General features: G+C 41.0%; 23 protein-coding genes and 2 long non-coding RNA genes across 45 annotated transcripts; 11 read left to right on the forward strand and 14 right to left on the reverse strand.

The window, feature by feature from the left end:
• Positions 1 to 241: 241 nt before the first annotated feature.
• LOC118236721 (zinc finger protein 467) lies at positions 242 to 4,615 on the reverse strand. Of its 4 annotated transcripts, none has more exons than XM_035435306.1 (2): positions 4,526 to 4,615; positions 242 to 2,491 (listed from the first exon to the last, which is right to left on the reverse strand). In XM_035435306.1, the coding sequence occupies exon 2, from the start codon at positions 2,427 to 2,429 to the stop codon at positions 1,770 to 1,772; it is 660 nt and encodes a 219-aa protein (XP_035291197.1). In that variant the 5' UTR covers positions 2,430 to 2,491; positions 4,526 to 4,615; the 3' UTR covers positions 242 to 1,769. The 4 variants fall into 4 exon arrangements, with proteins under 4 accessions (XP_035291197.1, XP_035291195.1, XP_035291194.1 ...); XM_035435304.1 differs by having other exon boundaries at positions 3,634 to 4,615; XM_035435303.1 differs by having other exon boundaries at positions 3,619 to 4,615.
• A 2,869-nt stretch (positions 4,616 to 7,484) lies between these two features.
• LOC118235980 lies at positions 7,485 to 12,043 on the reverse strand. The gene is made up of 3 exons (XR_004766957.1): positions 11,846 to 12,043; positions 8,470 to 8,542; positions 7,485 to 7,619 (listed from the first exon to the last, which is right to left on the reverse strand). It is a non-coding gene; the product is annotated as an uncharacterized LOC118235980 (long non-coding RNA).
• Positions 9,534 to 24,823, forward strand: gnb2 (guanine nucleotide binding protein (G protein), beta polypeptide 2). The gene is made up of 10 exons (XM_035433912.1): positions 9,534 to 10,378; positions 17,001 to 17,110; positions 17,352 to 17,390; positions 18,167 to 18,273; positions 18,570 to 18,633; positions 19,205 to 19,367; positions 21,234 to 21,300; positions 21,645 to 21,846; positions 22,032 to 22,248; positions 23,401 to 24,823. Exons 2-10 carry the CDS (start codon positions 17,054 to 17,056, stop codon positions 23,505 to 23,507), a joined length of 1,023 nt encoding a protein of 340 aa, XP_035289803.1. The 5' UTR covers positions 9,534 to 10,378; positions 17,001 to 17,053; the 3' UTR covers positions 23,508 to 24,823.
• A 1,330-nt stretch (positions 24,824 to 26,153) lies between these two features.
• On the reverse strand, positions 26,154 to 75,347 carry mink1 (misshapen-like kinase 1). 5 transcript variants are annotated; one of them, XM_035433909.1, is made up of 32 exons: positions 73,345 to 75,347; positions 61,222 to 61,287; positions 60,506 to 60,688; positions 57,574 to 57,684; positions 57,211 to 57,301; positions 56,698 to 56,828; positions 56,361 to 56,415; positions 55,632 to 55,710; positions 55,017 to 55,192; positions 54,530 to 54,599; positions 53,969 to 54,179; positions 52,288 to 52,395; positions 51,450 to 51,536; positions 50,667 to 50,867; positions 48,554 to 48,724; positions 47,348 to 47,608; positions 46,936 to 47,015; positions 45,020 to 45,123; positions 44,248 to 44,342; positions 43,462 to 43,485; positions 42,983 to 43,134; positions 42,283 to 42,400; positions 41,323 to 41,439; positions 39,856 to 39,967; positions 39,273 to 39,428; positions 38,686 to 38,829; positions 38,062 to 38,196; positions 36,828 to 36,928; positions 36,469 to 36,618; positions 35,508 to 35,667; positions 35,204 to 35,343; positions 26,154 to 34,549 (listed from the first exon to the last, which is right to left on the reverse strand). In XM_035433909.1, the coding sequence occupies exons 1-32, from the start codon at positions 73,399 to 73,401 to the stop codon at positions 34,466 to 34,468; spliced, it is 3,930 nt and encodes a 1,309-aa protein (XP_035289800.1). In that variant the 5' UTR covers positions 73,402 to 75,347; the 3' UTR covers positions 26,154 to 34,465. The 5 variants fall into 5 exon arrangements, with proteins under 5 accessions (XP_035289800.1, XP_035289801.1, XP_035289798.1 ...); XM_035433910.1 differs by having other exon boundaries at positions 47,348 to 47,500; positions 50,667 to 50,915; XM_035433907.1 differs by having other exon boundaries at positions 50,667 to 50,915.
• A 604-nt stretch (positions 75,348 to 75,951) lies between these two features.
• On the reverse strand, positions 75,952 to 99,050 carry pld2 (phospholipase D2). 4 transcript variants are annotated; one of them, XM_035433913.1, is made up of 24 exons: positions 98,713 to 99,050; positions 95,438 to 95,565; positions 94,641 to 94,768; positions 94,090 to 94,232; positions 93,585 to 93,672; positions 93,169 to 93,234; positions 89,231 to 89,289; positions 88,881 to 89,126; positions 87,543 to 87,686; positions 87,055 to 87,138; positions 86,775 to 86,853; positions 86,434 to 86,544; positions 85,704 to 85,880; positions 85,402 to 85,573; positions 84,978 to 85,096; positions 84,783 to 84,896; positions 84,426 to 84,530; positions 83,231 to 83,319; positions 82,661 to 82,774; positions 82,175 to 82,224; positions 80,785 to 80,919; positions 79,139 to 79,292; positions 78,140 to 78,257; positions 75,952 to 77,898 (listed from the first exon to the last, which is right to left on the reverse strand). In XM_035433913.1, the coding sequence occupies exons 1-24, from the start codon at positions 98,736 to 98,738 to the stop codon at positions 77,674 to 77,676; spliced, it is 2,874 nt and encodes a 957-aa protein (XP_035289804.1). In that variant the 5' UTR covers positions 98,739 to 99,050; the 3' UTR covers positions 75,952 to 77,673. The 4 variants fall into 4 exon arrangements, with proteins under 4 accessions (XP_035289804.1, XP_035289807.1, XP_035289805.1 ...); XM_035433916.1 differs by lacking the exon at positions 98,713 to 99,050 and adding an exon at positions 98,232 to 98,406; XM_035433914.1 differs by lacking the exon at positions 98,713 to 99,050 and adding an exon at positions 98,029 to 98,199.
• Positions 99,051 to 103,279: 4,229 nt separating this feature from the next.
• LOC118235199 (TSC22 domain family protein 2-like) lies at positions 103,280 to 110,865 on the reverse strand. 2 transcript variants are annotated; one of them, XM_035432335.1, is made up of 4 exons: positions 108,293 to 110,862; positions 107,947 to 108,083; positions 104,866 to 104,917; positions 103,280 to 104,198 (listed from the first exon to the last, which is right to left on the reverse strand). In XM_035432335.1, the coding sequence occupies exons 1-4, from the start codon at positions 109,343 to 109,345 to the stop codon at positions 104,058 to 104,060; spliced, it is 1,383 nt and encodes a 460-aa protein (XP_035288226.1). In that variant the 5' UTR covers positions 109,346 to 110,862; the 3' UTR covers positions 103,280 to 104,057. The 2 variants fall into 2 exon arrangements, with proteins under 2 accessions (XP_035288226.1, XP_035288227.1); XM_035432336.1 differs by lacking the exon at positions 104,866 to 104,917 and having other exon boundaries at positions 104,057 to 104,198; positions 108,293 to 110,865.
• A 5,263-nt stretch (positions 110,866 to 116,128) lies between these two features.
• Positions 116,129 to 126,560, reverse strand: chrne (cholinergic receptor, nicotinic, epsilon). 2 transcript variants are annotated; one of them, XM_035434061.1, is made up of 14 exons: positions 126,494 to 126,560; positions 126,216 to 126,252; positions 125,331 to 125,443; positions 124,810 to 124,943; positions 123,678 to 123,722; positions 123,328 to 123,437; positions 122,873 to 123,028; positions 121,953 to 122,050; positions 120,586 to 120,786; positions 119,943 to 120,057; positions 119,618 to 119,732; positions 119,122 to 119,329; positions 117,160 to 117,293; positions 116,129 to 116,985 (listed from the first exon to the last, which is right to left on the reverse strand). In XM_035434061.1, the coding sequence occupies exons 3-14, from the start codon at positions 125,416 to 125,418 to the stop codon at positions 116,770 to 116,772; spliced, it is 1,620 nt and encodes a 539-aa protein (XP_035289952.1). In that variant the 5' UTR covers positions 125,419 to 125,443; positions 126,216 to 126,252; positions 126,494 to 126,560; the 3' UTR covers positions 116,129 to 116,769. The 2 variants fall into 2 exon arrangements, with proteins under 2 accessions (XP_035289952.1, XP_035289953.1); XM_035434062.1 differs by lacking the exons at positions 122,873 to 123,028; positions 126,216 to 126,252; positions 126,494 to 126,560 and having other exon boundaries at positions 125,331 to 125,757.
• gltpd2 (glycolipid transfer protein domain containing 2) lies at positions 124,858 to 134,296 on the forward strand. Of its 3 annotated transcripts, none has more exons than XM_035434063.1 (7): positions 124,858 to 124,984; positions 128,170 to 128,325; positions 128,729 to 128,763; positions 129,464 to 130,170; positions 131,187 to 131,245; positions 131,445 to 131,635; positions 132,057 to 134,296. In XM_035434063.1, the coding sequence occupies exons 4-7, from the start codon at positions 130,092 to 130,094 to the stop codon at positions 132,760 to 132,762; spliced, it is 1,035 nt and encodes a 344-aa protein (XP_035289954.1). In that variant the 5' UTR covers positions 124,858 to 124,984; positions 128,170 to 128,325; positions 128,729 to 128,763; positions 129,464 to 130,091; the 3' UTR covers positions 132,763 to 134,296. The 3 variants fall into 3 exon arrangements, with proteins under 3 accessions (XP_035289954.1, XP_035289956.1, XP_035289955.1); XM_035434064.1 differs by lacking the exon at positions 124,858 to 124,984 and adding an exon at positions 127,733 to 127,878; XM_035434065.1 differs by lacking the exon at positions 128,170 to 128,325 and having other exon boundaries at positions 124,873 to 124,984.
• A 1,080-nt stretch (positions 134,297 to 135,376) lies between these two features.
• On the reverse strand, positions 135,377 to 138,541 carry chchd2 (coiled-coil-helix-coiled-coil-helix domain containing 2). Its single transcript, XM_035434066.1, has 4 exons — positions 138,335 to 138,541; positions 137,282 to 137,564; positions 136,826 to 137,039; positions 135,377 to 135,434 (listed from the first exon to the last, which is right to left on the reverse strand). Exons 1-4 carry the CDS (start codon positions 138,382 to 138,384, stop codon positions 135,427 to 135,429), a joined length of 555 nt encoding a protein of 184 aa, XP_035289957.1. The 5' UTR covers positions 138,385 to 138,541; the 3' UTR covers positions 135,377 to 135,426.
• Positions 138,542 to 140,666: 2,125 nt separating this feature from the next.
• si:ch211-235m3.5 (BICD family-like cargo adapter 1) lies at positions 140,667 to 158,885 on the forward strand. 2 transcript variants are annotated; one of them, XM_035434017.1, is made up of 10 exons: positions 140,667 to 141,129; positions 144,408 to 144,623; positions 150,741 to 150,857; positions 151,186 to 151,332; positions 151,890 to 152,069; positions 153,244 to 153,399; positions 154,220 to 154,288; positions 156,183 to 156,292; positions 156,423 to 156,543; positions 156,906 to 158,885. In XM_035434017.1, exons 1-10 carry the CDS (start codon positions 140,884 to 140,886, stop codon positions 157,137 to 157,139), a joined length of 1,596 nt encoding a protein of 531 aa, XP_035289908.1. In that variant the 5' UTR covers positions 140,667 to 140,883; the 3' UTR covers positions 157,140 to 158,885. The 2 variants fall into 2 exon arrangements, with proteins under 2 accessions (XP_035289908.1, XP_035289909.1); XM_035434018.1 differs by lacking the exons at positions 140,667 to 141,129; positions 144,408 to 144,623 and adding an exon at positions 146,883 to 147,239.
• Positions 158,732 to 163,182, reverse strand: abhd11 (abhydrolase domain containing 11). Of its 2 annotated transcripts, none has more exons than XM_035434019.1 (6): positions 162,911 to 163,182; positions 162,165 to 162,300; positions 161,567 to 161,740; positions 161,233 to 161,403; positions 160,599 to 160,780; positions 158,732 to 160,434 (listed from the first exon to the last, which is right to left on the reverse strand). In XM_035434019.1, the coding sequence occupies exons 1-6, from the start codon at positions 163,048 to 163,050 to the stop codon at positions 160,299 to 160,301; spliced, it is 939 nt and encodes a 312-aa protein (XP_035289910.1). In that variant the 5' UTR covers positions 163,051 to 163,182; the 3' UTR covers positions 158,732 to 160,298. The 2 variants fall into 2 exon arrangements, with proteins under 2 accessions (XP_035289910.1, XP_035289911.1); XM_035434020.1 differs by lacking the exon at positions 162,911 to 163,182 and adding an exon at positions 162,526 to 162,828.
• A 15,928-nt stretch (positions 163,183 to 179,110) lies between these two features.
• Positions 179,111 to 181,087, reverse strand: LOC118236501 (claudin-3-like). The gene has a single exon (XM_035434941.1). It carries the CDS (start codon positions 180,944 to 180,946, stop codon positions 180,296 to 180,298), a length of 651 nt encoding a protein of 216 aa, XP_035290832.1. The 5' UTR covers positions 180,947 to 181,087; the 3' UTR covers positions 179,111 to 180,295.
• Positions 181,088 to 185,456: 4,369 nt separating this feature from the next.
• On the reverse strand, positions 185,457 to 186,815 carry cldnc (claudin c). The gene has a single exon (XM_035434940.1). It carries the CDS (start codon positions 186,693 to 186,695, stop codon positions 186,039 to 186,041), a length of 657 nt encoding a protein of 218 aa, XP_035290831.1. The 5' UTR covers positions 186,696 to 186,815; the 3' UTR covers positions 185,457 to 186,038.
• A 3,638-nt stretch (positions 186,816 to 190,453) lies between these two features.
• LOC118236206 (claudin-4) lies at positions 190,454 to 191,104 on the reverse strand. The gene has a single exon (XM_035434365.1). The coding sequence runs from the start codon at positions 191,102 to 191,104 to the stop codon at positions 190,454 to 190,456; it is 651 nt and encodes a 216-aa protein (XP_035290256.1).
• Positions 191,105 to 207,170: 16,066 nt separating this feature from the next.
• Positions 207,171 to 226,054, forward strand: LOC118235036. The gene is made up of 4 exons (XR_004766780.1): positions 207,171 to 207,256; positions 210,476 to 210,539; positions 210,845 to 210,939; positions 224,381 to 226,054. It is a non-coding gene; the product is annotated as an uncharacterized LOC118235036 (long non-coding RNA).
• LOC118235035 (claudin-4-like) lies at positions 213,756 to 214,974 on the forward strand. Its single transcript, XM_035431988.1, has one exon. It carries the CDS (start codon positions 213,881 to 213,883, stop codon positions 214,508 to 214,510), a length of 630 nt encoding a protein of 209 aa, XP_035287879.1. The 5' UTR covers positions 213,756 to 213,880; the 3' UTR covers positions 214,511 to 214,974.
• Positions 226,055 to 227,234: 1,180 nt separating the features above from the next.
• On the forward strand, positions 227,235 to 228,378 carry LOC118235276 (claudin-4-like). The gene has a single exon (XM_035432453.1). The coding sequence runs from the start codon at positions 227,390 to 227,392 to the stop codon at positions 228,023 to 228,025; it is 636 nt and encodes a 211-aa protein (XP_035288344.1). The 5' UTR covers positions 227,235 to 227,389; the 3' UTR covers positions 228,026 to 228,378.
• An 844-nt stretch (positions 228,379 to 229,222) lies between these two features.
• LOC118235193 (claudin-like protein ZF-A89) lies at positions 229,223 to 230,408 on the reverse strand. The gene has a single exon (XM_035432332.1). It carries the CDS (start codon positions 230,340 to 230,342, stop codon positions 229,710 to 229,712), a length of 633 nt encoding a protein of 210 aa, XP_035288223.1. The 5' UTR covers positions 230,343 to 230,408; the 3' UTR covers positions 229,223 to 229,709.
• Positions 230,409 to 232,531: 2,123 nt separating this feature from the next.
• LOC118234813 (claudin-like protein ZF-A89) lies at positions 232,532 to 233,438 on the forward strand. Its single transcript, XM_035431597.1, has one exon. The coding sequence runs from the start codon at positions 232,675 to 232,677 to the stop codon at positions 233,305 to 233,307; it is 633 nt and encodes a 210-aa protein (XP_035287488.1). The 5' UTR covers positions 232,532 to 232,674; the 3' UTR covers positions 233,308 to 233,438.
• Positions 233,439 to 235,445: 2,007 nt separating this feature from the next.
• On the forward strand, positions 235,446 to 237,055 carry LOC118234814 (claudin-4-like). Its single transcript, XM_035431598.1, has one exon. The coding sequence runs from the start codon at positions 235,626 to 235,628 to the stop codon at positions 236,256 to 236,258; it is 633 nt and encodes a 210-aa protein (XP_035287489.1). The 5' UTR covers positions 235,446 to 235,625; the 3' UTR covers positions 236,259 to 237,055.
• A 1,058-nt stretch (positions 237,056 to 238,113) lies between these two features.
• Positions 238,114 to 239,371, forward strand: LOC118235146 (claudin-4-like). The gene has a single exon (XM_035432202.1). The coding sequence runs from the start codon at positions 238,225 to 238,227 to the stop codon at positions 238,912 to 238,914; it is 690 nt and encodes a 229-aa protein (XP_035288093.1). The 5' UTR covers positions 238,114 to 238,224; the 3' UTR covers positions 238,915 to 239,371.
• Positions 239,372 to 241,558: 2,187 nt separating this feature from the next.
• LOC118235147 (claudin-3-like) lies at positions 241,559 to 242,480 on the forward strand. Its single transcript, XM_035432203.1, has one exon. The coding sequence runs from the start codon at positions 241,640 to 241,642 to the stop codon at positions 242,273 to 242,275; it is 636 nt and encodes a 211-aa protein (XP_035288094.1). The 5' UTR covers positions 241,559 to 241,639; the 3' UTR covers positions 242,276 to 242,480.
• A 1,004-nt stretch (positions 242,481 to 243,484) lies between these two features.
• On the reverse strand, positions 243,485 to 252,136 carry mettl27 (methyltransferase like 27). 4 transcript variants are annotated; one of them, XM_035431998.1, is made up of 7 exons: positions 251,837 to 252,136; positions 247,573 to 247,667; positions 246,952 to 247,082; positions 246,263 to 246,391; positions 245,482 to 245,617; positions 244,799 to 244,891; positions 243,485 to 244,712 (listed from the first exon to the last, which is right to left on the reverse strand). In XM_035431998.1, the coding sequence occupies exons 2-7, from the start codon at positions 247,583 to 247,585 to the stop codon at positions 244,504 to 244,506; spliced, it is 711 nt and encodes a 236-aa protein (XP_035287889.1). In that variant the 5' UTR covers positions 247,586 to 247,667; positions 251,837 to 252,136; the 3' UTR covers positions 243,485 to 244,503. The 4 variants fall into 4 exon arrangements, with proteins under 4 accessions (XP_035287889.1, XP_035287892.1, XP_035287891.1 ...); XM_035432001.1 differs by having other exon boundaries at positions 247,533 to 247,667; positions 251,837 to 252,134; XM_035432000.1 differs by having other exon boundaries at positions 247,490 to 247,667; positions 251,837 to 252,133.
• Positions 252,137 to 252,936: 800 nt separating this feature from the next.
• On the forward strand, positions 252,937 to 262,934 carry nf2b (neurofibromin 2b (merlin)). 2 transcript variants are annotated; one of them, XM_035433864.1, is made up of 17 exons: positions 252,937 to 252,956; positions 254,506 to 254,620; positions 254,880 to 255,005; positions 255,250 to 255,372; positions 255,549 to 255,632; positions 255,862 to 255,930; positions 256,085 to 256,167; positions 256,564 to 256,639; positions 257,031 to 257,168; positions 257,275 to 257,349; positions 257,485 to 257,598; positions 258,061 to 258,183; positions 258,263 to 258,480; positions 258,681 to 258,783; positions 259,129 to 259,244; positions 259,479 to 259,641; positions 261,019 to 261,066. In XM_035433864.1, exons 2-17 carry the CDS (start codon positions 254,531 to 254,533, stop codon positions 261,064 to 261,066), a joined length of 1,749 nt encoding a protein of 582 aa, XP_035289755.1. In that variant the 5' UTR covers positions 252,937 to 252,956; positions 254,506 to 254,530. The 2 variants fall into 2 exon arrangements, with proteins under 2 accessions (XP_035289755.1, XP_035289754.1); XM_035433863.1 differs by lacking the exon at positions 252,937 to 252,956 and adding an exon at positions 253,439 to 253,846 and having other exon boundaries at positions 261,019 to 262,934.
• A 93-nt stretch (positions 262,935 to 263,027) lies between these two features.
• On the reverse strand, positions 263,028 to 266,078 carry sbds (SBDS ribosome maturation factor). The gene is made up of 5 exons (XM_035433865.1): positions 265,781 to 266,078; positions 265,166 to 265,295; positions 264,588 to 264,788; positions 263,951 to 264,115; positions 263,028 to 263,868 (listed from the first exon to the last, which is right to left on the reverse strand). The coding sequence occupies exons 1-5, from the start codon at positions 265,906 to 265,908 to the stop codon at positions 263,740 to 263,742; spliced, it is 753 nt and encodes a 250-aa protein (XP_035289756.1). The 5' UTR covers positions 265,909 to 266,078; the 3' UTR covers positions 263,028 to 263,739.
• Positions 266,079 to 285,136: the final 19,058 nt, after the last annotated feature.

The raw sequence follows: 285,136 nt of genomic DNA on the forward strand, positions 1-285,136 counted from the left end.
AATGCACTAAAATACTTGATGGTGCAGGAAGATAGACTGCAGTTATGGAAATGTTTAATTAGAATCACTATTACCATTCCAGTGCCTGCAATGACACCAAATGGTGTGAGAGCTCTTGGCACTATAACATCTCTTGCCCTTCAATTTAAGACTTGAGTTCACCCAAAGGACTATGCACTAAGCATAATCTCTCTAAAAATAAGAATAATAATAAAAAATAAAATAAAAAACACAAACCAGCTGAAATAACCTAGTTTTAATTTGCACAGTGAAATAACAAGATTTTTTCATGTAATAATAACACACAAGAAATAGTATAATAATTTTGCCTCCTTCAGCTTCCATGTATCTGCAGTTTTCAGTCCATATTTCACATATTAAAAAAATCACTGATGCTGCTGGAAGGATATAGGGACAGGTCTACCCGGAGAAACTGAAAATGTCAACAACCCCATTAAAAAGTTGATATAATAGCAGCCAAGCAGATCTAAAAGTGGCTAGTAAGAACAGGCAGTTAGATAATTATAGTAGCACATTTTCAACAATGAGTAAATGAATTCACCGGTATCCTTGCACAGAGAAATATATAATTTAGAATCTTAGACAGGGCAAACACCATATTGTTTCAACATGGTTAACAATTTAGCACAACATACAAATTAGTAGACCCTGGTAAATAAAGACACAAAATCTGACCTCATGATCCAAAGACCATGGTGGGAGCAGAGTGTAAACAGGTTTATAACACACTGGGATGTGTAGTAACACACGGAGATGTTATGCTAAGACACTGAAACTGCTACAGTAAATACCAAAACCATGGAGATAACTTGGTCAAACATAAACTGAGGTTGAAAGAAAAACAGCTGGCCCCACGCTTTCATCCCCATTTATCACACCAAACAAACATCAGCTCTGCTGTATTATTGATATATGCAAAAAGAAAACCATGATTGGTGGGTGCCAGATTCCGAAGTTATTTCCCACAGAAACCTAGGCTATCCACACAAGTCCTCTGGAAAATGTCCTCTGGAAAATGCATCAAAACAGTCTTGTACAAAATGACTAATTCTAATTTTTTTTCTCTATTTGCTATTTTCTTCCCAATTTAGTCGTTACACTAATTCCCCGTGTGTATCACAGTTCTGGTCGTTGCGCTATCCTCTGTTGGTCTGGGGAGGGTGTAGACTACAACATGCCTCCTCCGATACATGGAGAGTCGCCAGCCGCTTCTTTTCACCCGACAGCGTGGAGTTTCACTGGGAGAGCGTAAGGTTCACGCTATCTCCCCCAGATCCCCTCCCTGAACAGGTGCCCCGACTAACCAGTCGCTAATGCAACGATCAGGACTCATACCCTCCCCGGCTTCCCACCCACGAACACTGCCAATTGTGTAGGAACGTCTGACCAAGCCGGAAGTACCGCTGCTGGGGATTGCTCTGGATAAGAGCGTCTGCCAAATGCCTGTAATGGATTGAACCCGCTTCTCTGCGGTGGTAGGAGAGTGCTTATACCTCTACACAACCCAGACAGCCCTAATTCTAATTATTTCTATTCTATGTACCTAACACATATACACAATTATCACCACTGCCATTGCACTGCAGCAAAATTTAAAAATACAACTGTAACCTTAAACCTTACGGGAACATTATTTCTTTGCTGCGATTGCTGGCCATTCATGTCTGGACATCTGTCCCGTGCTTCAATTAGAGCTGTGTGTGCAAATAAAATAAGTCAGATATCATCCCCCGATCGCACCACTGCTCTTAAGTGGAATCCAGGGACTGCGAAGTGAGATGAGACCAGGAGAAGGAGTGTGTTGCCGGGGCGAGAGAAAGCGTGGGGTGGGGAGTGAGAGGGACGGGCGAGTGGGTCAGTCGGTGCTTCTTGAGCTGACCCAGTTCGCGGAAGCAGCAGCTGCACTGGGTGCAGCGGTATGGCCTCTCCCCGGTGTGGATGCGCTGGTGCTTGTGCAGGCTGTCAAGGTGGCGGAAGCGCTTCTCACAGTACCTGCAGGGGTACGGCCTTTCGCCCGTGTGGATCCGCTGGTGGGTCTTGAGGCAGTAGAATCGGCGGAACCCGCGGCCGCACACATTGCAGCGGTGGACCTTGTCCGGGCTCTCCCTCTGCATCTGCATGGCGGCCATGTCGGCAGATTCCATGGAAGCCGCTGTGAAGCTCACACCGCCGCCTCCGCTTTCCCCGGACGGGGGTGACAACTGCTGGGCTGGGACGGACAGATGGGAGACGAGGGGCTCCAGGGCAGGATCCTCGGTGTCGTCCTCAATCTTGACTGCCCCATCTTTGACTTCGTCCCCATCCTCCATAACCCGGATCAGACCCAGCTCGTTCACGTCCCCCGCAGGGGCTCCCATCTCAAACTCAAACTTGCCGATTTCAGGCTGCTCCTTGGGCTGCCCCACCATGCTGTCCTGCTCCTGCAGAACTCTTCCGTCATTCTCATCTGACCCCACAGTGCCCGTATATTCTGAGAACGAATGACAGTTACCAAGAAATGATCAGAATAAAGTGCATAACAATATCCTTTTATTTCTGATGGAAGAGTGAAACCAAACAAATGGGTGGAACTGTCATGTGTTACAAAAGCTACTGAATTTAACCAGTCACTATGGGCTGCTGTGGAGACAAAAAGTACTTTTACTTGTCTTTTTCCCTCGTAGGGAATCCCAACCCTTGTATGCTTCTCCTAGGCTGCATTCGGTTACACTTTAACACATTCCCTTCCCTTGCTCTCTTTCCTCAACTGAGCCATTTTGAGATTAAATTTGTGACGCGCAAAACAAGCAGAAAATACACACAGAAAACATAAAAGTAATAAAAATAAAAAAGAATAAAAACAGAACCCGTATAGAAATAATGAAACAAGTTGATATTTACCACCCACGGCTGAGAAGGTGAAAAGTTACAAGTCACTTTATAACTCCTAATCTTGGATAGTCCTGAAAATTGACCCACCCCTAGATTCCTATCTGGAGTTGCAACTTGGAGGGTTGTTAAAGTGTTTAATTCCAAGTTGGAAAATGGTATTTAACACAATCCAACACGTCTTGGAATGCACCACATAAACAATCGATTTGTCAAAAATGTATACAAAACCAGAAGGGCAGAGCACAGACTTTTTGAAGGGGCATTTGCTCAAAATCAGGGGGAAGAGAGTAGCCAAAAGGGCACCTTTGCTGTCTCAATGCAGGGGGCATACGTTGGCGTCTGTCTATGCATATGCTAGATAACCAGAAATGGTTCAGATAGAAACTGATCATTTGCTCATTGAGATGGCAGTGCTAAATATTATTTTTATAATAAAATTGCATTTACCACAATCCAGCATGACTTGAACACACCATGTAACACAACGCAGTGCCAAAAAGTGCATATTTACGGAATACCAGAAGTGGTTGAGTGAGTGATTGTTTGCTTACTCTGATGGTCCTGCTAAATATAATTTTTTATTCTATAACAAAGTGTCAAGTAGCTGGTTTCATGGAAGCCTATATAGTAGTTCCCAATCTTCCCTTATTACATTTAAAAATATATAATTGGAATTTGTATACAGCAAGAGTATGGTCAAAAACTTGTATAGCGGAAAACTCATACCTAGAAAATGCATACCTTTATCTGCGACGCCTTCGTCGGTAATATAAAATTGATTCTCCGGATCCTCCGCAGTTTCGAGCAATACGTGTTCCGTTTGCAAATCGTTGTGTGTGGTTCGGCTATGGTTTGTCACATATAGATTTCCTGAAGGGGAGGAACGCATTCTCCTGCGGTTCGTAGCGGTTCTACCCCACTCTGGCTGCACAGTCGGTAAGCAGAGACCTACACTAGGAAATGACTTGGAAAATTGAGACCGTCCAGGTAAGTTGCGAAGCGATTTCACCGACCTGCGTGTAGCACCGATGCCATGAGGACTAAGTGTCGGGTCGGATATAGAGGGTAGGGAAAACAGGGTATCTCCGCTGTTTGAAGGTTCAGAGCTTATGGTGTGTGAGCGTGGTTGACTCTGATTGAGAAGCAAACACTGTTTGATATTCTTCTCTGCAGCCGTCATATAGTAACGCACCGCCTTCAGTTCGCTCTCTGAAATGTCCAACCTTTCTCTCAAACTTTGATTCTCTCGATGAGACTCTGCGGCAGCAGTATGAGCCGCGGATAGCTTGCTTCCTACTAGCCTCGCCGTTTCCCTCAATACGGTCTCTACGGCGTTTCTTACCGCCTGCTCGATGGTGGAGGCCAATTCGTATTTTAAAAAAGAAACGTTGGCATCCATATTTCCCTACGGTAAAATATACCAATGTCTTGCTTGTTCGAATAGGCTATAGTGTAGCTGTCTAGATGTTATAGTAAAGAAAGCCGTCGTATAGCGGTCTGTACGGTGTCCGCGTTTCAAAGCAACAAACGATAGTTACACAAAGCAGGGAAATAAGTTAAGTCTGAAGTGATAAAACGTCTCTGATGCAACCAAGCAATATGCAGCAAATTATTGTTTGAATCCAGTTTTTACCATGTATGGCGCCTGATGATCGTTAAAAGCAACCAAAACACCCACTGTTTATCAAGACTTCCACAAACCCCAGCCACCTGACTTGCCTTGTCGCTGTATTATGACGTAAAGCCTATCTTACGCAATAGGCTCCGTGTAATGTGATCTGAAGGGGTGGGCACACTGAACTGTATCATTGGGTGGGCATCACGTTTTTTTTATTTTACAGAATTTTATCGCCCAGTATTGGTACGGCATACTTTGCTTTCACGGCCCAAGCTGGCTGTGGAAAGGATCCCACAAAACCTGCAGACGCTGTAGCCCCCAAGCCTGGAGTTTGAAATCCCTGATCTGATTCTGAAAGTGCAACTGAAAGTTAAATGCTCAACAGATACATTACATTACCGGCATTTGGCAGACGCTCTTATCCAGAGCGACGTACAACAAAGTGTATAACCATAACCAGGAACAAGTATGTTGAAAACCCTAGAGAGAAGTACCGTGCAGGGAACAACTGCATAGTTCAACTTGGACCCTGAAGGTTAAACTGATTAACACTAACACAAACGAGAACAGTAACAGCGCAGTCTATGCAAAAAAACAAGCAGTAGTTAAGACAAGTGCGTTAACTAAGTCACCTACGAAACAGCTACCTAGTTACAACCCTAAGCTTACAGTCAATTAAGAGATTATAGGGAGGTAGGGAGGGATGGGGAGAGGTGCAGCCTGAAGAGGTGAGTCTTCAGTCGTCACTTGAAGTGGGTCAGTGTCTCAGCTGTTCTGACCTCCACGGAGGTCATTCCACCATCGTGGGGCCAGAACAGACAGGAGACGTGTTCGGGAAGCGCAGGTGCGAAGAGGGGGAGGTGCCAGGCATCCTGAGGTAGCAGAACGGAGGGGTCTGGCTGGCATGTAGGGTTTGAAGATCTTGTGGAGGTATGCTGGGGCTGATCCCTTGACTGCCTGGTATGCTAGGACCAAGGTTTTAAATTTGATGCGAGCTATAACAGGCAGCCAGTGAAGGGTAGTGAGCAGGGGAGTGACGTGGGAGTGTCTGGGGAGGTTGAAGACCAGATCATTTGGGGAAGACACCACATTTCTGGTGGCACAAATTAACATATTTGCCTGACTTGTTGGGGAAAGAACGTGAACAGGAATGATGTTTGGTCAATCCATTGAGATGAAAATGCAACTATACAAAGAATATATCTGTATTGTGCTGGTTCCCCTTTCTCACTGATGTAAAGCTAGAACATAGCAATAAATGAACAGTGGACTTTTCCCACAGAACATGAGGATCTTTATTTATTTATTTATTTTTATTTTTTGCAATTGGCCATCTTTACAATCTCTTTATCTATATTGTAAATATTAGTGTTATAGTTTGGCCAGATTTGTCTTATTCATAGTAAAACTGCATCAATCACCTGTTGACAAATCATTTTGAATAATGGCTAATAAAACTGGTTAAACAGCCATGAACACTGTAAGGTGAATCAACGTGTATTTGTATGCAGTTATAAATAAATGGCTCATTGAAATATGAACTTGATACAAAAATGAAATTATGATCAAGAGGGGGTGATACAGGAGGCCATATCAGCATTAGTGCTTGAAGGATGAATTACTTTAGTACTATGCTTTAAAACCAAGCTGCTTAGAAGGCAGTACCACAGTTTTCACTGGAAGAGTGGAAACTAAAAAAAAAAACAGTAACGAGGAAAGATGGTTGTTCTTATGAAAACAAAGTTATTTGAAATTTCAATTTCAGTATTGAAGTTCAAACACATTGCAGCAGCACCTGCTAAACAAGTTCACGCTTTCCTTGCCGATTTGTTCTCAGCCTTAGCCCTCTAGTGGTGGGATGAGTCACCTATACCAGGGGGTGGCCAGCCTGGTTCCTGGGGAGCCATAGGGTCTGCTGATTTTTGTTTTCACCTTAAATACAATAACCACTTAGGCCAAAGAAACCAGGTGAGGTGAGTTAACTGTGGGTAACAGGTAGGGGGAAAGCAAGCTAATTTCAACACAAGGGCGGAGTGTAGCACAGTGGGTAAGGAACTGGACTTGTAACCGAAAGGTCGCAGGTTCGATTCCCGGGTAGGACACTGCCGTTGTAAGCAAGGTACTTAACCGAAATTGCTTCAGTATATATCCAGCTGTATAAATGGATACAATGTAAAATGCTACGTAAAAAAGTTGTGTAAGTCGCTCTGGATAAGAGCGTCTGCTAAATGCCTGTAATGTAATGTAATAACAAGTCTGTCATTACCATGTAGTAGCGTTTGGTCACGAAGTGTCCTTTTTGATTACCTAAATGGCCCTTTTGGAAACCCATCTAGACATAGCTTAGAAAAAACCATGCCAAATGTTTGGTGGGATTGTCATCAAATTTGAGAACCAGAATATTGTCCAGTGTGTCATGCTTGGGGGGTATAGTCGCAGATGAAACAGCAGGGAAGGGCTGCTTGTTAAATGGGCGACCTATGCAACAATGGTGGAACTTAAAAACTCTGAATTTGGCATAGTTGCTGTGTACTGCCTTCTAATAAAGCTAGAACACAGAGTTTGTTGTTTCCACTCATAGTTTGGTTGCAGGAGCACTGAATGTTTGAGTTCAGAAATCTGAGGACACCGGCATCCTGGCCACTAGGGGGCTTGTGTGAAGGGGTTAACTGGATACCTGATGCTTACTGATAATTGAACAACCTAAGTATATTCAGTAAAAAGTAATTAGTATAGCAAACAATACATGGATACAGGTGTCCTTTGACCAAATATAATGATCCAATTATGAGATTCATATGCTATTCTAATGCCAATAGCGAGGCAAATAATTTCAGTAATCACAGCATTTATATTAGTCATTGATTTTGGACTGAAATAATTTAGTTATGATTATGACATAAGATCAGGAAAGGTTTCATTAGTTTATTAAGAAAACTTTATTTTATATTTAACAAGCATATTTATCTTTTAATTGTAATTATTACAAATGCAGATGTTTCAGGAATTCAAAAATTAGCCCATGTCAAATATTAAAACTTCTCCATTATTGGCTTTCCTAGTGCCTACATATTCAGTCTCTGAAGTCCACTCACAAGCATGTGCACAACTGCGGGAAAAAGAAACACTGAACTTCAGGATTAGCAGAAGACCTTCTGGTGAACAGCTTATACAGAACTCCAGTTGCATGCTGTAATCAAGACCTTCCTAAACTTAAAATGCAGCTAATGCTGCATTTGGAAACCTGTGTTCATAAGCAGCTGCGTAGTAAAAACTGAAGACGTGCTGTAATTGACCTATACAGTCCTCCTTGCCCACCTCTGCTATACTTCATAATCTTGCGTCTTTGATTCAGTAACAGGTTACTGCTTCTCAGTGCCTCGTGAATACCCAATGAACCCTATTGGCAGATACATTTTCTAAGGGTATGTTTCATAGCAATGGCACAGTTGCTTGCTTTTTTATATTGTATCCTCCCTTCACAAAATCATGAATGTGTTTAGTATTTTGGGTGTTAGACTGTGTAAGTGTTCAGTTTTCTTTTCATTAGAATGTACACGTGTTTCACAATATTTGTGTGCATGCAACTTTATATCAGTTTGTATCCAATGAGCTCTTGCTGACCTATGGTGGGTCCAACTCTGCTCATACAGGCTAAAACCATTGCAAAGGCTGTTGCCAGGCAACACAACCTCAGTCCCTACACTCCCTAATGAAGTCTGGTGAATAACCGTTCAGGTGGGATGTACCATTACCAGGCTTTTGGTAGGGGACAAGAGTGTCAGTGAACAACATCTTATTGATTAATCCTTGAAACTGAGCATATTCCTTACCATGAAACTCATAACAGCAGAGACTTGCCTCTGAGTCTTTCCAATAAGGAAATATTTATGGTACAATAAGCACAGTACCATCCTTGTTTCATGGTAAATGATGTTTGTCTGTGTACATGCACCTACCTAGTTGTTGTAAATCCTTTTCTACATACACATAGTGGCAGAGGCCCTTGTGAATCTGACTGCTTTTGTATACCTAAAAAACATAGAGGATATAGTGTAAATTGGTTATATAAGCACACAATTAGAGACTGAGGAGAACAGCACAATCTATGTGTAGCATCTATGACACACCAGGAAGAAATTACAAGGTTCAAGACCACACAACTCATTAAAATACAACTCTTTCTGTTGTATTTTAAATTACACAAAACTATCATATTTAAATTGAGACATGCCTGATTTTATACTGATCTTAATTTATATTCAGAGAAACTTAGGAGAAAGCAACACTCATTACTACCACCAATCCTTTCCCTTTTCTAGACCTTTGACATGAGAAATGCGTTTCCCCAGTGATAACAAGATTGATCATTCAGGTGTATAGTTTAGAGCTCGAGATAGAACCTATATATTATTTATTATTTGTGGATATAACAAAATAAAAATGTATTTTGGAAGTTGCAATTTGTTGTAAACGCTATTATTGGCTGTACACTAAAGCAGTCTTTGATAAACAATTGTAGCTGTTCATGCCGGACCGCATTTAACACCTGCAACTACTAAAATAGGAAAGGCTGAGGGGAACCTAAAGTAGACCAGTTAGTAACTTTGAAATCATAAATTGCAAGACGCCTACTCAAAGGCTTTGAACCGAGAAAAGTGATCTGTTACTTAAAGTATGCCCCGGGTTGCCAGTCCGCAGTTACACCCACGTGATACTCTGCGCTTAGGACAAACCTGGCACATTCGCCCATCTTCTTGCGAAAAAGGCAGGCGAGTGGCGTTTTAGAGCGCAAATGTTTTTTCTCAGCAAATGCATAGCCTAGGTTGAAATTGCCATTGTTTAACATCTCAGAGGTTTAAAGGATTACTCTTTTACGATCAGGGATACTTTTTATTTTTCTGGTTGAGTATCCTACTACAAGCCGACGTATATTGAGTGACTTATCGACTTCCCTAATAACCCCTCCTCTAAAGTCTTATTGACTCTGGAGGGGTGTTGAGTAATGGTACAGTCTCTTTGTAAATGGGTGTGGTTGAATCGTGCTTATGGGAGTCATCGGTAACGTTGAACGAATGGTTACATATTAAACCTGACCTGTATGTGTGTATATTTATAAGTGCTGTACAATAGTGTGTGCATGCACAATTATTAATACCTTATTTATTGTGCAAATGGGTGCGTTTTCGGTTCCCCCCAAGATAAGTCACTTTTGATTATAAGTTATTTTTTTTATTTGTATTATTCACGATCCAGTGTCAGAACCATTTCTGTTTGGCGATTTATTCTAGAATTTTGAGCGACAACGGCGACGAACGTAACGGAGCGGGAGAGCAAGCAAGGGAGGAAGGAAGCGAAGGATCACGAAACTCAAACGAAAAGAAAACGAAGGCATAGATAGCATTTAACCACAGAAGAACTTGAGAACTCTCATTGGTGCTTCGACCGATTTTTGGAATATACTGACGTTTCTTACGAGGACTACACGAAAAACAGTTTTCTACACTCAGATAGCCATCGGGAGTTTAAAACCATATTTTCGAAGAGGAAGGGGGATCACAACAGTAGGCTATAGGCTAGATCTCATGTTCTGAAGAGGCCCAATCAAAAATAGATGATCTCGCAGCATTTATATTTGTAAACCTAGATTAATATGCATTTTTCGCTTGTTGAAAAAAGCCAAGACGCACGGAGGGGAATACAGAAACTGAAAGCAGCGAGCAACTAGGAGACTTCAACATTTTGCCTGTTTTATATTTTGAAGAGGACCAAGGAACAAGGACCAATTATATGATTTAAATATTTAGAACATCATTTGTAAACCAAGAGATCAACCACCTCTCCCGGAAAGATTCAACTAATTAACAGGTAGCTATCTCTTAAACATTTTTGTGCTTAAATGATCTATCTTGTCATAATTGGCTGGATCATCGGCTAATACGGTTAAACCCTGCGAATATACAATATATCGGTACTGTTTGAAATGAAGGCAACGCCATAATGAGTCGTTCTTTAATAATACAAGCTGTGATGTTTTATTTGTTGACTGTGATCAAAATAAAGTCCACATTAAATCATTTTCATCTGACAGTTTAAACACTGAAGTGGCTGCAGCAGCATACAGTGGAGGTTGCCATTTCTATTCTGATTATCAGCAGTATTACTGTTAGCTATATTAGCCTATAACATACCACCAATTCACCAATTTTTGTAACTACACCTGATCTAAACATGAATGTTTACGTGTATGGAATTTAATGTAATTTCGGTGCGGTTCGTGTCCATTTTGCAAAGATTTGGGAACGGCCACAGAAAAAACCACATATGTACAGCCTATGTTTAGAATGGTTCTTGCCATTTGTACAGAGATGTTTCTCTGAAGAAGTCTGTAGCGTACTTATTAGTGAGCTTCTCGGATATCATTTTATAGTTCCACAGTTCCTTTAATTAGGGAATAGCACAGAACCGTTGCAAGGCCATTGACCGTGCATGGCCGTTATAGGCGGCTGATGGCACAGCCTATGGCTATGGCTTTCACCGTAGCCTACAGTTTACCATCCAGGAGTCCTTGTATTTTTAAAGCCACGCGCCTTTAAATGGATGTTTGGAATTTGAATTTGCATAGATTAGTGTACGATTACTGCGGCGCAAAAATGCATAGCTCAGCCTACATATTATGTAGAGGGCAAAATACAAAGGTTTGCTATAGCCTAGGTGCAGAAGCAAGAGTATTAAATGTATTGCTGAAGGGCTACATTAATATTATTTGATTTAAATGTATTAAATGTAGCGATTGATCATGTTTTAATTTTTTTTAAAGAATTGTATTATTTGACAATATTCAGGTTAGTTAATATGATGCGGTTAATCAATTTAGAATTGCGTCTTTGCTTACGAGCGAACCAGCAATGATAAATACAACCTAACGTTAATTATATAGCCGAATACATTCAAGAGTAACCTATATTTGAGGTTTCCAGATATCGCATCGGAAAAGAACATATTCATGGCGCGTAGAGCAGGCTACATCCTGTTTACAAAACAGCGTGTTGTAGCCAGCGATATCGCCACACATAAGCAGAAGAGAATAAGAATAATAATGACAACAACTACTAGTCTTTATAGGCGATGTTTAGCCTACTAGCACGAAACGCTAGCTACCTTTCTTTTTCCACGTAGTTATTTGCTTTTGATACATGCTATTTGAGCGATAGCCTTAGAGAAGTGTAGCTATTATAAAACTGAAATGTATCATTGGGCCTAGTTTTTACCCGTTCGCATTTTTGCTGCCACCACTCCTCCTCGTTACAGTGACAGACAACGCCAGTAACTCACGCGTTATCGATAGTATCCGATAGGCCTACTTGCGTGACGTTCAAACCAAACGACCAAACAGTGCGCATCCCATACATTCGCCTCAATGCTTTACACCCCTTCAGTACCATTTCGCGAGAGAATGCCCACTGTCTGCCACCTGCTATACACCGCCGAACCAAAAAAGCTTATTTCCTTGGTAGCGAAACCAGTGAGGCCTTGACGAAATGTTGGAGCAGCAGGATGTGGCATATCTAATCAGGATATATATTTTAACCGAGAAGTCGTCGTGCAGATTATTCCTAGGAATACAAAGCGAGAAAATAGAGCGCATATAGCAGTTTGATACACTTATTAGCTGTACAAATACTTCAGTAGTCGGCCATGTTCTCCTTATATCATGCAACTCTATTTAATAAGTGACACAGGATCAACCTTTTCCTTATCTCGAGCCATGAATAGCTAAATCAAGGTAATTAATGTGACTGGAGCTGATATTCACCTGGTTTTCCAGGTTTAAATCAATAGCAACATTTAGCAACCTGAAACTGCACAGGGTAGCCATTGTAGGCTACTTGAGTTTCCTATTCCTTGCTGTGTGCTGCTTAAGTGTCCTGGCAGGGTTGCAGTCGAGATGACGGAATATAATCCGCACCACATTTTGTTTTTCAGCTCATGTGTGAATATAGGTGCACATGGTATCCTTAGTTCTGCCTCTGTGCTCTTGTCCACGTCCACAAATCGCTAAATGTACTCAGGGATGTTGGAGACAAACAATGTGTACTAAAATAAACAGACAGAGAAATCACTTAAATATACCAGTGGGAAACAACCTCCTGTGCCCACATCCACCTCTCTCTCTGCTTTATTGCCTAATTGAGCAAGGGTGCATTGAGACCAGGATCCACTCATTTCCCCCTGTCGCCTTCCATTAGTGGTGCATGATCCATGTGCTCGGAGGTTCCCCTGGGGAATGGGATCCAGGTAATTGCTTCCTGCAGTAGGTGGTTGTGTGTGGTAACGTGTGTGTGTGTGCATGTGTGTTCATAGAGAGAGCTCCATAATGTTTGGGACAAAGCCTTTTTTTCTTCTTGAGTTGGCTCTGTACTCCACAATTTTAAGATTTGTAATAAAACAGTTCACTCATGGTTAAAGTGCAGATTCTCAGCTTCTATTAAAGGGTATTTTTTAAATGCATTTTGGCTTCAACATGTAGAAATGACAGAAGTCTTTATACATAGTCCCCCTATTTGGGACAAATGGCTTCAATTGCTTTGCAGGTATAAGATTCAGTATCTAGGCTTTTGATTTCCTTTGCAGCCTGTTATTGGCATAAAGTTGTGCCAATGAATGTCAAGGTGGCCATAATGAGGAGTAAGGAAAAAAAAAAAAAAAACAGCCGGAGATATAGGCTTTCCTATATAAACAATGAAACATCAAGAAGAAAGAGCACTGTTGAGCTCAGTAATCACACAGGGCCTGGTAGGCCAGAGGCCTGCTGTTGATGTTCGATTGTTGAAAATGTGTTTTTCTTCACAATTATTCAGTCATATACATCAGTGGTGTTCTGTGGTCTGTCTGTGATCAATTTATTCAGATTTTTCAGCCGTACGATGGCCTGTTACTGGCATGACACTTATTTGGTTTTCATGTTGAGAGACGACAGCAACAGACTCCAAATGCTCCCCAGATTCCAGATTCCCCATCTGTTTGTTAGGCTACGAAAATACACAAATGATGTACACAATGGGTTCCAAACTCGATCCTGGGCCCTCCCGTGTATGCTGGTTTTCGTTCCAACCAGTCGCAATTCCAGAATTTTAACGAGCTGTTATTTTTTCTGAAACAGATGTTTTATTTTTACGTTTTGAGGGATTATTTACCCTCTTAAGCCGCATGATGTTGAAAATGGCTTTGCATGCCATAATGAATAAAATTCCCATGTTAATATTGTAGTAATTGTGTTATATTGTGGACAATTGCATAAAAAGAGGTACAATTTCAAATTAAAGACTGAGGTGAATCAGCAGGCTCCTAACTGGTGAAATTGTGGACACCTGGCCACTAAAACTAACCATCTGGAAGATAATGAAGAATTCAAACACAAAGCAAATGATAATGAGACAAACCTACATTGTGTTAATAAGATTAAGGAAAAAATAATGAAAGAAATTAAAGACATGATCAACAGCCTAATTGGCAGCCTATTTATTTACCTTTGTCTTTCATTTGATCAAAAAAAGTTACCTCTTTTTATATCATTGTTTGAAATGTAGCACAATATCAACATTGGAATTATTTGTGACATGCAAAGTTATTTCTGACATGGCTTAAGAGGTTAAATAATCCCTCTAAACATGAAATTAAAATTATGTGGTTGGAATGAAAACCAGCATACACAGGGGGGCCCCAGGACCAAGTTTGGGAACCACAGGTATACACTTTTAGTGGACAGCCCACTAAACAGGTTTAAGATAGCGATTAGTTAGCTAGCTAACAGAATTGGGAGAACTACATGGAAAATGACAGCGACTCTGAAATTGGTGGCAACAAAACAAAGCAAATCAGCAGTAGGATTGTCATGATTCAGCTGTAAGCCTTCATGTAGTGCTACTAGCAGAGTGGGATCTGAACTGCAGTCAGGATTGTGATTAATATGCATTGTCTCAGTAGCTGGCTATCTAGGTTAACTATTGATATTTGGCAACTCATGTTTTTCATCAACCCTACCAAATTTCAAATGCTATATACCCAGTTAGATACAGTAACTTACTAGCTATAACAAAGTCATACCATATCATCTTTTTGAAATTTGGTGACATTGTTTTTGCTGCTCACTCTGTGTTGACTGTTGACACAGTGTAGCATTAGCCAGCTAACTTAGCCAATTATACCATCTGACCAACAGTGTGATTACTCCTTGCACAGCTATATTTATTTTAAAATTACAATTACATTTTGACATGCCTATACAGCTGTTTTTACAACAAGGGATGCCCACACAGGTATGGTATGTCAGTACTGTAAAGTGACAAGCAGGGACAGTAACATATTTTTGTAATGAGTTTGTTTATGCCCTAGAGCTGGCACAAAGTGCTTTGTTAATGATGTCAGAAACAGAAACAAGGATTGGACCAATACCAAATTTTCCAGCAGTGGGCAGTCTAAAAACAGATTTGCTTTCAGAATAATTGAGAGTCTCAACAGAATACCAATGTCTTAACACCAGTTTTTTTTGGTTACTTGTATAACTATTAGAAAATGAAGATTTTGATTGCTTGGAGTCTTTAAACTTGCTGTCTTCACAATTACAGTGTTTTATAATAACATGCGTACACGCTCACGCACAAACACACACACATGCAGACACACACATTCCTTACAATCCTATCTAAAATAATCCTAATCTTGTTTGTATTCATTAAGAGGTTTATGATTTAAATGCTTGGGAGTGATGCGCTTACCCAGATTACTACAGATTAGAGATTACGGGAAAAATGGTCAATGCCTGTTTATTGTACATTACTGTATAGAATACGTAAATATAGCGACTACCATCATGGGCCAAATTTAGGACTGGTTTGGATTAATTTCCCTAATTTTTTGTCCTTTAGAACAGTTGAAGTTTTGTATACATAAACTGGTAAAATGATCAGAATAATTGATGAACTCAAATGATCAGATTAATTGATCAATAATCAACTGAATCATGTCCATAACATTATGGAAAAGCATCATGTAAGGATACCTGTTTAATATAACAAGCACGAAACCGTCCAGACCCACTGTGCAACTTAGCGAACTATATTTTTTGGTTGATTTTACGCGCTCATATATGGCAGTTGGTTGAAAATAGACACTTCATGCTACAATCATGATAACAGCAATCACTGTACTGTGAAGTTAAGTAGCAAACAACAAGGCTGAATCATTTTGACGTAATTTACATAGAAAGTATACGCTTAGATCGCCTAGTTTCACTCACTGTGGCCAAGCGGAATCGATAACGTTTCAGAAAATATATAACGTTAAAAGATTAAATTAAATCTTCTACTGGGAGTTTGCCGTTTATTGAGGGTGTGACAGAAAATTTTGCCGCTGACTGTAATCGAATGTTTTTCACATTTACCGTTCGATTGAGCAAGTACCATTCACAGTACACTTTTATGGGTTAGTGCTGTCAGATTATGCTAGCTGCTTTACATGAACCTTGTACGGCGACCAATAAAGGCTAACAGCACAGTAGCAGTTACCGCTTGTCACTTGTACCACCACTGTAATGAACTAAATAAAGGCTACAAACTACCTTTTCTATGAGGAATGTGTTGTTGAGCTCACACGCATACACTGCTGGCGACATTCTAAAGCTCCGTTTTGCCCTCTGTACTACATAGGTAGCTAGCTATGGCACGTCCTCACCTCTGTATCGGTGGTTGTAGCTGTGTGTCCTTAGCTCCTACTCATGCATGCAGGACAGCATCCATATGCGCTAACTAGGTTAACTAAAGTAGGCGATCCATATGCGCTAACTAGGTTAGCTAAATTAGGCGAAACGCGAACATGTTAGGGTTAGCTAAAGTAACGTTAGGCAATAAAGCTGTGCTTAAAAATGATGTGCCGTACCACCTGCGCATGCATCCCACCAAACCTCCCTCAAAAGTTGTCCGTGAGTGAGTGAGTGAGTGAGTGAGTGAGTGACCACAATTTGCCACGCATAGCCCACGGCTCCAGTTCCTGCGCACCGTGGGGAAAACAGAGTCTTGATATCTATTTTGGTCCATGTGTTTCAGTTTGACTAGGTTTGCTAATGTGACTAATTTAGCAACCAAAAAGCTAGGACTGTATGTTCCAGGTCTCTCATGTAGGGATGTTATTTTTATTTATTAATTAATTTATACCACAAACACTCAATATATTCAGCTGTAACTGACCCCATGTAGGTGTGATGCTTTTGAGCCAATCAGTGCTGTAAAAGTAATGTATTTGTTGTAATAGAAAAATTAACATTTTCAGGAGGTCCCTGAATTATAAATATTTTGACCGAAAGGAACAAGGAACAATCATGTATTATTGTGCATCAATTTTAAAGTCCTTATCGTCTTGAAAGCGATTTAGCTGTGCATAGTCGCAGTTCTTGATTTTGTTATAGCTGCTTGTCCAATACATATTCCCTTAGATTGCAGATTGGCTGAGCTACAGTGGGAGTGACAGACGACCAACCAATCAACGATGAGTGAACTGGAGCAGCTGCGCCAGGAGGCGGAGCAACTGAGGAACCAGATAAGAGTGAGAAGTTAATGAAATTGTATCAACAACAAATTCAGAAAAATCATCTTCATGATGGGGACAAAAAGCATGGCAGAGTGGGTTGGGTTGGAGGGAGAGAGAGTTTTTGGTGCTGGTAGTACTTGGGACGAGGAGATCTATGGAGCACAAAGATATATGGAAGGATATCACAGAAGGGAGAATGATCTGGAAATGTTGTACCCAGCCATGTCGTCTATTATATACCTGCTCTCTGTTTTAGGATGCAAGGAAAGCATGTGGGGACTCCACACTAACACAGGTAAAGCATTGTTGTCCTGTGAAATTCAGTCATAAATCTGCTTCATTGATACAGAACAGGCTATGGCTGTCAGCTTATAACTGCGTAAATAAATACAAGTTGTATGATTATTGGCAAGATTAGCCAATTTTTGACAATATTGTTGTCATATGTAGTCTACTTAAACTGACGTCTGTCTGACCAGAAGTGGATTGCCCTCCAAAATGCAGAATTATTTCTTGTGAGCAATATATTATGTAACATAAAAAGTAAGTATTGTAGTACCCAGTTGTCTGATTGAATCACTGTCATGGATGCTATGAATGTATATATTAACCTAGCTGGTGCTGTTCAAATATGCATTTTCAGACTACCTATTTTTTTTTACTTTTTATGTGGCACATTAGCCATACAAATTTTATAGTTTGCTTTATTTTGACACTGAATTGTATTGTCTTTCTTTGTGTCTGTTGCTGTGTGTTTGTGTGTGTTCGTGTGCATGTGCATGTGTGCGTGTGTGTGTGTGTGTGCATGTGTGTGTGTGTGTACATGTGTGTGTGTGTGTGCGTGTGTTTGTGTGTGTGTACGTGTGTGTGTGTGTTTTTGCATGTGTGTGTGTTTATGTGCATGTGTGCATGTGTGTTTGCATGCATGGTCGTGGGTGCGTGTTTGTGCGTGTGTACGTGTGTGTGTGTGTGTGTGTGCATGTGTGTGTGTTTGCGTGTGTGTACGTGTGTGTGTATGTGTGTGTATGTGTGTATGTGTGGTTGTGCGTGTGGATTGATGTGAGGGGTTAGATTACGGCAGGCCTGGACCCAGTGGGTCGGATACAAATGCGTACGCGGCGCACCCTTCGCGGACACCTTGCCAAAATCTACGCTATGCACTGGGGCACGGACTCCAGGTGCGTACACTCCGCTCCCTGAATTCTACCTAGTGATTGCACTGGCCTTTTACTGTGTGTCTGATTGTCAGCTTTGACAGTGGAAACCTAAAGGCTTTGACCTCAGCTAAGAAAAAAAGCCTTTCTTTTGCCTGGATCAGAGCTTTAGAGGCATTATTTGGGGCATTGTCCTTACAGTCACTGTGGGCCTGTACTTGAAAGCCATGTTGCTCTATACCACGGAGCACCAATGGGTCATCGCCCCCAGACCTCCACCCTAAACTCATAGCTGAGTGTCTCTGTCCTTGTTTCTGCAGGCTGCTTGTCAGTGCTTCCCAGGATGGCAAACTGATCATCTGGGACAGTTACACCACTAACAAGGTAACACTCCATCTGCACCGCAGGACACCCTCTACTCCACTGAGCGCGCTCCACTGCGAGTCACTTTTTGGGCTCGAATGGTTGTTGGAAAAGTCAGTGTGCTCATGCACCAAAAGTAATCATGTAAACTAAGACAGTTACAAACTACACATTAAATATATCCATGGACTGTTTGTAGCATGGTCAGTCATGTAAGAATCAGCCTTTTGTAAGGTCACCAAAGTTGCCACTGGAATGCTTTTGCTCATCCGCCACCACCAGGTGTCAGCTTTTCGTCTTTCATGAAATAAATTGCATTTGGTTTAGCACTACATTCTCAGTCTGTCTCTTGTCCCTCTTCTGGAATTACACTTTATTTTGCTGGTTTATGCATTTACTGCTATGAGTTGTGACACTGACATGGCATCAGTGCTGCTTGTGCCTAAACTTTTATGTTTGCTCTTTTCTAAGTTGCTCGGTGTAAAATCTGTTAAATGCCTAGTTGTAATATAATCGTGGATATGAAATACAGTCAAGATTATTAGAATATTACCAACACTGGTGTGCATTCCTCTGTCTGTCTGTCTGTCAGGTGCATGCAATCCCGCTGCGCTCCTCTTGGGTGATGACGTGTGCGTACGCCCCCTCTGGTAACTATGTAGCCTGTGGGGGCCTGGACAATATCTGCTCTATCTACAGCCTGAAGACTCGAGAAGGCAACGTGAGGGTCAGCAGAGAACTCCCCGGACATACAGGTACCAGAAAATTCATTTGCAGCTCATGTGACGCGTGCACGTAAGCATGGCGCCGGGGCTCCCCTTTTGGCACCACCTAGTGGTGAAATAAAGATAGTGTCTGTTATTACCGTGAGAGTGTGTGTGTGTGTGTGAGAGAGACAATGCTATTTCTAGGGCTGCTTTGTTATAGCTTCATGATTCCAAGGTCATCGCAGAGTTGCATCAAAGTTACATTCCAGAGTCTAATGTTGAAGAGCTCTATGCAAAGTCATGATTGGAGTAGCTAGATTACACAAAGCTTATAGCTTATAGTATAGTAAGGAACAAAATCCTTCTCCATTAAATGAGCAGTTTGGGGTATTTATATTGTCATGTACACTCTTTCAGTTTAATTGGATAACGTCCTTTTGTTATGAATGAGTAAAATAATATTTTGTCAGAGTATATTTCCTGTGCATTTGCTGCAGCCAGCTTACTGGAAACTGAAGAGAAGTCCTAGACAAGAGCAACCCTGTCAAGTGAAAGTGGCCAAATTATGCACTGCCTTGTAGAGTTGCTGGCCAGAAATGGCACTGGCCTGGTTAGGGTACCATACCAGAGCACAAGGGCATGCGTATGCCCTCACATGGTTCAGTAAGAATAGGTGCTGTCTCAGGCTCTGACACTCCAGAAGGATGCTCCTCAGAGACCAAGTCCCATAGCACTAGACCAGGAAAGCTTCTAATTAAAAGGGCTAATTAATTACTTTAAATATAATAATTAAAATCCATCACTGAAGCCCTTCCCTGTGCATGTGCATTTGTATTCAAAGCAGGATACGTTCTGAAAATTCTCTTAACGAAGTACCCATCTTTAATCACTCTATTAATATACAGCATCTCTGCTGTTTTAATCGTGAGCAGCGCAATGAGTATGACCCTCCTGAACCTCTTTAGTCCAACAGCCATACTCTTACAGGCAAACTGAGTGTGCTGTTAGCGTACTGTTGGCCTTCACAGTGCTTTTGTTCCAGCCACCCCTTGCCTGAAACGTTAATACAGGCCGGGCATTTACGCCCATGTGAGTGATTGAGTGACTTTGGGGGATGAGAGAAACTGGATGAGAAATCCATGCAGCGCATCTTATACTACTTCCTCCTGGGGGCCAGGTTCATTTAACTGTAATTGCAATTTTAAAATGCTGCACACTGGTCAGACATACTGTTATTCTGTGTTCCGAAATAATCTAGGTGTCCTGGTACTGCAGATGCATACCTGGTCAGAACGTTTGATGTATCTGAATGATACTTTTCATTCTTAATGATCAAAAGGCCAAGTATATGTTTATGGCAGGCCACACACGAATGCTAACATGCTACACTTGGTGCATGCTTTATATACTGCCAGGGCTGACTTGCTGTCAGTCGCTTTGTGATGTGATCACAAAGCAGTCGATACTCAACACTTTGTAATCACATCCTCAGCCTCTGGACGACTACATTCACAATAGATCTGCACTCAACTTTTTAGCTCTGATGAGGCTAAAGATTTAAATGTTTCGGAATGTTGCTGAAATCGCATTCCCTCAGCATCTGGATGAAGTGTAGGTGGCACCCTCTGGGTGGCAGTGTAGTATCATGGCTAAGGAATGGGTAACTTAAAGGTTTCAGGTTCACTTCCCTGGTAGCATGCTGCCAATGTAGCCTTGAGCAACTACCTGCATTGCTTCAGTGAATATCCAGCTGTATAAATGGATGCAATGTAAATGCTGTGTAAAACGTTGTGTTAGTCGCTCTGGGTAAGAGCGTCCGCTAAATGCCTGTAATGTAATGTACTGTAATGTAATGCAATAACTGGTGCTGCAGGGAGACTCAATGTTTTATGTGTCCGCTTTTCTGTCCGCCAGGTTACTTGTCCTGCTGTCGCTTCATTGATGACAATCAAATCATCACCAGTTCAGGAGATACAACGTGGTAAGTTTGTGTGCACATCATTTTCTTTATCACTTAAATAATGATGTTTTGCTGTGATTAACTTCTTCTTTGCCATTGTAGAAATACCCTATTATTTGAGTTTAAGTTAGTATTATACTAACAAAGGTGAAACTAGACAATAATCAAAATCAACATGCAGTGTTGTTCTAGTCAATACAAAAGCTATGAGATTTTGTTGTTGCCCTCACTCAGCTTTCTTGCGCCTTTGTTTTATAATATCTGGAAAATGTGTATCACTTGTAATTTAGAGTTAACACTGAATGCCATTGTTAATGTTCACTGTCCAATTGCTGCATTTGTGTGTTCCTTAATGTCTCCCCCAGTGCATTGTGGGATATTGAAACAGGCCAGCAGACCACAGTGTTCTCAGGTCACAGTGGTGATGTCATGAGCCTGTCTCTGTCCCCTGACTTCCGTACTTTTGTGTCGGGGGCGTGCGATGCCTCCATAAAGCTCTGGGACATCCGGGACAGCATGTGCCGACAGACATTCACTGGCCACGAGTCGGACATCAATGCTGTCTGTGTAAGTGTGTGTGTGTACATACGTACACACCATAAATTGTCACTGTCCAAATACTGCACTGTATGTTTCACTCTTTCATATCCCAGGTTTTTTGGACCGGTCATAGTCTAATCAATCTCCCCACCTTTCTCTTACCTTTTCCATAATTCATGCTCCCTTTCCCTGTCCTCCCCCTCTGCTTCCAGTTCTTTCCCAACGGCAGTGCATTTGCCACGGGCTCAGACGACGCCACCTGCAGGCTGTTTGACCTCCGCGCAGACCAGGAGCTAAGCCTCTACTCACACGACAACATCATCTGCGGCATCACATCTGTGGCCTTCTCCCGCTCCGGGCGGCTGCTGCTGGCCGGGTACGATGACTTCAACTGCAACATCTGGGACGCCATGAAGGGAGACCGTGCAGGTGAGGCCTCAAGGGAGTGGAGTCACAAAATGGAGGCAGGCATGCGAGTGAATGAGCAGAAAAAAGGGATTCACTGGAAAATGATCAGTGGTGGTTTAACTCCATATGAGGGGTCGAATAGAGAGTAAGAGAGTAAGAGTTAATCCGACAGAGAGTAAGAGTAAACCTTACTCTCTATCGGAGTAAGGTTTACTATATCAGAGGTGATTTAACGCTGAATATTTAACGGATGTGGATGGCGGGGTGAGAGGAGAGATGGGTTACTTCAGGTCCTCCAGCACATATATATTTACACTTATGTGAAAAATAAAATTCTGAATAATCAATACTGTCCCTGCTAAATGCTTCTTAAATTATTTAAATGATTAAATACATGTAAATTAACTCATTAACTAAAATTAACTAAACCATGGATTCATTTTTAGCATATTAATTTACTTTGTCATCTCGGCAAGCAAAAATATGTTACAGTATATAAAGTAATATAAACAGCGACTGTGATACTGATCTCTCTAATACAGTGATTTTAATTATTTTTAGTTACTACTCGGCACTTAGCCAGTGAATTAAAATATTTCACGTCATTGTTTTCTGGTGACACCTGCTGGTCGATCGGGCACCTAATACATTACATTACATTACATTTATTTAGGAGACGTTTTTATCCAAAGTGACATACAAAAGTGCATATCATGGTCATTGGACAACTACAAACACAGGTTCAATAAGGTACAATACTAAATTCGTAGAGCTATTTATAGCCAAGTACACAGTTCAGACCTAACTTATGCCAAGCCAAACTAGGGCACCCATGGTCTGCATGCCTAAGCCAGTTATAAAATGTCTTTCTCTGACTCAGCCCTATGTGGTCTTTGGCTGTGGGCTGTGGTCTGTGGTCTGAAAAGAAGCAGGCTGGTGAGACAAGATGTTTTGAAGGAGAACCGCGGATGTCTTTACTCTTCCAAATCGGCAGTAGAGAGCGTGTATGAACGACACTGCAAACAGTTAGATTTTATGTTAGTTTATGCAAATTAGGGTGGGAATTAGACATGATTGACATTGAGTGCCAAATTTAAGAGATAAGAAAAACAAAAATGTCAGATGAAGTCAGATGTCTTGTTTTCGGTTTCTCTCGACCCCTGCCGCATGTAGGAGTACTGGCGGGCCATGACAATCGCGTGAGCTGTCTTGGAGTGACAGACGACGGCATGGCAGTGTCCACCGGGTCCTGGGACAGTTTCCTCAAGATCTGGAACTGAAGAGTCACACCCCAAATGCCACACAAATACACACACACACACACACACACACGCACACATACACACTCATAGGGTGCATTGTGTTGTCCACAGCTCAAACTCACATTCCGGTACATGTGTTATGTACATAAGAACTACATAAGAAATCCAGAAAAATACATACATGGTGAACCTCATTGTACATAATATGTACGATGTGTGACAAGCATATAGAAGTTCACACAGACACAAGTGTACATACAGTATTGCCACACACAATGTATATGCTGCAGATTAAACTCTATGCTGTTCATGGACAGTGTTCAATTTCACTCACAAATACACAGTACACGATTGCACTTGGGCAAACCTGCTAAGTTTTCCTATTTCTCATAGGAAATCACACACTGTAAGGTCACCACAATTTCTTTGAAATGTACACATCACGTGATTGTCACGTATATGTGCACATATATCCAACCAGATAATTTGGACTTTCACACATGTAAACACACAAGACACACACACAGGTGCGCACTCTTTTTCTAAAAACAGAAAAAAAAATGGACACTGTGGAATGACTCCTCTGGAACCCAAAAAGAGGAAAGAAAGAGATGCTGGGACTTTACATTCTTATTTTAAATTTTAAAATGTTTTTAATTTCATGTCTCCTTCAAACAGGCCTCTTCAATCCCTCTCTCCAGGTAAATACTTTTCTTAAACAGGGTAATTAAGGGGGGGGGGGGGGTTGAGGGGTTATACAAGTGTGACTGATGCCAACGTGGATAAGAGACTGAGAGAGGGGTGGAGGAGAATGTAGTTTTAAAACAACAAAATGGAGTACGATTCTAAATAGTCAGTGAAACGGGTGGTCACTACTGACTGAATGAATTGCTATTTTCTGTTATTGCGTTTTTCTCAATATATACATGTATGTGTATATATGTAAATGTGTGTGTGTATGTATATATATACATATACAGTACATTTGATTGTGTGTATATTTACATGCATATACACACAATTATAAAAATGTTAGGTTTTTGTTTATTTTTTGGACAATTTTTATGATGTTTTATTCTGTTTTCCCTGTGTGCCTCAGATACTTTTAAATGATAATTAATGAATAATAATGTTGAACACATTGCATATAGTATTACAAAATGATTCTCAAGGTAAAACAAGAATGTAAATGTGAGTTAATCTTTAAAAATTTTTTTTTTTTTTTGAAAAATTATCCAGAAGGGTGTTGATGCTGTTTGACTTTGTCAGTGTGTTATGTCTGCATTATAATGGTATACATTGTACATAACAATAAACACCGGTAGCCTTTCTTGCCAGTGTGGGCTGAGTGTGTGAGCTCATTATGACCAACATCCCATCATTATTGTACAATGCGCACGGGGTCAGAACAGAGGAAGACATGCCATGAAATGGCCACCCAGTGTGTAGTGTGTGATCGCCTCAGCTCTTATACACTTCAGTATAAGAGCTAGATGAAAGAATATCCATTACTGCGTCAGAGCTGGGCTTGACAGCCCTGTTTTAGCAGGGACATCCCGTATTCCGGCTCAGGATTGCTTGTCCTGTACCAGTCCCAGACTTTGTTCTGCATTTGCGCTCTGGTGATAACCTATCGAATGCAGACTGTTGTAAGGTTATACAGCCTTGCAAGTGCAATTCATTTGAGAAATAAGCAGCATTATTAAATACCATTCTGTGATCCCAGAGGCTCCCGATTTGCATTGCTCCTGATTTATAAGCAATTATATTTCCCCTGCTATTATGTAAGTCCCTGAAAAGAGGCATGCAGGGTTAGAAACGCGCTCAAGCCGGAGCTGCAGGATTTTTGTTGTCATTCGGCACTTGTTTGATAAAAGCAGTTGGTTACACATGTAAACCACCTTACCTGGTTTTTTAGGTCTGAATTTCAGATGTTGAGGTGAAAGATTATGAATTGGGTGCTCAACCTGTATATGATAACACCAATGTCAAAGATTTGGAGGGCATGGGAATCGTTGTTCCTGTTCTGAATACATTTTTATGGTGCAACAGCATCTTGGACATCTCATGGCCATCTCAGCCACATGAGACTCATCTAAGCAATCCTGTGGCCTGTTCAAAAACAGCCGTAGTCAGAGTTACAATTTCATCAGTCCGGTCAATCCTCAAAAGCAGCTACATTCAGGGAGCACTTGGTTTTCCCCGAGAGCTAAACGAGCTCACTGTCACCACCTAGGGTATAAATCTACTTTAGTGCTGCACAAAGGAAGTAACCATGCTAATTTTAAAGATCAAATAGGTTATTTCTTCATTTAGAATACAAACATGATTGGCTGTCAGAACATATGGACAAAGCAGATCAAATAAGACTACTTTTCAAGGTGTAGGAAAACATAGCAAGGGGTCCCAGGGGCTAGTAGATCTCTCCAACTATCTTTTGAGGTGACATTTTCATATTACCTGGATGTAATTCTCAACAGAAGCTAAGCAGGTATGAAAATGCACTGAATGAATTAATGCATTGTAGATTTAATGCATTTAAGGGTTGACCCTTAAAACTGACAATGACAAAGGAATAATCATTTTACATGTTTCTCAGTCAGTGATACTGTACACAATTAAAAGCATCTGAAGACTGATAGTAACCAAATAAATCACTCACAGTTTAAACAGAGATCGAAGTATTTATTTATTTTTTAAGGACTTTACAGACTCATGAGTTCATTCAGCACAATCTTGTAAGACTTGAAAATTCATTAGTCTACTCTATTAAATACAATCAATCATGAAAGGGTTTTCCCCCTCATAAAAAGGAACGAAACACACATTAAAAAGACATCTTGTTTTTTTTTTTCCAAAAGGACTTTACAAAAGAAAAAATAGAATAATCAACCCATCAAAGAGGATACAAACTCCGCTTTTAAAATGTCAATGTTAACCTCTTCCGGCTCACTACAGTACAGCAAAATGAGGAAAATCATAATTCCATTCACATATTGATTGTAAATTTTTACAAAAAGGTAGAGCTTAATTTTGTATGAATATATATCTATACATAGTCTATCAGTTTCTGGCATTTACTACAGCAGATTTTTTGAACCAAACTTCACAGCAGCCATCAGCAGCCCATTGGTTGTGCTCAGATAAAAAAATCTCAGTGGGACGCGCAGCACTAAAGTGGCCAAATTCCATTTATGTGAAAAAGAGGAAAGAAAACCATCCCTTAAATCTAAGAATTTATTATAAAACAATTATTAGTGTTTTAGATTTTTAAATCACTCAAAGGACTCCTAGGACCTGACAGTAAGTTCAGAGAGCTTTATGTGTTAACAGAGTGACTGCTGGGGGTTATGGACAGCTGATATTTTCATCATATTTTTATCCAAGATGGAACACGTACAGTGACTGAATGAGTAAGAATACACTTATCTGACTGAGCAGCGTATTAATAAAAAAAATTAAAAAAAGAGTAGCTGACAAGGAAACGGCACCACTTCCAAATTAGAGGTGTTAAAGCCAAATCACTTCTAAACTTGGCAGATCTGTAGCTACCCTAATGTAGGTTCACTTAGTATCTTATGCATATACATTTTGTTTTAGGCCAAATATCCATTTTTGAAAGATTGCACATTTTATGTCAGAGTCTATTTTCCAAATGTCCTACAATATCTGTCTACTGATATTCTAAATATGTTATTCCTCAAACCTGATTGGGCCCAACTTCACAGTAAGACACATATCCACATATGGAATGCTATGGTAATATGGCACGTTCACGGCCACCGGGTGGCGTAAGGTGACGTAAGGCACACTTTGTTCATTATCGGTTTGTCTTAATTCCTTGTTGCGACTTCCTCATGGAGTCCGTTTGGAAACATTCTTAGGTACAAATTTTAGCTGAGAATTAAATTTCCAAGCTTGCGGCCAATTCTCATTTGCGCCACTGAGATTATTTTGTGAACACAACCTCAGATCCTAACAACCCCAAAGTCATTTTATTTGAAGAAAGAAAATTGGGAGGCAAAGACTCAAACACTATATTGAAATATAACTCTAGCTGTAGGGGCACACTGATTTAGCAAAATTAATCCGCAAATGCAACAGATATGGATTTGGGGAAAAAAAAAGCATGCACTCTTTTTCAGATTGCTATGTTGGGGGAAAGTTAATGTGTAAACATGAGTTTGATTAGAGGAACATTAAGTGGTCTTTTTCATAGACTAGAGGGACCAGTGCCCCCTGATGTTTTGTGAATAAGCAGCAGAATAAGAGTTCATAAATTTTCTGAATATAAGTTCAGGACTACGGGATATGGGGCTGGGGACAGACACTGATTTACATTCATATCAGCAAGGCCGCTGTTCAAATGCACAACTGCCATTCACGGTGACGTACAGTATGCACAAATTCTTAGCCCAAGAATATATTCATGCAAATATTTTGAAAATTTAGAGTGAGATTGCTTTCAACTCTCTGAAGAGTACTTGAAATGAGAAATAAGTGTTTAAGCATCATATGACAGTCATATTGCTGTTAGGGAACTATAAACTACACCTTACTATTTATGTTTGCAGTGTACGACCTGCTGGCATTGTCAGAGTGTGCTTGCATTTAAAAATCTAAACAGCCGGGGATTCACCTGTGTGCAGCAATCCTGGTTGACTACTTAACAGTTTTGATTCTCCCAATGCTGTGTGTGAGAGTACAATTCACACAAAATCAGGCAGCTTGTTATGGTTACATTACTGTACATTACATTCAGTGCAATACAAGTGTACATATGCTTTCTGTAACAATTTGAAACTACAGAACGGAGATCTGGGAACCACAGAGTGAATTTACCTCTTAATGGGAGATTAAGCGAAGATTAAAGGAGCTATCGAATCTTAGGATCAGCTAACCTGTGACAACAGTAACACACTTAGTTCCCTAAATCTATGCGAGTTTTAAAACACACATGTATACACTTGAATGAAAGTTGTTCCCGGGGAAGTCCCAGTTGAACATATTGTAAACTGCCCCTCGTGTCTCCCAACCCAGTCACCCTTTAAAATATTGTACAACAAACCATTCATAATTAGCAGACCTGACATATTTTTTTAGATCTGAACACATAAGGGGAAAGTTATCGGTTTTAGTCAAGCATCTGCTTACTCCAAGACCAATCTGCACTAAAATCTGAAGCACAGGATATGTGAACACACATACATGCACGTAAACACACACACACACCATCATGTAGACCTAAATCTACACAATAAAACTGCCTCAAATAAATTGCCTATCCCATATTTACTGTAATGCACCAATGGTAATAAAAAAGAACTTTAAAATTCTTTATAAACTTACGAAAAAACTGGCCTCATTTAGAAATCTGTTGAGTTCAAATCACAAGCAATCAGCCACCAATAATGAACAAATTTAAAACCGAAAATATTGGTCACATCACCTCTAAGAATGCATCTCAAATTTAAATCCTTGCACACTTTTCTTCCTTTGTAATTTATTTATTTTCTTTAAATATCCACTCTATTTCAACCATGCCTGTTAGATCTGATAAATACTCAAAATCAAACAATAAGACCCTGTGTCAAACCTCCCCTGGTTTTCACCCAAACACAAATGCAAATCACATTATGGCTTACGTTGACTGGTTATGGTTTGCACTACCATTGCTAGGCAGTGTTAGTGCAACATTGCTTTCTTCCACAAAATAGACCGCATCCACCGTCCCTGCATGTTTGTTGCCCTCTGCTGGCATCTTAGGGAAATTACACTTAACATGACGCCACAACAGCAGAGTTCAAGGCTGCTCTAAGCAAAAAACATATATCAGTACATTTTCAGCAGGAACCAGCCCCTTTCTACAGCAGAGCATCCCACCATAACTGGCTGTTGCAGGTTGCCCTGCACACAAATACACACGTATACTCCCAGAACGTGGACTAAAAACATCTATGATTTATAGTTGAAACAACAATGAATTTTGACAAATTGATATTGCCTGAATCAATCCCCGCACAATCCTCTATACCTCTTCCATTTCTGATGTTACAAAACTCCCATAAACCAAGATGTGTTGTGTGATAAATGTGAACTTCATCTGAGGAAAGCCTCATAGCTCAGGAGTGTTAATATGTGCTAATTATTGATCTCTGAATTTATGCTGAGCATTATAAACACAGGTTTGTGCCTGCCAGTTTTTTTATCAGATAAAGTGCACTTTATGATACTCCCATTCCAAGGCACTGCATTAACTATAAACCTGGCAGTCTGGACAAACTCATAAACACAAATCACTATGGCTAACTGAGATTAGGGTGGAGTTTAAGGTAAACTGAAATATGGATACAGTTGCACGTTATCTGTGCAACTTACTGGCAAAGATCAGCATCAAACAGGTGTATATGACCATTTCTTAATAAATTTACTACTGCACATTATGTCCAATGCAATACATTCAGGATAATAACTGCAAATAAGATCTGATTGAGTGTGGAATACTACTTCATTACAGAATTTAAAACAAGAATACATTCAGACATATGCACCCACATGTAAATAAACATGTACTGGATAAAAAACAAAACTAGAAGCAGATTTTTTTTGTTATTTTTAAAATACTGTTATTACATCCTATGAAATGTAACTAACAATTCCAGTTTTCAGTCTTCTGATGTTTAGTCACAGAAACAGAACCATTTGGTGATTGCTAGATTATCTACTATAATGTTGTAATAGTGTCACTAAAAGAACATTTGTGCCAAGGCCTCCAGGGCAAGTAGATTATCCCATTACACCATGGTCACTTGCAAAAACTTTAAATGAACATTCACTTTATCTTGTTGAATGTTTTGTATTCAAAAAAATGTTAAGCAAAACAGATACACATAGATATGACCTAGCAACCACAAGCTCATGTTACTCCTGCTCATTCTGGTCAGGTAGCAAGGAACCATGCTAGGTTCGCTGTCACTTGCGTAACTTTAAATTATATTTGATCTTGGGTCAAAACGGTCTCAGTATGTTTTCCATCATGGATAGTTAGCTAGCCATATACTCAATTTGCTTCAAAACTGCAGGCATACTTTTGTAGCAGAATTGTAGGGAAGCTGTCTTCATTCGATGTGATGAGACGGGAGCCAACATACACTACATGGCCAAAAGTATGTGGACACCTGGCATCCAACATCTCATACAAAATTATGGGCATTAATATAGAGTTGGTCCACCCTTTGCTGCTATAACAACCTCCACGCTTCTGGGAAGGCTTTAGCCTAAGGCTTTATACAGGGATATACTAGATGTTGGAGCATTGCTGCAGGGATTTACTTCCATTCGGCCAGAAGCGCATTAGTGGGGTCAGGCACTGATTGGGCGATTAGGCCTGGCTCACAGTTGGCTTTCAAACGGATCCCAAACGTGTTGGATGGCGTTGAGGTCAGGGCTCTGCGCAGGCCAGTCAAGTTCTTCCACACCGTTCTCAACAAAACAATTTCTAAATGGACCTCACTGTGTGCTAGGGGGCATTGTCATGCTGAAACAGGAAAAGGGCCTTCCCCAAACTGCTGGGGAAGAACAGAATTGTCTAGAATATAATTGTATGCTGTCGCTTTAAGATATGCCTTCACTGGAACTAAGGGGCCTAGCCCAAACCAAAAAAAACAGCCAAGGGGAGTCCACATACATTCGGTCATATAGTGTACCTTAACATATCATACTTTGTGGACACTCACCAAACTGAATAAATATGGCACTTATACACACCAAGCTGCTTAGCTAGTTTAAGTGTGGATGTAATTAGTGTAAAATAAGTGTTCTTTATCATACATTTCAGCTTCTGCAATCACAAGTTGACCTTGTATCAACGGTAGCCGGCGTATGAATTTAGAACGGTGATCAGACCGTTTGACTGGACCTACTTGCCACAGTTGTGCAGTTATCAGTTTTTAACTTGCATCTTCCAGCCAATCAGAACCACATATTCACCTAGACCATGGTATAACTGGGGATAAGATGCTGCTGTTGTCACATTTGAGATGGAAATTAGATGGTATCCAACAGATAAAGTAAAATGTACATTTTTTTTTCATCAATATATTCCATATTTTCCAGAGCACCTCAGATTAAAATATGAAATGTGAAGACACCTATGTCCCATCCCAATTTTATCAACCCTGAAGACCACTCTCCTCCTTTGCTTCCTGTGATGATCCCATTTTATAAGAACACATCTGATAGAGAAGATCCGGATGATACTTTAAGCATAATATTGCTTCGGTGCCACAGAATATTTGTGCTCAACAAGATAAGCGCAAATTAAATACTAATGGAAAAAAGTGCTAAATATGTAATTTTACAATCCATTCTGTGCTGTTTATTCACGTTAGGCACGGGTATGATTCAAGTGCTTCTAGTTAAGACATAAATATTCTATAAAAAGACACAATGTCATATTTAAAAAGTCCCCCAAGCAAAAAAAAAGAAAAACTTAAATAAAATGAAATGAAAGTATATATGATATTTTCAACTTTGGTTTGGAAAACAATACATATAGTTAATAAGAATGCAGACATATGCTTGTCAGTATATATCACACACACTCACTCACACACACACTTTGACCATATATATTTTTGCCATATATCCTAATAAATATTCTGAAATAAAAGTGTTTGAAGTGTAAACCCCACTAAAAGCCCACTAAGCTGTCCTCTCATAGCAAGCAAACTGCAGAGCGGTCACAGCCAGCGCAGTGTCACCACAGGGTGAGACACTGCATGGCCACTAGGGTTGGGCCGATGTAAAAAATTTCAAACCGGTTTGATATTAAGCCAAATACCGGACCGAACCGGACCGGTAATTTTACCAGTAGGTGTCGCACGTGACTCAGCCGCTCCTGAGTGGAACTGTAACGCCAATTTTGATCCCAGCTGCAAAAATGACCCGGGTGAGGCAATGACATTCTAAAACGGCTGTTATGTGATGTAGTTAACGTTTCATAACAGCCTCCGTTGCTATGCGGACTCTGCCAGCCATGATACATCCTGTTGCGATAAAGATTCTAAGACAACTCAGCAATTTCTCTGGTTTAAAGGTTTATTTTCCAGCCTGAAATGCGATGGTATTAGTAAATGGCTAAACATGTCATCTAACTTGCTAGTTGACTATCTCCCTGGATATAAATTAAATGTTTTTAACATAAAATAATAATAATAAATGCGATTTTATCCACGGAAATGGCTATACAAAAAGGCAAAATAAATGTCGTGGTCTACTGAAATTTGATCTCCTTGTTGCTGGCCACTAAATTGCGCACGGCCTGTCAATCTCAGACACTAGTGGCTCCGTTTATAAACAAACATAATATTATGTTAATCACGTTGTCATATTGCTTATTACTAATGCAATACAAATTGGCTTTAGCGCCGTTGGCACAGGTTGCTGATGTAGGCTACTTTTTAATTTGCCAGAACCTCCCATAATGACAAATGTCGGTTCAGTCGGTTCCCATAAAATCAAACCGGTTTAAGCTCGTACACCGGACCGGACCGGCAAAACCGGAAACCGACCCAACCCTAATGGCCACAGCCTCGTTACTCCACAACAAACCCCACTGAGCCCCCAGAACTCCAGCTCTCACCCAGGCACAGTCAGTAAACACTGCACTGTGAATGCATTTTCAAAAGGGTTATGCTTTTCCCTACAGCTACACGCTGTGCAGAGGGCAGGGCTGAGCAATTAAGTTTAATTCTGATTTAGCGTGAATTCCCTCCGAAGCGCATTTCGTTTCTAAAAATCCCATGATTCCCACCTTACTGCCAGGCCTCCTGTGTCACTCTTCACGTCAGTCTCAAACTTCACCCTGAAGCCAACAATAAAATAGCTGAACATAAACGCCCTCTTCAAACTACATAAACTCACAATGGATAATAACAAATACAGCTATAGTGTAATAGGTAATCTCAAGATATTTACAGATAAAATTAACTAGAAAAAGTCTCAATGAATAAACTATTTATTACTGATATTCCTCTGACCTCTTATTCTCACAGAAACAAACAATGCAATAAAATAACCCAGCTGGTCCATCTGACACGCAAGGCTCCATGCAGTGCACGGACGATCTGCACTTATTGCAGTAGAGAGCTCCCTTTGCAATTTCCCCATCTGTGAGCACAAATTGGTTTCATAGGGAAATTTCTTCCATTTACCCAACAGATCATAATACTGAACATTCAGTACAAACAAAATATATATGAAAAAAACACTCAACCGTGAAGCACATGCCCTTCTGCAGTTTCAGCTATTACCAAAGATGCTGAAGAACGTTAGCCGCTTTGCTATGATACTCCACATCAGTAGGGGGACCCACTGCCAGACACTTCAAGGCCATTTCCTCTATGCTAGGGCAACCTCATGACAGGCTTGCCTTTTCTGAAAATGTTTGTAACATTGTGCCTCTAAGCATGTCTCCATATCTCTGTTTCGCTAACCAAAAACAATCGCTCTGAAAGATGCTGTGGGTCTCGGACCAAATGAAGAACAGGAATATTATAAACATTTAAGTAACCAGGTGCCCAACCGTGGAAGTAACACATCAGAGGTACAACATGACAGAAATATGTACAACTGTATTTGTGCTTTGTGTAATATTTTGGCTTTCCATCGATCAAGGTGGTGGACAATATGAACAGAGAATGCGAATTGTTCAGTGGCGAGGTGCCTCGGTCGGACAGAGAGCCTGAGTTGGCCATTGGGGTACGGAGACAGCACGCTGAAATCGGATGAGAGAGGCGAGGAGCTCAGGAGACAATGGGTGTAAGACGGGGGTGATTCTCTCTGTGTGCACCTCGGCCCCCCCGCCCCCCCACCTCGCTCTCCTACGCAGGGAGGAGGGAGCCCGTTCTCTCAGCCAGGCAGACAGACACACGGACGATCGCACAGACAGACAGGGGGACGCGGCCGCCTCCGCTTCACCAGTTCATGATGCAGTTCCTGTTCAAAGTCATGAAGTAGACCTGGCTGCTGCCCCCAGAACGCACAGAGGCAAAGAACACCTGGGAGGGGGAGAATGTCATGAAATAACAACACCTGCAGGCAATAAAAACATGGCCTCCACATTAGTGCTTGTGAGCGGAGCCTCTTCAGAGCCCCTGCTTAAACGTAAGCTGGGAAGAACACGTATATCAGAACAGATATCAGAAACAATATTCTGTGAGTTCAGACTCTACTGCCAGTGCACAAGTATCTACTTCCTGTGTGTGTGTGTGTGAGTATGTGTGTGAGTGTGAGTGTGTGTGCGTGTGTGTGCGTGAGTGTGAGAGCATGTCCCAAGTGCAATCGTGTACTGTGTATTTGTGAGTGAAATTGAACACTGTCCATGAACAGCATAGAGTTTAATCTGCAGCATATACATTGTGTGTGGCAATACTGTATGTACACTTGTGTCTGTGTGAACTTCTATATGCTTGTCACTCATCGTACATATTATGTACAATGAGGTTCACCATGTATGTATTTTTCTGGTTTTCTTATGTAGTTCTTATGTACATAATACATGTACCAGAATGTGAGTTTGAGCTGTGGACAACACAATGCACCCTAATAGTGTGTATGTGAGTGTGTGTGTGTGTGTGTGTGTGTGAGTGTGAGAGCGTGTCTCTGCATGTGTGTATGTGTGCATGCGTGTGCGTATGTGAATTGTGTCTGACCTTGTCATTTCTCTCACACAGGAACTTGAGTCTCTGGGCTCTCTTGTGCATGAAGACTCCATCCAGGTGGCCGGTCTCCACAGAGCGGATCTCTATGGCTTTCTCCCCCCAGCCCATGATCTGATTGGAGCAGATATGAGCTGCAGGAGAGAGAAAGAGAGAGAAAGACAGAGACAGGAGAAAAGAAAAAACAGAGAGGGATTCTACAACACACTGAGTTTCAACAAACATGAGAAACGTACGCACACACACAGCAGGGGCCCACGCAAGCATGCTGGTCTGCGGGCCTCTCCGGGGGTCTCACCGACAGAGGTGGGCATCTCGCCCCACTGCAGCACCACGTCCTTGATGATGCGCCCGTAGGTGTTGACGTAGACGCCCTCGTCCTCGTAGCAGAGCAGCATCTCCATGCCGTCCGAGCTGGGCAGGAACACGATGGCGTGGGGCATCACCTGGCTCTGGATCTGCGGGCGAGGGAGGAGGAACCGGAACGTTCTCTCAGCTGTTCCTCTGGAAACACTTACTCAACAGCTACCGTTTCATGACGCCCTTTTTGCAGAAGTCATTACAAGAAGCTTGATAAGACGCAACTTAATTTGCTACTTCCTGTTTTGTAACCCATGTGGCTATTTTTTTTTTGGGACATGATAAAGTAAAGCAATTCAAGTTAACTTTGTTGCCTTTTCAGAACAGAAAATGCTGCCAGCAGCTTTAACTCCTCAGCTTCAACTTAGGCAGTTGATTTTGGATGCATTTCTACGTAGCCAATTAATTTTATTTTTGTGCATTCTATTTTTACATATTTTTCCATCTGACGTTCTTGGCACAGAGTCCACTCCAGAGAAAAACGGGAGACATACAAATTAGGAGTCAAGCAGCCAAAAACAGCTGTCATGTGCTCTTTGCTGTCTGCAGCAGAGGGAGAGGGGTGGAGCTGGAGCTGCATTCTGTCACATATACTGGATGAATGAATCACATGTATTGAGACAGATGTCCCTGGCATAGATTCATACTGCTTGAATGACTTGTGTTCTTGGGCGTCATGGTCAGTGTGCTATTTGAACAACACACAAACACTCAGAAGCCATGACTGTATGCACTGTTTGAATGTTTTCATGACTCACATACAGGGATGTAGATGTCATAGTTGAATGTACTGTTGTACTTGTGACTTGCATGTCCCAGTTGCACGTGCCTGTATGCCATGAATGCATTACACAGACACATACGGACTGTGGGCTGCATGGACAGTTTGGAAGACTCACGTGTACAGGGATGTAGATATCATAGTTGTTTCCTGAGTCCACGTCAATGGCGTGGAACCCTGCGCTGGACCCATAAATGACCTTTAACCTCTGACCCTCCTCTACTGTCAGGTCAACCAGCTGAGGCCTGTGTGGCAGGTCACCAAAGGACTGGGAGAGACAGAAAAGGCAAGACCGAGAGGGAGGGAAAAGGGGTGGGAGAGACACAGTTACTGTGCACCGTTTTAATGGTCTAGAAATACAACTGCACTGTGTTAGTCATGCCCGTTATAATTAAATCAAGACAGAAAGGAACAGAGAGACAATGCAAAGGGACAGGCTAACAGAGTCAGTCAGAATCTGCCAATCGGAATCCGTACCTTGAAAGCCATGAACTTATGATAAGGCTTAGGAGCCCAGGCATACACCTCCACTGCATTCTTCAGAGCGATCACCAGGAACTTGATTCTCTCGTATTTCACTACAGAGATGGAGAGAGAAGTGAGCGCGACAAGAACAGAAACATAATAGCCTTTCACATCTTTTATAAACACTCGCACCACGCATCACGACCAGCTCAGCATTACTGTTCACAACTATCCCACAACTATCTATGCAGAAGGGGGTAAATGCTCTATTCTGACAATAAGATCACATTTCATTTGCAGATCACTTTTCAGGCCTCAGGTTCAAAGTATAATAAGAATATTCAAAAACTTGTGCAAAATTAGAAAAAAAAACAGAAAATGACAAAACTAGGTCAATAAAAATGAATGAAAGAAAATGAAATACTAAAATACTGTTCTAAAAATATATTTTAAAGTGACATGGATCTGGAGACAGTACTACTCTAGGGATTGTCAATGAATGCATTGCATTTTCCAACTTCTGAGAGCCTTGCACACAGAAATTTGTACGATGTAACTCACGCTGCAGTATGTTAGAATGGATCTTTTCTATCCCTCCTTCACTCGTCCACTTTTTAGCGCACTCTCCCCTCCCTCACTCACCCACTTTGTACTGCACACACCCCTCCCTCACTCACCCACTTTGTAGTGCGCACACCCCTCCCTCACTCACCCACTTTGTAGTGCGCACACTCCTCCCTCACTCACCCACTTTGTAGTGCACACACCCCTCCCTCACTCCCCTCCCACTTAGTAGTGCACACACCCCTCCCTCACTCACCCACTGTGTAGTGCGCACACCCCTCCCTCACTCACCCACTTTGTAGTGCGCACACCCCTCCCTCACTCACCCACTTAGTACTGCACACACCCCTCCCTCACTCACCCACTGTGTAGTGCGCACACCCCTCCCTCACTCACCCACTTTGTAGAGCACACACCCCTCCCTCACTCACCCACTTTGTAGTGCACACACCCCTCCCTCACTCCCCTCCCACTTAGTAGTGCACACACCCCTCCCTCACTCACCCACTGTGTAGTGCGCACACCCCTCCCTCACTCACCCACTTTGTAGAGCACACACCCCTCCCTCACTCACCCACTTTGTAGTGCACACACCCCTCCCTCACTCCCCTCCCACTTTGTAGTGCACACACCCCTCCCTCACTCACCCACTTAGTAGTGCACACACCCCTCCCTCACTTACCCACTTTGTAGTGCACACACCCCTCCATCTCCCCCACGGTGGTCCAGCCTTGCTTCTTCTCCACCTCAGGGTCATTGTGCAGGATCTTGTTGCGTAGCCAGGCCAGGTAGTACACGCGCACCTTGTTCTTCTTACCTGAGTGGGCAAGAATGCAGGCATCTGTCACATGCACTGTACACCACGGTTGTGAAGGCTTAGGCCTGCCATCTCTGTGAGAAGATGCTTGCCAATATATCTTGAATCCAAAAATAGTTGAAGAGATAAAAAGGGCATAGGCTTAGTGCTAGCCGGTATTTAGGTCATTCAAGATAAAAAAGGTTCTCTTGCTACTGGGGTCTCCGTATGAGGTTGTGTATGGATGATACCATGTATGCTCAGTATTTTTTTAAGGTTACAGACCATTACTGCCGTTTTGGAACGCCCAATATGGTATTTGGTATTCGCTAGCTGCACTCATTGCTCTGACAATAAGAGTGAATGGGCATACATGAAACATCCTTTAACTGCAAGAGTTGCCAGTTATAGGAGGCATTAATGGGAGGGTGAGGAGGGTCCAATGGGCCCTTAGCCTCCCCTTTCCAGCATCTCTGCCAGCAGCCCTATTAAGGAGGCAGTGCTAATGACCTGATATGGTGATGAGCAGGTTGAGCCCCTCCAGGACGTCCATCTGCTGGAACCGGCGGGAGTTGATGAGGGGGTACACCTTCCCCTGTCCACTGCGGTCCAGCAGCTTTAGCCCGTTTTCAGTACCCACCAGTAGATTCACCCCTAGAGAACCCCCCCACACACACACAGGCACACACAAACACACACAAAATCACATTAATATCCACCATTCATTTTATAGTACATCAGTACATAGTATTACAGTACATCACTCTCTGTCCAAGCCTATTACCACACAACCTGTTTTCTACACTCCCTAACCCAACATCTGTCTGCTACACTACTAACCTCACTCCTCCTATCTCCTATGCTCCCTGACCACACTCCTTCTGTCGGCTACACTCCTAACCTCACTCCTCCTGTCTCCTATGCTCCCTGACCACACTCCTTCTGTCGGCTACACTCCTAACCTCACTCCTCCTGTCTCCTACGCTCCCTAACCTCACTCCTCCTGTCAGCTACACTCTTAACCTCACTCGTCTTGCCTGCTGCACTCCCTAACGTCACCCATCCCTACACCTCTTTGGCCCTCCATCCCCGCTCACCCCACAGAGCAGCGCACAGGATCTCGGAGTTGAACCTCTTCTTGTACTTGCGGATCTCGGGGGTGTCGCTGTGGGGGCGGGTGTTGGTCGGGTTCACGTTCACCATCGAGCCTTTCCTCACCTCCAGCTTCAGCTGCTCGAACCTGGAGCCCAAGCCTGTGGAGAGCAGGCAGGGGACAGGGAAAGAGAGCTGTAGATTGAGATGCACAACTGCTGTCCGTAGACATTCATTGGGCTATCCTGCAACATACAGACAGACAGCTAGCACATCTTGTGAAGAGTCAAAATCTTATCATCTATCAATCTAATCTTGGGCCTTATCAAAGACACAAACAGGTGACATTACATAAGAGGGTTTCTCAATGGTGAACACTGCACATTACTAGTTACAGTATGTGTGTGTTTGTGTGTGTATGTGTGTGCAAAAAATTCTGGGCATATCGCACACCCTTTGTGTCTGCGTGTGTGTCTGTGTGTGCATATGCTTGACATACAGACATGTTCTTTGAATATATACAATGTATACAATATATATATATATACAAAAAGCAGACAAAAATTATGCGCATCAGTGTTCACCCACCTGCTGCACTGATGGGCTCTCCCGCCCCTCCTGGTGTTTGGTACATCCCAAGATCAACAAAGGTAGTGAAGGAAGATTTACCGGATGCTTTGACCAATCCCCTAGACTGATACTGAAAGAGAGTGTGTGAGGTCAGCACTGCTCATCTGGGGGCGAACAGAACTTTTACCAGTTGGTTCATAGAAATAAAGCACAACAACTAAACAAATGTAACTAAACACCACTGGCATGCATGCACTGCTTCGATATCCAAGCAAAAATGCAGGTGGTTCACAAAACACGTTTATTCAGGGCTGGAATTGGAGAGGGGCTAAGAAATGTGTGGCAGAAACAGCAGACAGACAGACGGACAAACAGACGCAGAGATGGACAGACGGACAGAAGGACGGAGAGACAGTCAGATGGACAGAAGGACGGACAGACAGTCAGACGGACAGAAGGACGGACAGACAGTCAAACGGACAGAAGGACGGACAGACAGTCAGACGGACAGAAGGACGGACAGACAGTCAAACGGACAGAAGGACGGACAGACAGTCAGACGGACAGAAGGACGGACAGACAGTCAGACGGACAGAAGGACGGACAGACAGTCAGACGGACAGAAGGACGGACAGACAGTCAGACGGACAGAAGGACGGACAGACAGTCAGACGGACAGACAGTCAGATGGACAGAAGGACGGACAGACAGTCAGACGGACAGAAGGACGGACAGACAGTCAAACGGACAGAAGGACGGACAGACAGTCAGACGGACAGAAGGACGGACAGACAGTCAGACGGACAGAAGGACGGACAGACAGTCAAACGGACAGAAGGACGGACAGACAGTCAGACGGACAGAAGGACGGACAGACAGTCAGACGGACAGAAGGACGGACAGACAGTCAGAAGGACGGACAGACAGTCAGACGGACAGAAGGACGGACAGACAGTCAGACGGACAGAAGGACGGACAGACAGTCAAACGGACAGAAGGACGGACAGACAGTCAGACGGACAGAAGGACGGACAGACAGTCAGACGGACAGAAGGACGGACAGACAGTCAGAAGGACGGACAGACAGTCAGACGGACAGAAGGACGGACAGACAGTCAGACGGACAGAAGGACGGACAGACAGTAAGACGGACAGAAGGACGGACAGAAGGACGGACAGACAGTCAGACGGACAGAAGGACGGACAGACAGTCAGACGGACAGAAGGACGGACAGACAGTCAGACGGACAGAAGGACGGACAGACAGTCAAACGGACAGAAGGACGGACAGACAGTCAGAAGGACGGACAGACAGTCAGACGGACAGAAGGACGGACAGACAGTCAGACGGACAGAAGGACGGACAGACAGTAAGACGGACAGAAGGACGGACAGAAGGACGGACAGACAGTCAGACGGACAGAAGGACGGACAGACAGTCAGACGGACAGAAGGACGGACAGACAGTCAGACGGACAGACTCACATCGCAGGCCCCATCCTTCCCGGGGGAGGAGTGAGAGCTGGTCTCGGTTGGAGAGTGGGATGGCTGCACCACGTCCGGCAGGTTTGTGTAACTGTTGTGGTTGCGCTTCTCCGGGGTCTATTAAAAAAATAAGTCACAACCACATACGCACAACTGCACACTGGAGCAGTGGCACTCCACATAATACCCAGGGCTACTCTGTACTGGGCTCTACACGAAAACACAATTAATCATTCAATCACTCACACTCCCAGGATCAATGGCTGCTCTCCACATTATGTCCTCAGATATATTATATTCTCCCCTTTACCCTCCTCCACAGACTCTTGGCACTCAATCAGGCTAGTGAATCCCTACAGGGTCAGTATTGGAGCCCAGAGCACTACTCTATTAATCCACTCAATAATAGAGTAATAGATGCAGAATCAGATGCAGAAAGTCTCCCCAAGGGGTAACCTGTGGCCTCTGTCTACATTCCTCTCAACCGTCAACAGCCTCGATGTATTACTGCATGATCACTGTATATTTCTAGCCCAAGGCTCTGCAACCCTGGTCCTGCAGAGGCACAGGCTTGGCTGGTTTTAGTTTACCAACATGTTTAGTTCAGCAGCCTTCATAAGGCCGTTCAGTAACACTAAACATGCCAGCACTAAAATCACAGAAAACAGGCTATATCTACATGTTTACCATTTATTTCCTACAATTCTACCTCTGTGGTAATTATTGGCCTAATGCACCACTTAAACCAATGTGTCAAATAGCATTATTATAAACTAACTATGAAGAAATCTCTGTACACCCTCCATATTCATTCTTATATCAACCCACCTGTTAGAACAGCATCTGACTGACAGGACAGTTTTGCCCCCACTTATCATTTATGGTTGTGATTTAGTAGGCGTTGGTAACTAAATGTTCCGCTCCCCCTCCTCCCATGCAGTGGTACAGTCAATAACTCACCCTCTGCACCAGCATGGTTTGGTCCCCATAGCCCCCAGCCTGCTGCTCCTCTCCTCCCTCTCCCTCCTCCTCATGAACCACCATGGTGTTTACAGAGTCTGTGTCTGCTTCCCGAGGGCTGGGAGGGAGGGGGAGAAAGAGCGTGGTAAATGTAACAAAGGAGAGTGTGTGGAAAACAGGGAAATTAGAAGGGGGCCAGTGAGTAGAGGAATGAATGAATGGAGAAAAGTAGAAAAATAGGAAAGACAAGAGGAGGAGGAGAGTCAGGTGGTGAAAAGGATAAGAAATGTTTTAATGAGAAGACAACCGCTGTACCATTATGTAACATAAAGTAACAAAATGGCGCAGAACAGGCATCTTGTACAATAACCCAAATCTCACATTTCTCCACTATTCACATTCCTTCCCTCCTCCAACTCTTTCATACGTCTGTTACTCATGCTCTACTCCTCTCCTTTTGCCAAAGTGCTTTTGTTTGGCACAATTTTCAGTGGGGCTGTTACCCCTGACCCTCTCTCGCACCGCTCTGAGGGGCTCTGTTACCCCTGACCCCCTCTCTCACCCCCTCTCTGTTACCCCTGACCCCCTCTCTCACCCCCTCTCTCTGTTACCCCTGACCCCCTCTCTCACCCCCTCTCTCTGTTACCCCTGACCCCCTCTCTCACCCTCTCTCTCTGTTACCCCCGACTCCCTCTCTCACCGGTCAGAGGGGCTCTGGTCCTCCTCTGCTCCCTCTCCACTCTCGCTCTCCTCACTGCTCTCGCTGCTGTCGGAGGAGGAGGAGTAGTCATTGGCCTTGGCCGGGGGTCTTGGGGGCTCCTCCGGACGCTCCTTAGCGTAAAGACCATGATCCTACAGAGAGAGAGAGACAGGCAGGGGAGAGAGAGAGAGAGAGAGAGAGAGAGAGAGAGAGATTAGACAAAACAAAGCCTTACACAGTGAGACAAAGAGAGAAGCATGCAGCTTTACAGCCTAAGATGAGGAACCAAAAAACAAATGAGCACAACCCTTCAGAGAAGCATAAATGTTCATGTTAATTTCATGGCCAACATAAAGACAAAGATGGACCTGTGTTTGCGACACGGTTTCAGACTCGCATATGCGCACACTCACACACAAGCAGACATTCATGCATGCACACACAAACACGCACACACAAACACAGACAATAATACTAACCTCTCCTATAGCTCTCTTATAACTCTGCACCAGTGATGAAAGAGGAGCAGGAGAGCGGGCATACACAGGGTATGATGGAGGGATAAAAGAGGAGTAGGAGAGAGGGCATACGAGGGCAGCAAAGGAAATATTGGGGAAAAAGAGGGAGGTAGTGAGAGAGTAAAGGGGGAACGGATGATGAAAAGAGGCATTAAAGACAGGAAGAAAGGAGAGAAGAAAGATTAAGTCAAGACGCATGTCTTTCAATAAAGACGGGAGTTTAAAGGGTGAACAGTGAATAGAGGTACTGAAAGAACTATATAAATAAAATGACTGTTTTTCATATCACAAAAAGTACCCTGAACTTCTAGAAGTGTTCTATTTAGCAAAAGCCTTGTGAGTGAAAGAAGAGTAGCACAAAAAACACAGTCAGAGAGAGGCAGACTGGCCCCATTAATACCAATCAGAAGAGTAGAGTTGTGGGTTGCTTTAGAAAGAGGCACAAAGGTATAGGCCATATAATAAGAGGCTTGTGACTGGTGTATTAAGGTGAGTCTCCTGTTTAATGTGATTGGCTGAAACGCACTTCCACAAATTGGATGAAAGTAGTAACGTGCAATGCTGTTGGTTCTCTGCTGTGCAGCTGTGTGGAGCAGTTATTAGGCAGTACTGTTACACAAAGGGTAAACAGACGGCATATTTGTTTCCCCTCACACGGGTTGCCCGCCTCTTTTAATGCTTGATCTGTTTTATGGCTGGGGGGGGGGGGCATATGGGTGCGGCGTTAAAAAATGAGGCGATGATCACCGCGGGGCGGCTGGGCCGGCTGGAGGTGCGCGAGTCCCCTGGTTTGTGCCGTCCTTCCTGGTGCAGGATGGGAGGGGAGTCCATTTTCGAGGAGCCTGCGACACACACATTACTGTTATTTTTATGTTATACACACAAATGCAAACACACGCTTACCAAACACTCAATACGTTATACAGTCAGTATCATTTAAAAATCAGAACTGATTTTTATGCTCATTTTATCAATTCAGACAAGCTCTATTAGACTACAAATGGATAGCATCACCAAAGCAATTATTTGCATAAAATAATAAGTAAATCAACAAAGACAACTATCTCACCCCCACTAGAGGTACTCATAGGAACCTTTAAGTAATATATATATATATATATATATATATATATATATATATATATATATATATATATAATTAAAATAAAAACCACTTCAATTTGAATAGTCTGAAAATGACTGTTCCTCAGGCTATGGCATGCCATCAGCTGCAAGCTCTCTGTTTCCCTACCATCATGTATAGCCATCAGAAATTTCTACAACTTCACACAGCAAATGCAACCCATGGAGACACTCAAATCTGAGACAAACACAGAAAGACAGAGACAGACAGACAGACAGACAGACCAACAGAAAGACAGACCGGAAAGCCCTCACTCCTCCAGGACACACACAAGAGCGAGAGAGGAGGGATGGGCGGACAGGAAAGCCCTCACTCCACAAGGGTGCACACAGGAGGGGGACAGACAGACAGACGGACAGACAGACAGACACTCACTGAGTATCCGGTGCCTCTCCAGGGAGCCGGTCTGAGGCAGGTTGGCCACCACGCTCAGACTGTCCCCTCTCTCCCAGCGATCATTGCGGCTCAGGTCAGGGTTACTGACACAGAAAAAGACAATTACCAGTTCACCTAAAAGACACCCAACGCAATTCCGATTTTCATTTGGAACAGAAACACCCAACTGCAGCCCAGCTTTGACCTCACAATCATTCAGTGCTCTAAACACACCCAAAACAGGTAAAATTACATTCAGCAGAAAGATATAGCTACAATATTTTGCATACAATGCATTTATACACGTGGACATCTACTGAAGCAATTTGGGTTAAGCACCCTGCTCAAGGGCATAACGACAATGCCTCATTTGGGAACTGAACCTGCAACCTTTGTATTACAAGTCTGTTACGCCGGGTACCCACCGCACGCGAAGCGTAAGTGGCGCGTAAGCAGCACGGCGAAGCAGCACGGCGCGGCGCGTAGCATGTCTACACAGGTTCCGTTTGTGTCGCGCAAAGGCTTGCTTAAAGCTCTATATTCCTAGTAGCTCTCGCAGTCTGCAGTGGGATTACATCGTGTATTTCACGTTTGTTCACGACTGTTGAGTATGGGTTAAGTGAATACTTGGTGAGAGACCTTTTTCAGTTTGTTAATTTGGTAATATTTCGTTAACTCATGTAAATACGTGAGAAAGTAAACGCTTTAAAGAATTACCATAAGCTTAAAATGCAACGTAGCCTGCATAATAATCAATATCAAACTGTATTAATTTATTTGCTTGGTTAAAACGCGTGCCAGTTTTATGAAGAATATGTAATGATCATAATAATAATAAATAATCCGTAATCAACCATTGGGAATTCCCGTGTCGTCTTCTCATTCACGTCAAAACATTTATAGGATCAGATTTAGTAAAATCAGCTAATCATCAAAAAGATGATTAGCTGATTTTAATCTTGAAGGGATATGAACACCACAATGCCATGAACACCGGAAGCTTTGAAGTACAAGTGCAATAAAGGCTTGCTTCATTTTTATAAACTTCATTTATAAAATAGGTGCATTTTCATCGGCAAGACCACTAAATAATCAGATTTTTTAAAGCCCTTTTTGAAAGCACGGCAAACGAAGACATTGGAGAAGTCAAATAGGCTGAGCAATGGTTGGCTAAAAACTACCTTCCAACACTCGAGCTAACAAACCGCTGTTCAGTGCATTCACTTCTACATCATTCAATAGGCTACGTCTTTCTGTGGTGTATTTTCAAACTTACCCCACCCCCTCCGCAAAATAAGATAGCGAAACTAAGTTTGCCTTTTCCCCAGGTTCCAGTTTTTTTTGTTGTTGTTTTTTTTTTCTGCAAGGACAATACAAAACCGAAAAGGCTTGTATTTTTTTAGCTGCTTATAAAATGTCTGGGAGGAAACTAGGGACACACCCCCAGTAGCCTAATATAAGGATGAAATATAAATCAGAGCATGTATACCTAGCATTTTAGAGCATATTTCTGTGTATAAACAGGTCATCATGACGCGTGACAAGCAGAAAAATAGAACAGAAGCGGAAAACTACGCTTCAGTTCGCTTGTGTCGCACAAGCTTCGCAGCCGGTTTGCAACGCTTTCGCATCTGGTGTAGAGGATGTCGCCCGCTGCCGTTGTAATAACAGTACTTCAACTACGCTTCAGTTACGCGTGTAGTGCGCTCGCGGTCGCTACGCGTGCGGTGGGTGTCCGGCTTTACTCCTAACCACGACATCCTTATTACTGGTCATATTTAGCACTTGTGTCGGATCTGAAATGACAGCAAAACAGCTTAAGAGAGAAGTTTCCTGACTCAAGAAAAGGCCGCACTGTCTTCACCCACAACCACACCCACTCCCCCTCCCCCTCAGGGCTCCCCCTGCACACCCACCTGGCTCTCACTGGGTGCCTGATGCCAGATGACAGGTTGGTGTTCAGCGCTGTTGCAATGGAGGTCGTCCTCTGCGGCACCTGAGCTCAACAAAGAGGACAGTGCTTCACTAGCACACGGCAGATACCTTCGAGCTCCCACATATTTAATACTGCAACGTTTTGATCTACAGGGTCTTCATTGGTTTTGCCTGACCAAGACCGTTTTTCTTCTATCCTCATTGCAAGTTGCTTATTTCATCATGCACCAGTACCCAGCTAGGGGTTGGATATAGACACAAACTCGCTCTTCTACGCACTTGAGTAATACCAGTCTAACACAAAAGGAAATGGTGCTGTTGCTGAGCATTAACACAAAACCAAACAAACATCATGTAGGAGGGGGGCTGAGAGTAATGAACACAGTATCTCACCTTGGGTGGCTGCTCCAGCTCCTGCAGGCGGATCCAAGGCCCACGGTCATCCTTGATTGGCCAGGCCTGGGGGGCGGGGCTCTCGGAGGTGGGGTCAGAGTTCTGGCGGACGAGTTCCCTAGAGGGGATGGAGCGGGGGGTGGGGGTGGGGTCCTGGGTGGGGAACGCAGACATGTTCTTAGTGGGCTGGTCGCACAGGGATTGGGAGCGTGGGACGGGGGCGGCGTAGGGCTTTAGGGGGACCAGGTGGGCCATCTGGAACTGCAGGGGTTGACGGGGAGGGTGCAGGGGGGCAGCCAGGTGCAGGCGTAAGCAAAGACATCGGGGGGAGTGGGGAAGCGGGAGTGGAGGAGAGCGCATAGATCGCCGGGAAGGATTTGCGGGTTGTTTTTGTGGAAAGGTACAGCAAAATAAAGGTCCAATCAGTTGAGACACAAGGTGAGGACAGGGATATCGTCCGTGTTAAAGGGGGAGTTTCCCGTGCAGAGATCAGGAGGAAAGTTATTAATATTAGGATGAAGGGAGGATGAAAGGAGAAAAAAAGGGAAAAGGAAGTAAATAAAGGTGCAGGTAGCCAGGAAGTGCTTTCTTCTGGGTGGCAGGAGGACCTCAAAGCAGGGGGAACATGGGACAGGTGCAACACGCAGGGATACACACTGTCCCACTAATAACAAAGCAGAGGGCAAGCACACACATTCGCAGACAGGCACGGATACATACGGGCAAACACACACGCGAACGCATCATTGCCTAAGTCTGACCTTAAGTTTAAAGCAACCCTAAAAACATATACGCACAGGCTGGAACATGTAGCATACAGTGTTGATATAACACATTTGAATACTGTAGGTCTGTTAAACACAACTGCAGCATATCTTTTGAGCTCAATGTCACTTTCCCCAGATGAATATCCTAAATCCTACTCTAGTTCAACATGAAAATTGTTAAAAATATGTCTATTTTTATTTCATTATCACACCGTCAGGATACGGTGTAGATTACTGAATCACAGAAGAGAAATACTGTGCTCTCTTACAAAAGATTAGGTAAAACGCATGTCTAGACAAACTAATAAATAACTTTTTTAAACTGACGACAAATCCTTTAATAATTGTATTCCAGTTTTAGGTAGTTATTCTGACAGCACTTGAGAGTATTGATTTATTGACATATTTCACTCATTCACTCTTCCTAAGCCACACCCACCTTGCCCTGCCCACCCTGTGGTTCGACAGGCCTCTGCATGGGTGGGGTTTGGGCGGCTTGCCCGATGCCTGATTGGCAGATAGAATCAGATCGTGATTGGATGGCAGTGTCTGAAACGGTGGAGCAAATCTTGGGGGAACCCTGTCTGTTGAGCTTAGTACGTTCCTCCACCTGGCAGAGACGGAGAAAGAGAGAGGAAAAGGGGTGTCATCTGTCCCAAAGTTTCAGATTTTTTTCTCGTTTTTTTAGGAATAGGTTAATCTATTATAAAGGACAACATAGTACATTTGCTAAGGGCGTGCAGCGATGTCTATCTGTATCTGTTCAACCAACAAATTCATCAGTAGCTGTATTTGCATATGAAAGTATAAGTGGGCGTGGCTTAAACCAGAAGTTGTATGAGAGAAAATGCCAGTTTGTTAGCCTAATGCACATTGGCATTGCAACCGCTGTGCTTCCAGAGCATCAAATATTTTTTATTTAATATCGACATACAGTTAATCAGTTTAAGCTGTACTTTACGAATATTAACCAAGTGTTCTAAATTACTGTTCATTATTATCTAGGTAACAACTGCATTTTATAGCCTTTTTCAAATGAACATTAAAAAATTACAACGTTTCAATTGACAGAAGGAAAGCTGGCTATATAAACTGTATACCAATACCAATAGGAGATGCCAATATCTTTTATTCAAGAATTCATATTAAGATTCATATTGAATCTCCCCATTCCTACTCCTCAGCACTCATTTTAATGTAACATTTAATATTTCAGGAATGAACATACTTCATGGTTTTAGCTAACGATTTGGATGCTAGCTATAGGATACCCTGATTTGTTTTATGTATTGTGTTATAATACATAAAACTAATTATTTGCATTACATTTAGTATTACTTGGATTGGTGTTATGCCTCCAGGTAGGCATAAGTTATGTAACATCTAGTACTTTGATGGTGTTGGCCATATATTGGCACATCTGCTCAATGTTGCATGCTCAATTTATGTTAATAAATAAAAAATAAATGATGTTGCATTATTAATTTATGTTGCATGCTACCATTTAGCCAGTGAAATTATGTTTCGGTATACAGGATGTTAGACTTGCATAAAAGGCCATGCATCAAGAAACCAAAATTTTTCCAGTATGCACGCTGAGAACGTTACACACCAGCCAAAAAATGAGACTTTATACCTAATAAGGTTGTTGTTTTACTACAAAAAATCCAGAAGACTCCGCATTTCATTGTCTTGGAAGAAATCACTCGTCTGAGCGATTACTTCTGAGGAGGACAGTGAACATAGCTTTCATTCCACAGCAGAGAGCATGTTTAGTGAAGGACTTGACCCCATTTCATATCAGTGAACATCTACATATATTCTCAAAATATTGTTTTATTATTATTCAGTAGACTCATAAATTAGGAGTAGGCCTGATTTTGAATAATCAATGCAGTGCGTGAAATTGTGGGAAGTGTTTGACATGTTGATGTGGGTGGGGTATTTGACTAATACTTCAATCAATGGACCTCAGTCAATGGATTAGTAAACCAGATATCTAATGTAGTTATTTTCCACAATCTTCCAGACCTGCTGCTGCCAGAGGAGTGGGAGGAGGAGAGGGAGAGGGTGACAGGCAGGTGGAAAAGAGAACTAATTTCAGTGCTCTTCTTCCACGAGCATATAGTATACAATATACAGCGTTTACACCTCTAAAGACCTATAATATTATTTGATTGCCAAGTTTCCTTTTGGAGTCTCCAAATGGCCTTTCTGGAAACTCGCCTAGGCATACTGCAGAAAAAAGAATGCAGAATACTCATTTCTGGAGGGATAGTCATCAAATTTGAACCAGGATTTGTCCATGTTGTGGCTGTGGCTCCATTGTGTTTCTAAGCCACAGTCACCAGCATCTGTATCCACTCAAATAAATAATAATCTTTTCGGTGAGAAAAAACTTCCACTTCCATTGTGCTTGAGCTTCAGTTACTTTATTAGCTTTATTACTTTATTACTTTATTTAGCTAGCCATCTAGATCATCCAGGTCAATGTTGGGAAGAAGAAACACTAGCACAGTTTTCCCGGTTCACGCGTGCGGTGCTCTCCGTACCTCTCGGGCCCAGGCGGGCTTGTTGTTGGGCTCCAGGTTCTTGCCATAGTGGTAGAGCTGCGGCTTCTTGTCCTGCTGCTGCTGTTGCTGTTGCTGCTGCTGCTGCTGCTGCAGTGAGACCAGGTACGCATGCTCCTGCTGCAGCTGCCTCTGCAGCCGCTCCGACTGCCGCTGCTCCTCCAGCTGCTTGCGCTTGTACTCCTGAGAGCGACGCGAGGATAGGACGTGCTCAGCGCTGTTCACCTCATCCTCTCGTTTGAAAGTAAGAGAATGGCAATGTGCACACATGCAAAACCATTTCACTGGTGCCAGGAATATAAAGAACAGCATACTGAAACTGAAATGCTCCAAAAAGTAGAGATAGCTATATCTGACATAGATCTTCACAGGTGGAAATGTTTGAACCACTAAACATTTAAATGTAGTGGGTGGGCTTCTCCATTTCCACATATCCCCAAATTTACAATGTGAGAACTAAGCATGCGTCCCCCACTGACAATACTCAAATACACTGAAGCACTGGCTGAAAACTCCAGCCAATGTCCAGGATGCATGATAAACGACTGCAGACATGTCACCTAAAGGAGGCGGAGCCTGTCCATTGTGGGCAAGAGTGAAGGGAGAAGGCACGCCAGAACAAGATCATTTTTCCCCTTTTAAAATAAGCTATCTGGACACAACTGTTCCTGCTGGGGGCCAGTTCCTCACACTGGACACTTATTTGGGAATGGGGCACGGGGCACTATGGACAGGTTATGGGGCATACTGCATATCATGCGTTACCATGAGCAGGGCCTGTTCCTGAAGCAGCTGCTGCTGCAGAATTTCTAACTGCCGCTGCTCTTCTTCCAATTTATGTCTTATGAACTCCTACACAGAGAGAGAGTGAGAGAGAGAGCGAGAGAGAGGCGGCAAGGAGAGAAAAAATAGGTCAATTCAGGACTGGGTACAGGAGATCCATCACCATGAAATATCATGTCAGAATTTCAGTGGTAGACAACAGCGTCGTTTCACAATCTACATGTGTAAAGTATAAATGTGGTCATTTACAAATAGCTTAAACAGCTTAAATTACAGGCTTCCAAAAAATATTTATTATTTGTATTTATATTAGGCACTATTTAACTGACATTTAATACATCAATACTGTACTCATGGCATAGCTCACATACATGGTGGATGCACAAGTTCTCTTTACAAGCCACTCTGGATAAGAGTGTGTGCTAAATGACTGTAAATGTGTCACACAAATTGCCACAGTAAAATTAATAATACGGTTTATCTGCTCTTTTTGGACCACATGGAATAGTAGCAACTGTAAAATGCAGGCAAAATGTTCTGCACATTTTCACACCGTCCTTGTGGTACGCTTGACACCACGGTGAAAAAAGAGAAAAAGGGTAAAAGAAACCAATAGATGCAAAAAATAGAATCTCCACAAACCACAGCCATGCTGCCATTCTGCTGCTATGGCAACAACTCCAAAGGAAAATTCCTGTATTCCAGACTGGTGCTGCGATTACTTTAGTGACAGCGCAGAATCTCCAATCAGCTCACAGAGCAAACCACACCTCCCCTCTATTTGGCTGGCTGTGACCTGAAGCTGTTTGTGATTGGCTACCTGCTCCCTCTCAGCCATCCTCCGATCCTCCTCCCTCCTGAGATCATCCATTCGGCGGTGGGGGCCTTTCTCCTGCTGTCTCACCATCTCGCGCTCCTTCCTCTGTTGCTGAGAGAGTGAATGAGTGTGCGGACAGGGGGAAATGAGAGGAAGAGAGAAAAAGAAATGCATGTGTCACGAGGCTGCTACAGATCCAACCTCATTCCTGACCCCACCATCTTGCATACTCTCTGATACTGAATGTCTGAGAGGGTAGATGAACCGAGAGTTGCTATGCTACAATCTGTAATATGTACAATTCTGGTTGGATGATGGTGCTAACAATTCAATGTACCGCAGTCAGACATAATGCACAGAAAATGAACATGCCCTTACAGAAAAAAATAGTTTCCTTTAAGAAAAACAGGGGGAAAATGTTTTGTTTGAGTCACACAGAAAAACTCTAGCCACAACAAGCAGCAATTTCATCATTCTCTAGAGATTTTGCTATGTGGGGACATTTCTTTGCATGAAATGCAGAAGTCACGGCTGCAGTCAGTTATGACAGCATCCACTGGTTTTGATTGCGGTACGACTAAAAAAGGCACTTTCATCAACGTGCTCATTAGTCGCTGAAGGCTTGCTATTTTCATGCACCTTCTTCTTGTGAATTGTTCAAAGAAAGATCATGTACATCGACGCTCAAAGGTTTGCTTTTCAGTAATAGCAGGAAGAACTAAATTTAGCGTTTAGCTGAAAAGGACACAAGAAATCTGTGTGTGCTACTGCAGAGCTTTCCACTGAAAAAGACTGCACAACTGAGGAGACCTGCAGCGTCCGCGGTGTGAACTGAGGACAGGCTATGTTTTTATGGTCGCCGTCATCCACAAATTTAATACAAACGCTGAATTAAATATTTAGATTGTTATCAGGGGCACAGTAGCCCCCAAACAACAAAGGAAGTATCTAAGAAATAATAAAAACCATTATACAGTAGCAGGGACTGCTCTTTTCTTTCCTTTATTAACTGTTGTTCTGTCTGATTATAAATCCCCAACTGTGCCTCTTGGCTCATACACCCAGCGGAAGTGTCTGCACTCCTCCGATATGCTCACACAGAAACCAGGCACTACGGTATTTACCACTCTGCAGGCCATACAGTGCTACAGGAGAGCTAACCCAGATCCGACCGCTCGCTGGCTGCAGCTGGTAGCTCGCGGGCACTTGGCACACTGCTACTGGGAGCGAATGCAACGGTAACCCAAGCAACGCTGGTTGACTTAAACCCGCCCGACCCCTGTCGCAAACAAAAGCATGAGTCCCAGTCATAGTTGGCTAACGGCACAGCACAGGCTTTAACCTGCAGGCCAGTCTCTCTTGCTGTGGGTCAGTGTGACAGTACTGCACAGCATACCATAAGAAAGTGCAGTAAACGGCGGTGGGTAAAAGAACAGTATTGTTTCAGCAGGGCCTCCTCAGTATCTCAGCGACAGCACCGCACAGTGCTCCATGGTAAAGCGTGGTAAAGCGCAGTAAAGCATGGTAAAGCGTGGTAAAGTGCAGTAAAGCATGGTAAAGCGTGGTAAAGCGCGATAAAGCGTGATAAAGCGCTAAAGCGTGGTAAAGCGCAGGAAAGCGCAGTAAAGTGTGGTAAAGTGCAGCACACCGCGCTGGGCGCAGCAGCGGGCCCGTGCAGCGCTACCTCCTCCAGGCGGCGCCGCTGCTCCTTCTGCTCCTCGATGCGCTTCTGCCGGTCGTGCAGCAGCTGCCTCTTGTGCTCCTCGGGGTCGCGGCGCTGAGCCGCCAGCTGGGCCTGCTGCCTCCGCAGGGCCTCCGACCGCTCCTTGTTCTCCTGCTGCAGGCGCAGGAAGTCCCGCCTCAGAGTCGACTCGCCCGGCACGTTCAGGATGGAGCTGTGCACGGGAGGAGGGGAGGGAGGGAGGGAGAGAGAGAGAGAGAGAGTGATAAAGAAAGGGAGGGAGATCATTTGTAAACTAAAAACCAGAGTCACGTCATGTGACAGCAAAACATGAACAATTGCGGTTAATGGAAATTAGCCATTGCCTTTTATTATTCATTGGTTTGTTTAGTTATTTATTTATACAAATATTCATTATACACTATATTGGTTTGGCAACAACGGTTCATTTCCATTCATGCCAAAAAAGCCATTTGAACTTGATAGAGGGAGAGGAGCCAGTGTCAGAATGTGTCATCTTCTCTCTTTGCTTACAGGTATAAAGTAAGACTAAAGCGCTGTTACCTTGACTCTCTCTCATCCCCTCTGTTCTCATCCTCCTCTTCACTGCCACTGTATTCATACTCAGTTTCCTCTGGAGAGAGTGACAGAGTGAAAGAGAAAGACAGAAAGAGTGAGAGAGTGTTACTATGAACAGGGTACTTTTTTAGGTACACTAAAATATACACATAGGCCAAAACATGTATGACTATGAACATGCAAAGCACATATGCAATACACACAGTACTTCACCTCCTTTTGTAGCCTTGGAGATGATGTCTCTCACGCACGCACCCACACACGCACAATAATACACGCTTATAAGCAGTCAAATTAACACTTACAAACCCATATATAAACAGACACTAGAAGGCTAATGGCAGTGCATGGATACAAACATGCATGCTCACTCACACACACACACACACACGTGCACACACACATGTGGCCAGACACACGCACACACACATGCGCACACACACGCGCGCACACACACTGCGCCGGGCCTCACCTTTCTCTCCCCTCTTCTTGCGGGTGCGGTCGATGTGGTCCTTGAGCTGGATGCGGACCTGCCTCTCGGTGGGCTGGTCCCGGATGAAGGAGTGCTTCAGCAGCTGCTCGGTGGAGGGTCGGCTGGGGTACGTCTTCACCAGGCACCCCTCTATGAAGTCTATGAACTTCTTAGACCTGGAGGAGGGACGTCGGGCAGCAAAAAATTAACATTTCCAAGGCAGAACAAAGGGAGAGTGGCATGCAGGAAAAGAGGAGGAACAAATAATAAATAAAAGCATACAGAGGAAAGGAAGAGAGGAACAGAGAACATATGGTTCAGTGAGAAGGTGAAGGGGGGCACAGTACACAAAAAAGGGGACCACAGGGGAGACAGGCTGGAAGAGACAGGGATGAGGCTATTAGGATGGTTGAGGAACAGACACAGAGAGGGATTTGGGAATTCTGAAAAGCAGAGCAGCTGCTTGGCTATGGGAGAACGACAGGAAGGAAGCAGAGGAGAAGAAAAACAAATACTGGACAGAGAAGCATATGGAAAGAAAATAAAAGCTCAAGTCACAGAACAAAAGACACCCGGGAACAGAAAAAATAAAGAAAAAAATAATCATCTGAATACCATTTCTTGGATTTGAGTTTAGGAGGCGGGTTCCGTGGGATGAGGAAGAGAGCTCTCATTGGGTGCATGTCGCACAGCGCTGAGACAGACAGAGAGTACACGCAATCAGAGGTGTACACTCATTCACATTATTCATTCATTAACACACGGCTCCAGTTCCTCCTGGCTGTTTTGTCTTTTATAGTGCATGGGAATAGGTTAGGTTAGATCCACCAAACAGCAAGCACACATGACCTGTGTGTATTTGTGTGTGTCTATCAACAAATACAATAATTTCACCTAACAAATGTGGCACTGAAATGAATACTTTGTTTAATCAATAAGCAAATTAAACGAATACACTAGAGAAAACTCTCCTGTGGTTTAACAAATTATTACAATTACAGAACTTGAAGTATTTCCTTTGAAAGTCGAATTGTAATAACAAACCAACAGTAATCAAAAAAATTCCACAGTTCTTGAAAATTTCATTCCTTCTTCAAGTGCTGTGTCTTTACTGGGTTTGTGTTCAATCAAAGTTTCATGATTTCATGTTTCAATCTGGTGTTTTTTTGTAAAAAATTTTTTTACATTAAATGTACAATAAAAAGACAAACAGATTACCTTAATAAGATAAAAACCCCACACAGCAGGTGTGTGTGCGTGTGTGTATGTGTGTGTGTGTGTGTGTGGTGCGCAGGTGCGTATGTATATATATGTGTGCATGTACATGTGTGTGCCTGAACTCACGTGGAGCTCCCTCAGCCATCTCTATTGCTGTGATCCCCAGAGACCAGATATCACTCTACAGGGAGACAGAAACAGGAGGTTCTTCAGTCTGACAACTCTATCACTCCCACGGTCATGCACATGCACACATACTCATGCACACTCGCACTCACATGCACACACTCGCCCTCATGTGCACACACAAGCATGCACATGCGCACACACTTGCACACTTAAATGCTCTTTCGCGTGTAAACCGTGCTATCTATAACATACAGTGCCCTCCAAAAGTATGTTAAAAGCAGGGTGAAATTTCGTATTTTTGCTATATACTTTAGGCAAGAGCATGACGCATTACCCTGAAGTCGTAGGTGGAGTCGGGGTTCTCGTCGCAGGCTATGACCTCCGGAGCCATCCAGTAGGGCGTGCCGATGAAGGTGTTCCTGCGCCCCACGGTCCTGTCCAGCTGTGCGCTCACCCCAAAATCCACTAAGGAAGAGGAGGAGGAAGAAAACACACTGACAACACTGTCACAGTACTCCGGGACTGCCCTTGACCAAGCAAAACTGGAGCATCATTCTGTATTCATTTAATATACTTTCTGTCATTATATTGCTTGCTTGTGGTTAGTGATCGTGTTTTGGCCAGTATGGTTTTAAGAGATTAATACAGTATACATCTCCTAAAATTGAAACTTTTATATAGTACAATCACCTTAATGTCCATTGAGGAGGGGGTGGGTTGTAGTAGAATAACCAGATACACTGTTGTACAGATCTAAATCTGCAGGCCTACACACACACTCAGGCAATTAAAGCTGGGTTTATAAATTGGGAATGGCCAAAGCTGACACGCAAGCAGACATACTCACCCAGTTTGACCTCTGCATTTTCAGTAAGCAGCACATTCTGACCCTTAATGTCCCGGTGAATGACCTTGTGGGCGTGGAGGTGAGAGAGGCCCTGTACAGAGAGAGAGGAAAAGAGGGTGAGGGAGAAAGTGAGACAGAAGGGGAGAGAGAGAGGAGGGAGAGGGAGGGAGACAAGGGGGGGGGCGAGAGACAGAGAAAAGGTGTGGGAGTGAGGGTGGAGCACAAGGAGATTTGCTTTATTGTAATTATAATTAAAAGAGAGACACAGTCTCCCATTTGCATTTCCGTTAATTCCATATATGGAGTTAACGCAGTGAAGTGACAGCCACCGCAGAAGGGCATGGTTTGTGCGAGCCCGCTCACCCTCAGGATCTCTCTGCAGATGTAGGCGATCCAGTCCTCCTTCAGGGAGTTCCCCTTGGTGTTCTTCACCAGGTCTGTGACGGAGCCAGCCCCACAGAACTCCATCACCAGCTAGGAGGGAAAGAGCAGAGCTATAAACACCAGTGACTCACACGTACACCCCCACACCCTCAAGCACCGTTAGAGAAACAGGGTTACGAGAAGCACATTAAAGAAGATACCACCCCACTCCGAAAAGAGACGGTGTCTTTGCATCATCAGTATACGCACAAGAAAGCTAACAGAAGGTCTAGAGTTGATTCTAGGTGTGGAATTTGAATTTGGAGTCTGTTGCTGTTGTCTCTCAACATGAGGACCAAATAAGTGTCAATGCCAGTAAAGCAGGCCATTATGAGGCTGAAAAATGAAAATAAATCAATCTATGCTTAGCAAAAACATTGTGTGCGTTGAAGTCACCTGTTTGACAGATGATCAGGAAGCAAGAATGAGCTGGTGAGCTCAGCAATAGCAAACGACCTGGTAGACCACAGAAGACCACTGTAGTGGATGACCAAATAATTATTTTCAATTGTGAAGACAAATCTTTGTTAACTGCTGAACAGCCCAAGAACACTACAGGATGTAGGCATAGATGTGGGGCGACATAGCTCAGGAGGTAAGACCGATTGTCTGGCAGTCGATGGGTTGCCGGTTCAAACCCCGCCCTGGGTGTGTCGAAGTGTCCTTGAGCAAGACACCTAACCCCTAACTGCTCTGGCGAATGAGAGGCATCAATTGCAAAGCGCTTTGGATGAAAGCGCTATATAAATGCAGTCCATTTAGATGTGCCAAAGACTACCATAAAGAGAAGACGACACCAGAAAAAACTGTCGAGTTCTGAAAAAAAGCCCTATGGACAGATGAGACGAGTATTAACCTGCACCAAAGTGATGGAAAGAGGAAAGTGTGTAGAAAGAAAGGAACTGCTCACGATCCAAAGAACCCCCTCTCACCTGTGAAACATGGTGGAGGTAGGTAGTGCTATGGCTTGGCCATGTATGGCGGTCACAGGTAATGGCTCTCTTCTCTTCATTGATGATATGACTGCTGATGGCAGCAGAAGGATAAATTCTGAAGTGTACAGAAACATCTCATGTGCTCAGATCTAACCAAATGCCTTAAAACTCACAGGACAGTGCTTCACCTTGCAGCAAGACCATGACCCCAAACACACTGCTAAAACAACCAAGGTGTTTTTCAGGGCCAAAAAGTGGAATGATCTTGACTGTTGACTGAATCCAACTGAAAATATGTTTCACATGACAAGACTGATGGCAAATATCCCGAAACACAAATTGAAGATGGCTGCAGTACAGGCCTGGCAGAGCATCACCAGGGAAGATACCCAGCGTCTGGTGATGTCTATGGTTCACAGACTACAGGCAGTCCTTGAATGCAAATGATCTGCAACAAAGTACTAAATATGTCAATTTTACTTCACTTTATATTAATATGTCCAATTCTTTTTAAGGATTCTCGTTTCATTGCTCTCGTCTCAAACAACCTGCACTGGCCAAAATGTTCTTGTAAGACTTCATACAAAGCGGCGTATGAAAGGTCTTTCTTCGACACTGCTATGTACAAGCTTAGCTGAGGTCTGCAGTGTGTAAAGAAACAGCTGGCAGAACCACGTGTTACAGAGGAGAACTTTGGATGTCTCGGGCGCTCCCGAACTGGCTGGATGGTTTGCGTATGGAAAGCAGCTGTGTTGGCAGACAGTTGGACATTCCAGATTGGAGTGGGAATTTGATATATACAGCCCTGGGCTGGGTGACAAAATCGATTAAATGACCACATTTAAAAGGAACAGTTATTAAATCAATACATAAATAATCATTCAAAAATATGCATAAAAATGAAAAACGCTGTACTTCTTACAGGGTTCGCCCAATATGGTTGTAAATAAATACACTCAAATTAAAGCCGTCAGTCAGCAGTGTAACCTCATATTCAGTGTTTCATTTCATATCCAGTGTGCTGGAGCACAGAGACAAAACAACTAAAATTGTCACTGCCCTGCTACTTTTGCATGTAACTGCATGTATACATATTAAAATGTATACATACTGTATATCTGTGCGCGTGCGAGGTGAGTGTGAGTGTGTGTATAAGTAACAAGGGCAATTCTTAATTCACTGTCACCTGCTCAGCTATCCTGAGGCTGGAGGTGGAGATAATTACCACCCAAAAAAATAAAAATAAAAAATCAAGGTGACAAGGTGCCATCGCTGTTCTGGTCAGACCTTATTTGGGCAATTGGAGGCTTGGCAGGTTTGCTCAGGATGGCATTTAAAAGAAGCCCAAAGACACATTTGGGGCAAGTTGCTTGACAACCTCCTGGCAGCCATAGTCTATCCATATGGAATCACCCAGGTATGTTTTTCAGTCCCCACCCAACTTTTTTTTTTAAATAAAGGAAAGCACACAGATCACCATCTTTTTTTAACTTCCTTCAGAGAGAGGGAAAAGCAGAGGGAGTACGGAGAGTTAATTCAAAGCAAGGACTTCTGTTCGCTTCATGTTGTATTATGCAATAGATTCATTTTTCTTATACAGTACTTCAGTTATGGTCATAATATTATATCAGTGTAAACTGCTGGGGTCAACTTGACCCCAAACATAAAAGGAGTAATAAAATAACAGGAGGGATAACAAATGAGCGGAAAACATTAAGTCTTTTTTCCGACACCTTTCTCACCCTAATGATTTCTCCCTTACACTCCCATTCACTATGACTTACTGTCACACACTCACATTCACTCCCACTCACTCACTGAGGCTCTCATTCACTCACACATTCGCACACTCGCTCATACAAAGCACGGCCCCTGCCTGATGGAGTAAACTCGGTACAGACAGGCAGACAGACTGACAGACGAACGTGCCCACACACCCAGAGCTGGTCATCGTGCCCGGGTGGGCTCTTCTTGACGAAGGCCCCGTAGTAGGTGGCGATGTTGCGGTGGTGGCTGTACTTCTTCAGCATGTTGATCTCCGCTTTGATCTCCTCCTCCTCCTCCTCCGTCACATCCATCACCTTGATGGCAGCGAGCTGGCCGGTCTTAACATGACGACCCTGGGAGGAAGGGAAGAAGAGGGGGGGTGATAAGGATGGCGCGAGAGGAAGAGTGGGAGGGGAAGGGATGATGAAATCAAGCACATGAAGATTCACAGATCTGCTTTTCGTAAAAAAAAAAGGCCATTGCTAACAATTCCCTTCTCTGAACAATTAACCTTGCTGATGAAAATATAAACTTTTTCTTACCTGGTGAAAGAACAAATAAGACCACCATTTCAAAAACAGAGTATTTTGGTGGCGAATGTGATTCAAACCAGGTAAAAGTCTGCACTAGTTCATCTCCCTTCGGCTCAGCACCCATCTCCAGTTCCTCATTGCAATGCTTTGTGCTATACTGCCCCCACTGATCTAATCACCTGTCAATTAAGCCTTCATTCACCCATACAATCTGCCTCCCTGAGCCCTAACAAGTGGGGAGAACATTTAAGCTGAACTAAGCAGACAATATTAGTGAAAATCAGACACAGTAATTATAGACTGATTTCAAAGAGGACATGTAGATTATTAGAATCTGTTTGATTGTCTCTCACCTTGTACACCTGTCCATAAGTTCCATTGCCCACAACCTCAACCAGCTCGAAGATCCCAGCTGGGTCCTGTCAGAAAGACAGAGACTGGTTATCAGAGAACAGACAGCTCAATCACAGCACAAGCAAATGGAACAGGAAAGGAAGCTGAAACAATCAAAAACTGAAAATAGCTACACAATAGGGCACCTTTCATTCTTCAAAGCTTTGAGAATATTACCCAGAACACAACCAATTACCAGGATTGTGAAAGACACAAATAAATCTTGTTTCCACTTCATGAAATAAGTTCATGTTCTTATTTTTAGAACAAAATTTCACTGAAATTGAAACTGACACACCAGGCGCCATTTGGAAGGTTTTGAAAATACAAGAACAATAGCAATCTTTGCTTATGGACAAACTCAAGGTTACAGTATTACACTTTGAAATAAACAAGTCACATTTCCCTTACCAGCCATAGAGAGGTTGAAGGTTCGCATTTTTGTCTAACTGCCAATAACCACACACACTCACACACAGAGGCCATTCCCAATGGCTGAATTTAATTATGAGTTTTGCTGGGTGCATTTACATGTACACTAGGGCTATCATCAGGGAGGGGACAACCAGGGCCTTGGGCTGCAAAACCCAATTAGCACACCAGGATTTTTGCCCAATCTTTAGATTTTTTGGTTCATGTAGATGTTTTATTCCAATTTCTTTTGCCTTTTTGAAACTGCGCATATCAGGCAGAAATCAACAATCCTGGATGAAAACAAGCTTGGCTGCCGTGTACACATTTTCCATCGAGCATACGCAGATTATGGAAACAATTGTGTAAATGCAGCTATTGGAGCAATTGTATTACTTACATCCATGCGTACGCAATAATCTATATACTAGCATAAACTGATTGTTCCCAATAATTGGGATACTGGTGTGCATGTAAACATAGCTTGTGTCAAACTGACAAAGCCCCAGCTCAGAGCAACATGTCCTCCTACCACATTTCAAACAAGCAGTAGGCCTACAAGTTTCAACGTTGATTTCTCCATATTCATTCTGAAAGCTACTGGGTTACTTTTTGAGTGTACATAAATCAGTGTTACAAGGATGAACATAATCTACAATGGGTGTAAAACAATCCTCATCAACTTTACCTCAAAGGGGTAAAGTTCAGCATCACCAAAATTAAGTTATAAATTATGTTCCATTTGGTTTTTGTATGGGGGGGGGCAAGGCCCACTAAGACTAAACCCAAACCACAGAGGGTACTACAGTTTCACGGTTTTACTACTCTGTCCTTAACGACTATAAAATAAAATGCAATTCCACTCTTCTTTCCAGCAGGCATAGCAACAAACTGAAAAGCTCTGGCTTGAAATGAAGAAAAAAAAATAATGCAATGAATTCAGATGATGAATATTTATGTAAAACATGAGTTCTTAAAAGATAGCACACACGGGCAGCAACAACCTGATGTTCTCGAATAAAAGAAATTTGTCACATAGATAAAACTAGGCCTATGTCAATTACATATTTTATTATGGAGATGGAGGTAGACTCCCTGCCTTGAAAGACTGTTGACTATTATGAGGTTTCCCCTAACCCACTTTCTCAAATTCTATACTCAAAAATGAGTAATACCTCTCTCTTTCTAACAAAATGTAAAACAGACTTAAGTTAAGTACAAGGAGCTAGCTACTTCATTAAAACACTTATATAGCTCCAGCTGAATTTTATTTTTAACTACACTGTAGATGTAGATCACTTATGTTGTTCCTTTTCTACAGTAATTATCTATGTTGTACAGCTCTTCATTGCATAACTAAAAAAACAAACAAATATGAAATCCTTTCATGTTTCTAACATCAGGCTGATCTAATCCTCATTAAAATCTAAATAAACATAGCCACAGCTCTCCTGTGGATTTAAGGAAATTCCATTGTGAATCTGCATGTGCCATATATATGGTTTGTACATACCAGAGTGTACTAAATATGTTAACAACCAGAAATGAAGCAACCAGCCTCATAATGCACTCTGGGGAATGGAGACGGACAAAACATTAGGTGGCACACAACTGGATTCAGCAAATACCAAACTTCCACTCAAGAAATGGTTTAGATCACAGCCAACTATACTAGCTTTAAAAAACTGACAGCAGTCCATTTCCTAGGTTTTCCATAATGGCATTCCTGCAGCAATTGAATAACATATTAAATTACAAATCAAGGTAATATTGGGATGGCAGGTATGCCAGGTAGGCATACCCCCATACCTATACAGCGCCAAGAGTTTGGCACTTCAGGGTTCCCTATAGAAATAACCACAATGACCACAGACTCTCAGCCCTTAAAAACATTAATTTCTGTACCTTCTGACCCCATTTCAACAAAAAGAATTCACAACTTCTCACGTCCATACAATAAAGCTCCATTTTGATTTTTTTCCTTTCTTCTTCTTCTGTTTCCTGCCTGATTACATCATCATAAATGCTCCAGGCCCACAAAGAATATAGTCATACACTTGGCCTGTCTCATTAGCAAGGTACCTAACATTAAACTCAGCAAAAGCAGAATTGTCTAAAGAGTAGTTGTATTTTATTTGGATTTCAGGAACATAAATGAGTTTAGCCAGCAATCTAGTGTTCGTGAGAGAGGGGGCATTCGAACCCGGATCAGTCATCCAAAAAGTTCCTTAGGCAAACACGCTACCCAGTGAGCTATTGTGTGCAAACATAAATTCTGTGTGTAGCAGACCAGATCAATTTTTAAAGGTTTGGTAATGATATGTGTAATGACCAGCCAAGCTGATCATCCAGGAAGTCAGAGAAAATATTCCTAAATGCATTCCGACAATGTATTCTGCCTCCAACTCAATCTCAAATGACCATGATAATTGAGTAGCAGCAGGATATAATGGACGGACTTGTTGATTCCCAGGTAGGGCACTGAAGTCATACTCTTGAGCGAGGTACTTGACCAGAATGGCTTCAGTAAATGTCCACCTGCATAAATGGACTGCATGTAAAGACTGTAAGCTGTTCTAGACAATAGCATCTCCTGAATGGGTAAAATGTAATATAAAATGGAACTGAATTTCATGAGCCCAAAATGTCTGTCGAGGGAGCAGGCTCAGCATCATTACAAGAGGCTCAGCTGCAACTAATCGTAAGAGGTTCCTTCAAATTAAATGACAACAAACTGAATTATGAATGGATAACAAAATAATAATAAATGTATCAAAAAGTAAAAACAAAAAGACTAAAATCAATAGGCTGTTTGAAATAGATTTTTTTATTTTTGAAGGTCTGCAGTAGCTCACAGTAACATTTCTTGGTTCCTTCAGATGAGCTCCAGATGAGTTCATAGAGCTAAGAAGGGACAATAACCAGCTTGTCTTGTTCCCTGCTCTAACGAAGAATATTTTGTTAGTACTACACAAACTAGTTGCACATCTTTGGATATTATGTAGACATTTCAACATTATTTACAGTATTAGATTGCATTCCCACTGAAAAATGCATCATATTTATTTTCTTAAGACATAGCCATGTAGAGGTACAGGTAGGGTATGTGTGTGTGTGTGTTTCTGTGTGGCAGGGAGTGGGTGTTAGATGGGACAGCTATCAAACAATGAGCTGAAATGAATCATCACTCAAACCTTTCTCCCTCCCTCCCTCCCGCTCCTTCTTTTCCTTCCTCTCACCGAGCAATGAATAGGCCTAACAGTGCTGCCTGGAGAGGTCTGGGCAAACTCACTGTGCCAAATCAGAGGGAAAGAGAGAGCGGGAGAGAACTAATATCTCACATTCTCACATCTAGTACACTGGTTACATCATTATTACCATCTTCCTGCCTGACAGCACACACGCATACACGGACAGCTTGTCCTTTTCGTCATCGCAGCTGGTTTACCAGAGGCTGTCGCCTCGTTTCTTAGTTAATGGCACATAACTTATATACATCAATTGGTAACATTGATTACAAGGTGAATTCTCCATCTAAAATAATACACAATACCGAAAGGAACACCATCAGTATCATTTGTTTGCATGGACATCAATCTAGCCATCCAGCTTATATAATGCATTTGCATGTTACCATACCCAAACTGAAATATAGCAGAATTGCTAATGACATATTTTTCACATAAATTCTCAGAAAGCATAAAAAAGCAGTTCAAACCGCAGGTTTCCAAACCCCTCAAACTCCACAAACAATTGCGTCCTGACCAACAGCAAGAAAGACCTCTACAGTTGATGACAGAAGAATTCTCACCATAATGAAGAAAAAAAAAACCCAAACACCTGTCCGACAAATCAGAAGCACTCTTCAGGAGGCAGGCATGGATGTGTCAGTGAGTACTGTCCTCAGAAGACTTCACTAACAGAACTACAGATGCTACACTGCAAGATGCATACCACTTTAGCTGCAAAAACAGGATGGCCAGGTTACTGTTAGCTAAGAAGTAGCCTATGTAAAAGTCCCTGCAGACTGGAAAAGGTCTTGTGGACAGATGAGACCATAATTCACCTATATCACAGCGATGGAAAGCGCAGAGTGTGGAGGCCAAGTTTAATCATATTCCTTCAAACTCATTGGACAGCACTGCATCTTACAGCTGGGCAACGATCCCAAACATATTAATAAAGCAACAACGGAGATTTTCAAAGCCAAAAACTGGAAACTTCTTGACCGACCAAGTCAATCACCCTCTACCTAAATCTAAATCCAAATGAACATTCATTTCAAATGCTGAAGAGAAACCTTCAGCAAACTAGCCACCTGAAACAAGCAGGATCTAAAGATGGTTGCAGTAAAGGCCTGGCAGAGTATCACCAGAGAAACTACTCATCACCTGGCGATGTCTGTGGGTCATAGACGTCAATCAGTCATTGCATGCAAAGGACCTGCAATAAGGTAGTAAACAGGACTATTTTCATTTACATAACACTAATATGTCCCAAACATTTCTACCTGGTGAAACAAAAGAGTTTAAAATTACCTTTAAATAAAAGTTGAGAATGAGCACTTAAACCATATGTGAATTGTATAATTGTGGAGTACAGAGCTAAATCTAGAAAACATACATATTTGTCCCAGACATTAAGGAGCTCATTGTACCCATGTAGACCTATATGCTTTTGGAAACATGATTTGAGCCACTGTAATGACATGAATAGTTAAATATTACAATTAAACAAATGCCAGTATCTAGGGAATCTGACAGAGCAGTAGCAGTGAAATAATAAAAAGCAAATAGCAAACACAATGCAAACAGGGGAATATAATCAACTAGAAGAAAAATGGAGCTCTCTTATGCAAGTAAACACAAGTCTGTACATTTAACCCAACACGGAATTAGTAAACGTTGACCAAGATGACTTGAAGTAATACCAGACAACAGCATGATTGGTCTTGAAGAAGCGAACTCCCACAAATCTTACCTGCACCACTCCCCTATGCTCTCCCTAATATCTGCCCATTAAAATTAAATTAAAATATAAAATAATTAAAATTATAAACAGCAATAATACCTGACATTCATCCTTTGATTATTCCTATACCACCTTTTATATTTTTTGTCATAAAAAATCAATTTAAAACTCAGATCTTATTTAGATGCAACACTGCGGCATGCTTTCAGGGTCATCCAGAAGCATCTGTGCATTAGCAATACAGTCTCACAGGTTCCCAGGGTTCTGCTCATTTACCTTGGTCGCACTTTGGTTCCAAGGGACCAAAGGTTCCTGACTGAACCTAAAATGCAAATTCCACTGCAAAACAACATTAACATCATTTAACAGATCAAGGGGCAACTGATTATGTCTCTCTAAGTGGCTGGCCAAAGTAACCTCAGCACAGAAATAGCAGCACTGGAAGGAGCAAATTTGGCCTATACGTCATAATGACGTACACCTCTTCCCTTGCTTGTATTTGAAGAACTACAAAGGGCAGGTAATTTGATTTTGGAGATACCTCCTCCCGGCCTCCCATACTAGGTGAAAGAGGCTCTGACCGAGCAAACAGACGGTCGCACAGTATGTTCAGTAGTCTCACCCAAATTTCCTCCTCAAAACCCTCCAGGTGAAAGTGCCAGCCACACACTCACATAGGAGGATAGCATTCTCAATTACAGTCAGCCATTGTTTTCTCTCACTCTCATCTTGCAGTAACTGATAAAAATGAATTAATTCTTTTGCCAATGTTAAGCCCTTCAATTTGCAGCACTACACGAAACTGAAATTTTATTTTCGGTAGAACTCAAACACAAAATTAAACTGAACTGTACACCATAAACCTAGATTTTCTTTCTTCAGTGGCTAGCTTTCTTGCCCTCTCGAAGAATGGCTTCCAGGCCAGGTAGCAACACCCAGACCCTCCATTTGCATTCAGTAGGAGTGGCAACCTATGACTGGAGTTGTCTAATGCCTGCCCATAGACTGTAAGCGCGCCAGCCCAGTTGTCGTCCACAGTAAAGCAAGAAGCAGGAGCATGCGCAGTAGTTTGGGGCTACATCTCGGCACTCACAACATGAAGGAGTTGTCCGAGAGATCATTTTAATCAGGAGGGCAGCTACTCTTCTATAAATATAAGAAAACCCCAGGGTGGCATTTCCCTTTAAGTCAAGTGTGTCATGGACAACCCATAGCTGAAATTTTCTCCTCTTCAAATCACGCCTTCTCACTGCCAGCACAGTGACAAGTGGCGTTATCGTGCTATCCTACGCCTACAAAACTGTCTGCCCACTCTAATCTCAGCAAAGGCTCCCAATCAATTGAGTAGCTCAATGAGATAAAAAAAGAATAATTTCAGCACAGGTATGCATTTCTGCATGCAATGGGCAAGCCTTTCTTTTTGGCTGCCAGTTCAACAGCCTAAATAATATGTAAGGAGGATTGGCAAAATGGAGTTGTTTGGTTATTATCTCCAGGTTGACACACATTCAGTGATGGTGGTTGTTGATTCATTTATTATTATTATTTAAATAAAGTAATTCAATTCAACTAAATTCTAGTCAGCTAGAAGGGGTTTTTATAAAATGGTTCCAAGCATTAATTTACAAAGAGAAATCCAGTAAATTCTTCCTGAATTCACTACTGAAAATCTGCATCATGTTCAGGTGTCCATAATACAGAGAAAAAAAGTACTATTCAAACTTTAAACTACTTCATGAACCAATTTGTATACCAGCCAATATTCAGAAATTTCCAAAACTGTCATTTTTATTGGTTTACATAGGTCCTGTTTTTTATTTTATTTATTTATTTATTTTTTAAAGGTTGGGTTCCATGTCAATAAATCTTTACAACACATAAATAGCATCCTTACAATCATTCTGTTAAATAAATATACCAGAAAATTTAAGATAAACAAAAACATTAATGCATACAGTTTAGAAAAAGATTCAAAACAAAATTGCTGCTTACCTAATATATAACTTAGTACCACAGGTACACAAGTACCACAAATTCATGCAAAAAGATGGAAAAGTACAGCGGTTGGATGGTTTACCCTACACGACAGATGGGAAATGGGCACCGAGTAAATTAGCCGGTCATGGACTTGAATAGCAAGATGTCTCACAACAAATGTTCATTTTCCTCTGGTGCCTTTGAATGGCAGAGCCGACCTGAAGGGGATTGCTTGATTAATTAATAATTGATCTAATCTCACACAGCATGTTTTATTACACAGGAATATTAAACCCCAGACTGTTCACCTGCTATCTTTAAAGGATAAGGATGGATATTGACAATTTTCTTGAGCTCACATTTATGGTTGACATTCAAGTGGTGATGATGTAAGGCAATGTTAAAAAGGATTACATGAACAGGATAAAATAAATGTTTGCCAATATGACAGTAGCCTACTTCCACATGGTCCTCCTATTAAAATAACCATTGTTGCACCCCTGTGCGTGTTATATAACCTTTAACAGTAAAAGCATTTACCAACTCTCTAACTCTTTGATAATTAAGAGTCTAAAAAGGGGGTTCTTTTCCCTTCTTATCAGCATACCTTGATAGACGATCATCCACTATTGGACCGTATTCCTTATTATGAAGCAGGCTATCTGTAACATCAGTCAAGAAAATGTGCTATTTTTATCACCACAGACACTTCAGCAATCATCAGTGTACAAAATGCACGCCTTGTCACAAATGATGTTGAATCATCAATCATGGTTCATGTGGATGGAACACGATGATCTAACACGTTTAACAATTAGCATTGTTGTTTGCCATTTCACAGTTAAAGGATCAAAATGTGTCCAAAAATTACAGACAATTTTGCCACTACGTGCCAATTTATTAAATCTTATCTAGCATAAGCATTGTTCAGGAGAATAAAAGATACCAGGACACCAAAATAATAATAATTAAAAAAAAATAATAATAATACATTCAATTGTTGTACAATTTATCACAGACAAGTTAAGCACAGTTACATTTACTTATTTATCAAAATTAGAACAGCGATTGTGATGGGTTGGTGCTGTTGGAAGACACTTGCCCACCAAAAAAACCACCAGTGACATTCTTTTCCAAACATGGAAACTATTTAAAGGAAAACAACCAGTTAATAACTAGGCCCAAGCATATATTGCAAGCACTCAACTCCCAAGGCCCTGCATGGGTTTACCCATGAGAGCCATCGCTGCACCCATCAAAAAAAACACTGTTGAGTTATCAATCTCCAAAAATAATAACAGGAAACAGGATCAGTGATCCGTCTGCTTCATCAAGACCAAGCACCATGTCTGTGTAAGAGTAATTAACTGAAAAGTGACATATGTTCTAATGAATAATTAATCGAGTCAGCAGTTTCATTAGTTTACATGTTAATAGAATGCCAACTACAGTTATTCATCCGGATCTCTTTAGCAATTTTCTACTCAACCATAAAGGCAACTTGTCATAGCTTCAGATTTGAAGTTAGCCATATCACAGACATGCTAAGTCATTAGACTACATCCAGGCATATGATTTTTAATACTATTTTACATGGTTTAAAAAATTCTAAGTTATGTGAGAATTATGTTAAATCAGTGGACTGATTACAACCAGGTAACACTGAAATACAATTAAGACGTGGGCCGACATTTGAATCTATTTAAGCCAATAGCAAAATATAGCAGCAATTATCATTCAATAATGAATATGTATGAGAATATAAACGCATCTCAGGGGATTATACATTAAGCTAAATATAGCTAAATCTTTATGTTGTAGCAAAGGCAAAGAATACTTGAACGTATACTGTAATGTTCCTATTTGCAATAGTTAACATTTTGGAACTAGAATCTAACATATCAACATATAAAACCTTTGGTAATAAAATTACTGGAGTCATTTTGATCCTAATTTAAGTTTGGAAAAATACATGAGGAAAAAACCATCAGCTAAATCTTGGACACAGGATCAGATATTCTCCATTCTTCAGTCATCCATGACTATTTCTCATCCAGGTTGGAATACGGCAAAGCTATTTTATAGGCTGTATCATAAGGGCAGTGAAATATCTTGCCTTCAGACTAATACAAAATATAAGTACAAATGAAAGAAACATACTAAGCCTTGTCTGGCTTTCGGTGACATTTAGGGTTAACACGTAAAGGTTTTTCATTACCAGGGTTTAGATCACATTAAAGACAAAAAAAGACTCATTCTGTTAAGTTTCCGTAAAGGCCCCAAGCTCAAGGAGCATTATTGTGAAACACTTTATAGGCTTTTTTTAAGCAACCATTTAAAAAACAGCTGCTTTTAATATCTTGCAATTATCCTTCAGCTTTTTTCAATGCAACAGCATGACGGTACATTATAACAGAAAAACACTTGCAACACAAACTAACAATAACAACAAGTAATGAATGCAAAAACATTTACTGTAGGCTATGACACTGGAAGAGTGCAAGATATTTTAAATGCAATACGCCAATTTCTTTATAACCACTATAACTGGTGGCTTGTTCAAAAAATGGTGAGATAAAATAGTGTATTTTAATGCAGTTATATACCTGGATCACAAGACAGTACATAATATTAACTGGGCGTAGCCTATATACAGAATGTAAACAAAATGCACAAAATATGAAATGAGGGCTGAGATATGTTGATGGCAGTGATTCTAAACCCACAGCAGATCTATTTTTCTACAGTTTATGCAGCAGATGCACCAAGTGTCATTAGTTAATGAGTTAATGAGACTGATGCTCATTGGTGTGCTAGGTTTTTGTGGGAGTCTGGACTGTACCACAAACACAGCTGATTCAGACTGACTGAGATTGGCCGACTGAGTCACTCGGGAGATAGGGTAAATGACCACAGAGTTGCTGCATGAAACTCCCGTTCACAATCGGTGCTGGGAAGGACATTACTATATTATGGACAGTGATTGGTGTTTAAGCTAGACTGCCACTCGTTTTTATTTAGAAACTTTTTTTTTTTTCTATGCACTTTCCTTTGAAGGAAAGTTTGCCATTTAGAAAGCAGCCACAGATCCAAACAAGTAACCCCCATAGTGAAACAGTGACTGATGCTTTTTGAGATACTTGGGTTTTAGGTTTGGCGTGAGAAAACAAAATGTACTGGTGACTGTTAAGCAGAAATATGCTTGGATATGTTACAACATATTCTGTCTACCAAATAGCCGAATACCAGGAAACAGACCCCAGTTAACACCAAAATGCTACATGGCTAATTCTTGTTTTCAGTCTCAGCATGTCTGACAAAATTACAGAGCTCACGGAATCGTCAACATGCTTAACATACACCTGTAAAATGCAAGCCCATATAAATCACACTGTAATAATTTAGATAATGCTCAATAGTGGCTTTGTAATTTTATATGGCTACTTAACATAAAAGGTAACAGCCAACAGGCCAGATTTTCCCCCGCGGGCTATGCATGGCAAATTGTGGTCGGTCGGTCACTCACTCACTCACGGACGACCTTTGAGGGACGTTTTGTGGGACGCATGCGCAGGTGATGCCAGCTAAAATGTGTCTGCGGAAGTGAGTTGCGCCGTGGGTCTGGACGGTTCCGTGCTTGTTATATCAATCAATATCATCAAATGTATCATCATACAACGTCAACCAGTTATGATGAACACACATTAGGCTAATCTTTGTAGGAGGCAATGCCAGACAGAGTCTGATCTAAAGCAATTCACCTTTTTGCGCAAGATAAGTCTGAGTAAACACCTGTCTTTCAAAATGGAGAATATCATAATTTGATGACTTAACGTTACACTACACCAGCTTCCCTTCTTGAAAACACCTCTAAGCATGAAAACCGCTGATCTTTCAGTTTTATACACAGTTAAGTAATATACTGTGCATTATGGTAAACAAAACAAAAAATAACAGCAGCTAAATCGGACATTCAATACAGGCCAAACATTTTGCTCCCGCGCATCTAGCTAGCTTGCACGTTACTTGTTAAAAGGGAAATAATCCAAAATTGGTTGTACGTTAACGTACATCAAAAACTTGGTCAAAGCGCTACCAGCTAGGTGACCAACTGTTACACATTGGTACCCACCCAGCACGCAACCCCCAATTTAGTAGTTAATCGAGAACACAAAAATACTTAAATGAGATTAGCTATACAGCCTCCAGCAGTTAACCCCCAACTGGCTTGCCAACATTTGTCCTGTTAAAATGGGTAGCAACCTCGTTCACGGTATGATTACCTTGCTAGCTATGTAAGCTTTGCAAGTAACGTTAACCATTATTTACAACCATCTATCAAAAGCTAATAATACATAACGATTGACCAGCTCTGCTACGCAGTATACTAACGTCGTTTGCAAGCAAAATGGCAGGTGTAGCTCGCCAACTGGCAGGTTACCTACCTAGACAGTTTGAATTGGCTTCAGTTATATAGCCCAACTGCTACCAAGCTTCTTTGGAGTTAGTTAGTGAATGAGTCTTAAGCATACACAAACCACATTTACAGTTTCATTTAAATTCTGGCGCAGTGGAATAATTCATCTCACATTCGCTGTCTTACATTGTTTACGTTGGTCTACGTGTGTTGTTAGCAAGGGAGCACATGGATACGCATAAATTGCATTGGAATGTTTCTATTTTGTTAATATTTCAGCTAAACAAACGTTAGCTGGTCTACTTACCCGCAAAGCTGCGAGGTCTATGTCATCCAAGCTTCGCGTAGGGGCGTTTTCAGACATTTTCGACCAAACTTCAACAGCTAAAGGTGGTTAGTAAGCGCTAGCTAAACAAAATGAATTTTCGGAGGTATTATCTATTTTATTTGAAAACAGTGGCTAATACTAAAACAGCTTGATGCGTTTTAAACATACAACCGATAAGTTAGTGCTAGCAGGCTTGGTATTTGGCCAACAAGCAACTAACTGCGAAAATGAACAGGCTAAGATTGATTCAAAACAGACCGAAAGAAAATTATTTTCATAATGCTAACTTGTATATTAATTTAGCTAGCCATCTATTTAGATTTCCTTTGCATCTGTCCCCACTTTCAGTGCGTAACGGTGAGCAAGGGAGATTACGTGCGTTGGCTCCCTAACTGGCTAAATTAGTCAGGGAGAAATACACAATTGGCTAACGTTACCTGTTCTACAACCAATTTCTAAACAGCATTACTATATTGGTTATAACAAAACTACTCTAGTAGCAGCAGAAAATCAACGGAAATCAAATATTGTTCTGAATGCTGCATTCCCATCTCTCCTTCATTTCGGCAACACTGTGCGTTTTCCCAGCGGTACACTATACGCCTGTTTAGCATAGCTAAAAAGACAAGTAAATAACGAAAAATGTACAGCTTCTGTAATTTTTAAAAAAAAAATGAGCTAAAAACATGAAAACAAGAAGCCTGCCTAGCAAGGACGCAAGCAAGCTATCGCCTATGTCCGCGTCTAATGTGACTAGCTAGTCTACCCACGCACGCCTCGAAACTGCAGCCATACCTTGCTAACGTCAGCTAGTAACGTTATTAAATTAAATTTCTCGTGAGCCAGCCTTAAAAATTTTCCTAAGCCTTACTCCTAAAATCGTTATCTGACCGGCTATGGCCCGAATTCAGCATCACGGTGCAGGAATGTTTACATTGAATTCTCACTCTCCTTTCAAGCTAAAACTTTCATTCCCTGCGCACAGAACGCATCGATGGTCTGAAGCTATGTACCGCCTCCACTTCTTGTCTGTCCTGGAAAATCAAAACAGTGATCCCCGACGCTGGAATTTAGATTTTTCTTGCTGGCTGACTGAACGCATTCACGCTGCTAATATTACTGAGAAACTATTCTTGCTGCGGGGTAAATATCACTACTCCAGTGTTGCCAATGTACGTTTTGCTGGTTTGGTAGTTTTTTTTAAATATATTTTTTAATGATGTCAATCAAGATCGACCAATGCAGTTTCCCCTGTATAGGTCATTTGTTTTGTTCAATATTCTCTTTGGGGCAGTGTCATGACGTTCTTCACCCGCGAGCACACATGAAAGGACTCTTGTTATTCTTTTCCTTTGGCGTTTTCCTGACAAGAAAATGGCTACGGTACTACACCAGGGACAAACTACATAACTTTGGTACTTAGCTAGCAATTTTATCTTATGTAAGCACTTAATGATTAATAGGTATATTAATTTATGCACCGATTAATAAAGTAGCGAGCTATATAAATCACTGTACAGTTTAAATGAGATATCAGTACCTTAGCAGCGTAAAATTCCTGCATCACAATGGCAAAAGGAAGCCTACACAATTTTAACCAAATGTTTTATTGTGTTCCAAAAATAAAGGAATTTTATATTGGGGCAAGGCCAAACGTATTACTGTGCGTTTCGTATTCTAATATTATGTGGAAAGAAGGATGTTAACTTTACATGCCACAACACAGTGCTATATAATGATTCCCCACTGAAGACCTCGAAACTTCTGAAACTGAGGGGTTTTACTATTAAACATAACGTTCTGAATGTACAACATGCCGCATCGAACTTGTGAAAATATGTATTCACACACAACGTGCAAAATTCATTAGGTGCACCACTTATTTGATTGATAAGCACATATCAGAGGGCCAGCGCACAAGGCCAATGCAAATGTTACAGTACTGTACAATATGGTATTATCCAGCAAACTAAAAATGAATCCACCTACATCTGTGCTGACATCTACTGCACACAATCTACACCGTATGCCTACACAACAAATGTAGGATTATTTCTTATCTATTTCATATACCATGTAACTTATGACAAAATGTACAAATATAAGTGGTATAGTTATCTTTTATGATAGTTTATTGATCTCCTTAATTATATATATATATATTTTTTTTTTGTTGTTGTTGTTTTGGTTGTATATGGTATATATTTAAACTTATATTGGAGGTTCTGGTGTGAGGTTTTGATTTTTATTTCTTTCCTTACTCAAAACTCTTGCTTACTCTTATAGGTAGTTGGAAAAATGAAAACACAACAGTGTTCCCACAGTGAATAGTTCTAGTCAGTCTGTAATGGTGTGCAGTACATTTTCCTGGCATGATTTGGGAGCTCTCATAACCTTTAGAAGGCAAGGTCAATATTAATTTTACTTAATTGTATTGAGTATTCATATTCACACCTTGTTAGCGCATTCTTTCCAGCACCCAAGGTGTCTTTATACATGACAAACCCCCATCCACAAATCTCAAGTTGTCGCCTAGTGGTTTGAGCAGCAACCCAAATTTAATCCATCTTGTGGTCTTCACAGTCACCCATTCAAGCATTTATTTCTGCAAGAAAGCCGAGACATTTTTTCACTTCCATCAACTAAGTGTCAGTTTATTGACTCCCTTGTTGAAGAGTGGGGTCATATTCCTCTGGCAGAATTCCTGACAGGGATAGACTCTCAATCCGTAATGCCCTAACACCCTATTAAGTGACTTTACATCCTGGTTTCTATTTTTTTTGTTCACTGCCCATCTATCAAACGTATGTATTAGTCACTTTCCTATGTCCCTGTTCTTGCTTATAATATGTCCCCAAACCTCTCCTTACACAAACTGGTTTACCACAACAATCTCTTTCCTTCCTTGAAAATAGATTTTCATTTACCCCTCTCCCACTCCCTGGCCTTATGAACACAGAATGGAAAGTTCTGGACCAGTGACAACAGTATTACATAATAATAATTCACTTGGTTGCTACAGTGATGGTACAAAAAGACGCACCGATCATTGCACAGCAACACCCCCTCATTCTCTCCCACCTTTTTTCACCCTCTTTTCCTCCTCCCAGCCCAGGATTTCCCTTCATTTCCCACCCTGCACCCTCTATATTTTTCCATCTTCTCCTTTCCTGTTTTCTCCCAGCCTCATCGTTCAATCCATCCTCCTTCACTCTTTCTTTGCCCATCTTTCTCGCTCACACTTTCTCCCTCTGTTCCACTCTCAGCAACAATCTAGTCAGCTCTTTATATCCGTCACCATAACAACCACAAATGTTCTGACAGTTTTGCTGGCATTGCATTGAGAGGGACTGAGAGGGAGAGGGAACGAGAGACAGAGAGAGAGAGAAAGCAAGAGGAGGCAAGCTAGCCACCCACATACTTGCAACTGTAATGGTACGTTATGTTCCTCTCTTTTCTGAAACACTTGACTTCTGATCCCTCCTTCCCTTCCACTCTCTCTCACAGTTCCCAGTTAAGTGTGTACTGTAATGGCTGGAAAAAAAGGGGTGTCAACTAGATACTGAATAAGACCACAGCATTAAGTATAATATATGGTAAATTAATCAGATGCAGTTAATGCTGTTATAAAAAATAATAAAATGATTGAAAATGTGCTAAACTGCACTCATATAATTTTTTCTACAGATGCTATTACAACATACTGTATAAGAAGTTCTAAGTTGCTAGAGAAATAAACTCTAAATAAGATTCACTGTATTGCTTAGTGACGTCTCAAGCTTTTCTGGTTCTGAACAGACAAGAGGATATATAAAATAAAAATGGTGGTCTGAGACTAGCTCAGTGTTGTGACCTCTCCATCTCAGAAAGACATCAGATTTTACATGTGTAATCAGCTGTCATAAGATCATCTCTTATGTCTGGTCAGGGGCACTCTAAATGATCATTAGGTGTATTGTATATATGTACTTCCTAAAATTAGTATATATGGTTACAAAAAAATATTATGTGTTAATAGTATGTTGCATTAAAAAATGTTATTCTTCAACTACAGAAATATTGCTAAATCTGTGGAAATATTTTCCAAGATTGTAAAACTTATTAGTGGTTTTACACCCTAGATACCCTCTTGATCTTAATGGCAGGTTAGCTGAATTGTAATCTCTTATTCTCAATGGTATGAGATGTGAGAAGCTAGTGTTAGAAGTCTTACGTATATTAAGACTTTGCCAAGGTTATTCCAAAAACGGTATCCATTTTAGCTCTTAACAAGCACCACCCTATACCAGCTTCACTTGCTGTTTCCACTTAGGTCCAGACTTCCATAGGAACCATTCTCTCTTTGCTGCTGATCGGGGGAAGGAGATACTCTTCGGACAGGAAGTCAAGGGGAAAGTACACCAGTAGCCCCTTGACAGCTTCCAGCTCCTTCCTGGCTTGCTCTGGGTCGGTCTCATATAGATACTTCACAGAGGAAAGCTCCCTCAAGGCACGCAGATTGCGGATGGAGTTGGAAGGCAGACAGCCAAAAACCTGAGGAATGGGTGGTCATGATGGGGTGGGGAGGGGTGGGTGAAGAAAGAGAGGTGTGAGGGAGACATGGAGGGGGAAGGAGAAGGCAAAGGACAATGGAGGAAGAAGTTGGAGAAAGATGGGAAAAGGGTAAGAGACAATTTGGAAGTAGGAGAGAGCAGACAAACAAGTGTCAGGTGTATAGTTCTAACCAGTGCGTTTTTACAAAAGGTCGTATTTTATTTTTCTCCACAGTTCTTACCATGTCATAAATGTTGCCATTTGATTGGGCAGTCTTATTCCACACTGTTCCAAAAAACTCATCACAGATGGGATCCTGAATGTCAATGCTGGAATCCGGTTCTACACCCAAGAGAACTCTGGGGGAAATATAATTCAGTGATTTGAATGTACAAGGGAAATAAGACTGTTTGCATTAAGACAGCTGATTCCAGCTCTATGTGTCCTCTGTTCTTTTTAGCGGGTCTCTGACAGATTAAGCAAAAATGGAGCAGGCTGTTTCAGTAACAATTACAGAAGTTTAAACCATTCAAACAATACTGTAGTTTTCACACAGAAGAAATGTGTTTTGTACAAATTAGCCTAAACACCATATCATTAAAATGTCCCAATTTAGTAAAAAATAAATAAATAAATAAATAAAAATCAGTAAAACGCTTAGCTTACGTATGAGCAGCACTGATATTGTGAGATGGTTCCCTTGGAAACAGACACATGTACTTGCACAGCTGCCAATACATACTCCAAAACCCTTATAATTTGCAATCACAAAAATAGGACCATATCAACAGTATGATAGTTGGATTGTGCGTACATTCTGATAAAGCACACATCTTCGAGGTTTGACTCCATTTACCCCCTTTGTCACAGACAGATTTAATGTCTGGAGAGCATTATGGTCCTACTTGTGGAAAAGAGGGAGGCATCTGTCAAGGCATCTCTCTTGTACTAGATGAATATTCTCAGTCAATCAGAACACTTGTCAAAATGTCCAATGTCCAAAACCCACAGGAAGAGTGTGGGTATAATTCCTTAGACTTAGTCACTTAACTGTATCAAGGATCATTTGCCCCTACAGTGATGTCACATAACATGGTAAATATGGGAGTTAATAAAAAGAGTGTGAGGGCAATCGGGGCTCCAAAATGGGTCACACGCATATATAGGTTTGTGTGTTTTGAGTGTTCATACATGCGTGCAAATGGCCTTTTTGGTTATGCGTCTGTGTGTGACCCCTGACCTGAAACACTCCATGCGCAGAGCCAGGGTCAGGGGCCCGGCCTGGTACTCCTCTCCGCCCATGCGGGACGGGACCCTTTCCTCGTCCTCCACGAACACCGCCAGCTCACTGTCCCGACTGCCTAGCATGCTACGATCATTGATATTGGCAGAACCTGTCACGGGGGGGGGGGGGGGGGGGGGGGGGGGGGGGGGGGGGTATACAGTGTAACAGGAAATGGAAAGAAGGGAGGGATTAATGAGAGAGATGCGTGGAATGCAGGATTGTAGTCAGAGCACAGGAGAGGACAAGGTGAAGATTGGGGCGACAATGGGTAGAAGATTAGGGTTGGGAACAATTTCATTTCAGTTTCAATCAACTCAAGAAATGAACTGCAATTCTATTAATACATTTAAAAAAATCCCACTGAATATTCGCTCTGGATAAGAGCGTCTGCCAAAATGCCTGTAATATTATTAGCATTTTTCAATTGATGTTTTCCATGCAAATTCTTGAACTCACTCAACTGAAACCGAATTGACCCGAGAATATAATATAATATAATATAATATAATATAATATAATATAATATAAAGTTTTTAAAATAATCTAAATGGAGTGGAGCTAAACTAGGTCAAATCTGAGATTAGTGGAAGTGATGAGCTGTTCACTGTTCTTTTTTTGTGCGTGGTACCACATTCTTACAGCAGAGACTCACCCTGTCGCCAGTTCTACCACACAGTGAAAAAACCTCCACTAATTACACAGACTTTAAATCACAGAATTCCAGAATCAAAGAAAGGGCCATAAATCCACAGAATTCAAGGTATGGGCGTGTTCACTGTTTGTATGGGAGATCTTCCGTGAAAACTAGGTTGCTGCTGGAAGTAATTCCTGTGAGCCAGTAGGTGGTGCTCTTCCCTCTGACCCAAACAAACCAGAATACCCAGTAGAGCAATGGGGCATTGTGCTTGGGTGAAGCAGTCTTTCTGAGGACACATTAACAACCAAGGTCCTAATTTACCGTGGGGATTTAAGATCCCATAGCACTTACCGTAAAAGATAGGGGGTTCCGCACTGTCCTAGAAATAATCCCGAAAACTGGCTATCAACCTGGCCAACTACTCCCCCCAGTTTAATTGGCTCAATAATTTCCTACTCCACCTAAGATAATGTATAGTGAGCATTTTGGCAAAAAATGGCTGCCGTGCACCAGCCAGGTAGATACTTCACATCGGTGGTAATGTGGTATTCACTGTAATCTTGAAAAAATGCTATATAAATGTAATACAGTATCATTCCATTACTTTACACCGCTAACAATGAAAAAATCAACAGAAAATTCAAGTATATTACATACATTAAAAATATTGCAATTATGGCACAGCTAATGGTTATGTAAAGAATTATGACTATGGTTGTTGCAGTAATGATACCAATAGTGAATGACAGTAATTGCGATTTACTTTGCATGGATGCCTGTAATTATAATTTATACACTACACACATCACATGACTGTAACCGACTGCTATGCAGCATGAAGGCCTATGGACTATATCTGTGATGGCTGACTACATGGATGGCTGTTACTGGGACTGCTGAGCTGTACTGATGACTGTGACCGATTGTCACGCTGCAAGGATGATGGATGATTCTGACACCTCACCTATGATGTAGCAGCGATCGTCGGCGATGAGCGCCTTGCTGTGAACGTAGATGAGCTCGGTGACAGGGGACCGGGAGAGCTCAGAGTGAGTGCGCAGCCCGCAAAATGAGATGTACCGGGTCCACTGGTCTTCCACTGGGATAGAGAGGGACACACTGTCACCGCCTATAGGACACCCACTGACCTACTAACCAAACAAGGAAAGAGTGACAACCTATGGGTGTCGGACACAGGACAATAGCTAGCACAAAAGAGCTGGACAGATCGACAGTAGGTTAGTTAAGACTGAAACATACACTGACAGGAAGTGGATAAACAGACAGACACACAGACAGACAGGCAGACAGAAAAGGGGAAGGTAAACCCAGAAAAATGGAATATACAGAAAACTGAAAAAAAAAATCATATTTAGTCCCTCCAGGAAATCGCGATCTTGCGATCGCAATAATTAATGCAAATTCAACCCAGCTCCGCAATATTGCGGGGGCTTGCAATTTTGCAAAATTCCCACGATTTCTCCGCATTAAATGTCGTATAAAGAGACGTATATATGCATTAACGCATATAAAAAAATACGTAGCAAAACACGTCTGTAGGGGCTGCGATCATAAAGTACTTATCTGTCACAGGAGTCTTCAATAACGTTGAATGGTGATCCATTTTGTGAATAAATTTGTTCTCTGATGAAACAATATCTTGCAGACGGCTCCTTCGGACAATCTCTGTAATCAACACTGCTATCTAGCATAATTAGCAAGCATAGCGTAGCTCAACCTGTGTAACGTTACTTGTTGTTCCACAGGGAAAGACCGTTTATCACTGCATACAACTTGGTTTACTCCAAAAGTCAGTTCGGAAACTTTGTATTAAAATAACTCCTCATTTATAGTTAGCAAGGCTCTTCACCCTCTCATCATCAAAACAAACAGCAAAACAGGAAGTGACAGGGTTTATGGGAAATGTGGTCTTATCATGAGAATTAGGCTAAAATATTTCCAGCTATTTCTGTGATGTGCAGTATGCTTATTATCATAGGAAATTATTACATATGACTCTTTCTTCATTAGGTAGTAGTTTTTTTTTTAAATCGCAGTTTTCCCCCTGGACTTGCAATTTTTGCCAATTCCTGCAAGTTTACCGCAAAAAATCACATAAAACATCGCAAATCGCAATTTTGAGAAAAGCCGCTGCAAAATCAAGCATTTTTGATTGCAACAATCACAAAAAAACTCCGCAAAATCCTGGAGGGACTAGATATTGCAATACATTGCTGTGAAATACATTAGTCATATTTTCCAAAAAAGTGCATGTTTATGATATACAGCAGTACAGCATGTTCAGTGGAGGATGGTCAGGAGGCCGGAAATGGAGCATAGCAGAGGAGACTCACTGTGTTCCTTTAGTCTTGCCAAGATGGAGAAATCCCCTCGACACATGGTCCTGAAACCCACACAGAGACAAACGCACAAGTTCTACTACTGACCCAGAAAAGCCACACTATAAGTCTGTGCATGTGTGTTTGTATTTTCTAGATGTATGCATGTGTGTGTGTGGGTGTGTGTGTGTGAGTTTGTGTGGTGTGTGTGTGTGTGCGTGTGTTTGTGTGCGTGTGTGCATGTGTACGTGTTCGGTCTTACTGTTGGTATGTGCATGCCTCTGTCTACCTATGTGTGCAGGCTTGTATATACGCATATGCCTATGCATTTTTTGTGTGCGTACACAAGCACACGCAGGTATGTGTGTGTGACCGTGTGCATGTGTATATGTGTCTTTGCATGTGTGTCTGTGCGTGTGTGTTTGTGAGTGCCTCTAAGTGTGTGTGTGTGCAGGTGCCTCTTTGTGCACGGGTGCTTCTGCGTGTGTGTAGCCCCCTGACCTGTAGGTGTAATGCAATATGGCCTGAATTGCATTTCCACCGCCTCTGGTGATGTCACCCTCAAACCCCGGCAGCAATGGCACGATCACATACACACGGTACGTCTGCTGCTCACTACGGAAGAGAGAGTACAGATGAAAGGAGAGAAGGGAGAGAGAGAAAACGAAAGAGAGAGAGGGGAGTTATTTGAGATAAGGAGGGAGAAAAAAGGCAGAGACATCACCGGCACAGTGGGGTACATATTAACCTTCGGTCCAACCTTCCACATATATTTCAGAATAGGTGACAGAATAATATGAGATTACCACACCTGGATATAAAGCAACTGGCAGCCACAGATAACACATGGCCTATAAAAGAGAATGAGTTTTTACTGTAGATTTCATCTCATTTTCACTCAGTTTCTATTATTACACTCTTATTTTATCTCATCGCATGTGTTAACCACTCTTCATCTTTCACTGCGTCGTACCTTCACTTGTTCCTCAAAATTGTTACTTTATTCTATATGAAGCACTCTGGGTAACAGTTACTTATATGAACTGTGGCACAACAGACAGACAGACAGACCTGTGTGCCCGTAGGATCCTTTTCACGATAGCGTCCCCGATTCCGTTGTGCACGCTCCTACCATCGGCACAGCTGATGAAGAACTGATTCTGCACAGACACAGAGACAGGGTTAATATCTGACTGGTGTCAAACAGCACAAAACGCACTGCACAGATTAATTGCTTTACCAGGTCTGGAATACCAGAGGAACTGTTGTGTATGGGACATGGGGAATAAGGCAGTTCTGTGGGTTCATAGCACACTACCCTGACCCACCCTGGAGTAATTCAGCACTTGACTGGAATAACAGAAGTGTAGAGTAGGCCTCCAGACCACAATTTCCTTATATAAAGTTTACTAGCTAGATCTAAATATGGTATATAACATCAGGAAAAATACACATTTGACCCAATTTTTCAGTGCAATAGTAAATGTTAGTACAGATTGTATTACATTTTATCAAAGACAAATAAGTAATCTTGGGTTGCTTCATTTGTCTTCTTTAGCGCAATTAGAGCCCATTGCATAAAGTCATCAATGAGTACGATTCGTACCAGTCAGAGTAAAATGTGGTGGGGTGATGGGTAAAACAGTTTTCGCTGTCTCTCAGTAATACAACAAAGTTTCAGCAATGTGAAATATGATATATTGTTCAACTGCAAGCGCAACAGGAGAAGTGGCTAATTCTTCAGGAAAGTGTGTCCGTTTCAGATTTTTTTCATGGACAACATATCCTGCTGTTGACAGACTGCTAAAAGGTCGCTCATAATCCTTTCCTTCTCTTTCATGATCTCTCTTGACCCTTTCAGAATCAGTGACTCCAAAGAGAATGGCCCTGATGGCCCTCTCTATTTTAGAACATGCCCACCAACTGTCTTCTACGTATTAGTCAGACCTCACTAGCCTTCTCTCATCAAATAACCTAGGGATTGATTCACGATGTATTTAGTGCAGCGTGCACACTTTTTGAGTTAGCTATGCACTGAGTAGTCTATTAATGATAGAATGTTCTATTCAAATCACCCACCTTAACTTGAACTGTAAAGAGATGTTTTTTTTCTGTGCTAGCGTTCATTTTCACCGAGGTTAAGGTACGTGAGCTCCTGTACTCAAACAGCCCACAGCGCCACGCTGTTACCAGGGTGAGGGTAACAGCTGGTCGGGTGGAGCTGAAGTAATGTTTCGGGTTCGGGACAGATGGTGTTCGCCCTCACCTCGATGTAGATGTAGTGCTGGCTGTTTTCAATGGTGTGGATGTAGGCATTAAGGATGGAGCTCTCACACGTCCCAGCTGACCAACGGTCCACAGAGCGGAGAATCTGAGAGAGACAGTCAGAGGGAGAGGGAGGAATAGAAGGAGAGAAAGAGAGGTCTCACAAAAGGAGGGGTGGGGGGTGAGCAAGAGAGAAGGGGTGTGTTAGTGTGTGTATACGTGTGTGTGTGTGCGTGCATGCAGGTGTGCATGCGTGTGGTTGCATGTGTACAAGCAGGTATGTGGTGTGTTTGAGCGCTGGTGCATGATTGCGTGTGTCTGTGCATGTGTGTGTATTACGTGTGTGTGTGCAGTATACCTGCACTGATGCCTTCCTGCTCCCTGGTACAGTGAAAGGCAGTGAGTCCGCAGTAGCATGCGATTTTGGCAGCAGGCAGGGGAAGAAGTTGTCCTTGTACTTGTTCTTGAAAACCTATAAAGAGACACAACACAGAATGTAATGCTGGCACCATTTACTCAAAGCCAGTCTCCAGAAACCTTTAAATCCTGTTACCTTGGTGAAGTTCCAGCGCTGTATGAAATGACGGGCCATGTCCCTCGCTGCTTTCCCATGAAGCACTGCGGCCAGGTCACGCCACGGCATGCGGGGCACCTGCGAGCGGTCAATGTTGTCTGAGAGCGAGAAAGAAAATGAAAACATGTACAACAAGTTTAGGGGCCAAAAATGTTTTGGGGCTGCTGATGTATTTTGTTACATCACATAAGTGTATTAAAACAACAATACTGCAATCTACTGTATATTGTTATCATAAAAAGGGCCATAAATATTGTCATATCAAATCCACCTATCCCCACATACTGTTCATATAATTTTACCAAAACTGGTAAATGCTGAAAAACACCTGGTTTCCAACGCTAAAGCCAACACGAGAACCTCAGAACAGCAGTTCATTAAGTACATCAATACAAACCCACACCTTCAAAGGGCTGATCCAGGTGGACCCAGTCCTTGTTGATGAAGTTGCTGTAGTCTTTCCCCAGCCACAACAGACAGTTGCCTGTCAAGTCATCTGCGTCCACGAGCTCTGGCTTTGCTGTCGGGGGCCGGCATGCTGACCCATTAGAGCCATCGTCAAGTTTGTCAATGGTCTGCAATGGACAGAGAGGTGGAGGACAAAATCAGAAGATTCATATGATCCAGTATCCACAACCCATCCATACACTAGGACACTGCGATGAGCAAGCATATGGGTGAGTGGCACAATTTAATGACCCACACCTCTGGCCCTGCCTCTGAGTCTTCCATATCAGTCAGCCTGTAGAGGCTGTCGTCCCACCTCCCAAAGGCCAGGTCAATCCCGCCTACAAATGCCACCGATTGGTCGATGGCCACCATCTTCTCGTGGTGTGCCCAGAGGAAGACAACGGAGGAGACGTGGTCAGGATGTCTCATCACCTGGGAGATGAACATCAAGGGAGGAGGAGGTGAAGAACAAAGGGACAGAAGGCACAAATGTGGCAGAGAGAGAGAGAGAGACATAGGGAGAGCACAAGAGAGACAGAGAGAGTGCGTGAGAGACAGAGAGAGCATGAGATACAGAGAAACAGAAGGAGACACCAAATGATCAACACACGGTTTAGCTTAAATAAATCTCCCCCATTTAAGTGACATTCAGCAATACATACATAACATTTAGGCATCAAGCACTTTTATCCAGAGTGATGTCACACCTGATAATAGTTCAGAGTATGCAAAACCTACCTTAACATTTGTTGCCACAGAAGGTATTTAGGACATCGTGATTTGGGCAATGAACTGACATTTTACATGTGCTTACTTTACCTACACCCCTGATCCAGGAAAGCAAACAATATATACAAATCTATAGTTAGGACTTTCTGGATGGCTACTGAATAAACTAAAATGGAAAAAAAAACATACACAGACCCTCGGGAGACAGTCCATTTGTAAATCCACTGCAAAAAGAAGTGCATTCTGGGACTCGTACCTTGATATTGGGGTGCATGTTCATCAGGGTCCTCTTGCTGTAGTCACTGTTGATGCCCAGCGCCATCTCCACTTCCTTGTACAGAAGAATGCACACTTTCACACCCTCCTCCTGTAGGGGGCGCCAGCAAGACGGGGGCAGGGAGTGGTGGCGGGGTGGGGGGAAAGGGAGGGAAGAGACGTCTTTAACACATCGAGAGGGAAAAGGAAGAGGGAGAAGCACGGGAGAGAGAGAGAAAGGAAGGAAAGGTGGAGAAATGATTTAAAAATCAAAGAGGAGGATGTGAAAAGTAAAAGACTGAAAAGCGAGAGAGATGAGAAAAGAAGGTAGGCAGGCCTAACTGCTTTGCGTTTCAGGATCTGGTCCAGGCGCCAGTACGTGCTCGTGGCCGGGCGTTTCAAGTGAACCTCAGGGCTGAGCCTGGATGAACACAGAGCAGATCATAATACACACACACAGCAGAAAAAAGCAACAGAAGGAAACAAAGAAAGAGATAGACAGACAGACAGACAGACATGGGGAGAAAAAGAGGGAGGAAGATATGTTATCTGGATCCCACTGTAGTCTGTGAATAGTATACACCCCTTCTAGACTGAAAAAAACACACTTGTTGCCACTCACCACCAGTCTGTGATGAGGATTTCCTCCTTTGCCTGATCCAGAGCCATAGCCAGGTCTTCAAAATAGCCGCTGCCATTCACGTACCTGTCCATCATTACACACGTACGCACAGCTGTCAGTCACAACACTCACACCTGGCGGTCACTGCACATGTACGTATACCTGCCAATTATAACACATTCAAATAACTGCCTGCTATTACACTTACACATGCCAATGAGTCATACATATGCGAATACCTGTCAATTATTACACATCAAAACACCCTTGATGATACAGCTGTCAATTAACACACACATCCATATAAATTTGTATTTTAAATCAACTCTTAGCAGTCCCAGACTAACACAGACTAACATGACAGTCAGTGAACACTCATTCTGGTGAAAGCACACCCATGCACATAAACACACATACGCACGCACACACAAGCATACGCACACTATTACAACCCTCATGGCCCCATGCTCATGTCCCCAACTCCTCACCACTTCGTGAGCGTGTCCTCACGGGGCGGGGCGAATCCTTGGAAACGGTGCGTCTGGAAAAAGTCACTCGGCTCAACCAGGCTGCGGATCTCATGACTCCACCACTGAGCCTGTTTGTAGCTGCTGCACTTAATGACCAGAGTCCTGACACACACATACACACACACAAGAATACACATGTATTCACAGGTCCATAAGCGTTCATATAGAAACACACAGGGAAGTGCATTACATCACTCATAAACTCACTATAATCTTATGTTATATGTCAGCCTGTCAGCATCATCAGCCAACAACTTTGACAGGTTCAGTGTATCAGTGTGACTGTGCATGTATATACTTATGTATGTCAACAGCTGTACATACAAGGTCGCACGCACAGCACCTCTAGGCATTTCAAGGAGCACCAGGGCTAGGGTCACTCACGTACCCCGAATGTGCACTTTGATTATATTTTGTTTCCTTATTTTGGCACGAGCTGCAGGACATAATGCAGCAGGGCGCTAACTCTTTCCTTGTAGTGCAGGACTAAAAGGGGCAGGCATTTGGGATTAGACGGGGAGAAGAAAGCAATATGGCAGCTGGTTTGAAAAAATGAGAGACAGAGTGGAGGAAGTAGGGTCTGGCATTTTCCAGGCAGTAGTGGGGAAAAAATGGCGCATGATGGAGGTTGCTCCACAGTGGTGCAGCTATTCAGAGAAGTGCACCTTGCCCTGTCTGGATTTCTTTCTTTAACTTGATAAAGTATTTTGTTTTAGTTGTCCCCTGTCACACGCGCCTTTGTGCTTTGCTCAAGCGCCTTGCCTTTTTTGTTTTTCTTTTTCTTATTTATTTCCCAGACAACAGGGCTCGCTCCTCCATGCAAATTGTGGTGATTGAGAAAGAAAGCCAGTAAGGGGGGAAGGATTTGCCCTATTTAAAACCATTTTCCTTCCTCTTTTAGTTTTTGCACCCTTTTCAGACAGTATGCAATACTGTTATTTTTAGGTAAGCTCTTAGTGGCTAGCCGTAGTTCCCAGTTTGCTAGGCTTGGAATAGCATTAGGGAGATAAGAAGACAGTGAGCCCGTAGAAGTGGCAACCATTGGGAAAGTGCTCATAACAGTATCCACATAAACACTAATCTACTTTATTTTTGCACATATATTTACCTGTAGCTATCAGTATATACTGTACCTTCACGTGTCAGTAGAGTATATATCCATTTAAGTAAGTACTGATATATATATATACTGTATGTGAGTACATGCAAGCTTCATAAGACACACAAATAGCATTTCTTCTGCACGTTTTGTTATATACCATGTATCAGAATGTGTTGATAAGTATCCACGCTCACCTCGCAAAGTTCTGGATGCAGACGCCGTGCTTGGTGTCAGTGTAGCATCGGCCCACCTGGACTTTGAGCTCGGGGTCAAAGAGGAGGACAAATGAAATGACTCCCGCGTCCCGGTTCATGTAGAGCAGGAAGGAGTCCTTGACCACCAGCCAGCGGCGCGACCAACGGAAGCAGAACTGGTGATGACCAAAGCAGTTGAGGCCCTGGACACGATGACCACCTGACCTCTTCAAGATGAAGCCCTCCCTGGTGCACACATGCACACACACACACACACACAATGATGTTACCAGTGGTACCACTGCAGAGGTGCACAGTTACTATGCACACAGGCAGTCTGGCTAACTTACAGGCCTTTGGGTCCAAGATCCCTTATGAAGGAGAGAGGACTAATATCCAGGAACTCCAGCTGAAATCAGAACAAAAGCAACAGATTGCTTATACAACATCCTTATGCAATATCGCAGAGATAAATCAAATCTTGATGCAACACCACACAGACCATTAATACCACATACCCCGATACTGTTCTATAACACGAGTGACAGACAGCATATACAGTACCACACCCTGGCACTGTTTATACCACATCCTGCTTCTGAATCACAGCTCATACCACATCCTGAAGCTGATCCACAACATGAGCAACAAGCATAACATTATTCTGCATAGAGTTGCTGAATCACAGACTATCAGTTCCATATCCTGCTTTCATCTATAGTGTTCGGACACTGCGTAGACATACAGTGCCCTCCAAAATAATACTAAAAAGAGAGTCAAACTTGTTATTTTTGTATATACTTAAAGGTGCAGTATGTAAATTGTTTAGATACATTTCCTTCACATTCAAACAGATATCAATAAATTAAAAGACAATCAGCTTTTAATTCATGGTATTTACACACATATACAGTATGTTTTACCATTTTACAGAAACAGGTGGTTTAGTATTGAGTCCCCCCATTTTCAGCAGCAAAAAATTAAGTTACCGGATGACTGACAGGCGTTGCTCTGGCCTTTCCTTTAGCATGGATTGCTCACACATAAAAGATCTGTGAATGAGCAGTCTTGGTTTTAGCCTTTGATTGTGGATTTTTGAGTCAAAGCCATACACCATAATGAAGACCAGACAACTACAGTATGTATGGCTGAAAAATAATTGGTCTATTCTATAAACTGAGAGAATAAAAGAAATCATTAAGAAGGCTAGCACTGAAACGGAGTATATCAAGTCCAACAGTTTGAAAGTCTTGAAAGAAGAAAGAAACCACATGTGGACTCTGAAATAAACCACATACAGGTCGGCCAAGGAAGACAACTGCAATTGATGAAAGACAAATCCATAGAACTGTGAAGAAAAACCCTAAAACAACGATCAGTGACACCAGCCATCCCCAGAGGGCACGTCAGAAAATATCACAAGCCACCGTATGCATACTTCGAGAGCAGAATTATAAATAATACGCTGCAAGCAAAGTTCTCAGCAGCAGCAAGAATCGAAAAGCTGGATTGGAGCCAGAGGAATTCTGGGACTAAGTTTTATGGACAGCTGAAACCAAAAAAACTTTACCAAAGTGATGTAAAGCCAAAGGTCTGCAGAAAGCAAGAAACAGCCCCTGATTCACAACCCCCCCCCCCCCCCTCATCTGTGAAACACAGAGGAGGTATTGTCATGTCCTGGGCATGTATGGCTGCTTCTGGAACAGGCTGACTTGTATTTACTGATGATATAACAAAGGATGGCAGCAGGATGAATTCAGAAGTGTACAGATGGATTTTATCTGACTGTGTACAAAGAAATTCTTCCAACCTCATCGGACGGCGCTTCATCCTGCAGTAAGACAATGACCCCAAACACACCGCCGACACAACCAAAGCATTCATCAATTGGAAAAAGCAGAAGGTTTTGGCCCGGCCAAGTCAGTCACCTGATTTAAATCAAACTGAGCATGCATTGCTGAAGAGGAGTCTGAAGACAGAAACCACCCAAAACAAAGATCAACAGAAAGCAGCTCCAGTGAAAGGCCTGGAAAGGCATTTCCAAAGAGGGCTGTACAACCAAATATTACACTTTATTGCTTTGATCTACTTTAAAGTGACAATCTCGAAGATTTCAGTTTCGTTCTCTATGGCGGTGCCAATGGCGAGAAGCGGTAATTGCAGGTGTGTTTTTGGACCTCACTTCCCATAGATCCAACCGGATCCAACCAGTGTCGCCTGTGTGACGTACATACCCCGGCTTTATTCCGAGCATTATAATGTATTACAACGTTAAGGCCAGTTCAGGTCAATGATTCGCAACGAGGCGAAACGGTTTTAGAATGTTGCAGAGAAAATTGCAGCGGTGTGAGCTGGCTAGAGCCGTTGCCTGCCCTGAGGTTTTAAAAGACCGTCCTTGTCAAATCGCCAAGTGCAGCTTTAGAACGTTTACAATAAGACGTCTTGGAATTATGCAAGTTGCACCCAGTCTCGTTGCAAATCATTGATCTGAACTGGCCTTTGGTTAGCTACACTGCAACGTTGCAACAAGGTAGCATTGCATTCGAGAGACGGTTTGCGAGTTCGCTACCGGTCGGTAGCGTTAGCTAGCGTTTTTTTCTAATTGTTAGCCGACATTAGATTGTGTTAATTACATTAGCTAGCTAGCTAACGTAACGTTACCTGATATGAGAGATGGATACTGTGCGCAACGTTGTCTAAACTAATGTTGTCTTTCTTGACATGGTCCGGTAGCTAGCGTTAGCTGTGCAAATAGCTATGTCATTTAGTAAAGTTACATTGTCATTAAATGTAATACGAAATCTACATCAACAAATAATATGATCTCTCATGTTACACAAAAACTTTTTAGGGTTCCATAACTCCCCCAACCCCCCCTTCCTGTGTTATTGTAACGCATGCAGACACCGGAAAAAACAGTACGCCGCTCACACACAAGTGAGTTGAAGAGCGAGCCTGTTGCGTTAGTTCCGCCTACCCTCTCTGGCAGACCAACCACTGATGGGTGATGAAAAACACGTCACTAACTGTGCGCCGCTTGTGATTTTTTCCCGGGAATGTCGCCACAGACACCAAGTTTTTTAATCATGAATTCTGATAATAATAATAGTATAAATTAATATAAAAATAGGCTCAATCACCATTGTGTTACCCAATGCAGCGATAGATAGTGACTTAAAAGACATTTATTTAAATGAAAATATTCGAGATTATTACTTTAAAGTCCATCGGTTAACTTAATTTTGCACAGCTGAAAATGGGGCAGTTTCAGTAAAATGGTAAATTATATGCATGTAATTGCCATGAAATAAAAGATGATTGTCTGAACTTTCATCTCGTATTCATGTTTTGATCTTAAATCTAAATGCATATAGAAAAAATAAGAAATTTCACTCTGATGTTAAAGTAACAATCTCGAAGATCTCCGTTTTGTTGTCATTGGCGGCATCTATGGCGATAAGCGGTAATTGCAGGTGTGTTTTTGGACCTCACTTCCAAGAGATCCAAACAGTGTCGCCTGTGTGACGTCAGTCAGTTGGCACCTGGGCCCCACCTCCATAACAATTCGAGGTCACCAGTACAAATGAAAGTGAAAAGGGAATGATGTCTTCTGAGACGGTAACTATAACGCACTTACTATTTACTGAATAAAAAATGGTTGTTATAAAAGTAGCGTTATGTACATACTCATTCATTGTCTAACATTAGGCTAACTTATTCCGATCATTATAATATATAATATATATAATATACCCTCTCTGGCGGACCAACCACTGATGGGTGATGGAAAACGCATCACTAACTGTGCGCTGCTTGAGATTTTTCCCGGGAATGTCGCCACAGACACCCAGTTCATAATACTTGGTAATACTGCAAATGCAAGGGCTTTCATCAGTGGGCCATAGGCTCAATCACCACTGTGTTACCTCATTCGGCGATAGATAGTGACTTAACAGACATTATTTAAATGAAAATCTTCGAGATTATTACTTTAACATACCTTTGGAGGGCACTGTATGCTACAGATAGCAGAGTTTATGTGTGAAACAGTGTTTAAGGGCATGGGTGTGTGTGTGTGTGTGTGTGTGTGTGGGAGCAAGCATGTATGTACACGTGTGTCTATGTGTGAGTGTGTGTATATGAATTTGTATGTGCGTGTGTGTCAGCATGTAATTCCACGTGCGTGATTGTGCGTGTGTGCGTGTGCGTGTTTGTATATATGTGTGTGTGTCAAAATAGAAAGTGAACACATGTAATGGAAGTGCACAGCGTGCATACTTTCCCTCACCATGCCATGGTAGTTTTTACAGAAAGTATTCTCCAGCAGACCATTCAGGTACTCCTCCAGGTATTTCTGCATGGGACCGGTAAGAAGAGCAGGTTTACCACAGTCAGCATCAATCATACAGATCAGGGCAGAGATGCATGGGGTCTGCTGGCACTTGTCTTTGCCTTAAAATCTGAAAATAAATCAGGCCCAAGAAACCATGTGAAGTGAGTTAACTGTGTAATCATCTGCTATAACTGATAAATTAAGTGATGACTAACAATGGAAACCAGCAGACCCTATGACTCTCTAGAGCTGACCAGGGCTGAAAATGACACAGGAACTGAAAATACTGCAGACAGACATAGATCAGGGTGTGAACAGTGTGAAAGTGCACTTGTGGTGCTACAGTCAGTGTCAATGTGAGTGCGTGATACCGGCTTGCTGGAAGTCCTCCTGACTCCACTGTGCAGAGAGGGCATCTCCTCCGTCATAGCGGCTAGCTGCTGTCTCTGTGCAGCAAACCTGAGAAAAAAGAGCCAGGACAGCAGGGAGATGACAAGAGGTGGAAGGATGATATGTAGAGTGTGAGAGGAAAAAGAGAGTGAGTGGAGGGGAAGAGCAGAGATGGAAGAGCAGGCAGGATAAAGTCAGAGTTCTTCAGCACATCAGCGACAGCAGCAATTATAACAACCTCATCAGAAGTATTAAGAGCTGATAGGCGTAACATGCTAGCACCAACAACACAAGAACTGGCCAATGCAAGCATTTTTACTAGACGATCAATGTAGGAATGCTTGCTCAAAAGCAGCAGAAAAAGCACTGATAGACTCAAAATAATGTTGGGCATACAGAAATTGAATTAGCACTTCGAACAGCATCACATGCTTCTTCAATGTAAAGTCTCTGCTTCTGCAGATGTAATCATTTTGTGCAGCTGACCTCCCCATGGGCAGGAAATGGAGCATTATCCTGTGCTTGTACAGGTCACGGTGCAGGTCCTGGAAGTGTTTGTATTTCCTCTTTACCGTCCAGGTGAACTGGCCGTGGGTGAGCCGGATTGTGTACAGAGTGCACGCCCGTACCTGAAAGGCACACAGAGGGAAAGGTAAACACACAGTCATGCAAGTGACAGCACAGGAGCAACAAACTTATTAATGTAATGTTTAACAGAAGGAATACCTGCCCTAAAGCAGGCTGGCTTGCCTGTCCTGATCATTATGAGCATTAAGATATAAATCAGCATCGGTACACTACAAAAACTAAAAGCCATTGTTGCCAATCATTGTTAAAAGCCGGCTGATGTTCATGGTTGGCTTAATTACTTCACCTATGGTGCTCTGTCAGGTTCTGTCAGGTTTTGGCTTCAAATCTGGTTAGAGCCTGTCAGGCTGGTTTGGGTTGGGTTGTAAAGACGTCGGGCATAGACGGCTCAAGAAATGAGTGATTTAACAGACAAGTGCACAAGCCCCCATCCTAGCCCCAGTACTGACCTTGGAGCGTGTGGTATATCGCTCAGTGCTCTCCACCCGACAGCTCACTACCGCCCCCTGCAGGAACAGTGGCATTCCCCACTCCTTCGCAGCATGTAAGCGGTGGACCAGCATGAAGGGTCGCTCCTCTGGGGAGGGGGATGGAAACCATAAAATCGGCTCTAAACTGTTCCACATGCTTCAAGATAGAGGCTTTTGCTCCAGATGTTTCCCTACATCCATTACATCACGTTACAGGCATTTAGCAGATGCATTTATTCAGAGAAACTTATACAACTTTTACATAGCATTTATATTGCATCCATTTATACAGCTGGATATATATTGAAGGTATATTTACAGGTCAAGTACCTTGCTCAAGAGTACAACGACAGACCTGGGAATTGAACCTGCAACCTTTAGGTTGTACTGCCAGCTCCTTACCCATTATACTACACTGTCATCCAGAAAGAGGCACGCCACAACTCCTAGTGCCACCAAAAAGCATAAGCATTCTAGTGAAACAACATCAATGCCAGCTGTGTGTTTTACATTTTAAGCCATTGATTATTAACATGTTCCAACGTGAAGCTAAATAAATATTAACCATAACTCACTTTCAGTACAATTTCTTCAGTACGTTCAGATAATTCCCTCTGCTTTATTGCCCCTTCCTATATATATATCATTCCTCTGTCAAAATGATATACGTTCAATGGATACTGTAAAACGCATCTGGCATTAAGAAAGCAGCTCAAGACTGTTAAAGTACTTCTACTGAAAAAAGGAAGCGTGAGAAAAAAGTGTCCAAAGCTCACCAGTGTTTTTCGTGAGGCCGTCCATCTCATCCTGTGACAAGAGGTAGGCGTCACGAGAAAAGCGGCGCCTCATCAACCCAGGATCGTGGGTTGCCTCCAAAATGTCTTCCTCTACATTCGCCATGGCACTGCGGGGAAAGACTGGACATTACCACGGTAATCCCACGAGTGTCGGCATGCAACTCATTCTTTCAATGTACATGTACTGAATATAACACCACAGACACTCCATGAGGGTCAAAGTGTGACTCATTATTTACTTCCTTCCAGATATGTACTGTATATAAATGCATGTTTAACAAGTGTATATTTGTCCATATTAGGTCTTATTGTGTGCATGCTTGTAATTGTGATATGATTGCATTTGAGAACACTGATGCTGAGTTTATAAAGGTCAGTACATATTAAAAAGTTCTGGGTTTAGTGCAGTTTCATTAAAATTTTTCCACTATGATGGTTTTTTATTGCTTCCTCTATGGTTATTACGCTAATGCGGATGTCAGGGGTAGAGTTATTGTTGCCCTGAAGGGAACCGTTATCATTAGAATGTTGAATGTGAAAGACACACTGTTTTTTCAAGGCTGCGGTTCAGGACCCTTGCCATTGTCGATGTGCATATTTCAGCACCAGATGCCCTGATAGTCCTGCACCCACTAATCACACGCAGAGACCCTCAAACAGGAACACACACACACAGACACTCAAACACACTATCGCACTGAAACAAACACACAAGAGTTGCAGTGACACCTCTTTGTACACCCAGACGGCAGTATGATACCCTCAAACGCGCAAATAACAGAACCTTCAAAGATGAAAGCTGAAACACAATCTTAAAAATATGATTTCAAAAAATATTTATCAAAACGATCATAACCAACTGTAAAACATGGAATCAGTGTTCTTGCGGCATTAAAAACTAAAAAATAAAATTATCTCACTACAAGAAATGCACTTGAAGTCAATTTGGCAAAAACATCTAAATTGCAAACTTATGTAACACTAAGAATTAAAATAAATTAAAATGACACAGAGGTAACTAAAAATATGAGAGATGAGGCGAAAACAGAAAACACAATTTACAGCACATAAAGGCTCTGAAGTCTAAATATAATTCTGGTTGCAGTGTTATTCTATCAAGAGCTGTGCACTGTGCACTGTGCAGTGCAATTAAGCATCAGCTCAACAGAACCGGAGACAATGGAGGCAGGAGGGGGGGCGGGGTGGGGCGGTTTAAAAACAGCACATGCCAGAGTCTGCAGGAGTCGATGGTGCTGGAAAACAAATGTACCAGCCTGTGTGCTACAGATGCAGGAATGTCTAAATAAAAACTAACTAAAAATAATCATGCAATCTAGCACCCCAGCAGCATAAACTGCAGCAAAATAAATAATTACAACCATAAAAACTGCGGTTCACCAGTTAAAAGACTCTGCTGTATGATGAACGCATGAATGAATACACCTTTGCTGTTGAGTAAAGGTGTGTAGGAAGCGCTTGGTTCACTGTTGTCCTGGTAACCAGGTTGCAGATGGAGTATTCTTTTGACTGCACGGATGGCTACGATCTGATCAACGCTAAAGTAACTGCTGCACTGAGAAGCATAATCTGGGGAGTCATAGTAGGCTATGGGAACAACACTGTTACATTTCCAAAAGTCACAACACTGTTTGGTAGTATGCTCGACATAATATGTTCAGTATGTATGTTTGTTTTCGACGTTTTAGGGTTTGTAAAGTTGCAGACACTAACGTCGTGTTCTCGTGTTTGTTTTGGCTTCAAAACCATGTTTCAACTGTAAAAACATGCTACATTGTACCAGTAAAGTTGTGGATTTGGGTGGTTAACAAAGAGACAAGCTGCGAAAACGCTATTCAACATAAACTTACAATACCGCCGTAAAAAGTAATGTTTTGTGCTAGCAAAGTCGCTCACAGTCAAACTAGACTTCAGTCTGCGGTTGACCACTTTGCTCAGGTCTTGAACATACGCAGTAGCCTACTTTCCTAAACTTAAGAAGTCAATAACTGACAGCGGGAAATCGGGAAAGATCATTTATATCACCGAATACTTCGTATGCCGTATGTATGCCTATAGTCTATGAGGACTTCCAAGCAACTATTGGCAATATGTAAAAAGTAATACGCAAAACGTAAAAGCTCATGTCCGCTGAGAGTTCAGACGGTCGATATTCGGCCTCGAAGAAAGAACGGCTTGTAACAAGTGTTTAACATTCTGATCTCTTCTCTCCATCTCTTATCACTCCACCCCTTTCAATACTCAGAGTAGGCTACAAACTTCCACAGGGACTAGGAGGAGCAGGGTGGTTTACCGAAATAAAGGACATGTTAAGATTATGTTGCCGAAAAAATATAGCCTAGAAATAACCTTAAATAAAAACTCAAGCTTAAGCTTCAATATAATCTAAAGAAATTGAACATTTGTGTTGCTACCTTAAACATTGGTTGCAATTCATTTGCTAAGTTACGTCGTTAGTTAACAGTCTACCCACTTGGAGAGGAAGGAATAAGGAACAAAATAAAAGTAAGAACAGAAAGAAACTATGGTAAATTTACAACGGATTTACTTACTTTGCTGAGTGCACACAGATACTTTACAGATGAAAACAACCAAGACAAAAGTCCTCTAAGAGAAACTCTAACAAGTTAATTCCATTACAGAGCTCTTTAATACTAGACTACAGCCGTCGTTTCTTTCCCGTTACCCATCCTCCATCCACTTATATTGCCAAAGAAAATCTCTAGCAACTCACATTGGGAATAGTCAGGCTTACCGTATATCTCCGAAAAAACACGCCACAAATCAAACTCACAATGCTGATTTCTATCCTTGATTTAGCTAAATCTTAATGGTATGCTTTAGACAAATTACATCACGTATAAATAATCCGTTGTTGCGCGCATTCAGCACATTCACTCTTGACATTTATCAGGAGGTCGTTTCCTACTTAAATGCAAACTACGCAGCCTTGGCGCCTTTTACACTTTTTCATTCGAAACACGGAGTAGTCATACATCCCGTGGCAACATAACCACTCATGGGTTAACGGTAGAAACACGGAGGAAGAGTGCTCGACGTTACGCATTTAACTAGCCAATCGTCCTTTCGCCCTTTCTTCACTTCTAAGTAGAAATCGAAACGGCCCTTTCAACATTACTATGTATAGCAAATATATTCTCCGTTTCAGTTTACACATCTGAATTTCGCTCTCTCGATTAAACCAGACCGCATGCTTTATTATAGCGTATGCTTACTGCCGCCAGATTCTCCCGGTCTTCATACTTTTGGCATGTGGCCTCTTCCCATAGGCCTTTTCTTCAAATTTGTAGACGCTTGTTCTTGGTTGTAGTTTGCACTGGAAACGGATAAATCGCGGGAGGCAATGGCAGAGGAAAGGAAGGGGGGGAGAATGATGTCACTTGATGTGTTGAAAGCAGTTATCATTAAGAGGATCAATACTCCAAGTGACAAGCATTGAATGCAGGATAAACCCTTCCGACAAGTTACAAGTTTCTCTAGCCATAATGACAAAAGAACCACATGCAACACCAAAAAAAGACAGTCAGCCTGTCACATTCACTGCAGCATTACGGTTACAATCGCGGAATTTTACACCAGCAGGTGGCAGCACTACCCCAAGACACCGGGTCCAAATCATGTGCTGAAAAAAGGAGAGAAATTAAGACCGCTGATTGATAGGCAACCTGATAGCCTCACTTGTAAATTGTAACTGTCACAATTCAAATTAAGAGGGGGCCAAAATGGAGGGATTCAAGCAAACTCGACCAATAATTTATAACTGGTTAAAACTTCGTAAAATCAAACTAGTCTCACTGTTAGAAAAAAACAAAATGAATGACAATTTATTTACAAAACTGAAGTACAGTTTTGTTTTTGAACTCTTTCTGAATGACAAAATAGTGAAAGCTGAAATATTCAACTTGATGCCTTACAATGACAATTGTTGTCTTATTATCACAACCAATCTAAGCTAGTCCTTTAGCACACTGAAGCTCTACAGCTATTAAGCTGAAGGACAACACCGCGAGTTTAGTTGTCTCTGAGATGTGGAATACCCTAAGGAGTGGAACCCTTTCCTCAACAACAATGCAAAGGGGGATGTTAGCCTTCAGACTTTCAGGCCACTGTCAACTCTGGCATGGGCAGAATGCATTGCAGGGCATCGGGCTCCATCTCTACACTTTTCAGTCCTTTAATTGGATACGCCACCTGAAAGCTCCCTGAGGTTTCAATTTTGCACAAAAAATCCTTTACTGCAGGGAAAAGTGCTGCATGTTACCCACTTCTCTCTCATTTACAGCTAGTCATGGTCCAGTAAAAACTTAATGATAAACATATTCTATGTCATGATGCAGGTCAGTCATTCATGGCTTCAGATTGCATGACCTCAATGCATACATTCCCTGGTGTTTCAGCACAGCTGTCATTAGACATATTGCCATACGTGTCACAAGTCTAGGAAATGGCTGCCAAGTGAGGCTAGCCCTCTAGAAGCCACCACAGTCTCATTAGCCTTCCAGTTGTGGAATACCAGGAGGTTAGAGCCCCCTGGTGGACACTTTCATATCATCCAAAAAGTTAATGAAGATAATGTAGCCAATTTATCACTACCAGTGTTTATCACTACCATCTCTGTGTGAGGTAAGCTTGCTGCCAAACTAAATACAGGTAATGTTGCTTCCTTCTTGGTCGCTCAATGTGAACAATAAACAAAATGGAGGAGAAATTTAACAACAAATTCCAACACACGAGGCACACACTAATTAAAATCAAGGAAGGACCTCAGTGATTTTAATAAAACCGTGAACTTTTATATAACATACTCCTGATACTGAATTTGTATTAATAATAAAGATTAATAAACATTTTTATAACTGATTGTATCATAGTTACGCAAACACATTCTCTCAAATAAAATTAAAAGCGGGATCAAGAAGTGGCACCCAACATGGAATAGGTGTAACTTTACTGTCCCCAAGTGTTTCTTGTCAGTATTACTGCTGCGTTCAAGACAACTCAGAACCTCCATGCTCAGAACTAGTATCTCAAATATTGAGTTGTGCATTTTGTCTTTTATGATTAATATTAAGGTCAAGCAGCTTGATTCTCATTCCTCAATGTCTAAAAGAAAGACTAGCCTCCCTTCACAGGACAGAATGACGACCCAAATGTAGTTACATAATGTGCGACAACAATGACTGCCGTGGCTCTGATTTATAACATTGCTATATATATATATATATATATATATATATATATATATATGATGTATGGTGTACTGCATGATGCAATAAAGCAAATAACTTCCTATCATGCTCTGTATCATGTATAAAAATGCTGAGCAAGCCCAGCTGACCTCGATTTTGGATCAAGATGGCAAGAGGAAAATATCTAAATGACTTTGAAAGAGGGTTCATTATAGCGACTAAAGCGACATCTGCATTTAGATCTATGGGAAAGACATCAGTAAATTGTAAATCAGTAAATTGTGGTCGAAAGCGCACATTCGATGACCGTGATGCTCCTGAATATGTAAGGATATGTAAGGAAAATAGAAGAGCAACTCTTCCTCAGGGGACTGAAAATGTCAATGCAACACATGATCAGCCTGTGTCAGCAAGTACAGACCGTCAACAGCTACATAGACAGGTATATTATAGTAGGACTGCAGTGCATAAATCCCTCATTACAAAGACAAGTCCACATTTGAGAGTTCAGTTTCTGCCTCTACTACGTGACCTGGCAGGTTATTCCATACAAAAAATTCTTCCTAATATCTGTATGGAATTTACCTTTCACTAATTTTAATTTATGTGCCCCCATTTATGGCATTTTACTAACAGAACTCAAATCTAATGTTTATTTACGGCACAAAAACAAAGAATTGTGCCACAGTCCGAAATCTTTTGCATTACATGTAAGTCAAGAGATGAAGGAGGGTCATTCTAGAGTTGGAGTCTACAACCCTGGTCCTGGAGAGCCACAGGCTCTCCTGGTTTCCTTTGTTACTCTGCACTAAATTAATCAGTTAGTGCAGTTGATTACACAGTTAACTTACTTCAGCTGCTCACTTGGGTCTGATCTGGGTGTTGGGTTTAATGGGAGAACAAAACCCAGCTGAGCCTGTGGCTCTCCAGGACCAGAGGTGCAGCACCCCAGCCGAGAGTCCAGACCAGACATGAGTGCTGTAGAGGTCTATCCCACTAGAGGGCACTGGTGTCTCACCCAGCAGTCTGGACCAAATGCAAAAAAAAAGAAAAAAAAAATGTACTGAATGTCTGATTTACAATTATGCAACCTACATATATTCTGGAAAGACTGGTAATGCACAGCTGCTGACAGTTAGCCCACAGGGTTGTTTCTCAGAAAATGTCCTAAAGAATGAAAATACAGGCTCCATAAAGCCAGTTATAGATGATTGCGTAATATTACCAATTCCTACATATAGCTTTACAGAGCCATTATTTACCTGTATTAGAAGTTTAACTTCTTTTATGTTCAATGAAGGGAAGGCAAGGGAATATAGAACTTTGTAAATTGAGGGGAAATAAATCAAATACGCAATAAAAGACACGATTCAAAACAAGCCTTTATATTATTAAAGCAGAAACAAAAAAAAATCAACAGAAAAGTACATCTGCACCAGCGTGCAGTTACATTTCAAACATGATATTGTAAACATCATCATAATAGTGACTAATATCAGTCTTCACAATAATATTATTATATATTGACATTTATATTGCACATATTAATAAACATGTATGAGGTTCACGTGAGTGAAGAAGGCACAGCAGGTGAATGGACAGAAGAATGACTGATGTCAAATAAACAGTGTCCCTTTATCTTTTTTCTTTCTCACTCAATCCCTCTATCCCTATTCATCCTGCCTTCACTTTTTACCTTTCACTTGCCTAAGTCATAAACAGTCAGCATCCTTGCCAAATGCTTTAAAAAGTCCAAGTCCCAACAGCCCTGTGAACAATTCTCACCCTTACAGCAATGGTGGGGAATAGGGGAGGAGCGGTATCTGCAACTGTTCCACTGTTCCATCTGTATCTTCATTCGGACAGAAACTGGAAGAGTGTGTAGAACACAATGCAAGTTGTGTAAACAACAGGAAAAGCCTGTTTACTTGAGAAATGCACATTTAATTCTGGGTTTCTGTCTGAATACAGATAGATGCAAATAGTTTTACTAGTTTGCACGCCTGGTGGGGAACTCCCAATAGCGGGAACTGGTGTGTACGCAGGAGTGTGTTTCCACCAATCACCCTGGCTCAATTAGCTAATTCACTGTACATAATGATGCTGACTCATTGATGCAAGCACAGTAAATTGTTTTGTATATAGATGCAAGAACAGTGTGATTCACATGCTTATCAAAAAATTCAGCTAGATCACGAGATTACATAAAAGGTTGGGTCATTATATAACTAGGCAGAAGTTGGCATGAAATCCAGAAACAGATACAGCCCTCCTTCCCCACCCCTGCTTCACAGCTACATAAAGATCTGCTATTGCAGTCCCCATTCCTTCTCATCGTATCCAGACTCCATAGCATAGCTCTATCTTTCTCAGTTCTCTGTCTGAGACTGCAAAACAGTGTTTCTCTTCCCTCCCTCCTCTCTTACGTTATGTCCACACTTTTGTTTTGTTTTTTAAGAAAGTTTTTTTTTTTTTTGCCATTTTCTCCCCAATTTAGTCGTTATACCAATTCCCCGTGTGTATCACGGTCCTGGTCGATGCGCTATCCTCTGTTGGTCTGGGGAGGGTGTAGACTACCACATGCCTCCTCCGATACATGTGGAGTCGCCAGCCGCTTCTTTTTACCTGACAGCGAGGAGTTTCACTGGGAGAGCGTAATGCGCGCGGAGGTTCATGCTATCTCCCCCAGATCCCCTCCCAGCTGAACAGGTGCCCCGAATGGCCACACTTTTGTGGAAAATCTGCTGTGTGTTACTAATGACAAACGACAGAAGAATCTGAAGGAAAGTAGATAACTGCCACAGTGCTCCACTTTTTACACGCTGGCATTAAAACGCAGGCTGGACGGCATTTAAATCCCATTCCGCAAATTTCTTGGAAGATTACATTTCTTGGAGACGGGAACATGAAAATTCATCTTGACAGACAGCCTGTGGACCCAATTGTGTATTTGGCTGAATTTCCACAAAAGTATGAATGGTAGGATTAGGGTCTATAGGATATATTTCTCCCAACTTCTTTCAATCCTTATTCCCTCCTGGTCTGTGTGATGTAGGTTTATCCCTGTGTCTTAGGGTCGTAAAATTTGTTATACCCATTCAATGGGATGGTAGGATGAAATTTCCCTTTCTGTTAGGATGTGTTTAATGTGTTTTCCTTCACTTTCAGTCCCTTCCTCACATGGCTGGTATAATGTAGTTATCCCTTTCTCTCGGGGTCTATAAAATGTTATACCTTTCTGTTCTCTCTCCATCTCTCATACACTGTAGTTCGCTCTATCTCTTTCTCCTCTCTTTCTCTCATGGTGGGCAGGATGCAGTTCTCCCTCTCAGTCTCTCTCTATCATGGTGCGTAGGATGTAGTTCTCCCACTCAGTCTCTCTCTCTCATGGTACGCAAGATGTAGTTCTCTCTCTCTAGTTGTGAGTTCCTCTCTGTAAGGTCAGCGATCTGCTCTCGTAGCAGATCCACTTCCTCTCTCACCGCAAGCATCAGATGGGTCTTCACCAAGTCCTGCAACGCAAATGCAACAGACCAGCATAATGTAGCAAGAAACAGCTACAATATAATAACCATTATCACAATGATCAAATGAACATGAAATTGGGCTACTTTCCCATGCAATTTGGATAATGTACTTGTTTTTCAAATTCAGAATTACCCATTACTTTTCAAGAACACCTTATTTCCAGGATAAAAATATTTTCAGAAAGGACACTTGGCACACATTCTGTTTAATAATGCCATTACAGTCTGTATGAAAGGATGGTAAATGGTAAATTGACTGCATTTATATAGCGCTTTTATCCAAAGCGCTTTACAATTGATGCCTCTCATTCGCCAGAGCAGTTAGGGGTTAGGTATCTTGCTCAAGGACACCGACACGCCCAGGGCGGGGTTTGAACCGGCAACCCTCCGACTGCCAGACAATCGGTCTTACCTCCTGAGCTATGTCGCCCCACAGACCTGAGCAAAACAGACCTGAGTGTGGCAGTGAACACACACACGCACGCACGCACGCACGCACGCACGCACGCACGCACACACGCACGCACACACACACACACACGCTCATGCACGAGAGCAATGGTTTAAGTCACAGGCAGACAGAGGACAGCAGTACATATAACATGGGAATGGGACAGACACAACGAATGAAAGAGGCATGGGACAATCTTACCATGGCCTGCTCGATTTTGTTGTCAATTGCCATCATGCTTTTACTAGAGCCACTGCAACAAACACAAAACACACAAGAAACCAGCATGGCTTAAACAGACAAGCCCATCACACACAGTGTTCATGTGCCTACTGTTAAATGTCAATGCCTCACCGACAAATGCTAAGCGGTTATTTTATTCCTTCAGCCAAAAAAAATAAAAATAAATAAATAATAGTTTTAGCCAAACGTGTAATTTCCGTACCAATATATTTTTAAAAATACTGAAATATCATCATATAATGAAATAAAAGCCAGTGGGATAGCTGGACTATTGGGGCACCTTTAGATCGAACCATGGGAAATATAAATACATCAGTCCTTTCCCACTAACAAAATGTACAGCTTGAAATTATTTTTCACCATCACTCCTTCATAAAAGCACCTTAGCATAAGTAAAACTCTGTATTTTGCTGTAGCATGGCCCTATGAAATGGGGCGCACTAAAAATGGTATGCTCATTGTCTCCCATTGCACAACCTCAAGGAAAGGGAAAACAAGACAGGTAATCAGTTACTCCTCCACCACTGACACCACCTATGCATGAATCCCTTGGCTTCAGTCAAAGGTCTACAGATAACTGCTCAACAGTTGTTAAAAGATGTACCCTTACAAGGATGAGGCAACTTTAAATTGCATTACACAGGTGTAGCCTGCCATTTACAGACAGTTCATTTACACAGGCTGTACAGGTTACACAACCAACCGTAGCTTCTCCCTCAAAACCTTTCCCTTGCAGATTCACTTTGCATATTATTATTTGCCTTCGATTCAGAGCTCTCTGCCCGGAGGATGAATAATCATCTGAAGCTTAACCTATTCAAGCCAGATCTAATGTTGTGGTTATGAACTGGATTGCATGACTTTGGCAAGCTATCAGTCCTTGCTAGCTAACGTTAGCTAGAAATTTTACCGAATGCAAGAGAACAGCATTAATCTCTTTGTTCATATTTATACAGATACTCACATTAGTAATATTTTGTAACAGTGTAAGATTGAACACTACGGTAGCGATATAGTGGCAGCTTATATTTCGGATAGTTAAACTGTAAGTTGGTTAGCTTGCTAATTATTATATGATGAGGTAATGAGGTAGCTGATTCTTGTACAGGTATTTCCAGCATCAGATCACAAAATCATTTATCCCTGGGGCTGACCAAATGTACAGCTTTAATCTGATTAAAGTGCTCCCTTTGTTTACATGCTCACAGACAAACCCAAAACACATGCAATTTGAAACAGGCTCGTCACTGCCAGTCATTGGCATTGTTGTAGGTGTCAAGATCTAGCAGAGCATATTTTGTGCCAGTTTAGTACTTAGAATAAGTTTTAATGCAAGCTATGTATTTCTTTCCCAGCTGATTGTGCACTCAGGAGGATATTACAGGTCTTAGCAGTTTTTGCTAATCAAAACAGATACAAATTGAATGTTATGATCGATATAACCGCATTTTCAGAATACAGAACACATTTTTTTTAAAACCTTGATTTCCTGTTTATCCCAGTATCAAGTTAGTTTACCCAAAAATCAATTTGAACATTAAAATAAATAAAATAATTCCTAGAAAAAAATAAGTATACTGAACATTACATTTTGATATTAGTGTAGTGGTTTCAATGGTAACCATGTACATCATGTGACCTGTGCTTCTGATAACCTAGGTAAATGTTGGTCTGGTTACAGTCCGGCTGAACAAGGGTTTCTTGACATTGTGTACTCAAATGTTGTCAATTAAATTAAAAACACAAGACCTTCACAAAAGGGGTAATAATCTTGCATACTGTTTCACTGTACTATTTGCACTTTAAACCATATCAGTGTAGCACTATAGACTACAGCTAAATTCTACCAATAATCTTGAGCAAAGCTCATGCTCCCATACTGCCACTAAATCAAGTGATTTTTTTATTATGTATTTAATATGTTTACTTTTGTATCAGCACTGTACGCACTATATTTATATGCTTTGTACTACACAATTAAATATGTGTAGGCCCGATTAGCTGTTTTGAAATTTTTCAGGATAATGTAAGGTATACAGAACATTTATTCTCCTGTTACACAATTATGGGTGAATCTCTGTTTATCATACATTGTCAGCAACACTCAATGTTTTCAGTAAAAGTACAAACATCTGTAGAACTGTATAGATAACTGCTCTGCAAGCAAACACTCCTGGAATCAAATGAAACGGTGAAATGGCCCCCTTGCTGTCTCTGAGTCATGAGTGTGTTTGTGCTCCACAGGGCGAACATTCCATTGTTGAGAAATTTGCTCCCTATCTGTGACTGTGCTCACTGATGTGAACTTCAGACATCTCACACCTCCAGGGGAGACAAAAATACAATCTAGCGGGGGGGGGGGGGGGGGGGGACACCGCCCACCACTATGGGGGTGGGGGGGTGTGCTGACCACACCATAGAAATGCGATACTGTTTTTTTTAACGGTGAATCTCTGCAATCAAAACATCTTTACAGAGGGTGTGCTAGGATGTTTCGGTTTGTATTATGTCTATCATCCCTTTTTGTTTATGTTAAAATAGTCTCTTACAGCATGCACGTTTTTACGAATTGAATGTCCTTTCCTGGAAGATCTTAACGTGGTGTTATGCACAACTACAGCCACTCTGGTAAAATAGAAGGGTGAGGATTTATCACTTTAATGTGAATCAAAATCCCACATTTCTTGCATTACTGTAAATGAATGTCAAAGCCACAGATGCTTCAATCACAAATTATATCCACACAAACCAGTGGTCTGAGAAATGTTTGCATTTAGAGCAGTTCAGTAATAAGCCTGAACCTGTTTGGTCTGGGTTAACTTCACACTGTCTTGTTTGCTAAGGGCCTAGTTTTGACACTCTGCCGTTAATGTAGCCAACACTTTGGGCAACACACAGGATGAGTTCCACACATGACATCTGGAATGCACAGATAAAAGGACTCATTGTGACCGCTGCAAATTGTTCCTGGAAGCCACCACAAACATATACATAAAACCTCTGAGTAATTAGCAGAAAAGCTTTAAATCCACCCCCTACCTTTCACTGCCCAGGTCAAAAGCCCCCCCAGCTCCAAACATGGACTGAGCCAGGCTGAAAGTAGACTGAGCATGATTGGGGCCAACATCATGGTAGAAGCCTCCATCTTGCTTCTGGGGGGTGGCCAAGGAGTCGGGCTGTGTATGAAGTACAGTGTGGTGATAAAATGTTGGAATTAATGTGGTAAATATTAGAATATTTTTGGGAGTGTACATGGTCTTCACACCGCGAATACAAGCAGAACAATAAGCAAATGAGCAGAACATTACAATGACTCAACAGTCATTGAAGAGACACAAATACATCCGGATGGCACAGACCTGAGATGGGACAGACGTGCACACACCTTGACTTTCTGGTCCAGTTGCAGCAAAGGCAGGTTTCGGCCAGCCCGTTGGGATAAGGGGAGGAGCCTAGAAGTTGACAGTAAAGAAAAGGGGTCCGGCTGGTGTTGGAGGGAAAACCCGGGGATGAGGGAGATGAAGGCCTTGGATGATGGATCCTCAGGTATAATTCTAAACTGATCCATGGGCAAGGGGGAGGGAGAGTCAATCACAGCAGGGTGTCCTGCTAGAGAATCGCCCGTCCCCTCCCCTTCAGGCATTACAGCACAGCCGGCACTGGATTTAACATCGGGTGCCAAAATTCCCACAGCTCCTGGCAAGCTGACCATGTGCCTTGTGTTGAGAGCGTTGACCTGTACCAGAGGCCTAAACACCGGTCCCTCGCCCCCAGGCATAGCAAACCCCTCCACCTCCAGGGAGTCCAGGGAGTGAGCGTGCCGCATGCTCTCCATCACCCTCTGCAGGCCCCCCCTGTCCAGCCCATCACGCTCCAGGAAGTCCGTGCAGGTCCAGCGGCCACGGCAGTACGGCTCGCCCAGACCCTGTCCCAGCCGGACCACTCTGAACCGTGATGGGGACTGAGGGGAAGACATGGGCAGCCAGCAGCTCGCCCCGCCCTGCTCCAGGTCCACCTGCTTCCTAACGGACAATGGGCTGCAGGGCTGGCTGAAGCTGAGGTGGTACAGGCCAGCCCTGGGCACATCCAAAAGAGCAGGCCCACCACAGCTCCCCTCGACTGCCCCCGCCAACCCGGCTGCTGTGTTTCCAGCACCAAAGGGAGGTGAAGATGGTGACGGAGCCAAAGAGCCCACAGACTCTTTAACATTCTTGCTGCCCACAGTCCCCAGACAAGCACTGGGCAGCTCAGGGTTGGGAGAAGTGGAGCGTGCACTACCCTGCCCCCCAGTGGTCAGTGAATTCCCTGCAGGCTGCTGGGGAGGCTCATTGGTGCAGTCAGAGAAGGCAGCCTTGTAGGAGGACTCCAGAGACGCCCGGTCAAAGTCCAAAGTCACGCTGGTTATCTGGAAACTACCTCTTTTTTTATCCGTGTTCATTTTATTCCACAAACGAAATCCCTTTGTTCTGTTTGCTTATGAGGGTTTATTTTCCTCCTGGATACAAGTTCATACTCACATCCTTCGTTAGAAGACTGCAACTGGTTGCTATGCAGAAACTACCCAACAGCAGCATATCTTTTTAACTAATTTAAAAAAAAGAGAAATCTGGCAAAAATCTGGTGAATACTTGCAGGACGGTGATGAGAACTGATATAAACCTGTTCTTTGTACTTAGTGTTATGGAGTAAAGAGAAGCAATCTAAAGATCCGCTCACAGAGACAACTTCCTTAAAAGGTAGCCTATCGCCATAGAGCTTAAACAGCTGTACTGACAACTAGTGGAAATAAAGGTCCACCAGCATGCTGTTATTGAAAATAAACACGCACTAGTATGCCTCTTCAATACTCTGCTTCAAATAATAGGGCTTTTGTTAACAGCTTTCAAAGTGAATATTCACAACAGTTCTGAACACAGAAGCTAGTCAACCTTCAATAGATAGTAATATAGACACCAATTTTGTCCACAGTCCCTTTTTAGTGTCATTCAGTGCAGTTTTAAAATAACTGGTAAAAGACGAAGAAGCTGTTGTGAAATGGTCTTTATGTGCTCATGTTATTTGGAAATCTCAGTTCAAATTATTTATGGATAGCTTATCTCAACAGACCGAACATGAGCCCACTTCTGTTTATTTTAGTTTTTTTTTAATGTACCTGCTATCTTGAAAGAGCTTTGTTTTTTATTTTTGTTTTGTTTTTTTAAACCCAGAAATGATTCAGTCGCATGCGTCAAAACCCTAATGGTATCTACATAATGTCATGCAACTCGTACTCGAATTGTAGAAGCTAACGAAACGGTTTTGGCTGCCTTCGCTCACATCCGAACCCTGGCCATATATTTTATTAAAATAATTGGAATTATATGCATAAACCGATCGAGCAAAAACACTGAAGCAGATTAAATAGTCATTGTCAGTTTCCTTAAATTCACTTAAAATCTTTTTATTTAAATTTCCGTAGACTTTCCTTTCGATTTTTTGGCGTATGATAGTTTTGTGGAAGATTGGGCGAATACTAAATTATCACAGCATGAAACCAAATATCAATAACTGGATAAAGCAACAACACAGCAACAAAACGTGACACATTCAATAGGCTGGATCAATGAGAAGTCTACACATTAATTTAAAAAATATTTTACCCAGCATAATTTTATAATGCATGGAGCTATACCTAAAGCAATAACTACAAAATTGTTGCTAGCGTATTGCCTCTTCCATATAATGTGCGTTTCTGAAGACACTGGCACTAGCGTCACACAGGATAGCTATTAAGATTAATAGTTTGCCAGGCAGCTACATATAAACTTAAAATTGATTTATTTAAACTGTACGTACCTCAACTCTCAACATTTTTCTAACTAGCACGCAAGGTGTCGTTTCATCGTCTCGTGCGTAGCTAAGTTGCTTGTCCATGTCTTACCCAGAGCGCTGTTAGAGGCAAGAATAATTTTTCTCCAGTAGGCTAGTTAGAGACAACTTTATTGAGCACGGAAGTTCCGCCCCTTCGTTTTATTGACTTGCTACCCTAGGAACACTTTTGAAATTATCGTTAATTTACTCAGCTGGTAAAAAAAAAAAGTTGCTAAAAAATTACTCACACGCAGAATATGTGTAGTTACTATAGGCCTAGATGAAATTATCTGATTTCTATAAACGGACGTGTCTTACATTATCTCAACAAACCCTATTGTCAAAAAAACTTGTGTCTCGTAATTCTTTTAACTGGGGCTCGGACTTATTAATTTTGTGTTGTTGCCATTGTCCTTATTATGATTATTATTACTTCTCAGTTAATTTCATTACATCCACAGTTGTCCACCGAATCGACAACAGTAATTACTACTACTACTACTATTATTATTATTATTATTATTTTTATTATTATTACTTCTCAGTTAATTTCATTACATCCTCAGTTGTTCCACCGAGTTGACAGCAGTAATTCCCTACGTGACTTCAGGCAGCCGAATGCAGTGTTGGTGGTCCATATCCATCTGGTGGTAAAAATGTACTATTACGTTGTATTCTCGAGCCAAGTTCAGCGCGCTCAAAACGCATCCGGTCGTTGGGAACGCGTTGGGAATGCCAGATCCAAAAACGCCAGCACATGAATGGAGGCAGAATGAGGCATTATCCTGCCAAAAGACTTGCATAACTAGAATGTTTTCTAAAATCTCAGCTGACAACAGTGGAAATATTGCACTTATTCCTGTAGTCAAGGGGGCATGCAGTACCACTCCCCAGAGATTGCATTGGTTTACATCATCAGTTTTTGTGTTGCAGCTGAATTCAGCCAGTGTGCAGTGTTAAATGAAAACATTTAAATGTGCAGGCAGCTGTACCGAGACAAGCCAGTGTGCTAACCCCACCCTACTGTCTGCGAGTAAAACAAAGAGTTTGTTCATATATATAGAAGCCTGTTGGCAGCTGTCCATGTACCTCAAATAAATGTTGTCACCATCTACTTGACTGTGTTATTGACACATACTACAGGGAGAAAGTGCTCTAAAAATCTAGTACAGGAAGAGCTATTTGTGTCATGTTATAGTAAACTACAAATGAGAGTACAATATTTTGAGAAAATGTATTGTGAGGAAGGAGTGGGGTTGGCCACTACCACATGGTGAATAGACAGAATCAACAAGAGGCGATTGGATTATAGCCTTTTATTAAGCCTAGAACCAAAATAACAGACGAACTCTTTAAAAAAGGAAAAGAAAAAAGAAATGAGGAGACAAAGAAATGCCACAGCCCAAGGTAGGGCAAAATGGGCAAAACTACCATCAAGAAGCAAGTCCCAGGTCCCCACCTTTACAGGTTTGGAGTAAGGCTTTTTTAAGGCCCAATGATTAGGTAATGAACAGGAGCCATGGTGCTTACGATTGGCCAAAGGTGCTGCTCTACCTGTGAGCAGGGAGTTTGACCCCCCTTTGCTGCTTTAACAGCCTCCACTGTTCTGGGAAGGCTTTCCAGTAGATTTTGGAACATGGTTGTGGGGATTCGCTTCCATTCAGTCACAAGTGCATTAGTGAGGCAGGGCACTGATGTTGGGTGTAAGACTTGGCTCGCAGTCAGCATTCCAAGCATCCAAAAGGTGTTTGATGGGGTAGAGGTCGGGGCTCTGTGCAGGCCAGTCAATTTCTTCCCCACCAACTCAGCAAATCATTACTTTATGGACCTTTCTTTCTGCATGGAGGCATTGTCATGCTGAAACAGGAAATGACATTCCCCAAACTGTTGCCACAAAGGTGGAAGTGCGCAATTCTCTAGAATGTCATTGTATGCTGTAACATTAAGATTTCCCTTCACTGGAACTAATGGGCATACCCCAAACCACGAAAAACAGCCCCAGACCATTATTTCTCCTCCACCAAGTTTTACAGTCAGCACTATTCAGGTCAGTACAGTCGGCACTATGCATTCTGCAAACCCATATTCGTCCATCAGACTGCCAGATATTGAAGCATGATTCATCACTCCTGAGAACGCATTTCCACTGCTCCAGATTCCAATGGCAGCATGCTTTACATCACTTCAGCTGATGCTTGGCATTGCACATGATAATCTAAGGCTTGTATACCGCTCCTTGGCCATGGAAACCCATTTCTTGAACTTCCTGACAAACAGTTATTGTGCTGACGTTGTTTCCAGAGGCAGTTTGGAACTCTGTGGTGAATGTTGCAACTGAGGACAGATTATTTTTATGCGCTACACGCTTCAGCACTTGGCGGTCTGAGTTCTTGTGTGGCCTGCTGCTTCGTGGCTGAGCTGTTTTTGCTCCTACCTGTTTCCACTTCACAATATCAGCACATTCAATTGACATGGGTAGCTCTAGCAGGGCAGAAATTTGACAAACTAACTTGTTGTTAAGGTGGCATCATATGACAGTGCCATGTTGAAAGTCACTGAGCTCTTCAGTGTGGCCCATTTTACTGCCAATGTTCGTCAAAGGATATTGCATGGCTGTATGCTTAATTTTATGCACCTGTTTGCAATAGGTGTGCAATAGCTGAACAGCCAAAACCACTAATTAGAATGGGTGTCCACATACTTTCGGAAATGTATTGTATGATTATAAACTCCAAGCCATTCTTTTTTAAAATGATTAATATCATTGTGCTTTTGTAAAGCACAATTGACACACTATTTCCACTATCTTCCTAAAGGCTGATATTTGTAAAACTCACCTGTCTGTAACACTGTAACCATTGTTGGACTTGTAATTGGGCATGGTATCACCTACTGAAAAGTGGTATGGCAGAAATTGGGTGACCAATTGTATTTGATGTTATGTGCAAGGCACATTCTTACTTACATATGCGTATGATTACTGAAAAAGCTGTGGGAAAATATAGGGTAAAATGGTGGAAGACACCCCCAGGGGGAAGATGTCCTCTCCTCCCTTAATTTTCTTCCTAACCAAATTCCATGTCTTTCAAATTTCATGCCACAGTAACCTTGTTGAAAATAGTACATCCATTAAAGAGATCCATGGGAAGCAGAGCAATTCATTTGTTTTGAGCGTGAAAGAGAGATGGGGGTGGGGGGGCTTCTTGCCCAGAAATAAATCTGTAAATGTTTAGTAGGATATCCGGGTGGGTATAGCCATAAATACACAGGTATATGTAAAAAAATGTTATAATTAAGCGAAAATATTTTTTCATTGCAGTGTCACTAACTAGCTAGCATTAGACAATCGTTATCTAGCTAGCATTAGCCAGCTACTAGGTTGCTTCCTTTAGACAGACATTCTGAGGTTAAAAATATTAAAATATTAAAGGACAGACCATAGAATACATGACTTGGCTCTTTTCTATAATCAGTCAATGGTCACACTGAGTGAAACTATTTTATACATATGGTACGTTTGTGTGCATACACATGGAATGTTTGTATTTCTGTCTCACCTGATTCCAGTTGATGTGCAGGACATCTTGGCAGTATACCCACTTGGGGGCAGCATTAGATAATCTATCTGGCCATTATTAGTCTGCAAAGCACAGGACACTTACTAGGACAGGATTATTTATGTTTAGGAAAAGAGTTATTGTTATTTCATGGGTGTTTCCCTCCCTAACAAACAGTTTCTCTTCCTTCAGCTTTGAAGGTGCATAATTCATACTCACAATAATATACACAGAGCATATTCAATTTCTTTAGGATGTATAACCTCTTTAAAATGCACTTTCGAAACAATGCTCATGCACGGTTAATTCTACAGCCAAATCACAGCAGAAATTTCACCCAATACAAGTAGTACTTTTAGAGTCCAGTGTTGTATCAATGATAAGGCACATGAAAGTGTTCCTTTACCCAACAGTGATTGTTACAGGGATTAAGGGAGTAGTATGGAATGGAACCTGGGGCATGTTTTTGCAGTGGTCACAACATGGGGTTAAGAGGACAATGGTGCAGGGATCCAATGAGAAGGATTGATGTATGATTTGATTTCAACCTCAGACAAACAAAAATGTAGTAAAAAAAACTTCCCTCAGCTACTTCCCTGACACATACATGCAATGTACTGTGGAACTGAAAAGGCTGGCTTCGGTAGCATTGCTTCTGGGTCTAGTAAAAACTTGTGTTGTGTTTAGACATTAGAGCCATAGTAAATCCAAATACAGGCATCCTGTAACTGCAACTGTACAAATGTATTATACAATTTAATGTAATATATAATCTGATTGATTCACCCTGTGCTGTGTTTGATAGTGAACTCATTGCAACTACCCATATACCTGCTGAAGAGGCCATGGTATAATGAAAGGCCATAAAGTAGTTCCAGCAAAAATGGTCTTATCTCTGTTTCTGTGTTCAACATTCTATTTCAACTGAACATTCAATTTGGAACAGTAAAACATGGCAAAAAAAACCAAGTCAACAACAAAAAAGGAATGCAACAAAAATTTTATTGAATTTGAGCATTGGAATAATTTCTGTTGCAGGTAGCCTCAGTGTATGTGGCTGTAACAAAACTTTCTGGGCTGTGCAGCTCCATGAGAATGAACCACTTCAGGGTGGTTAGCGAACCACTGGCTTCACATCAGCACCCCATCATAAAAAACATACAACTGCACAGCGCAGGCTGTTTAATTCCTTATGAATTATATTATTGTTAACTAGCTACCAACAGACCTATTTCTACAGAGAAATACATGGCGTCACCACGCATCTCACGTAAGACAGATTTGACTTCAACCTCATGCTCACACACTGTCATCCATAATATCACACTTTTACTTCAATATTATTGTGGCTCATTTGTTTTTATATGGCTCTAGACCTTGTGATGAAGCACTTTTCACAGAGACACATACCCAAGATGAAACAGTCCTTATGACAACGGCACACAGACAGGTACGAATAAAATGCATGAGGGGAGTAAAACCTCAGCACCTCAAATGGTGTGAAAGTGATTGAATTTTGGTTGTACCAGACAAATTTGAACTCAAGTGAAAAGACAAAAATGATGGGCTGTATTACCTTCTAAAATTACCTTCACACGATTGCAGATCAGTAAAAGCTCAGTAAAAGCAGTTCCATGGGAAAGTCCACCTGCAAACATATCTAGTGTAGCCCACAGCTAAATGAAGCATGATACGTTTCAATCACACATACTCAGTAAGTAATTTAAATATATATTTAAAAAAACTCTCAGAATGTAATTTCACTAGAGAAACACTTATGGTGGTACATAAACTTGTCTGTTTTTTGTGTAGGCTTGCTGTGCATAAGTGTGCTGTGTGTGTGTGTTTATGTGTATATGAACCCTAGGTATTACTCATAAGATTTAATACATCTTTTTCATTTTTTAATTTATAGTACATTTTTTGTCTTCATATTTGTTGTTTCATCTGATTTACAAGTGTTAAAATTCAATGTATCAGTAATACAACAGTAGTTCAATTCAGATTATCGAATATCCATTTTTCTATGTGTTTGTGCACACATGCCTGCTCATGCACAAGCTTGTTTGTGTGTGTGTGTGTGTGTGTGTATGCGTAAATACATATATAATAAAAATGAAATAATATGTAACCCAACTCTGTAATGGACCCAGAACATCCAAACAATACTTGAAATTCCTGAGCCCAAATAGCCCCAGGTAGCGTTGCCCTGAGATTTCCTTTTAATTACCCAATTTAACGCATGTATTATTAGGTAATACTAATCCCAAGGGAGCTGGGATTGAGTGGACCTGGTGAGGAGACAGGATGAGAGTGTTGGAATCATTATTAACCACATGATCAGGTGTTTTTTAAACTCATTATTGTGGTCTGATTGCCCAGAGTGTACTCCTCGCACATGTCTCTAAGTATAAGAAAAGTGAGTGATCAAAGAAGAATAAGGCAACACAAACTCTTACAACTGAGATGTTGCATCCCCCTGCCCTTCTGGGGAGGAGGTTGGCAAAATGGGGGCATAACGCTTGTCCTCTCCAGGGAAAGGGAACTCAGGAGCCTGGTTAAAATGTCCCGTGAGGAAGATCGCCACCGTCCCAAGGGAGAAGAGGAGTAACGCAACCCAGAAACACACCTTGTCAATCATTTTCCCGATCAACACCCAGTTCTCTATCTCCTGTGAGTGAGACAGATAGATGGATGGATAGATAGATAGAGAGAGAGAGAGAGAGAGAGAGAGAGAGAGACAAAAAGAAAAAGTGCACAGGGGAGAACAGATGTTGTGAGAGAGCCAACATACATCCAATATCCTATATGAGAGCACACACACACACACACAGGCAGCACTCACAGATCCAATATCGTTTTGCTGCTTGGTGCTCTCTGTGATGAAGTTGCAGGCGTCCACACAGTCCTTTATCTCTGGGGCAGCTTGAGCGAGGCTTTTATACAGGCTGGCTGTGGTACTGACATCAATGCCATCCACTGAGGGGTGATACAGACACAAAGTCACACAGCTGTAGATACTGTAAAAACACTGCCAAAAGAGGGCAGTAGTGAGCTGCTGTTGTATAACTGGCTACACATAAAGTATTTCCTGGATGGCAAACCACCTAAGAGCATTCCCAAAATAAATATTTACAATTGAATAAAAAAAGGAATTTGTGTTCACAAATTTTATTGCTACTTAAATTGCAATTAAAAAACCAGTAATGAAAACTATATGGGTTATCTAGTCTCCTGCCAAAATAATAGCGGAGCTATGCTTGTTTAAAATATACAATGCATCCCATAATAAGCATGAGGGAGTCACATAATATCCTTTATCAGGACTAGGTGTCAAGTAGGATGGAACATGTGTGAGTGTGATGTGACCTAATACATGGAACTGAAAGACAGAAAGTGCATTACAAGTCAAATGTGAAGAGACAACCACATATACGGGTTATTTTAAACAGAGATCTGGGCCGGGTTCAGGTCGTTTTTTTTATTTTTTATGAACAACTTCGGGCTTGGGCTGGATTCAGGTTTGTTTTCTAGTAAGTAAAAATGAATTATTATTTTATGCCTTAAATGTATTTCTATTTGAAGAAATAAACTTATTTGAACTCATTTTGCGCACGTGAAATCTCTTTTTCTAGTCCAGGTCAGTGCCCTAATTTTGCAGGGGATGAAATTAAACAGAAATTTGCAAACTTAAAATTCCAAATGAGTCAGGAACGGCTTTGTTGTGGAAATATCATGACCTCATTGTGACTGGACATTGTGACCAATGACAACAAGAAGACTGATCACACCAAACTTGGAGACACCATCCAAGAAATAGCAGAAACTTTGCAGTCAGCGAAGGCACTAGTGAGACATGTCAAGCAAACAGGTCTGGTAAACCAGCTGACAAAAACTGGACGTGTAGAGTACTAACCGGTAGGACAGTGTGATAGGTTTATTAGCATATCACACTGCTCTGCTGATGGGCCTTTGTAAGCTGTGTAGCTACTTTTTACAATGGCATTCGGAAATAAAATAGGAAACAGTTGCTATAAATGTACATCATAAATGTAACAAGGTCAATAAATTATGGGTACTGCTACAGTAGCCATTTCAGGATTGTATGCACGCAATTCAGTCCTCTACCAAGTGCTAAAATGGCGAGGTAAGTAATAATCTGTTCCCGAAGTAATTTTTGAATATAAGGCATTATTTTTCTTTACAACAAATCAAATCATATATTGTTTTAAGCAGTCACCTGTCCTTGAAAAGCTAGTATGTATTTCTAAGTCAAGTTTAGTGAGAATTGTTTTCTAGGTGACCAAAAAACATGATGTTACAATTATGCTGCCTCTAAGTTGCTACAACAAACAACATGCTTTTTTTTTGTTATGTGTTTGCAGAATGGAAATGGATTTGGGTTTGGAAATAGGGACACTAGATGCTGTTGAAATCCATCTACATGTAGTGTCTTTTTGGTGAGACCTATATGGTGTTTAATATTTGTCAAAGAAATGAACTGTACTCATCCATGTGTTCAACCTTTTAAGTTAGTTCAGAGTTTAATGTTAAATCTGTTCAGCTATTGCTTGCCGTGCTGACAAAGCACAATTTTCAGGATGCTCCAAGTGGTGAATGGAAAAGAAACAGCCATTTATAATAAGCAGACACCAGGTCGGTCTGTATCGTAGGCTATTTGCTTTGAAAAAGCTTACCTGGATGTTAAGAAACAAACAAAAGTAGCTTTCCTCATTGATTTGGACGTCTCCACAACTCAATAATTTCACATCAATAAGGCCCCAATGTTTGAGTGAGACTATCTTACCGAAAGTTTGACCGAGGCCGTGTCTCTCTTTCAGTCTGTCGAACATGATCTCGCTGCGAGGATGTTTCAGCATGTACTCCTCCGCTCTCTGCATCATATTGAATGTGCTCCCTCTGCGCTCTCTCACTGCATCCGACTGTGCGTTTTCGTCATCGCTGTTGCCCAAATACGACACCCCTAGGAAACGTGGAACAACCTCCAGGAAAACCTGGGAGAGGTTCACAGTGCCATACAACAAAGAGAAAATGGGAAAAGGGTTCCCTAAAATTCCTAATACATAAGCAGTTTGGACTGGACAGACTTGGCTCTGCCTTTCTTTATGCTCTTGGAAACAAAAGCCATAGGGACAAAGCTGGTATCCACAGACATGTTTGAATCTTTTAAGATGAACACAAAACCCATGTTCCGTGCTGAAGCCTACAGCGATGTAAGGGAGGAGTTTTACCATAATATTCCAGAAAAATGTACGTGTGAAAATGTGAGGTTTCTGACATACGTGCTTGATGGATCGGGACATGTTGTGGCTACTGGGACTCCGGAGGGAGTAGTTGAGGACGATGATACAGTTGGTGACGATGAGAGTGGTTACGGACATGACGAAGATCAGGTACCTGAGAGAGGAGAAGGGGATAAAAGAGGGAGAAGAAGCAAAAAGGCAAACGAGTCTATGGAGGATGTATCATATATAGCCTGCAAAATCTGAACCAAAAAACACAAGACTATGTTGTAATGAGGCATAGACTATGCGAGTCTGAAATTCAAATGTCATAAAAAAGAATGACCAGATGTGTTAACACACACATACTCAAACACAGACTCACTTGCCAATAAGAGGGACTGAGAGAGAAGTCTGTGGAATCTTTTGAGAAACAAGGATAAGAAAGACTGTCTGAGCCAGCAGAACAGAGATGGACACAGTCAACTTTTGACCACCAGCTGAGAGACAGAAAAAGAGAGAGAAAAGAGAGAGAAAGGAAGTCAGCAAAGGAGCACTCATCAGCACTGCTTCCAACCAACAAAACAGAACAAAATAAGTTATCAACCAGTCAAAGGAACTTTATCCGCAACATTGGAAAAATGGAACAAAACCCCAAATTAGATTGTTATTTGGCCCAGGACAGAAAATATGAAGTGGCTGAGTATCTCTACCTTGTCATAGAAAAGAAGCAGAGAAGAAGAACTGATCAAAGCATACAGTCATTGCCACACACACATACACACGCACACACCCAGAGAATGCAGACACATACATACATTTACACACATGCAGCCATAAGTTCGCACGTGAAAGATCACACAGACACTGTGAAACATCACACAGACACTGTAACACAAAGACCCAGTCACACAGAGAAGGTGTGGTCACACGTATAGACACAGGGCAACAGGACAATCACACAAACAAACAGCCCTCTCCCCCCACCACCACCCCCACCACCACCACCATAGCCTCAGTCCACTGACCCTGTGCAGGCAGGAAATAGGCCAGCACTACCAAGGAGGAAATGAGGGAGCAGGGCAGGATGATGTTGATGATGTAGAACAGAGGCTTCCTCTGAATGACCAGGCCAAAATGCACTTCCTGATACTCCAAGTCATCAGGGGAGTAGCGATGGTTGATTACCTTCCTGGCTGGGCGGTGCCTGATGGCCCACTCTCCATTCTCTACGTGGAGGGAGAAACACAACAATGAAATTGGGTAAACAATCCTATTTAGCAGCTATTCAGCCAATGAGGTGTTTCAGGCTATAAAAAGGCATCTCCTAGTATTCCGTATCAGCTATACAAGGCAGACATTTAGTTTACAGAACACTATTCATACTGCAAGAGTTGTTTATTTTATCAAAAACTATCAATGTTAACTTACATAGTAATTTATTGAAAAATTAGTTATACATATTGTATGACACCATTATGATCAATGACAGAGCAATGCTATATTTTAGGCACAAAACTTCAAAAACAAATTTTGTACTTCAAAATAAAAATTTGAATTTTTTAAGGCACTGTTCTAGTGTATGGATGAGCCCCATAGTTGTGTATCTTGGCCATGTCAGTGCAAATTTCTAACAAGTTTCATTACAAAAACAAGTTGTATTAAAACTACAACAAAGGTCACATTCTGCCAACCACCAAAGTTTCGTATCAGCCCACCTGCAGGCGACAACCATTGTAGTTTCAATATTGCAACTTGTTGTAAGCAACTTACCTTTTCAAAACACATAACAGCATCAAGATTCACATGTGAGATATTAACGCGTGTAATTTGTCACAGAACAAAACGTAAAACTCTCTTAAGCTCATGTTAAACACAGACTTTATTTTCTGCAGAATTCAAAATCCCTATTGGAAAAAAGTGTGGAAATCTGCCAAGTGAACCCATGTCTCAAAAATACTAACTCACTTCCGGATTTTAGGACTACAAACTGTAGCACTCTATTGCGAGGTGGCTAGCTTACTAGCAAATGTGACTAAATGCAACTAATTACTGTGATTACTGTGATCATAGCGAGTCATATGCTAGTTGTTCACTACTGCCCTCTTTTGAAATTTTTGAGAAATGTGACCAGTCTGTGGACTCCTGCAACCAAGCAGCAGAAGGACATTGGATCTGTGAGTGTTGTGCTCATGTGTGTGTGCGTGTGTGTGAGAGAGTGTTTGTGTACATGCTCACATGCCTGAGTTTTATATATACAGTATACGGTATCTGATATATTTTCCTCTCAAAGAACTGTCTGCTCCCCTATTCCCACATTCTGCACAACATGCTCTCCCTCTGCACATAGGTCTGATCTCTCTCTCTCTGTGTATAGGCACACGTGTTATGTTACCGGTAAAGGCCTCTGGGTCTATCGCCACCCACTCAATGGTCACACCCTCCTCCACAGCCAGTATCAAGTCCACCTCATTGGCACTGTATGTCTGAGACCTGAACCGGTTAAAGGAAAGAAAATTCATCACCTCACTCATAAATGAAATGCACTTATGAACACAGCCTTTTGTAGCACTAAAATTATGTTTTAGGAATGTATGTCAATTCTTGACTACTCTCGTTGGAATTTTTCTCCCCAAAATGTATGACAGACAATGTCAAACAAGCCTATGGCAGAAATGGCCATGGGACATGGCAAGGAGGGCTTACTTGGTGGGACACTTGGTCTCAAAACGAGGTTATGTCGCCCCATCCGAAAACCCACTGCCACCCCAACCCCATTCGCGAACACAACAGCCCTCTCAACCCATCCTGCCAAGGCCCTGTTCCTATATGCCACAAAAATGCAACATCAACAAAGGAGTGTGAGATACATAGTAACAACTGACTGGAGACTCGCAGTCCAAATATAGCACTGCCTTCCATTTATACATACAGGCATCGCATCACTTTTTACGGATTGGCAGAAAGTAATAAAGTGTGGTAAACTAGCATATAGCACAGCCTGCATTTATGCTTTATGTCCTTCTTATGAAAGTTAACATGTGTCACTGTAAGTAGCAGGCTAGTTGGTACATGGTAATGTTAGCAAGTTGTTACTCAACCTGATAGAAGAAGAAATAAAAATACAGCCTTCCTGGTAATTGTAGTTAAAGTATGGGTGAAACAAGGAACCATTCTGAGAATATTTGTATCTCCAGGGATGTGAGCACTTTTATGGCATATTCCATCTGCGCACCCTTCTACCTCCACACCTCCACCCCTCCATCAACCACCACACCCGACCCCACCACCCCGGGATCCCCCAACCCTGCCAACCTGAAGATCAGGGTACAGTTCTGCCAGTCAAAAGGAAAGTAGGTGATCTCTATAGAACAGGTGCTGCGGAAGATGGCAGGGGGGAGCCAGTACATGCCTCCATCACTGGAGATCAGCACGTTAGCGTAGTACGCCACGTCAAACTTGCCATCAATACTGAGGAGGGGACAGAGGAGAGGTGACAGAAGGAGAGACGGAAAGAAGTTGGAGAGAACACAAGATGAGTTTGAAGTATGGGAGAAAAAGAAGAATAAATTTGGCAAGGGGGAGGAGAAGACGGGATAAGGCCCAAGTGAATGAATGGAATATAGAGCAACATTGTGAAAGGAATACAACAGAAAAAGAGAACAAATCTGGTCAATCAAAGCAGGCAGTAGAGGGAATTTAATATAACTGCAGGTCCACATTTCTTTTCAGTCATCCCTCTTTCCCTCCCCTCCTCCCGATGGTCTCACTTGTTCTCTAGGACGATGTCTGGCAGCCACACTGTACTGTACGGGACACGAACCACACTAATGCCATAGTATAAAGTTTCGTTCCAGGCCAGACGGTAATCATGCCATTGCTGTGAGGTAAAGAGGGAGAGACAGGAAACATTGAATGACAAACCAAGAGGGAAAAAATAGAGAAATAACAAGTGATTAAAGGTAAAGAGGGTCAGTGTGAGGCGGAGCATGAGATGGATTCAAACAAAAGGAACAGATGATGATTAAAAATGGCAGTGTGGGAAACAAGAAGTTACCACTGAGACTATAAGAACTACAGGAGTATTACCGTCAAGAGGAGAGGAATGTAGGCTACTCACAATCTCAATCCACACATTGGTGGTGAGGGTTTCCTCTTTTTCATTCTAAAAGACAGTGAAAATTCATGTTGACACATGCACAGAAGCACTTAACTATTATTTCAACTCAACATACAGTACAGTGCAAAAGTATTTCCCTCTTCCTGATATCTTCTATTAATACATATTTGTCACACTGAATAGTTTCAGATCTTTAGACAAAATGTAATATTAGGCAACCTGACTAAACACAAAACACATTTTTAAATTATTTCCTTTGTTTAATGAAAAACTTTATCAATATCACCCATATCACCCATGTGAAAAAGTAATTGCCCCCTTAAACATAATAACTAGTTGCACCACCAACTACAATAACAAACAAACACTTCCTATAATTTGATGTCAGTCTTTCACATCGCTGTGGAGAAATTTTAGCCTAATCTTTGCAGAACTGCTTTAATTCAGACAAATTAGTAAGTTTTTTTAGCATGTTTCATGCTGTTGTTTCAGGTCCTGCCTCAGCATCTCTATTGGGTTCAGTTCAGGACTTTGACTAGGCCACTCCAAAACTGTAATTTTTTTTCTTTTCAGCCTTTCAGATGTGGGCTTGCTTTTGTGTTGTGGATCAATGTCTTGCTGCATAACCCAATTACGCTTCAGTTTCAGCTCACGGACAGATGACTGGACATTCTCCTTAAAAATGTTCTGGTACAGAGCAGAATTTATGGTTCCTTCAAAAATAGCAAGTTGTCCAGGACCCAAGGCAGCAAAGCATCCCCACAGCATCAAACTACTACTACTACACTTGGCACATTCAAAATGGATCCAGTGTAAATTTCAAAGCAGATACAACATTCCAAGTTGAGCAGCAAAGCAACGTGGCTGGATAACTGTGTGCGGATCTGTAATTTGGCAAAGCTCTGGCACAACTCTACTGCACATTCTGTACTTTGCCATGGCCGAGTCATGGGCAGGTATGGTAGTGCAGAAGAGTATCATAGATGCTGCATCAAAGGTGGAATAATAGGCTTTGGCTGATGCAGTGTTGTGCAGTGCACTGCAGGGTGTGTGCTACATTGATGTGGGACAGCAGTGTGGCAGTGTGACATGAGGCAGTGGTGAGAAAGGGGTGCAGGAGAAAGGGTCTCACCAGGGAAATGAGGTTTGTTAGGGTGAGCTTCAACTGCACTTGAACCTTGTCCCCCGGATGCTCAGCAGGACGGATATTCTTGTTGTAGCCTGTCATGATATCCTTAATGAGCTGGGACTCCTCATTGCCACTCACTGTGGGAAGTACAGAGAGATAAAGCACTTTCTCCGCACTGGTGAGTTACAGCATCAATATTATTGCTTTTTTAAAACGTTATTTCCATCAATGTGCCCATTACTAAGCAGACTAACACTAAAAAAAGTTGTAAACTTTCTCGTGATAACGAGGGAGAAGTAAACGAGCAAGGGAGGAGACCAGATTACTGACAATAAATAATTCTAATGTAGAGACAATAACAAAACTGTCGCATAAAGAAACATTGGCATGAATGAAGAGAGAGAGAGAGAGAAAGAGAGAGAGAGAGAGAGAGAGAGAGAGAGAGAGAGAGAGAGAGAGAGAGAGAGCTGTAAAACTATCGCCGACCACAAAAAGGCAAAGCACAAATGTAAACATAAAGTTACCTTGCATTATAAGTAGCAGAAGTGACACTGCAGCCAAACTTGACCAAAAGGTCCGGCCGGCCATTGCCGTGTTCGACGTGTTTACCATCCGTTCCTAAATGTCTGAGAAAGAGCTTGAGAGAAAGAGAAAGCGAGAAGTTATTTGCGAACCTGCTCCACTACCCTTCTCGCTATCCCTCGCCTAGTTCCTCCAGCTGTCGCTCGCTGCGGGTCGGGTTACACAACCGGCAGCTCTAAACTCGGTTTTAAAGTCACACTCGGGTCGCCAGTAATAATCATCATTATCATTGGACACTGATAGCGATGATAATGCCACAGATTAAGATGGCAATACTTCAATTTAATATGTCAACGAATTATACATTTTTAAATAGCCATACATATCACTGAATGTAGACTACATCACATGTGATGTTAGAAAAAATATTTTTGAGCAATAAAGCTTCACATAAGTGCCAGACACAAAGTGTAATCACGTGGTCTGTATACGTCACTGTGAAATTTCCAAAACGGAGTATAATTGCTTCGTAATACTGCAATTATCATTAATATTCCCTTTGGGAGTTGCCCAGCACGTCAGCCCGCACAGACAGTGAGCAAGGTGAACAGGTGGGCCAGGGGCCTAGTCGGGAAGCTGCTGCACTGCCTGCTCCCTTGGCCTTGAATATAAATAAATACAGCAGTGTCCAGTATAGTCGAGCGCCTTGCAAATCGTAACTCCGAGCAGCCTCTGAACAGCTCCCAGCTGCTCATTGTACTTTGTCATGGTTGGGATAGAGTCCAGAGAAGTACCTGGAGAACGGAAGCATTTTTGATTGGGTATGTGTGCGCACACGTGTGTGTGTGCATATGCATGCATGTATACGGAGCCAGAAATTTGAGTACCTGAAACTGGTGATGAATCCCCAAATAGCTGTAAAACCTAATTATGCAAAAAAAAAAGAAAAAAAAACATCACAAGCGTGTTACAACAGCCCTTCATGGTTTCAATTTGGCAATTAAAAATCATAGATGATAGCATTACTAATATTCCTGATGAAATGAACATGAATGCCCCTCTACAATTTGAATTCTCCCTCCCTTTAAATTTGAACAACAAATCAGAATAATTGTCTAAGGCCATTTTTGGAGTGTTATGTGTGACAAAGTTTACATTTACTTACCTCATGGAAAATGCTTGACTCTTCCGTGGAATTCTCTTGTGGTTGGCCGACTGGTGGCTGGACAATTACATTTCGGTCACTGTTAGACAGTTGCGTCAATGCCCCAAATGAGGAATTCAAGCTGTGTAATTACAATGACAAAATGTTGTGTTAAAAACAAGTTTAAAACGTTTGATGCAAAGCTCACATTGCATTTTATATTCAACAATTAGCTACAGTATAGGTCTTATGTTCTCTGTATATTCAGTTTCTCTCTCTCTCTCTCTCTCTCTCTCTCTCTCTCTCTCTTCCCTTCTCTCCCCATTTAAACACCCTAACATCCACTGCCATGGAAATGTAACCTTTTCCCAAGTGCACATCAAACCCACATCCTAAACAGGTGGACACTGAGCTCCATCACACCTGGTCCTATCTACTGCCTATCAGTGTGAGGTTGTGGCTGGGCAGTATATACAGATACAAACAGAGCAGATCATTTAGAAGGCTAAAATAGGTGTACATTAAAACATCTAAATACATAATCTATTACAGCAACAATCACAAGGACTACATTAGGGGCAAAAAAAGACAAATATCATCCACCAATCTCTTTTTATCACATCTACATTTTCTTTGGAAATTACACTTACTCAACTCCTTCCTCAGACAGATACTCTTATTTTGCAGTTCCTAATATAACCAGCTGCCAACGTTGCGTTGTCTGTGTGTCACTTGATTTCACAGCAAATGGGCCAAGCTTATGTGTGTGCCTTGTGAATTCCAGGGTCTTCAATGCTCTATTAATACTTAATGAAATTGAGATATGTTCCTTGGGGGTAATCGGAAACAGTATATCCTGGCTGTGCCCTATGGTGTATGGTGTACAGCGACCGGAGCCAGGCACAGGACATGTGATGCTACTCAAAAGAATCTTTGATCTCTCTCCAATGTCTAGAAAAAGAACTTAGAAATTCCGAAAGAACCTTGACATAAGTACATACAACTGTGGACAATGTTGACAGTACTTGAGTTTGAATGTGAACAAGATGCTCCAGTTATACCTCTACCCACCACCACCACCACCAGACATTTTTTTCAACCCACTAGCTTAGGCTAATCGTCAGTAAGCCTTTTGGCCACACTCTATCTCATTGTGTAACACAATGATATTGATCGTTAGGAAACAGTTAAGCTGTCACCACCTTTGTGATGTGGTAAGCTCTGATAGTATTACAGGAAAGAGTTAGCATTGCTCAGATGAGCACCACAGAAATAAAACTATGCTCCCTGTAATAGCAGGCTTGACATCCATGAAATCATCCCTGCAGGAGTGGGTGGAAGTATTGCTTTAAAATAACTTTTGACTATCCTATTTCCCTGATCATTTCAGTTTCGATGAATCGAAGGTGAGTTTGCACAGGGGCAGTTCTGTCACTTTTCATTCATAATGTGTAGTTTATCTGTATTTTGTCTTGTTTGTATTTCGTTGCTGGCTGCAAATTATGAAAAGACAGCAAATGCAACATTGCTCATAATAAAGTAGCCTCTTGCAGTGTCTGTAAGTCTATTTTTCTAATTTCCCTCACAGTTTCAGTTAGAGTATCAGTCAGCCAGCTAACAACCAAGGCAACCGGTAACATTCTACTGACATAACTGTGACACAATAGCAACATGATATCATTGTAACCACATTACAGAAATGTTGTCAAGGCACGAGGGGAAGCAGGCAAGGATGACAGTATGCAAGGCATAGTGACAGCAACAGGAGGCTGAATACTTCACTGCCACTCATTCTGTCATGGATTTGATGAAAGAAGACTTCGTCACTACTAGCTATTAGGTTTCAGCTCATTGTGAGTAATCAAGAAGTAAAGAAAATGAACCATGACATATTGTCTACTATACACTACTATAATCTCACACTGCTATCAGAAAACCTTATGGACTGTTACCATATGTTAAATATGTGAGTGATGAGATATGAGTGTGCTTGTGTGTGTCTGTATGTGTTTGATTGACTGTATCCCTTTGAAAATTGTATAGTCAGACTGTATCCCTGACTGTATCCTACTAGTCATGTTATTAGTTTTGCATGCGCTAAAAGGTTTTGTACATGCTAAAGGTCGTAGTAAAACAGGCCCATAGTGTAATTTATTAACCATTGATTTAACAGGCCTACAAGCCAAAAACTGACTTTCATGAACATGCCGCTTTTTTTCTTTTCTCCTCCTTCATTTGGTGCCCCTCCTGCCCCAGATGGTTGCCGCTGCTTCAGATGGAGGCCATCCTAGGTGACCACATGTGCTGCCTATGCCTAGAACCGGGCCTGCTCACAGATGTCTTTTATACACTCATTGCAGCTGCATCTCATTTTCCAGAGATTATTTCAAAAAGTTACTTACTACTACTACTGTGGTCAGATAATGGAGGCAACTCAGACTCAGAGAGATAAGATCTGTGTAAATTCTGTTTGGGAATGGGCAGGAGGGAGATGTGAATCTATTTACTTTCTTGTGGCTCTCTGACCTGCCCTCAGCGAATCAGAGTGTAACAAACTACAGAGACACGGTGACTTTTATACCACAGGCTTCAAACAACATTGATTTAGATCAGTAAGCCAAGGAAATGGATCAATGATGATGGTCAAAGTATGTGAGATGTGGCACACTGCCAGAGTTACTGCTGACCATGGTTGCAAATCTGTTGGATGGAATGGAATTCAAATTAAAATGGGCTTTGCTGACATCATAACACTTGGCCACAACAGTTTCAGGAGTGCTTTTCGCATGAAAAATTATCACACAAAGTGTGATTCAAGCACTGTATAAATTTGTGATATATTGGGAAAACTTAAAAAATAGCAGCACCCAAAATGCACTTTCCCCCCCTCAGTGTTTATTTAGATAGTGTCAAGTCACAGTGTCCCTCTAAAATGGCTATAGTTGAAGTCTGAATTACTGCCAGAATAACAGAATCCTTCTCCTCTCCTAGGATAAACATTGTTTTCAATGTCAGGCAGGGCTGAGGATTGAAGACTGAGCCATCATATTTTGGGAAATACAGTATCCTTTAGGTGTTAGTTGTTTATGTGGTGCAAAGATAAACACAATGATGAATTTAAACTGGGGGTTACTACAGGGCAGGTTGTTCTAGCGTTATCAGAAATACAATGACTGACCTCAGCTAATCTCTGGACTCTTCAGTTGAGCAAGAAAGACAGAAACTAGCGACAGGTGAGCAAAAGAAGAGTGGTAGAAGCCACAGTGGTGAAGGAAAGAGTGAGCAGGGAGAGAAGGGAAGAGAAACAAAGAAGGGGCAAGGGGACTCAAGGAGAGAGGGAACTTTCAGAGGAACAGTTAGGATGATGTGTTGCTGCACTTGCAGTGTGAACAGGAAATAAAGGAGAAAAGAGCACAGTTTGCCTTCAGCGCGCTCTATAGGGCAGAAGCAATATGGTACAGAAGGAGAAAGAAAGATATAAGTAGAGGAACAGAACAAGAGACAGACAGAGTGAAAGTAAGGAGAGAGCAAGAAAGAGTAGCAGAATGAATAGATAGAGGGAACAAAAGAAAACATCAAGAGGAAGAGAAGGGAGTGGACACAGTGGACTTAGACAATAATGGTCACCATGGGAATCAAAACCAAGGCAGCTGTGGCCATCGTGATTCTACTGGTGTTCCTTGGCTCAATGTGGCTCCGTGAGTACTCTCTTTTATAGTAAACACGTTCTTTGTTACTGTCCAGTAACAAAGACAGAAACACATTCTCTATTACTGTCCAGTAACAAAGGCAGAAACACATTCTCTATTACTGTCCAGTAACAAAGACAGACTCATGAAATATATACTGTATACAGAGAAGTAAATAAATAAATGTAAAAAATGAAGGAAAAAAACAAGATAGAAATTTGTGTGTAACTCTGTATGAGCACTGGTCCGCATTTGCTAACAGGTGTGCCACTATGCCAATGTTCATGTGTGTGACTGTCTCTGCCTCTGAGTGCATACGTATTTGCCTGAGATTCATCTGCGGCAAAAAGGGTTTGATCATTCGAGTCACCAGCGGTCTCAAGTTTCCTCACTCCTGTCATTATTTCAGTGGGATTGTCAGAAAGCCTATAGTCACTATATTACTCATAGCTGTATCACCTGTAGTAAAATCATGCCTACATAAGCCTTTAGTTTCCTGTGTCTGTCAATGAGTAGTCGATATGCTGTATGGTGGCCTATGCACTGTGTGGAGCAGTAAAGTGCTTGTTTTTAAAGAATACTAGCTTGCCATTCCAAAGCAGGCAAGGAAATAGACGTGGACATATATACTTGCAGTAATGTTCCTCTTAGAGTAGGCAAGTGGGCTACAACAGCAATAAACCATAAGCAACTTTATTGGTCTTTTATTGCCATAGAAAGTGATGACATGGCAGGTCCAGTCACATACTCTGAGGATATATACAGGCATTTAGCAGACGCTCTTATCCAGAGCGACTTACACAACTTTTACATAGCATTTTTACATTATATCCATTTATACAGCTGGATGCATACTGAAGCAACGCAGGTTAAGCACCTTGCTCAAGGGTACAACGGCAGTGTCCTACCCGGGAATCGAACCTATGACCTTTCGGTTACAAGCCCAGTTCCTTACCCACTGTGCCACACTGCCACCCTATGCATGCACACAGCAACAGCAATAGTCAGATTTTCTCTTCCCACAGAGGGAGGCTTGGAGAATCAGTGGCGTTCCTGCATGAAAGGCTTTCCTCAAGATCAAGAGGTAAGAAACAACAGAAACATCCAATAAGACAGCCTAATTTATTGTGCGATTACACAAAATTTACAGGACTTAAAATTGCCCGAAGGGTATATAGGCTGTTGCTCACAAACTCATACATGTTGTAAGGTGCTCTGGAGATAAAGTTGTAAATTGAGTGAGTCATATTTACAGTCTACCTCTCTCTCTCTCTCACCCTCAGCCTGTCATTGTTACTATACTCAATGACACAGGCACAGACAGTGAGAGGGACACTGACAGGGTCCCACTGGGTAAGTGTCCTGGTCAGGATTTCCAGGTATCTCGGCTGCTGTCTTATCTACTGGCTGCCCCAGCGCCCCCTTCTGATGTGCTTCTGCAGCCTTACCTCTCTAGCTGGGACGAACTCATCAAGTAAGGCCAGAAAACACACACTATAACAAAATAGATACAGGAAAAAATACCCACCACAAATATGCAAGCACGTCATGAAGAATGAGAAAAAAATTATTTGGTTTTGCCATGTTCAGTCCACATCCTAACATGTAAATGAGAACAACACATGAGAATGTCCCATAAAAATGGTCACATGCTTATTATAAAAATTTGACAAAACTCCTACGATTGTTTTCTTTTATAAAATATTGTGATTAAACAAATGAATGTGAGATTCTGTCAATCATATGTGTATGTAAGAAGAGGTTCCCCCAGGGTCTGGATGTAGTAGGGGGTTGTAAAATAACCATAATCCTTCAGGCTGTGGGCTGTGGAGATGTATGACGCTAGGGTTTCTGACCAGGTGTGTGACTCTTCCCCAATACTGCCATACCTCCAGGTTCATGGAGGCCTTGGGCCCAATGGTGGGTATTATCTCCCAGGAGATTGACGGAAAAACCTCCATAATCCGCCAGCTGGCCAGAAATGATGCTGAGAGACAGATGGAGCGACCGCAGGAAGAGGAAGTGAGAGAGGGAGAGGAACACATCCGCGCTAATGCAGACGGAAGGAGAGACTGGAAGGTTGAGGAGAGGCCGGGACCACAGACCGCCATTGCTGTGAAGACTGAGGGCAAAGACGCTGTCGGAGAGGAACGGCACTTTGCTGACTTTGGTGAATCCTACCTCTCCGTTCGCTCCATGATACAGGTGGAGCTGCGCCGGGGCACGGTGGACTTTGCCGAGCAGACGGACTCTGGCTGCCGCACACTTTTGAGGCTGCACCGGGCCCTGCTGTGGCTCCAGCTCTTCCTGAAGAAGCTGGGGGAGAAGCCTGCGGCCGGGGCGAGGCTGCGGAGCCCGTCTGAGCTGTGCCGCGAGGCCTACCAGCAGACCCTGGCACACCACCACTCCTGGCTGGTCCGCCGGGCGGCAGAGTTGGCCTTCCTCGCCTTGCCTGACCGAGGGTTCTTCTTCAGGCTGGTGTGCGTGCACAATCAGGATGATTTAGCATTGGTGCTGAACAGGGTGGTCAGGGCCATTGGGGAGGTATACCAGAGGACCCAGAATGCACTGGAGGAGTATAGCATGTTGAACTTGCCATAGAGAACATAAGGGAGTTGGGGCAATATAGAGCTCTCAAAGTGCAGCAGGACTATAATGCAGACACTATTGCTTACCACTTAGCACTGCATTGTCTGTACAGAGACTTCTCAATTCTGCTCCTAAAGTGAGGAAACTGGACATTTATTATATTTCTAGGACAAACCGGTTTGACCTTTTTCTGGGGTTGAGGATGGTGGGACATTAGCCCTTACATGATTGGTTTCATTGTTGCAAAACATGTCAGGACTAAAGCAGACATTAGGGTGCAGTCGCTGCAGTCTCTAATACACAAAACAAGCATCATCTGTGTGTTCTCAGACCAAATGTGATGCTTCTTATGTTTTAAAAAAATACTTTCTCACAAGTCTCCACTATGATGCCTGCATCTGAAATGATCATCTGCGCTAACAAAGGGCGCTATTCTGGGCCTAAACCTGACTAGTGCCTTAACCTCAAGGTTGCTGTACAGTCAAAGAACAAGACAAAAGCGATATTGTAGACAGCATTTGGACAAAGGGGCAAAGCAGCCACTGACACAGTAGGAAAGTGACTTCATACAGTACCTATAAATTGTTCTGAAACAAACAAACACACAAGTTGAATGTTGAGACATTTGCAAGTCTCATACCATTTATATAACGTACGTTATAATGTAGTATAATGCTGCTGACCATGTTGCTAGTCAAATCCAATACTCAAAATCCAACCTAATAAAGAAAAAAGCACCTAAAATTATAATAGTAGCTATGCATGCTTAAAAGTGCCTATGTGTGCATTACTTTTGTCAACAGTCATGATGTGTCAGTATTAGTGTGTATTATCTGCATAGTGTTTATACGTGTGAGGGTGTGTGGGTATCAGCCATTTGGAATGCAATTAATCTAACTGTTTTAGGCAAGAAAATACTCTTTTAACACCATTTAATCTCCCTATCTACTTCTCTTTACAGAAATATGATGACATGTTGCATGTGTATGCATGCTTATATGTACATGCATAGATGCTAATCAGGACTGGCAAACATCCTTCTGAACAAGAAAATCTGAAGCAAATTACATAAAACAATGTAGTGTGAGTACTTCTGTGTAGCAGGAAGGGTGTGGCAATGAATGTTGTTGCTTCATTTTGCTCTCCAAATGACTGAATGAACTGATTTCAGTGCATCGGATCTTGAACCCGTATTGCAAAGGACTGGCCTCACCAAATGAGTTCATTCGTTAGGGTCAGTTATTTCCAAGGAAGGGACATATTTCAGCAGCTTGTTTGTTAATGTTTGACTGGGAGAAATGATCTCTACTTGTAACGGCCAAAGAGCAAAGCAGTTGCACTTCCAATCCAAACACCTGACCCAAGGGTTTGGACTATTAGCCATATTCGGCTGGTCTACAGAGAGGGCAAGGGCTCAGATAAAGCCTAAGCAAAGAGTGTTATCAATCACGTGAAGACAAATCACATGCTGTGGATGTTACAAAGACATGCTCACTGATTCATCTTACTTGGGCAGCTAAAAACCAAATAAACATGTGAAATTTGATCACTTTGTCGGTTCTATTTAAAAATCCAGGTGTCTTAACTGTGACTTAATTTTAATTGTGGTTCAACTGTGCCAGCTCACAGATACCAGAGGGTTAAGAATGCTTATGCTTCTTGCTGCGGTCAGATCTCATGCAGCCTTTGACTTGGGCAAACTCCCTTCGGCCCAGTGCCCAGTCTTTCCAGTTGTATTAAATTCAACAGGCTCCCGCCCACAGATGTCAAAGCCGGGAAAGCCAAGACAAAGGTCGCACCAGACATGTTTAAAAAGATGTTCTTACATTGTACTCGAAGAATAAAGACTGCAACAGTTACTTATTCTGGGGATTTTAAATCAGCTGACTGTGGCGGTCATCAAACAAAATCTATTTTCCCTACTATTCAAAGCATACTTCACACTTCTGATATCATTACTGTATTCCACAAATATTTCTACCAACAATAATCTCAAAATGCTCTGATTAGGAATGCTGGTTAGGACCGCACATTACCAAAAAATGTATCAGACCTCCAGCATAGGTGCATTCAAACTGCTGTAATGCCACCCAAATGAGCCTACTGTATATTTAAATTCATGAAGCAAGATCCCATGAATTAGTTTTTGCCAATGTCACGAGAGCATTAAACCAGTGTGAAGCCATCCTTTCATATCTTTATCAAATTACACTTTCTGCCTGTCATCTCTAAATGGATGTTCATATGTTTTCATTTTACAACAAACTCACAGCATACCAAGACACCAGGACAGGATTCATAAAACAAACAAACCCCACGGTGGACAGATGATTTCAGGAGACTATGCCAAACCTTTATTTCAAAGTTCAATACAGGGCATTAAAGCAAAATATATAAATATTTTATTAATGACATAACATTAAAGGGCCAATAAATTTTATCAAAAAAAACAAAACAACACACCCATGTTGCTGCCTTTGCCAGTATGCAGCAATAACTGCAAAAGAAATGTGAAATTTAAATGTTTTGTGTTTGATCACCTTTATTTTGTACCCCAGCAAAGCCAGTAACACTGCTGCTGTAAAACTGCAACTATATTACAGGAAACGTACAGGATTTTTTTTCTTTTTTTTTTAATGTGCGTGGATCGATGGCCGTTTCTTTGTTTTATCTTCATTACAATCCTAGGGGGGAAAAAATAAAGTTAAAATACTTGTATAGTTCAATTTTTTCTTACTATAGCAGCCTGTCTTGACATTTATATCCCTTTATATCATTTTTTTATTATTACTTTTAGATCCATTTTAAGCTCACAGACCATCCACTTGGAACTACATTACCAAAGCCTTTGTTCTATTAGTGGTTCATCTTTCTAGAGTGCATAAGCATAAAAATGATCACTGCCACTTTTCGAGTAGTGGTAAATGATTGGTTTGATCTGATCCAGCTTCGTGAGCACCCCCATTTAAAAAAAAATACTTTGGGGGCCAACGATGAGGGAAAGAACTGATATTTCTGGTTTGCATCACATGACACCTCAGCAGTTTTCCCTGCCTGAGCACTGAGGGCCTGATTCTGATTTGAGAAACCTGAGTGCCTTTTACGCACTCCCAGCCACATAAGACAATAAGCACTCCAGAGATGCGTGCACTCTCACTTGAGATACATAGTTACTTAACTCCAAAAAGGGGTGGTCATTGCTGTCACACTAAATATACTCAAATTAGCTTGTCCCCACCCACATCCACAGATGAAAATGAGAACTTTCCTGGAGTTCACATTCAAGAGTTTTTTTTCCCTTCGTAAAAACCCATTACTCCGAGCCACAAGGCCAAGGATACTTTAAATAGGAAATAGCCAGCAGTATATACATTTAAATTAGTTCTGCTCCTGCATCTGAATTTCCTCCAAATTAATACAAGGCTTGTAAAGTAAAAACAAGTATTTGTAAAGATTACATTGATTTTACTCAATTCGTTTTGAAAGCAGTCCATATGACTTCAACAAAGAGAATAGTACTGCATGAGAAAAAACGTTATCTGCCAACGGTCACAAATAATCCCGACAGTTGTCACACTTGTTAATCAAGCAAATGAAACACAAACATTTTGAGAATGTTAAGCCCCCTGTTACACTCGCTGAAATCATGCATACTAAACAGCTGTGGGTTTAACAGCATGCATGCTAAGTGTTGGCTGACTGAAGCAATAAGCCCCTCCCGTACTCAGATGTTATACATCTGTATAAAAAGCAAATGCTTGGTCTGCTGTAAGTAAAATGATGGTGACAAACCAGGGTTGAGGCAAAAGCTGCAGAAGACCTGTATGCTGTAATGCTAATGCTCACAGTAATTGGATAATGTACTTCTTTATGGCTGGTAACTGGCTTGCATAAGGGTGGTCACCCCCCCAAAAAAAAAAAATTAAATCTGAGAATGTACTGATTAGATTCCACATATGTTTTAATGACCGAAGGATATAATATCAACAATTAATCAGTAATGGGCAACTAAATGTGGTGACATTCAAATGTGGGGACACCAAGCTGTTTGGATATTACTTGGCCTCACACTCACCGTTGGAGAACTTGCACTGCTTGAGAACCTCGCTGAAGCCCTCGCATAGCTTGAGGTCACTCTGGGTCTGCGCGCACTCAATGAACTGCTTCAGCTCCAAGGCGCAGGGGCTTTCCGCCTGCTGGAAAACGGGCTCTGGCTGCTGGTACATCGACTGGGGCTGGTACATGGGCGGCGGCTGCTGGTACATAGGCTGGGCTTGGGCGTAAGGTTCCTGCAAGGCAAGGCGCAGCACGCTGGGTAAGAACTGCAGCTCCTGTGCTCTCTGCCAGAGAATGACTGGCCATGGACTGAACTTGCACAGATCAGAGAGTAACATAAATGCCATACTAGTCTCTGACAACAAACTAGCACCAAAGCAAAAGAGGCATAGGGGCAAGGTAACAGGCTCAATTCTTAAATAGTCACATGACTGCCACATTATCATGAATGCCAACTGGCTTCCTCAGAGATTACCTGATAGGTGATGTCAGGCCTGGCTTGCTCAGAGCTCGCTGATCCACCACCACCACCACCACCACCTCCCATCATGGCGTGTCCAATCGTGTGCCCCACCGCCGACCCCACCGCTACCCCTGCTGCTGTGGTTGCCATGCGGGCAAACATCCCAGGTTCCCTTGGAGCCGGGGGAGCCATGGCAGATGGAGGTGCATGTGCAGGCATTGACGGAGGAGGTGCAGCTCTTGCCATTGGCGGGGGAGGAGGGGGAGCTCTCGCCATGGGTGGTGGAGATGGCCGGCTGTGGAGAGATGGAACCAGAACTGCATAAGCCAAACAGCATTGGTTTTAAAAGACCATCAGAGTAAATTGCAGCGCCTTCTTAAAAACAATGATGAATTCAATGATATATAGAAACTACATTACACCAAAACAGAAAACCATTACAACAATTAGATTATTAAGCTATACAGTACCCCTGATTACACCATGCTTTTGTATAAAACTATAAGAATGTTTTGGCTATATTAAATAATTCCTATAGTGTCATTCATCAGCAAGCTAACTAGAAATAAAGTCAACGTAAAGTTATTTTGAGATCTGATGCCTTGTTAAGTGTTTTAGTTGTCACTGTCTAAATACAAAAACACCGTTGAGTAACATACCAACTAAATAAATATTATTGCTGTTCGCTAGACATATAGGCTATGGATAGCTACATACGGAGCTAATGTGTGCACATAATGATTAACTACGCTGTTAAAACCTTATGCTAGCCAGCTACCAGTCATCTTGCGTGAGATATCTGGGTTTAAGGCCTCTTAATACCTAAGGTGACCTTTGATATGAAACTTAGCAATTATCTTTCATCGCATGCTATCAATTTGTAAAGAATATAATGTGTGGCACAAATAAATTAACAAAGACTACGTTAGGTGCCAGACAGCCTCTGTTAATAACTGACATGCAGGCTCACCAAGTAACGTTAGCTTATTGAAAAAGTAATATAAGTTAGCGAACTAGCTACGTTAGCTCGCTAGCTATGCAGCTAGCTGATGCTAGCTAACTCACCTGGCTGGGGGAGCCATCCTTGATGTTCGACTTCTGCTACCTCTAGGCATCTTTTATAGGAAAATCACAAAATACTGCAATTGAACTTGCAAATGAAAAATCCAGTCCAGTTGCGTCTGTGTTTTTATCAAAACTCATATAATACAGGACCTTTAACATCGACAGACTTGCGACCGCTACGTCATTAATTTTCTTCCGTCTTCCGGTCTGACACACGCTTTGCAATTATCTTCACGGGAGTTGTAGTTCAAGTGTCTTCAATTCACTTCAAAACCACTTTTCCACAGAACTGTAGTTCCCATCGGCACTACTCCACAAAGAGTTACTTTGTAAGATGATCACGATTACTTTGATTTTTATTCATGTTCTTTCCTAGATTGTCAAGAAATAAAAAACACCAGCTATGTATTTATCAAACAAATATGGGCAAATAGATCAGATCGATCAGATAACTCACAATTCAGAAACAAAGCCTTAAACGTGTATAGTTCCTGTTCGAAACCCTGAATAATGCCAGCCTTTAAGTGCTGTGTAGGTGTTATTCATGGCTTGTCAGCTCTTCGCTTTGTGGATGCGTATGGCAAAAAGATTTCACACTTTCAGTTCTGGTAGGCTCCTGAACCCCCTACAACCCTGACCAGAAATAAGTGGGTTAGATTATGGATGGATGGTCATCTGGTTCAACTGAATGTTTGATTCTAAAACAAGTTCATTTGGAGATGAAGCAAATCAGGGACAGAACTAAAAATTATTTGCACACAAATACACACATACACACCCAACCTAAGCTCTCTGTATTATACCTCCACCCCCAAAGCGTAGTCAAGCTGTTCCAGCAAACTCTCTTCATGAAAGGAAACTAGCTGACTTCCACTGTAATTGGCATATGTTATTACACTCCCCTGCAGAAAGTTCAAATCCTCTCTCTAATTCCCAGTCTAGTTTTCTTTGCCATATAAGACATGTCCTGATTTAATTTTGAGGGACTATTACATAGCTTAGAGATGACTTAATAGTTGTCCACAGAGTTATAGATCGAGGCAAGCAACATTACCTTATAACAGGTATAAAAAGTTTCATAATGCCGTCATTCATGTTTTATAAATAAGGCCCCTTCCTAATTTCATCGCAGTAGTGGATACACATAAATAAGTCTTGCTGTTGTAGTCCATGCTCATCCTGAAGATTCCCAAATCTCTTTGGCGCCCCCTTGTGACTAAATGTGCTGATTGAAAGACCCCCAATACTTCGAATGTTTGGTCTATTCTGCCCTGCCAGGGCAAAGTTCTGGAATACAGAGTGGTCTCAATAAGCCACATAAATGATAATGGCCTCACTGTTAAGCCACTGTAAAACATATTTTGTTTTTCCAACAATCTACACATGACAAAAGTTTCGATGATCTATGCTCTCACTTAGTCCAATGAAGTTGCCATATCATATCTCTCCACGAGCCCTGGTCTGATGACAATAAATATGTGTCCTTATATTCAAATGATAGGCTAGATTTACACATGAGCACACTGTCACAGTTTGTATTGTGTACTGTTCTGAAAAGTACGATTAAAAAATATAATAAAAAATCAGTCAGTAATGAGGTAAGTCAAAAGATAAGCCGTTCAAATGTTAGTCGTTCAAATGCCGATTGCTTTTAACATAATTTTTGCATGGTTTCTTAATTTGTAAAATATTAGGCATACACCAAAACACACATACATACAGCGCAGGAACATTTTGTCCTTATTTAACTCACATGTAGTTGAATTAACACTGGCAAGTTTACTGTGTATAAACCGCCCACGAGACTATCGCCTTCACAAGTAAAATGCTTGGTATTACCGCATAAAAATCATGTTTTCAGCTCCACTAAAATACTACGTGAAACCTGTAACACAAATTTCTAGTAATAATCGTATGTTTTCAGTGAGTTTCGTATAGTGTAGCCTATTTCAGAATTCGCATGAATGGCCAAACTAGGTAAAAAAATATTTTCATTAGGGGCCAATACCATATAAGCATTTCATACTCGGTGTTGCGCTCACTCCATTGTTATACATATTTAACACCTGCCGCTTGCCCGCGGAAACACAAAACTAATTTATCTTAGCAAACCACTATGCTTTATACATTTTGATGAGCGTGGTGTTCATTTATTCGGGCAACTGATTACTTTTGTACGGATTCCCTAAGGGAACATAAAGATAAAATTCATAGTATCACCATCTGTTGCTTGGAGACGCGACAATAGGCTAGGACTCAGGTTTTATGTCAGTTTCTAGCATCACAGCCACCTGAAAGTGACGGGACCAGCCCACTTTTCCGCTCGCACACAGAATGCGACTCACGTTACAAACAGTAGCTCGCTTTCAACACCGAAGGGCAGGTTAGCTTTACCAATGGATTAATTTAAACTTACTTTTTTGTATAGCCTAATTGCAATAAATACAACGTCTGGAATGCGTAAAAGGTTACTTTTGCTGTGTAAGTTAATTTGTAATAAATAACAATAAAAATAGGCTAATCTACATTTCCTCTTTTTACGATAAAACATGAGTCGAGTTCAGGAATGGGGGTTTAAGTCGCATAGAATGGAACTGGATGAAGAATTCTATTCTTTTGATTACGCAGAAGAATTATCTGGTTACCAAGACCACAATGAACTTCTGACAGCTTTGAAACAAAAAGAAGATGAAGTTATATTAGCTGCCGAGTTGGGAAATGCTCTTCTCTTGGAAAACCGCCAGCTTAAAGAAGAAAATGACAAACTCCATGAACAATACAGCGACAAGTTAGAGGTGAGTCAAAATGAACCTTTTAACAGAAGTTGCGGTTGTCTAGTGCCTCTCGTGTTTGTTCGTCATAGTATTTCCCTCCATATACACTACAGTGATACATTACACAAATAATATTAGGGTCAGATGAGTGAGTTTTTTTTCAGACCTCCTCCTATACATTTGTGCATTGTAATGAAAAAGCACATATGCACATGTTGTCTACATGAATTGACTGTGCATATTGTACAGCACAAAGACAATGGAGGCCACGTAGCTCTCCTTTAGTATTTGCCAAGACATGTTTATCATTATAGACACAGCCTTTAAGCATATAGCAAATTTACATTCAATAAGGAGGGCGTGGGTGTCCTACACGTGATTCAATGAAGGTACATTTTGTTTGGAGACCTAGAGCAAAATATACTAGGGGTTTACAAAATAGCATTTGTTTGCATATGGTAAGCAACATCTGACACATTAATCATCATAAATGATAATGGTTTATTATTATTGATTAACTGAACAAAGATAAAGTACCTGCTTCGTTTGGTTACTGGCATTTCACATTTTAAATACATAAATAAAGTCATGAATAAGAATCTACCTGATGTTATCTCAAACCTCCATCAGTGGTCTGCTTTTGGGAAGCAAGATAAAAGGAGAATAAGATGAAGAAGATTTTTTAGATTATGGAGAAAAAGACACCTATTGAACAATCATTTCCAGTATAGTACATTTCTGTTTTGTTATCACCACATGGAAGTACAAAGGGTACCAGTGCAGTTGAGAAAACACATACATATGGTATGTGTTTTCATTTAAAGACACATACAGTAATCAACTGCACTAAACTGACTGAGCTGACCTAGAATTCAAAAGTTGCTTTTGAACTTTTCTCTGCTTCTCTGAAAGAAAGGAATTTACTGTCTGTTAAGGGTAATTTTTCCTGCATATGTGCCATGCTGCCACGAGAATGATTGATCTAATTTTTCATTTTGCTGTCATCACATGAATGCGCCTGAGGAGGCTGAGTTAATCTTTCAGATAGTGCCTCTGTAGTTCCGTTCCTTTTGCACTACCTGAGAGGGGGTTTTGCCTCAATGGAGAAGGGTAGCTAGAGGATAGCCCTGGTAAAGTTATTGGTTGTTGTGGCAACCATAGTTGGATACTCAGCTGTGTGCGTCCAGGTGAGCCTGGGGTCAGCTGTAGTCACATTTGGTAGCACTGTTGTTTTCCTGCTATTTCATATCACTGTTTGTTCAGTTAATGCTGTAATGACGCCGAGTTTCATTATAATACACTTCACCTGTAAAGACTAAACAAATAGGTGGAACAGAGAGTACAGAGAAGTGAATCAGCACATCAGTGTCCAGTAAATAATGTGACAAAACCCTTTGAGAAGTAATACGATTAGTTCCTTGTACTGAGGAATATTGGCCTTTTGTTTAATCATATCTTTTGTTGATTGGTATGTGCGCAATCTACAGCTTGCAGCAGGACTTAACCTTGTTGCACGTGCAGGTGTTCTGCCCTTGCCTATTGCACAGGCCCATGCTCTGGTTCGGAATTGTAGGCCCCGAGGAAACAAAAGTAATATACATGGCAAGAGTACCTGTATTAATTCAACTTGGTGAGAGGTTGCAAAGTTAATGTTAACTCCGTCAGACCTATTGCAACACTGGGTTGGCCATTTTGCTCCCTAGGTTCATACAGTACATGCTGAGACAAGAAATATAAATATAAATAACATAAGATTCATTGTGTTATGTACTACATGTTGGTATATCAATCATGGGCACGTTTACATATGTAATTTTAGGAACGTGTTGTAGAATATTTAAAAAGCAATGGCATGCTTTGGCATATGTTGCAATACTTGCATAAAATAAATCATTTTACATTAGCATCAGTTTATGTAAAAAAAATTCAAAACAATGTGAAAAAATACAGTATTTTATTTATTTCCAAATGTATGTCACCTTTTTCCTAAAGGGGGGAGGGGGCTGTGCTGTTTATTTCTGAGGTTGCGGCCCATTTAGTGCCCCTGGGAGGTGTTTCTAATAGAACAGCTCTCAGGATGGATGGATGCAGCACACCTGCCAGGGATTGTGGGGCACGTATAGCCACCAATCCATCGTAAATCTGCCACCTCATAGAAGATCTCTTCCAGCATTGGCACTGGCACATAGACAGATGCTGAAGCACCGCAGTAGAGTTATGGAGTCACCAGAGGTTGCGATGGCTCAAATTTATGGTTTAATCTAAAGGTAATGGTTTCATGTAGGTGCAGGAGCCCCTGGTTTTATTTGTTGATGACTTCAGAGGGAGCTCAGGATCCAGATTTCAGACAGCTTTATTTGATCACGCCATCCACACCGTAGATTTAGATGCCTTGCACCCGAGAGGCCGGTGTACCAACACGTGACAATTTTTTAAGATTGATAACTAAAAGAAACAAGGGAGTATGATTGAACTACCCCAGAGAGAATACATGTTTTATTGGTGTCTTCTTAAGAGATGTAATCTACTCTGGAATGGCTGACAGGCAGCTTTGCTCTGTTGTACCATACAAGTGACCCACAAACACATTCAGGAAACCTGTACAGCATTGCATTATGGGATGGACAGTCAGCTGGGAATTTCTGACATTGTACTGTGGTTGTGTTTGAGTCAACACTCTATTCTAAAAGATTCACTTGAGCTCACCTCTGACTAAGTTATTTTTCCTGAGGAACAGGAAGACTACTTTGGCCCACTCAGATCAGTGTGGGCATATGTAGTTTGGCTGGCGTGTGATTATCTTTTTTCGGTTGGCAGTGCGTCTTGGGTACTGACAAGCTCTTCCGGTGGTGCAGAGCGTGTCTGGTATGTGGACTGTGTGTCCTAGTAACCGACTGTGGCTGGTGCATTTACTAGCTGTTTTTGTACACCAGTGTAGCGTCTATGTGGAATAGCGGCTGCAAAATTGTATTATAGGTTGCACATGAAGTTGGTTCAAGTAAGATCATTGAGTCTGGTGGGTGGACCAACCATTATAGGGCCCCGGTGTTGCTGGTGCACTTTTTATAATAGGCGTGTGGCTTGTACGTGGATTTGCTGCTACAATATTTCATTGTAGTATATATATGGATTTGGCTTTAGTTGGGAATTGTGGCTGGTACTGTATGTAGACTAGCTGGTATAACAGGCCTGTGTGACAAGTGTGTGGACTTGGCTTCATTGTAGGGGAGTGTGGCTGGTGTGTGGACTAGTTGTTACAGTGGTTAATGTTCGGTCACTGTCACATTTTGCCCGAGCAGGAGTTCGAGCAGAACAGACATGAGTTGCGGGTGAAGCTGGACAGCTGCGAGACTGCATGGGAGAATCAGGTGGCGGAGCTGGAGAGGGACGTACAAGAGCTGACCGTCCAGACGGAGAGGCTGACCCAGGCCCTGAGCGAAGCAGAGCGTGACAAGAAACAGACCCAGCGAGAGCAGGCCGACGAGAGCAACCGACTGAAAGAGCAACTCAACAAGGTCAGTGCTTTCAAAGCTGTTAAAACTGGTATCGTAGCCTGGTTTTCACCATCCTCTTCGCCGTCACTAGCTAACTATGTACCACATGGGCTGGCATGTAAAGCTACAGGTAGCCAGATGTGGAAAAATAAAGAAAGCAGTCCAAGCGGCAACAAACGGCATGTGTTTTTTTCATACTTTCTTGAATATGTGTCCTTGAGGACCCACAAGTTTAGTGTGTTAATCATTTTCTTTGCTTTGTTATGGTAACTTGTTTTTCCACTTGGAAGTACTGCTGTGGAGTAAAGGTTAGCGAGGATACGGAAGTAAAAAATCCTACAATTCCATTTGGTGGCTCCAATTCAGTTTAAGTAAGAAGTGAACTGTACAGGCCCGCAGTGGGGAGTAAACGTCCCACAGTGGTCAGGACAGCAAAATCGCTTCCCGCCCATCTCCACCCCCTAGTACCCCCAACTTTGGCACTTATTCAGGTTCAGGTTTTACATTACATTTTTATGGCTTTATGATTCTCTTCTTGTTATAGATGCATGCATTCAGAATTATGTTATGTTTATGTTATGTTATGTCATGAAGTTGGAGGCTGTGATGGCTCAGATTCATGGTTTAATTTAAACGTAAGGGTATCATGTAAATGCTGGATGCCCTGTTTTTAATTGTGCCATGACTTCAGAGAGACTCAGGATCCAGATTTCAGACAGCTTTATTTTTTTAAGATTGATAACTTAGAGAAACAAAGTGGTATGGATGAACTATCCCTGCGAGAATAGCCTACATATTTCACTGGTGTCTTCTCATGAGATATAATCTACTCAGGAATGGCAGACAGACAGGCTTGCTCTTTTGTACTGTACAAGTGACCCACAAACACATTTAGCACTGTTGAGCATTTAATTATGGGATGGGCACAGTCAGCTAACAATTTATGACATTGCACTCTGGTTGTGTTGATAAGATTCATATGAGGTCCTCTGTTACATCTGACTAAGTTACTGAGAAACAGGAAGACAAATTTTAAAAATTTGTATTTTGGTTCTTGGTTGGCATAGTTAAGTCGCACTAGGGTTCCAGTAATGTTGATGCTGTACTTACTGTTCTGGGAATGTTTTTACTGGCTCTGGCACAATTGCTCATATTAATCATGTGAGTGTGCTTATGTTTCTCCTACATTGTCAGTCTTTTTCGATGAGAATGATTGTTATGTAATGTAAGTTAAGGAAATGAAATAATACTTTCATTATCAAGCTGAACAAACACTGAAATGCAAATAGACTGGCTCCCCACCTGTAGAATGTCTGAGCTAAAAGTTAGAAAGCATTGCTCAATCCCTGTAGTGAAACTCAGTGTAAAGTTATGTGAAACAGAAACAATGATACAGATTAAACCAAGTAAACAGTAAACATGTGGTGCTAAGATACTTAACTAAGAGCTTTGTCTGACTTGTAACAGATGTACATTTCATGAAATTAATTGAAATATGCAGTGTGAAATGTTTTGTTTGGATTATTCAGTCAAGAAATAAAGAGAGATTTTGGATTGGACACTCTAGTTCATGAGTCAAGGAACATTTTCAGGGACAATATTTTCAAATCTGAACTTGGATTTCCTGGAATACATGGCTTTTTTTGATAAAGGATGGGTTGTTGAATAAGAAACCACACTGAATAAAGTTTGTAACTTTAAATTAAGACATTAAGGCAAAAACAAAATCCCTGAGTTATGGGAGTTGAGGATATGGTAAACAACAGGAAGCTGTAGGATAGGAGTTGTAGAGTAATTCTGATCACATTCTATATTGAATTACTGTGTATGAGCTGAGTCTCTTTAGGGCATTGTTGTGTTTTTCAGTTGTTTTTACGACAGAAACTTATGACAACCCACAGCCCAGTGGCTCCTTTGTTTAAATCCTGACTCAGCTCTAGTAATTTGTTGTTCATGCTGTAATGTGTTAAGGCTGATGTACAGTAGTTTGTGATGAAGACGTCAAATGCAGTGATCTGCTCCCAGGGTTATGTACAGCCTGTTTCTTATCACTGTGTGCGATAAATTGTTCAGGTAACAGACTGTGCGAGCACCATGAAGTGTAATTAGATTATCAGGTTGACTTGGCTGAGGTTAAAGTGCATTATTTCTTCCAAGATGTACGGGAAAAAAAAACAGGTTTGCGATTCGCTCATCACGGTGCATTTGTGCTTCTGTTTCCTGGTAACGTCACGGCCTGAGCGGTAAAGATAGCTAATTCGTGTGTACTGTAATAGTCTCGGTGGAGAGGGAGTAGCCCTACCTCCCGTGAGATGTTATCCATTCCACTCCGGGAGCCTGAAGTCAGTGTCAGCCTATTGCCGACCTCCTTCTCAACTCAAAGGCAGGAAAAACGTGTTTACAGGCATTCTAATTTCGTCTGCCTTCCTCATTCCTGGCTGTTCGTCTGGCTGGGAGGCCATGGGTGACTCTGTGATCTCAGCCAGCGTTAAGGAGCCAGAGCTGAAGGGTACTGTGGAAGGCTCTGGCCTATTGAAAAGTGACGTGAGCATTTACCGCTGCCCCTTAATGGATAACGCTTTACCAGACCTGGTGAACAGCAGTGCCTCTCTCTCCAGGTGTGTGGTGCCTGGGAAGGTGAGTTGGAGCGGGCATCATCCTGTTCTGGTGTCGGTGTCGGCCAGTTGTTTTCCTTGTTCAGTATAGTAAGACTCAGTCTCCTGTGTGTTTGAGTCAGTCCATGTCAGCGTATGAGTGGAGGTGTATCTTTACATGTGTGTCTTCTGTGTTGTGCTTTATTTGTTTTATGAGGGCATGAGTGTGTCTGTGTTTGAATGTAAGTCTGAATACATGTGTATTTGTGTTTACGTGTGTGTTTAGGGTTCCTCTGCATTTGTGTAAATTTGAGAGGGAAGATGGAATCTGTTCTTTTAAATTTGTTTACGTTGCCAGGAAAACTTTGTCTGCTGTTTAGTAAACAGAAATTAGAGCTTCAGGGAGAATGAGTGTGAGAACTCTTGCTGGCTGTCTAGCCAAAGCTATTACTTGTGTGTGTGAATGTCAACACTGAACTGATTTGCCAGGCTAGTTCACAGCGCTGCTGTGCCCTTGAATGTTATTATAATCATGACCTAGTTGTAGGGGAAACACACATATACTGGACGTATCTCTAAAGGCACTTCATGATTCCCAGGTCTGTGTAAGCATGATATGAATGACACGTGATTTGTGTACCGACAAAGGTTCATTCAGGTCCGACACTGTAGCGATTCTGAGATTTAGTACTTATTTTCTAAATATTTGAATGTGTCAAGGTGATTTATTTCATGTGACAGATTGTAAATGGTAATTCTACAATTCTACCTTCCAGCTCATAAAGGTAACGTTAGGACATAGATAAGACAATCCTCGTCATAGATCACCACTCAGTGAAATTAATGGTTCTTCATCTGAAGAGAGAACTTGTACCCTGCCTGTGCTGGATTTTTATTGTCATTTTTTAATGCCACCCCTGGGTGTCATTACGTCAACCTGAACAAATAAATATGTAAATGGGATGGGTGTGTGTCTCACTGATAAGGCTTAAAAGGAGGAACCAGTGTGTGCTCATCCCTCAGAACGGATATAAAACAGTTATTCATTTTCTTCTCCTGGAACTTGTCATATTTTCCTTGTCAAAATATCACCCTTCAAACATTTTTATTGAACTTCTCTCAGGCAGAAACCAAGACACATCGGGCTGTTAAACTATACATATATTGACTGAGAATCATAAAACAATCTGTAAAAAATTGCACAGATCCGTCAGTAGAGGTATTATGAGAAAACTAAGTTTAAGTTTATGTCTTAATGGTCTAGCTAACTGTGATGGATTGGCAACCTGTCCAGGGTGTATTCTTTCCTCTTGCCCAATGAATGCTGGGATAAGATCCAACCCCAATAATATATCTACAGTAATCTACAGTAATATATCTTTCATGGAAATTAAACACTAATATTCAGAAGAAGTGGTTGCTTTATATATGACACAGAAACCACTGTGGGCATATAACTATTTTCAAAGCCCAATAAATCTGATTAATCATGAATGATGAAAATGTTGAAGTCTATTCTCTGAGTAGGGTCATTTCTCAAGCCTGGCAGTAACATAGCAGAGGGTCAATGCTATCAAAATATTGTTAAATGTCATACTAAATCATATTATTGACTATGTAGTTCTCTGTGTAAAACATGAGGGTAGGGTAATCAATAGCAGCGTTGAAACCTTTTCAAAGTTATTGGAAAAGCATCACTGCGGATTCTTAAAGCATAGTAAATCTTACGAGTCACAGAAATGAAGGATCTTATTCTGTGCATTTAAGAATTGATGCTATGTGCATAGGATGTAAGCATTTAAGGTTGCCCTGTTACCATATATCCCAACATTACAATTTTTTTTAAGCATTGTAATTCATTTTGTGCGTTACAGTGTTTTGATTGCAACTTCTATTTTTACAGTGATTTTCCTCCAAAGTACTGCATGGAAAGGGGTTATTTTCCTTTCACGCTTTTATTTGGTCACGCCAAACTGGGGAACACTTGGAAATCTCGGAAAATGCCAAGCAGTTGGAAGCACTTCCATATTTCCAGTGGACAAATGATGAAAGACCTAAACAAAGAGCAGACGGCCTTTGTTTCTTACTGGAGAAAGTTAGACCTTTAAACTTTAGTGTGATCACCGCAATTTTTAGCAAGCCATCTGCAATCTTTCATATAGTTCCTGTAACATTATCTGCTATTATATGGAGCTAGCTTGCTAACCAGGCTATCAATAAGCATAGCTCAGCAAGCATGCTATATAGCTAGTTTTATTACTGCAATTTTATTGTACCTTTTAACACAATTTACAGCTGTGTTTTGTTAAAGCATTGATTTGTTAGGTGCATACGTACTTGTGCAACTTCAATGTCTGTTTAGTGCCATCTCATGGTTAATGTTCTTCATAGCCTTGGGGAGTGGGCATCTCTGTGTTCTGTAGCATGAAGCATTCTTCAGTTGGTGTTGTTGTTTACTTCCTGATTGGTTCAGTATTTCACTGAAGAGAAGTTATTCAGGATGAGTTTTCATGTCAAACCTCATTAGTTTCTACATAAAGGGGCCTGGGTTTTTAGCATTTTTACTTATTAGTTTAGTGGAACAATGAGATCACAGATGCAGGCGAAGAACAAACAGGGCTACTTCTCAAAATGAGCACAGAAAAGTGCATCTCCAGAGGAGGCATTTAATCGTGTGTAACAACCGTGTTACATAAGTGTACATCCCACGTATACAAAGGGTTTCATTCTGGCCGCAAAGCACACATGGTTACATTTTTTCAGATTTTGAAGTAACCAGTGACTGGCCATGTAAATGAATCACAAGTGTTTTGCAATCTTGTTATCTTGCTCAATGTGGTGCACAATTTACATAAGTTAATTTTTACGGAATTCATTTCATTTCATTTCTCTTCTGCTTCGTACCTCCAAGCATGTTCACTCCTATCCCCCAGCCTTTATGGCTGGCTCTGTCCAACAGGGCATGACAATGCCATTTGTAAGACCAAGATGTCCCTCTCTGCCCACTGCAGGTCCCTTGTCCACCTTTGTCTAAGTGTAATGGGACTTGACGCCGCTCTGGCAAACAGCTTATTTAGGGCTGTGGACACTAGCCTCCGTCTGTGCCTCTAGGCTCCAGTGCCTGCAGAGTTTTTCTTTTTAAGGGGCTTGGCTCCAAACATGCTCATTCACTATATTGTTCTTGTGGTCTGAATGCTTTTATTATTATTCCACCATGATTTTAAACAACTATTACCCCAAGTCCATTGTTGAGGTTTTGATTGACCGCTGTTCAACAGAGCAAAATCTTTCACTGTATGGGAAATGTTCAGTAAAGTGCTTTTGCTATGATGTGTAGTTTGGGTGGAATATTGAAACTTACTGTGCTTCTCTCATGGAAAGGAACATTATTGTGATTTACTCTTGCATCTGTAGTAGCAGTGAAACAAGGCTTGGTAAGGGCTGGGAGGGAGTGGGGACAGTGGAACGGTCAGTACTTGCTGACAGAGTGACGGTGAGGCGGGGGCAGTAATTGCTGACAGAGCAATCCCTTCACTCTGTGCAGGCGTTGGAGGCGGAGCGGGCGCTAACGGCCGAGCTGCAGGCTTTCAAACAGGGCTTCCGCGAACAGGGCTGCTCTGGGTCCCGGGACGAGGAGCTGATCAGCGCCATGAAGGAGCAGGTGAGGTACAGGCCCTGGGAGAGCCGCAGGCTTCTGTTGCCCCTGTTGCCCTTCAGTTTCTTAGGTAAAGACAGTTAATCTTCAGTCCCTACTGCTGCTGTGTAGTTAAAACGGACTCTGTTTAAAAGTGGTCTACGTGACAAACTTTTTTTGCGTTCGGATGCTACAACTTATATATGCTTACATGCCCATTCAGGGGAAAACACAGCTAAACAAAAATAATACAGCCAAAAAGTAAAATCGCTAAATAATAGGCCCTCTTCCCCTCACCTGTCCGAGTCACAGGCGTGACAAGCGTGCGCGCGTGTGTGTGTGTGGCTGTGTTCAGGTGGCGTGTCTGTCGCAGAAGAACCAGTCTCTGGAGCAGCGGCTAGAGGCGGTGTGTCAGGAGAATGCGGGCCTGCAGGACAGCCTGGCCTCCCTGCACAAACGCCTGGTTCTGCAGGAGGAGCAGGGCCTACAGCGCACTCAGCAGGTATTTCGGCCTCTCTGCTCGCTCGTTAACTCATCGCTCAAGACCTCGCGGAATGGCGATAGTCCACTCCCCTGGTTTCAGCATGCATTTCGGCATCGTTTCAGGTTTCATTTGTTGCCATAACTGGTGTTGCAGCATTCCATATTTTTCTGGCACTGTCAAGCTCTTCTCTATTTGTGAACACAAACCAGAATGACAGGGTTTATTTTACGTGGGGATTATGCTACATGAATATGATTGTGTATGTTCTATGCAGGTGTGTTTGTGTGACTTTGTATTATAGCGTATGTGTATGTGTACGTACCTGTGTGAGTGAGGGTTTGGGTATTTATATGGGTATTTGAGTGTAATTACGTGTGTGTGTGTGTGTGTGTGTGTGTGTGTGTAGGTGTGTATATCTGTGTTTTAAGCAGGTGTGAATTTCTATGGGTATTTGAGTGTGTTTGTGTGTTGGTGGGTGTATCTGTATATCTCTTTGTGAGGGTGAGTGTAAACGTGAGCTCGATATGCGCATGTGTGTCCTTTGTGACACTGCTCTTGTCTGTGTGTATGTGTAGCTGGCAGACGTTGAGAGAGAGGTGGAGGTGTCACGTGGGAGGAACCAGCAGCTGCAGGAACAGGTGGAGCAGCTGCAGGAGGAGATCTCCATGCAGGAGTCTGGGCGGGGCGAAGCATCTCTGCTGTCTGAACTGGAGCAGAGCTTCAGTAACATGAGCTGGAGTCAGGACAAGGAGCAGGTAAACCCCACTCAGCAGGCCTGTCCAGTGTAAAGGACACCCTGCCACTGGAGCATTTCTATAACACTACTGTACCTACTTGGCTGTTTGCGCTGTGGGCAAGATGAGACGTGCCCAGTGCCGAGCAGGAGGAAACGAGGAACAGAAATGATGTCGAATTCAGGGTCACTTAGATAGCCTGGTGCCTGGCCTCTCTCAGGACATGTGATCTCTAAGGGAAGAGACTGTTCTCTGGTGGATTGAAAGACAGATTAGGAGACAGCAAAAATACAGATAGACAGACAGATGGAGATGGGTTGGAGCACTGAAGTTGCTTTGTTGTTTGAACTTTATGTACATGGTTGGATTTAGAAAGATCACTTCAAGGAAATCCCCTTTAATCAGCCGTGGGTGTATGACATGGAAAGAACCTACTGCTCACATTTTCCCTTGTTGAAACAAAGCTAATTTGGGACTGTGTCATATGTTATAGTTTCTTTCGAATAAAACATACTTAGAGATCATCTGCATAGTACTTGACAAAGTATTATAACAGGTGGACCACTGTGTTATTTGGATGTACTCTGAATCTAAAACAATAGACCAACAACATTCTGAAGGTTGCTGTCCACTTAAAAGTACCACAGCGCTATTATTTTTGGCTGTTCGTTGGATTGTTGCACTTTTTCCTTTTAGCTGTTCTTCCTTTGTCACATATTTCCTGTTTATTTAAAAGGCTTTCTATGAAACTTCCCACATCTGCCTATTAGCAACCAGACAACGCAAGTGAAGTAGGTGTTATACAGGATGTGTAAGTTCACCTGGGAAGAAATGTGATGCAGTTGGATTTCCTGTTTTTGTCATTGCTGCGCTTTCCATCACAACAACTACATAATGCCTGTCATCTCTCTTGCTCTTATTGAGGCAGTAGTTTTTTTAAATAAATGGCATTCTGTGCTGCTAAAATGATTTATATATATATATATATATATATATATATATATATATATACATATATATATATATATATATAGTTTTGCTTTCATACTTTAATTTTTATTAATATACGTTTTCTTATGACAGTACTGCTTACATTAAAAAAAATAATTTTTGGGGAATTGGCTCTGGTCAAAGCTTAAGGCAACGATCCTAAAAAACAGGCTGCTTTGACATGGATGTGTTCCCCCTGCCCCAGGTGAAGGAGGAAGTGCTGTCCGTCCTGAAGGTCCTGCTTCCCCTGACGGAGCAGGAGGAGACCCCGGGGGAGTCCCTGTGGCCGGAGAGCCTGGACGGCGCTGTGCTCCAGCTCAGAACCGTGGCTCACCGACTCGCCTGCAGCCGGGACCCTCAGGTGAGACCCCCAGCACGGCTGCGCCAGACCCGCACCGCAGCAGTTCACCTCACCTCACCTCACCCCATTTTAGGGAACTTACCCAGTGACTGTGGACATATAATGGCCACAACCAAACACAGTTTAAAAAAGGCTGTATGATGTCAGTGCTTTGCTCTTTATTTTGATTGGGAGTCCTGACGTCGGTCTTACTGAGACAAAGAGAGATAACGGAATGTGGCCTGCATTCTCTTAGTGAACAGTGAATGCATGTTCTATTTTTAACTTCAGTCTGGACACCAGAGAATGTTTTGTTAGGTTGCTTTATTTTTGACCTTAAACAACTTGTATTCAACAAATGTGTCCATGTGACCACACCCAGTGTTTCAGTTCACTTGTGCCCTCTCTAAAAGTGATCTGATCTGATGTCTACCTCCTTTATTTGAAGCCAGTGCCCTTACTGCTCCATTGATGTGGTGTTTGCACAGGCACTTATGAATGGACAATGTTGTGTGTGAATGAACACTGGTGGATTTTTTTCTGTGCTTGTTACATAAAACTGACGAGAGGCTAACATTAGATCTCTGGGTGACATTGCTTCTCCTCTTCCCCTGTTGAGCAGCGATGAACCAGTTCACTGCCTGTGAAAGCACGGATGTCTTACACAGAAGTGGCCTGTGAAAGGAGTTTAGGACACTGACATTGTGATCAGAAACATAAGCCTCACGGTGTGCAGAGAGCCTTTCCTCGTCCACCCAGAACAAAGGGGCACATAGGGGCCACAGACCTCAGGGATGACTGCCACTGACACCTGATCTGCGTGTAACGTTCTGTCTCTCAGGAGCTGAATGCCCCCTTTGTTGGCAGTGTGCGTGAGAACGCCGACCTGATACAGGAGCTCCGGGATCAGGTAACGAGCGCTTGTGTTGTTCAAGCCGTTGTCCAGGATGGCGGAAATAGAGCAGGAACCATCAATCTGTGCCAATCTGGTTTATCGCCCTGCCTTCCAGCAGGGATTTAATGTGAATGGGCGAAACTGTTGTTACTCAGCAATTTGAACAAAAGTGCTTGAAAGTGAATTCATCAGTTTAGTTCTGCACACAAAGTGGAAATCAGGTACGCTCATTCCCATGCAGCTCATGCAGTCTATTTTTAAAATGTTTTTTTCAATATTATATGTCAGCATTGTAGAACTCCATTGCTTTCAATTACCAGTAGGGATTGTTAAGAACATTCTGTTCTCATGTTTGTGATCTTACACCTTAAAGGGTTGACGTGGACTTTAAATGGAATTTTATTTTGAATGTGTATGCGCGTGATCAAACCACATGGCCTGTTTTCATACTGGTTCAACTAGCTCAGCATGTGGTCTGTGCGCCACCATGTGGTCATATTTGGATTTATTATTTGGTTTATAAAATAAAGGCATTATGCGGCAGTATATTTGAAGTAGCGTAATGATAAATGGCATTATGCTAATTACAGATATACAGTGCCCTCAATAATTATTGACACCATCAATTAATATGGACAAACATTATTGATGAAATTCACTATCATTTATCAAATGGTTTCTATGTAATAAGAGGATTATATGACTGCACAGAGAATGAAATCCTTAACACTTGTATTTCTTACTTTGTGCACACTCCCTTTGCCAAGATAGCTGCACTGTGTCTTCTCCTATTATATTTGATGAGGTGAGAGAACACATATCAAGGGATATGAGACCATTCCTCCATGTAGTCCTCTTCCAGGCAGGTTTATCCCACTGTTTTAAACTTATTCATTACTGCTCTAATAGTGAAGATGGGTATTTTCAGGCTATTTGCTATTTTTTATGGCTATTGACTGATTCATGGCATTGCACATTTTGTCTTGTTCCGTCTGTGTGTTCTCTGACCTTCCCTGCGTTAATGGTTGACGAAGGGAACTTGGAATGTGTGTCACCTCATATTTATCTCCCCGTTATGGCTGCCTGCTTAAGAGCTCCAATGAACTTAATTCATGTAAAATATAGATACCAGTATACTTCTATTATTTATGTTTCAAAATAATTTCTATGGATGCAATACTTGAGAGAGATTTATTGTGTATTATTTATTTCTATATGAAGAAATGTATTTTCTCTGAAAAATGTTACCTCAATGGAAGGTTAGAATTCTCTCATATTTTGGGTGCAAGTTGATAAAAATCGATGACAATTTCAATAGACTTTTTTGCTCATCTTTACCAAATGTGCAAACAATTCTGAGATACACAAGGATGATCCTGGACTGTTGAAGGTCTTATGAGTTCAGGTTGATGCTTCGGATACTAATGTCGGTCAAAGAAATGTCATAATAAAAATACTAAGTAGGTGTTGACAAACATAAATATATTTTCAGGCAGAGACAGGAAACAGTCCTCAAAAACACATTATTGCAAGCACCCTCCCACGCACCATTTTTCCAGGAATGTTCTGCTGTGTATTTTTGGTAGCAGAAAAAAATGTATACTAGGGACTCACTTTCAGTCCATCTGAGTGAAACAATTATGAACAATAATAAAGTAAACCGAAGGAGCAAGATGTGTTTGTACTGTATGTGGTTACAAAGAGAAACCAAACCACTGGGTGTATTTATTTCAATGCATACACTGGGGTATGGTGTAATCAAGCATGCATAGTAAGTAAGAAAATGAACTGCTCTAAAAGCATTGGCCCACAGTGACTCACCCTTGAATGGGCCGGGTGGACTCCTACAAACCAATTAGTCAAATTGAACATCTCCTTTTCCACCTCCCCCCACCCCCTTCTCTCACAGAACGCTAAGCTGATGGCAGAGAACTCTGAGCTGAAGAGCCGGGTGGAGAACAGCCGGGAGAGGGAGCTGGCACAGCAGGCCATACGGGACCGAGATGAAGCCATCGCAAAGTGAGTGGGCTGGCTGAGGCCCAGGCTCTCAGGTTTCTTTCAGTCTGTTCTGTATTAGAAAAAAAACACTTGAGACGTGAACATGAACGAGCGAGCCATACGATGCCCGTTTCCTCTTTGCTGCGAGCAGGAAGAAAGCCATGGAGGCAGAGCTGCTGCGCAGCAAGAACGACATGATGTCCCTGAACAATCAGCTGCTGGAGGCCATTCAGCGCAAGCTGGAGCTGTCCCAGGAGCTGGAGGCCTGGCAGGTGAGCAGCCAGGGACACTGGGCAGGAAGGCCCACGCGTGACCCCTCACTGGTCACCTCCCACCAGTGTCAGTTACAAAGCTAATGTGGCCTTGTTACACGGTCAGGGCCTGGGGCGTCACGGTTTTTTCCACACCAGCAGTTTAAAGAGCGAGTGTTTAAATGTGAGTGGCAGCTGGCCCTGTGTCAGAATGCTCGCCAGGCGAGGGGAGCCAAGGCCATCTGCTTGGGACTCGGTGCCATCTTGCGTTTTTAGAAGAGCTCCAGTGGTTAGTAAATTTGTCTCACTGCAAATTGAAGTGTTAGTTTTTCGTATCACTGGGAACAGTCTGATTTTGATGAAGGTATTCTCTATATTCACAGGATGACATTCAGGTGATCCTCAACCAGCAGCTGCAAAGCCAACAGCTGTCAGAGACAGGCGTGAAGAAGAGCAGCAACAGCAGCACAAACCGACTAGCCTTCCTGCGTCGGTCCAGCACCCCCAAGCTGGAGCGCCAACACCCCCCCTCCCCCACCTCCTCCTCCCGTACCTCGGAGAGGAAAGACTGGAGAGACTGGCTGAAACGGGGGAAGACTGGCCAGCACGGAAACTGAACCCTGGCATGGCGGGCACCATCAGCCATCGGGCTGCCAGCTAGCGCGGAGCCCACAAACGGCTCACGGTTGACGTGGGCGTGCTGCTGAACTCCCATCTCTGAAATGGCGAGTCTGCGCTCAGACGCTGAAGCGAGAAAGAAAAGCTTCATGGGGAAATCATTTTGGGTTGAACTTATTTTTTACTGTACGTATGGCCATATTTTTATTTTCTTATTTTTGGATATTCTATGCTGTACTTTGAAAGTTCAGTTGAACTTTGAACATTCATTTAAATCAGACCACTAGGATCAAAGTACTCTATGGTAAAGACAGACAATGGTGAACATGAAGGAGAAGGTTTTTTGTATAAATGAATTACATAATAAGGAATGTAGAAGCTTCAATCCTGTGCATGTGAATATTAATGTTTGTATAGATCCTGACAGTATTTACTGATAGTGTGTTCATCAAAGTGTTAATTAAGGAACAGTTAAGTAGAGTAGAACATACTGTATTGGTGTAAGTTCGACTGGATGCCACAGGATTTGGGGATTTTATTTAAGAATCAAAAAATACAATTTGAGCCAAGTTTCATTTTACTTGCTGAGTCCCCCTTAATTTAGCATATTTTAGATAACACAAAGGCTCAGAAATGTAGAATTATCAATACTTTATCGCTCTAGTAATTATTCAGGAGCCTTTGAACAGAAGCAGATTTTCTTTAGTGTTTGATTTGCAAAAGCTTTTCAGCAGCTGTAGTCAGAGTATATAGCAGGCCCTGTTATTGGTTTGTTATGAATGTTACATGATGCATTTTCAGGGCGAGGAATGAATAGAACTCCCAAGGAGATGCATGTAGAATGCTGCATGCAGAAGGGCTAACTTTTCAAACTGATTCAGTTTGAAGCAGCACCCTCAATTTACATGTAAAAGCCAGATTGAAAATAGGTTTGAGGTTATAACTAAGTTATGAAGTCCTTTCCTTACTTTTCATGTTAGGACTAAGGGACATCTGAAAGCCAGACCAGGGGGACTACAGAACTCCTTAATGCTCCATGTTGAAAATGAACTAAGTGAAAAGCTGCTGCACCATTTATCAGCTGTAAACATGCTTTCAGTTGACAGCTGCCATTTTCTGTGAAAAGAGAAAGGCTTTGCTACAGTATTGTGCTACTAGGCAGGTTGTGCCAAACGCTTCCTTTGGTATTCCATTATAAAACTGTTGTACACTTACCTCCTTTCTCCTGGCACTTAGAACACTATAAAGCGTGTAATTAAATTCACTGCGCCCCCACCTGGCTCAGTATTTTACAATACAGAAGCATGTGGAAAGAAGGACAGATATTTGTAAATAGGAAAACCACTAAAGGGTTATGCTTTTTTCACATGTACAGTATGTATTTAAGGCAGTATACACATACTGGTTCTCAAGCTGTTACATAATATGACAAAATCTAAATGATTGTATGACTGGAATGTAACATTTTACATTTCTTGCATTTTACACTGCTTGTCACATTTTCTTACAGATTTTAGGAAGCCTATGCATCTTTGAACACCTCTGACTGAAGTTAATTATGCTTCAGAATAATTAAACTGGATAAACTGAATTGCATAATAATATATTTAATGACAATGTGATCATCAACCCTACAAGAATGACAAGGCATGCTTTCAGAAACCGTAACAGCTGTGTATGGTGTGTCTGAAGAAAAATTGTTTATGTTGTTTACACTGTTGAATAAAGTCACATTTATACAAATACACACATATCACAATGAGTTTCTAGAGTACAACCAGTCCAGTAGCTGAAATATTCAACATGACAGAACTCTGCCTTGTGCAACACAACGTGAGGCAAAATCCATAAGGTGTTGCACATAGCTAGTGCGGACATGCTCCAATCTAGGGTCTTTAAAACTAATACCAGTGCTAACCATAACACATTGTGCTTTAGGGCTCCGTTAGCCTTGCACGGCAGTTACTTCACTGTTGGCCAGGGGCTGTAGTCAAAAAGCGTCTCAGGTTAGAAGAGCTCATTTAGAATCAATCTTACCTTTTAGCTCATAACGAATAATGTTGCAACAGATGGGGGAAAACTGACCCCAAGTCAGCGCCCCTCCGAAACGCTTTATGAATATGAGCCCGATATACCTATTGCACAAAATATTTCTGATATTACATAGGCACAAAGGCGGCTCCTGAACCAATATCATAAACAAAAACATAGAACACAGGAACTATCATTTAACTTGGTTTCCCTTACTGTAACTACACAGAGGGAATGACCAGGCAAAAAACCAGTCTGGTAAATTGGCAACAGTATGGCAGCAAGCATTTTTAAGTCAATAAGCAAATCTTTACTCAGTGTAAGGTTATAACAGTTAATAACTCTTTGCGTCATCACCTAAATAAGATGAATAACAAACAACATTCAAACAACTGATAGTCACTGACAAAACGGATTGTTTCAATAAAGTCCCCCAAATACAGTACCTGACAAGTTCTCATATTTGTATAAGTAGCTACACATTTGAATAAGGACAAAGTATATTTACAACGTGTACTGCATCTAAGCTGTCTCCCGAGATACTACCACTTTCACCCGTTGAAAAAATTTGTAGAAAGATAAAACTGAACGGGTTCAGTGTCAACCAAAGTGCAGCTATCACATACTTGAGAGAATCAAATTCACACTACTCTTAGTGATAGTAAAAATATGTATATAGAGCCTGTTCACACTATTAAAACGCCACTTAACACAAGTTCAACCTCTCTGTTGCATAGGTTGCATTATCCTTTGAAAAAAATGACCTCCAATACATGGAATGCAGAGGCAAGGTGGGCAGTATCCTGTAACACCCCACATATGGGATTCATAGCAAGCTGGCACAGCCAATGTCCCCCACCACGACTGCAGCAGCTACTTGCCACCTTCATCCAAAACCACCTCCATTAAAAGATACACAAATATATATTTGCGTGAAATAATCTTTGGATTAGAACCTAACCTTGACGAACACAGAACGGGTTAAATACATTAAACATATGCACAGGTGCGATAGGACCTCCTGCTACGAGCTGAGGGGCCTAGAGGATTATGTTGCGCTGTGTTGGTAAAGTTTGTTTGGTCCAGCTCCCTTTCCGGCTGTCCAGGGCGGCGCCCGACACACGCGGCTAGGACTGCAGGAAGGAAATGATGGAGCTGATGAAGTCTAGAGGCTTGTCTGCGTGGATCCAATGGCTGGCGTCGGGGATGTACTGGATGTCTGCAGCGGGAAACAGACGCTGGATCTCAGGGTAATCCTCAGAGCTGCACAAAGGAAAGAATTTGAGAGAAATAAAATACTATTATTCAGGTTTTGGTGAAACAATTTGGTGAAATGAGGAAATAACATATATTTAAAAAACGGTAAGGATCCTGGCTGGTGCTGCAGTGTTGCTACTCTTTTTTTTTTTACCTCTTGTAGAGTTTACCTGATGTAAGCGGAGTTGCTTCCACCCAGAAAAAGTGTTGGTCCTTCATATGTTGCGTCAAAATTGGGGAAACTCATGAGGTCTTCTAGATGCTTAGAAATGGCCTCCAAGTTCACTCTCCAAGCGTAGTGACCATTTTCTTCCACAAAGTTGGTCAAGAGAAACTGTCTCACAGAACGTTCCTGTTCAAACCCAGATGTAAACAGTCACAAACCATGGTCGGCCCAATTTCAACACAATCCCTTCCTCAAAAGTTATGTAATTAAATTAATGGGGACTTACATTCCAAGTTTGGTATGAACCATACAAAAGAGTAAGGAGTAACCTTACAGAAATAACATACTTTGTTTGTTTATTATTATAGTCAAGACAACAAAAAAAAGAGAGACTTGTACTATATAAAAGTGATCAATGAAGCAGCTATGGCTATAGCTAAAGCTACTTTCACTCAGTGTGGTTTTCAAAAATGTGTTTGCTGAATATACAGGCCAATTACCAGACATCAGACAAGTATGGTTTGGTAAATGTGCTTCTGCATGTGCAGCTCTGATGAGAACTGAATTACAGCGAAGACCATATGAGATGATGTCAAGCTGACTTTAGCAGCGCCGAGCTGAGCTGTGCCATCACTGACCTTGATGAGATTGCGGAGCTGGTCTTCGGCCAGCCTGCGTGCTGTAGAGCGGGGGATGGCACCGGCTATCTTCACTTCCTTCATGGCCTGGATGTAGGCGTGGAAGTTGGTTCGTGTCGTGGACTGCGCTGGAGTGATGTCTACCACAACAAGTCGCTCCACCAGACTTGGCTGAGTGAGGAAATGAGTGACACAGAACTCAGTGTGGTTGTTCTCATCTGTAAGCTCTCTATGAAGGGTTCCAAGCTAAAAAGCCAAGAGCTTTGCATTGCTTGTGCAGTAAAAGTGAACTGATTTGGATGTGATATTAGAGATCGAATCCTTCATTGTTTACCTGCATCAGAGCTGTGCACATGGCCACCTTGCCTCCCATACTATGGCCAATCAGAATACATTTTCCTATGTGCAGCTGGCCAAGGAGCTGCCGAAGATCACTGGTCATCGCTTCATAGGTCAAAACAGGGCTATGCGTACTGTGTCCATGGTTACGAGCATCTACAGTCAGCACCTAACTGGACAAAGGAGAATTAGGACACTAGCATAGACGTGGGAGAGAAACTCATATTAAATTACCCAACAAACAGGATATAAAATTAAAACTCCACAGAAATTATTTTCTTGTACCTCATATAACACACAATAAATAGTTCCATAATACAATACAAAACCGAGGGCATTCGCTGCGGCAGTACAGATAGCTGCTGCTAGCTAGCTAGATATCTAGCTAGCAAAATCACCTAGGTCTTAATGGAGAATGACACCAAGATAAGATTTTCAGCGATACCTTAGGGAATGCCCATGAATTGAGAAAAAAGAAACTACTTTTTAGATAATCTTGACTTTGGAGTTTACGTAATGTTAAGTTATGTTACTCAGTTTTTTTTTTAATCGTAAGGTTTGACCTCATCCTCCACCATTATAATCAACGTTACCTTTCTCCCTGTTCTTTGCACCAGAGACTTGGCTATCGAGTGGAAATTGGATTTACTGCCGAACAAACCGTGAAGAAATACGAGGGGAGTGTCTGTCCCTTTCCCATCAAACACATCATACGTCAGATTTACTGGGCTGAAAAAAGAACATACACATGAATTATCAACGTTAGCTAGCCTTTAACAATGACCTGAAAAGGTGACTTCAGCTTTTGAAAACTGTAACGTTACATTGCTGATGATATACTAATAAAATTTGCATCACCCAGCTATCCATGTTTATTAGTGTTTGTTTGTTTGTTTAGGGTACAACATGTACGCCCCAGAGAACTGTAGTTAGACTAGCTAACGTTAATGTTACCTTGACATAACCACCTTAAGATTCACGCATCCATAGCTAACGTTAGCTAGGCTAGCACCCCCAAACCCAATCTAAAATTTAATCACGCACACTTCTTACTGTAACCGAGATCACGAGCTAACGTTAGCTTGCAAGCTAGTTAGGAAGCTGGCTAGTCATTAATGCTTGATTGCTTGCTGGCTAGTTAGTTTACGCAATTTGAAAAATGTGTTATACAAATTGGCAATCGTGGCTCGTCAAGTTATTTTCTGCGCAAAACAATGTCATCTTATTTCAGCTAGCTAGTTACGCAGCTAGCCGTGTCTATGATAACAACATCACGATCACTGGGGATCCGTCATTAGCTAGGACTGTTGGCTAGGACAGTTTAAAGGGTACACCTCACCTGGCCGAACCAGCGCTGTCAAGCCATGTACGGTCATTTCGAGGAACGCCACAGCAGAAACCCCGAGGTCCAGTCACAGAATAATATTGTGTCCGTCCATACAACAGTCCTCTGTGGAAAATTCGACACAGGAGACTCATATTGGGATCTGCTGTTAGCTGACACCATTCGTCTGGTTCCAATCAGCAAATATTTTCACTCCAACAGTTTCATAAGAAAAATGGACATAGCGGCAGCCGAGAAACGCCGAGAGCTTACGTCATGACGTCACACGTATGATTCGGTTCTTTTTTTTTTTTGCAACAGACTTAAAAGCTTACCCGACGTGTTTATTTAATGCGGTTAGTTAATATTCAATATTAATGAAATAAATATATACTATTATATAATAAATGTGGCTAATAGGTCATATTAAGAATGTTTAATGAAAAGTATTGGGACAGAGACACAATTTAGTTGTTTTGGCTCTGTACGCCAACATATTGAGTTTGAAATAAAACAGTGAATATGAGGTCAAGTGCAGACTGTCAGCTTTAATTTGAGGGTATTTACATCTACAGTATATCGGGTGATCTGTGATGAAATTACAGTCCTTTTTATACATAGTCCCTCCATTTTAGAGGAACGAGAGTAATAGGAGAAATCGACATAATGTTAAATCAAGTTGTCATATTTAGCACTTGCGTGCAAATCATTTTCATGACTGCCTGAAGTTCTTGCTTCCTAACAATGTATCAAAAAGTTAATTTTGGTTTTGTCTCAGATCGATTTATTTTGGTTTTTCAGTCACACGACGGCTTGCTTTCCTGGAATTAACACTTATTTGGTTCTCATGTTGAGAGTCAAGAGCGACCTCAAATGCAAATTCCACACACAGTAGAATGACCTTTTTTAAGTTTCTTGTTCAATTTCAGCTTTGATATTTTGTTGCAGCCAGGCATTAGATCGCCATTAAAACAAGTGACAACACAACAACAACAATCCACAAACATAAAATCAGTATAAAATATATACACGTAAATCATAAAAAACATAAAACAAGCAAATCAAGAAAAGGATAGAGACACTCCTGCCAGCTTGGATTAAACGTGTAAAATTAGGACTCAGTAAGTAAAGAATTATTATGCAAAGGCACCCAGCTGGCAAAGAAATGGCTGAGCAGCCAGTCTTCCAGTTTACTTTTGATCCCCTAAAATAAAGGGAGTATATATAAAAAGGGCTGTAATTCCAGCAGAGATCCGTCACTCATTCACTCACTGCACTTGAACCTCATATTCATTGTTATATTTCAAATCCATTGTGCTGCAGTACAGTGCCAAAACAACAAATATTGTGTCGCTGTACCAATACTTTGAATTTAACAGTAAATATAGTGTCAATCTTTGTTGTCATTACAAAACCTTATGTAAGATAAATCCCCAGGCAAAGATGAAACAATTATAGATTTGATGAAGTCTGTGAAATTTCAGCTGCTATTTCATGATATGAACTGCTAACACTCTGCCAGGTACAGAAATGCATATGAATGGCCTGAAATGTACTGAGTCTGTATGAGTGAGTCCCAAACCAAAATTCATATGTAACTGCTACTGTATGATATTCGCATTGTCCACCATGTGTCCATGGCATAATGGTGTAATTCCAGCTATTCTGGGTAAGAGTCAGTAGGCTGGTCAAAGAATAGCTTTGAAGGTAGAAATAGCCAAGCAAAAAAAAAGAAAAAAAAAAAGAAATGAACCATGCTGGCCAATCACGTGGTTGGGAGAAAGTCTGGTGGAGTGCAAAGGTCCTCACAGCAGGGGTACTTGGGTGGAGCCAGTTTGGAAAAGGCCAACAGGATGTGACTTTCTATTTTTAAACCCAGCAAAAAACAAACAAACAAAAAAAAAAAAACAATTGGACGAATTAAGCTTAATGGAGACCACAACTACAATTGCAACAACTAACATCTTTGAATATGGTCAGGTTTGGCAAATGTGCATATTTCATTGCTAAGGCTACAGATTACAAGTGAGAGACTACTCAGAAGGCCAGTGAAGCTTCAGGGGAAAAATGTTAACCATAGCAGTGATATTTTCTCTTCACTCTTTAATGCAAAAAGGTGGAAGACATTAAAATTTGCTTTCACATAACAAAACAAATCAAAAGCTTGTGAAGCCGTAGCATTGGTGGATTTCTGTGAGCATTTAAATCGTGTGCATATAGTAATTAAGTTTACACATTGATAACATGCCCCGGATCTGACACGGAAGAACAAAGAGCTACTTATCCATGTTGTCAAATCAATTATGTTGTCAAATTTTTGAAAAAGGTTCACAATTTCACAGTGCACAGAGCACAGGGTATGAGACCATTGCAATTAGCTGCTAACTCATATTAATTATTCAGGTAATTTGTTGCTTGATTACTCATCAAACTAAGTAACCATGAACAGCAAGAGGCAGATTATGATCAAAATTTCTGCCTCCTCTATTTTGAACTTGTGAGCCATTGGTGATATACATACTAAGTCATACTATGCAGGATCATGTAGTTTCATCATGACTGAATGGTGAATGATGGGCATTATACTGTAGGCACATAACTGATATTTATTTGTGTAGTTTTCATTTGTGACTGGACCAATGGGCTACCTTCAATAGTGTTGTAAAGATGTCTGTGGGAGAGATACGAAGGCCATCACTATCAATCTAAGCAGTTGGGAAGGGATTGCTCACTGCAGTAATGAATGAAGGTAAGCAACTGAGCAGATCCTTGGAAAGGGGGAGGAGAGTATGGGGAAAGAATCTGAAACAAAGAGTACCCATCGGAACAAAATGGAATGCATGCCAACAGCTACAGTGTACCCAGGCTACGTATGTGGACAGTGTGCGTAAAAGACCTTCCCACATAGTAACAGACAGGTCTACTTAGAGAAGCTGAACTTGCAGTGCAAATATCTTTTCTCTTTGATATGTAGATGTAGGGGCGACATAGCTCAAGAGGTAAGACCGATTGTCTGGCAGTCGGAGGGTTGCCGGTTAAAACCCCGTGCTGGGCATGTCGAAGTGTCCTTGAGCAAGACACCTAACCCCTAACTGCTCTGGCGAATGAAAGGCATCAATTGTAAAGCGCTTTGGATAAAAGCGCTATATAAATGCAGTCCATTTACCATTTACTACTACTGTAAGAACCCATCGCTAACCCATCGCTAAATAATGTAATGACACAACATTGGTAATACATATTGGCCCATATTACATTACACTTATTTTGGCATATTGGCATATTGGCATGCTAATTATCTTCAGTTTAAGATATGTATCAAGCATAATTAAGACATCAAAAAATACCTTTACAAAGAATTTGCTGAAATTGTGAGAAAGCAAAGAATTGGATGCGATTGTGGACAGCTGACACACTTTTCATTCTTTTCTAATTTTCTTAAATTTGCTGCTGAACTTTGGATTCTGTTCATTAAACTAATGCAAATGAATGATCAATTGAGATGCTTTCATCATACTTGCCCAAAAATGTTAATACAAATATAAAATAGAATATTAAAATTGAGAAGAGGTCAATTTCATTTTAGAATATAAAAGAATGCAAAATGTACCTTTATTTGCTATAACAGGCAATTATGTGGTATCACAGGAAAAATCTAAAACATGTATATTCATGGTTATTTAAAATACTGAACACCAAAATGTGCATTTAGTTTTGAGTGATTGCCTCTGTATGATGTGACTTTAATGACACTGAGACAAAAAACCTTATATATTCACCAGTCCATGAAGGATTCATATCCCTCACTACCTCCCACCAGTACTGCATTATTTGGAGACGCTCACGATCATTGCCCAACAGATGGCACCAGTGCTTCATTCGAACGAGTTTCTTTTCTGAACCCTGTTTACCGTTTCACTGGAATCAGCATGTGGAGGAGCCGTGATCAAATAGTAAGTGACTCGGCAGTTTACACTCCTGTGAGCCTAATAAACAGTGTCAGACAGGGAGCTCACATGTTAACAAACTAATAGAATACTTATATAAACTCAAATTTGTATTTCAATATTTACAATTAACCTTTAACTTGTTTTCTGTTTTACAGAAACTAAACAATCTTGCATTGTAAATTATTGATAATAATGCTTTGTCACACTGCAGAAATATATTCAGTTTCAATTTAGCATCCTATTTCTAATGTTCCCTGACATATGGCTGACAATAGCCCTGTATCCCTTCTAACGAACAACACTGGTAACAGACTGCAAGTCCCGGTCTTTCAGACAGTGAGGTCATTAAGGTTGATTTAAGACCAAGGTTTTGTGTGCCGTGTTGGCCTTACTGTAATGCATTACTGCACGTCCAGAGAGGGCCAATGCATAAATAAGAGGTGCTCTGAATAGCCTACTCCTCGTCAGCTGCCATGGGAAACGCAGCCATGGGGAATTAACAGCCATCCCACTTGGTAACCATGGTGAGGGCGCAACCCAAGGGCAGGGTGAAAGGAGTGAATATCATGCAAAACACCAGGCCACTGTGGCGTTTCATGAGAGGTGAATGTACACTCGCAAACCGACCGTGAAGCCTGAAGAGCCACCCCATAGCACGAAACCGCAGCATCTGCGAGGCCGTGTCATTTCGCTTTATTTTTTTAATTTATTTTGCCTGGTAGAGTCACCAAAGGCATGACTTAAATAGGCTTTCAGTGAAGCATTTGCACCAGTTATTTCTAACTTCTTAACCCCACTATATCACTCCAGTGGTTTACCAAGAGACAATGGAATTTGAAACGGCAACTCATCTATTATGTGCCTCTCTGCTATAAACAACGGTAAAAAAAGAAATGCTTGTTTTGATTCAACGTCTGAGAAGGGCCTTTCTGGAGAAAGTGTACCTAATTTCCCCACAGTCTGGAAATGTATTTTCATAAGCCTATGTCCTATGCACATCTTATTTTCCAGTGCTAATGCTTTCAATTTACCCTCTGCAACTAATGACATTTAAGAGGCCTGCCATTTACACGCTTGTTTCTTTTCTTTTCAAGACTTCTAACATGTTGAGAGGTCACAATCAAAATGTTATTTTTTTTTCAAATGTGTTTGTCAGAAAACTAGGTTCTATTAAACATCAAAAATCGTTTAAAACATGCTGAGTCTAACATAGATGCAATTCCAAACAATGCTGTGATATGGAACTTGAAATTCTATGGTTTGATATCTTAAAACTATACTTTGTACAGAAAGGAGCCCCTAATTCAAAGGCCTTGATGTTGAAAATATAACAGACATGATATTAACAGGACACACATCCCTTTATTTTCACATAGAGAAAGTAACTGAAAACAGCACCTCAACATAAAATGTCAAACAGCAATAACACAGTAAACCACATCATACCTAGGTTTTATAGGTTACTTATTGCTGAGCAGAGGTTTCCCTAAGCCAAAGGCTTTGTAGTTCAGAAGCCAGTGTCTTAACCATTGCCTTGAAGCATATTTAACTTTACTATATATTGTTCCATTGGCGGTTAAGTTAATCAGGTAAGTTTATTTCAGTGTGAAGCAGAATTTTATCCCCATATATTTCCTCATAGTTCAGGGCAACATAAGCACCCATAATGGATGAAAATCACCGGCAGTAATGACTCAATTTCAGGTGTTCTCCATGCTATGTGAAGTGTTCACCTTTTGACAATATAGTGATGCATTAGAAAATGTTAATTACTTGCATGTTTTCAAAATATAGCAGAGAATCACAGGTGCTCAGTGGTGCTCCATTAAATATTATGGACAACAACACAAGAGCAACCTCTTCAGTGGAAAAACAAAAACTATACTATACTTTTAGAGTGTTTTAAAATGTCAGTGGTGAAATACTCTGTGTACACCTATTGTAAGCCAATGGGATTGCTGTCCTGCTGGAGTTTATTTAGCCATTGGCCAATTTGAAACACACTGTGGTGAATTGTTTTGTTCGCCACCATTACTTTTTTCCTGTTGTTTCATAGTGTAATTGTTAATCTCAGAGGTAATGATATCTAGCAGTAACAATAGCCATGTTATAAGAAATCACTTTTAATGCCTGGAAAAACTTGCAATTATTTGTGAGCAAACACTGGCCAAAAGCTTCAACGGTTGGACATTCTTTATTGTGTTCAGACAGGTTATCCGTATAACCCGTGGGAATCCGCTTGTAATGTGAGACAGTGCAAGCGGCCTCTTTCTCTGAAACAAGCTCCGCCTCCAAATGTGCTGAGCAGGGGAATTCATCTCCACTGCCTCGGAGTCATCTGTCACATGGCAAACGACAAATATGAATTGCATCTGCCACAAAATGATAAACATAGTACCAATGACCCAGTGCAGAAATTTGATCACACGGATAATGCAGCTCCAAAACAGTAACTAGGATGTTTTTAGGGGGCGGGGGTGGGGAGTATCCATCCTGACATGAAACTCAGAGAAGCTAATTTGACACCACAGGACGGGTCCCTTTAGGCAGGAAGGGGCAACACAAAATATGATGGGTGAAGGCAAGTAAGGACTTCAGATTTCTCTGTTCTACAACCTGAGGTAGCTCTCCCCTCCCTGCCTGATCGCTCTTCCCAGTCATTACGCCTGGCTGTGAATACCCCTTTTTTGACTGCATTTTGATTCCCCTTCCATCCCCACTCCCCATACCACACCCACATAGTAGTCTTATGGGTTTATGTTTCCCTTCATAGGGCTTTCCACAAATGTAATCTGTATGTCTTCAGATTTTATATTCTGGTTCTTGGTTAAGCATTGTTTACATGCAGTAATGCTACTGCTGTAATTACATCTATACTTGCTTGTCTGTGAATGTTGTTAACTAGATATGGCGCTATTGTTAATATAAATCAGGTGCATGCATTTATATTCTCCTACTCTGTAAGTCACTCTAGATAAGTGTATCAGCTAAATGAAAGTAATGCAATGGAATGTTGGTTACAGTAACCAGCTGTACACAGAAAGACAGAGAAGACACTCAATGATTTTTTTTTATTAAAGATTATATTAAAAGATGGACACACTGCCTTCATCAGAGAAATGGTTATTCTTGTGCGGCAATGACCTGTGCCTGAACTTCAATCTGACCAGTATGTACATCATTCCTATTAGAGTACATGTGGTTCTAGAGAAGACACTCCTTAACTGTCAGAACCTACACTACACTGTTGAAATTAAAAGTGTGAGAATGACCAAGGCTTATCTGACTAAAAATGCCTCCCTCCTCAGCAGTGAAGGGTATGTAGATTTATATCCACCAGAGTGTTCAAATGCCCATTTGTGAACACCTGCTACATAACATGTTGTTTTTCTCTCTGTCCACTGCCTCCGTTGGCGGCAGACATCAACATTTTATGATAGATTAGCTTAGGCTAACGGAGGCTGTCTATCAACTAAGACTGGAGACACCACTCCTGCTACGAAAGCTGCAGGTTTATTTGGAGCTGCTACAGTGAGTTTACAGATCAGCAGGCCAGGGCGTTGGCCAGCTAACCACGGGAGTAAGAGTGGAGGCGTTGGAGATAGAAAATGCTGGTCTTATTCCAGGACTTCTGATAAACTCCTTAATTTATTTGTTTTGCAGGAACATGCATATACGTGAGCTGTGGAGAATTCGTTCTGACATGGTTCATATCAATTATTTATGGTCTGCGAGGTAATGATTAGAAAGGAATATATTATCTCCTGAACTCTTAAATGGAGTATTTCAAAAGTAAGTTGGTCTGATTGTTTATCGGGTATTAGCACAAGACCGGCAACACTGGTGGCACAACCGAATTCTGGTACCCAGTAGCACCCTGCTAACTTTCTTTATTGAGTACTGTGAGAAAGAAATATGTTAGACATTTAATCTGAAACAAATGCCTTGACGAGTATACTGTACTTATTTGCCTTTACCAAAGAGCTGTTGTTTTCTGTGCCTTTGGAAACTTTGTTCTCAACCTCTTGTGATACTGGTATCGCCCAGATAGTTTATCTGCCATGTGAAATGCTCTCTAGCTGTTCAGGTGTGTTAGCTCAACAGTTTATTAAAATGTCATATTAGTCACAGACTTAAAAAGGAAAGAAAGAAAGAAAGAACAGTGAGTGACCTCTAAAAACATTAAGCTTAAATTAGATGTAATCCTAATAAGATACGTTACGTTTATTTTATTCTTGACCCATTTGATATTTTATGAAGTCAAATTGTTTAAGTCAGTGCAACCCAACCCTCTTCCTCGAGGTCTACCATCCTGTAGGTTTACATTCCAATCCTAATAAAACATTAGTAGGCAATAGATTAGTAGAATCAGGTGTGCCAATTTATGGTAGAAATGAAAACAAGATGATCTCCAGGAACAGGGTTGGGCAGCTGTGTTTTGTGTCATTAGATCACATGTGTATTCTGTATTTATGAACACACCCTTCAAGTATTTACAAAAGGAATAGAAAGGACAGCCCACAGCCTACATTGGATAGAGCAAAGCAACAATGAAAATGCCACGTTTCACCATTGGGTTTATTTTTTGGATATGTCCATATATATGTTTTATCTATGAAAATAATTTTTACAACCTCCCAAATGAAAAAGTTAATTAACTCCCATGTAGGTACTGTATTTGTGAATTGTATTATTGTTGTGGTGCTAGCCATAGAGTTAATCCAAATACTAAACAATTGTTTTACATTTCACTGGGGTTTGGGGTGAGGCATTTTTTAAATATGCTGCGCTGAAGTTTAGAGAAATTGTGAGAGTAACTGCAGTTGGTTTTAGACTGAGCAGAGTCGTGCCCTCTGTTCAAACATGGAAGGCCCTCCTCCTGATAAACGCAGTTGCCTCGTAACTGCTTGTCCTTCACCTGCTCCAGTATCGGTCACGTGACTCTGGTTTCACTGCAATCACCAGACCGTGAACGAGAACACAGCTTAAATTTCCTGAGGAATTTGGGTTTCCTAGTGAATACAAGTGTTTGATGTTTGTGTGGATTCATCGCAGAGAAACCACAGGAATCTTTGGATTATCGAGGAACTAAATGTCTTTGAACTGCATTATATGCCGCTTTTTAAAAATGAGCCTGCTTATTTGCACTTTCAATTTACACTTTGTAATGTTGTGAGCACCATCTTTGATCTTTCAATGACCAACATTTCCCTGCTGTTTAACTTTTGACAGAGTTGAGTAAAATGTCAGTTTAATTTGCATTTTGTCCATTTGTTTATAGAATTATATATAATGTGTATTGTGTTACACAGTGTTGTTCTTCCACTTTTAAAGTTCTCTTTGAATGTTTTGAATGTTCAAAATGCCATGTTCCCATTTCTGTGAATACCTTCATTGTTTGTTGTCACTACACTATTGCTTTCATTTGTAACACTTATATTGTTTTATATTCACACACTCACACACACACATACACACACACACACACACACACACACACACACACATAAATAGTATTTCATAACAATTGATACATTTTTCCAACTTGTGAAAAATCACGACTTATGGTTATTTTGTGTATTACTTAATTTTCTTACATTTGATGGCAATGGTACACTGTAGACAATTAGTTGAGAGCATTTCTGATTTAATACAAATGCCAACAGGTAGTCTTATAAATGCTAATAATTGGTTCTAGATTTCATTATGCAGTTCTATGTAAACCTAATAAAGGCTTCTATTTTATATACAAACCCTCGGAAATACTATGTTATTTCCTTTCAAACAACTTGGCTAAATTCTTGGCTAAATTCAATCAAAGCATGATATGGGTACAAGTTGAAGGCCTTCAAATGAAGCTTTATTTTGTGACTGCTGACTAAATGTGTTAATTCACATTAAAATACTCAAAAGAAAGGGCTTTAATACCTTTCCGTGTGCATAATAAAGTATTATTTACAATGTCAGTATATGTGGGATTATAAAACTCCCCTCAGTTCATGTAGCTACATGTAGTGGTTGTCATTGATCAGTTTCAAAATTGACACATTTTAGACACATAAGAATGATCTGAACAAATATTGTATTTACTTTAGACCGGATCTATTTTAGCATTCCATAGAGACTGACCTCTCAGTCAAATAATGCTTGCCTGGAATGACCTGCATAGGCTATATTTGCTATTGCAATGCTTGACCTATTGCACCTGGTCGCACTTCAGCACACAAAGAAAAAGGGCTTTTTGAAAGAAAGCACAGAAGGAATTTTATGTATGTTAATTGGTCCATTCAGAGTCTATCTACACTATAGCCTATCATTATCATGTTTTCCACCTCCATACAATCTGCAAATCAAATTTTATTTTACTAAAAGTGTATGTAACTCTACTAAAAGTATACTTTCTTGTGTTTTTTAATAATACAATTCATTCATTATTGCCATTTTCCCATGTAACCTCTTAAAGCCATTGCAATCATTTTAACCATTTTTTTTGAAGTGCTGTACTGCAAAACCCCTACGAGGTGTTACAAAAACAGCATTGCTAACAAGCGTTTACCTATACTTAAGATACTTTTTCTAAACTCTTAACACAGCAACACACCTACATCACACAATTAGCCAAATAGTTAATTTTCTGCTCAAAACCACATTTTGTTCATTAAATACCAACTATACATTTCAAAATTCAAAACAACTTTCTCTACATACACTAACTCTATCAAAACACCGCAAACCTGACTCAATATCAAATCATTCTGTCAAAACACTAGCACGTTTTCTATCCAAGAGGAACATCTAGTCAATCATAGCACAACGACTTTCAAAATACTAACAGTTGATGGCATTACAAAAACTGCATTACATTTCATGTTTCAGTTCTACCTGCATACAATAGACAATATGAAATCCATTGTTTTTTATAATACAGTTTTCTTTTACTGTGAACCACTCTACATTTTTTGGTTGAGTGTCGAATGTGTGCATTTTTGGCAACATACTATCTATAAAAGTGAATGAGTCATCTTTACTTTAGATGATGTAGTAGAAAAAAATAGTGTGACAGAATTGCTGCAGTAAAAGCTTTATTAGCAACATGAAGTTGCTGCCAGTGATCAACAAAAAATCCAACATACATGGCCTTTGGTTCCCAATGTGTAAAAATAAAATGCACAATTACAATAAATCAGCTATTTCTCAATGTTTCAATGATCTGTTCATTCAAAAATGCTTTTCAGCTGTTTCGATATAGCTTTTGAACTGCTGTTGTTGCAGAAGTAGAGGCTTTATACTATATTTAAGGTTTTGAACATTAGGTTTTCATTTCTGACATGCTGTGTGCAAGCATTTGTAAATAAGACAAGAAAGGTCCATCATTTTTGTATTGGGTAAGCTTGTATGTAAAGAAACTTTAAGCATTTTAGAAACGTGTTAATTGACTGCATATTCTGTGAAAACAACATGAATTGTGTTAATGGTATGGTCCACAACAGACGGATGTTGTGCTAATTGTGTTTAGAGTTTTGAAAATGTGACTACAGATTGGACAAAAGGATGTTAGCGATTGTAAAAAACTGTAATACAATTTATCTTTTTTGATGATAATATGTCCCCATCCATAAAGTAATTTTACCCTCTGTTCTTTGAAAGTTAAGATAATGCAGTGGATAGAGAAGTCTGTTATCCTTATTCTTGGGTCCAATAAATGACATGGAATTTGGATGATAGGAAAGTAAATTCTTCCTTTGTAAGAAACATTTGCCAGTCCTTATCTTAGATTCAGTCTGCACACCGTGTTCCTCAAATCTCCAGTGAAATGATGCTACCGTATCTGTCATCAAGGCCTTACCTTCTTTGATTTTTTCTCTTGACTGTCATTTGATGTCAATTCACAAAGGCAATTCCCAGATTGCTTGCTATTAAAAAAAAAACGTAAAGCATTGCAATAGGAATCAATAGATCATTTATCAGGGGGGAAAATGAAAATTGCCAAGAATCCATACATTCTTTCTGTCTTTGTGCATTTACATCAGCTCTATGTTCCCTTTGGACCAAGTCTGTCCATACTTCAGAATGGGACTCCTCACAATGGTGAGATTGGCACAAAATTTACATACTGGCGCTCAGCTGAGCTACATACCTGTTGTAGGACTGATCACTGCAAAAGTGTCAGGCCAATGGACATTTCTACAATAACTGTTGGCACTCTGCAAGGCTCCCATTCAATAATTAAATGTACCAAAGTGAGTGACGTTTCAGGCTTCTCGTCAGACTTCTTCACAGGCAATGTGCATTGCTAACATGAGGAAAGTGTAACTGGTTAAGTTGCTTGCTAATGCCCAAGGAAATTGTACACTTTGTACCAGAATAAAACGATTCACGCATTCCATAAAATTTAATTCCACAATACTCAAAGTCAACATGCACAATAAACATGCAGAAAGCACACACAATAAAATAAAATATGTGATCTGAGATATAAACAAGGTTGTACAATAAGAGGTGAGCAAACCGTGAACGGCAAAGCAAATATGCTGTTTGTTTCTAGTGTGGCACAAAGCATGGCAACAAAGTACTCTACACATATGGACAATGAACAAATAATACTGTGTAGAACCACCATAAATGTGATTATGTGTAGCTTTGAATTTTGACCAATCTGTGCTTCTTTCCAATACACAGACTGGACTCTATAGAACTGTTTAAGGTTTTGTCTGTGTTTTTTTAAAAAGTCCAGTCTTTTAGAAAAGTGAATTTTCAATTAGTGCAGCATCATGACCCATATTAAGTCATTGTTCCCCTTAGCTAATTGTATTGCAATTGCTATGCAATATACAAAACTGTAATATACTTTATAACTTGTGTTTGGATTATATTTGCACCTGCTTTATGGCTTTGTTAAACACAGTCATAGCCATTATTGGATACGATGGACATTTAGTACTTTCAATCGTGTAAGAAAATGGTTTGTTTTCTTTTTGAGAATTTGGCAAGTTAAGTTCTTGTGATTTCTATTATTGCAATGATGTAATGATGAATAAAATGAAAAAAAAAACATACCTGACCCTGGATACATTTGCATGACTCATAAAAATACAATTCATAGCATCATTAAATATGCAATAGATGTGAATGGTTCATTGATGGTAGTGCTTAAGGGATAATTCTAATGATGATTCGATACATATTGCCTCAGCTCAGGGGTTATATGGAAGAGGTGTGTAAATCTCGCTGACTGGTTATATTTTGTTCTCCATTTTAAGAGAGAAAGCGTTAATCACACATTTCTAACTGAAAATGTTAATAATGAACTGCATGGAACCCTAAATGTAAACTAAGCCGTCAATTTTATTTACTTATTTATTTATTAGTTTTATTTATTTAATTTGACTAAGAAAAAAAAAATATTATGAACAAATAAAACAAACGTGCAAACACATTAGAAAAAGTACACTCACTTTACACAACAAAATACCAATATATGAAACAAAGCAAAACACAATAACTTGCTGATCACATGAGAATAACCATACATTCTTATTGCTGCACTACAATACAGTTAAAATGAAACTGGGGTGTTAAAAGGAGAGTTCACATTATGTGGTTATAAAGGTCACTAATTTGTTCAATATCACCAGTGTATGGAGTAGGAAGTATATTGAATGATGTAACATTTATAAATGACAGATGGAAGGCAATGATTTCAAACCAAAATAACAATTGTAATCATTTAACGCCTTTGATTAATGTTCATCTAGTTTCTGATATTCTACAAAAATGGTAATTACTCAGGAAGTACTTATAATCCTATGAACAAACAACCAGGTACATTCAGATAACCTTTTGTGTGCAAAATACTTCAGATAATTTGAGGGTTATGCTATCAGAGATTAGAGAATGTTGCACATTGTACTCACTATATGAGGGGTCTCAAACTACAGTCATGAAGCATCTGCAGGTATTTGTGGTTTTCATTCAACCAGCAGCCAATTAAGGCCTTGAGAACAAGCTATGTGGATTATTTAGCCAATCATGAACTTAAATTAATCACTGGTGCCAAAGCACACTGAAAACCAGCAGATACTGTTGACGAGCAAGATTGGATTCTGACACCCATGCACTATATCATCATGTCTGTGTTAAAAAAGCTACCATGGTCATTGTTTTAAAACCCCTTACCCTGTATTTTAGAAAGAACATTTTCAGTTTTACTACAGTATGTATTACCAACAATGTATTGTACTGATTATATTGTTCAGATTTCTTTCTTTTGATTACAAATTGGCTATCATAAAGAGAGTTTACAGTATATTATGTTATACGTTCAAAAGAGTTCCAGTAATTAAGTTATAGGTAGAAAATATTGAAGAAGCCCACCCATAACTAACATGACATTTATGCAAGGAAAGTTAAACAAATATTATTGCCTACATTTACAGAAAGATGGCTAAATGAGAGATGTTTCTGATAATGAAATAGGTGTGCTTACTTCCTCTTAAAACACGGTGGCAATCAAAGCCAGAAAGCAAACAGCTCTTCACTTCTTCCGTGCTTTCAGTTGTGTTTGGCCCAAGGTGTGTCATCCTTGGAAACTGTGGTTCCATGGAAACAGGCTTTGGAAGGTGTGTGACGCCTTGCTTCCAAGGGAACAGAAACCTTATAGGTTAAGTCTCTTAATTAGATGAAGATTATTGGGTAGGTGGGGGTTGGGTTTGTGACCAGTCAAAATGACGATAATGCTGTGCCCCAGTTCATAGACTGAAAACACATTTTTACTTTCACATTTGTTTTTTTTAGTTGAGTGAAGTATACTACATAAGGTTGATCCAGAGTGAGTTTGTTTTTGTATTTCATTTGTAAATGTGATTGAGCAAGACAAAAAAGGCAAGGCTATTGTGTGTTTATGGAAATGTTTGTCTCTTAATTGAGGTTTTTGTGGAAACTCAAGTTTGTTTGAAAATACTGCAAAATGAAGACAGGACTTTGTAACGCTGTGGTAGAAGAAAAATGAAGAAGACACACATGCATATCTTTTGTGCACTTATTGTCAGCTCAATGGAAATTTTGTCCTTTTAATAATTAAGAAGTGAGCATCACAAACTGTTCCTTTACTTAACTCTGAACAGGTTTCATATTCAAAATGGCAACAGTCATGAGAAACAGATGGGTTCTGTAAAGTTTTTTCATTAACTCTAACTTCAATTACAAACTATCTTTTAATATCTATTTCCCCCCAAGGCACACATTATAGAAATGGCCATTAATCTTTAATTTGATAAGAAACACATAATTGCATTTTTATTATGTTATACTGAAAATGAAAAATTCTGTTCCTGTTGTCCACAGGGACCATTGTTGAGCACGTGGAGATTTTTTTATTGCTGTGAGCAGGAACAAAAAACAAATCTGGGAAAAGTGTTTTTTTGATTTATTTAGGCAATAAATGTGTGCAATAGCCCTTCTGGACTACAGCCCCTCAAAATGTAATTTCCTCTTTGACTCCTGGTGGGAGGAGGGGGGATAACCTAATCATGGAAAATAAATGAGGAAACTGAAGCTGGTTATTAAGGGTGTGAACGTCTGTGCTGCGGACCTTTGGAGACTCCTTGTTGGAGGGACTAGTGTACAATTACAGATGAGCGTGGCTCAGTAAGGTGATATGCATGTTAACCTGTAGCGTACACAGAAGTATGATTCATACAAGGAACTGCCTATACGCTAGACTTCACCCATTCATTTCCTGTATTTCTTTTTAAGATCTTTTGATATATCCTCCGGCATATCATAGTTCATGTTGTTTTAGGCAAATAGTTCTTATATTTCAATACAAAGACCAATTTTCTCTTTATTATGCCATGTGAAAGTAGGCCAAAATATTCGCTAGTTCTGTTGTACCCTCTGATCCTGTTATCACCCCAGTCACATGTCTCACATTGCTACACATGTTCATGGATGCAATCTTTATTGCTGTTTTTGCAATACTATCAAGATTCAGGTATGAAGTTGGGGGTTATTAGTGTATGTACCTACTACTGGTCTACCCTTTTGTGCAGTCATTCCTAATTCGTTGTTTTCTTCAAGAATGGTCAAACAAACATAAAATAATGACAGCCGATATCTAAAGAAGAACACGTGATTGATCTGATTTCCGCTCATTAAAAAGGAGCTTTGACATTCCGTACCTGCCTGCGCATAATGGCATGACTAGGGTACTTTGTGTTTCACTGTGTCAGCATCATAAGTCAAATAAAACAGGACACTGAAAATACAAACATAGCAATTGATTTATTGAAAAATAAAAACAGCAAAACAGGGTCAGAATCTCCCATTTGAAATGGAGGACACGCATAGCAGTGGCACTCTGGCTGTGCACAGGTGTGCCGGCAGCCTGCTTTCCATACGCAGTGAAAAGTAATCTCCCCCCTGTGTGCTTCCTGGCTGTGCTCCTTCACCGAACAGCTTTGGGATCTTTGTGTAAAATACACCAGCTAGTCTCTGAGACTCAAAGCTCAGGAGACTGCACTGTGTTCACAGGATATGATATTCACCCTTTAGGACCTGACAACAAAACATGTATACAATTTCAAAACCGTATTAAGGCCACAGCTACAAAACGTGCTGTGGAATAAAAACTCAACAAAACAAATAAGAAATGTGACAAAAAACAGCACAGCCTATTTAACAACAAATATATACAGTTTATACTGCCAAAAACCGCGACAGGCATGTGAGGAGAAAGCATAATATATTACTGTTTCGCAGATGATATGCTCACATTGATCTCATCCGCTCCTTCCGTAATTTTGTTAGCGACATTTCAGACAGTAACAGGAACATAAGTACTTCCATGCAAATGTGAAATCGTATGTTGTATAATGTTATAGAAATGCATTTTTGATATAAATTTTTTTTTCACATTTTGAAATTCTTTGTAGCTTTTTAGGTTTTTATCAACAAAATCAAATAAATTAATTGCTCAGAGTAGCACGTACACTATACATCATACAGATAAGCATCCACAGTCAGTTATAGCTATTACATCCACAAGTAAGTAACATATTTCATTTGTTCGAGTGTTTTACTCATTTTACACACACATAAACAGTTTCCCATATAAGTAAATGTAACATGAACATAAGTTCCATGTTTTCAGTAAAAGTAAATGTAGCAGGAAGTCCTCTCACAGTGTCCAGCATTTACCTTCTACCTGACACAGAGAGGGCAGATGAGATACAGGTCAAGCTTGATGGCTCTTTGAAAAGAAATGCGCTGCAACAGATCACAAACAAGCAAAAAGCAATAGCAGACATATCCCTTCATTGCGGAGTCTGTCATGGTGCCCGTTTTAGCGTTCACTTTCTACCGCATAAAAGGGCGAAGGAAGTTGGGGGTTTTGGGGGGGGGGGGGGGGGGGAGGTTAAAATTCCTGACAGGAGAGTGCAGTTTGGGTCATTCAAACATAGTCTTTCTTGTCATAGCCTGCCCCGCCTGTTGAGCGTGGGGCAGAGTAAGCCATCCTGGAGGGGTTGTACCTCTTCTCTTCTTTGGGTGGACAGGAGCAGCACAGCATGGCCCCTCCAATGATCAGGAGGGCAGCCGATGCCCAGCCGATGTAGAGGGACGCGCCCAGCTCCCTCCTCTGGGCGTCGGTCAGCAGGGGGTTGTAGAAGTCCCTGATGATGGTGTTGGCGGTCCAGCACATGGGAACCAGCTGCATAACTCCAGCCACGATGAAGAAGATGCCGGCGATTATCATCACCTTGGCCTTCGACGCCTCGTCCTCGATGCAGTTGGTGCACTTGGCCCCCACAATGGAGATCAGGACAGCCAGCACGGACACGATGATGGAGATGACTGTGAGGGCGCGGGCCGCCTGCAGGTCCTGGGGCAGGGCCAGCATGGAGTCGTACACCTTGCACTGCATCTGCCCGGTGCTCTGTGTCACGCAGTTCATCCACAGGCCCTCCCAGATCACCTGCGCCGTCACGATGTTGCTCCCGATGAAAGCCGTCACCTTCCACATGGGCATGGCGCAGGCCACAATGCCGATGATCCACCCCACCACGCCCAGGGCGATCCCCACAATCTCTAGCCCAGCAGACATCGTTTCTGGTTCCGCTGCTCAACAGTTCCTGCTATGTGGGGTCTGGCCGGAGATTCTCTGTGTTACCTGCGAGAGGCAAGCTGTCAGTCTGCCTTAAATGGTCCTGCCCCTCGAGTCAGTGTGATGTGGCGATGCTGCAGAACAAATATCCTTTATACCAGTAGCAGGTGGAGGGAGGAGTTCTTATGGGAGGTGACATCATGTGGGAGGTAGGGCTGCAGATTCTCAGAATGCATACATGATCCCTGCCTACAATGGCTAAAGCTATGATGGGGGGGGGGGGGGGGTGAAGGTTTCATCTGTTAAACTGACCTGACCGCTTTAGGTTCTAGTCTGTTGCAGAACTGAAATATAGTTTAATTCCTGAAATGAAAATGGAAAGAAATCTGTCCAGCTTCCACGTAAAACACACAAATAACAAAAACATTAAAGACCCAACAAAAATTGTTGCTTCACTTTTTGTCTTCCCTTGTAAATGGCTGTAGTGAAAATAAAACTAATAACACTATATTCTTGCTAAGTAGATGCATCTTATTTTAATAAATCATCTGTATTTTACGGGATATATTTGAAGTAAGGTCTTTTTCAGTCCAAAAATGTTTTATGAAATGATTTACAATGGATAATCTTATATTTATTAGGTCTGGTAAATTTTATTTTGTTATATTTTTCTTCTTATTCTTTGACTTCGTCGAACAACAAGCAAAGTAGGCTACTCAATGTTTTAGAGAACGGCCCTACTCTGTACGCAGGAATGAATGTAAGAGCAAAATAAACAAAAAAAGTGCTTTGTGATGCAGACTTGAGGTGAGCTTCTGTTTGCATGAACTGGCCTGCAGGTCTGTTGCCTACCGTGATGCAAACACAATGGCTCATAGCCCAGGGGGAGGAGAGGAGACGCTTTTAAAAAATGACCCACACTGTTCATGTGTCCTGCTTTTTTTCCTTATACATTACAAACTGAATTTCTTTTGTTTATGAGTAATGCTACCATTTTCCTCTTAAGAACAATATTCTTTCTAAAATCAAGCAGTAAATTTGACAAAAGCCATGTGTCTAGGCTATTTAAAATCATGGGAGTGTTGCATATTTGAGGGCTGGTGTGTAACGTCTTTTGAGGGTTCAAGACAGGCTGACAGAACAGATGCAAAGGAATTCTGCCAAAAAATGCACCAAAGCAGTGTCTTAAGAATGATAAAATAACTCCAAAGCAAAGCATGTGAGGTTCAACAATTTCCAGGTGGCACGCTGTTTTTCACAATGATCGTAACATTTTCCATAGATAAAGGAACGGATCCTATTCTGTGATTAGGCTTGACAACAATAACAAATAACAAATAACCCACAACAAATCACGGGTGGGGGGGGGGGGGGGGGGGCGGGGGTTGCTATGTGTGGACTCTTGTGTTCAAACCCTCCAGTGCAATGCAACTGAGATATTGTTAGAGGCCATTCTATTGGCCTTGCGCATTAGCACGTTGCCTGAAGCTACAAATACGAAAACGCATGTGAGCAGGCCGGCTGCATGCCAGTTTCCATTCTATCCTGCTAAAGTTGATCAAATATGGATACATGGCTTTGCCTAGTTGTATGAATAGCAGTATTTTATTATGGTCAGAAATGAGCTGATTAATGTTTGCATGAACACTGTAGGAAAGTCTACATGAAAACTCAAGGCTTCAGCGAGCATGTAAATAATTTCCATCCAACTGTTCTGGAATTTTGTCCTGTTAAAAATAGTGAATGAGTTACAGTACTGCGGCTGACAATACTTCTTAACAAACAACACATAGGCTTGCCATCTGTTTACATGTTACAAGCAGAGGTCATGCAAAAGAAAATTGTGTGTATTTCCATCGTTATCATTTCCAGCCACAATGTGCCATAATAGATTTCCTTAGAAGGTACCCAGCATATCATATGCTGATTGCACCCTCGCATGAACAAGCTAATGTCTAATTAATTGACATTTAATTCACCTATGTCCCTATTCCTGCTGTGAAAAACAACATTTTTTGTGCTTTTATTGTGCTGAGAATATGGTTCTTTACCGAATCACATTTGTCATGTCTGTTCATCAATCTCTGCATTGTAGCATTGCTTTAAAGCCAACATTTATTATAACCAATTAATAAAAGGTAATAGTTTCTCAAGATCTCCTGCAAGGGTCTTGACAAACCTACTTAATTAGCCACTGTCAGTCACTGGGTCTGCCATTCCAAAGGGTGTGGCCAAGCCTCCAGACTGGCAGTAAACGATGTCTGATGTGATAAGCTGCTCTGGCACCTGATGGCCCAGTGTTGACAGATGGCACTCCCTTCCATTTTCACAACCTGAACAGCCCCATTGTTTGCTAGCCATTGGGGCCTGTGTTTACAGATGGACCCATGCAAAGTGGTTTTTGTTCTCCACAAGAATCAAACAGCCAGACGGTGAGTTGGGTTAGCCAGCCTTGCTTTTCCACAGCTAACTGAAAAACCAGAGCTCAATATCCAGAGCTTTGCTGACTTCGTTCCTATCTTGAAAGTAGTGCTCCACTGTTTCCAGAGGCCTTTTTTAAAATCTGAAATGCTTGGATAAAATTTCTTGGATAAATTTTTTTTTCATTTTGTCCCTTTTTTGTCACCTCGTCACCTATGCCTGTATGTCAATCAAGATTTTACTAGTTCACTGCTTAACCAAATGATGGGGAACTAACTTACACTTTTCAACTTTTTTCTGTGTTACCTACTATGCAAAATAATAATAATAATAATAATAACTATATATAGTATAAAATTAAATTACTGACTGAAATTTATATATAGTCTACAACAAGTGTACAATGCATGCCTGCTAAGTATTAATGAAAAAAATTCTATTCAATGTCATAGGGGTTTAACAACTAATACAATATAGCTTTACTTCGGGGGTAACAAAAAAAGAGCTGGATCCTTTCAAACTGTCAAAAATAAAACAAGATGTTCCTTTCTTGAAAGTTAAAACGCCCTTGTTACTCATTTATTTTTATTTTTTTGCAAAAATCTTGAAATCTTGAACTGTGTAGGCTACACCAAACTACTGCAGTTAATTAGCTATCCAATTAACAAAACTAGCTAGTTACCAAAACTACAACAGTTCAGGAAGCTAACTTGCTTCTTCCTTGACAACCAATGACAACTGGTTAACTAAATTACTAAATGTAGTCATTAAGTGATTAAAAAGCATTTTTATTTGGCAAGTTTGTGAAATTAGTAGGCCTAATGATGATGAATATTGCATTTGAATATTGCCTTAAGCTATTCTCCTTTACACTTTACAATAAGGTTGCATTAACCAACCTGAACCAAGAATGAACTAATCTATTATTCATGTTAACTAAACCATTACCAAAGGTGGAATAGGAGCTAGAGGTTGAGCAAGTAAGTTTCTTAGGTGTAAATAATGTGGTATTCATTAGTGTTAGTGAACAATTTGTTCATGTTAGGAAATACCTCCTGTCAGTATTTCTTGTCAGTGTGTGAAACATTGCTTGTGATAATCAATATGGAAGTAGTCATACTTCAATGACATTGAGTTAACATGGAAGAGAATGGTACATGATTTGATGAAATGCAAATAAATTATTTCAAGTTAACAAATGCCTGTCAATAAATTGATTCATTCTTTGTTCAGGTTAGTTAATGTACTAATGTCAGCTAGAGGAACCTCATTGTAAAGTGTAACCTTTGCTATGTAACAATACATTGTACACATGATATGAAAATGTGAGTTGACGGGCATTAGCAGTTGCTTCGTTAAAACTATAGGAGTGATAAAACAGCCCCGGATAGTAAGTTTGAAAACGTATAACTTTTTAAAACTGCGTGAGTCGCAAAAGACTACTAACAGAGAAGAAGCGACTTTGCATTTCGACCACACACTGACCACGAGTTCGAAGATGATAATATTGAGCATTATGGAGCCTCTGACAGAACCTCAGGATTATGCTTGCGACGTGCCATCAAGTTTCGGTGTACCTATGATAAGTATATAACCCAAAGCACTTTGCAAATGTCCACTGTCTAAAACAGTTATTACAGTTAAAAGTTTCCTAGATGCTAAATGTTATGTAGATTTGCTGAACAACTGGATGGCTCAACCCAGAGGGCCCATCAACATCACATGCATAGTGGGTGCTGCACGAAACACATTTAGCTACCGATCAGATAATTATTTCAAGTGTCAATATTTTTTCATTAATTGAATGAGTCTTTCATTCTTTCATAGCCTTGCAATGCAATGCGTGTTCAATTAAACTACTACTACCTCTCCCACTGCTACTGCCATTGCTACTACTACTACTACTACTACTACTACTAATAATAATAATAATAATAATAATAATAATAATAATAATAATAATAATCATAATAATAATCATAATAATATCACATGACTTTAAATTTGTTTTGAATTACATTTTCAGTGAGGATACTAATGTATGAGATCACATTACATTATGGCAAAAGAGTGACAATAAACAGGATGATTACAGAAAGTAAAAAAAGCTTTAATATATACACTTTTTCTGTCACAGTTTACTACAATATTCAGGCTTAACAAATCAACAAAAAAAAGTGTTGTCAACATTATCCGTGAAAATGGTTTCTGAAATGTTCCATATGGCAAAGTAAAATATATGAAAGTATCGACTACCCTAAAACATTTACATACAGCCTGATACAAAAATAACAATAATCTCTCAGAACCAGCACAGTTTGATATATATTACATATATACTTTGTAATTTTGCACTTTTGAAAACAAAAATGCCTTTTGATTATACATATCATGGCTAAGATAGGAAAAATTAAGCTAAGCATCCAATAAATATCCACATGGCATTATAACTGAAGAGAAAGACTATTTTGACAACGTGTAGCAGAGTAAACTTGATTCTGAATTTTTACTCTATACTTCCGCTTTTTCTCCTATGTAGGTGGTGCCCTCCATTTTCTTCAGGTCCATATCCGGAAAATGTAATAATAAGAATTGCAGAAAAAAAGCACACCAAACCAAATAATAATAATAATATTAACAATAAAAAAATGACTAGTTAAAAAAATGCATTTCAGACATAGTCCTTCCTGTCGTAAGTGCTAGGAGCAACAGACCTGTTGGCGGAGTAGGCCATCCGGCTCGGGGGCGCGTACTTCATCTCAGTCTGGGGAGGGCAGCTACAGCACAGGATGCTCCCTCCGATGAGCAGGAGGGCAGCTGCAGCCCAGCCTAGGTACAGGGAGGCACCGATCTCCCTCTTCTGCGCATCGATGACCAGGGGGTTGTAGAACTCCATGATGATGGTGTGAGCGGACCAGCAGACTGGAATGAGCTGCATCACTGCGGCGACGATGAAGCTAACCCCTGCTGCGATCATCACCTTGGCCTTGGTGGTCTCGTCCTCCACGCAGTTGGTGCACTTGGCCCCCACGATGGCGACCAGCAGGGCCAGGATCCCCATGATTATAGCGATGACCTCCAGAGCGCGGGCGGCCTGCAGGTCCTGGGGCAGGGCCAGCATGGAGTCGTACACCTTGCACTGCATCTGCCCCGTGCTCTGGACCACACAGCTCATCCAGATGCCTTCCCATATGACCTGCGCTGTCACGATGTTGACCCCGATGAAAGCCGTCACCCTCCACATGGGCAGGGCACAGGCCACGATGCTGACCACCCACCCAAGCACCGCCAACGTTACCCCCAGTAGCTCCAGGCCGGCGGCAGGCATTCTCCTCTCTGGTGGTTCTTCAACAGCTTTCCTCAACACTTAGAATCACAAAGGAACGTTTTTTAGTATGCGTGCGTGTCAGTGACTGTGTTGAATACTGTCTGCTATTCAGAAACTGCCCACCACAATTTTTATAGTCCTCTGCAAATAGGAGGTGGAGTCACCTACAGACAATCACGTGGGGATCGGCCAAAAGCCCTTTCAGCGTACTCAGAGCACTGACTATCATTGCTCATAAAAGCAACAGTTTTATAAGTTAACCTTTCGCCCATAGTAGTTCTCGCTATGTGTTTATTGGATTGGAAGAGTGAATAAATGGCCAGGCTTCAGTTTGTAGATTGTTAACGGTTAACAGGGAGGTTGGATCTGCATCACTGTAATCTTGACTTTAACAGGTAATTATTAAGAGAAAAGCATCACGTACGCCCTTTTCGGGTTTTTATCCAATCAATTTCTTCCTCAGTACTGACAAATGCTATACTCTCATGGCACTTAAATGTAAATAAAGCTATGTCTTTCAGCCAACTATTATTGTTACCTCCTTTAATTTCACTGTATTTTCGTCAGATAGCCTTTGAAGGAATGAGCCTGCCAGCATCTGTGTAACAACAATGGCACAATGTTTTCTGGCCTGTTGCAATGCCAAAGTATGCTGCTGTGATGCTGCACCCAGGCAAAGTAATTTGGCACAGTCAATTAATGCTGAACATTAGACAGCTTTTTCACGCCATTAATAACAGTTAATATTTTTTCCCTGCAAAATGTTCGGTGGGCCGGATGAATCCGGTGGCTTAGGAAAAAGGGGCTGTTGGTTTGGGGGTGGAGTCTGGGGATTTGTCAAGGTGATTCAAGGTGTTAAAACCTTCCTTGTTTATTGTCCCATAAATGTGGAATGTTTCCAGTTTGAAATTTTGAAAATCAACTGATGAAATAGGTGACTGAATCTATGGAGTGTTTGGTCATTTGTCTGCATGAAAGCTTACCATATAAGATAGATTGTGGGAAGAGAGAATACTTATCTTTTTTCATTTGCTTGTAAGCATTGAAAAAACAGTGAATGTGTGTTTGTGTATGTGTGTGTGTGTGTGTGCATAGGGCAGGGTGGTTGATGTTGCCTCATTAGGGGATGTGTGGGTGACCCTGTTATCACTAGTCACAGATGACCCTCAAGGACATTGTGGCATTAGGCCTTCAGTCTAACATCATTAGTAATACCCCTTTCACACCAGTGAATTTATCTGTAGCATGGTGGCCATTTTTGGAGTTGTGACAGGAGTTTATTTGCTTTATTGTGTGATTTGTCTAGTTCCGCAGTGGCAACAAATATAAAACAAGGGAATAAAATACTCTAACTTGTTGAAGTTTTTAAAAGGTCTGAACTCAGTTCTGTAAAGGCCAGCTACCCAGTGAGCTTTGAAAGGTACAACAATTTATGCATATGGAATTTCCTCAAAAACTACGTTCAGACAATAGATACAGTGACACTTCATCAAAACTTCCTCTTTTATTGGCCAGTATACTATACACTTTATAGCAAAATAATTGGTAATTGGTGGTTTGTAGAATCCGCTCAGCAGATTAAATCCACTTTATGGCACACAAATGGATTAAATGTTGTTCACCACGTATCTCTAAACGATACACACACGCACATGATAGGCGCCCAAACAATGGAACATTGTTGGAACTCAGATCTGAACTGAAAACGAAACCTTTCTGATCCCTCCAGGGGGCAGGGGGCAGGAGGTGGAGGTGGGGGGTGGGGGGTGGGGGGTGGGGATGGGGAGGCTTTCTGGAGTTGGGTAGATTTCAGCTGTTGATAACAATTAGAACTTTGTATCAGGTATTCCCAAAAACACAGCAGCCCACTGTGCAAAACTTGGTCAATGGGAGGTCCTGTGCTGTGAGAGCCTGACAATGCAGAACATAAATGGCAGAGCCCTCCCCTGGCCTTTTCTTGCATACAAGACCTGAGTTCCTTTTGATTCCCTGATGCGTTTATTCTTCTGTACCCAGATCCTCTTCCTTGACCCATGCAAATTTCATAATTGTGTAATGCTGTGCATTGCAGGGTTATTGCTGGTTATTTTTTTCAGCAGAGAGGATATGGGTCATCGTTTTACTACAGCCAATAAAAAAATCTAAAATGACCCTTTCAACTGGGGCATTACTGCAAAACAGACCTTTCAGTAAATGAGTAACTGTGAATTTGCTGCTTTGTTTTCACTGTAGACAGAATCATGGTATTCATCTTCAAAAGATGCATAAACAAAGGGGGAACATGGCAAATGGTCAACATTTCTATATATTATATCAACATGCATTATATTTAATAGACTTATACTCACTGAATCACTTCCACACTGATAAAAACACACGATGTCACCAACTTTAAAAGAAAATTTAAGAAAAGTATATTTTTATTGCTTGTAAAATTGCATTTATTATATTGAATACCTATTTGTACTGTTGGTGCTTGTATGGTTTTATATTCAATGTATGTATGCAAAAACTATGTACTATGTGCGTATGTACTTTAGAAAGTGAAGTCATTTTGGAAACAGATTTAACAATTAAGTTGTATAAAGACCAATAACCGATCTTGATATACATCTCTACTGTGCTACAAAGCACTTCATTCAAACCAATCAACAAAAGTAAATTATATATAGAATATAAATGATTTACATTTAAATTAATAAATTATTGCAAAGGAAATTAAAAGGATTTATAAAAAATATTTACTGTTGAAGTGGATAAAGATAAACAATATCGACAAAAATTATATGTCTATACTGGGAAATATGCAAAATGTTCATGCTGCAAAATGCTAGGTGTTGTCATACATTAAAAATGAATGTCTCTCAGGGTCTTTAAATCGGCTTGGGAAATCCTTTAATTATGGAAACTATTTGATTTGCATACTACCTGTTGCACACAGAAAAATACTATGCCATATTAATGCAGTGTAGCATTGATAGAATATATCTGATTCAATAACACAAACCTTGGATTCAATCAACAGTTGTTCTTTGTTATTGACAAAATAACACATTTTTAAAAGTTTACTAAACTTTAAATAAAATTAAAAAGTACCTTCAACTGAGGCAAAGTTCAAGATAAATGCTCTGTTCAATATTGAAATATCACGTTAACCTTCACAAATGTTCAGAAGCATACAAACCTGGACAAATATTCAGCCATTGCAAAAATCTTCTTACAAATGTACAACAAATGTATCTTTTAAATTTTCTCCATCTTTCTGTCAATATCTGCTATGCATCTTGTATTCCATGTGTTTAAACTTCAAAAATGTCTAGAACTTTCTAAAACATAGGACTACAACTGTAAATTACCTTTCTTTGGAGAACATTCTTAAACCAGTTGTTGTGTTGTCTGTCCTAATAAATATATATAATCTTTACCTTAAATGTGTGTGATTTCTTGTTCTCTTACTGTCCATTTCCATGTGGTGCACATGTATACTGTAAACATGAATATGCAGCTTGTTTTTAATTTTTGCTAAAAAAAAATACATACTTGTTGAAGCTCGCATTTGGTCATTTGAATTCACATGACTTCGCTCTGTCTGCCCACATGTGTCATATACCAGCGTTAGTGGCTACTTGGGGAAAAGGGAAAAGGCTTTTGGTAATGGCTGGGTTTTGCTTTAGAGGCGGCTCTCTCCTCAGCTTCTGGGAGCCGTTGGAACCCCCAGAACGGAGCGAAGAAGGGGTGTCGACACCTCCGTAACGCACTCACATGTAGTCCTTGTGGTTGTGTCTGGCGTTGGATGCTGGCTTGGCGGCTAAGTAATCCGCTCTGGTTGCCGCGCAGTCCTGAGCCCTGGGTGGGCAGGAGCAGCAGAGGAGGATCCCCCCCAAAATCAGGAGGGAGGACGCACCCCATCCGAAGTACAACGAATTTCCGAACTCCCTCTTCTGGGTGTCCCCCAGCAGCGGGTTGTAGAAGTCGGCCACGATGACGTTGGCGGTCCAGGAGACCGCCACCAGCTGCAGGAGGCCGCCGGTGATGAAGACCACGCCGGCACTGAGGATGATGCGGGGCTTGCTGGCCACGTCCTCCGTGCAGTTGGTGCACTTGGCGCCTGCCACAGACAGGGCGATGCCCACCACGCACAGGAGCATGGAGACGATGGTGAGAGCGCGGGCCGCCTGCAGGTCCTCCGGCAGACCCAGCATGGAGTCGTACACCCTGCAGTGCATCTGGCCCGTGCTCTGCACCACGCAGTCCATCCACAGGCCCTCCCAGATCACCTGGGCAATCACGATGTTCTGCCCCACGAAGGCCGCCACCTTCCACATGGGCAGGAAACAGGCCACCATGACCCCCAGCCACCCAACCACCGACAGAGTCATCCCCAGTATCTCCAGGCCTGCAGAATACATGCTGGGCTCTAGCTCTCCCAGCCTGGGAGCAGGGAATCAGGTGCTCTCTGAGCTCTCAGGTTCTCCCTTCTAGATGAAGGAGATATTGGATCTCCCCTTGCTTGGTGTGCTGGATATGTGTAGGGGGGAAAAAGAATGAGAGAGGGAGAGAGAGAGGAGAGAAGGACAGGGAGAAACTGATTCTACCTTCTTTATACTGCTTACAAGATGGAAGGTGGAGTCAGTTTAAGATGGCATTTTACGCTGAAGCAGGAACAAAGTAATCAAAGTAAGGAATAAATCCCTTTCAGAATCATACTTTAATAATACTGCCACAAGGAGGAACTGAGTTATATCGCAAATGTAAAGGAAGAGACTATACATAGCAAAAACTAATCCTGTTCAAATTAAGCTTTTTCCCTTTTAACATTTACTTTGTTCTTGTTTATCCTCTCAAAGAACTGGATGCTCATTAAAATAGCCATTTGTAAATTCACATGCAAAACATATCACATTATTCTTTCAAAAGTTCTTTCAAAAAATAAACACAGGTGATGACATCAGACAGTAAAATATGTGCATTTGACTATAACACATTGCTCTCTACTCTATATTCAATATAATAAACAGGCCAGTATTGTGAATTTTTCCAGCTGAAACAGTCTATTGAAAGGTTTATTGTTCTAGAATGAAGGCGCTGTATCTTTCTTGGCTTAGCCATTTAGTTTCATTAACCTTGGATAAAAAGCGCTGAATCATTCTCTCAATGAAATTTAGGAACAGAGGCACTGAGTGAGCATCCTGACAATTGAGGTCTTTGTTTCTTGTGGTGTTGGGGAGGTCTCCCCCCTCTATGTGTGTGTGTGTGTGTGTGTGTCAGTGTGTGTGTTATAATTTGCATTAGAGAATTCAACAACATAGAAAATACGTTTTCAGAACGGAACACAAATCATCACGCACAAACCGGAAAGCCGGGAAGTAAATATTTTATTGGTATCAATAAACTCTTATCAGATTGTTGAACCACTTAATAATTCAAAATACATCACATATAATGTCATTATGAGAGTTCCTGGAAACAATTTGAATTGCAATGAAATATGTTTCAGTGGTGCTTTCACTATTTCAGCCCTAATTATTTCATAAAACAAATGAAATAACCAAATGTCATTGCTTCTTGCAGGCAGAGATAAGTCTTACTAAATCTGAAATGTTTTTTCTGCGTGGTTTTAGGGGATTTTCAAAAGTTCAGTCCCCTCCTCCAAAGATCCGTTAGTAACTGTTCGGAAGAGTCCAGATCTGGCCTGCTCAGCATTCCGTGCTCGTGACTTCGTTTCCCTGGGTGACCAGGCCTGTGAACACTGTGTAACAGCCTATCCCCAGGACCTTAGGGCAGGCAAGGAATGCCTGGTTTTAAATGTATTTCTAAACCTGATACCTTCCAGCTTGCTTTCCGTTTATATTCACCTTTAGCAAATGTTCTTATCCAGAGCAACTTTCAAAAGTACAAACATAAAAGTTTAGGCAAAGAGCTGAGATAATGGCAAGTCATCAATGTCACAACCAATTCGAGCATTAATTACATAAATCTACAACATACAGTAACATTAAGTGCAATAATCTGTCTTCAGTCTTTCTGCTTCATGAAGAACATTCATGTGAGTTTTTCTTATGCTGGACAAGCTTTATTAGCTTTTAGGTTATAGTGTTGATAGCCTAATCATTCTTAGTCTTATTATTATTTTATAATCTTTTGAATGTATCGTCCTCATGTATACAAGATAAATAATGTGAGGCTTTTTTAATGGTTCCTATTACACATTATCTTGGGAACACATTCTCATATCAGTTAAACATGGTCATTCACAAAAGTAACATATAGTTGCGGATTGCCACGATAAGATAACATTTATTCATTATTATTAATTTGCCGTTTGAGGAGAGATATATTGGACTAATCAGTTAAGGCATGTTTGATTTATTTTTTTGAATACACACTGTTTACTCAGTGAAAAAGAAGGAATGGAAAGCTTTGCACATATTGCATCAACCATGCCGAAGGAAATGCGCTTATAATAGAAATCCATTCATATTAGACATGTTTGACATTATTTCCAGTCCAGAAATCTCACAGTGGTCTGGGGCTGGTCGTGCATTACGGCAGTAAGTCAAGACTGACTCTCCATTTGTTGGAAATTGTAATTTTGTGCCGTTCAGGACACACTCCAAAAAAGTCAGCTCACTGAGTCTGTGGGACATAATATATTTAAAATTAACATTTGAACAAAATGGGATATACATTCAAAATTAATTCAAGGTTTTGTAATTATTATTTTTTTAAATTCTACAGATATTTCCTAATTAATTTCCTAATACTGCACATAAATATTCATTGTTATTTTGTGCAGCAAAGGGCTTCCCTAAATCATTTCTGAATCATGGTGCCCCACCTCTAATATACTGCGCACATTGACTCAGGACGATCAGCTGACAGGTTATCAGGATCCTACAGGTGACATACTGGTCTAGTACTCTCTTTTACAATGTACTGTTTCGCTTCCAGATTATTTCACAACAAACTTCTAATTTCCTTATTGTACACACCCCAGATGTGGCTCAGAGCGCTGGCAATGACGCACGGAGATCCATATCAGGAAACCCAATCATATCTGAAAAAACATATGACATTCAAATAGATAGGTAGAAAAAATGCAAATCCTGACTGAGCTGTGTAGTTTCTCCTCTGTAGTTACAAATTACAATAACAAATGAATCATTTAGCGGATGCTTTTTAGATGACTCATAAAATTAAATATCACATGGCAAGAAAATACCATGAGAGCTAGAGAATGGTAAAATCGTATGGTATATGAACTAAAATTAAGGTGCTTGCCTTGGGCTTAATACTTTCTTGGAAAATAATACTACTCACCATACTTTATAAGAAGGCTATGTTAAAAAAGGGAGGAAATTAAATTAAAAAATTTTAAGGCTTTAATACCAATTTTCTATCTCTCTCTCTCTCTCTCTCTCACACACACACACACACACACATTTATTGTCATAATCGGTCTGGTGGAAACCGGATTTGTCTTGGTCACGCCTACCAGTGGAGAGAGCACACGTACCTGGGTGTGCGCTCTTTCCATGGTATGGGGGCTGAGACCGGAAGCACACACCTAGAAAGCCTTTATTTTGGAGTTTTTGTTTGTTTGTCTGAGCACAAAAAGGAAGTAAACTGCCACTGAAAAGCTGGAGGAGCTGGTCAGTAGAAAAACTGGCCAGCTTCGAGTGGTGAGCTGAAAAGCTGCCACTTAGTTTTGCTTTCTTTTGTCTTTGTTTTTTTAGTTTGTTGTTTTAGTTTTTTTTTTTTTGTCTGGAACCTGTGAGGGGGAAGGGTTAAGGTGTTTGTTTATATCATTTTGTGTTGGTGTGGGTGTGCTCTCTCTCTCCATATAGCAAACAACTGTTTCCCGGAACTGCTGCATCTCCCTCCCAGAGATCTCACACTTTTAAAATAAAAAATAAAAATGCACCTAAAGACAGTCAGAGTTAGTCTAATGATAAAAACAGAGTGGAACCAACTCCTTTGACATCTGTTGGTCTTCCTGATACTTGATCTACCTATATGTTCGTTCCCCCTCCCCTGGGGAAGGTCATGCAAATTGAGTTTCTGTTAGCTGTCCTCTTTCAGTGGGAGTAGACAAACCAGTTTCAGTTGGCAGAGATCGTCTTCCGTTTTCCCGTCTTCTGTTAATTGTTTGCACAAGAGTTCTCAAACTTTTCAGCCCAGAGCTTAGCTCTTGTAAAATACACAATAGATCTATCTGCATGCAGTTGTGATTCAGTTACTATACATTAAAATGTATGTTCTTGTAGTAAACACAGTGATTGTAGATGCATTGTATATTTTAACATTTCCTTGTATTAAAATTTTAGGTAAAGGGAGTAGATTCACAAAACCACTGGTGTGTTTATCCAAGGAGTAGTCAAGTGGTATTTCCTTAGTGTTAAGACCATTAACATAAACACAACTCAGTGTGTTTCTTGGTTTCCAGCTCTTACTAAAGTCTAGTGAATGACTTCAACTGAAAGAGAGACGGATTTGTCCATGACCAGGGCTGTGCAACAGTCTCTAGGCTGCGCCCTCTTTGGTTTTCTGTAGCTGGCTGAAACCAGCTTCTGTAAAAACAGAGATGTTTGTTGGCAGGTTGGTGTGCCTGTGCTGGCCGGTGGGAGCAGAGCAGTGCAGGTCTTTGTGTGGAGCAGTGGGGGGCTCTGCCAGCAAAATGGTGCGGCAGATTTATGGTCAATAAACAACCTGTCCTTCGGCAGTTTTTTTTTGTTGCTGAAATCCATTTGGTCTTGGTGAATGAACGCCTCCATATATTTACATGTCACGGTTTTATCTTGTGCCGTTACTGTGGCTAACAGTGCGTGTCGTGGGTATGAATTAGCCCTTTTGTGCAACTTTTTGATCAGGCTCTTTTGATCCTCCTTTAAAGAATGCTCTTTGGCTTGTTTGCTTGAATATGGAGATAAAATTTTTGTACATTCTTTCCTCTCAGTTAATATATTTTTTTATTATTTTCCTTTGTAGGTGGCCTCATCAAGAGTTTTATATATAACATATCAACTAATATTGGATATTAACAGGAGAAATCCATGTGCTTTACTGAACGAAGTATTGCCAGTGCCACACCCTATATTTTAAACTGCAGTTTAACTTTGTCTTTGCTCTGAGCACTGCTCCACATTGCCACCTGTTATGGAAATATCTACACCAGATCCCTTTATGAAGTTCATGAAGTTCCGTGACTCTCACACACTTTTCATAGGAGACAAAAGAGTTACAATTACAGAGTTCCTCTTTAAGAATGCGAATCAATTCAGACTTGTGCGTTTGGTTCAAGGGAGCCCTCCGCACTGCAGGAAAAAAGAAAAAAACATGACGAAGATCTGACATTTTTATGCAAACTACAAGATGCAGCACTGCATGGTACACAAGGTGGCAGTAAGTAACTAGGTGTCATTTTAGAGTCGACAACAATAGTTTTGCTCTGTTTTTCAGGTTAGGTTTCAGGTAAGGTCTTATTTGCAAGTTAAAAGCACTAGATGTGAGTCAGGTGCCTGGGGACTCTCCCAAGCACCACTGTTTCATGTTTTAAAATGTAGAAACCACAGCCTGGTAGTTTTTCATGGGTTTCCAAGGACATAACAAATCACATGTGTCACGGCCTTGGAAACCACTTCGAAATATCTAGCAAAAAGATCAAGTTCAATTTCCCTTGCTTCATGTTGGACTATCTTGAAATAATACTAAATAATTTTGAAGTGTTGTGTGTTATGGAAAAGGTTTCTCTGCATGTTTGCAAACCAGAAAGAACATCAGAGACAAGCTATCTCTCTGAAACAACTATGGATCATCCTCAAAGATAATGACCCACCTCTTATCTACTACCATAACTACTGTTCAGGAGACCACTGATCTGATGAGCCTGTAACTCCATTTATATTTGTCCCGAACTCAACGGAAATCCTTGTCTTTCTTTTTTTTAGTTGGCTTCTTGTTTCTCTCTGATTTGGAATGCCCAATCTTATTTTTATGTGAACTTATTGCCGCAACTTCTGCTATTGATTTGAGAGAGTGCAGACATGTACTCCCCTCTAAAGCATTTGATGTCAGTCATAGTGTCTTATCAGTTTGCAAGTTGTGCTCATACAGACAGAAGTTGAAGGAAGATTCATGTGCAGCTGAACAGGAAGACTTGCGGGCTCCTGGTGAACCAGCAGGGGCGCTGGTGCACAATAGTACACATTGTCTGCTTGGCTGACTGAAACACTCCCATTCCTGGGTGATGCTACAGTTAATTGTGCATTGCATATCAAGAGTAAGCTCTAGAAAAGCCCATTCAGTACCAGGAATCACTGTTTGTTTAGTTTTCAGTAGCAGTATGCTTATTTCATTGTAATACTAATTTAAACTGATAACAAATACACAGTGCCCTAAAAAATTATTGGCATTCTTGATAAAGACAGGCTGAATAAAATGAAAAACAGACAATAGCCGCGTTTCCACCGGAGGAACTTTACCCCGGAACTAGGAACCTTTTGAGGAACTCAGTGCGTTTCCACCGCAGGAACTAGGGTCTAAATTTAGTTCCGGGGGCTTTATTTTACCCCCCAAAAAGTTCCTGCTCGGGGGTAGTACTTTCCGAAAGTACAGGAACCTTTTGGGTGGAGCTTGCAGCGCTGAACATTTCTGATTGGTCGAGCATTTTTTTTGTGTTTGTTTTCAGCCGCCATGTTTAAAAATATTCAGCTGCAAACCAATTTATTTTCATAATAACTTCAAATCAAACTTGTATGTTATGCGGCGCAGTAGCCTAGTTTTGGTTATAGCCTGCCAACGTCTTGGAATTGTAACGTGTGCTCTTCTGTTCTTTTCTTGCTTTAGTATTCGTTTTATAAATTTTTTTTTATAAAAAGCATTCGTGCTGGGACAGCATATTACGTACCAAAACATTCAAACGGATTAATTCGGTTGCTGAATATTTTCTTCCGGATTTTCTTTGTTAGCCCGTTGTAATAGACTCAAAACGTTTGATACAGTTATGTGAGGTATGCGGTAGTTCTGCGTAATTTACATTGGTGATACAGTAAAAGCAAACTGGAAATCACCTTCTGCACTTTTTGTCAGGGTAAAATAACAGGTTAATTCTAGTAATCGTCCCGTTAGCTTTTTCAGACTGCCGTAATTTTACTCTGCCATTCTTCAATTCCACAAAAAGACCAGGAAGACTATGGACTAATTTATGGTGCATGGTTCGCATCTGGAGGGCACATTTCGCTGCTCGGCTAGCAGTAACTTTGAAGGAAAGCAAACGGTGGCTGTACCACTACTAATTTAAATTTTCACGCAAGTCCGAGTTTTCGTTCTATTCTTGTCATTTTGCGATTTGCGATATGGAATTGACGATGAGAAAGTAATCAAACAGCAAATTGTTGTGTGCATGTTTTCTGCTGTTGTTGCCAGTTATATTGGAAATGTGAATGCATTCGGTCGCCTCGGATGTCAAGACATGAAAGTGAATGTTCGCATAAAAACATAATGAATGTGTTTGAGAGGATATATAAAACAGTTACAATCTGACTATTGGCCTGTTATATCCTATTTGTTGCATAACAACGATCCAAGTTCAACTACCAACGACAGTTTTGCTTGACAACGGTAAAATATGCCCAAACGGCTGCAGAAGAATATTTCAATTCCAGGTGATTAAATCGATAAAAATAAATAAATACAAAAGTAACCATATACAGTCATTGTTGGTAGCCCGTTGTATATAAGTGGAATAAATCCCTCCGGACTGTCCCGGTTATTAGAAAATAATGTAGGCTACTTCGGTGGTAGTATGGGGTTACAGAAGAAATCATAGGACAGATGGACCGACGACAACGTCGCTTTTTCATACGTCAGTGGGCTAATTTGCCTAATCTTCGCGGGACTTTAGACCGCGGTGGAAACGCAGACAACCATGGGCTGAAGGAACCTTTTAGTTCCTGGTAAAGTAGTTCCTGGGACTAAAAGTTCCGGGTAATTTTGGTGGAAACGCGGCTAATGAAAGTGTCTAAGGCCTGGATACTCGAACCTGGCCCTCAAATGCAGTAGTACTGCTGTTTTTCATTCTTCACCTGTAATAAGGGATGTAGACCTAGAGCACCAGGTGGGAGTGGGATCTCTGGCTAATCATGCCATTAATCAGTCAGGTTATTATCAGGTAGAAGAGAAATGAAGCAGTACCACTGTTCTCAGCCAGTATTTCTGTATTTCAAAAACCAAATAAGGTCATAGAATCATGGAAGTCACTACAAAATCACTATCTAGGTGGCCAATGTTTTTTGCTTTTCACAACTATTTTGCCCATTTAGTGTGCAGGTGCTACATTCTGCAGGCAGGTTATACGAACGCTCACATTGTTGCAAAAGACCAATAAATTCCTCTCCCGTTTCTCTTTAGTATGTATTTCACCAGCCAGGAGCAATTGGGAGTTAAACTGTCAAACTGCGCCCTGACATGCTAATGCAATGTGACAGTGAAGTCCCTGTATATTTTACTGCTTTTTATTAATCATTCTCCATATGGACGTTTGCATTAAAACTGAGAAAACAGACAATGAGAATCCACCCATTTGCAGAAATGAAAGGTTTCATGTTTGGTAATTTGCTAGGTCTGTAGCAGTTCTGGGTGAGTGACAAATTTCATAAAATGAGGGCTCTAAGTTGTACTGTATCGCATCATGTTCACTCAGCGCACCCTTGAACATTCAATCTTCATTCTATAGAAAGGGGATAATTTCCCTATAAGGAAAATAAGGAAAAGAGGCTAAACAATCAGAGGCGGCATACTATGTTAGGTCTGCTTGTTTGTGGCCTGCACCAAAATGAATTTAAGACTGCCACTCAACAATCCTGTGCTCATTTTAAGATTGAGACTGCTGCCCTTTCATTATGATCCCTGTGTAAGTCCCACTCCAGGTCACTCCAGTAGACCATTTATTCAATATCCTATGTGCAGCATAGGGTACGGATTGAGTTCATTTTAGGGTATTGTAACAGATTTAGCCATGTTTCTACTGGAGGCATGTAAAACTGGGACAAAATATCATCATTCACATGTCTGTTGAAGTCAGTCAATCAACGAGATCCATATTTATAGGTATACTTGAACCCAATTTTAAACAAGAGGCAGTACAAACCAGCCAGAAAATGATTATATCATAAATATTACTGCTCAGGTATTTTAGAAATAGCAGACATGTTCTCCCAATAAATTCTAAATAAAGCAAACATGGGAGTAACAAGACTTCGCATCAGGCTTTGATAAAAATCCATTTGAATGCCTGTAGTCTGTGGACATGAGGTGTACTTGTGAAAACAAAAAGAATTGCTCAGGCTTAGTGTCAGGCTGTGTTCGGCTAATGTTGGAACGGCAATGCTGAAGTCATACTGTGAGGTGAGCATGTTTTCACTATCTAGCTGTTCAAAAGCTTCTGCATAAATTTGTCAAACTCTTATCAGTGCTTTGTGGGTAAAGAATGTGGAGGCAGCATTTCCCCCTCATATATCATGCCACATCCACCAAATTGCCTCCTTTGAAGAGTGGAAAAATAAGTGTATAAAATGAAAGAGTAACGCAGGCACAAGTAGCAACGGTTCTGTGCAAAGAACCCGTTCAGCAATAAAAAACGGTTTTTGGGTTGCATAACATCATACATACTGGACACACCCCAGTACATGCAAAGACAGTGTCATATGCAAAGGGATATTTATATCTTCCAAATCAAGATGGCTGAAATCCAACCTGCTGAAGAGGCGGACGGGTGTGCATGCCAGTGGCTTGTTCTGCCAAGAAAAAAAGGCTGCAATAAATGAAAATTGTCATGGTGCAAACATCTGTTCCTTCCAACCCAAAACTTATTTTATTCACCAAAAAAGGACTTTTCTGATAATATACATCACTTTGTAAGGTATCTGTCTCTCCCAACTTGTTTTGTCATGAATAAGGTTTCAGTCAAAGGTTATTAAATGAATCACTTACTAGTGAATTTCAAAATGTAAATAAGATTTCTTATTGATATCATTTTTATTTACCTTTCTGTAAAGACTATATACTATGAAAAGTGTGGTACAAATAAAATAATAATAATTGTTATTATTATAATTATTGTTGTTGCTGCTGCTGCTACAAAATAACACAACCTTAAGTTTATTAAAATAGAACACAGAGATTTAGACACATGTATAAATCGATTTTATCCAACAGGTTTCTCCTATATTCTGTAACCATACACAAATATTTATCATGGAATGGTTTTTTCCCTTTGCTTGTCACAAAAACAGTTCATTAATATTAAACCCACTTCACAGTTGTACGTTCATAACCAGTAATTGTACAAAGTAGCCGATCAAACCAATGACTGCCAAAATGTCTATTATTGCACAACTGTTACTATAACAGCAACTTAAAAGCCACAGCGAGTGTTAAAGTGGATAGCTAAATAGGGTTAGGGTTGGGGAGCCTGAAGAGGTGGGTCTTCAGGTTGTGCCCAACTAAATTGGTAAATCAGTATTTGTTTGAGATCACCTACCCACAGGCACTATCAACCAGTATAAACAGAACTCCTCCTCCTTTTGTCAGGTCAAAGGGCATGACTGAGCAGATCAAAGGGATCGATCAGTGTAAACAACAGGCTACAGACTCCTGGAACCTTCTGTGATAATAGAAACTTGATAAATTACTCCTTAGTTGACAATAAAGGCTTCACTTTATTTACACTAGCAAGGACATGGCCAAGGTTTTAGACTAAAGCCTTTTAAAACTTTTAGTCATGTTTTCAAGCACTCCTGGTATACCACTATGTTGGGCTTTCATTCACATTTAGTTTAATTTGTTTAATCAAATCATATCTATATCCATTTTTAATTTTAGTTTATCTCCTAAATTATTTTAAAGTTATTTTTTAAATTAACTATTTCTTTCTTCAACAAATATTTATTTTAAAAACAATCAATTTATAATATACTTTAGAATCATGTATTTAAAATATATATTCCATTCCATTTAAATGTAATGCATTTTTAATGTATCTGGCATTGACCATCCCACATCACAAGCTAGTCTCAATGACTTGTCAAGACTGAACACTGAAGTGTCTGCAAAATTTGGTAACAGTAGCAAAGTCATTTCATCTCTTTCATTTATCATGTTTTTGAGATGGCTTCTACATCTACAACTGTAAAAAGTATCATGAAAGAGAAACCTTAAATGTGAAACCATTTCTCAGCTGTGCTGTCATTCAAGAGTGGAGCAAGGGACTGCTGGATCAAACATGTATAACTTTAACAAAAAATGTTAAATTAACTCACAGTTCCACTTATTTTCTTGGACAAACTCATGTAAAAGCAATGCTTCTGTAATACACATTAAAAATCTTCTACAAACTAAAATCATTGTCTCCTTTTAGTCACAGCTAGATTAATTAGTCTACTTTAGGCCTTACTACTGAATGTACTGTATGTTTGACATTAGGCACAGTTTTTTCCCACTCTCCTTTATTTTTTTTGAGAGCCTTTAAGTCATTTATGCTCTCTGGTTTCTTGATTATAGTCAGTCTGACGTAAGCAGACAAATGACATTTCTTTGATACAGTTTACTATCATTAACATCTCAGGTATTGGAGAACAGCCTGAGCTGAAATTTTCCCACAGTCCTTTGTAAATGAAACAGAAGGGGAAGTGACGAGTCTTCACATCAGGCCGTGATAAAATCTCTGTCTCAGGAATGCCTCGCAGTCTCGGTGGACAGGCGAAATGGAATCCATTTCAAAAGAAAACAAAGGGCAGAGCGCAGGCGTGATGCTGACAGGGAGGGGCCGCTGTGGCTGCACAAGCCTGCAGGGCTGAAGCTCTGCCGTGAGACGAGTCTGACACACCTGTGCATGGGGGGGGGGGACAGTACAGCACCTCTATCAGGTGACAGAGGGGAACACGGAAAAAAAACCCGACAAAGTGTTAAATCTAGACCGATAGATTATCTTTTGTTCAGATAGAATACAAATAATCAGCACGTAACCCTGAAACTTTTACTGTGTACAGTCATTTTTACAGATAATAAAACGTCAAACCAAAAACAGGGAACAGAATCACAGCAGCCTTGACTATAGGGAAATAATAACATTTAGAATAAAGCGAAGTACTGTATCTGTTTGGATTGAATCCAATATTGCAGCCTGTCTTCTACATGCTGGTGAGCATATCTATTAAAACCTATTGGCCCTTTATCTCCATGGTGATTCATCTCACTCCTCTCACAGTGTTTTACTTGCATTCCACAGGAAAATTACCGCTCTCTGAAAACCATGTCCTCTTTAAAGTTAATTGAAACAAAGGTTTTAAGTAATCTAACAGCATGTATTTCACAGTGTAAACACGAAAAATTAATGAAGAAATTAATTTAATTAAATAAGCAAAAATAATGAACAAACTCTTAGTTGTTAAAGACAAAACATAAGCAAAGTAAATACAATTTTAAAATCCAGCACATCTTTTTCTTACTATTTTTTTCTTCCTTTATTTTTTGAGAATTCAAATGTGCACATTAAACAGACAGGTTCTTCTCCCCTCCCACCAAGTCAAGAACAGCGTTAGTGCTGATTGGCTGCCTTGTGCTTGTTTTGAAACAGGCATACATGTGCACACATGCTGAAGTCTACCCAGAGGCCACAGGGGTCACAAACGGCACTCAGAGCCTGCGAGAAACAAACATATTTTTGTCTTAATCATTAATTCAGCAGCTTCTTTGTTTTATTTGCTGCAATTAATGACAGCCTCTTTTTGAGGCTGCTGTGATAATCCTCACTATAACTGACCTGCACAGGGCGATTATACTAAAATATTCAGCTTCCCCATTCAGGGTGAGATGCCATTTAAGGGCTGGTGTGGTAAACATACTAATTTCTATTAAGGTGCATCAGTTGCAACGAGACAATAGCCCTAGTTACTAGACTGCCAATCGTTTCACGTGTTTTCAAAACACAGCAGTAGGATTAATCCAGCTTATCTGTGCTTATTTATGCCCCAGGCATTCTAAGCACTAATGCCTCAAAATAAGAGGCTCCAGCTTTACATTCATATATTCATTGACGTGGACTGTTTGCAGTGGTTTCATATTCTCCGCAGTTAGTCTCTATCAGATGCAGTTTTTTTGTACACCAGATAAAATAGATTGCATTTAAAGACAATGAAACATGACACCCAGGCCAAGTGTCAAAATGTGCTACATGTAAAAGAGACACCTATTTGCACAGGGCAGACACATGTTTTTTTATTATACTTGCAGATGGGAATGCACTGTTAAGAGCCTCCAGAGACAACCCAGCTGCTGAGAGGCATATTCACCTGTTCTGGAAGGATCCGGTCACACAGGTTTAGGTGGATACAGGTGCCTCTGCTTGCACCTCCTCCAAGGTACACAGACAAAGGGCGCTCTAACATGCAAGAACTTGCGCCTAGGGAACCGTTGCCATGCCCATACAGAGCTGCTGTGCAAAAGGATCCATTGTGCTCTTTGTGATACCAGAACTGACTTGGAAAAGTAAGGCCTGTGTTACAGTTTATAATAATAATAATAATAATAATAATGACTTTATTTATATAGCACCTTTGAGTATGTAGCTCAAAGTGCTTTGACAGATCAACACAGTCATACCACAATATCAGAATAAAACCATATCACCAAATCACAATGAACCATATCACAACAATGAGTGAAACAAAAATTTTTAAAAAATTAAAAAATAAAATAAATAAATAAATAAAAGGACTAGAAAAGCGTATCTTTAATTGTATGCCAGGTTAAAAAGGTGTGTTTTCAGCTGTCGTTTAAAAATGTCTACTGAGTCCACCTCTCTAATACCTTTTGGCAGGAGGTTCCACAATTTTGGCACGAAGTGGATGAAGGCAGCTTCCCCAATTTTCTTTTGGGGAACTATTGGTACAATTAAAAGACCTGCTTCAGAGGACCTAAGGGCTCGTGAGGGGACTCTAAAATGTATGGGGGTGCTAAGCCATTAAGAGCCTTAAAAACAAGTGACAAAATTTTTAAATCAACTCTAAAAGACACAGGGAACCAGTGCAGTGCAGCCAAGACAGGGGTCATATGCTCTCTCTTCCTTGTTTTCGTCAATAGCCTAGCTGCAGAGTTCTGAATCAGCTGCAGCTTCTCAATTGTCTTTTTATGCACTGCATAATAACAGAAATCCTAATCTACTCTATATTTCGTTGCATTAAAACTGCTCAGCTTAGTCTAGTGTCTATTCCAAAACAAAACAAAAAAAGTTCTCCAACAAAATAACTTTAATTTTAACATGTTTATGTTTCAAAAGCTCACCAAAACAGTTAGCTTGTAGTTGTACGGAGTAATTCTTTAACAATCACTATTGGATTGTTTTGTGTTTCCCTTCAAAAAAGAGATGGTTAATGTTATATGTAATAATTATAAACACATGTATGTGTATATCCTTTCACACAAAGCAATAAAATAAAATAAAATAACAATCAAAAGATAATTACTTTGAAAGGCAGTTCATTTAAGAATTCTCCTTTCCCGGCTTTTAAGTATTTTAGCATGTGAAAATCGGTTACAAAAACCACCATTGTGAGGATGTAATGGGAACAAACCTCTTCTAAGGAATGCCTTCCAGTCACACACACCCCTCCCCTCAAAGGGTGACACACCTTGCTCATTGTGAAACAGCAGTCACTTAACCCATTCATGGGGTACACTTTTACTCAGCCATACTTTGAGAACATAGTGTTTTGGGCTTAATATGAGTCTCGGTTTTTGTCCATTTTGTTTAAAACAAAATTTACTGTCATATCACTTTAAAAATCATTCATAAAATACATAATGTAAGTCAATACAGAACCAACTCTCATTCATTTATCACTTCATATTATTATTATTTGTGATCTAATAATGTAAAAAAAAATTGGATAAACATTTATTCAAATATATTTCATTCTTTAAAGAACATTCTAATCAATTTCAACAACAGGTGTTCTTTAGTGAAAGCACTAAAGAACTGTAAATCTAGACTCTCATTTGACATATCATACTAACTAAGCTCTGTTCTGGTGAATGAGAGTATCATTTGTTTGGATGCTTGGGGGGTGGCAGTTCTGATCCTGAAGAAACGCATGCGAGACACTGAAAGTACCCAATTGTGTATGTTCTCTGGGATGAGTCCTCCATGACAAGCTTAGATTACTCACTGAAACTCTGACTCTGTCTGGCCTGTCCCCTGCGGCAGACCCTAATGACATCATAGTCACATGCTAGGGTGTTCACTGAAGCCATGCAGTAATCCTGGAGTTTCATCAAGCAACCCTCCCCCCCACCCCTTGTTTTTGCTCTCTAAACATACCATTATTCTGAGAGATATCTGACTCACTTCAGATGACTCTTTACTAAAGTAAATAGTTTACTGTTTACTGGTTGCAAACCTCAGTTTTTACTTGATTTCTTATACATCTTCAGGTGATTGCAGTGCTGATTTCACCAGTAAACAATTCAATTCTCTTCAATGGTACTAGAATAATTTCAGAATTTTGGGAGTTGAAATAGGGAGAAAAACATATGTAGGGACTCCTGCCGAATTTGTGGCCAGATGACACTATTGGTTCAGAAATATAACATTTTATTTATAACAATGAATAAATTACCAACTTCAAAGGTGTGAGGGAAGGGGGAGTGTTGGAGGACCATACGCAACTGTACAGGGAATCGAAAAGCTTATCCCCAAGGAGATAAGCCACTGAGGCTAGCGAAAACGAGGAAGGGAAAAAATAAAACAGACTGACAGGAGTGAAAACTCAAACTCCCTGTCAAGCCTTAAAAAACGGCCAAACAGAAAACAACCCTGTAAAAACAAGGGCGAGAAACAGAGAAATAAAAACACTGAGCACCGCTCAGGAACGAAAAATAGTTGGGATAGAAACCAGGGAAACCCAACTTAACTGAGTTGCAGCTCAGACCTAAAACAAAAGGAAAACTTGGGGTCAAACACCGAGATACCCAAGAATCTACGATGCACCTTAGGAAAACAAAAAGGTAAAGCCCTAACAGTCTGCCGGCACGAAGCCCAGAAACACAGACCGAAATACAAACCTTCTAAGGGGGGAATGCTTCTTGAGAAGCGAGAACAGGAGGCACATTGATATTTTCCTCTAAATCAGGAAAAAGTGGGGGCTGGTAGCCCACCTGAGCCTCAAATGGAGAGAGCCCTGTGGATGCATTACGTGCGTATTCCTCCCAAGATTGGTACCGACTCCACGAGGTAGGGTTGGACTCGGCTAAACAGCGTAGAGTGTTCTCCAAAGTCTGATTGGTGCGTTCAGTCTGTCCATTGGTCTCCGGGTGAAAACCCGACGAGAGACTGACCGAAGCCCCTAGAAGTGAGCAGAACGCACGCCAGAACCGAGCAACGAATTGAGGAGAGTGCATTGGTAAAAAGCGTCATGAGCGGATCTTCCGCCCATCCCGTCTCCCCTGCTAAAGCCCAGAAGGTGATGGAGAAGTCGGCTACGCTCTGGTTCCCCTGACTGATGCGGGTAAGTCTTGTAGCCGCTTCTTTGCCTGTAATGTTGTGGTCGAATACGACAGCCATCTCCTTTATTAACCTCTCAGAGGTGCTTATGACGGGGGACTGTGAGCGAATCAGGGGATCCGCCCACGCCAGAGCAGGACCCATCAGTAATGAGAGGATAAATGCGACCCGGGAGTCATCTGAAGCAAATTGGGAGGGCTGAGCCCTAAAGAAAATCATGCACTGAGACAGAAAGCCCCTGCATTTCCCTGATTCCCCGTCATAGTGCAGCGGGAGTTGTAATTTGGGCCCCCGAACACTGGCTAGAACAGGTGATGGTATGTGGGGAGGAGGTGCTTGGGGAACTGGGGGACGGAGATTGCTCGCTAGGAGGCGAAAACTATCAGCGAGAGCCATAAAATCATCCTGCTGACGGCGTAATCGCTCTAGCATCTCTTCCTGTCTAGCACACATGGCAGTTAGGTGAACGTGACTAGCAGCCTGCTGTGCCTGGAGCGTCTGAATCCCTATCTCGTGACCCGATAAAATGGCTTGTTGGGCCGTTAAAGCCATTTCGAAGGGGGTAGTAGCCATTTCTATTTCCAGGGCAGTTGCTGGTGCCTCCATGTGGCTTCAGTGTACTGTGAGGGAGGTGGGAGTGTCGGAGGACCACACGCAACTGTACAGGGAATCAAAAAGCTTATCCCCGAGGAGAAGCAAGAACTGAAAGTCAGACAAGAACTGAAAGTCAGACAGTGTCTTAAATAGCCTTGCACGATGCAGGTGGCAGGAATCACGGCATAGGGAGGAATAATTGGAAACAGGTGCATCCAGTGAGGCAATAATCAGGCCGGGAGGCCAGAAAACGGAACTGAACCCCAAACCCATGACTGAAAGTCAGACAGTGTCTTAAATAGCCTTGCACGACGCAGGTGGCAGGAATCACGGCATAGGGAGGAATAATTGGAAACAGGTGCATCCAGTGAGGTAATAATCAGGCCGGGAGGCCAAAAAACGGAACTGAACCCCAAACCCATGACTGAAAGTCAGACAGTGTCTTAAATAGCCTTGCACGACGCAGGTGGCAGGAATCACGGCATAGGGAGGAATAATTGGAAACAGGTGCATCCAGTGAGGTAATAATCAGGCCGGGAGACCAAAAAATGGAACTGCACCCCAAACCCATGACAAAAGGAGAACCATGCTGACATTCAAAACAAAAGTGAGGGGATTGAAAATGAGGGGACATAAAACTGTTGAATGTTCAAATAGGTTAATTAATCATTGACTTGTATTTAAAAAAAAGTAACTTTAGCAAAACAAGTGGTAAAATGGCACCTCTTTAAGTATGGCCTTCGCCTTAAGTAAGGCAAAGAAGTTATCCCTAACCATGTGAGACCCAGACACTGATGTAATTGAAAAACATTTTTTCTTCTTCTTGTTGCAGGAGGCCTCTGATGAGGAATATGTTGAAAAAATAGCATTTTTATGTTTTAGTGGAAATTTCTGAACATGCATGTAAAAATGCAATGTTGGGCTCGAATGTTATTATGCCATTATGCTTCCTAGTAAAAATACTCCAAGACACAACAGTGCTAGTTTGATGCAAGCATAACAATCACTACAACTCATGGAACATTACCAGAAACCAGTTCTTGTATACTGTTATAGTGAGCCTTTGGTCTGCTAATACACACATGGCTGTCCTACCACTGAGTCACAATGTTGCATTTTTACAACATGGTAAAAATCACCACAGAGTAAGAATTACGTTGTTTTGTTTTACATATATTGATTATCCACAGGTACTACACATTTGGCATCCAACTAAAAATATTGGAGGTAATTTATTTACTTCAAGCGGTGGAAAACCCAGATAAGGGGATCTGCTTGAGCAGCCTATGTTGTGTGTACTCTAAACACTCTGTGTAACAGGTGAAAATGTTTCCCTCCAAACATTTTGTTGCTAAATTATAGTAAAGGGCCTAAGGAACTGGGATGTTGTTCTAAACTGATATTGGCAAAAATGGTGTCTCCAGGGTGCCTGAAAAGAAATGTTGCATTTTTGCAACATTTGGTCTCACAGGGCTAAACACATCATGAATAAGAATTTTACACACATGCATGGAATACTGCAACACATGCACACATGCATAAAAAACACAAAACACACACACACACACACACACACATACACACATACACACGCACACCACACAGGTTCTGCAGAACACCTAGATTCTATAAAACCGTTCCCATGTCCCTGTCCCTACAAATCAGTTGGCTGAGTGTGCAGGTTTTCAGAGACATTCACAGAATCAGATTAGACCTGTTTTATTTCTCAGAAAGCAATGAATATGGAAATGCTGGAGTCCACCGCAAAAACCTGCTGCAGCATGTTCCACATTGCTCATGATGTAGATTTTCCCACATAGGGACACAAATAGTGTACACCTAAAAAGGCTTACGCCCTAGTATGATTTTGTGTTTCACTCACTTGATAGTTTCATGATCGAAATAGTACAATGCTGTCTGTTCCCTTTTGTTGGCTTTGTAAACATTAATTATTATATTAATTATACACCAACAGCAAAAAGTCCTCTGCACTAATCATAAATTATCTTGTTAATTGCTTTGGTTATGAAGTTTTCCAAATCTTATAATTGAACTATTCTATCTTCATTTGACCTGGACTTACATTTAACTCACATGAAGTAAGTTTTCTAATTTGCCTGAGAATGACAGACAAAGCCAGGCAAAATCGAATTTTTATGTTGTCATCTGGTCACGTGTTTGCAGTGCTCTTGCACGACAAGGTGTGTTTTGCTGTCATACACGTACACAATGCACCAAACAAATAAGTGAGTCACGCAGTTCCCCAGGTTCAACTGTGTATTTTCTCACATGTTGAAAGTGTAAGAAAGAATTTCTGCCAGGATGCTGTTGTTTCTAACAGTTTACTCAAGAGACTTCTTGAGAGCCTCACAATATTAAACATGGAGGGACCCTGTGCATTCCACTCCATTCGCAAAGAGATCTAATCAAACCAGCTCCAGAGCCCCTCGTCAACAAATATAAAAAGTGATTAAAAATAATAAATTTAAAAAAAAACTGTCTGGCCAAGGACGTTCCAAGGAGATTTTATTAAAATGGCTCATGCACTGAGAGGCTAACTCTGTCAGTGAGGGGTTTTATTACATGTTTACGACGTGTGTCTGATGCATGAATTCTGATCCTGCGACAGAGGCCAGCCTGAAGAGGGACTGACTTAAGAGTGCTAGAGTGCCCTATATCGTCTCCTTGGGAAGGTGATATTCTGCAAAACATCTTTTCTCAAATCCTTAACTGTATGAATTCCTTTGTGCTTACCTGTATGTGGCCCTCTGTCTGAGGGTCAGTTCCAAAGACCTTTTAATGAGCTGCTTGGTAAAAGAGCTCCTTTATTGTCCTTACTGCAGATTTGGCCCCCAAACAGTACTCTCTTTCTTTTTTGCGAAACAATCTACTTTTTTAGAAGTATCTCCTTTTGCTTCTTAAGAATACAGCCACTGCCACTGCTTCAGGTTGTTTACCTTTACCTGTCCATGCTTTTTTCTCATTGTACCCTCCACAGTAGACCACTGCGGACTGCAAACATAGCAGAACCCTTTTTGGATCGGAGAAAAAAGTACCGTTCTCCGAGGACTGGACTCTGACTTCAGGGAGCAGGTGAGTATTTTTGGGGTTTATTCTCTTTTGCTTTGCCTGTGTGGATGTCTCGCTCTTCGGCACGTGTGAGAGTCAGTGGGTCTATCTGATCGCTCTTGGCCAATATTGCGCCAAAGGACATTGTTAAATAAGTGCATATTTTGAGTTTGACCTTGATTCTAATACAAAGGGATTTTTTTCTGTATACATATTTGTGTTTTACTAAAAACATGCACCAAATTGTATCGTTGTCGTAACATGGACAATGCTAACAGCAATGTAAAAGAGGGCAACAAGAATGTGTTCTCTTTAAGAGAAAACTAAAACAATAACCTTCTCACTTCGTTTGATGTGTGGAAATATCTCTTTGCGAATGTCAATGTCTGTTTTTATTCTGTGAAATAACCACACTTAGTCAAATGGTGCTACGACATTTTTCATGAATTGTGACCAGAATTTGTCCAGTTATTTGTTCAATTTGAAAACTATCCGTTGAAATGTAGACTAATTATTTGATTGCTTTCATTTCTTTTCATGAGAATGAACTTCCTTTCAATTTTATAGATTAACTTTGAAATCTTACCCTTTATCTAATTTCATGGAATAAAGAAGTGGTGGTGTAATGTCAGTGTGTGCAGTGCTTATGCATGTGAGGTAGAGAGAGAGAGAGAGAGAAAGAGAGAGTGAGGTAGAGAGAGAGAGAGAGAGAGAGAGAGAGAGATATGCAAGGCACATAGTAGATCATAAAACTCCAAGTTCATACCAAGGAGTTTGTGTAATTAATTATTGACATGCTGAGGTCAAGGTCTTTGTACAATATTTGAAATTTAAAATATTGGTTTTTGGTTAATATGCCCGTTATGACCCAAATAGAATTCATTTAATCTTAGGTAAAGCCATACATGTTAAGTATAAGAATGGTGGTCAGGACATACACTGCTTTGAATCACCGATAAGCCATGAACACAACTCAATGGATATACCAGATTATTTGGTGTGGGGCCTGCACTCAAGGCGAATGAGACACCACATATTTCTGTGTGTATGTAGCTGTTTGCTGTTTTTCAACACAGTGAAAATATGGTATATTGACATAGGGATATACATGTATTAACAAGGACAAGTCACTGTTTATCCATCATAGAAAAGACAAAAGTAATAAAAGAACATTCTCACTTAATAGGATTTATGTAAATGTCTCTATCTAGCAAGAAATTAAGCTTGAGCAGCTTTTCTAACCCCGTTTTTATGACAGCCATATTTGTAACTTTCATGAAGTCACACCTTAATAACTTCCCCATCATTCTTCTTTCACAACAGAAGCAGATGTGTTTATAGACAAAGATATGAAACTGACATGGAAGTTGGTATTCATTGGTACTGTTGGCACTGATGTATACCTAATTTATCAGGTATTTAATATGCATACCATGTTGAACATTTGGCTTAGCTAACAGCACTGAAGTTGGCAGTTGGTAGAAGTTGGAAGTTCTTTCTTCACTTCTGTGCATTGTGGGTTTCAATATTGACATTATTTTAATTAAATAAATAAAAAATCTGTATTGATAGTGCTGATATTGTCTGATTGTCATTTGTATGTGAAGCAATGTGAGATAATTGATGGGATAAATAGTATGTTGGGGCTCAGATATGGCCCAAAAATTACTCTTATAATAGTATAATAGTAATGAAATTATTACAGTCTGTAATTTGACAGATGCTGTTATCTTATATTCCTCTGTGGTTCACAGTATTAATTGTATTATGTCCATGCACTTCAACCAAAACATACCTTTATCTAGCTTTTATGTGAGAGTCTTTTTAATCAATGAATTAATCTTTTGCCCAAAAGGCCTGCTTGCTGCTTCAGGGAGAACAGTTCTTTCTTGTCCAATGTCGCAATTATCAACATGGGTGTGGCATGCTAAGACATATTTGGAGATCTGAAAATGTTTTCTTACCAAGAGTTATATTATGACTGAGGAAAACAACATTCCGTCTCCATGACCTCCACAACCCTGAAACTATTTGGTTTAGTTTGATAGGATAAATTAAAATTTGTCTCCTTGACTCTTTCCTGTGAACTACTCTTTATGTGATTTCTTGCATGGCCAGGCAAAGGCATTCCAATGCACCCCCCCCCCCCTATCCAAGAGGGCCAGGGGCAACTGCTCTCTGTCATGGTAACAGGAAACCTGATCTGTGGAGGGTTCCTGGGCAGGTAAAAGCCTTAACCCTTGGATTTCTTGTGGGAATCCATCTGAGAGTAAGGGAAATCTCCCCCATAAAACCTGCAATCCTTTCTTTTTCAAACACTTTTCACTTGAGACAAACACATTCATGTTCCTATATTTCACTGTAATAATGGTTACAACAGTCACAGATGAGAGGACATCATGCAAAGATATCCTCCTTTGCTTGCTGGCAAACTGGCAGACAGTTAAATTAAGTTCCTTTTGTTGGTTTCACACATACAAAATGCCCTACTGTCGCTATGAGAAAACAGTACAACACAAAAAAAGTTAAAAGTTGGAAGAATCACAAGCTGTTGTAATCCAGTCCTATTGTTACTATTTTTAAAGATGTTTACAGAAAATGACAAACGTGACGTAAAAGTGCGAAACTGTGGGGAAAAGTATCAACTTGTAAGGGGAAATGACCATAAATGGGCATTAAATTTTTTGTTAAATGAATAGCTAATTTGAAAAGCAACAATGACTCACTGAAGCCTTTGGGGACAGCTCTCCCGTGGCTTAGGCACAAGGCGAAAAACCAGTTGGGCAAGCTATGACGACAGACAGAGGACAAGCCCCACCTTTCACAACTGTATATAAGTACTGGCGTCCACGGGGTCTGAAATACATTTTGGGGGACCATTCTCAACCAAAAGACATCTGATCTGCTGAATTGTTCGTAATAGCCTTTTTTGGACACGAAAGAAAAACAACAAAAGTCAAGGAAAATGGTTTCTGCTGGGCTACAGATGCTGGGCACGGCCCTGGCGATCATTGGCTGGATTGGGGCAATCGTCGTGTGCGCCCTCCCGATGTGGAGAGTGACAGCTTTCATCGGCCAGAACATCGTGACGGCACAAACCACCTGGGAAGGCATCTGGATGAGCTGTGTGGTGCAGAGCACCGGGCAGATGCAGTGCAAGGTGTACGACTCCATGCTGGCGCTCAGCTCCGATCTTCAGGCTGCTCGCGCCCTGACCGTTATCGCCGTAGTTGTGGGTGTGATGGGAATCCTGTTGTCCATAGCTGGGGGAAAGTGCACCAATTGCGTGGAAGATGAGTCCTCCAAATCCAAAGTGGGCATTGCTTCGGGTGTGATCTTCATTGTCGCGGGAGTCCTCTGCCTTATCCCTGTCTGCTGGACGGCCCACACCATTATCCAAGAATTCTACAACCCCCTGGTGGTGTCTGCGCAGAAGAGGGAGATCGGCGCGGCCCTGTACATCGGATGGGCGGCCTCAGCTCTGATGATCATCGGCGGAGGTCTGCTGTGCTGCAACTGCCCTCCCAAGGACGACGCCTACAGTGCCAAATACTCCGCGGCAAGATCCGCCACATCTCCAAAGGACTATGTGTAAGGACAGAAGTCTGAAGAGCGACTCTCCTTTTGGACTTTAAAGACACTGCCACTGCCAATTCCGCTTACACGTCTTTTCCAGGCAGTGTGTTTGTTTACCGGCCATGGTCATCTTGTAATGAGCTGTAGATTTCAGGAGAATAAATGGCACTCAGATGATTTATGGCCTTTAAATACATATAACAGTTACATGTAATGGCCTGAAGACAGTGGTAAATGTCTCCAAGAATGAATGGTCATAGTCATTGACTGTGTTTTGCTACCAATGGATTATAAATGGTTCTGTGTTGTTTTCTATTTTCTGAACAATTACCTATTGTATGCCTAGAGATTTAAATGCGTTTAATACATTTTAATTGTTCAACTTGTACATTTCTGTTACGTAATACCTCTATGTTGTATTGTGACCACTTCAATAATCTTGAAATGGTAATGAAACTGTAAATAAATTTTTTTCACATTTTACATTGTATCTGTTCATTGTCTGATATCTTTAATGCAGAAACCTTTAACACTTTTGGGTATCAGATGTAATATGATTTCCCATGGCACTACACTAATAGAGAAGTCAAATAGAAATGCATTTGATACACTTATAAATTCATTTCATCTAAAGTGCACAACACTTGCACAGATGTGACATAAGTCTGCAAATACTATATTGGAATACATTATAAAATGACCACTGGTGTACAATGCTATTTGTACACCAGATCTGCTTTAAAGGAGGAAAGTTACTGGGTGGGGCTGTTCCTTGTCTCAGCCTGGTTTAGATGTGTCAAAAACGAGTAGCCTCCAAAAATATTGGGAGAATAATTAAAACATTTTGAATATATTTAAAACATGATTATTTGCGACGTTTTGCAAAAAAAATGGTGAGCTATTATTACACATTTCACAGTTTCAGCGGCTTTTCCTCACATCACACAAGCCTCCCGCTTACGATGTCTTTCAAATGTATTTTTTTTAAGAGAAATAAGTTTGCTTCAGATTACATTTTTTTAACCACAGGCAAAGATATATGGGGACCGTACAAATAGAGAAGTAGCCTATTGTTACGCAGTTTGAAGAAATTAACGTGGAAATTCGCTTCGCAAAGCTTCTCATTAAAGTTTTTATCATTATTATTAATAATAATAATAATAATAATAATAATAATTATTATTATTAATATATATATATTTTTTTTAATACAAAAAATATATATTACAGGACGGTTGTAAAACGGTGCAGTGTTGTGTCTATTCAACACATTCCAAGCATGCTGTGACTCTAGCGACCTCGCGCCGGATCCAGCAGTGTTGCATCCGTCGACAGCCAGCAGCCTGTTGCACCAGTATTAGGCTACTTAATTTTAAGCGTAGGTTAGTTGTATGGAGGAATAAACGTTCCAAAATTAAATAAACAGTGAAAAAAAAAAAAAAAAAAAAAAAAGGAATTTCACAAATAATAGCCTAGATCAATTAAACAAATACTTAATTTTATTTCGAAATTATTTATACTTCGTGATTTATGGAGAGTCAATTTTATTGACAAATGCGTGTATCATGATGCATAAATTAGAGGAGTCACAAATGTGTTTCACTATCCACAAACAAATATCTCTCAACTTGTGTCTTGTAATCTAATATCTCATTTAAAAACACGTTTTCCACATACAAAAATGCCAAGTTACTCACACATACAAGACATACACCGTCTATAACTCATTCATTCAGACTGCCAAAATCCAGGCCTGCCATTAAAAGTATTGATATTAAAATGACGCCAAGTTACGGTACTACAAACAATATAGGCTATCTTGCCTCACCGAAATTAAATAAGATGTATTCTAAAGCAATGCTACACAATATTTCCTAAATTCTTTCAAGTCACTTGGCCCTGTGTTTTGTAATCTTACCATTTTACAATGTCATGCAAACTTTGTGTCAGATCAAAGTGTCAAATATTTCGAATTGCCTCATGGAACACCTTGAAATGCATGTAGAAAAGTGCTGGTGAGTAACTACAGGAAGCATACTTCTCTAGAAAACATATGTTTATACTTGCTTCTGAACTAAATTTGAGTAAATATACAAGTGATTGTATATTTGCTACGTACAATAAATACTGCATGTAAAATACATATTGTACATACCAGGGTCGGAAATTAACGGGGGCTCGGGGCAAAATGCCCGTAAAATTTTTTTAATTGCCCTTGGAATTGGGAATGAAAAGTTAACTTTCTGTATTTTAACGTTACGTGTCCGGATTTTGTTCTATTTGTTCTATTTTGTTGTATTTGTGCAAAGCACAACTCGAAAAAGGCCAGCTAGGCGTCCGTACCTGCACAACCCCTGCCCCCTCCTATAGCGTTATTTACCTCAGACAGAGACAGGCAGCGCCAGCTAGTTCAGTGGCTAGACTAACGTTAATTTAAGATCAAGGCTCACAAGATCGCGCATGGTAAGTGAGCACCACTGAGTAACCCGTTCAAGTAATGCCAGCTAGCCTGTAGACTCACTGTATTCCGAACACCAAGTTCGGAACATCGTGAGCTAACTTGATGACGAATAAATAACGAATAAATTACTTCCGGATCAGCCGTGGTTTTTGTGTGCGTGTAAAGCCCAAGCGGCCAAAACCAGACTTCGTTTTTGAAGCTCATTTCCTGGTGTTGTAGTTCCTGGTTGCGCCACTACGGATGGCTCCAGTATAGGTGTTTTCATATCCGGTTTCCATGTTAGTCTACGGTACAAATGCGATCAAAATACAAAGTCAATAATTTTTTCTCACAAGAACAAATAGTCATAATATGTGTATTTTATTGGTCTTATGACTGTCCATGGGTCGATTTCATGATTTATTGCGTCATTTGGGCACAGTGCCAATATGTGTTCTGGACCAATGAGGTACAGCTTGCGTCACTTCCGGATTACTGCTGAAGACTGAGCTACAGTAGGGGCTACAGTTTATGGTCACTGGGGTGGGCGGTGGCGCCTCTCGGCCTTGGCATTGCGGCTCCAGCTACGGCCCGCCTGTGCTAAGTCTGAAAATGCAGGCATCCCATTTCGTGGCGATTTCATTATGGCGTGTGCTATTTACAGCTGCACTAGACGACCATAAAAGAATTCTCCTCTTAAGTTTTTCGGTAGCCGAGTCATTTTTACTATTCCCTTTAGCCTACTTAACCAAATAATTACTTGGCAGAAAGTGTAATCAGCTTGCTATATTTGGTAGTCCAGTAGTAGCCTATGCTAAAACAGTTCGCAACTTCGACTACCAAGCCATTTGACTAGCTAGCTAACCGGCAAACATTCAATCTGTCAGACGTGTACATTCCGTAAATGTCTACCTGGGCCATGCTTCACGCATGTGACAAAGCTACTATAATCCCGATTTTGGGATAAACACTTTTTCAGTTTCGCGAAGCGAATTAAGAGTCTCAAGGTTGGCGGGCGCGGCCATGTTGTCGATTTGGAGCCAAAACCATAGAGTTAAGCGGTCTTGTGATGTTACAATGTGATTGACAGTCCGGTGCGGAAAAACCAGATACTGTAAAACATATGGACAAAGATACTGTGACGTCACCCATTGACTCTCCGTGGGTCTCTAAAACACGTTTTGAAGCTCAATGGCGGGCGCGGCCATTTTCTCTATTTGGAGCCAAAACCATAGAGTTAAGCAGCTCTGTGATTTTTACAATTTGATTGACAGTCCGGTGCGGAAAAGCCCATCAACCTGAACGAGGCTAGCTGACTGTCTGCCGTTATGTTTTAAAATATATTATCAGATGTTTACGGAGTTTAATTTCCATCCGTGACTGTACTGTGTCATGTAATCACGTTATATGTATGACATTAAAAATACAATTAGGCTATGTTCAGTTATCTTCAATTTATGTTTCTCAGCAAAACGAATATGCTTAGCTAGCATATCAGCTTGCCAGTGAGCTAGGTAGGCTATCCGTGGTTAGCTCACGCATTAGCAATATGAACCACAGGGGAAGAACATTGACTACACTGATGGTCAATCAATCAGAGATGTGTAGGCTACTGGTGATTTGACTAGGCTAATTTTCGTATAACTGTCTGGTAGATCTGCTGTTAACTGAGCAAGTTATCGTCGTAGGTTTTCGCCACAGTCAGTTAATGAGCCAGTAACTGCTACTACGCTACTCCATCGCCGTTTGTGGTGTTCACTTGCTGGGTGACGCTAGCTGACCGATCGTTCGCAAGTCACTTTCTACCGAATAAAAATTAACACTGTCAGCGGCGATTAACAAATCTACTAAGTATTTTAGTAACTGATCTACAGGCGTGTAAATATGACAACGCACTTTGAAGAGCAAGTTTTCCACCTGTTGCATAAAGACAAAAATAATGTACATTGAATTTCTAATTATTATTATTATATAGCCGAAGTTGCGAACTGTTTTAGCACAGGCTATTGGACTACCAAATATAGCACGCTGATTACGCTTTCTGCCAACTAATTATTTGGTTAAGTAGGCTAAAGGAAATAGTAAAAATGACTCGGCTACCGAAAAACTACAGAGGAGGATTATTTTATGGTCGTCTAGTGCAGCTGTAAATAGCACACGCCATAATGAAATCACTACGAAATGGGATGCCTGCGTTTTCTGACTTCGCACAGGTGTACCGTGGTCGGAACTGCAATGTCAAGGCCAAGAGGGGCCACCTCCCACCCCAGTGACCATATACTGTAGCCCCTACTGTAGCTTAGTCCCAGAGACTGTAAAAACGAAGTCTGGTTTTGGCCGCTTGCTTAGTCCTCAGCAGTAATCAGGAAGTGATTGTACCTCATTGTCAAATTGTACAAACTGTACCTCATTGGTCCACAACAAATATTATAACAGTGCCCAAATGACACAATAAATCATGAAATCGACCCATGGACAGTCATAAGACGAATAAAATACACATATTGTGACTATTTGTTCTCATGAGAAAAAATTATTGACTTTGTATTTTGACCTCATTTGTACCGTAGACTTACATGGAACCCGGATATGAAAACACCTATACTGGAGCCAACCGTAGTGGCGCTAGTGAGCAACCAGGAACAACGAGACCAGGAAATGAGCTTCAAAAACGAAGTCTGGTTTTGGGTGCTCCCTTGTGACAGTGTGTTGGGGAGGCTGTTGCTAACGAGAGACTACGAAACGGGCAGGCTTATACTGCTCAACCAAAAGTGTTCCTTGTAAAATTGTTCACGCAGGTCCAAATATCGTTTTATTTAAATGGTATCAGTTTTTAATTAATGTTAAGATTAACCAGATAATGATTTAATAGAGATTTGCCGGCATAAGATGTTGAGATGATAGGAAAGGAGGATTTTTAACTGTGATTGTTTATGAACTTTTAGAAATAAAATATGCTTGGATAAGAGTAATTGAATATTGGTCTGTCATGCAACATAGAAGAACTAAGGTATTGCCCAACATTTGATAAAATTGCCCAGGAAATGATCCAAAATGCCCCCGAAACATATTTCACAAGGGCAAAAAAAGCCCTTGTTAAAAAAAGTTAATTTCCTACCCTGGTACCCTACATACATACATAGATAACTTCTTTATCCCCATGGGGATATTTCCCTCGCAGCATGTTACATTCACATTTACGAACAGACATTTATACCAAGAAACATACAATCATTCACGCAACAGAAAGGCTGGGCAGCGAAATACATACACACCAATACAAATTGGACATATAGATGCCTATTCAATCAATCTTGACTGTGAGAAAGCCATCCACACATTTGGCCTGTCCATGTACTGCATGCTTATACACACAGGGCCAAGTGACTTGAAAGAATTGAGGAATATTGGGTAGCATTGCTTTGGAATACATCTTATTTAATTTCGGTGAGGCACGATAGCCTATATTGTTTGTAGTACCGTAACTTGGAGTCATTTTGATACCAATACTTTTAATGGCAGGCCTGGATTTTGGCAGTCTGAATGAATGAGTTATAGACGGTGTATGTCTTGTATCTGTGAGTAACATGGCATTTTTGTACGTTGAAAACGTGTTTTTTATGAGATAGACTATCATTTCTTTTTGCAAAGCGTTTTATTATGAGAGTGAAAAATGCGAAGTGACCCTGTAAGAAACGGTTGTGGATTATGGCTATCCTTGTGTGAATTTGTACAGTTTGATGAGCGTGTACCGTTTAGCAGTTTCGGTTTGCTATATATGTAAATCAGTGGCTGTGACAAAGGGTGCGGTGGCGTAAGCGTAAATGCATCAGAAACGCAGGCGAAATATGGCCAGTGTATGTACTCACGGATTTGATGGCCATCCAACGAGCATTGATAGACAAAAGAATCAGCAAGCCGGTAGAATTAGAGCTCCCTAGGTCGCAACTTGTGTACCATTCTGTCCTGCTCCGTAGTCTGTTATTTCGTGGAGATGCACTTTTAGTGTTTGTAAGGTTTATAAGGCATTTTGATAGGCTTATCTGCAGGTAGGAATCCTCTTCGCTGTTTTGCTAAGCTAGAACCGGAAAACTTGATAGTGGAGAATAGGAGCAGACGCATATGTCCCAGCAGGCTTTGCTGAGAAAATAACAACAGTGTGAGACAAATTAGGAGAAATTATGAAATTGCTGAGTTGAAACAATATGTTTTTAGCAGAATGGGCATGTAGGGAAAGGTTGACATGATCACAGACTATAGTGCGAAGTAAATTAAGTGACCATGAGCGAGCTTAGTTTCCTTATCGAACGGTATATATAACAGTCTGTATAACACATAAGTCATTAAAGTGGAGGGTTAAGTTACGTGTGAAATCTACTGTGCTGATGTGCTTTTCTCATGTTCTATAGTAGTAGTTATAATTAAAGCCGCAAGCGGCGTTGGGGGGGATCCAAGCATTGGCACCCCCTATGGAGCAATTTGTAATCCTCCGATTATGTTCAAATTAACTAACAACTTTTATGTTTGGGGTCAATTTGACCCCAGAAATATAAATCTGCAGAAAATAAATGTAACTGAAAGTGTTACCCAAGTTTCTCTCTCAGCTACTTTAGGCCTTTCTACTGACCATCTTAATAGCCCAGTAAATAAAACATGACTCCCCCCATCCTCCCCCTCCCCAATACATCAAGTATTGATTTTATATGACTATTGCAAAATATGCAAATGACTGTACAATCTCATTCATTGACCTAAAATTGAAAACAAAGTATGTTTTGGTGTTTGCAGGGCTTTATGTCGGTATTAAGTGCTCATTAAAAAAGAAAAATAACATTTGGAAAGAAACACACCTTTTATTATCAAGCATAGTAACATTTTATGTTTGGGGTCAATTTGACCCCAGGAAAAAATATTAAAAATGTCAAACATTTCAAATGTTTAGGTTCAGAAAACACTTCAGAACATCAATAAGTAACATATAAGTTATTCAATAATGAAGAAACACAAATAAAAAGTAAAATAGTCACCAGAATTTAGTTTTGATTAAAAAAAATGAACATAACAGCTCAACTAGGTACCCGTGGGTATCAATTCTTCATTCAAACAAGATAGGTGCAAGTTTGTCAGGCTCCTGTCGTCCCTGTCCTATTCCCTGTCGTCAAAGCGTACAATGTGGGAGAAAACATGAAATGTCTCCAGAGACATTGTAGCTGGAAAAATTGCCCTACAAGTGTCAGCATTCCAAAGGCTTGCTGTTGCTTCACCTTTTGACTTGTACACTCCTGCCAAAATAAGCAACCCAATATAGCATTGCTAGTGGGTCACATCCAGCTCTTTCCAATTGTCACCATACACACGCCTCCCCTCTAAGTTTGTCATCTCAAGAATATCCTTTTGCATTGATGGTGTTATGAAGAGTTCAAATGCAGACTTTATGTCTTGTACATGACTGCTAGCATATCTGGTGGGGCCTGGAACCATTTTGATGGCATTAGCAGCACTAAGTCTACCCTGTCTTTCAACTGAGGATGCAGACCATGGTAGTTCTCCATTTTTGGAAGTAAACATGTCAGTTCTTGGTGGTTGAGAGATGACAGGAGGGTTTGTTGGTGGTTGAAAGGCAACAGGAAGGTTTCTTGGTGGTTGAGAGATGACGGGGGTTTCTTGGGGGTTGAGAGATGACAGGAGGGTTTCTTGGTGGTTGAGAGATGACAGGAGGGTCTTTTGGTGGTTGAGACATGAGTGGACGGTTTAGTGGTGGTTGAGAAACAAAAGGAGGGGCAGAATGTGGTATCTCAAAGGCTTCATTCTCATCATCAGAGGAGGATGCCACACAGTCAGGGTCCTCCTCAACATTATCCTCAGTCTCAGACATATCCTCATCTAAATCACTTTCACCCTCCAAGATCTGTGACAGAACCTCAGTGGCAGAAAATATACGCCTCTGTCTGGTGGTCATTTTCAAAATCTTTAGTTAAGGCACAAATGCAAAGAGAAATGGTTTAGAGGGCTGTGTGTGCAGCCCTTATTATAAGTTTGCCCCTGCCCCCATGTTACGAGAATGATCAGAGATCTTGTGGGAACTATGTTTTCTCCTCACACACATGCATGCTCTCTCTCTCTCTCTCTCTCTCTCTCTCTCTCTCACACACACACACACACACACACACACATTAATGTGAAAGTGCCCTCAGCCAACAACAAAAACAAGATCAAAATAATGGTTTTATATAACAATAGAGCTTGGGGTCAAAATGACCCCAACAACACCAATGCGTACAACATGTGTACAGGACATTATAGGCGTAACTTGGCGGGATGGCATACCTGCCATCCAAATCTCTCCATAATAATTGTCCTTTTCACAATAACGTGATCCTATTTTATTTCATAATGAGACTTTTCAAAACGGTGGGACCTCTCGTCCATACACATACATAAATGCCGCTTCGGGCCCCTTGCAGCGATACGGCAACGTGGCCGCCATATTGGTCCAGGCAAGACTGGCCTGAAAACAAATAGAAGTAAACGGGGGAGCTGCGGTATTTCTGGATAAAAAGCACTATAACGTTTACATTTCTCAACCGATTTCAATGAGTCGTTTTTATATTCAAGGGCTTATGATCTACGTGGAGTACAAAAAAAGTTTTTTTTTTGTACTCCTACTCAAGTTAGCTAGCAAGCAAATAGCAAGAATTCATTGAAATCGGTTAAGAAATGTAAACGTTATAGTGCTATTATGAATGAGAGTAAATACTTTATACGAATGAAAGCAAGTTGCTAAAACACAATATGGACAAGTTATACTTCATGACAATGCTTCTTTGGTCAATAAACAAAGTACAGGGTACACTAAAAAAATGGCATTGACAATAATACATGAAAATCGTTGAAAACAACGGCATACTGCCAGCTAACGTTAAGACACCTCTGAAGAACATTACTTGCTAGCTATCTGGGCTAATGCCACTGGTTGTCCCAATGAACTGAGGTATCCTCACAGTTTCTGCCTAGCATTGTTGATTAACTCTCTCTCTCATGGCTCGCTCCCTGAACACCGGCGGAATATGTCGTTATTTACATCCAGCACTCAAACGTTTGCTTAATTGTTTATTCATTATTCAGCTGGAGATTCTGACATTATCCACTTAGTACACCAACTATGTTAGCTAGGAACATCTCTATAAGATTGATAGATTATTGCTTGGTAGTTAGCCAGCTAGCGGGGCTAATGCTGCTAGCCACCCCACTCACAGTGCCAGCAGGGTTGGTGGGTGCATTCCAATTGTTTATTTTTACCTTCTTGCTACCTTTCCTTGCCTCCATTCCTAGTATGGAAGGGCAAAAGGGTCAAAAATACATGAAATTGACATGTGGAATCACGTTTTGTCAACGTTGGCCCATTCCATTCGCTTATTTTATCTCCTTGCTTACTTTCTTTGCTCCTAGCTCCACCCATCAGAGGATGCAAGGAAAAGAAGCAAGGAAACGACTTGAGGACTGAGGAATCGAGGAAACGTGTATAAGGCAATTGCAACATCCTGGCTTTGAAGCATCAGACATGGCAGATGGGGAGTGGTGGATCTCATTGATTTGCATATTTAACTAGACAGGCAAGCATGCCTTCAGCTAACCTAAACTTATGAATCCCGGAAGTAAGCCTGTACTGCGTGTGTTGAAGGCAAAACATTGGAGGGAATATCAGACTTTTGAAGTCAAAATAAACGTGCTCCGTGGTATTTTGAAACTCGATTGACAACCATTACGTTTCATATGAGAAGCAGATTGCAAAATATGCATTATGTAATAAAATATGCACATTTTAATGAACATTTTCCCCAAACTTCTGGGCCAAAACAGACATTGTTTCAGAAACTGCTGCACATAATAAAATTTATGATCACAAAAAATGGGCCAATGGGGTTTTATTTGGTTGTTAAATCACCTTGGATTTCTACATTGAATTCAATGGGCAGCAATCGCTTTTGCTCTCAAGCATGCGCAGTAGAGACTGTTTCGTGTTACTTCCTAGGCTTCACCGCCTGGCCCCTCCTACCCTCTCCAGTTCCTGTATACATTCTATGGGTGGATCCATAAGTAAATCATTATACGTCACATGTTCCGAAAAAATACTTCTGCGAAGGATGCACTCAGTGCACTTTCTTGAAACCTAAGCTATAGAATGGAACTCAATAGCAAATATGAGTGAGCACCTGGGCAGTTGCTAAAGAAGGTAATGTAAATCTCTTCGGTCAGAACAACAGTGCAATTGTAAGATGATATGGCACACAAGTCATGAATTTCTTTACCTCAAGTGAGTGTATTTTCAGAGAACTTGACACATTATACAGGTGGTCTACTGCAGAACTACTGCAGAAGCCAGGGCTGCGGCTATGTGGCAACAGTTCCCAGTCACCTTGGTGTCACCTACTGCTCAGCGGTATGGCCAAGGTTTAACACAAGGGTGGGCAAGGCTATAAAATACCCTTATTTTATCAAGCTCAGTCTTCTGCAAGACTTGGCATTTTAGCAGAATGCATCAATAAGCTCATTAATAATGAGTGAAAATATTTTACATTTTATACTACTATTTTTTCTAACACAAATATAAAAAGTCTTATTGTAGTCTAATCCATGAGTGAACTGACTTTGGTATATTCAGATACTTAGTCAGTTGAGCCAGGGATAATTTTTGGAAAGAAAAACATGTATACCAACTGGACCTCCAGGAGCTGAACTGTCCACCCCTGTTCTAAACCGAACCACAAATAAGCTACACGCGATCTCACGCATCGTGACCATTCTATACTACCCTGTTTTGTTGTTAAAACTACATGGGATGCTTCCATTGCTAGTCATCATGATATATCTCAGTAGAAGGATCATAGAAACCTTTGGCATCTTATCACAGTTCACTAAGTTCCTCATGTTTTGTTGCTGTCCAGTGTAGGTTTTTGGCTTGATGCTTGTGTCTGATTTTACTGTGTCTACTTCAGAGGGTCCCTTCTTGATTCTGGCTGTGGAGCTGAGGCGTACCTTACAGCAAAGAGTGGCTCCTTGTTGGAATGTTACACTATTGAATGGTTGATTTTCAGCAGGTGTTGGTAATCCCTTGTGTTCTTATGGAACCGTAACTAAACATAATTTGTATAAAACCCTATACTTGGTAATGGAGTCCATGCCTGAGAAATATCTGGCATAACACTTAAAAGGTATTAAATCATAAATAACGCTTGCCTTGCAAATGTATGTATTTTTAAAAGTTTTTTTTCTGTGTAACACTCTTACCAGTGGTGTTATCTTCCTGTTCATGACGTTGGCTTGTTCTGATTCAGCACGTACTTTTGTCAGAGGAAAAACATTTCTAATGGGAAATTGTGCCCTCTACAGTAATACTATGGCAGCACATTAAACCTGTTGACATTACAGAAGTCCTCTATCTAATGATTTGCATAATATTCTAACTTGTACAATAGGTATTAAGTAGATAACATTTTGAATACTATCAAGTGCTTATATATTGACTACCCTATCAGAAAATGAACTGGAAAATCTTTCAAAAGAAGTGAAACTATCATACAGGGAGCCCTTGGCGACAGCCCCAATTACTTCTTTGTTGGACATTGCTGTATTAGATAAATATTTGCTGGTAACAGTGACCGAGTATGAACTGGAGAATGGGTGGCGTTACAACGCTGTTGACATGAGGCTATCAAATCCACACAAGGCACTATCTGTACAATAAAGCAGGTCAGGTTGTTGACATGGTTTTCACACAGCATGAAATGATGGGCCAGATTATTTACTAATACTTTGCATCTATTTATGTCCTACATTTAATCTTATTTTGCCTGTGGCTATGAGAAATTAGTTAAAGTGATAATGATGTATTAGTAGCTGATGATTCTGATTTTCTGTACATCAACTAAGATGAACTTTTCACACCATATAAGATACCGATATATTGTTTAAAAGAATGATGTATTGTAAGTGTTCACTTCACATGAAGGGCATTGTCCTTGAGAATTCAGAAGGCCCCTAATGAGGTCTCACTGAGAAAAGATTTCCTTCTGTACTTTTTCAAATATGAAGTAAATATTTTAAAGCTCTTTTGTATTTACAGTTATCATTTTCCATGAAAACAAGTGAAGACAGGACTTTTTAAGACAGTTAAATCAGTACAAACAGGTTGACTTTGTAAATAGTATTTTCAGCTCATCAGCATTGCTAGAGGTCATTCAGCCTGTGTCTGTGTGTACAAAACATACAGTGAAGGGAAGAGGGTATTGTAATATCAAGTAACAGCTTTTCTCTCTTCGTGAGGACAAAACCACACCCTCCAAGGTGAACTATAAATGCCAGAACCGTTTTCCCCCCTGTGAACACTACTTATGAGCTTTGCAAAGGGACTAAGCACTATCTTTGGCTGATCGCAGTGAACAGGGAAGGACCGCGGCAATGGTATCTCAGGGGCTCCAGATTATGGGCATTGTCTTGGCATTGATCGGATGGCTGGGGACAATAATTGTGTGCGCATTGCCCATGTGGAAGGTGACTGCTTTCATTGGGGCCAACATCGTAACGTCACAGACCATCTGGGAGGGCCTGTGGATGAACTGCGTGGTCCAGAGCACGGGACAGATGCAATGCAAGGTCTATGACTCCCTACTGGCCCTGCCCCAGGACCTACAGGCCGCCCGGGCCATGCTCATCATCTCCATCATAGTGGGCATCTTCGGCACCATGATGGGCATCGCTGGGGGCAAGTGCACCAACTGCATGGACGATGAGGCGTCCAAAGCCAAGGCGTGCATAGCTGCGGGTGTGACCTTCATCATTTCTGGGCTGCTCTGCATTATCCCTGTGTCCTGGTCAGCCAACACCATCATCAGGGACTTCTACAACCCCCTGCTGACCGAGGCCCAGAGGAGGGAGCTGGGAGCCGCCCTGTACATTGGCTGGGGGTGTGCGGGGCTGCTGTTGCTGGGAGGAGGTCTGCTTTGCTGGAACTGCCCCCCCAAGGAGAACCGCCCCTACATAGCGAAATTTGCACCCGTGAGATCATCATCATCCACACCCATGGACTATGTTTAATTTGACAGAGTGTTTTTTTTTTCAGACTCCTTTTCCAGGTACCTGAGAGAAATTCAGGACTTTTAAGTTAAAAAGAAAATTAAGTAAAACTCATCAGAGCGCTGAAACTCACTGAGGCTTGTGTAATGATGTTCATATATTATTCTTAAAATATAATTTCTATTTTTCAGTTACCCAGAGTTACCTGAATACAGACTTTCTGCTATTATGCTCATTTTCAAATGATCTATAAGCTGCTCTCACTTCTGTTTTTTCCCATGAGTAATTTTAATTTATATAATGGGAACATTTTTAATCTGTCGTCAATATGAATATTTCAATGTCCAAAAATGTTATATATTAAAATGTTTGAATTGTAATTGACCTTTGTATTTTGTGAGTCCCTGCAGTATTCGGTAGAATACGTACATGTTCAAACATCCAAGTAAGCGCTTTGAGAACAGGCTTTGCGGTAGGGTAAAGATTGTATCATCATATATTTCCCCAAAAAACACTGATAATTAGACTAGGATTCCGCATGTTATCTTGTAATGTTCCTTTTGGGACATATCAGCCTCGAATAACAGAGGAGACGAATCGCTTGGTATGTTCTACTAATCTGGAGAAGTGTTGCGCTTTTCTGGGGAATCACAATCAAAGGTAAACTTTTTTTTTTTTTTAATGGCGAAGGCCTAAATCTGTTTGTGGACGTATTTCATATTATTGCGTTCTATTCATAGAAACTGAAACCATACAATATTCGTTCTTTTTCTGTATAGTTTGAATTCATGGTCGTAAATATCTTCTGTCCTAACGTTAAACATTCCGCCCAATTGCTGTAGGCAGGGACGTCGCGCGCTGAGGGAGGGAGGTGGGGGGGGGACTTGATGGCAGAGACAGAGCGGTGGGAGATTGAAGCAGGGGCGGGGCGGTGATGCGGTGATGCGGTGATTAAATGCAGGAGGGGGGAGTCCAGCTGTCCTCCCAGCCACAAGAACAGTTTAAGTTACTAGGTTACCAGGCTGACTGACCAAAATTGCACAGCGCTGGTGACGTCATAGGCCGACCGCAGGCTGCCGACCAACCGCAGGAGTCGCGAAAGGGCAACAGTTAGCTTTCAGACTGAAACATGCCTGGGAAAGACCCATAGAACAGTAATGTTAGGAGTACAATGACTGAATCAACGGTAGTCTACTAGTAGGCCAATAAACAACTAAATCAGTTTATACAAATAGCTTTATTTTTGTAATGTTTACAAAGGTATGTTAAAACATTTTATGTTAAAACGTCAAGTGCGCTTAGCTTAGTGACTACATTTACTGATTGTTTAAAGTATGTTATCTTTTGCATCTTAATGTTCTACTTAAAATACAGGAAAAGACTAAAAGTGCTGAATGAAATAACCTGTAAAACGGCTACAGAATAGATAACCGACACATACAAAAGAATGTCTGTTTGCAATCCCTGAAACTTTAAACAGCAAGGTTTGTTTCTATGGGCTTAAATGTGGAATTAGAATGACACAGTATGCTAATTTACATAAAAAGAAGTCAACTGGCAAATAATACATTCATTTAAAAATAAAGTGTTATAAAATAATACTTCGCTGTAACAGTAAACAGCAAAATTTGAGTGGAAACAGCAGGAAACAGAGCAATCAGTAATACTAAAAGAAAGATGAAGGCCTGAAGAGTCCAAGAACAATTTATACATAGTCCTTTGCGCTACCGGCAGACTTAGCAGAAGAATATTTGGCTGTGTATGGGCGATCTTCTTTCGGCGGACACTGGCAGCAAAGAATCCCTCCTCCTAGAAGAAGCAATCCCGCGGCTCCCCAACCAATGTAGAGCGCAGCACCGAGTTCTCTTCTCTGTGCGTCGGTGACCAAGGGGTTGTAGAAGTCTCGAATAATGGTGTTTGCGGACCAGCAGACAGTTATCAGGCAGAGGACTCCACCCATGATGAAGAAGACCCCAGAGGCAATAGCAACTTTAGCCTTGGCAGATTCGTCTTCAATGCAATTAGTACACTTGCCCCCGACGACTGACAATAGAATTCCGAAGACAGCCACAAGTACAGAAATGACGACCAGTGCGCGAGCTGCCTGCAGGTCCTGAGGCAGAGCCAGCATCGAGTCGTACACCTTGCACTGCATCTGGCCCGTGCTCTGTACTACACAGGTCATCCATAGACCTTCCCAGATAATCTGAGCCGTTACGATGTTGTTGCCGATAAATGCGGTCACCCTCCACATGGGCAGTATGCATATTATAATGTCCCCAAGCCATCCGATCACAGCCAGCGCAATGCCCAATATCTGCAGCCCCGTGGATGCCATCACAGTCCGGTCCGCGGAGCTTACGTTCGTCTCTTAAACCGAATTGCTTCGAACGAAGAATCTTTTGCATGGAAACTTTATACACTGCCCCCCCCCCCCCCCCCCCCCCCCCCATTCCTGAAAGGGTGGGATTTAGCGTAATTTGTCCAAGAATCGCCACCCCCTTCATCGTGTTGGTTCACGACCCCCTGAAAACCCTACTTCTGTCAAAATCAGAGTTGAGGAAGACTCTAATACGTTCCAAACAACTCGTTTAGGTCCAGGTATTTTGCATTTAACGTAGCTGCGAATTGATTATTTTCGAGCACGTAAAGGCTATGCTGAAGGTATTCGCACACCATAGCCTACATGTATATGTAGCCTAGATTTTCAGGCTTTACAATACCAAAGGTGGTAGTACATTACAAATATAAATAGCCACGGTCATCTGGTAGCTTTTCATTTAACAGAATATAGGCTTACTGACCGCAGCTGGTCAAATGATCAAACAAACAAACAAACAAACAAACAAACAAAAAAGCCAAAAAAAAAAAAAAAAAACTCTATAGGTCTACACATTAAATGCATCTTCAGCATGATAAAATTGAATTCAATCTGATTTAGCCCATATCTTCAAAAAGCTATTCTTTTTAGCCTATATTCCCTTTGACTAGGGAAAATGTAAGCCTATTACTGAATTTAAATTATGAAGTTGAAGCCAAATTACTTTGAACTGAATTTCCGCAGTTTTGTGAGCATTGATAGCGGAAGTATTTTTTGTAAGGCACTGGGGTTTAAATGTTTACGTGCATAATTATGTGGGCTGATTGCAGCATGAGAAGGACACAGAATGTATTTGGATTTCATGCCAACCTCTGTTCTTATTTAATTGTCTAACTCATGCATTTATTGTCATTTTTTCCACTTTCATTTTTCAAATTCCTTAATAGCCTACCCTAAAAATGACAACTGAAGTCCTTGGGTTCACATATTAAACATTTGAATACTGTGCTCCACAAGTGAACCAGCCTTGGATAATTGGTTGATTAGTTAATTTATCTAGGGTAATTGGAGGCAACAATAATCTTGCATAATACGGGTCCTCCAGGAACACTGACTCGCCCCAGGTTTACAGCAGAACAGCAGGGCGGAGACTAAAACGATTTTAATAACGAGACAGGTTAAACTAGAAACTATAAATCCAGTATCAATAAATTCGCCACATCGCACAAATATTAAGACCAGGGTTGCTATAGTAAGGCGTGTATCAAAATTCAAGGTCAACCTTGTCTGCCAGGTAAACCAAGACCTTATGACTGAGTCCACAGCGTGGTGATTTCAGCTATTCTCTTTTTTGAAACGCCTAAAATAGGGCTGCCCAATCCTGTTCCTAGAGATCTAATCCTGTTCCTAGAGATCTAGTCCTGTTGGTTTCACTCCAACCCTACGAAAGCACACCTCATTCAACAGCTTGAGATCTCATTGAGCTGCTAATTAGTAGAATCAGATGTGCCAAATTAGGTTTGAAATGAAAACGTATAAGATGGTAGTTCTTCAGACCTAAGACAATTAAATCATTTTTAAAAACTTCAACAGTTGTCTTCTTTCTACAGTCCTGCCAAGAGGAAAAACACATCCATGAGTGCAATAGAAAGTGGGTTTTTTTTTCAGAATTAATTTTTTCAGAAAAAAAAAATGTATATAAATGTATACTAGTTTTTTCTAGGTTGGCATTGCCCAAAATAAAAGGCAAACTAACATTTTATTTTTCAGTCCCAAAACTGGGAGAAAAATAATCATTTGAACAATGTTGTCGTTTCATTTTACCTGATTTGGCCAGATAACGAGAAATTATAGAATAAATAAAGATAATTGTTTAACAGTGGCGCTCATACAATTTCACAATTCATTGATAATGATATCACTACTAATAATCATTTGATTGAGAAATGCAACAATGTTGTCGTTTCATTTTACCAGGTTTGGCCAGATAACGAGAAATTGTAGAATAAAGTAAGCTAATTGTTTAACAGTGGAGCTCATGCAATTTCACAATTTATTGATAATGATATCAATTCTAATTTACATACAGAAACAAGACGTGAAATCTCCATTTCTATGACCTAGAAGCTGAGTTACTTAAGTAAGATGAGCATACTCATTAATTTACGATGGTAGGTCAGGCTGCTATATAAGGCAAACCGGACATAGCCTAACTAATCGTTCTGATTGAAAACCGCACCCATAGAAAGGTTGTGTATATCCCCAAACCCAGAGAAGGCATCGTTTTATCAAGAACTAGTATAGAGCTTTTCTTTCCTTTATTTCTGTGGGAGTGGAAGGTGCATATGTGATGGCGTCAGCTGGGCTGCAAATTTTGGGCATTGCCCTAGCCGTTATCGGATGGATTGGGGTTATCATAATCTGCGCCCTTCCTATGTGGAAAGTGACCGCTTTTATCGGCAACAACATTGTAACCGCTCAGATTAGCTGGGAAGGCCTGTGGATGAACTGTGTGGTGCAGAGTACGGGACAGATGCAGTGCAAAGTATACGACTCCATGCTGGCTCTGCCGCGGGACCTACAGGCAGCCCGCGCACTGGTCGTCATTTCGGTGCTCGTGGCCCTATTCGGAATTCTGTTGTCGGTTGCTGGGGGCAAGTGCACGAACTGCGTTGAAGAGGGATCGGCTAAATCTAGAGTCTCTATCGCCTCGGGGGTATGTTTCATCTTGGGTGGAATCCTTTGTCTTATCCCCGTCTGTTGGTCTGCGAACACTATTATTCGAGATTTCTACAACCCTATGCTCGTCGACGCTCAGAGACGGGAGCTTGGCGCATCGTTGTTCATTGGCTGGGGAGCTGCGGGACTGCTGCTAATCGGCGGAGCCATTCAATGCTGCCAATGCCCACCGAGGGAAGACCGCCGGTACACTGCCAAGTATACCGCCGCAAAGTCTAACGCAGGTGGAGGGGCCTACGTGTGATTCTGCCTTGCTTGAAAAGATTCCCATTCAGTCGACTCCATGGTGTATCTGTTTGCGGCAAATGTATTGTGGCTTGTTTTTCGTTTTTATCTTTCTGTTGTGAATTGCCAAATAAATTATTTACTTTTTAACTTGTCTGTCTTCAATGTAGTTGATATACTATGCCTACATGTGACCTGGCTGGGTAAAATGTGTGTGCGTATGCGTTCCACCCCTGTTCAGATCCTGCTTGGTTTTGTCTCTTGATGCCATTTTAAAACCTTAATTTAGAATACCCTGCCAACAGTAAGTGGTGTGTGTGCTAAATTCTAATGTGAAACGGGCATCTGCAAACTTTTCAGTTTACAACATTATCTTAAAATGGAAGCAGCTATATACATTAGTGGAAGGGTTTTTATTTTATTTTTTATTTTTATTAAAGTGCACTGAATCAGTTTCTGGTCTTGTGAGACTGAAATTAAATTATTTTTGTGACTGGTATACAAATGAGCTCCTGACTTGTGACCAGATGGAGCAAGTTGGGCTAGAATTGTGTCATGAACCTGATTTAACCTGTCCCCTCAAGGAAAGTTGTTCACCTATTTCCAGTCTAGATTTTCAAGTTCTTTAGGAGTGTCTGAAACTGCCTCCTAAATACTGTGTCATCAAATGTGCTGTGTACTAAACCTACTGTTGAGAGTTTAGTACTTGGTATTTTTATTTAGCATTTTTATTATGCAATTGGCAGTATACAAAAAATACCTTGTGCTATTTTCCAACCGTAATGTGTCTTAAGGCATCCTGCCCTTGTGGTAAAACAGGCCTGCCTCTTCCTCTCTGATTTATGGGACCGAAAGATGTCTTTGCCTATTCATTTCTGTGGGACCTCCTAAAAAGTATGGTTTACTTCCTGCAATGTTTGGTCCTGAATACACTCAGTGAAACCCCAATGGAAGTTATATCATCCAGGGATTTTAAGTACACTACATTTAGAGAATTTCACCCTCTTTGCTTGGTCATCCAGTCTACTCTACTTGTATACTTGATAGTAGGCAAGTAAGCTGAGCATCTTGTCTTATAGTTTGGGTATATGAAACCACAATAAGCCCCACCTGGTTATCTGGACTTTTTTTTTTATTTGCAAAAGTGCAGAAAATGTGTCAAATTGTTAACGGATTAAAACATCTACTCACAAGATCGGTGTGAATTCCAGAATTTCAAGTACACAAATGCATTTAATAGATTCATTTCAGCAAGCATAATTACAGAAAATGATACAGTAAACAGATGAATGAATGAATACAAAAGATGTTAAAAAATGAGAACAAATGTAATATCAGTTGGGCGTATTCATACTTCACAGAAGTATGAAGGCAAATTAAGTCTCATATTGAGAAATCTGTAAAAATGATTGGCATGGTATGTTTTCACTTCCCTAATAATTTCAGAACACTTTTTAATGATAAATAATGAAGTGTATATGGTCTGGTTATTTTTCTGGCTAAATGTCAACAGCTGTGTTTGTGCTACATCTAAAGTCTTTAAACTTGATTTTTCATGGTTTTATTTCACATTATCCATAATGTCATGGCAAATGAATTCTTCTGAAGTGGGATTCTATAACCCTACTTAAATCAAAATATGTGCTAGAAACAATAATGTAACCAAATAGTTCTGCCAAATTTCAGCTTATAACCACGTACTGCTGAAGAGGAAATTGATTAACTTTATTGTAAAGTATCACTTGGATATTTTTTTTATACTGGAGTTATTTGTATGCTGCTCAGTTATGTCTATGCAAAAATGATTTAAAAGGTTCACTTCTGAGGCTTCAGTTATTTTCAGGCTCAAGATATTTTGTCAGATACACTATAAAATGTTTCAATTTGGTAATACCTTCACTATAAGGGTCATTACAATCGTCATGACATTATCAACAGCTTATCTGTTTTCCTCGTAGCAAACTAGGCAGAAGTTTTGAGCATAAGATCACTGGAAAATACCGGTTTGCATCTCATCAACGCTTTTGTTGGCTTCCGGATGTTTATTGATTGGTTTCTCCGAAACCAGCTCTCTCCCTACTCTCCTGTTCTCGCTCTCTCTCTCTCTCTCTCTCTCTCTCTCTCTGTCAACATACATACATAGAGAGGGAAGAATGAAGTCTGACTACAATCTTTCAGTAGAACAAGTTTCACCTTAAACCCCTCCCTTGGACAGAGCATATAATTGAGACAGACAGAGCAGGTCAGATCATCATTGCCACCAACTGCCTCTCTCTGCTGCTTGAGACTAGGTAACTGCCTGCTTCCTTCTGACTACAGCAAAACAAAAAATCAGAAATGGTGTCAATGGGTAGACAGATGCTGGGCTTGGCCCTGGCTATCGTTGGATTTCTGGGGACCATCATCGTCTGTGCTCTTCCCATGTGGAAGGTGACGGCTTTCATTGGCGCCAACATTGTGACTGCGCAGGTCATTTGGGAAGGCTTGTGGATGAACTGTGTGACGCAGAGCACGGGGCAGATGCAGTGCAAGATCTACGATTCTCTCCTTGCCCTGCCCCAGGACCTTCAGGCAGCCCGTGCCCTGGTGGTGATTGCCATCATCGTGGCCCTCTTCGGCGTGCTCCTGGCCATCGTTGGAGGGAAATGCACCAACTTTGTGGACAACGAGGCCTCAAAAGCCAAGATTTCCATCGCTGCCGGGATCATCTTCATTGTGGCTGGAGTTCTTGTCCTGGTCCCCGTCTGCTGGTCGGCCAACACCATCATCAGGGACTTCTACAACCCTCTACTGACCGAAGCTCAGCGCAGGGAGCTGGGAGCCTCCCTGTACATTGGCTGGGGCACTGCTGGTCTGCTGATCCTTGGCGGGGGACTCCTCTGCAGTTCCTGCCCTCCGAAGGAAGACGAGCCTTATAATGTCAAGTATTCTCAGGCAAGGTCCGTGGCGACCAGCAAGGCTTACGTATGAGACTGCTTACGAAAGGTGAAGGAAATGTTTTTTTAAAAACAAAGGCCTTCTGATTTAAATAACCGTTGTGTACTCCACCAACTTTTTCGTCTTGATATGGCTCTCTCTTTGTAAGTGACAGTGAGGGATCTCACTCACATCCTGCTATAAAAATGAAAACAAGTTGATGTGGATTCACTAGAGATCAGTCCCAAAATTTTTGAAATCACAATGCATTCTGAATTTTTCATTCGAAATGGACAATGAGAACTGTAAATGTTGTTTTTCTACGTTTTTCACAGTGCATAAGAAAAGTCTGAGGAAAAGTAGAATGTATGAACACCAATTAATACAATCTGTGATTATACTTCATTTAATCTAATCAGACCAGTAGAATCATAAAAGTCTTTGTGTTGAGAAGTCAATGGTTTTACAAGCAGTCCTGTAGCTGATGTTAATGTCTACTGGAAATAGCACAGAAAATGTCAAATATGTCTAATGTTCCTCTTTGCTGTTCTTAATGGAATATGAGCTATCATTTAGTAAATGTTAGTGTTGTAATGCCAGTTTCATTTTCTGTGTAAACACAACAAACTATAACAAAAAAGAAGCAAACAAATCTGTAAGTTGTAAGATTATTATTTTTACATTTTTATTTAGTGAGCTTTTTTAATATTTTCATGATTGTAATAAAGTTTAATGATTTCACCATATTTTTGTTTAATGTGTGTTTTTAACTCATATGTTGATGCTCCAGCTCATACAATTATGCTTATAATGTAATATAATTTTGAACCTCTGGATAAAAAAAGTAATATGTTATTTGTGTGGAGCATGAAAATTCAAGCCACATATAAGTGTTAAAAATATAAAATCTTGCATCTAATAAATCTCTGAAAATCTTAAAAGCTATTATGGTTGTTTCCACAAACTGTACCACATTTTATGATTCAAAACTTAAGAGAGGAGGTGTAATCAGTATTTTCTTTGGGTATCTTATTCTGGTCAAACAGCTCAGGGGAGTTTTTGCTGTTCCAAGAAGAATCTGCTCAAACTGGTTGAGTGACAAAAACTGTCTGTTGAGCTAATTCATTAAAAATGCAGCACAGTCTAGATATATATACATACTGTGAAATGTCTGTTTTGACTAGATAGAGCATAATTTATTGCTTTGAATTGCTTTTAAAAGTTTGACTTACTGAAGGATTATCAAAGTACATATAGGATACTTGAATATCAGGTTTTTAAAACAAAAGGTTTCTATTGCATCATGTAACTATTGCATAGCATTTTCACTTTTGGGATAAGCAGGGGGTGGGGTTTAGGTGAATCGCTTTTTTAAATCAGCATTAAGCTGTTTTTTAAATCAGCATCACAAAATTGATTTTTTAAACTCCGGAAGCACATCTACTCCACATCTTACTGTACTTTTTCACTAGAAAGCCAATATAGTAATACTTCATATTTTAAAAATCAAAATGAAAATATATTTTGAAACTGGATTTTGAACTGAATTTCAGATGAAAATTTACTGTGATATTTCAGCACTTTCACAGAGGATGCTCTATGAGCATAACACTGAGAAATTTTGCGTAAGCAATGTAAAAGGAGCACCAACTCAAAATATCAGTTTCAAATGTGGGAGGATGAGGAAGGTGTTGAGTTGCACATTTAGCACATCTGTGATCCCTTTATAAGTGAACAAAGCTTTTTGCTAGTACGTTGTGGACAGATCTTTAACCCTCCTGTCTGGCCCACCACCCCCCAGCATTCATTGTCCAGAGAAAGAAAGAATCCTGTTAATCTGGTACTCAGGTGAGCTGCAGCAATAAACACCTCCCTGATTCAAAAAGGCATATAAACGCCTCCTGTCTCCACCCCAATAAATACTCCCGCAAAAGTGTGAAGCCCTAGAGGAAGTAGACAGCCCAGACTCTGAGCTAGCGACAGCTGACGGGAGCCAGGGAGAGCACCAGCAGGTTTCGCCATGTCGTCAGTGGGAATGCAGATGCTGGCCAGCCTCCTGGCAGTGGCGGGCTGGGTAGGGGTGATCGCGACCTGCTGGATGCCCAAGTGGAGGGTGACGGCCTTCATTGGTAGCAACATCGTGACGACGCAGACCATCTGGGAGGGCTTATGGATGGACTGCGTGGTGCAGAGCACCGGACAGATGCAGTGCAAGTCGTACAGCTCCTTGCTGTCGCTCAGCACCGACCTGCAGGCTGCTCGCGCCCTCACCAGTCTCTCAGTCGCCCTGGGCTTGGTGGGCCTCCTCCTAGCCTTCTTTGGGGGCAAGTGCACCAGCTTCGTACAGGAAGAGGTCAGCAAGGCCAGAGTCATAGTCACCGCGGGGGGCATTCTCATCGCCGCCGGATTCCTGTGCCTCATACCCATTTCCTGGACCGCCAGCAACATCGTCAAGAACTTCTATGACCCCCAGCTGGTTGACGCCCAGCGCAGAGAGTTTGGCCCCTCTCTGTACTTAGGCTGGGGGTCCTCGATCATGCTAATCCTAGGAGGAGGCCTGCTCTGCCGCAACTGTCCCACCTCGGAGGAGAACGCTCCTTCTGTCAAATATCTCATTGTGAGGTCATCAAGGGTGACCAGCAATAAGGGTTCCCAGAAAAGCGAAACCACTTTGCCGAGCTCCCCAACTCCTACCAAGACTTATCTCTGAATGCTCTGAATGACTCCCTTAATTGTGCTCTTTACTTTTGTCACTACATTTCTTTCTTATTGCAAAAATGAAGGACGTTGCACTTTGCACTTTGTAAGTGAAAATGGACACAGACATGTGCTGTGTATAAAAAGCAGAAAATGCATGCTTGGTTGGGTGAAGTGTTTGTGGTGTAAGTATGAGAGTGAGAGAGGTTTTGAGTACTTTTTAAGATGTTATATTGGAATTACATGTAGATGTTTTCCAGTGTTTAATAGAGTAGTGAATTATTCATAATTTCTAAGTGCACTATGTTTTTCTATTGTTTTTCATTTTCTTGAGTCTCACATACTATAATTGTACTTATCAAGACTTAAATAAGCATATACAGATTTTTCAGTACTTATGTACAAATGATCTATGTGTATGTTTACAAAATTATAATTGTTTTCAATTTTGTCACAATAAAAAATGACTGACCATATATTAAGCTGTTGTTCGTGTTCAGCACACAATACATACCCCTGTTACCCACCACACAATTTTCTGGTGAAAAGTCAATGAAATGCCATCTAGGAGTTAGGCGTTAGTTAGTTAGTTAGTTGAAAACTAGAATATAGCCAGGCTATATCTGAGTAAAACCTGAGCTACATTGGGGTAAAACCTATTCTGTTTATGTTGAAAAGTCTCTCAACCTAGATCTCCACCCCTCTAGATGTCTAGATTCTGGCTTTTGCTCCCTGGATATTATTGTTTCTTTCCACATAACAACATGACTCATGTTTAAAGAAAACAGCAAGTCAGTGGCAGAAAACCAGTTTGTCAAGGATTGATTGAGTAGAAACGGTATATGTTCTGTGCGGAAATCACGTCAAACAAATGATCGACCCATAATTTTGTCAATCACTATTCACTATAACACTATATCATTACTGTCTTTATTTAAAAATTTGCTGGACAGATAAATACCATTCAGATTATCTTTTGGGAAGGTTATTTACCCGTTATTTTTAAAGCAATAGATTTATAGATTGATAGATTTCCAGTCTGTTGTATTCTACCAATGCAGAAGGTGATACTCTGTCGGAACCATGCCGTGACCTACAGTACAGCCAGTACTTTTCCCTATTGCCTTGAATGAATTAACTGGTTTATTGTTCAATACTGAGCAGAACGTGTTGTGTTTCACATGAGGAATATTGTGTCCTGAATGCAATGTCATTAGTGGCTTACAGTTTCGAGGCGTTGAGGTGGCTAAAATTGCACAAAAGTTTTTATGGGCAGAAATACAAAACCTATATTTTTGAGGTTAAATCCTTCATGAGTCTCTACTTCAGTGTTCTTGTTTTAAATGGGAACCCATTTTCAGGGCTAATTAAAGCATTTTGGCTGGGAATTTGAAGGACCTACACAAATTTACAGAACAGGTAAAAACTTGCAATTATACACAAGGCTAATGTTCCTTAATTGTTCAATATAGGAGGTTCATTTAAAAAATTTTTTTTAAAAAAATTTCTTTCTTACAAATTTGGCACTCAATGTGGGGCCCAGCATGTCCAATTCCCTCTCTAATTTGGAACGGTCAACTCTCTGCAACAGGGTTCAAGTGCAAACTGCCTTAATGTAGACATCTAAATAAGTGCTGTCACCAGTCTGCTTCTCTTCACACCATGGACTACAGCCAGTTGAATTGCTATAAATGTGGACTGCTAACCGAATGAACCCTCCCAAAATCTGCGAGTCGCCCCGTGCAGCTACTGGCCACAGTTGGCACTGACGTGGTCCAGATTCAATTTAAGACTGTGGGGCCATTCAATGCACGATAGCATGGTGCCTTAACCAAATGAGCCACCCAGGAGCCAAGATAACCATAGTTAGATAATGAAAAAGTCACATACAGAGACACTCTGGCTACACGCGTCTGCAAAGCACATTTTATGACAATGTGAATACAAAATCAGTTACATTAGCTCCACCAGGTGCATTTTCATCATCTAATTTTGTGCCATAATTCAGTTAAACTGTCCATTTGCCTCAGTAATGAAACATATGCACTCAGAAGCAATATAATACATAAAACTGAATCAGTAAATCATTAATTTACTTAACAAAGAGTCCCACTATGATACACTGAACTACATATAAAAAATGGGTCGGAACAGTATGGTTCTCTACAATTAAAAGAATTCATGTCAGGTTTTGCGTAATAAACCTAGACTATGAAATTCTCAAGCATTTGCACATACTGCCATCTAGCGGTGGAATTCTTTTCTTCACTAATCAGTACCAGTCCAATGAGTCAAGTAATTCAACAATTTGACCATCCAAAATCCACAGGATGGTCAAATTGGTGAATCATTGTCACGGCTCACTGTTTAAATTAATCACTTAATTGAAGGATCATAGAAGTGTGCTAGTATTACTTTATTTTCATTACTTTTCTTTCTGTGAAAATTATGTGCGCATGCCTCTGTGAAATTCTAAGTGTTTCACATTTAGATTACTGCATTTACAATAGTTATTGCTTAGCAAATGTCTGTCTGCAAGACACCTTACATTTGTTCTGTAGATTATAGACACTGTAATTCATTTTTCCACTGCATATGCAGTAACTGAGGTAAATGTTTTTAGTAGGGGTAATAGTACCATAGTAATGCCCCCAATACAGATTGTGATCTTAACAACATCTTTATTTTGTCTGTTTCCGTCTCTTCTTTCCATCAGACTCGCCCCGACTGAAACAGCCATGGCGCTCCAAGTTCTGGGCATCACCATGTCAATGATAGGGCTGGCGGGCACCATCGTGATCTGCGCCCTCCCTATGTGGAGGGTGACGGCCTTCATAGGCACCAACATTGTGGTGGCGCAGGTCTTCTGGCAGGGCCTGTGGATGAACTGCGTGTACGAGAGCACAGGGCAGATGCAGTGCAAGATCTACGACGCCCTGCTGGACCTATCCCCCGACCTGCAGGCAGCCAGGGGCCTGGTGGTTATCACCATCGTGCTGGCCTGCCTGGGCTTCCTCATCTTCCTGGTGGGCGCCCAGTGCACCAACTGCCTGGACAACCCTCGGGTCAAGGCCCGCCTGGTACTGGCCTCCGGGGTCACCTTCGTGCTCTCGGGCCTCACTACCCTGGTGCCCGTCTCTTGGACGGCCAGCTCCATCATCCAAGACTTCTACAACCCCCTCGTGCCCGAGGCGCTGAAGAGGGAGCTGGGAGCCGCCCTCTATGTGGGCTGGGTGACCGCTGGCTTCCTGCTCTTCGGAGGGGCAGTCCTCTGCACCACCTGTCCTCCGGAGAAGGTCAGCTACCCTGCTCGGTACACCCTGGGGAAAATCTCCACCCACAGCAGCAGCTACGCAATAAAGAACTATGTCTGATGAACAGAGAGCTGTCTCTGTGAGGGCCGACAGAGGGGGGAAGAGATGATTTAGCACACCTCTTGGGGGAAGTCACTGTCACAATGGAGAATCACTACAATGGCTGGGCACTCTACCTCATGTGCATAAATCTGGTTGATACCAAACAGCTTATTAAATAAATCCACAGAAAAGCAGAGGTATTGCATCAGATCATGGAAGCAGACCAAAGGAATGATTCTGTCCCTTGCTTACAGACTGAAAGCATATTTCCCACATTAGATAATTAAAAACCTTTATAAGGTGCCTTTTCAGCCTAAGCCAGTGAATAGTAACTGTTCTTGTTAGAAGGATTTTTTGTTTATAAACTATCATACTAAAAACCTAACATGATCTTGCATTCACGTTCAAAGTTTATTATCATTACTCTTTAGCTTCCTACCTATATAGCTATAGTTCTAGCTGTAGGGCAGATTTAACCATTTTAATTTTGAGACTTTTATTCTTAGATTTCCTTTTATTTTTCAAAATAAATTACCGAGACATGTTTGCATGTTTGTTTGTGTATATTTTACATGCCCCCGCCAAGGCGTAACTTGGCGGGATGGCATACCTGCCATCCCAATATACATTTTTAATAGAAGTGGATTGTGGTGATCTCTTATTTCAATCCTTTTTGTTTTTAAAACATGCAGAAGTGTATAAAGCTATGGAATTCAGTAACTACATTCACAATAGATATGTGCTCAGTGTTTTCAGTTAATATAAGGCTAAAGACAAATATGTTTAGGCAAATCTAACTTCATGAGTGTAATGGTGTAAGCTTTCATACCTAACTCAGCATCAGCACAGGTGTACAAGCTTAATAGAGAGGAGCTATAGAAATAGAGGCTCTGATCGGCATTTCCACTCTAGCAAGTATTTGTATTGCTGGGCCAACAGTGGGACTGGTGGGACAATGCAAGGGAGATGTTGGTGACTTGAAATATAAATGGAGCAAGCAGCGGACTGCCATTTAAAAAAACATTTGCCAGCCAGAAGACATCAGTGAGCGGAATGGGTGGTGGACCTATGTAAACATAAATGCGCATTAAAAATATGCACTCAAACTGTGGTTTCTTGTGGGAATTCATTAATCATCGATTGAAAGAACAATCATGTTGTCCTTAGTTACACAGATATGAGATCAAATTTACAGAACATCATTAGTTCAATCCAAACTCATTAATATTGGATTAAAAAAAGTGGAATTAAGTTTATGATTCCTTTGCCCAAGGACCAGTAAATGCAAAACAACCACATAATATCTATAATCCAGCACCATATTGCAATGTAGGTACAGTTTTCTTTTCAACAATTGTTCTTCTTCCAAAGACAAACCCACTGCTGGTGTGCATGACCAAAGAGCACAATTTTAGTTTCATCTGACCATACCACTCCAGTTGAAGTCTAAATGCCTTTTAGCAAAGTCATATTATTCATTGCTCTCAATGTCAATCCTTCCAAGAAAACCTACTGGCATGGAGGTTGTGCCTGATGATAGCTTTGGAGACTCCCCCAAGCAACCAAGCAAACATGAAACCAATTTTTTTTACATCTCCAACTTCGGCCCTTGAATTTTTCTTTGCCTCCTAAACCATCTGCTTCTCACTATGTGTGGGGGCAAGATGCACCAGCACTTAGTACAAGGCAAGTTTACCACAATGGTTTTCTACTCCTTAATTATTGAGCCAATAGTGAATGTGGCATCCTAACTTAATTTGTTCAGTCATTTCCTGACTTGTAAAAGGTTGACAACCCTTTGTTTTGGTTCTTCTGAGTTCTCAGCCTTCCCCATTGGTGAGGGATGACACATTGGTTTTGCACGTGCACTACAGAAGGCCACGATTCAGTTCCCTAAGTTTGGGATGAACTTCAAAAGTAGCACATTGATGCAATGTATTTTTGTTAATAATACAGTTGTTCAGAGAAAATGTTTTGTCTTCACAGGTCATACATTTATTTCCCAAAAAGATTGGTCCAATGCATCGCAATGAGTGTCTTCAAAGTTTTCAAGTTGTCACCACTATACAATGCCACATTAAACATTTAAATTTTTACAATCTGTCAGAATCAGAAAATATTAAGAAATTGTACATTAAAATTCACAGAAGTGACTGTTCCCTGCAGAGATTGTGTTAATATCTTTTCACTCAGAAAATCAACAAAATAGTTTCACAGGTGCCAAAATATTTGCACACCACTGTGCATTATGTCTCAGACTTCCTATACAAGTAAACTGCTCCAGATATGTACCCTGATTCTTGCTCTGACACTGCCTTCTCCCAGTCTTCCACCTCCATGACTGAAACCCGGGACCAGAGCCCTTCCTTCTCCATCTCATTCAGAGTAAGCTCAAGGTGATGTTTGTACTCCTTGTTGCTCTCGTCTCCCCTCGTGGTCAAACACATGTAGCCCCCTGCAACGGAAATTTTTGGATCATGACTTCTGTTTAAAATGCACATATACACCCTGCCATGCTTCATGTAGTCAGGGAATACTGACCAGGCTTTGCGACTTTCCATAGTTCCCTAATGATCGTAACTGGCAAATGCCCACTACCTAGGGCTCCAACAATGAGGACAACATCATATGTCCCTGCAGGAGAAACAAGATAGCAACAAAGAAAAGAACAAATAAGTAACCATAATATCATTCATATGCCACACAGAAAGTTACCAGTCGTAAATTCTCAGGGTTCTCCCAGTGTTCGTCTGCACATTTTACCAGCATCCGTAAGAGTAGTGTTACACAACTGTTTGGAGGCTACGAAATGATCAGTCAAAATGGTTTCCTTAGATACAGTAGGCTACAAAATGACTGGCACCCTTCCTAAAGAAGAGCAAAAAATAAAAAATAAAAATGACATTAATAATGAACCATATCATATGCTCAAAAAATGAGAAAGATTATTATTCTTCCATACCAATACACGTGCCCAGAGAAAAAAAAAAGTGTTTTTAACAAGTAATAATTTAATTTCATCAAAGGGCCACGAGCATATAATATATCTTATTACCTGTGTTGATAATTTCATACAGCCTATTCTGCTCATCTTCATCAAGGGTGTCAGTAATTTTGGACCTCACTCTGTATTTGTGGCAGTAATGACACATGGTATTCCTGAGTTCTTAGTGTTGAAACAACTTGAGCGACTGGTTACGAAGATACAAAGTTGAGTAGGATACCAGCTTGGACAGGCAAGGCTGCGGCTCCCAGCATGCACTGCTTCAGCTCCTGGTAAAGTCCTTTTCTCTTGGCTGCTTCAAGCATTTTGTCACTGCCATCCAGTCCCACAAAATTCTTAAATCCATTTTTCTGCAGCTATTGACAAAGACAAATAAGCAATGTAACAACATACTTCATACTGTTTCTACAACACCAGAAAAATGTGTTCTCCTTTGTTAATGGCCACCTTGTGGTAAGTAACTATATATGGTAATAACTACAACCAGAGACAATCCAGCGCTGTTTCTCTTTTCTTTTTCTCTGTTTGTTCTTATTCCCTTTGTTTAAGTTTTTGTGTGTGTTTGCTTTCTCTGTTACTGTAAAACATCTAAGGAGCACACTGGTGTCTTCATCTGATATACAGTCTCAAATAAGACATGGAGAGATTTGGGTTCGAAACACCTCATGATACCAAAATTGTGGGGCTTTACAGAGAGACCTTGACCAGGAGGTAGGATCAGTTTTTAATCTCTCTAGTGAAAAAAATGACAAGAATTCATCAAAGCTCTCTGGGGATGGTTCAATACTGAAGCAGGGGGATGTGCTTAATGTAGAGTTAATACCACTGAATAGAGTCTTTAAACTATGACAGCTTTTTGCGATAAGAATGCTGCTTTTGCTTCCGTAACGGCTTTCTGGTATTCTATAACTGTAGTAAAGTACAGATCTGCTGCCACTCATACAGGGTGTAGGCAGTGTTTGAGCTACCCTAATGTGAAGAGAGAAGATGGAAGCATTTACCCAAGTGGACGCCAGGCCTGTGCCACAGGCCACATCCAGAACCACTGCTTTCTCTCGGTCTCCCTCAAAGGAATTTGACAGGCACTCAGCAGCAAGCCTAGGGGCCCTGAAATCCAATATAGCTACATCCTGGATATACAAGAAATACATTTGAAATTATGGTAAATGGACTGCATTTATATAGCGCTTTTATCCAAAGCGCTTTACATTTGATGCCTCTCATTCACCCACACATGGTGAAATGCTGCCATGCAAGGTACCAATCAGCTTGTTGGGAGCAATTAGGGGTTAGGTGTCTTGCTCAGGGACACTTTGACACGCCCAGGACGGGGGTTCGAACCGGCAACCCTCTGACTGCCAGACAATCGCTCTTACCTCCTGAGCTATGTCACCCACATGTAAAATTATGTTTCAGGCCTGTACCATTCTCTTGGTGTACACCACACATGCACAAGCCCACTCTTGCCATCTTGATCCAAAATCGAGGTCAACTGGGCCTGCTCAGCAATTTTATACATGCCACAGAGCATGATAGGATGTCAATTGCTTGTCTCATGCAGTACACCTGTATGGAAGCATCTGCATTTGTTGTTTGCCCGCTCATTTAATTCAGGTTTTATCTTTGTCACCCATCTATAATATACCTATGCTAACTATTACTAATATTATTAATAATGCAGATGTATTACCTGTTCGTAGTTTTCAGCCCAGTTGTTGTAGAAACAAATTTGGTCTTCAGCAGATTCATTTTTATGGACAGACAGTACAGCGGATCTAACATCGGAAAATGTTCTGCTGGAGTTTGCCATTCTACTTGATCCTGTCAATAGAAACATGTTTTTATGCATATTATTAAACTATTTGCCTGCTCAATCAACATGTTAACAATGCAAAAATATGTTGATAAATCCCAAACAAATAACATTTTAATGATATTTGGGGCACGTGCATAAATAAGTAACGTATGTATATTATTTATTTTTGTTTTAGTTGCAATGCGATTTTATTTAATTTAATATGCTCATCTTGAATAGTTACAGTACATTATGCAAAAGTTTGACGTTAAATAGGGGACATTGTGTGTGAATTTGAACACAAAATTCCCTTGATTCCTGCTGGAAAAACCAACATAGACAAGCACAACTTGTTACCCGCATCTAAATATCCCAGACTATGACCGCTCTATTATATATATGAAATAACATTAGGATCTATCTGGACACTGACTCGAACAGCTATCCTGGAGCAGGTGCACTTCTGGCTACTGAACTTATCAATATGTCCAGGAGGTTGCTCGATTACGGTGTTACCCCAGCACTGCATATAAGGCCAATGCACTGACTGGTCCTTGCAGAGATGCTCACCCCGGTCAGTGTGTATATGCAAACCACATACTTTAGATGCCCTGAAAAAGGGAAAACAGTTTATAATGACAGATGGCGATAACCAAGGACACGTACAGTAGTTCAATGATGTTGAAAGGTAAAACATTGTATTTACAAATCAAGACAAATATAGATTGCCATTCTATAAGTAAAGAAAAGACATACAATCTAACAAACTACAACAAAGAAAATAAATACAAAGAGATTATTGATGTATGTCTGTTTATCTGTTCATCCTTGTTCCGACAGGCCATGAGTATAAAAGGTAAAAAGGTCACCAGGGTACCCCATGGCACTCTCCATGCTGCAGGACAATTGTTTTGTCAGTTGTTTACAGCCTTCTGATCTTTTAACTGCATTGAAGTGCAGGCAAAGGAATGATCAAAGTTCAGGGACAGTCAATATTGAATCTTAAAGTGATATATATATATATATATATATATATATATATAATATAAATAAACAAGATAAATAAACATTACATTACATTACATTACAGGCATTTGGCAGACGCTCTTATCCAGAGCGACGTACAACAAAGTGTATAACCATAACCAGGAACAAGAATGACGAAACCCCTAGAGAGAAGTACCGGTCCAAGTGCAGGGAACAACCGCATAGTTCAACTTGGACCCTGAAGGTTAAACTGATTAACACTAACACAACGAGAACGGCAACAACGCAATCTATGGAAAAAATACAAGCAGTAGTTAAGACAGTTAATGCACCTAAGTCACCTACGAAACAGCTGCCTAGTTACAACCCTAAGCTTACAGTCATTTACAGGGGGGTAGGGAGGGATGGGGAGAGGTGCAGCCTGAAGAGGTGAGTCTTCAGTCGTCGTTTGAAATGGGTCAGTGTCTCAGCTGTTCTGACCTCCACAGGGAAGTCATTCCACCATCGTGGGGCCAGAACAGACAGGAGACGTGTTCTGGAAGTGCAGGTGCGAAGAGGGGGAGGTGCTAGGCGTCCTGAGGTAGCAGAACGGAGGGATCTGGCTGGCATGTAGGGTTTGAATATCTTGTGGAGGTATGCTGGGGCTGATCCCTTGACTGCCTGGTATGCTAGGACCAATGTTTTAAATTTGATGCGAGCTATAACAGGCAGCCAGTGGAGGGTAGTGAGCAGGGGAGTGACGTGGGAGTGTCTGGGGAAGTTGAAGACCAGACGAGCCGCAGCATTCTGAATGAGTTGCAGGGGTCTGGTGGCAGATGCCGGTAGTCCAGCCAGAAGAGAGTTGCAGTAGTCCAGGCGGGATAGAACCATTGCTTGGACCAGGAGCTGGGTTGAGTAGGTGGTGAGAAAGGGGCGGATTCTGCGGATGTTATATAGGAAAAATCTGCATGCCCGGCTTACTGCTGCGATGTTCTTGGAGAGGGACAGCCTGTTGTCCATCACCACTCCGAGATTCTTGGCACAGGGTGATGTCACTAAGGTGTCCCCTAGGGAAATGGAAAAGTCGAGGAGGGGAGAGGATAGAGCAGGAATAAAGATTAGCTCCGTCTTTCCCGGGTTGAGCTTCAGGTGGTGATTGTCCATCCAGCTCTGTATGTCCCTCAGGCAAGCGGAGATGCGGGCAGGGACCTGTGTGTCCGATGGGGAGAAGGAGAGAAAGAGTTGCGTGTCGTCAGCATAAGAGTGATAGGACAAGCCATGGGCAGATATTACAGGGCCAAGGGATCTGGTGTACAAGGAGAACAGAAGGGGACCGAGGACTGAGCCCTGGGGAACTCCGGTGGCGAGGGGACGGGGTGGTGATACCTTACCCGCCCAGGCAACCTGGAAGGAACGGTCAGAGAGGTAAGGCTCAATCCAGTCAAGGACTGTGCCGCAGATCCCTGTTGCTGCCAGGGAGGACAGTAGGATAGAGTGCTCCACAGTGTCAAATGCAGCGGAGAGGTCTAGAAGAATCAGGACAGAGGAGAGGGAGGCTGCTCGTGCGGCATGGAGTGACTCACTGATCGAGAGGAGTGCAGTCTCGGTCGAGTGGCCAGGCCTGAAGCCAGACTGGTGGGGATCAAGCAGGTTGTTGTGAGAGAAGAAAGCAGAGAGTTGGTTAGATGCGGCACGTTCAAGTGTTTTGGATAGGAAAGGGAGGAGAGATACCGGGCGGTAGTTCTGAATGACTGAAGGATCTAGTGTGGGTTTCTTCAGCAGCGGGGTGATGTGGGCCCTCTTGAAGGATGAGGGGAAACATCCAGAAGATAGGGAGGAGTTCACAAGGGAGGTGACAAAAGGGAGGATGTCAGGTATGATTGCCTGGAGGAGAGATGAGGGGATAGGGTCGAGGGCGCAGGTGGTAGGGCGGTGGGTGAGCAGAAGCTGGGAAACTTCAGAGTCTGAGAGGAGAGAAAATGTGGAGAAACAGGGCGCAGAGGGCGCGGAGGGCGCGGAGGGGGCGGAGGGCGCAGAGGGGGCGGAGGGCGCAGAGGGGGTAAAGGAGCTGCGGATGTCAGCAATCTTTTCGTCAAAGAATGCTGCAAAGTCATCTGCAGTGAAGGAAGACTGGGGTGGGGGAGGTGGCATGCTGAGGAGAGAAGAGAAAATAGAGAAAAGTTGACGAAGGTTAGAAATGGAGTTATGAATTTTAGTTTGGTAGAATTTTGCCTTAGCGGCATTGACAGCAGAAGAAAATTCTGTCAGGAGAGACTGATAGGCCGAGAGGTCAGATGGGTCCCTGGATTTGGCTGGCCCTGGAGGTGCGTAGGATGTCAGACATCCATGGACTGGGAGGGGATGAACGTGCTGGCCTAGGAACGAAGGGGCATAGGGAGTCGAGTGCTGAGGAGAGAGATGGGGTTAGGGTGGAGGATGCAGAGTTAGTGGGGAGCTTGGAAAATGATTGAAGAGTGGGGAGGGAAGCAGTCACTCTGGGAGCAAGAGAAGAGGGTGATAGGGAGCGGAGGTTACGGCGGACAGTGACAGTGGGGATGGGAGGAGGAGAGGGAGGATGTGGAGAGAGGGGGAGGGAGAAGGAGATGAAGTGATGGTCAGACGTATGCAGGGGGGTAACCGTAAGATTGGAGCTGGAGCAGGTCCTCAAACAATATTACAATAAACAACATGAACAGAATAGAACTCATTAGGTCTTTGCAGCTCAAACTGCAAAACAATGCTAGTCAACCAGCTTAACTAGCAAGGCCACATTAATTGACCAACTTGACCAGCTTCACCAGCAAGACCATGGCCATGCCGGTCCGCCAGCTGAACCATCACCAGACCAGCACGAAGCAGCACAAACCAGCTTGGACCAGCATGGAATTCATACTGGTCTGAGTTATTTTGTTTTTTTCATCAGAAATTTTCCTGAAATTTTCCTCAAAGAAAAAGGTATGGAGGGCAAATACTCTACACATACTTTGATTGCCAATACTTTTTGAAAAACTTAAGCAGCACAAATGATCTCTTAAGTTATGCTAGTTTCCAAAAAAGATTTGTACTTCAGATGTAAAGTCTTTTTTTATAGTCAAGAGTACTATATTAAACACAATGAAAGCTTGAATGACTATTTCCTTACAAACATTTTTTTGTATTTCTTTTTCAGCAATTGTGTCTGCACAATTCAACGATGTGATGTAAAATAATCTGAGGGAGGCAGCCAGGAACAAGCTTTCCAATGAAAGACAATTAATTAATTAATGAAAATATTTTAATGTTTACAGTTTTAAGGCCACAATTCGTCATATTTGTTGCCTATTATGCTAACTTTTGTAATAATTGTTTAATATTTAAATAAAATACAATTAACTAGAATAATTCACTTGTCGATTTTTGCTGTAGTTTGTGCTCAGCACATGAGCACTGACATATTTTATCTTGCATTAACTAACGTATATGTCCAATAATGACATTCATTCTAAATGATTTTAACATTACAATACCACATAACCTGCGGTATATTCCTGTGGTAAATGTCCCAAAAAAACCACACAGACCTTGGAGCACCACATGAATACCACAGCACAGTAACGCAGGAACATGGTAAGATAATTATTCTAGGAATATATCACAGGAACATAGGGAACCAGTACAATACAGTATATCCAGTAGTACCTTACCACAGGACATTTTCGTAAGGGTATCGAGTTTGCTATGCTTGTAAACGAGAACACGTGCAATTGCCGTTTTTCTCTTATTAAATTAGCATTAGTAGTAGGCTGTGTCGGGAATATGAAATTATTGTACTTACGAACGTCAATTTAGAACAACCCTGTTTGGACCTTTTCTGGTTTGTGAAGGTAAGTGGCCCTGGTGCACTAATAACGTCAGAGATGCGACGCTCGATAATCATATGTCGACATGGCATGGAGCATGGCTGCCCAATCCTGATCCTGGAGATCTGTCGTCGTGTAGGTTTTTATTTTAACCCCTATTTAGCACATGTGATTCTACTGGTTAGCAGCTCAACAAGATCACAAACTGTTTAATGAAGTACGCTTTTTTAAAGACTGAACCGAAAGCCTACAGGACGACAGACCTCCAGGAACAGGGTTGGGCAGCCCTGTTGCAGAGCTTTCCAACAACCACTTAAGTTTCATACTAGCCCAGCACACGACTACCGTTGTAGTTTCATTCATAGCAAATGGTTAGCAACTGACTGTTTTAAAGCACAAAAATTCATGGTTGAGATATCAACGGGTGTAATTTATCTCGGAGAACAAAACGTGAAACTCCCTTAGGCTCATGTTAATGACACACGGTATTTTCTGCAGAAATCTAAATCACTGTGGCTAAAAAAGGTATTGGAAAGAACTGGAAAGGGGAGCGGCCACTTTAATGAAAGCGCCTGTGTTTCCCACATGCGCAGTACAGGCTTGCTCTTGGGGCTTCACAAGCAACCATTATGAAATGGTTTTGTGAAGCTCTCCAAATTGACAGCTTTTTACTGAAATACAGGATTTAGCCAAAAAGAGGAATGTGATTCCAGAGGGGACCACCCTTGATAAGATTATGGAAGTGGACAATGACTCCAAAATATTCCAATTTGGAGAGGTTTGGTGCCATTTGGAGAGGTTTTGGGGACACATGGAAAAGGATTTTTGGAACTTTTTGTTGTTTTTCAGAATAAAGATGTAATTTATGTTTACTGAGTGAGACTCTCGTAGGATGAGGGAAATTTGATCAATTTGGTGCAGATTTAGACAGGCGCATCAACTAAGTCACCTATGAAACAGCTGCCTAGTTACAACCCTAAGTTTAGTCATTTACAGGGGGGAAGGGAGGGATGGGGAGAGGTGCAGCCTCTCCCCATGTATGTATGTAATGTAATATAAGGCGTAACTTGGAGGAAGATCATAGCATACAGATGGGTTAGTAGCCATATTTTTTTATTCATGTTGTCATTCTTATTATTAGTAGTCGTACTATGATAATGAGTATAATTATAGAATTATTTATTTCATGTTTGTAATCTACTTGCACAAGAAGATTACTACTTTGATTTAAACCACAATGGCCCAAACTCAACGTAGTTTGTTTAAACGTATCTCCCCTCTCCTCCGCTAAATATATATTCCCTTTCTTTGACCAAAGTTTAAATATTTAAATAATGTCTCTTCTCTCCTCTTTCCGTTCCTCGCTCTTGCATGTGCGTATATTGCTCGCTGATCAACAAAAATCAGGATAGTTCACCCTCGGCCATAGGGGGCAATCCTGGTGTGATGAAGATCAGTGATCTGCGTAGATCTGACTAGAACCATCCGTCAGCGTCAGATTTACGCACGTTAGCACAGATCTGTATATAACTTGAACGACCTAAATCGTATCAGCAAACCCCGAACCTCTGTAGATCTGCAAGTATAATGATTAGTTAATCTGCGTAAATGCGCTTACCACGAGCCCGCTTTACCTGTGTGGAGCGACTTGAAACAAAGCTCACAACTCGCTGAAGTTTGCGAGTGTGGAGCGCTTCCCTTGTACCGGAAATAGTTTCCGTGCTGTTTAGTATCTGACTAGCTGGACAACCTCGTTATCGTAGTGGAATGCGTTTTTATTTTTTTGTCTGGTTATGCTGAATAATTAGTTGTTTATCAACAATCGACAGCATGGGATTTTGGGGAACATTTCGCTCATCTGTCGGCTTGTTTTGGGCCGTTTTCGTCGCGTAACGTTAGATCCAAGTCTTGGATTTTGGTTATCCACGTCCTGCGGGGGCCGTGATTGAAAACTTTATTTCGGGGATTCGGCCTGTATTTGGAAAGTAAGTGACACATTGCTTGGTGGAATTTTAAAACGGGAGTCTAGTTTAATGAACGTTGGGCATTCTGGAGTCTGTTTTTAGCTCGTTAATATTAGACTAACAAAGCACACAACGTAGCACTAACTTGCCACGGTTAGTTTCTTTAGGCTACTTTATTAGCAAGCACGAACGTGTTTGATTACGCCCAAGTTAGCCAACGTTTGTGTGTGATTTATTTGTAATAATAATGAACTATAATCACGCTACTTGTTTGCCTAACATGCAGTTACAATATAAACTTTAAATCTACGCAACGCACGTTGGTTAAAGTTAGTGGTGATTTGTACACAGCCGTAGCCATACTTGCTAGCTCGCTAACTGGATTGGAACAAGCTAACGTTAACCAAGTTAGTAAACAGAGGCTAGCTGTATCACTTCGTAGTCAACTCATCTAGATTGTACTAACTACCCTGAGAACACAACCGAATAGATTTATCTGATTGCCAGATATCTTGTTTGAATGATTTTTTCCCTGATGTAACCGTTGGCATAACAAGCAGCGATTCACAGCCAAGCCCAAGCAGTTAGCCAGTTAAGTTTCTGATTGTTAAAGCCAGGGAAACTGTAGCCACCTTATTGCTCTGTCTGAGTTTTCTCCATGTCTGCATTTGTCGTTGTAGGTTGCTAGTCAACCTCGAAGGGAAAATGTCAATCTTGGGTTTGAAGAAGAAGCAACCAAAGACTTTCAAAGTCAAAGTCATCACCATGGATGCTGAAATGGAGTTCAGTTGTGAGGTATACTGTCCTGTAGAAATAAAATCCACATACGCAGAAATATTTTTTTCCAAAACTTTCTGTACCCTTGTTCTTAGCCGTTTAGTATTTTTTAAAATTACTTTTTAAACGTTGGCTGATTTGTTCAACATATTTTATTCATTGGTTATATCTAGCGTTACTTCACATTCACTCATCAGAGGGACTTCTCGTTTTATTCTAATGTTGTTGACACGTGCAGAAATTACTCTGGGAATTACCGTTAATATCTAATTTTCAGGTTAAATGGAAAGGGAAAGACCTCTTCGATCTGGTTTGCCGAACTGTTGGATTGAGAGAAACATGGTTCTTTGGTCTTCGATATACTGTGAAAGATACTTATGCATGGCTGAAAACGGAGAAACGGGTTAGTGGCTTTGTTGTTTCCAAAATACTTTGCTGTTCACAGAATGTGGTTTTCAGTATTAAAATAATAGTGTTCTGTATTTCACATATTTACCGAATTTAATTTCAGGTTTGATGCTTTATGTTATGTGGACTTGTGCCTGAATTTAACTAACTAAAGTTTATATACTAAAGATTTCAAATATTCTTGTGGATATTTTGCTGTCCCAAGAACACTTGAAATAGTTTAATTTACTTTTTTTCAGGTTCTGGATCAAGAGGTTCCAAAGGATTCCCCAATTACATTTCATTTCCTGGCTAAATTCTTCCCTGAAAAAGTAGAAGAAGAGCTTGTCCAGGAAATCACACAACATCTTTTCTTCCTGCAGGTTAGAAACAGAATCTAGTTGTGTATCCTCTGCAATGACACAGCGACACTGCACATTCATACTACGTCTGTTAGAGAAGTCCATACTAAAGAAACCAGTGTGCACCATCCCTACTGTTAGACATACTGTGAATGAATCCCTTTCCACATGGAAAAGTCTGTGTTTATTGTCCTCAGGTCAAAAAGCAGATATTAGATGAAGAAATATTCTGCTCCCCAGAGGCCTCTGTGCTTTTGGCCTCATATGCAGTTCAAGCCAAGGTAAGTTCCTCAACCTTGTATGTCTGTGCTTGTATATCTATTGCTGTTTAAGACTACAGATCAATCCCCCCCCCCCCCCCCCCCCATTTGCATCGCAGCTATGAATGGGAATTTTATTTATTTTATTTATTCGGCTTGTTATTTTTTGGTCCAAAGGCAAGTACCTAAATATATACGTAAGCATACTTAAAGTACATTTGTTGTGCATAAATGTTGTGTGCCTTTTCAGTATGGAGACTATGACCCAAACTTCCACAAACCAGGTTTTCTGGCCCAAGATGAGCTTTTGCCTAAAAGAGTAAGTAGTACCGCTTCATTTATTTGTAAAAGTGTAAATCAGTCGTTTGGCAGAACTGTATCATTCTGAAAGTGACGTTATGAACAAAACTGTCATTTGTAATGGTTTTTAGATCCCCTTGGCAGATTTGTTCAGTTTGCATGTGAATGCACAGGTTCTGATGCAGTATCAGATGACAGCGGACATGTGGGAAGAGAAGATTACGGCTTGGTATGCAGAGCACAGAGGAATTGCCAGGTAAGACTGCTTATCACTGCCAAAGTCTTATTAGCTGTGCTGCTTTTTTAAAATACATTTGATTGCGGCAGTAAAAATAGGCTGATCTATTCTTGGAATAATTTCAGTGGGCAATCCTTTTATTCACTGCTGTTGCAAATCATATGACAAGACAAGCTGCTGTGCTACTTGTTACTATATATATATATATAAAATAAATAGACATGGTATAAAATGCAGTTTTTGCTCCATTATTCAAATCTGTGGTGTTAATTACGTGGAGACTATCGTTTTAAATGTTCTTGTTTTTCCTTTGGTGTTGAGTGTTGTGGGGTCAGCCGTGAGAAACTGGCAGATGGTGATTTGGCCCAAGAGTAAATGTTTGTGTGGGACATTTTTCTTGCGGCTTCTTTTCAGGGACGAAGCCGAAATGGACTATTTGAAAATAGCACAGGACCTAGAGATGTACGGAGTCAGTTACTTCTCCATCACAGTGAGTAACCCATTCCCCGTCGCGCCTGCAGTGTTGTGCTATCGCAGAACAGGGAGATGTTTTGAAGTGGCTTCACGGTCATGATAAGGTTGTGAAATGGGGATTGACTGGGCTTGACTGAACGAGCCAGCTGACACCAGCTGATGCGTGCGGAGGTGAAAAAGCACATTCAGTTCTTGCGAGAAGATGAGCATTCTGCCAATTGTCTCTGTCAGAAGTCTGAATTGATGCAAATCGGCAATCTGTCATCAACGGGCTATTCTTAGAGCTGCTTGCTCATGTTAGATATGGGCTTTGATAAAGCGTATTTCATTTTAGGGTCTGCGAATGTGAATTGCATGCTTTAAGTCGACGGGAACTGATTTGTCTTGCGGTTTGCAATGACCTTCAGCAAAACAAGAGGGACACCGAGTTGCTGCTGGGAGTCGATGCACAGGGGCTACACATATACAACCCGAACAGTAAACTCAACCCTAACAAGTCCTTTCCATGGAGTGGGATCAGAAACATATCCTACAGTGAAAAGGAGGTAGGATAGTTTCTGTGTAATCTACATGATGGCCACCTTTCTGTCTGGCATTGGAAAAAACCCCTCAGAGAAGCCAAAGTAACACATTTTATCCTCTCCTTTACAGTTCACAATCAAACCATTAGACAAAAAGAAGGATGTTTTCAAATTCTACTCCTCACAGCTCAGAGTCAACAAACTGGTAGGTCTGCACTTGTGATGTTATAAAAGTTTCAGCAATGGCTCTGAAAGCAGAATGTAGAATTCATGTAGTCTGCTCAGTAACCACAGAATTCCTGTTGTCCTTTTTTCCTCCTGGTTCCTTTCCTTGGATTAGATACTACAGCTGTGCATCGGTAACCATGATCTTTTCATGCGGAGAAGGAAGGTGGACTCTATTGAGGTCCAGCAGATGAAAGCACAAGCTAAGGAGGAGAAGGCAAGGAAGAAGGTAAGTTTGTTTTCTTAGTTTTTTTATTTAGAGTCTGCGATGGTGCAGTGGGTAGCACATTTCTCTCACAGCTAGAGTCCTGGGTTTGACTCCTGGCTGGAGCCATTTTGTGTGGAGTTTATATGTTCAGCTTGTGCCTGCATGGGTTTCCTCCGGGTACTCCAGTTTTCTCCCACAGTCCAAAAACATGCTGTTTGGGTTAATTGGGGAGTCCAAATTAACCTTAGGTACGAGTGTGTGAATGAATGGTGTGTGTGCCCTGCGATGGATTGGCAACCTGTCCAGGGTGTATCACTGCCTTTCGCCAAATGTATGCTGGGATAGACTCTAGCACCCCCCGTGAGCCTGACCAGGAATAAGCGGGTCAGATAATGGATGGATGGATATATAGTCTACCGATAGGCTTGTTGAATGTCGGTGTTTCTCGGCTGACCTGATCGTGCTGTTGGTGGATGCGCACAGGTGGAGCGGCAGATTCTGGCCAGGGAGAAGCAGATGAGGGAGGAGGCTGAGAGGGCCAAGGACGAGATGGAGCGGCGCCTCTTCCAGCTGCAGGACGAGGCCCGGCAGGCCAACGAGGCGCTGGTGAGCACCCAGGTCACCTGACCAGACATGACCAATTTTGGCTCATGCTGACCAGTCCTGACCTGTGCTCCTTCCATAGATCCGTTCGGAGGAGACTGCGGACCTCCTGGCAGAGAAGGCCCAGATCGCCGAGGAGGAAGCCAAGCTCCTGGCGCACAAGGCCGCCGAGGCGGAGCAGGAGAGGCAGCGGCTGGAGGTCACGGCCATGAAGACCAAAGAGGAGAAGAGGCTGATGGAGCAGAAGATGAGAGAGGCAGAGCAGCTGGCGGTTAAGCTGGTGGAGCAGTCGGAGAGAAGGTGAGCCCGACAGCGTTGTGTTGTTTGTCCTGTATTGGTATTGTAGTCTAGTCTGACTTGTATTGGTATTACAGTGCCGGTGGTTCTTTGTATCTGTGGTAGAATCTTTCAAATCAAACAAAATAAACTAAAAAAACAACATTCCCATACAAGCGCATATAATGTTATTCTGACTGACTATATATTGCTATATTCCCTAGGTCAAAGGAAGCAGATCACCTCAAGCAGGACCTGAGCGAGGCTAAGGATGCAGAGCGCCGAGCCAAGCAAAAACTTCTAGAGATTACAAAAACAACCTATCCCGTAGGTCTTTCTGATCAGCAAGTCTGGCTTCATCACTGAACAATTTGGTGATAGGAACCATTCAAATCTGACTGATCTGAGCCAATCAAGTCTCTTGACTTCTAGCTGAAAAACTTTGATTTGTTTCGCCAACATCAGCTGGTGGTTCATAAGGCCACGCTCACCCATAATTAGGTGGTTCTTGGTCTGTGGTTTGTCTTTCATTGCATTAAACAATATTGCAGGTGTTCTTGTCGTCAGAATGAGTTGTGTGAATGCTGTTCTCTGCAAATTGCATCCAGCCTTGGTATTCACATAAATGAGAGATGTCCTGGTGCTCATCTCTGTCTTTCCCTTGTGTTTCAGCTCATTGCGCCTCCACCTTCGGATGGAGGTGATCCCAGTCTTGAGATGGCTTCGGCAAGGATGGACTTCAAGGACACGGACATGAAGAGGTTGTCCATGGAGATCGAAAGAGAGAGGTACGTACTGTATTTACCCAATGGACTGTCGGTTGTCTTGTCTTTTAAGCTAAATTTATTTTGAGGACCAACAGCTGATCAGTTTGGCTGTGGTAAAGTCTTTGGCTGTAGTTGTGCCTATGTGTGTTTGCATTTGCCTTTTTTTTGTGTGTGTGTTTTTGTCTTTGTGCATGTTTGTGTGTAACTGTACAGTGTGCGGGAGTTTCTGCTGTGAACACCAGTCTTTGTCTGCAGGCTGGAATACATGGAGAAGAGCAAGCACCTGCAGGACCAGCTCAAAGAGCTCAAGTCAGAGATTGAGTCCCTGAAGCTTGAGGAACAGCAGCAGGCCGGGGTGTTTGCCCACAGAGGGGAGGCCAGGGCCTACCCCGACCCTCCCTATATTCCCCACAGTAATGTAAGTACTAATAAGCCTACAGGCTGTCCTTTCACTACAGATAAATGGTGCCCCCTACAACTCTGACGTTATTGAAGGCCCACATACTGTTAAAAGCGGGTGGAGACGAAGTCGGAAGCGGAGGCTTATACTAAAATATATAGCTCAGTTTTTTACATGGTGAAGTACCACACAAGGGAAGGTGCTCCGCACTGTTTTTCCATTATGCTCCGATTTTAAACGATCAATTGCAATTCCAAATAAACCGTCCGATTGCCTCAACCATACGTGCCGCCAAACGGGACTCCTTGCCACAGTTTACACTGGGGTGGGGGCTGTGGGGTTCTTATTTCGCAAAGGTGGTTTGCCATGTATTGTTTTGTGGATTTTTCTTGAATTTGAAATGAGCTATTTCTTTTAATATTTTAAATTGTCTTGCTTTGCACTATTAGTCCTGTAGTAAAAAAATGGCAGTAACTTAAATTCTTAAGGTTGTTTGCTTTTTAAAGGCAATTCCAGTTTTGAAAAGGCATGCATAAACCATTTTAAACAGCCATGCTTTTTCTGCATGAGTAATCCTCTTTTTTAACAGCATGAATGACTCGCTGCGTTCCTACATTTTAAATTATGTGCGCTGGTTTGTCACTAACTGTAGGTCGGGCATCATATTGGAATGATACTGGTGCTGAGGTGAAAAGTCACTTTGTGATCTGCTTTTGAGAATGAGCTTTCTGAGTTGGGGTCCAGCTGACCTCTGACCTTTCCCCCTCTGAAAAACATGCCCAAATATTATGCTGCATCCCGTGCTGATAGTGTTACTACCTGCCATTTAGAAAAAGAAGTCTGACTTCATAAATAGTATTTAGGAGCATACTCTGTATAGGTCCAAGAATCTTTGCCATATATGTTGGTCTACTCCTCGGTATCTAATTGGAAGACATGAGGAGATAGCTACATTAACATGACCAAGTGGTTCAGTTTGAATTCTAAATTTTGAAATACTCTTTGTGTACATGCTTAAATGGCTGTGGTAGAGTATGTGCCAGAAAGCATGCTCTGAAGCTTGTGCTGCATTGTGTGGCTTGGCTTTGCTCTGCTGAGGAATCTTCCCCTGCGTTTGCTGCTTCACCACCCTTGTGCCATTCCATGTGACCAGCAGTTTGCTTTTGGTGTCATAAGGGTGTAAGTGGTATATGCTCAGCATTTTGTAACTCCTCTGCAGGTTGCAATGGCTATATTTCATTTTTCAAAAATATGTTTGATCAGTCAACTAGTTTGTGGGAGCCTGCCATGACTATATAATCTGACTTTTTTTCTAAAAGCGGTTACATTTTTACAAAGAAATTACATTTTTGCCCCCATCCCCCTCCCATCCCACCCCTTTTTTTCTATTTACAGCGTAACTCTGCTTACATGGCTCAAATGGCCTACTTTGAGGAGGTGTGATCAAATTCACAGTGAAGAAGAGGAGCGAGCAGCACTGCGGTTTCCACACTCTGTGACTGTAATTAATGTGTGTATGTGGTCTAAACATTCTCTGCATTACGCATTGGATGCGCCCGGCATGCGGAGTTTCTCTTCAGGGGCGCAATTCAATCAGCTGCTCTGCAGTTCCACGCATTTCTTTCAAATGACACTAATTTGCACACTCGGAATTGCGTACGCAGTTGACACGCATCACATTTTTACTATAAACACTCTTGAGATTCGTTCTTAGTGATAATTCATTTGTCACTCGCATTTCAAAGCGCTGCGTGTATCTTGGAGGGTATTTTAATGTCTGGGAGCAGATACTGCAGTGCAGTGACCTCTTGGCGGTTCAGACGTTAGGCTTTGTGAAAAGGGAGTCCTTGCCAGACACTTTTAAATAGCTGTGCAAATGATGCAATTCTCTAGGATTGAATTTTAAAAAAGAACCCTATATTTCAAGGAAAAAAGGATTGTGTGGATGGTAAAAAATTTGGTTTGATTTTGTATCCAGCTTTTGTTACACATTGTCTCCTTAACAGCGCCATTTGTAGTGGAGAATCTTGTACAGTGATTACCATTATTTTATTTTTCCAATGTGGAATCACTGACAGTGACTTGTAAAGAAACAGATGAGGCTTTACTCATTTGCTTTTTCAGTGAAGCAAAATGTGCAGCTGAAGCTCGGGTTTTTGTTTTTATAGTAGTGAACCATGCTGTATTTGTAAAGCTGGTTAACCATCATGCTGTATTCTAAGAACTGTTTGCATTTCCTTTTTTTGAATGCTAACTTTTTGAAATGCTTCACGTTTTTACCCATTTTCATATTTAATCCTTTGCCATTGTGGATGCGTTTGAGTTGGCTATATAGCATTCATAGCACAAGTGCCTTGTCCAGTCCATTGCAGATATTTTGCTTTTTTTTAAAGCTTTATCACAAATCTTGTGCCTTAAAAAACATATTTGAACATTAGTTTCTGATGTTAGATCTCCCTCTAGTGCCTTTTGCTAGCATGTCCAGTGCATGGCCAGCCTGCTCATGAATTAACTGCAGAAGCAGTTCTGGTTCCCATCTCTACTGCAGTCTCTTCAGCTGTGCACATAATGCTTTCTTGGGGTCCTTCTTGAGAAAGGATGGTGACTGCCAATTTGTGTGGAGTAGATCTGGCCACTTTCTGGTTGTGCTATGAAAGGTAAGGCAGGCCTGTCTGCTTAGGCTGCATGTCAAGGTATGGCTCAGATGGAAAAGAAGCAATATATCAGCATTTCTAGGAAGACTTGATCATCATTGAAATGAACATAAGCAAGTATATCTGCTTATTCAGGTTGTCCTTGGGGGAAATCTACTCCCTCCTTACTCAGGATTTTCTTGTTTGGAGCTTTGGTCTGAAGATTTTATAAAATGCAGTTATTTCCTTTCAGAAAATATTAAATGTATCCATCCAACAAAACACTAAATGAGCATGCTCACAGACACTGAAAAGCATTTCTACATTCTTTTCATGATTTAAATAGCTTTACTTATTCTTTTTACTATTTACTTTTCTTATTCCTCGTCTCAAGGGTAAACATTCATGTTTTAATGAATGATTGCAACCAACCCCCTTGTCTGCAAGTTACTTCCAGTGTTAATAAACCAGTCAATATGGGAATGGATGCACTTCCATTTTTAAACAACAGGCTTAGATTTTTGCATTTGCCCAAGTTTGAGGGAAAGGCTTTTGGCTGAACTCTGACGTTATGCTTCATGTCTTCTGGGATAAAGTGTACGCTCTCACTTTACCCCCATCCAAAACTGCAGATGCACAGCATCTTAAATTTTGACACTAATAAATTTTGTCAAATCAGTTCTTGACATTTGTCAGTGTTATTGTATTGTGAATATTGTATGTACACACATTTACACGCACCCACAAAACATATGAAGCCAAATATGGAGGTAAATTGGAAATTATAATGACCCAGTTTTATTGGCAATCCCTTTGACAATTAAAAAAAACTCAGTGTTTGAGTTAAATTTGATACCTTAAAGCTTCAGACATTAAGTATTTTGTGCATGGGTTACTGCATTTCTGGCGTATAATTTTATACCAGTAAGTATTTGTATGAAAGTAAATCACTAATAAAATTAAAGTGGCAGTACTTTCTCTATCATTTCAGAGAAGACTGATAAAATTGTGAGTGGACAAATTACCAAATAATATAGAAATTATTTTAAACTTGTCACTGGTAGACTCATGTCTAGTGATGAATTCTACCTCAAAGTGCAAGTGTCAATGAACACCAGTTAGGGTACCAGGGTAGCTGTTTGTTAACCTGGATAGAGGGAGCATTCTCTGGTTTGGAACCCACTAGGGTGCAGATAATGTGTTCCTGAATAATTCTTAACATTAAATTACCATATAATATATGCAGTTAAAGAAGGACTGTATTCAGAGATTGAACTATATAACAAACTGTTAGCTAAGCATAAATACTGCGTATTTCAAATGCGTAATCTGCATTAATGGAAAAACATTAAGAAAAAATCATTAAAATTCAGCAAGGTGCAGGGAAACAGTTAATTCGTTACAAAGTACATCATTTCTAGTCTGAATTTTAAGGTAGTGTGGCTGACGGTCCAGTGGAGGGTTTAAGAGTGATGAGCTGAGGCTACTCCAGCTTCTCGTCTCCCTCCTCCACGTCCTTCAGACTCAATACCTCCAGTGACCCTTTTCCCTTGGTCTCACAGCGGATGAGCTCGTCAATCTCGCGATAGCAGCCAGGATCGATCAGGCATACCTGCAAGGGAAGGGGACAGGCATAAGTAGCAGACACGGTGGTGGGGGGTCCTGACTGATGTGCCAGCCTTCCTGTATCTCACCATCTCAAGCTGGTCATCGAAGTCTTCGCTCTCCACAACCTTAATGAGCGATTTGAGTTTCTCCTTCAGCCTCTTCCCTTCCTTGGCGGGCAAAACGAAGCGTAACCTCATGTGTGCTCGCTGGATCTGTATGGACTCCTTTAGTTGTCTGATCACCTCCAGAGCCTGGAATGATACATTCATTTGACCTGGGTGAAATGCGTATTTGTTTTTGATTCCAATACTATTCTGTGCTCTATTGACCTTAGCTGGTGTAATTGAGCCTGCCACTATGACCAGAAGGCAGGGGTTGCACTTTCTGAGATTATTTCATTGGTTCCAATACACCGGACAAGATCAGTAAAACACAGAAGAGTATTTGAATCCAAAACCAATATGTATTTGACCCAGGTCTGACATTCATTAGCCTACAATATGCTCTCTTCAGTTGAACAGGACATCAACTCTACCATTATGGGAGGATGATTCAAATCTGTGGGTACCATAGCCAAATCATACCAACTCGGTTATACATTTGTACAACCGTATGAGGGTATAATGAACATATTCACTCATTCAGTTTAGCAGATTTTTCCATTCTAAAATTAGAACAAAATATTACAGAAGTACCAGTGAAGAAGAACAATTGACAACAAACCTGTTGTTTCGTGCTCTTGTTCGCTTTGACGGAGTAGTGGATGTCCTTCATTGCACGCTCAATTAAGTTCACCGTGTACGGTCGCTTTGTCTCAGGATTTACGCACTTTTCTGCTACTATGGTGGCGATATCCCTAAACATCTGCTCCAGCTGCGTCTGCCGCTCCTTGTCTGACACCTGGAGTTCGCCTTTAGCTAAAATCTATGAAAAGACAAGCAAATTTCAAAAGTACAACTAGACAAGGGTAGCCTTGAAAAAGTACCCCCATGTCAATGAAAAATTAGGTAATACTGTATGCATGTCCATATGTACACTCCCCGGCCACTTTTAGGTACACCTGCTCGTAAATGCAAATAGTTTTCTCCTCCAAACAGCAAATCATGTGGCTGTAACTCTGCGGGAACTGTATGATGCGATCAAATCAGCATGGACCAAAATCCCCGAGGAATGTTTTAGCACATCTATCAATCCATGCCGTGAAGAATTCAGACTGTTCTGGAGGCAAAGGGGGGCCCTACCCGGTACCAGATAGGTGTCCCTAATAAACTGGCTGGTGAGTGTATGCATAGCATACTTACCTGTTTACATATTTCTGTTACATCGTCTGTTCCAAATGCTTTTGACAAGTCTTCTTTCTTGGCTACCTGTCCTTTGGACACGTTCATGAAAACCTTGTCAGTCTGCAAGACCTCATCGAGGTCCTTCTCACTAAAGAAAAACACAAAAATAAAATAAACAGTATAAAACCACGCAGGAAATTTACAATGTCACCGAATGCAAGCCTTGAAATTACCTAATGATCAGCAGGTGCTAGCTACATAACAGCTCCAAGTATATGATAATGTGTAACATAAGTGGAAACAATTTATCCAGGCAGGTTAGCTGGAAAGTAATCAATTATCTCATTTAGCTAACACTTAATTATATAAGCGAAATTGCAACTTGGCTAGCTCTTCTGAAAGGGCCTTAGCCGAACTGCGACTGGACGCTAGCTAGCTAGAAAGCTAGCAGCTACAAAAGGTTAAAAAACACACACCATAAGATTAGTGTGGTTTCACAAGAATCGAACGTTCTGTTAGGAAAACAATAGCAGTAGCTATTCCGGGACAGGCACTCCAAACTAACCCCACAAATAGGAAATAACCTTAGCTATATGACAAGCTACCAAACAAGAATCAACTTGAAATACTCACGCTCCCGATCTCCAACTCATAACTTTATTTTTATAACAGGCTATTTCAAATCTTTTTCCTCCTTTTTTCATTCTTACGATCGCCACATTGGTGAGTCGAATTTGGTTTGTAGGTGTGAAAATAGACATCTTAATTATTTATCATACGTTAGAATAAAGAAAACTGAGAAATGGAAATATACTTCAGTCTTTATGACAAACGCTAACTGCGCAGCTCAGTAACATGCGCAGCTCACTCGTGTACGGGTTGTTTTGTAAGCGACGTCCAATCAACTAGTGGCGACGTCGTTTTACTTGGTGTTCACTCGAAATTCCGGTGTAAAAAAAGAATGGTGATATAAACGTTCCCGGGGCAGTAAAACGTATATAAAATATTTCTGTATGTAATGTACATGTTTCGATAGATTCTGTATGTTCTAGGCCTGTTGCAGAAGTATCAACAACAATAATAACGGCATAATAATAATAATAATAATAATAGTAATAATAGTAATAGTAATAATAGTAATAAAAATAAAAAAAAATAAAAAAATAATAATCTCTTTGCACATGGGGTTGATATTAGTAATTGATGTCAATCAGCTTAGAACAAGCATTTTTTTGGACTAAATATATTTTTAACGGATATCCACTGACTTTAGGCTGACTACTATGACTGCTCTTATAATTGGTGCCAACCATCTTGTAAAACCAAATTCAACAAAAAGCTAATATAGCCATTCAGCAGTTATTTGCAGTGTTGTTCAGAACCTCCATGTAACAAAAAAGGCATGATTTTGCTGCTTGGGAAATTGATCTTCTTGGATTCAATGTGAGAATTAAAGTAAAATAATAGGACATTTAAATAAATAATGTCACAATATTAGAACTTTCAGAAGGTTTTGCTAAATAAATTGATACCCTGGGCCTGACAGTAGATATGATTTGCATGTATTGAAATCAGTTGGTCTTCATAACCCCATGGAATGTCCATCAGGTCAAGGGAACACTTGAATGAAGCAAGCACATTTGGATTTTCTACTGACCAAATTGTATTTATACATTAACAGTGGAGGCAGTCAAAAAATTTGGGAACTGGTATTTCTTAAAATACTTACTCCACTCATTTGCAAATGATAATGAGAGAAAAAAAAATATAAAGAAACTTAATAATGACATAAAAATAGGGACATAAATTTATTGAATAAAAATTCAACCCCTGTGCTCTGGCGGCTAAATAAAGGTGTAAAAAGTCACTTTAACAAGCTGTTTAATGGGTTGATTGGCCATTCCCTGTGTGTTTTAAAATTGATTATCATGATTACAGAATAAAAGTACTTCTTTTTGGGAGGATAATCGGTCAGTAAGTGAGTTTTATAGGAAACACACAGTCAGCAAGACAAGTTATCAAAAGGCACAGAATAGAAGTATATGAAAAATATTATAAATATAAATATAAATATGGATATCCCATTGAGCGCTGTTAGCTCATTAATCAAGAAATGGATGCTACATAATACCACCCAGATAATGCCTAGAAAAGGTTATCCCTCCCAGAGCAGCAACAGAACAAGAAAGAAACTGCTGAGGGAAGCCATTGTGAGGCCAGCAATTACCTTAAAAGAGCCACCAAGTTCAGTGGCTGAGAATGGAGGGAATATGCTTCAATCAACAACATGAAGAGCAGTACACAAACCTGGCCTGCATGGCAGAGTGGCAAAAAAAAGATTATTACTCCAAAAACCCAGCTCAAATTTCACAGAAAGCACAAGAGTGATCCAGCTAAAATGTGGGGAAGGTTTTGTGGTCAGATGAGAATAAAATAAAGGCTTTTGGTCAAAATGCAAAGTGCTTTGTCTGGCACATGCCTATCACTGGACATGTCTCACCAAACACGGTCCCTTCAGTGAAGCATGGTGGTGGCAGTATGATGCCTTTGACGTGGACAGCTAAATTACTAACAGTTGTAAAAATTAACAGTACCAAGTATGGGCAAATACTGGCAGAAAACCTGTGTCAGTCCTCTAAAGACTTGGAGTTGGGGTGAAAATGAGCCTTTTACCAGATCAATGATCCAAAGCACAGAGTATAAGCTGCATTGAGAGGCACAAGAATAAAACATTATCCTTGAGCCTAGTCAACGTCTTAACCTCAAAAGCATTGAAAATCTGTGGGCTAACTTTAAAACTGCAGTTGCAATACCTAAGTAACTCAAGAGAGCTACAACAAGTCTGCCAATAAGAATGAATGAATGGGTAAACAGTGCAGATAACTAGTCTCATTATAGGCACAGGCATGTATTTGTGACAGCTTGTGGCAGGTAAGAGAGATAGATGTGGCTTGCGCATTTTCAAAGTCAAAATCAATTCAATTAAAAAAAATATATATGGATACTTCCAGAAACAATCTGTCTCCATTTCAACTTCAGAAATATGTACATTTTGCATTTCAGCTGCGACATAGATGCAATAGTGGTAAATCTGTTCTCTGCAACCAGTATAGGTAGATTAAAAAATATTTGAGTCATTCCATTTTGGGGGTGCTATACTACATATTTGAAATGAATCACATTTTGGTTTCTGTAGGGATAAGGAGGGGATATTTGCAGTCTATTCAATAAAATGTTTTACATTCTCAAAATGAAAATTTGCAGAAGAGCTATGATGGCAAACCACTACAATACCTGCACTTTCGTCAGAGATACAGTTGAACATTGCACTGGGTTTGTTGTGTTTACCTTTCCATCAATCATGGGAACCTTTCTTTGACTATCTTCATCCACCCAGTATTAATAGAGTGGGAGGACTTGTTATGACTGTAGGACTCATGTTCGTCATCAGTCTGCATGCATGTACAGTGCAGTCCATAAATATTTGGACAGTGACACAGTTTTTGGTGTTTCGGGTCTGTACTGTACGACATTGGATTTGAAATAATACAATGACTATGAGATAGGAGTACAATGATTCAAGGGATACCACTCCCCTTGCAGCAGTGCAATGACCCAGAACATACTGTTAAATCAACCACCAGTGCCAAAAAGTCACTTGACCTGAATCCAACAGAACATGCATTTAATTTGCTGAAGACAAGACTGAAGGCAAAAAGCCTCCGAAATAAACAGGAACTGAAGATTGGCTGCAGTACAAGCCTGGCAAAGCATCACCAGCAAGTATTCCAGTGTCTGGTGATGTCGCAGACTTCGGCAGCCTGTGAATGCAAAGGATTTATAATCAAGTACTAAATATGACAATGCTAGGATCATGCTAAATTGTCTAATTACTTTTTGTCCTCTTAAAATGGGGGAAATATGTATTAAAAGGGCTGTAATGGGAAAGTGTGCTAGAGATAGCGATTTCCCTAGGCCTAGGTGACTGCGTATGTTGCCTATGCCTACAACCAGCCCTGCAGGGGGAGTTTTTGTGTCACGGTGATGTGTACATATGGGTAGAACAGGAAGTCAGCTGTGAATCCATGATCAATGTGGGCCAATGCTGTCATAAATCAAATAAAGGATTTCAAATTAAAGAAAGAGCTACCTCATACTGGGCAATTAAGAACTGGAGGTTGTGAATGTGTGGGGGGCACCTTTTCATTTGATAATGAATTAATGATAATTCAAGAAACTTTTCAAGCTTCTCCACTGTGGTGGTTGTAGTTTTTTTTTTGCATGGATGTTTTATTCACCAAGCTGCGAGGCAGAGTAGTTTGTACTGGTGTCTCTCACAAAGAAAGAGGGAGTTAAAAAATATCTTTAATTAGCAGAAAAGGGAAAAAAATAAATGGCTTCTGAATAAAATGGTTTAATTCAAGAGAAAAAGATTGCAGATGGTGTGTTGGACTCCAGATCCGGCAAGCTTTTCCCAGACATAACTGTGAACTGTGACTGCTGTCACCCATTCTGTTGGCCTGCGCAGTAGAGTCAGTGATTCATGAAAAAGGAGTAGGGTGCAGGAAGAAAGCGTGCATTTATCCAGATGAAATCCTTGTTATCCTTGATGAAATGAAGTACAGTAAAAAAATTTCATTTTGATAACTTAACATATGTGACGGGTACCACACCTATCAGAGATTCGGCACAATTAGCATTTGGTTGCTAATCTACTTATCATCTGATCCATTCTAATAATGTATCGTACCAGGGCCTGTATTACTCCTCAGGTCTCTATCATAAAGTCAGCCTGGCACATGATAAGTGATAATTAGCTCATGTTAGGACAACAGTATCACCATAGGTGACCATTTCATGTTGAGCGTCCACAATACTCTGCATTTTCATAAGTTGTTACATAACTAACTGTAATATACTTCCTCCAGGACCTTCCAAAGACTGATTTTTCATTTCAAAACCTCTCATTGCTACAGTGATGCATAACAATTTAATTTGCTCATGCATCAACGCATAAAAATGAAAAATGCTTGAATAGCACTTTATAAAAATATGATGAATTTTTAGACATTTCCTTTTGAATGGTATGATAATGGGAAAGTGTCAAGCATGACTTATTAGAATTGGGGAAGTTCTGCGAGAGACAAAGAGTGGGAGTGGGAATTTATTTCCTTAATTGCCTCACCCTCTCAAAGTCTCTGCAACTTTGACATAAAGGAATGTGAAATAAAATGACATTCTAGCAGTATAAAATGTAAATGGAAGAGGCTGAGTGGAAATTCTGCCTCTGCCACAGAGATGAATATATTTCAAGTGGACTTCTCGTACTTAATATTTGTAAGAAACCCCTCAGATACACCAAACAGTGGAAGTATTTGAGTGGCGAAGAAATGTGTATAGTGTTACCAAGACTGCTACTGGATTAATTTAATGATATCTGACTCCAAAATAATGTCTTAACCTTTCCTCCGTGCTAACAGTTTTACATAGAAGGAGACTACTAATGACCCACTAGTAGTGTGGCTCTACATGGATCACTATCTGGGTAGACACGGACGTGCCTCTGGCATGTGTAGCCTGCATTGCGGCAATTGCGTATCTGGCTATTGCACTAGTGTATAGGTAAGTGACTATGGGCTGCAGATATCCTGAGTTCTATGTTTCTGTGAGGACCCTGAAACTGCTATGTGTGCAGTGTTAACCATCATAAAGGAATGCCAGGTTATAGTGAATGCAGTTTATTGTACAGTGTGTTCAATAACAGCAATATAATGTGGTGCAAAAGTCTGTGTAGTGAGGCGGCTATACAGGAATAATGTGTAGGAGGTTGTATTGATGAGCCTCCCTAAACTATTACACTTTTCCCTTTATATGCTTTATCATCACCAGTGAAACCACCCAGGCACAAATATAAATATATTTTTATTCCAAAACATAATTCAAAATGACCTCCTCGGCACTTTAGATACTTGGTTAGTAAAGGTTTGCCTGAAGACCAGCTTTTATTTAATCATTTTGACTGGGAGGAATACTAAATTTGGATTTATGTGTTGAAACAATTATTTTAAAAAAAACAAAAACATTTGAGCACACAGCAGCTTTTCAGTTCCCCAGAATGAAGAAGTAGGAACCGTCCAGCACAGTGTCACAAAGATGGTAGCCCTGGCACTTCTTGATTTTGCCAGAAGAGAGCGCACAAGACCCAGTATGTGTGAATTTCTTTTTTCCACAACTGATGTTATTGCTGCTAGTTGATAAATTGAAAGGTTGGCTCACACTTCGCACCGCTGCATTTTTTCCTCTTTTTTGTGTGCATATATTGGATTGGTTCATTTTGCATGCTTCAAGATCCAAGATGCATGTTTAAAAATCATTTAAATAAACATCTCCAATGCCAGAGTACAGTGTAGAAAATGTGTGAAGACCTACCTCTTGACAGAAAATCAAAGGACAGTAGAATAACATCCATAATGTTGTCTATTTTCTTTACTATGGTAACTACATCGTCTTAGTTTAAGATTATTTTACATCCTCATCTAAACTAAGAATTAATATAAAGTGTGAAAAAAGACCTCTGATAATGTAAGGATATTTGATTCCCTTTGGATACAAACCCACTGAAGAAGTTGCTGTCTAAATGGGTCCTGGAACTGGCTGTCTGCAGTGTCGTCCCCTGTGTCAGGGCACAAAAAAGTGTCGGAAAATGTCTCATTCCCCCCTGCTTGAAGTCCAGTGTGGAGTGTAGTGCTTTTGTTCTCAGGTCTCTGTGAGGTAAAGGAAGTCACATTATCAGCTCTTCCCAGGCTGAATTTGAACTAGCAGCCATTGGTCACAGGTAGGGGCCAGGATAGGGATGAGCCCGCTATAGTGTGAGGATCCTTTCATACTGCCTCCTATTTTACACAAAGAGTTTTAGCTAAATGATACAGCAGATCCCTTGGCTAAATGTAATGGCAGGCAACTCTATGCTTTGATTAAATATTATGGCAAGCAATAAGATACTTTGGATAATAATGCAGAGGACATATTTGTGTTTTAAGTGACGTTATGCTGCATTCCTGAGCCTTCTGGCTAAATGATAAGTACACACTGACGCTCTGGGTAGATAGTAGATAACGCACTCCTGAGTGCTGTGCCTAAATGTTTGAATGACAGCGAAATATGGTTGCTGTTATTACTTTATATTACATTTTAAGAACTTAATGGCTTAGAAGACCAAATGTGTTCAGCGACAACCATTGTCTTCAGTGTGTATAATCAATATATTTTAAAAAGTGATTTTAATCATTGTAGTTATGCATGTAAATGATATTATATAGTTGCCTTATTATTGTTCATTTGTATCGCATGTCTTCATTGAGCTAATAAGAAATGAAATAAGACTGTTATGGTCCTTTTCAGAAGCAACTATACAGCATAAGATTAGGCATGTATAACTAAATAAATAATGCATCATTTAAAAATAAATTAATTCAAATTGTTATTGAACCATATCCCAGATGGCATAAATAAACCAATATATTGCATTATTTTATGACTAATTCGTTCAGTTGCCTTTTAATATTAATCTGCTGTATTACAAGACGCAAGACAACCTAATTTCCTTTAGCCTTTCAAGTTCCTCAAGCCTTTCTAGATCAACTGCAAAAATATGCAATATCTATTATGTTGGAGAAATATAGCATATGTGATCATATAATTATGTGACAAAATACTTATTTTTGCATTAGATGTTTTTCCCATTTGTTCATTTATGGAGAGCCTTTCATTTCAAGATGATTGGATTGTTGTCCAAATTACATGCTGCATTGCATTAATATTTATGCAAAACACATAAAATGCTAAATAAATGCATCACATGTAAAATAATTGTTGCGAACAACATATCAGATGACATCAGTAATTATCTCTCAAGGTGCAATTAAAATGACTCAATTTCCCCCTGAGGTACTCCTAATTACATTTCATTTCCTTCAGTCTTTCGTCAGGGCTGGTGTGTTTTTTCCCCTATTGATATTTTTTCAAGGACAGAGTGTTATTCAGGGTCCAGATCTGCTAGCGTGTCTGCGCTGATGCTGCTAAGCGTCAGACACGGTACGTCAGCTGCCAGGCCCCCAAATGCGATAGTGGCCTCTGTTTCCCGGCTGCAAACCTCATCTGTTCCATCATTTGCTCAGAGAGGACTGTGGCTCTGAAGAGCAAAAAAATCTTGCACTGTGGGTTGTTGGGGACGTTCTCCTGCTCAGTGGAAGCTGGAGCGCAGTGCTGTATTATGGGAACTGAGAAGACAGACAGCAGGCTGAGCAGAGCTCACAGAAGGACTGGAGTGTTGTTTTTGGAGGACATGCAACCGCATTTGTAAGAAATGGATGTCTGTGTACTGCACATATGGTCTTGCGTAGTGCTGGGAGATTGAGGATGCTGGGTTTTGGCGCTTCTGTTGGGGTGGGTGTGTGTGTTTTGTGCATGTGGGGAGTGAGGGGACTCGCTCCCCACCCTCCCTCCCATCATCACCCCAGCTTCTCTGAGCCTTTATTAATGCTAGGCTCTCAAGGATTTGCTTAGAGGCAAAAAAAAAAATCTGTGTAGGTGCAGTTATGTGTGAAACAGATTCTACAAGTGATTCAATGCGCCTGTGTGTGTGTGTGTGTGTGTGTGTGCGTGCATGTTAAAAAGCCTTTCTCTGTGTAAATGTGAGTAGATTGCCTGCCGCAGTCAGGGTAAATTGGGGACATTTAAGAGCTGCGAAAATGCAGTAGGGTAACCAGGGACAGAAATCAGCATTCAAGCAATCAAAGCCCAGCTATCAATATTACAGGGATCCTTTGATTTCAGTGTGGAAGAGGCCGGCAGTCAGAAAGAGCTTTGAGAACAAACTGGGTTTGTCCCATTACTGCTGCAAGAATTCTGTGCATTTCAAGTACCTAAATCTGGCCAGTCTAGTGATTAGCAGACGTTTGTGTGGGCAGACTGCCTGTCCCTGCTCGATCCAGCTGGAGAGGTAAGATAGACCAGACAGTGGCTGGTAATGGGCTCCCTGCAGGAATGGGAAAAGGCTGGTACTGGAGCTGAGGAGAGACAGTCAACCACATATTAACCCCGGACACTTAACATCTGTGTCTACGCTTGGGAGAGAGATGCTGAAACGTCACGTGTGGAGCGATGTGAACGCACAGCCTTTACTTAGGGAGTTCTCACAGAGAGGAAGCCATGACGAGAGTTCCACAGCTGAACTGGTTTCACTGGCACCACGGGAGATCTCACAGTACATACCTCCTGCATGCCTGCTCCTGTGAAGTCCTGCTCATATCCGTGTTCCACCACTGGTGGGGACACAGACATCTTCAGCTGTAAATTGCAGAGTTCATGAACAGACGTGAAAAGTTAATTAAGTGAAAAACAAATTGTGTATGTTTCCTAAGTGACAGAGCACTTTAATGTTACGTTTTATAAAATCCTCCCCCCCCCCAACCATAAATCCTGTGCCTGATTGCTCACTAGTGACTCCTCTGGATGTTTGGGTTATAACAATCCACCTGCACCAGCTGCATCACCCGTAACATCCGCACAGTCAACCTGCGCAGCAGCAACTAACGTGTAGGAACTAAACAGTCAGCTGCCTTTCAGAAGATGCCCTTACCACTCTTCACCCTCCCAAACTGACAGAGGACATGGCAGAAACGAGACAGTCCTACAGTTGCAACTGGGCATTGCAAATGGAGGAGGAAACTGGGGGGAAATAGTGGATGAACATCTGATTTGGAGATTGAAAAAAATCTAAATTTTTGCCATTTGCTATACCTTTTTTCCATTTTCCATACCTTCGTTTTCTGTCAATGTTTTGTGGCTAATGAACTAATAAAAAGTTACTCAAAATACTATGCAGCTATGTAACTACTAAGCAGCATGTCCTTAGTAGCATGTTATTATCCAATAATAAGAGATATTACATAAGATCACGGCAATTCTCTCTGTAGTTTTCAATGTTAGTGTCACTAACATACTGGATTCCCTATCGCCTGCTACACCAAGCCATCACTGTAAAAGAGTAATGCCCTGTGAAATGACCTTCCACTTCATAACACAAAAGACCAGGCCTGTTGGCGAGGGAGCCAGCATAGCTGACGGTCATCCAACAAGACTGCTGTGTAAAGATTTTTAAAAGCCTAAAAAGAGCAATAATCTGTTTATGAAAGGTCACACAGATATCTAGGCCTTGCTTATAAATCACATTATCTTACCCGAACGCACACTCATCAATCCTTGCCTTTAGCCAGTGAAATGTTAATGTATATCTGATTGCAATCACATCATGAAGGCTAATTCACAAGTTGGCAGATCGGGACGGCGCCCTGTTACCAGAGAACTTGTGTGTGTACATGTGTTTCAGAGAGAGAGAGAGAGAGGGAGAGAGAGAGAGAGCAGGAGCCAAACTTGTGGCCTTACAAAATGCCAACAAATGACCATTGGCCCCATAGGGCCTTCCTCCTTGCATGCTTCATATCTGTGCCAGTAATTTAACCTTATGCAGCCCCAGTGCATTAACTGCATTAAACCCACTGAGAGGTGACATCCTCTTGATCTCAAAGTAGCCTAGTTTTAAAGTGAGCTAAATTTTTAATTTTTTAAATCATTAATGCAAATGGACTAATATTATTGCCAATTTATTCAAAATTTAGAAATGTGCATCTCGATCATGGGCATAGGAGTAAGTTTGAAATTGAGAGGGGACACATTTTCTCCCTAAAATACAGGCAAGTTTATGTACATTAGGCTAAACGGTTGGGCTTGTTTTTGGTTTTTTTAACGTTGGTTGGAAAAATGTGTGTGCTTTGGATTTTTTATGGGTGGATTGTATATTTGATCATTTTTGTCAGAACCACCGCTTTCAATGAAAGCAATATCGCTATAATGCATATATATTAAATAGTAATAGCCTGTAAAATATTAAAAAGCTTCTTGCATCTAGTCTCAAATCAACACGACTTGTTTTGTTTTAAATTAAATAACCACTGCACTGCAGCTTTTTTTTCATTGTGAAATAATTACAGTCTCAATCAGATGTTACCCCCATGAACCCGAAAGACCTTGAGTTTTGCATGGCTGTATCAAGCAGTGCTTAATGATGCAGCAGGGCCCAATTACTGCACTGCTACTGCGCATCCCCTGGGCAGCCTTTACCCTGCAAATTTCACCTGCCTCAGCCCTCTGGAATAGTCTTTAATCAGCCAAATATTAATTAATATTGATTCAAAATGTCCCGGACCACCAAACCCTTACAGTCACATGTGTTGATACATGGAAAAATAGGGAAGGTATTGTTTATGATTTAGCCTATATTAAGATGCATTACAAATTCATCAAGTAGCAAACTGTAAAATGTAATATGCTCACTATGTACAATTCCCATCGTTGTACTATATACTATTGTAGACAATATGCAAATAGTTAACTGATGACTGACAGGTGTTGACTGTTGCTCAGGAGTTTCCTTTTGCATGGATTCTGGCACAAAAGAGCATTGAGTGTTTTATCCTTTGTTTTCATCTGTGGAGATTGCATTTGGAGTTAGAAGGCATACCATCATGAAGACCAGGGAACTAACTATGGCCATAGGTGCGAGATGTAGGGGTGCTGAGGGAGTTGCAGCACCTCCTGCTGGTTGGTAGCCTACTGTAATAATGAGAGTTGTGATATAGAAAATGAGTCCCTCCAGGATTTCGCTGAGTTTTTTTGTGATCGTTGTGATCAAAAATGCTTGATTTTGCAGCGGCTTTTCTCAAAAATTGCGATGCAATTTGCAAAGTTTTATGTGATTTTTTTGTGGTAAAATTGCGGGAATTGGCAAAAACTGCAAGTCGAGGAAAAAAATTGCGAGAGGGGTTCGCTTTTTTCATCGTGTAATTTCACCGGGATGCGCGATGCGATGACGTGTCACGTTGGTTATTTTGATTTGACTGACGCAGGGAAGTTCGACGATTGGGGTTTATGGGCATCTGTAAATGAGGAGTTATTTTAATACAAAGTTTCCGAACTGACTTTTGGAGTAAACCAAGTTGTATGCAGTGATAAACGGTCTTTCCCTGTGGAGCAACAAGTAACGTTACACAGGTCGAGCTACGCTATGCTTGCTAATTATGCTAGATAGCAGTGTTGATAACAGAGATTGTCCGAAGGAGCCGTCTGCCAACAAAGATATTGTTTCATCAGAGAACAAATTTATTCACAAAATGGATCACCATTCAAGGTTATTGAGGACTCCTGTGACAGATAAGTACTTATGATTACTTTCCCTAACCATTTTGTCATGCATTTTTTTATGACTGGAGCCCCTACAGACGCATTTTGCTATGTATTTTGTTATATGTGTTAACGCGTATACAGTATACGGCTCTTTATACGGCTCTGGATTTGGACATTTAATGCGGAGAAATCTAGTAGAAAAGCATCTTGGTACTGCCCTCTAATGTTTGAAATTTTCTTTCTGCATTCCACTCTGGCCCTGCCCCATTTGTGATGTCACAGTACCTCTTTGGAGGTTATTCTATGTCATATAAACGTCAATTTAGTGGGAAAATTGGTGCCAGTAAATTTGTCCATTTACTTTTTTATATGACGGAACACTGCCAGCACTTAATTGGTTAGGTGCACTGTCCTTAGTTTCAGCCCAAAATTTTAAAACCGGAACAACATGGCGGCCTGTATTAGATAAACTGACTTATATTCCACCCAAACAGTCATCTAAAATATGTTTCTGAAAACATTTGAGGTGAGAAATGGTTGAATCTTCATTCATATCTGCAATGCTTAATTTGACAGTTGCCTAATTTGACAGTGAGCCAGGTGCAGCTCTACTGTGCAAATTAATTTGCATAAGGAGTATTTTGTGCAAATGAAATGGACACTCCTATTCCACCCACCCCACAAAGCATTTTTCAAAGTTATGTCCTAAGAAGCTGAGTGTGTAGAAAGGACAGAACAGCCCCTGATCTAAAGTCTCCCCCCACCCCCTCATAAATATGGAGGAGGTAGTGTCATGACTAGGGGTGTGCAGAGACGTCATTATCTGTATCTGTATCTGTTCAACCAACAAAATTATCTGTCTGTGTATCTGTATTCGGATAGAAGACAGGAAGTGGGCGTGGTTTATGCCGGAAGTCACGTTAAATTGGGCAAACGTATTTTCTAACCTAATATTCATTGACAATGCAATTTTTGTGTCTTCAAAGCATCAAATTGATTTAATATTTGCATATAATTAATTATGAATATATATATTTCCACATCCTCATACTGTACTTTTCATTTCTCTCTCTCTCTTTTTATTTTTAACTAAACTAAGTTTTATGAACTGTCTGAACCTATGGTCATTCTAGCAATACGCTCCAGGAAACAAGCTTTTTAACGATATATGATTCAACCAGGTCAGTTTTAAAACCGCAGAGGCATTTAATCATAAAAGATGCTATCATAAGCTCATTTTATGCTTTGTGTACTTGACGATGGTGTTATATTATTATCTAAATTAACTATTTATAACGATTATTTACCTTTAGTTTGTTCATTTTATGAAGCTATAGAAGTTATAGAAGCAAAATATCAAAAAATATATAAAAATTGGCATATGGAACCAAAATCATCGTTTTTGAGTGTTGCCTCCCCTTAAACTGCTTTAGAATGCTGGATTTTGTAGCGCATTGATTTTATAACTGTTAAAAGGCCGAGGTGTCCCTTTACTGAGAAATAACTTGTTGCGAGGTAAAAAAATAAATAAATAAATAAATAAATAAAACCTGGACTGGAAGAACAAAAAAACTGGACTGGAAGAAAAGAAAAACCTGAACTGGAAGAAACAAAACCTGGACTGGAAGAAAAGAAAAACCTGAACTGGAAGAAAAAAAACCTGGACTGGAAGAATGAAAAACTGGACTGGAAGAAAAAATAAACATGTCAAGCAAAACTCTGGTTGGTAGTTCTATTTGGACCGTCGTTATGCAAAAACTCTGGTTGGTAGTTCTATTTGTACTGTTGTTAAGCAAAACCTCTGATCGTTAATTCTATGAAAACAATGATTCTATCAAGAAAAAATTGTTCCTTCTCGTTTTATACCATGTTTATACCATGTATACCATACATTTTTTGTCATTACATTATTCAATAAAACTGCATGAAACCATAAGTCAATTAAATTCATCTCCCTAGCACTGTCTTGCTTTTTAAATGGTGTGGTTGCGCAGTGTAGACATAACGTCTTTCTAAGACCCTCTGAAACTGGTTTTGAATGCCAGCTTGCTTTATGATAGGTTCGCCGTCACGAGACAGCTGCTATGAGTTCCAGATACTCTCTCTCTCTGCCCGTGTAACGTTAGATAGAGGCTATGAGAACTCGACATGGAGCTGACTTTTTTTTCCCCAAATCCGAATAATAACGAGCAACTTCGTGTAGAGGAAATATCTGTTTCCATCGCATTATTCGTGCTTTCCCGAATACGGTATTCGGATTCGGATACATCCCTAATCATGACTATACAAATGCGTGAAGCATATATCAAAATAACAATAGTAATTTCACTCTACTGTATAATACTTTGCAGGGTACTGTATTTTGCCTTTATTAAATACACTACATGGCCAAAAGTATGTGGACACCTGGCATCCAACATCTCATTCAAAATTTTAGGCATTAATATAGAGTTTGTCCACCCTTTGCTGCTATAACAACCTCCACTCTTCTGGGAAGATCGGACACTGATTGGGTGATTAGGCCTGGCTCGCAGCTGGCTTTCCAAGTGATCCCAAAGTTGTTGGATGGGGTTGAGGTCAAGACTCTACACAGGCCAGTCAAGTTCTTCCACACTGTTCTCATCAAAACCATTTCTATATGGACCTCGCTGCGTGCCCGGGGGCATTGTCATGCTGAAACAGGACAGGGCTTTCCCCAATCTGTTGCGGAAGCACAGAGTCGTCTAGAATGTGATTGTATGCTGTAACATTAAGATCTGCCTTCACTGGAACTGAGGGGCCTAGCCCAAACCATGAAAAACATCCCCAGACCAAGGGGTGTCCAGATACGTTTGGTCATATAATGTATGTACTGTAATATAAACTTTCATTGTTCAGAAAATAGACCAAGTGCTTGATAAATATAAATAATACAGCATGTTCTAAAATGAAATGAAATAGTCTATATTCTCAGTACCTCGCCAAGATGATGGCTTAACTACTGCATTATTTATATTAATGAGAGCTTTGAAATGATTTTGTGGCATTCAAATTTGGTGTGCTCTTGAGTAAAATATGTTGATAGTGCAAGTCAATGTGTGATCACAGACATTCATCATGTTTCAGTACAATCATTGGTAATGCTATAAAAAAGTATAGTGTTGCCTGTTCAATATCTATCACTTTCTTATATACAGTATTAAATCAATCCTGTCACCCTATTATGGGACACTGGGGCTCTTTTCTTAGCCTATACTTACCATAGAATACACTCCTGACACAATCTGTTTTCAAGATTTGGAATTCATTATCGACCTTCAGCTCAAAAACCTACAGACCAGGCAGTTTTCTGCCTTTGACAAAACAGACTATATTGAGAAAGCCTCATGCATGAATAAAATATTTTTTTCTGAGTTGCTGTAATAGCGTGTGTTGACAATTAAGACAACAAGAGCGCCATATGCCAGCAATAATGTTCTATATCCTAAAATTACCATTGCATCTAATTCAGGGCGGCATAAAATTCTTGTCCTCAGACAAAATTAAGTTTACAACAGACACTGACTCATACTTTATAGTAACTCCAAATCATTTGTAGTACGAAGCCACTTGCACTCAAACTTAACATGAGACTCTGTGAATTATGTGCACGGACACAGATAGTGAGCAGGCAACCCACCTCAGACTCATTACCATTCCCTAGTGGATCCCTCAGTTCTTACACAGTGTGGGTGTTATCGCAGAAGCACTTATGGCTTGCGTTTTGGGATGGCTTATTTTTGCCATCCTCTGCAAACTACAATATGAAGAAATTACCTCTTACGCCCTGTGAAGAAGTTTACAGAGCATAGGATCCGGGTAAAAGAAAACTTGCTAAATGGAAGCCTTTCTCCAGGAGCCACACACGTCTAATTAAGGGAGAGCATCGTCTGCCTTAGAGTATATTTAAAGTCCAACTCTCAGTCGCATTAAACACCTGAGACATTTCTCTTACGTAAGGGCAAATCTTAAGTTCTTTTGTACTGTGTTTTTTTTATAGTATTACAGCACAGCCAAACATGGCAGTTTTGTGGTTACCATGGAAACTGCATTTGGGACTCCCAATAAGACATTGACTGTTATTTCGCCGTGCATTCGGGGATGAAATACCTCGGAGAGGGCTGACAGTGCATCCTTCAAATTTTCAGACAAAGGTTTTCAGTCGGTGCCATGTTGCTGCCATGTTGCTGGGTGTCACCTAATCCTCACTCAGTAAGCTTTCTCTATGTCTAACACTTAGAAACGCTGCCACAAACTTGATCAAAATTTGATAACCTCAACTTCAATTTTGTGGTATACCTGGGGCTTGCTCTGAAAATCTTTTGCAATAGTCCATTAACCTTAAGGGAATTACTTCAATGTAACTAGATACAAAGATGTGCAGGCAACTAATTAATGTAGCTCCTAAGGGAAAGCCTAAAGTGCTTTTGTGCAAAGCACTTAAATGTAAGAAAATCTTAAGAGGAAAATTAAGGGGAAACTTAATTGAAATAATTTTTTGCCTCAATTGAAAACCCAGCAGACGGGAAGAAATGTTTCATGGCATAAATCAACTCAGAGATCATTAAAGAACAAATGTTTGGGATAGCATGCCAAAATTAGTTTTTTTGTTTAGCTTTTGTTGTTACTGACTTTTCAGCACAAAGATTCATCCTGAGCAGTGAGAAAATGTGAATAAGGGTTAACAGCAATAGCTGTCATTTGGGAAAGTGTTGCGGTTCCGACAAGATGGCGATGCATAAAATTATTCACTTGACTCTTTTGGCTGCTGTTCTAGACCTAATTTAAAATATATTCTAATTCCAGCAAAGTCTCAGGAGCATTACTAATCAGAACTAATTGCATGTCAAATAAAATAAAAAGTAAGATCCTTGAAATCACACATTAAATGACTAAATTTCCTCTGTTTCTTAATCTTTGTAAATACAGATAGGAAAAGATTATCAAGAGTTTTGGTGGAAGTCAATATTCAGCTGGAACCTGTCATTGTCAGTCATTTAAAATATCAATGGCCTTTAAATAAGTGTTACATTATAGAGGAGCAGAACTATACAAACTGGTAATTGGGATCATGGAAAGAATTCACTCTGAGCTGTATGTATTTCCAAGTGAAAACCAAAACTAGACAGTTTTAATATGCTTGTGAACAACTGGAATTTGGATTGACTATTAAGGGATTAATCCTGCAAGAATTTTTTTCCTGTTAGGATTCATTGTTACCAGTAAAAACATATTTTGAGATTTTGAGCCCAGACAAAATGACCAATTATTTGCAGCAATGACTGGTACCAAAACAAAAATGAAAGGTTTTTGGTACGCATACTGCCAAAAGTGAGCATTTAAATAAAATGGCAATATTAATTACAGTATATTCAAGGAGGGAAACATATAATATAATAAGGAATTCTTTACTGTAACACTTGAATTGCTTTATTCTGACCTTCCCCAAATAAATTCCTCTGTATCACAAAAATACTCTTGTGCCGAATTGATGCACAGCACAATACAAATGTGGCAACTGAAATGGCCGCTCATAACAGTCTAAATGATCTATACAGATAAAGATATTCTCCACTCACAAGCTTTCTTGCCATTTAATTTTCTGTAGGCTTCGGAAATATATGCAATACTTCAGGCCTCTAAAGTATTTTGAAATTAATTATGATAGACTGTCAATTTTCAGGTTGATATATTCTTCTCCTGAGGGTAGAGGCATCTGTGCCAGCAGCAACAGCTGAGCAAGCTAAGAAAAACTGCTGTGCTATGTGAAAACTTGTGCTTATACAACTGGAGGAATGCAGGTGAGGTGTCACTGATTTTGTTCACTTTTGCCAGATATTAAATCTTTTTTATTGTCTCCTCTGAATAACTTTCCATTACTTTATTAATGGGCAGAGCGTTCTGCAGCCAAGTTCAAGTTCATTAAAACGAAGTCTGTAACAAGGTTCAAGTGAATGAATAAAAGGTCTAAAACATATTTCAAGTTCATGACGAAAAGGTCTAAAACCTATTTCAAGTTCAACACCAAGCAGAATGTGGCTGTTGGCTAGTAATAGTATTTATGCTACATTTAGTTAACTAGCGGATACTCCTATCCAGAGAGAATTAGCAAACTCAGAATACAATAGAACATAGACATTCACCTGAGTTAAGTCAGCAGCATTCTAGTGAGTGCCAGCCCTGCAGGTATATGTGCAACATCATTAAAATACTAAATGTAAGTCAATTTGTGCCAGCCTGGAGCCATAATATAAATGCAATGCAAATAATAATACAAAATGTAATACAAATAAAAAACATAATGATAATACAAAAATGGCATAGACTGGGCTGCTGGATGGCATATTATGTCAAGTCACCTTTCTAGTGCTTGGATATGCCCCACGGCCTGGTTTCAAATCCAGACAGCAGTCCCACAACTGGCTCTCGCAATACAGATGCACATAGTGACATATCTGTACACACCTAGTAGGGTGTTATATTCCATTGGTTTGAATTATGAACTTAGTACAAGTATTTTCCCTTATTATTGTGCTGAATAATAGGGACTCTCTGGTTAAATGTAGGTTAAAGAAAATAAAACAAACAAAAAAATGGATAAGCAAAATAATCATTGTCCACTTTTGAAAATGTTAAATTACATTCATTGAAATTGCCAAAGGTTAGAGGTTCTGAAGACATTTTAATGATAATGTTGTTTTACATTCCACTGCCTGTACAAAAGCATATATGATAAATATCCTTCAATTAAGATGTGATGGCCATCTTTATCTCCTAAAAGTGTTTCTGAATTTCACAACGTGTTGCACACGGTGCTCAGCGTCTTTGTCTGTCAGGAATCGGGTGGTGCTGAGAGATGCTTACACTGAACAGGAGCTGCACATGCATTGGCTGAGTGTATTTGACTCTTTCATACATTGTGTAAAATAATGCAGATGTACAGTATTTATCCAGTTGTTTGATGGAAATATCACTTAGGGGTAAAAGTCCTCCAGTGATTATGTTGTTACAGTAACACAGAGGTGCACAACTCTGGTCCTGGAGGGCCGGTGTGAGTGCTTGTTTGTGTTCCAACCAATTACCTTAGTTTTAGTTTTCTGACAGGTCTATAAACTACACTGATTCACTCCTGTACGTGAGCGCAGTAAAATCTTTAGGATACACCTGCAGTCTGCAGCTTTAGCTGGTGCTTATACAAATATCAGATCAAGACATTATTGAGCCAATTCGATAATTCAGAGAAGGAGTTGGCACAAAATCCTGAAACAAATCAATCCTTGTTGCGCACCCCTGCAGTAACACTACCTCTAATGGTCAAGTGCTTGTGAGTGCACGTGTGTGTTTGCGTGCCTGCGTCTGTGTGAGTTGGCGGGTGCAACCTCATTTTAAGGTCGAATTCTGTGATATCACATGGCTGATAATATATAGCACCTGCTTTAAAAAAATGTACAGCTATGACCTCAGCAGTGAGAATGGGTTGGAAGTGACTTGGAGCTGGAAGCATAATATGTGGGGGGATGGGGGGTGGAGGGATGGGGATGGGGGGGTTTGGCTGTGACTGGTAGCACAAAGCAGTTCCAGCAGGAAGCATTTTCAAAAAGTTCACAAAATGATGTATGGGTTCAGAGACCTCAATAAATCCCAGTCTTCATAAAAACACACACAGTGGCTCTGGCTGAATTTAATTGTGTTTGGCAATAATAATTTAAAAAATTGATTGGTTTCTAA

The sequence above is a fragment of the Anguilla anguilla genome, chromosome 9, assembly GCF_013347855.1.
Source record: "Anguilla anguilla isolate fAngAng1 chromosome 9, fAngAng1.pri, whole genome shotgun sequence".
NCBI lineage: Eukaryota > Metazoa > Chordata > Actinopteri > Anguilliformes > Anguillidae > Anguilla > Anguilla anguilla.

Excerpts from the sequence above, each read along its gene's own strand:
- LOC118236721 (XM_035435303.1), bottom strand. The coding sequence starts at position 4,291 with ATGGATGCCAACGTTTCTTTTTTAAAATACGAATTGGCCTCCACCATC. Across the intron at positions 2,492-3,618 it reads TAAAGGTATGCATTTTCTAG|AATATACGGGCACTGTGGGG; the intron begins GTATGAGTTTTC and ends ATTCGTTCTCAG.
- gnb2 (XM_035433912.1), top strand. The coding sequence starts at position 17,054 with ATGAGTGAACTGGAGCAGCTGCGCCAGGAGGCGGAGCAACTGAGGAAC. Across the intron at positions 17,111-17,351 it reads AACTGAGGAACCAGATAAGA|GATGCAAGGAAAGCATGTGG; the intron begins GTGAGAAGTTAA and ends TCTCTGTTTTAG. Across the intron at positions 21,847-22,031 it reads CGGACATCAATGCTGTCTGT|TTCTTTCCCAACGGCAGTGC; the intron begins GTAAGTGTGTGT and ends CTCTGCTTCCAG.
- mink1 (XM_035433907.1), bottom strand. The coding sequence starts at position 73,401 with ATGTCTGAAAACGCCCCTACGCGAAGCTTGGATGACATAGACCTCGCA. Across the intron at positions 56,416-56,697 it reads ACTCCACCTACGACTTCAGG|AGTGATATCTGGTCTCTGGG; the intron begins GTAATGCGTCAT and ends GTCTCCCTGTAG. Across the intron at positions 35,344-35,507 it reads CGAGATGCCCACCTCTGTCG|CTCATATCTGCTCCAATCAG; the intron begins GTGAGACCCCCG and ends TCTCTCCTGCAG.
- pld2 (XM_035433913.1), bottom strand. The coding sequence starts at position 98,738 with ATGAAGACCGGGAGAATCTGGCGGCA. Across the intron at positions 89,290-93,168 it reads GTAAAAACTACCATGGCATG|CTGGAGTTCCTGGATATTAG; the intron begins GTGAGGGAAAGT and ends TTCTGATTTCAG. Across the intron at positions 82,775-83,230 it reads AGGATCCTACGGGCACACAG|TGAGCAGCAGACGTACCGTG; the intron begins GTCTGTCTGTCT and ends TCTCTTCCGTAG.
- LOC118235199 (XM_035432335.1), bottom strand. The coding sequence starts at position 109,345 with ATGAACACGGATAAAAAAAGAGGTAGTTTCCAGATAACCAGCGTGACT. Across the intron at positions 108,084-108,292 it reads AACTGGACCAGAAAGTCAAG|CCCGACTCCTTGGCCACCCC; the intron begins GTGTGTGCACGT and ends CTTCATACACAG. Across the intron at positions 104,199-104,865 it reads ACAAAATCGAGCAGGCCATG|GACTTGGTGAAGACCCATCT; the intron begins GTAAGATTGTCC and ends TTTGCGTTGCAG.
- chrne (XM_035434061.1), bottom strand. The coding sequence starts at position 125,418 with ATGGTAAACACGTCGAACACGGCAATGGCCGGCCGGACCTTTTGGTCA. Across the intron at positions 123,438-123,677 it reads CCAATGTGTGGATTGAGATT|CAATGGCATGATTACCGTCT; the intron begins GTGAGTAGCCTA and ends TTTACCTCACAG. Across the intron at positions 123,029-123,327 it reads GACATCGTCCTAGAGAACAA|TATTGATGGCAAGTTTGACG; the intron begins GTGAGACCATCG and ends TCCCCTCCTCAG.
- gltpd2 (XM_035434063.1), top strand. The coding sequence starts at position 130,092 with ATGGTCACCATGGGAATCAAAACCAAGGCAGCTGTGGCCATCGTGATT. Across the intron at positions 130,171-131,186 it reads CCTTGGCTCAATGTGGCTCC|AGGGAGGCTTGGAGAATCAG; the intron begins GTGAGTACTCTC and ends CTCTTCCCACAG. Across the intron at positions 131,246-131,444 it reads GCTTTCCTCAAGATCAAGAG|CCTGTCATTGTTACTATACT; the intron begins GTAAGAAACAAC and ends TCTCACCCTCAG.
- chchd2 (XM_035434066.1), bottom strand. The coding sequence starts at position 138,384 with ATGCCTAGAGGTAGCAGAAGTCGAACATCAAGGATGGCTCCCCCAGCC. Across the intron at positions 137,565-138,334 it reads AGGATGGCTCCCCCAGCCAG|CCGGCCATCTCCACCACCCA; the intron begins GTGAGTTAGCTA and ends ATCTCTCCACAG. Across the intron at positions 137,040-137,281 it reads GGCCTGACATCACCTATCAG|GAACCTTACGCCCAAGCCCA; the intron begins GTAATCTCTGAG and ends CTTGCCTTGCAG.
- si:ch211-235m3.5 (XM_035434017.1), top strand. The coding sequence starts at position 140,884 with ATGAGTCGAGTTCAGGAATGGGGGTTTAAGTCGCATAGAATGGAACTG. Across the intron at positions 153,400-154,219 it reads CCTGCAGCCGGGACCCTCAG|GAGCTGAATGCCCCCTTTGT; the intron begins GTGAGACCCCCA and ends TCTGTCTCTCAG. Across the intron at positions 156,293-156,422 it reads CGAGATGAAGCCATCGCAAA|GAAGAAAGCCATGGAGGCAG; the intron begins GTGAGTGGGCTG and ends TGCTGCGAGCAG.
- abhd11 (XM_035434019.1), bottom strand. The coding sequence starts at position 163,050 with ATGAGTCTCCTGTGTCGAATTTTCCACAGAGGACTGTTGTATGGACGG. Across the intron at positions 162,301-162,910 it reads GACAGCGCTGGTTCGGCCAG|CCCAGTAAATCTGACGTATG; the intron begins GTGAGGTGTACC and ends TTCTTTTTTCAG. Across the intron at positions 160,435-160,598 it reads AGCAACTCCGCTTACATCAG|CTCTGAGGATTACCCTGAGA; the intron begins GTAAACTCTACA and ends TCCTTTGTGCAG.
- LOC118236501 (XM_035434941.1), bottom strand. The coding sequence starts at position 180,946 with ATGTCTGCTGGGCTAGAGATTGTGGGGATCGCCCTGGGCGTGGTGGGG.
- cldnc (XM_035434940.1), bottom strand. The coding sequence starts at position 186,695 with ATGCCTGCCGCCGGCCTGGAGCTACTGGGGGTAACGTTGGCGGTGCTT.
- LOC118236206 (XM_035434365.1), bottom strand. The coding sequence starts at position 191,104 with ATGTATTCTGCAGGCCTGGAGATACTGGGGATGACTCTGTCGGTGGTT.
- LOC118235035 (XM_035431988.1), top strand. The coding sequence starts at position 213,881 with ATGGTTTCTGCTGGGCTACAGATGCTGGGCACGGCCCTGGCGATCATT.
- LOC118235276 (XM_035432453.1), top strand. The coding sequence starts at position 227,390 with ATGGTATCTCAGGGGCTCCAGATTATGGGCATTGTCTTGGCATTGATC.
- LOC118235193 (XM_035432332.1), bottom strand. The coding sequence starts at position 230,342 with ATGGCATCCACGGGGCTGCAGATATTGGGCATTGCGCTGGCTGTGATC.
- LOC118234813 (XM_035431597.1), top strand. The coding sequence starts at position 232,675 with ATGGCGTCAGCTGGGCTGCAAATTTTGGGCATTGCCCTAGCCGTTATC.
- LOC118234814 (XM_035431598.1), top strand. The coding sequence starts at position 235,626 with ATGGTGTCAATGGGTAGACAGATGCTGGGCTTGGCCCTGGCTATCGTT.
- LOC118235146 (XM_035432202.1), top strand. The coding sequence starts at position 238,225 with ATGTCGTCAGTGGGAATGCAGATGCTGGCCAGCCTCCTGGCAGTGGCG.
- LOC118235147 (XM_035432203.1), top strand. The coding sequence starts at position 241,640 with ATGGCGCTCCAAGTTCTGGGCATCACCATGTCAATGATAGGGCTGGCG.
- mettl27 (XM_035431998.1), bottom strand. Across the intron at positions 245,618-246,262 it reads CAGGCCTGGCGTCCACTTGG|CTGCAGAAAAATGGATTTAA; the intron begins GTAAATGCTTCC and ends CTTTGTCAATAG. Across the intron at positions 244,713-244,798 it reads ATGGAAAGTCGCAAAGCCTG|GGGGCTACATGTGTTTGACC; the intron begins GTCAGTATTCCC and ends TTTCCGTTGCAG.
- nf2b (XM_035433864.1), top strand. The coding sequence starts at position 254,531 with ATGTCAATCTTGGGTTTGAAGAAGAAGCAACCAAAGACTTTCAAAGTC. Across the intron at positions 258,481-258,680 it reads GTGGAGCAGTCGGAGAGAAG|GTCAAAGGAAGCAGATCACC; the intron begins GTGAGCCCGACA and ends TATATTCCCTAG. Across the intron at positions 259,642-261,018 it reads CCTATATTCCCCACAGTAAT|CGTAACTCTGCTTACATGGC; the intron begins GTAAGTACTAAT and ends TTCTATTTACAG.
- sbds (XM_035433865.1), bottom strand. The coding sequence starts at position 265,908 with ATGTCTATTTTCACACCTACAAACCAAATTCGACTCACCAATGTGGCG. Across the intron at positions 265,296-265,780 it reads ATGAGTTGGAGATCGGGAGC|TGAGAAGGACCTCGATGAGG; the intron begins GTGAGTATTTCA and ends GTTTTTCTTTAG. Across the intron at positions 264,789-265,165 it reads TAACAGAAATATGTAAACAG|ATTTTAGCTAAAGGCGAACT; the intron begins GTAAGTATGCTA and ends GTCTTTTCATAG.